The sequence below is a fragment of the Solanum lycopersicum genome, chromosome 12 (genome assembly GCF_036512215.1).
Source record: "Solanum lycopersicum chromosome 12, SLM_r2.1".
NCBI lineage: Eukaryota > Viridiplantae > Streptophyta > Magnoliopsida > Solanales > Solanaceae > Solanum > Solanum lycopersicum.
The window spans coordinates 63,756,807-64,045,164 of NC_090811.1; the positions used below are offsets into that span (position 1 = coordinate 63,756,807).

Below are 288,358 nucleotides of genomic sequence, written 5' to 3' on the forward strand. Positions count from 1 at the left end.
ATATACCAAGTAATATCATAAAATCAACTATGATACTCAACATATAGCAACAACAAATACTATATCATTAACAATTACCGTCAAGTTCACACATGAGGACTCAAGCCTCAATACCATACTCATTTGGGAATCATGTTCATTAGATTGAGTATATTAACATCTTTCAAAATTCATTATCTTTAATTCTCTTGTGTCGATACGTGACACTCTGCTCCCACAATATTCATTAATCCTCTTATGTCGGTACGTGACACTCCGATCCCCTAAATCTACGTGTCGGTTCATGACACCCGATCCCCTAATACTACGTGTCGGTTCGTGACACCCGATTCCCTAATACTACGTGTCGGTTCGTGACACCCGATCCCTTAATACTACGTGTCGGTTCGTGACACCCGATCCCCTAATCTTCATCCATCAATTCATCAAGCCTTCTTTCTTACCAAGGCATCATCAATCCCATTATTTTAGTTCATCACGCCTTCTTTTATACCAAGGCCTCATTATTAACAAAGAGATTAGGATTTTGCAAGATTTGGGATTCAATAACTTCATCGTGCTTATATAATCACAATTATATAATTACATTCATGCAAGCATACAATTAAGCACATAGCAGGGTTTACAATATTATCAATACATATCATTCTCTATTAAGAGTTTACTACGAATATTGTAAGAGAAACCATAACCTACCTCCACCGAAGACTAGTGATCAAGCAAGCAAATTCCCAAAGCTTTGTGTTTTCCTCTTCGTTTCTCCTCTCTCGATCAATCCTCTCTCTCTCTTTGTTCTTTCTATTTTTCTTTATTCAAACCCTCTTTCTTTTACCCTAATTAGTATATAATTAAGAATAAAAGATAGCAATAATGACCCACTAATTAACTTAAGGTTACCTCTTTTAACCCCCAAGTAATTAGACTTATTAACATTAACCCACTAACTTTATAATTAAAGCAGGAATAGTCAAAAACGTCCCTTAAAACGTATCAAGAAATCCGACCCAGACTGGGATTACGCAGTCTGTGACGGCCTGTCGCGCCTGCGACGGTCCGTCCTGCTGCCCCGTCACAGAGTTCAGAGACTCAATTTCTCTGAAGAGTCTGTGACGGTCCGTCACACCTGTGACGGTCCGTCCTGCCATTCCGTTACGAAGTTCAGAGAGTCAATTTTCAATACCTAATTTCTGATTTTCTAAGTGTTTTGAAACGAGACCCTGCGACGGTCCGTCGTGCCTATGACGGTCTGTCGTGGGGTCCGTCGTTTCTGCCAGTTTTTCCAGAATTGAAGTCTGCTGCTCAAAACGACTAAACAGGTCGTTACAGATATCGACAATTATTTTGGAGTTTATCTGATTGTTTGAGGTTTTTTTATTGGATTTCAGTTTTATTTGATTATTTGTCAAAGCAGATATTGAATGTATAAACTTCTTTTCTGCTTATGATTCAGAGTTTTCCTGGTTCTAATTTCATTCTCCATGAGAATTTGTTGTAATTTACACTTTTAACTCGCATTTTTCTATTCTCGTGTAGCTTAGTACTGAAGAGAAGCAGTAGATAGGTGCAAAAAGGTTACGAGTTCATGTTCAATTAAGTTTTTGCGAATTTCATGGGATAAAATGACAACTTACTACAGCTTATACTCCTCAACAAAATGGAGTATGTGAGAGGAAGAATCGAACAATCATGAATGTTGTGTGAAGCCTTTTACAAAAGAGCCATGCTCCAAAAAAAATTTGGCCTGAAGCGGTTTGCTGGAGCGTTTATGTGTTTAATCAAAGTCCATCTCGTGCTATTCAGCTATGACACCAGAAGAAGCTTGGAGTGCACAACAACCAGATGTTGTGTGCATTGCATTTTCTCATGTTCCAGATCAGAAAAGGACAAAGACAATAAGTGTGTTTTTCATAGGTGTTAGCAGGGAGTCGAAAGCTTACAAGTTGTACAATAGTGATTTTCAATTGTGGTGTAGTGTTTGATGTAGATAATGTCTGGTCGTGTGAAGAAAATCCAAACAACCAACAACTTCCTTTGGATCTTGACGACGGAGAAAAAGAGCAAGAGCAACCAGTAGCCGATGAAGGTGCTTCTGCCTTGGTTCATCAAGAAGGCACCAACTTTCAACCTCAACAAAATCGAACAAGGCCAACATGGATGACAGATTATGGGTGAGTGGAAATGTTCAATCTGAAAATAAATTCATCTACATATTTAGCTTTATTTTCTGGTTGTGACCCCGTAAAATTTGATAATGCGTATAAAGATGTAAAGTGGCAGAAAGCAATGGATGTTGAGATTGCCACAACTGAAAAAAACAATACTAGGGAGCTTACGGATCTTCCAAAAGTCCAAAGATCGATTGGAGTTAAATGGATTTATAAAACCAAACTCAATGAGTCTGGTGAAGTTGATCAGTACAAGGCGCTCTTGGTTGTGAAAGGATACAAGCAAGAGTATGGTGTGGATTAAAAATAGGTCTTTACACCGATAGTCAGATTTGATACCATCGGATTGATGTTGGTATTCGCAGCTCAAAACAATTGGCCGATTTATCAACTTGACGTTAAATCAGCCTTTTGCACGGAGAGCTGCAAGAGCACGTATATGTTGAACAACCTCCTGATTATGTGATGCATGAAAGTGATCACAAATTTTATAGATGGAAAAAAGGCTTTATATGTGTTGGGTTTTAGCAAGTGTGAATGGGAAAAGAAAACAGAGAATATGAAAAATGAGGGAAATACTTGGGAGGGAAAATGAAAAGTCATTTGCAAAGTGCAAATGAAAAGTCATTTTTCCCATATCGGCAAAAGAAAGGGAAATTGTTGTCCTTATAGAAGGAAACACTTCCATTACTTCTTAAAGAGCTAAGAAGAAGATGCCCCCTCGCGCCGTCGTCGTCGTCGCTCGCTCGGCTTTGGATTTGGATTTAGCAAATGATGTGATTGATTGATAAATTTTTTGGACAGAATATATTTAATCAATTTTTATTAAATAAATTAATCTTGTTAATATCATCTCTTATAAATTTGCGGGTAACACTAACATTCCGAAAAGTCATTACTTTCCAAAAAGTAGTTATTTTACTAACAGACACAATTTTTTGAAAAGTTGTTATTTTTTTCTCCAAAAGACAAAATTTTCTGGATAAAATGGGTCTGAACAGATTTCACTGAACAGACATGTTCCTTGCTGAAAAAGGCTATAAAAGGAAGTCAATTTTTGATTTTTTCTTTATCACTGAAACTTTTTTCCTTTCTGTAGATTTATTTTTTCTCTCAAATAAAATCAAAGCGTCTATCGACTGAGTCTGTGTGACTTGTTGTTGTTCTTAAGTTCGTTGAAGTTAAAGAAGTTTGAGGTACCGCTATTTCTTTAACAGGTTTAATCCGTTTTATCTTGGGAGAAATTAATCCATAACCTTGGGTACACTGAGGGGATTAAATTTCTTAAGGACACACAGTACTTTCTGTGGACTCGGATTAATTCTTGTATTCTATATTATTTTCTACTTCATCTTATTTCTGTTTCTGTTTCTGTTTATTAACTTTATAAATACAAGTTATTGTAAGAATAACAATCTTAAGAAATTTAAATAGTTTCTCTATTTGAGGTTTCTGGAGATTAAAACATTTATGGTTTTCTACTCTGCTTGAATTTTTAAAATTCATTCGATTAACGATTAAAAGAACATAAAAGCTTTATCGCTAAATCAGAAACAGTTTGTGTAAAGATTTGTTCTTTACTGTTAGTATTTTAAATACTTAATTTATCTGCCATTTGTGACAGAAAAAAAAATAAAATGACTAATGCAAGTCAAACAAATGCTGGAACAGTAAGTGCTGCAACAACAACGGTTGCACATAATCGTTCAAATGCTGCCTTAGCACCGGCTGAGAAACCTGCAAAGTTTTCTGGAGTCGACTTTAAGAGATGGAAGCAAAAGATGTTCTTCTATCTCACTACGTTGAGTCTGCAGAAGTTCATCAATGAGAATGTTCCTATTATGTCAAATGAAACTTCGGCTGATGAACGATTCTTGGTAACAGAAACATGGACACACTCAGATTTTTTGTGTAAAAATTATATTTTGAGTGGTCTGCAAGATGATCTGTACAATGTGTACAGCAATGCAAAAACCTCAAAAGAACTCTGGATGCTTTAGAAAAGAAGTACAAAACAGAAGATGCCGGAATGAAGAAATTCATTGTGGCAAAATTTCTGGACTTTAAGATGATAGACAGTAAGACTGTCGTCACCCAAGTTCAAGAATTGCAGGTCATAATCCATGATCTCCTTGCTGAAGGATTGATTGTGAATGATGCTTTTCAAGTGGCTGCAATTATTGAAAAGTTACCTCCATTGTGGAAGGACTTTAAAAACTACTTGAAAAACAAACGCAAGGAGATGACTGTTGAAGATCTCATAGTAAGGTTGAGAATCGAAGAGGATAATAAGGCTGCAGAAAAGAGGTCACGTGGTAATTCAGCAATATCTGGAGTAAATTTTGTTGAAGAAGATTCCACAAAATTAAAGAAAAGAAAGAAAGCATCTGGTCCAAAAAGCAATCCTCCTAAGAAGAAATTCAATGGAAACTGCTTTAATTGTGGTAAACATGGTCATAGGGCTAATGAATGTCGGGGTCCTAAGAAGGACAAGAAAAAGAAGGATCAAGCAAACTTGGCTGAATCCAAAGGAGAAATGGACGATCTCTGTCCAATGCTTTCAGAATGTAACTTGGTTGGAAATCCAAGAGAATGGTGGATAGATTCTGGTGCCTCATGCCATGTTTGTGCCAACAAAGAATTATTTTCATCATATACTCCAGCACTTACAGATGAAAAATTGTTTATGGCAAACTCCGTTGTTGCAAAGGTGGAAGGAACTGGCAAAGTCCTACTAAAGATGACATCAGGCAAGGTGGTGACTTTGAATAGGGTCTCATATGTTCCAGAATTGAGAAAGAATTTAGTTTCAATTCCAGTTCTGACCAAGAATGGATTTAAATGTGTATTTGTTTCTGATAAAGTAGTAGTAAGCAAAAATGATATGTATGTAGGAAAAGGCTACCTTAGTGATGGCCTTTTAAAACTCAATGTAATTGCAATTGATATGAATAAAGATTTTGCTTCTTCTTACTTGCTTGAGTCGATATGTTTATGGCATGAACGTTTGGGACACGTTAATAACAAAACCTTGTGAAAACTGATTAACTTAAATATTTTGCCAAAATTTAAGTGCAATAAATCAAAATGTCAAATTTGTGTTGAATCTAAGTATGCTAAGCATTCTTATAAATCTGTTGAAAGGAATTCAAATCCTTTAGAATTGATTCACACTGATATTTGTGACATGAAGTCAACACCATCACGTGGTGGGAAAAAATATTTTATAACGTTTATTGATGATTGCACTAGATATTGTTATGTCTATTTGCTAAATAGTAAGGATGAAGCAATAGATGCATTTAGGCAATATAAAACTGAAGTTGAAAATCAGTTAGATAAAAAGATCAAAATGATCAGAAGTGATAGAGGTGGAGAATATGAATCTCCATTTGAAGAAATATGTTTAGAAAATGGAATAATCCATCAAACTACTGCTCCCTATTCTCCTCAGTCTAATGGAATTGCAGAAAGAAAAAATCGAACTTTAAAAGAAATGATGAATGCATTACTTATAAGTTCAGGTTTACCACAGAACTTGTGAGGGGGAAGCTATCCTTACAGCAAATCAAATACTTAACACAGTGCCTCACTCAAAGACAAATGTATTTCCATATGAGAAATGGAAAGGTAGAAAACCCAATTTGAAATACTGCAAAGTGTGGGGGTGTCTAGCCAAAGTCCAAGTTCCTATACTTAAGAGGGTAAAAATAGGACCTAAGACTGTGGATTGTGTATTCATTGGATATGCGACAAACAGTAAGGCATGTCGATTTTTTGTTCATAAGTCCGAACATCCGGATATTCATGATAATACGGTAATGGAATCAGATAGTGTTGAATTTTTTGAACATATCTATCCGTATAAAACTAGACTTGAGTCATCTAGTGAGGGATCTAAACAACCCGGAGAAGAACCAAAAGAGAATGAACAAAATGAAGAAAGTCCAAGATGCAGTAAACGTCAAAAGACATCTACTTCACTTGGATCAGATTTTGTAACATTTCTTCTTGAAAGTGAGCCTCAAACATTCAAGGAAGCAATGTTGTCTAGTGACTCAACCTCTTGGAAGGAGACTGTTAATAGTGAAATTGAATCAATCTTAAGCAATCATACTTGGGAGTTGGTTGATCTTCCTCCAGGGAACAAACCCTTGGGTTCAAAATGGATCTTTAAAAGGAAGATGAAAGACGATGGAACTATTGACAAATATAAAGCAAGACTTCTTGTCAAAAGTTTAAGACAAAAAGAAGGTCTTGATTATTTTGACACATACTCACCAGTGACTAGGATTACATCAATCCGGATGTTAATTGCACTAATTGCAGTATACGGTCTTGAAATTCATCAAATGAATGTAAAAACAGCCTTCTTAAATGGAGAGCTTGAAGAGGAAATTTACATAGAACAGCCTGAGGGTTTTGTAGTTCCTGGTAAAGAAAAGAAAGTGTGCAAACTTATTAAGTCACTTTATGGACTAAAATAAGCACCAAAACAATGGCATGTAAAGTTTGATCAAACCATGTTGTCAAATGGATTTAAGATCAATGAATGTGATAAATGTGTTTACATTAAAGATACTCCAAATCAGGAAGTTATTTTATGCCTCTATGTAGATGATATGCTTATAATGAGCAAAGACATTTCTAATATAAAAGCTACAAAGTGTATGCTTGCTAGTAAGTTTGATATGAAAGATTTAGGAGTTCCTGATGTGATATTAGGAATTAAAATTCTTAAAACTCCTAATGGTCTAGCATTGTCTCAAACTCATTATATTCAAAAGATACTTGAAAAATTCAAATTTTTGAATTTTAAAAGGACAAAGACTCCAATTGATGTAAATCTTCATCTTGCAAAGAATAAAGGTGAAAGTAAGTCTCAATTGGACTATGCTAGCGTATTGGGAGGCTTAATGTATGTCATGAATTGTACACGACCAGACATAGCATGCGCTATCAGTAAACTGAGTCGATACACAAGTAATCCTAATCATAATCACTGGTTGGTAATGAAGAGAGTTTTGGGATACTTAGATGACACTCAAAACTATGCTTTACATTACAACATATATCCAGCCGTTCTTGAAGGATATAGTGATGCAAATTGGAATACTGGGTAAACTGAAACAAAATCCACAAGTGGATACGTTTTTACTATTGGTGGAGGAGCAATATATTGGAAATCATCCAAACAAACATGTATAGCTCGCTCTACAATGGAGTCTGAATTCATTGCTTTAGACAAGGCAGGTGAGGAAGCTGAATGGCTCCAGAATTTCTTAGAAGATATTCCATTTTGGCCCAAACCAATGGCCCCTATATGCATACATTGTGATAGTCAAGCTGCAATAGGAAGGGCTGGAAGCATTATGTATAACGGCAAGTCTCGTCACATAAGACGAAGACATAACTCTGTGAGACAACTACTCTCTAGTGGAATTATCACAATTGACTATGTGAAGTCAAAAGATAATATGCCGAATCCACTTACGAAAGGCCTAAATAGAGAGGGAGTTGAGAAATCATCGACGGGAATGGGACTATGGCCGAGAACAAGTCATCGTGGCAGTAACTCTACCTAGAAGACTGGAGATCCCAAGATCTAGGTTCAAGGAGATAAAATAAAGTCATTGATGACGGTTCAACATTGTCAAAGGAAAAAAATATTATTATTGTCCATTCTCATGATGAGACAATGTTTAGTAACCAGGATAAAGACATAAGGACTTTTTAATGGTTTCTAAGTTTGATACAGGGAATATCAAATGGTGTATCTATGGGATAACACATTTAGAAATCATCTATGTAAGTGGAAAGTGTAAGCTGCTTTAAGGAGAATCCGGTAAGGCCAGTTCTATAAGCACTGACTCTCCAAGATGTGTTCGTGGCTGAAACGAACTAAACAATGAGAACTAAGAACAGTTTAAGGGTTGATTGTGTGACATATGTTGTCTAGGTATACACCAAAGCTCGACGGTTCAAAGATATCAAATCTACCGATTGACCGAGTATATCCGATATATGTTCACTATTGAAAGTTTAAAGGGAAGCCTACTTATCAAGATGCGATTAACCTTTACCTACAAGACACACAAGTTTTTTCATGCATATGTTTTAACAATAGCCTTCCCCATTCATGTGGGGGATTGTTGGGTTTTAGCAAGTGTGAATGGGAAAAGAAAAGAGAGAATATGAAAAGTGAGGGAATTACTTCGGAGGAAAAATGAAAAGTCATTTGCAAAGTGCAAATGAAAAGTCATTTCTCCCATATCGGCAAAAGAAAGGGAAATTGTTGTCCTTATAAAAGGAAACACTTCCATTACTTCTTAAAGAGCTAAGAAGAAGATGCCCCTCGCGCCGTCGTCGTCGACGCTCGCTCGGTTCGGCTTTGGATTTGAATTTGGATTTGGATTTGGCAAATGATGTGATTGATTGATAAATTTTTTGGACAAAATTTATTTAATTAATTTTTGTTAAATAAATTAATCCTGTTAATATTATCTCTTATAAATTTGCGGGTAACAGTAACATTCCGAAAAGTCGTTACTTTCCAAAAAGTAGTTATTTTCTTAACAGACACAATTTTTCGAAAAGTTGTTATTTTTTTCTCCAAAAGACACAACTTTCTGGATAAAATGGGTCTGAACAGATTTCACTGAACAGACATGTTCCTTGCTGAAAATGGCTATAAAAGGAAGTCAATTTTTGATTTTCTTTTTATCACTGAAATTTTTTTTCTTTCTCGGCATTTATTTTTTCTCTCAAATAAAATCAAAGTGTCTATTGACTGAGTCTGTGTGACTTGTTGCTGTTCTTAAGTTCATTTAAGTTAAAGAAGTTTGAGGTACCGCTATTTCTTTAACAGGTTTAATCCGTCTTATCTTGGGAGAAATTAATCCATACCCTTGGGTACAGCGAGGGGATTAAATTTCATAAGGACACAAAGTACTTTCTGTGGACTCGGATTAATTCTTGTATTCTATATTATTTTCTACTTCATCTTATTTCTGTTTCTGTTTCTGTTTATTAACTTTATAAATACAAGTTATTGTAAGAATAACAATATGTGCTAAAACGAGCTCCCCGAGCTTGGTACAGTCACATTGATGCATATTTTAATCTAGCAAATTTTAGAAAATGTCCATACGAGCATACACTTTATACAAAACTTGCAGATGGGAAACTTGTGAGTTTATGCTTATACGTAAACAATTTGATTTAAACTGGGAGTAATCCTATATATCTTGAAAAATTTAAGTTATCCATGATGACTGAGTTTGATATGTCTGATCTTGGCTTGATGCATTACCTTTTGGGCATTGAAGTAAAGCAATCAAGTATTGAAATTTTTATTTCGCAAAAGAAATATATCAAGGAAACATTACAGAGTTTTGGAATATAGAGTTGCAATTCTGTCACAACACCAAAAGAGTTGGGACTGAAGTTGGAAAAGAATCTTATAGGAAAGAAGATTGACAACACTCTTTTCAAACAACTCGTGGGATGTCTGATGTATCTGACAGTCACCAGGACTAACATAATGTATTTTATTAGTCTTGTTAGCAGGTAAATAAAGCACCCAAAGAAATTTATTTTTTTTGGTTGCTACAAGAGTTCTAAGGTATTTTCAAGGTACCATTGACTACTTGAATACAAGAAAGAAGGCAAGTCAGAGTTAATTGACTTTACAGATAGTGATTTTGCTGGAGATAAAGAAGACAGGAAAAATACTTGAGCTTATATGTTTATGCTTGGATTTAAAGTTGTTTCTTGGTGCTCCAAGAAGCAACCAATTGTTACATTGTCCACTACAGAAGCAAAGTTTGTAGCTGCAACTGTGTGCTACCCAAGCAATTTGGTTGAAGAAGATATTGGTTGAGCTTTATGTTAGACAGCAAGAACCAATTCTTATTTACTGCGATAATGGCTCGGCGATTAAGCTTTCAAAGAATTCAGTATTGCATGGATGGAGCAAACACATAGATGTAAAGTTTCACTTCCTGAGATCTCTCACGAAGGAGAAAGTTATTAATATTGTCTATATTGTCTACTGTAGAAGTGAAGAAGATTCTAGTGTTTACCAAGATTTTTTGAAGACCAAGCTGCTGATATCTTCACCAAGTCCCTCATGCTGACAACATTCAGAAAGTTAAGGAAGCTACTTGGAGTTTGCACTTTAAAGGAAAGCTACGATGAATAATGTTATTCAGCTGAAGTCGTATACTTATCATTTTAAGGGAGGGTTTGTTAGATATTTTAATAAATTAAGTTTCTTCATTTCTAGATTTCAGGGTATATGGTTGTTATTCCCAAATTACTAGAAACGTGTGACTTAGTAGGTCAATTTTAATTGCTTTTATGACTTAGTGGTTGAGATAATGTAGGATTAGACATGCCTTAATTTCATAAATGTATCACTTATGCACATAATAATTTGTTATAGAAAATAGTTGTTTACAATTATCATAATAATATTAATATAATCACAGTAAATTTGTTGTAAACATATTTCTATAGTAAGATAAATATTTATAAAATTATGTATGTATATGTGTTATTAATTTATATTATTATTTTTTACATATGAATCAAATACTCATCAAAATAGTATTAAATTGAAGACAAATTCATCAAAGACATGTTAAAAGTAAATTAATGAGACAATCTTTATAATAAAATTACGAGATTATATAACTATTATATGCTTTATGCATTAGATTTCTTCTATCGAACAATATATTTATTAAGTTAATATATATTAAGGTGTGTTCATCTTTATATCCGATTAATTACTTTATAAGGTTTTAAGTGTAAATTTTATTAAATATATTAGAGGTTACATATAGCTATCTATGACTAATAATTATATCAAATTTAAATAAAATTCAACTTCACAATTACTTAAATTTTATCTTGATCCTACTTTGAGATTATTTTTTTATTTATTTTTTTGGTAATTAACTGTATATTCATTAATCAACAAATGGTATTGACAGATCATGAGAAATAACATCAGTTTGTTAACTAGAAAAAACAAAACTCAGAGGAGATACAACTTTGAGATTATTTTTTATTTGGCTTAAACCTATTCTATTAAAACATTACATAAACATTTTAGTGCAATTAATTAAAGGTGTTCGTCGTTGGATTTAATTCAATTTTATAGACATATGGTAAGCATTAAACATAATTGAATAAATAGTGGTTACCGTTAATTACTTTAAATTAAGAAAATTTACATCAAAGTTGAAGTATAAAATTGCACTAAGGATTAATTTTCACTCAAGTTCATCTTGATCAATTATTTTGAGAGAATTGTTATTTGACTCAAATTTATTCGATCGAAATAATATGCATATTGGTGATATTTCTGTTTGGTTCTATTTTAATATATGATTTAAATTGTAAATTTCAAATAATTTTAAATGATTTTAAGAAAAAACTCTTTAAGGCTCACACAAGCTTCATCATGAACAAGTGCTCTAGAAATAGTTATTTGACTCATGTCTCTATTTTGAATGTTGAATACAATAGAATACATATACATTTGGATATTTGTCATTTTTTCATGGATTGTCCAATTAGAAATACAAATGCATTTGAATACATAAATATATTAGTAGATTTGAATATAAGAGTTCATCCATTTTTTGTACAGTGGAATACATATACATCTGGATAATTATATTGCAATCAATTCATTATCATTTGTTTTTTAACTGAATTGTTTAATTTTATTGATATTTTAACAAAATTATATTAAGAAATATCAGAATACAATTATTTGCAATTACAATAAATTAAGTTAAAACAAATTATGTGAAATGCGCTAACGTTTGAACAAAAACAATAGCAACAATGAAGAATGGTGTACAATGTATTTCAATTTTTTTAAAACTGACTAGAATTCAAAAGTATCTGCTGACCATATAATTATTAGTTGTTAATGTAATGATGTGAAATTGAGAATTTTAGGACATAATTAACGAGATTGTTATAGTACTAGAAATTACCTTATATAATGCAGTATAATTGAAATTGTAAAAAAACAAGAAACAAAACAATACACAAATAAGGTGAAATATTAATTAAAATGTAATCATTTTTTTAGATAGCACTGAACTTCAATAATCTAGTTATTTATATAAATTGCTCTAAAATTAATCTCAATTTTATCAAAAGAAATTATTATTTTTATTCCACGTACCAAAACAACTCCTCAATTTTGTAAAGTCCAAATAGTAGAGGAGGCCCTTTGATCGAAAAAAATTAGAAGAGGCCCAATTCTATAAAAATGAGCCCACGAAGCATTCACACAAATAAACAATGGTCACTCTGTCCTCATAGAAGTTAACGATGGTGAAAACCCTATAAATGCCTAATAAGCTACTCTTTACATATCTCACTCCGCCGAAATAGATCAAAAGCCCTAAATTTCTCTTTTTCTTCTAGGTTTTGGATCTGTAGCTGCTCCTTTTTTCTACCATTCCCTTTTTGGCAAATCAATATATGTTTATCTATCTATTTTTTTGTTTTTTGTTTGAATTTTATGTTTTTTGGAACAAGTTGGTGTTCTTCTTTAGTGTGCGTTTGCGATTATAGGATTTTGTTGAAGATCAATAAATGTTGGGTTTGTTTTTGTGGCATAGGTGGGTGAGCGCTGAGTGGTGACTATTCTGAGTGGAGGTTATGGCTTGGAATCGAGAAGAGGGAAGCTCATCTAAGATCAAGTTCGATGAGGGGGGTAGATCTGCTATGTTTTGGGGTTTGAATTGGGAAAAAAGAGGAGATTGACGAAGTTGCCTTCAGATCCCTTTGATATGGACAGTAGCAACCAAAGGATGAATTTTTCATCCATGACTAGTTAGTTAGAGGATTTTGGCTTTATGGTAGATGAGAAATAATGAGGTTGAGAAACTGATTTGCAAGATGGGAATTCATCAGGGTGCGGGTTTTTAATTGATTGATGGAAATTGTTAGCCGCTGGGGATGAATTTGAGAGACGGGTTGAACAATGGTCATGGTCTAATGGATGGTGAATGATCATTGTGGTGTGTATGGAGGTAATCCATCAAAGGCATTGTTGGTTGTCGTCCCTTGGTTATTTAGCCTCGGGGGGACCTATTTGTAGTTGAAAGAATATGCAGCCTTTATGGGATGTTGTTGTTGGAGATCCACTTTTATGGAGAAAAATTATCATAGTTCATCCATTTTGTACTAACATCACAAATGATATCCTTATAAACTTGACGAATACAGCTCAAATCCATCTTTATTCTTTCAATCTATTTCACCGCTCAAAGCTCACTGATGTTGGTTTGAAGCTCAAAGGTCAGTTGTTTCTCTTGTGTTTTTTGCTTAGTTATTAGGAACTGTATTACCTCAACAATTATAAATAGTAAGAAATCTATTAAGCACACAGTTAATTTAGAAACCCTAACTTGTAAACCACACTTTTTCATACTAAACCTATATGCAATTTGAACTTCCATGTTGAGGTCTCTTCAGCCCACCTCAGTACTTGTTAGGTTATTCCAGGGCCTCGTCAAAATTTGACAGACAAGAGAAATGTCCTCTAATTAATGCAACACTTGAAGAAAATAATGCTTATATATAGTAATAACTAAGCTCTCTATAACTTGTGTAGGAGTCTTTCATTGTTCGCAGACGAGAAAGACAAGTGAGGGAGAAATGGCCAGTCTCCATGGCTTCACCAAGTAAGCATCGCAAACCCCAAATGATAATTCTTGAAAAATATCTATTGTGTGTGTGATTTCATTTTGTTATTTGTTGTATTTAGTATTGGAATGAAACATATCAGAGAGGATTTAGTATTCCTATGGTCTACCCCATCTATTTAGTTGTTTATTTCACATTATTTCGTTGTTGTTAATTTTCCCATATGTGTATCCCTTTTTCAAACTATTTGGCGTGCTTTAATTTATGCGGAGTTTTTTTATCCACAAGTTAAGGGTAAGATATGTTTATACTCTATCCTCTATAAATCCAACTTGGCGAGAATTTACTGGGTATCATTGTTGTTGTTGTTGTTATGGTCTACCCAAACTATTTGGGATTAATGTGTATATAGTACGAGTAGAACTTTTCCAAGAGTTCCACTTGATTATTAAAAACTTTGTTTTTCCAGCTTATATTTTGTATATCTACAACCCCTCTCTTTCGCACTTCCACATCATGGAACAATTTCATGAATGTTTGGACTAAGGTTGCATCCATGGCCCTCTAAACGCGAAATGGATACAAATCAACCCAAAAGTTGAAGAGATTTTTGTGGGATTGAATTAACCAACCTGCCTTTTGTAGGCTAGCTCTTTTTGTGTCTCCAAAATTTCTCCGTTATGACATAACTGATTTATCTAAATTTTTCTTTCACTTTCATCTTCCATATCTTCCATCTCGGCTATGTTTGATTTTGTGTTTCCTTATTTTTGTAAGTTGGATTTCACTAGGCATATTGTTATTGATGATGATAATATTTTTCACTAAGGAAAATATGGAAGAGCTCCTTCTAGTGTTGATAGTTTTAGGTGAATAAATATCAAGGTGGAAAGCTCCCATCTTAAAAATTGAATTACGATTTTGCCTCTCTACTAAATTAAGAATTTAATTAAATAATAATATTTTAATTATCTAAGATTGAATTATACAAAATTATAAATGCATCTTTCTCATATTAAAAAATGAAATTGACCTAGATTTAGATTGAATTGTAATCCAAAAATAATAGCAGAAATACCCTAGATTAGGAACGCTTTCTCTCCTAAGGAAGTTTTCGAACAAACTAAAAATTCAAAGTTTCTCTTTCTCATATCAAGATGGTGATTTTCTAATCGAACAAAAATAAACCGTAGTCGGTTCTAAAAGAAGTAACTATATAAAAACCAACTTAACACAAATATAAATTGGTTGAAAAATAAATAATGATTATCAAATAGTAGGAAGATATAAACAATATGTTCATATGTGATTTTACCATTTCCTTGTATTGCTAGCATAGACCTTTTCTTTTATGAACTTCATCGAAGTGATAGAGTATTGACACAACATGAGGAAATATTTTTCCATACACTCGACATGCAATTAAATTAGTACAAATCACCGTTATGTTTCTCTTAAATAAGTTGAATTAATATATGATTTAACTTATTTAAGTTAAAAATAACATATACTTATACTAATTTAGTTGCATGTCAAGTGAGTGATAAAAATATTTCTTTATGATTTACCCTAGTCCACTACTCTATCATTTTGATCAAGTTCATGGAAGAAAATGTTATATGATAACAATACTACGAAATGCTAAAAAATAATGCATGAATATGTTAGCTTATACAGTATTATTATTTGATATTCGTTATTTATTCGTCGATAAATTTATATTCGCGTTAAGTCAAGTTTTTTGTTAACTCTTTATGATCGACTATGTTCGATCAGAAAATCACAATCTTAATAAGAAGTTTGAATTTTTAGTTTGTTCAAAACTTACGATGGGAAAACATTTCAATCTAGGGTGTTTCTCCCTTCTATTTTTAGATGGTGACTCATTCTAGATCCACGCAAATCAACATTTTTAATATGTGGAAGATGGACGTTGAATTATTAGTTTAAGTAAAACTTCCTTACAGAGCAGCGATCTATTTAGACTGAAGTCAAAAGTTATATGTAGGAGTTGTTCACCGTATTATAGTTATGACACCAATACTACCAAATTTAGCAACTAGATAGGAGCAATGAACTCTCTTTGCTTATAAGACATGCCAATAACCATCCAAAAATAGAAGAGAGAAACAACCTAGATAGGAGCAATGAACTCTTTGCTTATAAGACTTGCCAATCACCATCCAAAAATATAAGAGAGAAACAACCTAGATAGGAGCGTTATTCCTTGTAAGAATGTTTTTAAACAAATTAAAATTTCAAAGTTCTTCTTATCAGTTGGTGATTTATGATCTAACAAGAATGAATCATAGTCTGTCCTAAAAGATTTAACAAAAAAAAACCCGACTTAACACATATAAAGTGATTGGAAAATAAATATAATAATGAATATCAAACTATTATATAAAATAGTAATAATATATAAATTAATATGTTCATGTGTGATTTTACCATTTTCTTGTATTGCTAGCATATAAGCTTTTCTTTTATGAACTTGATTCAAAATGATAGAGTAGTTACACACATGAAGAAATATTTCGCAACACACATGCAATTAAATTAGTATAAATTATCATTATGTTTCTCTTAACTAAGGTGAATTAATGTATGATTCAGCTTGATTAAGAAAAATATAATGGTAGTGTATACTAATTTAATTGCATATTTAGTGCGTGAAAAAAAAATATTTCTTTATGATGTACGACTACGCTATTATTTTTATCAAGTTCATGAAAGACAATGTTATATGCTAACAATACAATAACAAAATAGTAAAAAACCATACATGAATATGTTAAGTCGATTTTTTTGGTTACCTCTTTAGGACGACTATGATTCATTCTTGTTAGATCATAAAATCACCAACTTGATAAGAATTTTTAGGCGTTTAGATTGTAGTTTTGACTATTGTTGTCGTCTTTGAATTTTCTGTTGGACATTTTGTTGGTTATTAGTTAATTGCTTAAGTCAAATTTGTATTCTGATTAATAATAGCTAGTTTTCATATTCTGTCTCATTTTTCAGTCAAATAGACTGATTAAGAATTTGTAGTGATTCTTTAAACTCTGTTTCTCTTATCATGAAATTTGTTAGAGTTGTCTTACATTAGTTATCCTTTAAAATGTCTATATAAGCTGAAGCGCTTGATGATCATAATAGTTTTGAGAGTTCTTATATGGTAGAAGAGCAGATTCAGCAGAATGTCAATTTTTAGTGATTAATGGGAGTTTGAATCTTAATTATTCTTATTCAGTCTATTTAAATGCGTTTGATTTTAGTGATTAACATTCATTTTATTAAGTCCATTTGTTTCTTTTTTTTAAAAAAAAAAACTCTTACTGATCTTAATGAGTCTGAATGATCGACTCTATTCAAATATTAAGTGTTTCTTTTCTTAAACAAATTCTCTTCTTCGTTGCTTCTCTTCTGGACATGTTTCAAGTTTCTTCCTCTTCTTTTACAACCAAGTATCATTTTTTTTTCTTTGAATAAGTTTTCATAATCTTTTACAAGTATTTATTTAATATTTCTAATATATAAAATATCCTTGGGTGAATTGATATTTATGAAGAAACTGTTCTTGTCACAATTTGTTTGTTGTCAAAACTTCTTCAGAAGAAGTTATCATTGTTTCTTGAGAAAAAATTATTTGAAAAAACAAATAACTCATCTTTTTTCTGGGTTGAGTGATAATCTTATTCTTGAAACAATTGTTTGGAAAAAGTATTTTTTGTTTGGATCATAACTATTATTGACATAGTGTTTAATTTCAAATTTAAAAAAATATTAAAAACAAACAATCTTAATGATTTAGTGTTCAGACCTAAAAACTACATTTCAATATCCAGACAAATATTCGACATTTTAATCTTAATACTAATCTTAATATTCAGATGCCGCATTTAGATTCAGGCCTCTTAATTTTAACGAAAACAAATAAGGCCTAAATCTGCTTAAGAACTGGACCATATTAGGTGTATAGTACGCAATCTTACCTAATATTTCTGTCATCCAAAAATATTCATTTGTTCAGGTAATACTCCGCAGCATTAGGAATTATGTTATGCTAATAATATTGAAGCAGGACAAACATTTTCTGTCACTAAACAGTAAAATCCATTCTTATATATACAAATTGTGAGGATTGGAAGCAAAACATTAGGTTGAAAGTGAAAAATAAATTGTTAATACACAAGTTGTACTACTTATATACATTTTAATTAATAAAGAAAAAAAAAAAGCAAGCCAATACCCCTCTTTTTTTTGTGAAATTATACTAGCTATTAGAATAACGACAACTATCATGAGTCTGAATAGAACAGAACGGATACATAATATTCGAGTAACAATATCTAATTAGCTTAAAGTTGAAGCATATATATAATCGAGTTGATTTAACCCGTTAAGAATGCACAAAATCTCTTTCATTCCACAGCAACATCAGCTATATGAAACCAATTTCTTTGGAGGAGCTCTACAATCTCTTCATCTCTGGATATTGTAACATGTTATAGTAAGTATCATAAATAAAATTAATATTATATAATTGTATTATTTAATAATGTTATATATGTTCTAAGTATTACAATAATAATGTTACATATATATACCTTGATTTAGAAGGAGACTTTGGGGTTTGGTGACAAAAACGAGGGCCTTCATCATATCCTTCACATGTGATTTCTCCATATTCATCTCTATAAAAAACTACACCCGTTGACTTATCTTCAAATACCTATATATATTCATATAAATATAATAAATATATTACGAAAAATCAGTAAACGTTTGTACATGAATTGATTGATATTTTTTTTAAAAAAATAGTAGTACGAATAAGAAGTGAAATTGATTACATATAATTAATGTAAAAAAAATAAGATGTTGACGTCTAACTGAATTCAAAATTTAGCTCATGAACGAAGGATATTGCTTAAATCCTTATAAAAAAAACCTTTCATTTCTTTTTCACGTTCAAAACTGGACATCTGATGTATGAATAATTTAATATGAAGGTCCAACATCAATTTCAAATTATTGGAATGACTCCTACTCTAATACATGTCTAGATAGACTCTAGGCCTTATATAATTTTATATAAAAATTAAAGCAGACAAAGGTCTTGGAGATCGAATCCACCATCACCTTTAGTATAAAGAATGAAATACCTTAAGCCCATTTTTCGAAGTTAATTTGATCTGACACGGAGTTGTTGACGATAACGATGATGATGATGATGATGCAAACACTACTCGTCTATGGACAGGCAATCTTACTGTCCTTGTAGTGAAAGATGATTTGGTAACTAGAAAAGATGTTGAAAGAGAGTTTACCACAGCCATTGAAGTTAATGGAGAGAAGAAAAAGAAGAAGAAAAGAGTGAGAGAAAGCTAAGGAATGTTAGTTTATGGTATGAAGTATAGTTGTTGAGGGACTTTATATTATATAGTTTTTTCTGTAACTTAATCTTGCTATACTGTTTGGGGAAGACTTAGTACACATTACTACTTTTAATTTGTAGTACCTAACAAAAAGAGTTTGGATTTTATTTGCTTATATTATATATTATAGTATATCTAACTGCTTGGTGCTAGAGTTTTTTTAATTTGTTTTGGTAAGTTAAAATAGATGATGAATAATAGTTTCTTTGTTATAATTTATTTGTTTTGTGTTGATTTGAACTAAATCATTTAAAAAAATAAAAAGAAATTTTGAATCTTGTGATCTTAAATCTAAGATATGTTGTTATATGTACCAAAATGTGCTTTAATCGAATGGTTTTAAACATCTCAAGTGGAAAAATTATAGATAAAAGAGTTATCACAAAAAAAAACTTTTTTTTAATTGAAATGGACTAAGAAGAAAAGTAGGACAAATAAATTGAAATGAAGAGAGCAATACTTGTTTCGATGGTTGTTATCTATTGTATTACATTGCTTTTAGGTACTATATTTGTTTTTTATTATTACGTTTTGAATTTGTTTATATCATATTGTTAAATTCATTAGGTTATAAGACGATTAAAATTCTCATTTTATGTAATGTGATCGTGTTGTTATATTTTCTTCTTTTTTTGATAATATTATAAATTTATTTTTAAAATTATTAATATGTATCATAATATATATAGCAACAAAAAATAATATAGTCTATCCAAATATATTTAAAAACAATACAACATAATACGGTATAAAATAAGTTTCAACCATCCATAGTGAAACCAAATATTCATCCTCAAGAAACATAGTGAGTTTCAAGTCGAAATTGAGGTTATATAGTGCTTTGACTATCAACATAAAATAGATCAATTATATTTTAGTAATAATAATTAGCAAAAGGAATATACATATAAAAATTATAATTATTATTGGAAATAATTATTGGATCAAGTCCATGGTCTAATTTTATTCCATTAGTTATTTAGTTTGTCCTCTTTTTTAATGATAATCACATTTTTTTAATAAAGATTCCACTATGAGCATAGTAAAATATAGTTTCTTTCATATTAGATGATGATTACGATTAATAAAACGTTATATATCTCTAAAGAATATCTAAATTGTGGACAAATGATGTTCATCCACATTGTGAGAATATTTGACAATTAATAACATAAGTCATGATTACTGCAGAGTCACTTCGGCTTTAAAGAAATTCGTAAATCTTTTGAACTAATATTTACGATTCATGTACTACAACTATTATATATATAATGGTCATCTTTGTTGTTGTTGTTGTTATGGTCTAGCCTTACTATTTGGGATTAATGTGTATATAGTAGGAGTATAACTTTTCCAAGAGTTCCACTTGATTATTAAAAACTTTGCTTTTCCAGCTTATATATTGTGTATCTACAACCCCTCTCTTTAGCACTTCCACATCATGAAATAATTTCATTTAATGTTTGGACTAAGGTTGAGGCCATGATCCTCTAAACGCGATATGGATAGAAATCATCCCAAAAGTTTGAGAGATTTTTGTGGGATTGAATGAACCAACCTGCCTTTTGTAGGCTAGCTCTTTTTGTGTGTTAATAGTTAAATGAACTTGTCTCCAAAGTTTCTCTGTTATCACATAACTGATTTATCTAAATTTTTCTCACTTTCATCTTCCATCTCGGCTATGTTTGATTCACTGTTTCCTTCTCTTTTTAAGTTGGATTGATGTCATTGAGTTGAAGATCTTTCATAAACAACCTCTTTATCTCCACAAAGTAGTGGTAAGATTTGCACTCTGTACATTCTACATACTCTACTAAGTGAGATTTCACTAGGTATATTGTTGTTGATGATGATAATATTTTTCACTAGGGAAAATATTGAAAAGCTCCTTCTTCTGTTGATAGTTTTAGATGAATAAATATTAAGGTGGAAAGCTTCCATCTTAAAAACTGAATTACCATTTTACCGCTCTACTAAATTAAGAATTTAATTAAATAATAATATTTTAATTATCTAAAGATTGAATTATATAAAATTATAAATGCATCTTTCTTATATTAAAAAATAAAATTGACCTAGATTTAAAATGAATTGTAATCCAAAAATAGAAAGTAGAAACGCTTTCTCTCCTAAGGAAGTTCTCAAACAAACTAAAAATTCAAAGTTCCTCTTTCTCCTATCAAGATGGTGATTTTCTAATCGAACAAGAATGAACTGTAGTTGGTTCTAAAAGAAGTAACTATAAAAAAAACTTAACACAGATAAATTGGTTTAAAAATACATAATGAATATCAAATAGTAAGATTATATAAATCAACATGTTAATCTGTAATTTTACCATTTCCTGAATTGCTACCATAGACCTTTTCTTTTATGAACTTCATCGAAATGATAAGTATTGGTACAACATGAGGAAATATTTTGCCACACACTCACATGCAATTAAATTAGTCTTAGGTTATTAGCATTTTAATATTAATATTTAACATATTAAATTGCTTTATTTTGAAGTTATAAGAATGACCATTGGTAGGCATTTGTGTTTTAAACTACCAATTTAATCATGATATTCATCTTTGACTTGGTAGTCATGTAATGCCATTACTTTTGGCTTTGTTGGCGGAATTCATTATGAGATACAAACATTCCAATAAACATTGGAATGGATAACTTCTACATCATCCATTAGCATTGCTTATCCATCACTTTATTTCATTCTTAATTCCTCCATTACTCTTTGTAACATATGTAACTCCTTTGTAACTTATGAAACTCCTAAGACCATTATCTTCACTATTTAGTACCTCCATTATCTTCCTATTCATTGCTAGGAAGACTTCTTGTAGTATAAATAGTGGTGGTCTTCATTTGGTTTGGAACACACACAAAACACAAGAGAAAACAAAGAGTGAAAGAGCTAGTCTAAAAGAGAGTTCTTATTAGTTGAAGGGAGGTGTTTTTTTTTTGTGGAGCTTTGGACTCAACTCTTGTCCAGAGTTGTTAAGTTATACTTTGTAAAGGTTGTTGTATCCTGGAGGGGACAAGTCAAAGAGGACTACTGCTGGACCGGTGAAAATATTTGCTGCAGTGGGCTTGAATCTCCTTAAAGAGAGCGAGATATCCGCGCCTCAGCTTGAAGAGATTAATTTCTTCATTTTATATTCAATTGTAATCTTGCAATTTTATTATCTTGTAAGTTTTTTCACTAACAATTAGTATAAAGCACCGTTATGTTTCTCTTAACTAAGTTGTATTCATATATGATATAACTTACACTAACTTAATTGCATGTCAAGTGTATGACAAAATATTTCTTTATGATGTATTACTACGCTATCATTTTGATCAAGCTCACGAAAGAACATGTTATATGCTAACAATACAACAAAGAAATAGTAAAAAGTCATACATGAATATGTTAGAATATACAATATTATTATTTAATGTAATAACTTGATACTCATTATTTATTCGCCAACGAATTTATATTTGCATTAAGTCGGTTTTTTTGTTACCTCTTTAGGACCCACTATGAATCATTCTTGTTCAATCATAAAATCACCGTCTTGCTAATAGGAGGATCTTATGGGAAAATCTTAGGAACATTAAAACATCTTATAAAGATATGTGGCTCATTAGAGGTGATTTTAATGAGCTAACTTTTTTTCTTTTTTTTTAATAGAAAAAAAAAGGATCTCAATGAGAAGCACAAGCAAGTGGGATTAGGCTTCCTTACTAATCTTGATGAGGTAAAGGACCTCTACAAATTAACAAGCATGAATAAACTACGAGCTAGAGAAAGCTAGATATTGCATATTCATCATAGAGTTTATAATAAATTCTATGATGATACTACAATGAGAATGCTTAAGTAATTCAAAAATACAAAATCTAAGAATAAGGTTGGTTATCAAAGGAATTCTGGAAGAAGAAAAAAACAGTGGTAACCCTTTCTGAGTAATTACAAAAAATTGTGTTCTATTGGCTTATTTGAGATCTCGACAATTATTTTGGGGTTTATCTGATTGTTTGAGGTTTTTGTATTGGATTTGAGTTTTATCTAATTATTTGATTATTTGTCAAAGCAGATATTGAATGTATCAACTTCTTTTTTGCTTATGATTCAGAATTTTCCTGGTTCTAATTTTACTCTCCTTGAGAATTTTTTGTAATTTGCACTTCTAACTCGCATTTGTCTATTCTCGTGAAGCTTAGTACTGAAGAGAAGCAATAGATAGGTGCAAAAAGGTTTCAAGTTCATGTTCAATTAAGTTTTTTTGTGAGTTTCATGGGATAAAACAACAACTTACTACAGCTTATACTCCTCAACGAAATGGAGTATGTGAGAGGAAGAATGGAACAATCATGAACGTTGTATGAAGCCTTTTACAAAAGAGCCATGCTCCAAAAGTTTTTTGGCCTGAAGCAGTTTGTTGGAGCGCTTATGTGCTTAATCAAAGTCCGTCTCGTTCTATTCAGCTTTGACACCAGATGAAGCTTAGAGTGGACAACAACCAGATGTTCAACATTAATGAGTGTTTGGGTGCATTGCATATTCTCATGTTCCAGATCAGAAAAGGACAAAGCTTGATGGCAAAGTCAATAAGTGAGTTTTTCATAGGTGTTAGCGGGGAGTCGAAATCTTAAAAGTTGTACAATAGTGATTATCAATTGTGGTGTAGTGTTTGATGTAGATAATTTATTGGTCGTGTGAAGAAAAGCCAAATAACCAATAACTCCTTTGGATCTTGACGATGGAGATAAAGAGCAAGAGCTGTAGAAAATATGAAAGGAAAAATAATATCATTAGAAAATGCTCAATTTTATTATAGGCTACTTAAGTCCACTTGAGATGATTACAATCATCAACTACATCACAATTTATACTACTCAAAATAGAAAACAAAAAGTCTTGGACAAATAACTAAATACATGTATCACAATTTACTAGATACATGTACTACGGAATTTTAAAAGACTTCTTCAAAAACTATGAGACAATTTTGGAAGACTAAACATTGATGCATTAATTCCAACACTCCCCCTTAATGCATTTGCTTGATAACTCCAATGCGTTCTCGAAGATAACAAAATTTTTCTCTATGAAGTTCTTTGGTGAAAATGTCAGCAAGTTGTTCTCCTGTCTGACAATAATGCAACTGAATTTCGCCTTTCTTTTGTGCTTCTCGGATAAAATGACACTTTATGGAAATATGCTTTGATCTTTCATGGCTGACTGGATTCTTGGCAATTGCAATTGCTGATTTTTTATCATAATATAGAACAGTCCTTTTTTGTTTTGTTTTTCACCAATTTCTTCAAATATTCTCCTAAGCCAAATAGCTTGAGAAGTAGTCTTGGATGCTGAAACATATTCTGCTTCGGCAGTGGATTGAGCAACAACACTTTGTTTTTTTGATAACTAAGAACAAATGCTTGATCTAAATAAGAAAGCATAACCAGAGATACTCTTCTTGTCATCTATACTTCCAGCCCAATCACTATCAGAATAACCAATTAAGTTCAAATTTTCATCAAATTTGTACATTATCCCATAATCCATTGTTCCTTGCAAGTAGCGTAGAACACGCTTTGCAGCTCCAAAATGCACTTGGCTTGGTTCTTGCATGAATCTTGATAATAAACTAGCAGCAAACATAATATCTGCCCTTGTTGAAGTAAGATATAGCACACTTCCAATCAAACTCCTAAAATGTGAGCTATTAACTTTCTTTTCTCCGTCATCTTTTCTAGAATTCTCATTTGCTGCAAATGGTACGGCCACAGACCTGCAATCCATCATTTTGAATTTTTGAAGAATACTTTTAGTATAGTTCTTTTGAGAAATGAAAATTCCTTCTTTCACTTGAGAAACTTCGATTCCCAAGAAGTAATTTAGTAATCCAAGATCACTCATTTCATAAGCTTGCATCATATATTGTTTGAAATTTTGCATCATCTTTACATCACTTCTTGTAAAGAGCAAATCATCCACATAGAGACAAACAATGATAATGATGTCATGTTCTTTCTTCACATACAAAGTGGCTTCACTTTTACTTCTCTGAAAATTATTTTTCAGAAAGTATGTATCGATTTCATTGTACCGGGCTCTTGGAGCTTGCTATAGCCCGTAAAGATCTTTTTTTAGTCTATACACCTTTTCTTCTCCCCATTAAACAAAAAGTCCATGAGGTTGCTATAAATATCTTCATCAAGTTTTCAATTCATAAATGTTGATTTAACATCAAGTTGAAATATCTTCCATTTCTTTTGTGCAGCAACAACAATTACAGTTCTAATTGTCTCAAGACGAGCAACTGGAGAGAAAGTTTCATAAAAATCAATACCTGGTTTCTGCGTGAAGCCTCTAGCAACCAAACTTGTTTTGTGCTTTTGAATATCTCCTTCCTGATTGAGTTTGATTTTGTCCATTTTAGACTTACAACTTCTTTTTCTCTAGGAATATCCACAAGCTCCCACGTATTTTTTTTTTCGATCATTCAAATTTCTTTTTCCATGGTTTTCTGCCAAACATCATGCTTTATTGCTTCTTCATAATTTTTTGGCTCAACACCGGAAAAATTACATCTTTGATAAATGTCACTCAATATTTTTGTTCCTCTTGGAGGCGGTTCTTCATTATCTGAATCTGGGATTTCTCTCCCTTGAGAGACATCTTCATCTTTCTCATCCTCTTCTTGATTTAAAGATAGGACAGTAGTATTCTCTATCTTTTTATCCTCCCAATTCCATGTTGTTTTTTCATCAAAAATGACATCTCTACTAACAACAAGTTTGTTAGTTTTGTCATCGAGAAGCCTATATCCTTTTGTCACATCACTATAACCAAGAAAGACACATTTTTGACTTTTTTCATCCAATTTTGTTATTTTCTCAGCAGGTACATGAGCATAACAAATACACCCAAATTTTTTAAAATAACTTACAGAAGGTTTAATTCCACTCCAAGCTTCAACTGGTGTCTTGTCCTTTAGTGCCTTTGTTGGACACCTTTTAAGGATGTGCAGTGTTGTATGCACTTGCCCAAAAATATTTTGGCAGCCCTTTCTCATTCATCATAGTTCTGGCCATTTAAACAATTGTTCTATTTCTTCTTTCAGATACACCATTTTGTTGAGGAGTATACCCTGTTGTAAGTTGCCTCTGAATGCCTTCATTTTTGTAATATTCTTTAAATTCTCGACTTGTGTATTCACCTCCTCGATCACTGCGAATGGTTTTGATGTTGCAACCTTTTTGCTTCTCAACAAGGGCTTTAAATTTCTTGAATGTAGCAAATGCTTCTGACTTTTCTTTAAAAATTAAACACTAGTCATTCTTGAGAAATCATCAATAAAGATTATAAAATGCCTTTGACTTCCAAGAGATGGAGTCTTCATTGGTCCACAAATGTCGGTATGAATTAGTTCCAAAAATACACTTGCTCTCTAAGACACCCCTTTTGGAAAAGACTTCATGTGTTGCTTTCCCATGATACAACTTTGACATGTATCCACCTCAGTATGTATCTCAGGAAGGCCTTGCACCATGTCCTTTTGCTTAAGAAGCTTTAAACCATGAAAATTCAAGTGACAATATCTTTTGTGCCAAAGCCATGAATCATCTACAATTTCATTTTTAATGCATTGTAATGAAATTACAAAGGGAAGTTTCTTTTTATCATCTTTACTTCAACAATGACTTGATTTGGCTCAATTTTATCATAAATCTTGCAATAATTATCTCTAAACACAAGAGAATAACCATTTTCCATGAGTTGACCAACACTAAACAAATTTTCTTCCAAGTCAGGAACATAAAGAACATCATGAATTTGCTTACCGCATCCTTTCATGTTGATCGAAATAGTACTTTTACCTTTCGCATCAACTAATGCTCCATTCCCCATCTTCACTTTAGTAGTGATGCGCTATTGAACTTAGAGGCGATTAGAACTTCTAGAATAGTTATTATTAATTGACAGAAAAGCCTTTCATCTCCAGTCATGTGATTATTACAACCACCATCAACATACCATTCATTGCTTTTTGTTGAATCATCAGATTTAGAAGCAAAGAAAAGATTTTCTTCCCTTTCTTCCTCATGTTTTTCACAAAAATTTGCTTGCTCCCGTTTCTTGTGCCAACAATCCTTTTCAACGTGTCCAAACATTTTACAAAAGTAACATTGGGGCTTGCCTTTGTGCCAACATTTTTCTGCATTGTGATTAGTCTTTTTGCAAACTTTACAAAAAAGACTAGAGTTTTTCTCACCTTGTTCTTCAACCTTCTTGGAAGAACCGTCATGATCCTCCGTCTCTTTGGGTTGATCTTTAAGAAAAAAACTTCGCTTCTCGTGTGCACGAAATGATCCAACTAGCTCTTTGATGGAAAGCTTAGAAAGATCTTTCGTCTCCTCAGTGATAGCAACGATGTACTCATAATTTTCTGTGACACTAATTAGAATACTTTCCACAACTTGTTGTTCAAAAATTGTATCACTGTGATTTCTTATTTCATTAACAATATTCATGACTCTTGTGCAATATTCATCAATTTTTTCAGATTCTATCATCTTTAAATTTTGAAACTCTCTTCTAAGAGTTTAAAGATTCATAGTGCGTACCTTTTCGTCACCATACGCCTCAGTTTCAATAAAATTCCAAGCTTCTTTGCAGTCTCACAAGTAGCAATTTTTGCAAAATATGCTCTTGAGACTCCCATTTGGATTTTTCTCAAGGATTTTGCATCTTGACGATACTTAGCCTCAAGATTTTTCATCTCTGCTGTTGTAAGATCACCATCATTTTCTTGCTCTTCAAAGCCATTTGCAATAATAGTCCACAAACCTTCAGCTTTCAAATGTGTTCTCATTCTTATCTTCCAGTATTCAAAATCAGTTCCATAAAAAAATGGAGTAAGAACAACTGAAGAATCAGCACCTTCATTTGTTTTGGATTTCATATTCTTTTTCTTCACCTAACCTCAGATTAAGAACGAAAACCTGCACTTGATATCAATTTGTAGGAAATATGAAAGGAAAAATAATATATTTACAAAATGTTCAAGTTTATTATAGGCTACTTAAGTCCATTTGATATGATTACAATCATCAACTACATCACTATATATACTACTCAAAATAGAAAACAAAAAGTCTTGCACAAATAACTAAATACATGTATCACAATTTACTAGATACATGTACTACGAAATTCTAAAAAGACTTCTTGAAAAACTAAGATTCAATTTTGGAAGACTAAACATTGATGCATTAATTCCAACAAGAGCAACTAGTAGCTGATGAAGGTGATTCTACCTTGGTACATCAAGAAGGAACCAACTTCGACCTCAACAAAATCGAACAAGGCAAACATGGATGGCATATGGGTGAGTGGAAATGTTCAATCTGGAAATAAATTCATCTACATATTTAGCTTTATTTTCTGGTTGTGATCCCATAAAATTTGAGGATGCCTATAAAGATGTAAAGTGGCAAAAAGCAATGGATGTTGAGATTGCCGCTATTGGAAAAAACAATACATGGGAGCTTATGGATCTTCCAAAAGTCCAAAGATCTATTGGAGTTAAATGGATTTATAAAACCAAACTCAATGAGTCTGGTGAAGTTGATAAGTCCAAGGCGCTCTTGGTTGTGAAAGGATACAATCAAGAGTATGGTGTGGATCACAAAGAGGTCTTTACCCCGGTAATTAGACTTGATACCATCGGATTGATGTTGGCATTGGCAGCTCAAAACAATTGGCCGATTTATCAACTTGACGTGAAATCAGCCTTTTGGCACGGAGAGTTGCAAGAGCACATATATGTTGATTAACCTCCTGATTATGTGATGCATGAAAGTGATCATAAAGTTTATGGATTGAAAAAAGGCTTTATATGTGCTAAAAAAAGCTCCTCGAGCTTGGTACAGTCACATTGATGCATATTTTAATCTAGCAAATTTTAGAAAATGTCCATACGAGCATACACTTTATATACAAAACTTGCGAATGGGAAACTTGTGATTTTATGCTTATACGTAAACTATTTGATTTAAACTGGGAGTAATCCTATATATTTTGAAAAATTTAAGTTAACCATGACGACTGAGTTTGATATGTCTGATCTTGGCTTGATGCATTACTCTTTGGGCATTGAAGTAAAGCAATCAAGTATTGAAATTTTTACTTCGCAGAAGAAATATATCCAGGAAACATTACAGAGTTTTGGAATGCAGAGTTGCAATTCTGTCACAACACCAACAGAGTTGGAACTGAAATTGGAAAAGAATCTTATAGGAAAGAAGATTGACAACACTTTTTTCAAACAACTCGTGGGATGTCTGATGTATCTGACAGTCACCAGGCCTAACATAATGTATTTTGTTAGTCTTGTTGGCAGGTAAATAAAGCATCGAAAAGAGATTCTTTTGTTTGTTGCTACAAGAATTCTAAGGTATTTTCAAGGTACCATTGACTACTTGAATACAAGAAAGAAGGCAAGTCAGAGTTAATTGGCTTTACAGATAGTGATTTTGCTGGAGATAAAGAAGACAGGAAAAGCACTTTTGTTTATATGTTTATGCTTGGATTTGAAGTTGTTTCTTGGTACTCCTAGAAGAAACCAATTGTTACATTATCCACTATAGAAGCAAAATTTGTAGTTGCAACTGTGTGCGCTACCCAAGCAATTTGGTTGAAGAAGATATTGGTTGAGCTTCATGTTAGACAGCAAGAACCAATCTTATTTACTGCGATAATGTCTCGGCGATTAAGCTTTCAACGAATTCAGTATTGCATGGATGGAGCAAACACATAGATGTTAAGTTTCACTTCTTGAGATCTCTCACGAAGGAGAAAGTTATTGATATTGTCTACTGTAGAAGTGAAGACCAAGCTGCTGATATCTTCACAAAGTCCCTCAAGTTAGCAACATTCAGAAAGTTAAGGAAGCTACTTGGAGTTTGCACTTTAAAGGAAAGCAACGATGAATAATGTTATTAAGCTGAAGTCGTAAGACTTATCATTTTAAGGGAGGGTTTATTAGATATTTTAATAAATTAAGTTTCTTCATTCCTAGATTTCAGGGTATATGGTTGTTATTCCCAAATTACTGGAAACGTGTGACTTAGTGGGTCAATTTAATTTCTTTTATGGCTTAGTGGTTGAGATAATGTAGGATTAGACTTGCCTTAATTTCATAAAGGTATCACTTATGCACATAATAATTTGTTATAGAAAATAGTTGTCTACAATTATCATAATAGTATTAATATAATTATGGTAAATTAGTTGTAAACATATTTCTATAGTAAGATAAATATTTATAAAATTATGTATGTATATGTGTTATCTGAGTGATTTCTACACTTGATAAATATAGTACTAGCATATTATTATTTTTTACACATGAATCATATACTCATCAAAATAGTATTAAATTGAAGACAAATTCATCAAAGACATGTTAAAAGTAAATTAATAAGACAATCTTTATAATAAAATTATGAGATTAAGTAACTATTATATGTTTTATGCCCTAGATTTCTTCTATCGAACAATATATTTATTAAAATAGTATATTAAAGGTGTGTTCATCTTTATATTCGATTAATTACTTTTTAAGGTTTTAATTGTAAATTTTATTAAATATATTACAGGTTAGATATAGCTATCTATGACTAATAATTATATCAAATTTAAATAAAAATCAACTTCAGAATTACTTAAATTTTATCTTGATCCTACTTTGAGATTATTATTTTTTTGGTAATTAACTGTATATTCATTAATCAACAAATGGTATTGACAGATTATGACAAATTGCATCACAGTTTGTTAACTAGAAAAAACAAAACTCAGAGGAGATATAAGGGATGTGTTCAAGATTTCTACTTTTGCCTTCAAAAAGTCTAATTTCAGATTATTTTTTGTTTGGCTCAAACCTATTCTATTAAAACAATACATATACATTTTAATGCAATTAATTAAAGGTGTTCATCGTTGGATTTAATTCAATTTTATATACATATTGTTAAGCTTTAAACATAATTGAATAAATAGTGATTACCGTTAATTACTTTAAATTAAGAAAATTTACAGCAAAGTAGAAGTATAAAATTACACTAAGGATTAAGTTTCACTCAAGTTCATCTTGATCAATTATTTTGAGAGAATTATTATTTGACTCAAATTTATTCGATCGAAATAATATGCATATTAATGTTGATCTTTCTGTTTGGTTCTATTTTAATATATTATTTAAATTGTAAATTTCAAATAATTTTAAATGAATTTAATAAAAAATTCTTTAAGGCTCACACAAGCTTCATCATGAACAGGTGCTTCAGAAATAGTTATTTGACTCATGTCTCTATTTTGAATATTGAATACAATAGAATACATATACATTTGGATATTTGTCATTTTTTATGGACTGTCCAATTAGAAATACAAATGCATTTGAATACATAAATATATTAGTAGATTTGAATATAAGAGTTCATCCATTTTTTGTACAGTGGAATACATATACATCTGGATAATTATATTGCAATCAATTCATTATCATTTGTTTTTTAACTGAATTGTTCAATTATATTGATATTTTAACAAAATTATATTAATAAATATCGGAATACAATTATTCGCAATTACAATAAATTAAGTTAAAACAAACTTATGTGAAATGCCTTAACATTTGAACAAAAACAATAGCAACAATGAAGAATGGTGTACAATGTATTTCATTTTTTTAAAAACTGACTAGAATTCAAAAGTATCTGCTGACCATATAATTATTAGTTTTTAATGTAATGATGTGAGATTGAGAATTTTAGGACATAATTAACGAGATTGTTATAGTACTAAAAATTACCTTATATAATGCAGTATAATTGAAATTGTAAAAAAATAAGAAACAAAACAATATACAAATACGGTGAAATATTAATTAAAATGTACTCTTTTTTTTAGATAGCACTGAATTTCAATAATCTAGTTATTTATATAAATTGCTCTAAAATTAATCTCAATTTTATCAAAAGAAATTATTATATTTATTCCACGTACCAAAACGACTCCTCAATTTTGTAAAGTCCAAATAGTAGAGGAGGGAGGCCCTTTGATCGAAAAAAATTAGAAGAGGCCCAATTCAAAATGAGCCCACCAGACATTCACACCAATAAACAATGGTCACTATGTCCTCATAGAAGTTAACGATGGTGAAAACCCTATAAATACCTAATAAGTTCCTCTTTACATATCTCACTCCGCCATAATAGATCAAAAGCCCTTAATTTCTCTATTCCTTCTAGGTTTTGGATCTGTAGCTGCTCCTTTTTTCTATCATTCCCTTTTTGGGCAAATCAAGATATGTTTATCTATCTATTGTTTTGTTTTTTGCTTGAATTTCGTGTTTTTTAGAACAAGTTGGTGTTCTTCTTTACTGTGCGTTTGCGATTTTAGGATTTTGTTGAAGATCAATAAATGTTGGGTTTGTTTTTGTAGATTTGGCATAGGTGGGTGAGAACTGAGTGGTGACTATTCTGAGTGGAGGTTATGGCTAGGAATCGAGAAGAGGGAAGCTCATCTGAGATCAAGTTCGATAAGGGGGTAGATCTGCTATGTTTTGGGGTTTGAATTTGGAAAAAGAGGAGCTTGACGAAGTTGCCTTCAGATCCCTTTGATATGGACAGTAGCAACCAAAGGATGGGTTTTTCATCCATGACTAGTTGGTTAGAGGATTTTGGCTTTATGGTAAATGAGAATTAATGAGGTTGAGAAACTGATTTGCAAGATGGGAATTCATCAGGATGCGGGTTTCTAATTGATTGATGGAAATTGTGAGCCACTGGGGATGAATTTCATAGAGGGGTTGAACAGTGGTCATGGTCTAATGGATGGTGAATGATTATTGTGGTGTGGATGGAGGTATTCATCGTAGGCATTATTGGTTGTTGTCCTTGGTTATTAAGGCTTGGGGGGACCTATTTGTAGTTGAAAGAATATGCAAGCCTTTATGGGATGTTGTTGTTGGAGATCCAGTTTTATGGAGAAAAATTAACATAGTTCATCCATTTTGTACTAACATCACAAATGATATCCTTATAAACTTGACGAATAGAGCTCAAGCCCATCTTCATTCGCTCAGTCTATTTCACTACTCAAAGCTCACTGATGTTGGTTTGAAGCTCAAATGTTAGTTGTTTCTCTTGTGTTTTTTGCTTAGTTATTAGGAACTGTATTAGCTTAACAGTTATAAGTAGTAAGACATCTATTAAGCACACAGTTAGTTTAGAAACCCTAACTTGTAAACCATAATTTTTCATACTAAACTTATATGCAATTTGAATTTCCATGTTGAGGTCTCTTCAGCACGCCTCAGTACTCATTAGGTTATTCCAGGGCCTTGCCAACATTTGACAGACAAGAGAAATGTCCTCTGATTGATGCAACACTTGAAGAATGCCTATATATATGGTAATAACTAATCTCTCAATAACTTGTGTAGGAGTCTTCTATTGTTCCCAGACGAGAAAGACAGGTGAGGGCGAAATGGACAGTCTCCATGGCTTCACCAAGTAAGCATCGCAAACCCCAAAGGATAATTTTTGAAAAATATCTATTGTATGTCTGGTTTCATTTTGTTATTTGTTGTATTTAGTATTGGAATGAAACAAAGCAGAAAGGATTTAGTATTCCTATGGTCTACCCCATCTATTTAGTCGTTTATGTCACATAATTTCGTTATTGTTAATTTTCCCATATGTGTATCCCTTTTTCAAACTAGTTGGCGTGCTTTAATTTATGCAGAGTTTGTTTATCCACAAGTTAGGACAAAATATGTTTATACTCTATCCTTTATAAATCAAACTTGGCGAGATTTTACTGGTTATCATTGTTGTTGTTGTTGTTATGGTCTACCCAAACTATTTTGGATTAATGTGTATATAGTAGGAGTAGAACTTTTCCAAGAGTGTCACTTGATTATTAAAAACATTGTTTTTCCAGCTTATATTTTGTATATCTACAACCCCTCTCATTCGCACTTCCACATCATGGAACAATTTCGTGAATGTTTGGACTAAGGTTGCAGCCATGGCCCTCTAAACGCGATATGGATAGAAATCAGCCCAAAAGTTTGAGAGATTTTGGTGGGATTGAATAAACCAACCTGCCTATTGTAGGCTAGCTCTTTTTGTGTCTCCAAAATTTCTCCGTTATGACATAACTGATTTATTTAAATTTTTCTTTCACTTTCATCTCGACTATGTTTGATTCTGTGTTTTCTTCTTTTTGTAAGTTGGATTTCACTAGGCATGTTGTTATTGATGATGATGATATTTTTCAATAGGTAAAATATGGAAGAGCTCCTTCTAGTGTTGATAGTTTTAGATGAATAAATATTAAGGTGGAAAGCGTCCATCTTAAAAATTGAATTACCATTTTACCTCTCTACTAAATTAAGAATTTAATTAAATAATAATATTTTAATTATCTAAAGATTGAATTATATAAAATTATAAATGCATTTTTCTCATATTAAACAATGAAATTGACCTAGATTTAGATTGAATTATATTCCCAAAATAGAAAGCAGAAATACACTAGATTAGGAACGCTTTCTCTCCTAAGGAAGTTTTCAAACAAACTAAAAATTCAAAGTTTCTCTTTCTCATATCAAGATGGTGATTTTCTAATCGAACAAGAATAAATCGTAGTTGGTTCTAAAAGAAGTAACTATATAAAAACCAATTTAATACAAATATAAATTGGTTGAAAAATAAATAATGAATATCAAATAGTAGGAATATATAAACAATATGTTCATATGCTATTTTACCATTTCCTTATATTGCTAGCATAGACCTTTTCTTTTATAAACATCATCAAAGTGATAGAGTATTGACACAGCATGAGGAAATATTTTTCCATACACTCGGCATACAATTAAATTATTAAAAAATCACCGTTATGTTTTTCTTAACTAAGTTGAATTAATATATGATTTAACTTACTTGAGAGAAAAATAACATATACTCATACTAATTTAGTTGCATGTCAAGTGTGTGACAAAATATTTCTTTATAATTTACCACTAGTCCACTACTCTATCATTTTGATCAAGTTCATGGAAGAAAATGTTATATGATAACAATACTACGAAATGCTAAAAAATAATGCATGAATATGTTAGTTTATATAGTATTATTATTTGATATTCGTTATTTATTCGTCGATAAATTTATATTTGCGTTACGTCAAACTTTTTGTTAACTCTTTAAGATCGACTATGATTCTTTGTTTGATCAGAAAGTCACAATCTTAGTAAGTATTTTGAATTTTTAGTTTGTTCAAAACATACAAGGGAAAACATTTCAATCTAGGGTGTTTCTCCCTTCTATTTTTAGATGGTGATTCATTCTAGATCAACGCAAATCAACATTTTTAATATGTAGAAGATGAACGTTGAATTATTAGTTTAAGTAAAACTTCCTTACCAGAGCAGCGATCTATTTAGAGTGAAGTTAAATGTTATATGTATGAGTTGTTCACCGTAGTATAGTTATGACACCAATACTACCAAATTTAGCAACTAGATAGGAGCAATGAACTCTTTCTGCAATGAACTCTTTTTTCTTATAAGACTTGTCAATCACCATTCAAAAATAGAAGAGAGAAACAACATAGATAGGAGCGCTATTCCTTGTAAAAAAGTTTTTAAAAAATTCAAAGTTCTTCTTATCAAGTTGCTGATTTTATGATCTAACAAGAATGAATCATAGTCTGTCCTAAAAGACTTAACAAAAAAAACAGACTTAACACATATAAATTGGTTCGAAAATAAATATAATAATGAATATCAAATTATTATACCAAATAGTAATAACATATAAACTAATATATTCATGTGTGATTTTACCATTTTCTTGTATTGCTAGCATATAAGCTTTTCTTTTATGAACTTGATCAAAATGATAGAGTTGTTACACACATGAGGAAATATTTCGCAACATACGTGCAATTAAATTAGTATAAGTCATCATTATGTTTCTCTTAACTAAGGTGAATTAATGTATGATTCAGCTTGATTAAGAAAAACATAATGGTGGTTTATACTAATTTAATTGCATGTCTAGTGCGTGACAAAAATATTTCTTTATGATGTACTACTACGCTATCATTTTTATCAAGTTCATGAAAGAAAATGTTATATGCTAACAATACAACAAAGAAATAGTAAAAAAGCATACATGAATATGTTAGCATATATAGTATAATTATTTGATTTAATAATTTGATATTCATTATTTATTTGTCGATAAATTTATATTTGCGTTAAGTCAATTTTTTTGATTACCTCTTTAGGACGGACTATAATTCATGCTTGTTAGATCATAAAATCACCAACTTGATAAGAATTTTTAGGCGTTCAGATGTAATTTTGACTATTATTGTCGTCTTTGAATTTTTTGTTGGACATTTTGTTGGTTATTAGTTAATTTCTTAAGTCAAATTTGTATTCTGATTAGTAATAGCTAGTTTTCATATTCTATCTCATTTCTCAATCAAATAGACTGATTAAGAATTTGTAGTGATTCTTTAAACTCTGTTTCTCTTATCATGAAATTTGTTAGAGTTGTCTTACATTAGTTATCCTTTAAAATGTCTATATAAGCTGAAGTGCTTGATGATCATAATAGTTTAGGGAGTTCTTATATGGTAGAAGAGCAGATTCAGCAGAATGTCAATTTTTAGTGCACTATCATTTGTTTGCACTTAATGGGAGTCTGAATCTTAATCATTCTGATTCAGTCTATTTAAGTGCGTTTGGTTTTTAGTGATTAACATTCATTTCATTAAGTCAATTTGTTTATTTTTAAAAAAAAACTCTTAATGGACCTTAATGAGTCTAAATGATCAACTCTATTAAATAAGTATGTGTTCTTTTCTTAAACAGATTCTCTTCTTCGTTGCTTCTCTTCTGGACAAGTTTCAAGTTTCTCCCTCTTCTTTTCCAATCAAGTATCATTTTTTTTTCTTTAAATAAGTTTTCATAATCTTTTACAAGTATTTATTTAATATTTCTAATATATAAAATATTCTTGGGTGAATTGATAATTATGAAGAACTCTTCTTGTCACAATTCATTTGTTGTCAAAACTTCTTTGGAAGAAGTTATCATTGTTTCTTGAGAAAAATTATTTTGAAAAAACAAATAATTCATCTTTTTTTTGGGTTGAGTGATAATCTTATTTTTGAAACAATTGTTTGGAAGAAGTATTTTTTGTTTGGATCATATCTATTATTGACATAGTGTTTAATTTCAAATTTAAAAAAAAATATTAAAAACTAAATTAGACTTCTTAATTTAGTTTTCTATGAATGTTTTTTTTTATTGTCGTAAGTCTTTATTCTTATTTTGTAATTATTACATTTTCATATTCATTACAATTTACATATGTATTTCCATGAGTTTTTGTCATTCTAACATATCTATAAAAATTTACATTAAACACACGTGCGAAACACGTGCTTAAAAACTAGAAAACAAAAAAAGACACAAATACTGTGAAATATTGATTAAAATGTAGTCTTTTTTTTGGAAATAAGACTCAACTACAATAACCTAGTTATTTATATAATTTGCTCTAAAATTAATTTGAATTTTATCAAAAGAAATTATTATCTTTATTCCACGTACCAAACGATTCCTCAATCTTGTAAAGCCCAAATAATAGAGGAGGCCTTTTGTTCGAAGAAAAGAATAGGAGGCCCAATTCAATAAAATGAGCCCACAAGTCGCTCACACCAAGAAACAATGGTCACACCAAGCCAATGGTCACGTCAAGGCCTGGAACCGAGGAGAGGGAAGATCATCTGAGATCAAATTCGAAGGGAGGGTGGATTTCATAAGTTTTGAGGTTTGAAATGGGGAAAAGAGGAGCTTGATGAAGTTGCAAATTTTTTGACTTGGGATTCGTTTGATATGGACAGTAGTAACCAAAGGATGGTTTTCACTCATCACTAGTTGGTTAGAGGATTTTGGCTTTATCGTAGATGAGAAATATTGTGGTAGAAAAACTTATTCACATGATGGGAATTCATCAAGGTGCGGGTTTCGAGTTGATTGATGGAAATTGTGAGCCGTTAGGGATGATTTCAGAGATGGGTTGAACGGTGGTCATGGTATGGTGGACAGTGAATGATCATTGTGGTGTGGATGGAGGTAATCCATCACATGCGTTATTTGGTGTTGTTGGTTATTGTCCCAGGGTTATTTAAGCTTGGGGGACCTATTTGTAGTTGAAAGAGTATGCAAGCCACTTTTATGGAGAAATATTAACATAGTTCATACATTTTGTACTATTATTATAATTGATATCTTCATAAATTTGACGAATAGAGCTCAAGGACATAGACCGATCAAGAATTTCTTTAAAATCTGCTTTTTGATTAATGATTCATCGACCACTAGATTCAAGTGTCTCACCCAATTCTTAAACTAGGTGGCTTGGTTGATTTGCAAGTTAGTTAAAATCAGCCATATGAATCCTTGTATCATAAATATTCTATTCGAGCCAATAATGTTTTATAATTTGCACTTCGGTATTATATAACGGTCGTTTGAGTTGAAGATAAGTTATTTGGGATTATTTTTTTATTGATTGTTTGATTTGTAGTATATTATTAAAAACAACTCCATTGCATAAAGTATTATACATTATGATAAATAATAAACTTTAATAATTTAGAGGGTGCAAATCTACAAAATGGAGAAACACATTGATAATGGCATCTTGATTATTATTTAAGAATGATTCTGGCTTCACAAATTTAAATTCATTGATGCTTAATTACGTGATACGAACTTTAGTTGTTCTTTCTACATGGTTTGCCAACTTTAATTTTCTTTTTTCATATTCTTGATGTATTTATTATTATTTTCTATTACTTATTCAACTTTTATAATCTTAACATTCATAAATCTCATCTTTTCATATTCATAACCTCCAAATAGTTAAACTAAGATTTTAAGATATCTTTTGATACTCCTTCTATTGTATCTATATAAATTCAATTTCTTTATCTCATGAAATGTCTACCAAGATTATAAGGCTATTATTTTTGTTCTATAGTTAGAGTAGATGAAGAAGAATCTTGAATTTTGATAGGATATGGAATGAGACGATAAAAAGTTAGGGCATTATGTACTAATTTTTTACTTACTTTTCATCTTTATATGCATCAGTATTATAAGAATAATGTATAAATTGTATTTTAAAAAAAAAATTGTTTCTTTTTGTCTTTTTTCTCTGTTAGGCTTCTTAATTTAGTTTTCTATGAATATTTTTTTATTGTCGTTAGTCTTTACTCTTATTTTGTAATTATTACATTCATTACAATTTACATATGTATTTCCAAGAGTTTTAGTCATTCTAACATATGTATAAAAATTTATATGAAACACACGTGCGATGCACGTGCTCAAAAAATAGAAAACAAAAATTACTCAAATATGGTGAAATATTGATTAAAATGTAGTCATTTTTTTGGAAATAAGACTCAACTTCAATAACATAGTTATTTATATAATTTGCTATTAATTTGAATTTTATCAAAAGAAATTATTATCTTTATTTCACGTACCAAACGATTCCTCAATCTTGTAAAGCCCAAATAGTAGAGGAGGCCTTTTGTTCGAATAAAAGAATGGAGGCCCAATTCAATCAAATGAGCCCACAAGTCGTTCACAACCAAGAAACAATGGTCACTCTGTCCTCCATAGACTATAAATACCCTATAATTTGGTCTTTATATATCACTTACTCCGTCGTTATAGTTCAAAAGCTCTTCTTTTCTCAATTCCTTGTAGATTTTTGGTGGTGAAGCTGCTCTTTTTACCACCATTTTCCTTTTTGGGAAAATCCAGGTATGTTTTCTATCTATTTTTTTCATTTTCCATTTTTTTTTTTTGGATTTTGTGTTTTTCAGGATCAAGTTAGTGTTTTTGTTTAGTTTGTGTTTGCGATTTTATGGTTTTATTGATGATCAATTAATGTTGGGTTTGTTTTTGTGGATTTGGAGTAGATGGGTGAGTGGTGAGTGGTGATTGTTTTCAGTGCACGTCAAGGCCTGGAATCGAGGAGAGGGAAGATCATCTGGGATCAAATTCGATAAGGGAGGGTGGATTTCGTAAGTTTTGAGGTTTGAAATGGGGAAAAGAGGAGCTTGATGAAGTTGCAAATTTTTTGCCTTGGGATCCCTTTGTTATGGACAGTAGTAACCAAAGGACGGTTTTCAGCCATCACTAGTTGGTTAGAGGATTTTGGCTTTATGGTAGATGAGAATTATTGAGGTTGACAAAATGATTCACATGATGGGAATTCATCAAGGTGTGGGTTTCGAGTTTATTGATGGAAATTGTGAGCCGTTAGGGATGAATTTCAGAAAGGGGTTGAACGGTGGTCATGGTATGGTGGATGGTGAATGATCAATTTGGTGTGGATGGAGGTAATCCATCACATGCGTTGATTGGTGTTGTTGGTTGTTGTCCCTGGGTTATTTAGGCTTGGGGGGCCTATTTGAAGTTGAAAGAGTATGCAAGCCACTTTTATGGAGAAATATTAACATAGTTCATACATTTTGTACTATTATTATAATTGATATCTTTATAAATTTGATGAGTAGAGCTCAAGGACATATATCGATCACGAATTTCTTTAAAATCTGCTCTTTGATTAGAGATTCATCGGCCACTAGATTCAACTATCTCACCATAATTTTAAACTAGGTGGCTCGGTTGATTTGCAAGTTAGTTAGGATCAGCCATATGAATCCTCATATCATAAATATTCTATCCGAGTCAATATTGTTTTAAATTTTGCACTTTAGTATTATATAATGGCCGTTTGAGTTGAAGATAAGTTATTTGGGATTATTTTTTTTATTGATTGTTTGATTTGTAGCATATTATTAAAAACAACCCCATTGCATAAAGTATTATCTCCTTTATGATACATAACAAACTTTAATAATTTCAAGGGTGCAAATCGGCAAAATAGAGAAACACATTGATAATGACATCTTGATTATTATTTAAGAATGATTTTAGCTTCACAAATTTAAATTAATTGATGCTTAATTACGTGAAACAAACTTTAGTTGTTCTTTCTACATGGTTTGCCAACTTTAATTTTCTTTTTTCATATTCTTCATTTATTTATTATTATTTTCTATTACTTATTCAACTTTTGTACTCTTAATATTCATAAATCTCATCTTTTCATATTCAAAACCTCCAAATATTTAAACTAAAACTTTAAGATATCTTTTGATATTCCTTCTATTGTATCTATATAAATTCAACTTCTTTATCTCATTAAATCTCTACAAAGATTATTAGACTATTATTTTTGTTCTATAGTTAAAGTAGATGAAGAAGAATCTTGAATTTTGATAGGATATGGAATGAGTTGATAAGAAGTTAGAGAATTATGTACTAATTTTATACTTATTTTTCATCTTTATATACATCAGCATTAGAAGAATGATGTATACATTGTATTTTTTTTTGAAATCTGTTTCTTTTTGTCTTTTTTCTCTGTTAGACTTCTTAGTATAGTTTTCTATGAATTTTTTATTATCTTTATTCTTATTTTGTAATTATTACATTTTATTATTCATTAGAATTTGCATATGTATTTCCATGAGTTTTAATCATTCTAACATATCTATAATATTTACAAGAAACAAACGTGCGAAGCACGTGCTTAAAAACTAGGAAACAAAAAAAATACACAAATACGGTGAAATATTGATTAAAATGTAGTCATTTATTTGGAAATAAGACTCAATTTCAATAACCTAGTTATTTATATAATTTTCTCTAAAGTTAATTTTGAATTTTATCAAAAGAAATTATAATCTTTATTCCACGTACCAAACGATTCCTCAATCTCTTAAAGCCCAAATAGTAGAGGAGGCCTTTTGTTCGTAAAAAAAGAATAGGAGGCCCAATTCAATAAAATGAGCCCACAAGTCGTACACACCAAGAAACAATGGTCACTATGTCCTCCATAGATCTTACCAATGGTGAAAAGACTATAAATACCCTATAATTTGGTGTTTATATATCACTTACTCCGTCGTTATAGTTCAGAAGCCCTTCATTTCTCAATTCCTTCTAAATTTTTGGTGGTGTAGCTGCTCTTTTTACCACCATTTCCCTTTTTGGGCAAATCCAGGTATGTTATCTATTTTTTTTTTTCCATTTTGTTTTTTGTTTGAATTTTGTGTTTTTCAGGATCAAGTTAGTGGTTTTGTTTAGTTTGTGTTTGCGATTTTATGGTTTTATTGAAGATCAATTAATGTTGGGTTTGATTTTGTTGATTTGGCATAGATGGATGAGTGGTGAGTAGTGATTGGTTTCAGTGGACGTTAAGGCCTGGAATCAAGGAGAGGGAAGAATATCTAGGATCAAGTTCGGTAAGGGAGGGTGGATTTCGTTTGTTTTGGGGTTTGAAATGGAGAAAAGAAAAGCTTGATGAAGTTGCTAATTTTTTGCCTTGGGATCCCTTTGTTATGGACAGTATTAACCTAAGGATGGTTTTCAGCCATCACTAGCTGGTTAGAGGATTTTGGCTTTATTGTAGATGAGAATTATTGAGGTTGAAAAAACTTATTCGCAAGATGGGAATTCATCAAGGTGTGGGTTTAGAGTTGATTGATGGAAATTGTAAGCTGTTAGGGATGAATTTCAGAGAGGGGTTGAACTGTATCATGGTATGGTGGATAGTAAATGATCACTGTGGTGTGGATGGAGGTAATCCATCACATGCGTTGATTGGTGTTGTTGGTTGTTGTCCCTGGGTTATTTAGGCTTGGGGGACCTATTTGTAGTTGAAAGATTATGCAAGCCACTTTTATGGAGAAATATTAACATAGTTCATACATTTTGTACTATTATTATAATTGATATCTTTATAAATTTGGTGAATAGAGCTCAAGGACATAGATCAATCAAGAACTTCTCTAAAATCTGCTCTTTGATTAGTGATTCATCGACCACTAGATTCAACTATCTCACCCTATTTTTAAACTAGGTGGCTCAAATGATTTGCAAGTTAGTTAGGATCAGACATATGAATCCTTATATCATAAATACTCTATCCGAGTCAATATTGTTTTAAATTTTGCACTTCAATAATATATAACGGCCGTTTGAGTTGAAGATAAGTTATTTCGGATTATTTTCTTATTGATTGTTTGATTTGTAGTATATTATTAAAAACAACTCCATTGCATAAAGTATTATCATTTATGATACATAACAGACTTTTATAATTTCAAGGGTGCAAATCGGCAAAATGGAGAAACATGTTGATAATGGCATCTTGATTATTATTTAAGAATGATTCTAGCTTCACAAATTTAAATTTATTGATGCTTAATTACGTGATACAAACTTTAGTTGTTCTTTCTACATGGTTTGCCAACTTTAATTTTCTTTTTCATATTCTTCATTTATTTATCATTATTTTCTATTACTTATTCAACTTTTATACTCTTAATATTCATAAATCTCATCTTTTCATATTCAAAACCTTCAAATATTTAAACTAAAACTTTATGATATCTTTTGATATTACTTCTATTGTATCTATATAAATTCAACTTCTTTATCTTATGAAACCTCTACCAAGATTATTAGGCTATTATTTTTGTTCTATAGTTAAAGTAGATGAAGAAGACTCTTGAATTTTGATAGGATATGGAATGAGTCGATAAGAAGTTAGAGAATTACGTACTAATTTTATACTTATTTTCATCTTTATATACATCAGTATTATAAGAATAATGTATACATTGTATTTTTTTTTTGAAATCTGTTTCTTTTTGTCTTTTTTTCTCTGTTAGACTTCTTAATTTAGTTTTCTATGAATGTTTTTTATTGTCGTAAGTCTTTATTCTTATTTTTGTAATTATTACATTTTATTATTCATTATAATTTATGTATGTATTTCCATGAGTTTTAGTCATTCTAACATATCTATAAAAATTTACATGAAACACACGTGCGAAGCACGTGCTCAAAAACTAGGAAACAAAAAAATACACAAATAAAGTGAAATATTGATTAAAATGTAGTAATTTTTTTGAAAATAAGACTCAACTTCAATAACCTAGTTATTTATATAATTTGCTCTAAAATTAATTTGAATTTTATCAAAAGAAATTATTATCTTTATTCCACGTACCAAACGATTCCTCAATCTTCTAAACCCCAAATAGCAGAGGAGGCCTTTTGTTCGAAAAAAAGAATAGGAGTCCCAATTCAATAAAATGAGCCTACAAGTTGTTCACACCAAGAAAAAATGGTCACTCTGTCCTCCATTGATCTTATCAAAGGTGAAAAGACTATAAATACCCTATAATTTGGTCTTTATATATCACTTACTCTGCCGTTATAGTTCAAAAGCCCATCATTTCTCGATTCCTTCTAGATTTTTGGTGGTGTAGCTGCTCTTTTAACCACCATTTCCCTTTTTGGGCATATCCAGGTATGTTATCTATTTTTTTCATTTTCCATTTTGATTTTTTGTTTGAATTTTGTGTTTTTCGGGATCAAGTTAGTGTTCTTGTTTAGTTTGTGTTTGCGATTTTATGGTTTTATTGAAGATCAATTAATGTTGGGTTTGTTTTTGTGAATTTGGTGTAGATGGAGTAGTGGTGAGTGGTGTTTTTTTTCAGTGGACGTTAAGGCCTGAAGGGAGGGTGGATTTCGTAAGTTTTCGTGTTTGAAATGGGGAAAATAGGAGCTTGATGAAGTTGCTAATTTGTTGCCTTGGGAGTCGTTTAATATGGACAGTAGTAACCAAAGGATGGGTTTTTTCAGCCATGACTAGTTGGTTAGAGGATTTTGGCTTTATGGTAGATGAGAATTATTGAGGTTGAAAAACTTATTCGCAAGATGGTAATTCATCAAGGTGCGAGTTTCGAGTTGATTGATGGAAAATTAAGATCAAAGTCAAAGAAGTCAAGAGTCAAGTCTAGAAGTTAAGAACCAAGTCAAAACAAAGTTCTTCAAAGTTTTCAAGACTTTTTAGCAATGTTTTAACTATGTTTTAAAGACTTAAGAGTTGAGTTCATCAAAGAGAAAAGTTGAAGTTCTTTACTTAAAGAAGTATATGGGGACTATGTATTCCCAAAGAGTTTTAAAGAAATGTTTTCACATTTAAACAAGAACAGGAACTGAGATTTCCAAAGAGCATTCGAGCTAGTTTTGAGAAAACCGCAAAAGCTTTCTAAATGAAGCAAGCAGGCAAACTGAGATTTTCAAGATAGCTTTTATGCTATGTTTTGACAACTAATCTCAAATCACAGTAGAAGTATGTGTTAAAAACATAAGATCCAGTATATTTTGGGAGTAGTATTGAGCACCGATTTAGGAACGACCATGAGTTCATATAACTCACATCTCCATAAAATCATGTAGCCACCATGGGTAAAAAATAAGGTCATACTTTTTAGATGAACCCTTTTCACCATAGACTAGTGGATCCATTAGGCAATTCAGGTCTTAAACCTTTGGCCGGGTATAGGATGCACTGGTAGCGTGAGGTAGATCGTTGTATCATCACTATAGCTCTTATGTGATGGTTGTCGGCTAGAGAAACGTCCACAAAAGTTATTGTTTTCTTATAAACAAAATTTATTTGTATTTTGACATGCATCTCATAGTCAATTGTATCTATGCATATACACAGAGTTTCCAATATATTTTTAAACATCTTTTCTTTGTATTGCACTTGTGTTTAAATTTTTTTATATTAAAATTAGTAGTTATCTTGAGTTAGTTGAGCCAGGTAAGTTCTTCAGTTTTTTTAGACTCTTTCTAGACTATGTTGTTTAGCATTCCAACTCGCATACTCGTACATGCAATGTACTGATACCAGATGACATGCATCGTGTTATAATGCATACAAAGGTAATGAGGATCGGCATCCAGCGCACCATTTATCCAGTATAGCACTCCAGAGTCAGTTGGTGAGCCTCCTTGCATTTAAAGGACTCCTTTTTTTATATATATATTAGTTGTTAGGATGTTGTGGGTTCTGACCAAACATCCATCTCAGATGTTTAGAAACATCATAGATAGTCAAATGTTAGTCCTTTGAGTCGTTACATTTTCATCTATTATGTTATAGACTTGGGTGGGCAGCTTGCCAAGTTGAATGTTTAATTTTTAGACATTCTCAGATTACGTTATTATTCAGTTCAGTTAGATGCTATTAATCCTTATAAATGTGCATATAATCTTCCACTGAGTTAAGTAAGTCATGTCAAGGGTCCGCTCAAGGCAACCAATGGTTTCGAGTGCTGGCCACACCCAGGGTATAGGTTTGGGGCGTGACAATTTGTGATGTTATTCTGTATTTTATAATCACTATATAATATTTTTTATGAACTTGATCAAAATGATTAAATAGTAGCACAACATGAGGAAATATTTTAATACATACTCGACATACAATTAAATTAGTACAAGTCGATCACCATTACATTTATTTAATTAAGCTGAATCAAATATTATTTAAACTAGAAAGCTCCTATCTAAAATATTGAATTACTATTTTGCCTCTCTAATAAATTAAAATTTTAGTAATATCTGATTAAATAATAATATTTTAATTATATAAAGATTGAATTATATAAATACATCTTCCTCATATAAATAATGTAATTTCCCTACAACAAAATTGTTGAAGAAAGCTTTAAGACTGATGAAACATGTCGAAGGAACAATAGACTAATGGAACATGTCGAACAATAGACTCATAAAGGCAAAATATTTCTGTTGTTATATGTGGATGATAATATTGTCACATAATGTAATCCGTCTCATGTCCCACAGTTGGTGCTATAACTTGGGAAGGAGTTCACTTGAAAGATCTTGACTCTTTACACGTCTTTCTAAGGTGAAGTATTTCGAAGGAGGAGTATTCACTTAAATCAAAGAAAGTATGCTGGTGAATTGTTCGCGAAGAAAGAGATGATTTTGGCAAAGGTTGTATTCACTCCTTTGGCTCAAAACCATGGTCTGCATGAAGCTGTAGAAAGTCTTTTAGATGCCTCTTCAGAATGATAGTAGGGAGCCTTCAATATTTGACCCCACTTATGCTGTAAATTTAGCAACCCAATTTCGCGAAGCCCAAACATTAAATATATTCGTGGGGTAAAAAGGATTCTCAAGTACATCAAAGATACTATACACTTTGGTCTTAGAATTATTTCACAATCACCATATAGGTTGTGGCTACTTAGATTCCGATTGGGGATGTTGTACCACTACTAAGAGATCAACTACAAGCTATAACATCTACCTAGGTGTCAATTGTATATTTTGGACCTCCAAGAAACATACCATAGTAGCCCGATCGAGTGTTGAAGCTAAGTATAGAGCACTAGCCTCCACAGCCGCAGAACTGACTTAGACTTTGTATCTTCTACATGACCTTAGAGTGTTTCTTCGATCTGATCCTACATTGTATTGCGATAACATGAGTGCCTTGTACATGACAGTTACTTTAGTTATGCATGCTAGAACCAAACATGTTGAAACAAACTATCATTTTTTTCATGAGAAAGTGGCCATGAGACAACTTTAGTCACTTTGTGTAGTCTAAGGATAAGCTAGTTGACATTCATACCAAAGTCTTCACAAAGCATGTTTACTCTGATTTTTACAGCAAGCTAGGATTTACAGATCTTGCACTCGACTCAAATTTATTCGATCAAAATAATATGCGTACCAGTGTTGATCATTCTGTTTGATTCTATTTTAATATATAATTTAAATTGTGAATTTCAAATATAATTTTAAATTTGTAATTAGATTGCATCTAGTTAAATTTAATTGACTATTTAAAAAGAATTTAAGAAAAACCTCGTTAAGGCTCCCACAAGGCTCATCATAGAATGCATATACATTTGGATATTTGTCATGTTTTCGTGGATAGTCCAATTAGAAATATAAGTGCATTTGGATACATAAACACATTAATAGATTTGAATGTAGCAGTGCATCCATTTTTAAAACAATGGAATACATATACTTCTGGATAATTATATTGCAATAAATTCATTATCATTTGTTTTTTTCCTGAATTGTTCAATTGTATTTATCATTAACAAAATTGACTTAAGAATATCATAATACAATTATTCTTGCCATGGAATTCGTCTGTTGGAAATTAAAACAAATAAATTCATTCGCAATTACAATAAATTAAATTAAAACAAACTTATGTGAAATGCCTAAACGTTTGAACAAAAACAATGGCAACAATAAAGAATGGTGTACAATGTATTTCAATTCTTTTAAAATTGACTAGAATTCAAAAGTATATGCACTGGCCATATAATTATTAGTTGTTTATGTAATGATGAGAAATTGAGAATTTAAGGACATAATTAACAAGATTGTTATAGTACCAGAAATTACCTTATATAATGCAGTATAATTAAAATTATATAAAAAAAAAGATACAAAAACATACACAAATACAGTCAAATATTGATTAAAATGTACTCATTTTTTGTAAATAGCATTGAACTTCAATAATATAGTTATTTATATAAATTGCTCTAAAATTAATCTCAATTTTATTAAAAGAAATTATTATATTTATTCCACGTACCAAAAAGACTCCTCAATCTTGTAAAGCCCAAAATAGAAGAGGAGGCCCTTTGATCGAAAAAACTAGAGGAGGGCAATTCAATAAATGAGCCCACCAGGCATTCACACCAAGAAACAATGGTCACTCTATCCTCATAGAAGTTAACGATGATGAAAACCTTATAAATACCGAATAGTCTACTCTTTACTTATCTCACTCCGCCGTGATAGATCCAAAGCCCTTAATTTCTCAATTCCTTCTGGGTTTTGGGTCTATAGTTGCTTCTTTTTCCTACAATTTCCCTTTTTGGGAAAATCAAGGTATGTTTTTTGTTTGAATTTCCTTTATTTCTGGAACAAGTTGGTGTTTTTGTTTAGTGTGTGTTTGCGATTTTAGGATTTTGCTGAAGATTAATAAATGTTGGGTTTGTTTTTGTGGATTTGGCGTAGGTGGGCGAGTGGTGAGTGGTGACTGTTTTGAGTGGAGGTTATGGCCTGGAATCGAGGAGAGCAAAGCTCATCTGGGATCAAGTTTGACAAGGGGAGTGGATCTGCTATGTTTTGGGGTTTGAATTGAGAAAAAGGAGCTTGATGAAGTTGACTTTAAATCCGTTCGATATGGACAGTAGTAACCAAAAGATGGGGTTTTCAGCCATGACAAGTTTGTTAAACGATTTTGGATTTATGGTAGATGAGAATTAATGAGGTTGAGAAACTTGATTCGCAAGATGGGAATTCATCAGGGTGCGGGTTTCCAATTGATTGTTGGAAATTGTGAGCCGCTGGGGATGAATTTCAGAGAGGGGTTGAACGGTGGTCATGGTCTGATGGATGGTGAATGATCATTGTGGTGTGGACGGAGGTAATCCATCGCAGGCGTTGTTAGTTGTTGTCCCTTGGTTATTTGCCCATTGTGGGGTGGGGGACCTATTTGTAGTTGAAAGATTATGCAAGCCTTTATGCGATGTTATTGTAGGAGATCCACTTTTATGGAAAAAAATTAACATAGTTCATCCATTTTGTACTAACATCACAAATGATATCCTTATAAAGTTGAAGAATAGAGCTCAAGCCCATCTTTATTCTCTCAGTCTATTTCACTAATCAAAGCTCACTGATGTTGGTTTGAAGCTCAAAGTCAGTTGTTTCTCTTGTGTTACTTGCTTAGTTATTAGGAAATGTATTACCTTAACAATTATAAGTAGTAAGAAATCTATTAAGCACACAGTTAATTTAGAAACCCTAACTTATAAACCACTTTTTTTCATAATAAACCAATATGCAATTTGAATTTCCATGTTTATATCTCTTCCGCCCACCTCAGTACTTGTTTGGTTATTCCAGGGCCTTGCCAACATTTGACAGACAAGAGAAATGTCCTCTAATTAATGCAACACTTGAAGAAAATAATGCTTATATATATGGTAATAACTAGTCTATCCATAACTTGTGTTGGAGTCTTCCGCTGTTCACAGACGAGAAAGACAAGTGAGGGAGAAAGGGACAGTCTCCATGGCTTCACCAAGTAAGCATTGCAAACCCCAAATGATAATTCTTTAAAAGTATTTGTTGTATGTGTGATTTCATTTTGTTATTTGTTTTATTTAGTATTGGAATGAAACATACCAGAGAGGATTTAGTATTCCTATGGTCTACCCCATCTATTTAGTTGTTTATTTTACATTATTTCGTTATTGTTAACTTTCCCATATGTGTATCCCTTTTTCAAACTATATGGTGTGCTTTAATTTATGCAGAGTTTGTTGCAAGATTTTAGTGGGCATCGATGTTGTTGTTGTTATGGTCTACCCTTACTATTTGGGATTGATGTGTATATAGTAGGAGTAGAACTTTTCCAAGAGTTCACATGATTATTTAAAACATTGTTTTTCCAGCTTATATTTTGTATATCTACAACCCCTCTCTTTCACACTTGCACATCATGGAATAATTTCATTAATGTTTGGACTAAGGTTGCGGCCATGACCCTCTAAACGCGATATGGATAGAAATCAGCCCAAAAGTTTGAGAGATTTTTGTGGAATTGAATGAACCAACCTGCCTTTTGTAGGCTAGCTCTTTTTGTGTATTATAGTTAAATGAACTTGTCTCCAAAATTTCTCCATTATCACATAACTGATTTATCAAAAAAATTCTTTCACTTTCATCTTCCATCTCGGCTATGTTTGATTCAATGTTTCCTTCTTTTTTTAAGTTGGATTGATGTCCATGAGCTAAAGATCTTTCATAAACTACCTCTTTATCTCCACAAAGTAGTGGTAAGATTTGCACTATGTACATTCTTCGTACTCTACTAAGTGCGATTTCACTAGGTATATTGTTGTTGATGATGATAATAATATTTTTCACTAGGGAATATATGGAAAAGCTCCTTCTATTGTTGATAGTTTTAGATGAATAAATATTAAGGTGGAAAGCTCCCATCTTAAAAATTGAATTACCATTTTGCCTATCTACGAAATTAAGAATATAATTAAATAATAATATTTTAATTATCTAAAGATTGAATTATATAAAATTATAAATGCATCTTTTTCATATTAAAAAATAAAATTGAACTAGATTTAGAATGAATTGTAATACAAAAATAGAAAGGAGAAACGCTTTCTCTCCTAAGGAAGTTCTCAAACAAACTAAAAATTCAAAGTTCCTCTTTATCCTATCAAGATGGTGATTTTCTAATCGAACAAGAATGAACTGTAGTCGGTTCTAAAAGAAGTAACTATAAAAACAAACAACTTAACACAAAGATAAATTGGTTGAAAAATACATAATGAGTATCAATTAGTAAGATTACATAAATCAATATGTTCATATGTGATTTTACCATTTCCTGTATTGCTACCATAGATCTTTTCTTTTATGAACTTCATCGAAATGATAAGTATTAGTACAACATGAGTAAATATTTTGCCACACACTCACATGCAATTAAATTAGTATAAAGCACCGTTATGTTTCTCTTAACTAAGTTGGATTCATATATGATATAACTTACTTAAGAGAAAAATAATGTATAATTACACTAATTTAATTGCATGTCAAGTGTGTGCAAAATAATTCTTTATGATGTATCACTACGCTATCATTTTGATCAAGCTCATGAAAAAACATGTTATATGCTAACAATACAACAACGAAATAGTAAAAAATCATACATGAATATGTTAAAATATATAGTATTATTATTTGATGTAATAATTTGATATTCATTATTTATTCGCCAACAAATTTATATTTGCGTTAAGTCAATTTTTTTGTTACTTCTTTAGACCCGACTATGATTCATTCTTGTTCAATCATAAAATCACTGTCTTGCTAATAGGAAGATCTTATGGGAAAATCTTAGGAACATTAAAACATCTTATAAAGGTATGTGGCTCATCAGAGGTGATTGTAATGAGCTAACTTTTTTTTTTAATAAAAAGAAAAGGATCTCAATGAGAAAAGTACAATCAAGGGGGGTTAGGCTTCCTTACTAATCTTAGTGAGGTAAAGGACTTCTACTAATTAACATGCATGAACAAATTACGAGCTAGAGAAAACTAGATATTGCATTATCATCATAGAGTTCATAATAATTTTATGATGATACTACAAAAGAGAATGCTTAAGTAATTCAAAAATACAAAATCTAAGAATAAAGTTGAGTTATCACAGAAATTCTGGAAAGAAAAAACGTTGGTAACCCTTTCTGAGTAATTACAAAAAATTGTATTCTATTAGCTTATTTGAGATATTGTCACAACCCAAACCGATTGCGACTGGCACCCACACTTACCCTCCTATGTGAGCGAACCAACCAATCTAACCTTAACATTTCAATATAATATCAACAGAAAGTAATGCGGAAGACTTAAACTCATTAAATAAAGACCAATTCATTAACTTCTAAAATTCAACATCTATTATTCCCCAAAATCTGGAAGTAAACATCACAAGAACATCTACGATTAAATGACTAAACTAAGAGTATTCTAAAAGCTAAAAATACATAAGAAGCTAGTCCATGCCGGAAGTTCAAGGCATCAAGACTTGAAGAAGAAGATCCAGTCCAAGCTAGAAGCATTAGCTCACCCTGAATTTTCGATGTAGTAAGACTGGCTTGAATTACTATTGAGTTGAAGATGATGGCACGTTTGCTGCACTCCACAAATAAACAAGAAGAAAACATAAAAGTAGGGGTCAGTACAAAACATGGGTACTGAGTAGATATCATCGGCCAACTCAAAATAGAAATCAATATATACCAAGTAATATCATAAAATCAACTATGATACTGAACATGTAGCAACAACAAATACTATATCATTAACAATTACCGTCAAGTTCACACATGAAGACTCAAGCCTCAATACCATACTCATTTGGGAATCATGTTCATTAGATTGAGTATATTAACATCTTTCAAGATTCATTATCTTTATTTCTCTTGTGTCGGTACGTGACACTCTGCTCCCTCAATATTCATTAATCCTCTTGTGTCGGTACGTGACATTCCGATCTCCTAAATCTACGTGTCGGTTCGTGACACCCGATCCACTAATACTACGTGTCGGTTCGTGACACCCGATCCCCTAATACTACGTGTCGGTTCGTGACACCCGATCCCCTAATACTACGTGTCGGTTCGTGACACCCGATCCCCTAATTCTACGTGTCGGTTCGTGATACCCGATCCCCTAATTCTACGTGTCGGTTCGTGACACCCGATCCCCTAATACTACGTGTCAGTTCGTGACACCCGATCCCCTAATCTCCTTCCATCAATTCATCAAGCCTTCTTTCTTACCAAGGCATCATCAATCCCATTATTTTAGTTCATCACGCCTTCTTTTATACCAAGGCCTCATTATTAACAAAGAGATTAGGATTTTGCAAGATTTGGGATTCAATAACTTCATCATGCTTATATAATCACAATTATATAATTACATTCATGCAAGCATACAATTAAGCACATAGCAGGGTTTACAATATTATTAATACATATCATTCTCTATTAAGAGTTTACTACGAATATTGTAAGAGAAACCATAACCTACCTCCACCGAAGACTAGTGATCAAGCAAGCAAATTCCCAAAGCTTTGTGTTTTCCTCTTCGTTTCTCCTCTCTCGATCAATCCTCTCTCTCTCTCTTTGTTCTTTCTATTTTTCTTTATTCAAACCCTCTTTCTTTTACCCTAATTAGTATATAATTAAGAATAAAAGATAGCAATAATGACCCACTAATTAACTTAAGGTTACCTCTTTTAACCCCCAAGTAATTAGACTTATTAACATTAACCCACTAACTTTATAATTAAAGCAGGAATAGTCAAAAACGTCCCTTAAAACGTATCAAGAAATCCGACACAGACTGGGATTACGCAGTCTATGACGGCCCGTCGCGCCTGCGACGGTCCGTCCTGCTGCCCCGTCACAGAGTTCAGAGACTCAATTTCTCTGAAGAGTCTGTGACGGTCCGTCACACCTGTGACGGTCCGTCCTGCCATTCCGTTACGAAGTTCAGAGAGTCAATTTTCAGTACCTAATTTCTGATTTTCTAAGTGTTTTGAAACGAGACCCTACGATGGTCCGTCGTGCCCATGACGGTCCGTCGTGCCCATGACGGTCCGTCGTGCCCATGACGGTCCGTCGTGGGGTCCGTCGTTTCTGCCAGTTTTTCCAGAATTGAAGTGTGCTGCTCAAAATGACTAAACAGGTTGTTACAATAGATACCCATTTACCCATCGTTCATCCCCGAACGATCACAAGAAGGAAAACAAGGACGAAAAGGAGTACCTGAATCTGTAAACAGGTGTGGGTATCTTTCTCGCATATCAGCCTCTTTCTCCCAATACCTTATCTTGGATTCTTCTTAGTTTCTCATCATCAAACTGTTTTCCCTTAATCTTGTCAAGAAAGGAAGATCTTGCCTCCACACAAGCGAACAATCCTCCCTTCTCATTTACTTCTAATCTCATCAAGTCGTTAGCTAGAGTCTGAACCTCTCTAGCTAATGGGCGTCTAGAGGCTTGCAAGTGAGCTAGACTTCCCATGCTTCCCGCCTTTCTACTTAAAGCATCCGCTACAACATTCGTCTTCCCCGGATGATACAAAATGGTGATGTCGTAGTCTTTCAGTAGTTCCATCCATCTTCTTTGTCTCAAGTTCAAATCTTTCTGAGTAAAGACATACTGTAGGCTACGATGATCCGTATAGACCTCACACTTAACCCCATATAAATAGTGTCTCCATTGCTTTAATGCAAACACTACCGCAGCCAATTCCAAATCATGAGTTGGATAGTTACGTTCATGCACTTTTAATTGCCTTGAAGCATAAGCAATCACATTCTTCTCTTGCATTAGCACTGCACCCAAACCAGAATAGGATGCATCACAATAAATAATGAAATTCTTACCCTCCACTGGCAAGGTGATAATTGGTGCGGTAGTCAACAAAGTCTTGAGCTTCAGAAAGCTTTCCTCACACTCATCCGACCATACAAATGGAACATTTTGCTTAGTCAAGTTCGTCAGTTGGGAAGCAATAGAAGAGAATCCCTTGATAAATCGGCGGTAGTAGCTAGCTAACCCATAAAAGCTCCTTATTTCTGACACATTAGTAGGTCTTACCCAATTCTTCACTGTCTCAATCTTAGAAGGATCCACCATCACTCCATCCTTGGAAACCACGTGCCCCAAGAAGGACACTGCATCTAGCCAGAACTCACACTTAGACAACTTGGCATAAAGATTTTTCTCCCTCAACATTTCCAATACCATTCTCAAATGCTCCTCATGTTCTTTCTTGCTCTTTGAGTATATCAGTATATCATCAATAAATACGATAACGAAGAGGTCCAAATATGGCTTAAAAATCCCGTTCATCAAGCTCATAAACGCAGCAGGGGCATTCGTAAGACCAAAAGACATCACTACAAATTCGTAATGCCCATACCTCATTCGAAAAGCAGTCTTTGGCACATCCGTTGCCCGCATTTTCAATTGATGATAACCAGATCTCAAGTCAATCTTAGAGAAGACACAAGCACCTTGTAACTGATCGAACAAGTCATCAATGCGAGGAAGAGGATACTTGTTCTTTATGCTTACCTTGTTTAGTTGTCTGTAGTCTATACACATTCGAAAACTCCCATCCTTCTTCTTCACAAACAAAACCGGAGCACCCCAAGGAGATGCACTTGGTCTAATAAAGCCTTTGTTTAACAACTCTTGAAGTTGGGCTTTTAACTCTCTTAACTCCGCGGGAGCCATTCTATAAGGGGGTATAGAAATGGGGCGAGTACCCGGTTCAAGGTCAATACAGAAATCAATATCCCTATCTGGTGGCATACCAGGAAGATCTGCAGGGAACACATCCAGAAACTCACGGACCACCGAAACTGACTCAATCGAAGGTACTTGGGTAGTGTCATCCTTGATATGTGCCAAGAAAGCTAAACACCCTTTACTAACCATTTTCTTAGCACGAAGAAAGGAGATGATACGCACCGGATTGGAAGTGTAGTCACCCTACCAAACTAACGGATCTGTCCCAGGCTTGGCTTACAGTCACCGTTTTAGCATTACAATCCAAGATCGCAAATTGCGAAGAAAGCCAAGTCATACCCAGAATTACATCAAAATCATCCATTTCTAAGATAACCAAATCTACATAAGTGTTGCTCCCCACAAAGTTCACCAAACAAGACCTATATACCTTTTCAACTACCACAGACTCACCCACCGGAGTAGAAACACGAATAGGCATATCAAGTAATTCACAATGTAAATTTAGACCATTAGCAAATGAGGAAGATGCATAAGAAAATGTGGATCCAGGATCAAACAATACAGAAGCCATGCAATCACAAACCAGAAGATTACCTGTGATGACAGCATCAGTTTGATATGTCTGATCTTGGCTTGATGCATTACCTTTTGTAGTTGAAAGAATATGCAGCCTTTATGGGATGTTGTTGTTGGAGATCCACTTTTATGGAGAAAAATTATCATAGTTCATCCATTTTGTACTAACATCACAAATGATATCCTTATAAACTTGACGAATACAGCTCAAGTCCATCTTTATTCTTTCAATCTATTTCACTGCTCAAAGCTCACTGATGTTGGTTTGAAGCTCAAAGGTCAGTTGTTTCTCTTGTGTTTTTTGCTTAGTTATTAGGAACTGTATTACCTCAACAATTATAAATAGTAAGAAATCTATTAAGCACACAGTTAATTTAGAAACCCTAACTTGTAAACCACACTTTTTCATACTAAACCTATATGCAATTTGAACTTCCATGTTGAGGTCTCTTCAGCCCACCTCAGTACTTGTTAGGTTATTCCAGGGCCTTGTCAAAATTTGACAGACAAGAGAAATGTCCTCTAATTAATGCAACACTTGAAGAAAATAATGCTTATATATAGTAATAACTAAGCTCTCTATAACTTGTGTAGGAGTCTTTCATTGTTCACAGACGAGAAAGACAAGTGAGGGAGAAATGGACAGTCTCCATGGCTTCACCAAGTAAGCATCGCAAACCCCAAATGATAATTCTTGAAAAATATCTATTGTGTGTGTGATTTCATTTTGTTATTTGTTGTATTTAGTATTGGAATGAAACATATCAGAGAGGATTTAGTATTCCTATGGTCTACCCCATCTATTTAGTTGTTTATTTCACATTATTTCGTTGTTGTTTATTTTCCCATATGTGTATCCCTTTTTCAAACTATTTGGCGTGCTTTAATTTATGCGGAGTTTTTTTATCCACAAGTTAAGGGTAAGATATGTTTATACTCTATCCTCTATAAATCCAACTTGGCGAGAATTTACTGGGTATCATTGTTGTTGTTGTTGTTATGGTCTACCCAAACTATTTGGGATTAATGTGTATATAGTACGAGTAGAACTTTTCCAAGAGTTCCACTTGATTATTAAAAACTTTGTTTTTCCAGCTTATATTTTGTATATCTACAACCCCTCTCTTTCGCACTTCCACATCATGGAACAATTTCATGAATGTTTGGACTAAGGTTGCAGCCATGGCCCTCTAAACGCAAAATGGATAGAAATCAACCCAAAAGTTGAAGAGATTTTTGTGGGATTGAATTAACCAACCTGCCTTTTGTAGGCTAGCTCTTTTTGTGTCTCCAAAATTTCTCCGTTATGACATAACTGATTTATCTAAATTTTTCTTTCACTTTCATCTTCCATATCTTCCATCTCGGCTATGTTTGATTTTGTGTTTCCTTATTTTTGTAAGTTGGATTTCACTAGGCATATTGTTATTGATGATGATAATATTTTTCACTAAGGAAAATATGGAAGAGCTCCTTCTAGTGTTGATAGTTTTAGATGAATAAATATCAAGGTGGAAAGCTCCCATCTTAAAAATTGAATTACGATTTTGCCTCTTTACTAAATTAAGAATTTAATTAAATAATAATATTTTAATTATCTAAGATTGAATTATAAAAAATTATAAATGCCTCTTTCTCATATTAAAAAATGAAATTGACCTAGATTTAGATTGAATTGTAATCCAAAAATAATAGCAGAAATACCCTAGATTAGGAACGCTTTCTCTCCTAAGGAAGTTTTCAAACAAACTAAAAATTCAAAGTTTCTCTTTCTCATATCAAGATGGTGATTTTCTAATCGAACAAAAATAAACCGTAGTCGGTTCTAAAAGAAGTAACTATATAAAAACCAACTTAACACAAATATAAATTGGTTGAAAAATAAATAATGATTATCAAATAGTAGGAAGATATAAACAATATGTTCATATGTGATTTACCATTTCCTTGTATTGCTAGCATAGACCTTTTCTTTTATGAACTTCATCGAAGTGATAGAGTATTGACACAACATGAGGAAATATTTTTCCATACACTCGACATGCAATTAAATTAGTACAAATCACCGTTATGTTTCTCTTAAATAAGTTGAATTAATATATGATTTTAACTTATTTAAGTTAAAAATAACATATACTTATACTAATTTAGTTGCATGTCAAGTGAGTGATAAAAATATTTCTTTATGATTTACCCTAGTCCACTACTCTATCATTTTGATCAAGTTCATGGAAGAAAATGTTATATGATAACAATACTACGAAATGCTAAAAAATAATGCATGAATATGTTAGCTTATATAGTATTATTATTTGATATTCGTTATTTATTCGTCGATAAATTTATATTCGCGTTAAGTCAAGTTTTTTGTTAACTCTTTATGATCGACTATGTTCGATCAGAAAATCACAATCTTAATAAGAATTTTGAATTTTTAGTTTGTTCAAAACTTACGATGGGAAAACATTTCAATCTAGGGTGTTTCTCCCTTCTATTTTTAGATGGTGACTCATTCTAGATCCACGCAAATCAACATTTTTAATATGTGGAAGATGGACGTTGAATTATTAGTTTAAGTAAAACTTCCTTACAGAGCAGCGATCTATTTAGACTGAAGTCAAAAGTTATATGTAGGAGTTGTTCACCGTATTATAGTTATGACACCAATACTACCAAATTTAGCAACTAGATAGGAGCAATGAACTCTCTTTGCTTATAATACATGCCAATAACCATCAAAAAATAGAAGAGAGAAACAACCTAGATAGGAGCAATGAACTCTTTGCTTATAAGACTTGCCAATCACCATCCAAAAATATAAGAGAGAAACAACCTAGATAGGAGCGTTATTCCTTGTAAGAATGTTTTTAAACAAATTAAAATTTCAAAGTTCTTCTTATCAGTTGGTGATTTATGATCTAACAAGAATGAATCATAGTCTGTCCTAAAAGATTTAACAAAAAAAAACCCGACTTAACACATATAAAGTGATTGGAAAATAAATATAATAATGAATATCAAACTATTATATAAAATAGTAATAATATATAAATTAATATGTTCATGTGTGATTTTACCATTTTCTTGTATTGCTAGCATATAAGCTTTTCTTTTATGAACTTGATTCAAAATGATAGAGTAGTTACACACATGAAGAAATATTTCGCAACACACATGCAATTAAATTAGTATAAATTATCATTATGTTTCTCTTAACTAAGGTGAATTAATGTATGATTCAGCTTGATTAAGAAAAATATAATGGTAGTGTATACTAATTTAATTGCATATTTAGTGCGTGATTAACATTCATTTTATTAAGTCCATTTGTTTCTTTTTTTAAAAAAAAAAAAACTCTTACTGATCTTAATGAGTCTGAATGATCGACTCTATTCAAATATTAAGTGTTTCTTTTCTTAAACAAATTCTCTTCTTCGTTGCTTCTCTTCTGGACAAGTTTCAAGTTTCTTCCTCTTCTTTTAAAACCAAGTATCATTTTTTTTTCTTTGAATAAGTTTTCATAATCTTTTACAAGTATTTATTTAATATTTCTAATATATAAAATATCCTTGGGTGAATTGATATTTATGAAGAAACTGTTCTTGTCACAATTTGTTTGTTGTCAAAACTTCTTCAGAAGAAGTTATCATTGTTTCTTGAGAAAACATTATTTGAAAAAACAAATAACTCATCTTTTTTCTGGGTTGAGTGATAATCTTATTCTTGAAACAATTGTTTGGAAAAAGTATTTTTTGTTTGGATCATAACTATTATTGACATAGTGTTTAATTTCAAATTTAAAAAAATATTAAAAACAAACAATCTTAATGATTTAGTGTTCAGACCTAAAAACTACATTTCAATATCCAGACAAATATTCGACATTTTAATCTTAATACTAATCTTAATATTCAGATGCCGCATTTAGATTCAGGCCTCTTAATTTTAACGAAAACAAATAAGGCCTAAATCTGCTTAAGAACCGGACCATATTAGGTGTATAGTACGCAATCTTACCTAATATTTCTGTCATCCAAAAATATTCATTTGTTCAGGTAATACTCCGCAGCATTAGGAATTATGTTATGCTAATAATATTGAAGCAGGACAAACATTTTCTGTCACTAAACAGTAAAATCCATTCTTATATATACAAATTGTGAGGATTGGAAGCAAAACATTAGGTTGAAAGTGAAAAATAAATTGTTAATACACAAGTTGTACTACTTATATACATTTTAATTAATAAAGAAAAAAAAAAGCAAGCCAATACCCCTCATTTTTTTGTGAAATTATACTAGCTATTAGAATAACGACAACTATCATGAGTTTGAATAGAACAGAACGGATACATAATATTCGAGTAACAATATCTAATTAGCTTAAAGTTGAAGCATATATATAATCGAGTTGATTTAACCCGTTAAGAATGCACAAAATCTCTTCATTCCACAGCAACATCAGCTATATGAAACCAATTTCTTTGGAGGAGCTCTACAATCTCTTCATCTCTGGATATTTTAACATGTTATATTAAGTATCATAAATAAAATTAATTATATGGTTGTATTAATTAATAATGTTGTATATGTTCTAATTATTACAATAATAATGTTACATATATATACCTTGATTTAGAAGGAGACTTTGGGGGTTGGTGACAAAAACGAGGGCCTTCATCATATCCTTCACATGTGATTTCTCCATATTCATCTCTATAACAAACTACACCCGTTGACTTATCTTCAAATACCTATATATATTCATATAAATATAATAAATATATTACGAAAAATCAGTAGACTTTTGTACATAAATTGATTGATATTTGAAAAAAAATAAATAGTAGTACGAATAAGAAGTGAAATTGATTACATATAATTAATGTAAAAAAAAAATAGATCTTGACGTCTAACTCAATTAAAAATTTAGCTCATGAACGAAGGATATTGCTCAAATCCTTATAAAAAACCTTTCATTTCTTTTTCACGTTCAAAACTGGACATCTGATGTATGAATAATTTAATATGAAGGTCCAACATCAATTTCGAATTATTGGAATAACTCCTACTCTATTACATGTCTAGATAGACACTAGGTCTTATATAATTTGATATAATATTAAAGTAGACAAAGGTCTTGGAGATCGAATCCACCATCACCTTTAGTAAAAAGAATGAATTACCTTAAGCCCATTTTTCGAAGTTGATTTGATCTGACATGGAGTTGTTGACGATGACGATGATGATGATGATGCAAACACTACTCGTCTATGGACAGGCAATCTTACTGTCCTTGTTGTAAAAGATGATTTGGTAACTAGAAAAGATGTTGAAAGAGAGTTTACCACAGCCATTGAAGTTAATGGAGAGAAGAAAAAGAAGAAGAAAAGAGTGAGGAAAGCTAAGGAATGTTAGTTTATTGTATGAAGTATAGTTGTTGAGGGACTTTATATTATATAGTTTTTTAATTTTATTTTATAATCAAGATAACATACTATAACTTAATCTTGCTAGTACTGTTTGGGGAAGACTTAGTACACATTACTACTTTTAATTTGTAGTACCTAACAAAAAGAGTTTGGATTTTATTTGCTTATAATATATATTATAATATATCTAACTGCTTGGTGCTAGAGTTTTTTTTATTTGTTTTGGTAAGTTAAAATAGATGATAAATATTAGTTTCTTTGTTATAATTTATTTGTTTTGTTTTGATTTGAATTAAATCGTTTAAAAAAATAAAAAGAAATTTTGAATCTTGTGATCTTAAATTAAAGATATGTTATATGTACCAAAATGTGTTTTAATCGAATGTTCTTAAACATGTCAAGTAGAAAAATTATAGATAAAAGAGTTATTACAAAATAAAAACTTTTTTTTAATTGAAATGGACTAAGAATAAAAGCATGACAAATAAATTGAAATGAAGAGAGAATACTTGTTTCGATGGTTGTTATCTATTGAATTGCATTGTTTTTAGATACTATATTTGTTATTTATTATTATGTTTTGAATTTGTTTATATCATATTGTTAAATTCATTAGGTTATGAGATAATTAAAATTCTCATTTTATATGTAATGACTGAATTTGATATGATCATGTTGTTATATTTTCTTCTTTTTTGATAATATTATAAATTTATTCTTTAAATTATTAATCTGTATCATAATATATATATCAATAAAAAATAATATAATCTATCCAAATATATTTAAAAAAAATACAATATAATACGATATAAAATAAGTTTCAACCATCCATAGTCAAACCAATAAGTGAATAAATTATATATCCTCAAGAAACATAGTGAGTTTCAAGTCGGAATTGAGGTTATATAATGCTTTGACTATCAACATAAAATAGATCAATTATATTTTGGTAATAATAATTAGCAAAAGGAATATACATATAAATTATAATTATTGTTGGAAATAATTATTGGATCAAGTCCATGGTCTAATTTCATTCCATTAGTTATTTAGTTTGTCCTCTTCTTTAATGCTAATCCAATTTTTTTAATAAAGATTCCACTATGAGCATAGGAAAATATAGTTTCTTTCATATTAGATGACGATTACGATTAATAAAACGTTATATATCTCTAAAGAATATCTAAATTGTGAACAAAGGATGTTCATCCATATTGTGAGAATATTTGACAATTAATAACGCAAGTCATGATTACTGCAGAGTCACTTCTACTTTAAAGAAATTCGTAAATCTTCTGAACTAATATTTACGGTTCATGTACTATAACTATTATATATATATATAAAGTTATAAATTATGTCATTAAAACTATATCATGAAATTTAAATGACTCTTGATGGTGGTGAGGAGTCAGTGATAAGATGTGGTAGATTAATAATGTTTATGTTGTATTTGATTAATTTTCTTGGAATGAATAAGAAGCTATCAAACCTAATTGGGTGCAAAAGTATATGATATGTTCACATAATAATCAATTACATTATCTGATCATTCTTTTATATGATAATTGGTTAGTTATTAAAATGAACATAATTTGTCTTTTCCTTAATATATTTTAGTGAACCTCGTTAGCACCACGTATATATTTGTAATATGACAATTTCTTAAGGTCGTTAAAATGTCATTCTAAAATAAATTTGACTTATATATTAGTTGTTGAATTTTATATATATTCATGTCGAGGAAACAACTAAGACACTTGTATAGTTCCTAGAATGAAATGGATGAAGATAAAAAATTTAAATAATATACAAAAAAATTGAATTATCGATGCAATAAAAGGTTTAACCAAGTATATATCATACAAAATAAATTTCTTCTTTATTATCCTCTTATTAACTATACTTTATTATATAAAAAATACTAGGCAATTATTAAGCCTATAACTTCTGTTGTGCGGAATTTGATATAATACGAAAAAATTTAAACGCGAAAAAACAAGACAACAGATTTACGTAGTTCATCAATAAATTGGCTACGTCCACGGGAAGAGGGGGAGCAGTTTTATTATGGAGAGGCAAGAACAGAATTACAGAATAAGATTTGCCATAGCGTCTATATATAGTGCTAAACTACGCCCTAACAGGTTCACTTCAAGGTTCAAGGCATTCAACAACTTCAAGGATTAGTTGGGTTAGAATATATATATATATATATATATATATTATTTTGACATGTTGAATTTTTATGAATTTAGTGTTTTCTTGGTGAAGTTTGAGGCTAAAATCTTTGTTGCTTGACAATAGTAGATGAAATTAATTTCTTGAGGATCAATCCTCTTGGGTGTATCTCCATTTTATTTGATATTCTTAATAGGAGGATTTGATTTTGATAGAAATATTATTGCTTATTAGTTTCATTTTTGTGTCTCGTTTTCTCCATCTTTTATCTTTAGTTTTTTATTTATTTGCTTTTTTTAATTCGATATTGTATCATTTTCTAAGTTAGTGAGATTTCAAGAAGGTAGGATGTTATCAGATTAAAGTCTTATTTTTGTGGGGCAATCGATTACCTTCAATAGACCATTGACTCAGAAAAATATTTTTAAAGCAGATTTTAAAAAAAAATATGACAATAAAAGAAAAAGATATACAAAACTAATATTAAAGAAACAAATAGTAATATTGTTGATAGCTCTACGACATAAAAACAAAAAAAAAAAGTGTGATTTTGAATGAACTGTCGATGGATAGGACACCATATAATAGATATTAGTATGTGACTACTAAATATAATCATTAATTATTCCTTTAAAACTCAAGCATGATGAATTTGAGTAAATTAAATCAAATATAGTCTAGATTCATTTGACTAATAGTTTATTTACGATTAATATGACTATGTTTTAGGCTTTTAGCATTCTTTTTAAGTACAAGTTAATTCATTAAGTTCAAAAATTAAGTCTTTGTCTAAATCGAGAAGGACCTAAAATACCCTTCAAGTATAGGGAATGAAACAAAAGTACCCTTCTTCCATCTTTGGGCTCCAAAGTATTCTTTCATCCACCTATATGGACCTATATTGAAAAAAAATCGCCTAAAACGGACATTCACGTACAAAAGTTATGACCATTTGAAGTTTCACAAATTTACAGCTACTTTTTTTGAGTTTCATTTTTTTAATTTAGTCAAACATAGTATGACCGTAATTTTTAGCTCGAATATCCGTTTGACGCGAATTTTTTTTATTCTGAGTACTTTTACGAGATCTACGTGGTAAACTCAATTCCTTTATTTGATTTGATTTTTTTCTCTTTATCATACTTTTACTTATATAGATTAATAGTTACACGAACATAAATGTAAAACTATAAATCCTATAAAATTAATGTTTAAATTAAAAAGTGATGCCCCTTACATAACCAAATGAAATAAGATTATTAATAGCAACAAATTTCAATATCCAATTTTGCGAGTTCAAAAATGCTAGAAGAGGATGGATGATTTTGTCACTGCCTCATTATTTATATGATTCATTGGTCCAATTAATTGATGTATAATGATGGATGCATTTTATTTAAGAAAAATTTCTCTGCTTGGACAACAAAAATCAATATAGATTTGGTGAGTTCTACTCGTTCAATAGTATTTACATTTTTTTTGTTCGTTACCACCATAATTGCATGCTTGTTTTTCGGTGAGTTTCGAAGTTGTTAGACATATTGGGGTGTGGATGAATTAAGGTTTGATTGATGATTGCAAGTGGGGATCCCTTGTGCGATGAGGGTGACACCGGGATTCCATGAGTAGCTCAAGTGGTCTAGTCAATTAGCCTTAGCCCCCACAAAAGAATGAAATGAACTATGTCTTCTTAAGGATGTTCTACTTAGTATGTGTGGTGAAATAGGATGCCATCTATGCATTGCACAAGTAGGCATTTAAGATAAGTCATGGTATATTCCTTATGATGCTCATGAAATAAATGTGCTCTTTTGCTAAATATCAATGAGAATGATGGCTTAGTTTATTGATTGAAGTTGATCTTAATGTAATATGTAAGCCAATGAAGAATGTCGAATAGTACTTAATGAAAAGATGCATGTTACACTTGGATTGTATTTTTGTAACGATCCTAAAATAGAATAGGAGGAACTAGAGCCTCATATGTGTGTTTGAAGTTGGTACATTGATTATATCATAAGAAATTTCTTTTCAAGTCTAGTTTAAAGAGTTTTGAAGTTCAACGTCAAGGAACGATCATGATGTTTGGAAATTAGACATTTAAATTAATGTGTTCTAGTGACTTATAGTGGAGTTTCAGAGTATTGTTTGAAGGTCGAAATCAAGATAAATGTTTCTCGTACTTAGAACGACATATTTCGGGATTAAATATCTGGGTACGGCTCCCCAATGACCACCCAAGGGGTCCTTGAGTTGTCAAAACAGCCCTATCTACGCCCCTTAGACCAACTTCAAGGGGCGTTTGATTTCACCTTTGAGTTGATTCCAAAATAACTTTTCCAGATTTTAAGTTCATGAAAACTAGGATTTTACAAAACTTCATGGGTTCTTTCCTTAAATAGTTTTAAAAAAAGTTTCTAATAACATTGTATGGTTATACATGGAGCAATACAGGTTTGTAATAGCTATTCAGACGTCTTTTTTGTAGATGTCCGTTAAGACGTTATCTATAGATCCAGTACGCCCTGAAGGCCAAAACAGTTAATTTTGAAGGTCAAACACGTTGTGAAGTAGGTAAATTCCCCATTTTACTTGTGTGCTATAGTCCATGGATTTTTGGTGATCCGGAATTCCAACGTTTTTTTTGCCCAAATTTTTCGTGGACATCCCTTAAGAAGTTAGACATGGAGCTAATTGGCCTTGACGGCCAAAATGGTCCATTTTCAAGGTCAACCAATCCCTGGAGTAGGTATACCCCATTTAGCTGATTTTCGTGTGCTATAGTCAATGGGACTTTTGTAATCCAAAATTCTGACGTCATTTTTAGCCGAAATTTTACATGGACATTCGTTAATACCTTATCTAAGAAGTCGGCTGGTCACCATACGGTCCATTTTCAAGGTCAAAAGAGCACCAGAGCAAGTAAATCTCTCATTTTATCAATTTTCGTGTGCATAGTCATTAGTCCACCATCTTTTTGGTGATCCAGAATTTCAAAATCATTTTTGACAAAAATTTACGTGGACGTTCATTAAGCCCTTAACTGTGGAGTCGGTTGGTCGTCATGGCTAAAATGATCTATTTTCAAGGTCAAACGAGCCCCAAAGCAGGTAAAGCCCCTATTTTGTTGATTTTCATGTGCTATAGTCCATGAGAATTCGGTGATCCAGAATTTCGAGGTTATTTTTGCTGAAAATTTACAAGGACGTCTATTAGACCTTATCTATGGATTTGGTTGGTACCCACGATCAAAGCAACTCATTTTCAAGGTCAAACGAGCCTCAGAGCAGGTAAACCCCCCATTTTGCCGACTTTCATGTGCTATAATCCATGGAAATTTCGGTGATCCATAATATTGACGTCATTTTTAGCAAAAAATTACATGGACGTCCGTTAAGACCTTATCTATGGATCTAGTTTGTCACCACAGACGGTCCATTTTCAAGGTCAAATGAGCCCAAGAGCAAGTACCCCCTATTTTGTCGATTTTTTTGTGTTATAGTCCACCATCTTTTTGGGTGATCTGAAATTTTGAGACCATTTTTGCCAAAAATTTGCAGACATCCGTTAAGATCTTATCTATGTAGTTGGTTGGTCACCACGGCCAAAATAGCTCATTTTGAAGGTCAAACGAGGTCAGAGCAAGTAAATTCCAATTTTATCGATTTTCTTGTGCTATGTAATTCACTATCCTTTTTGGTGATTCAGATTTTCGAGATCATTTTTGTCAAAACTTTGCATGGACATCCGTTAGGACCTTATCTATGGATCTGTTTGGTCACCACGACTAAAACGGCTCATTTTCAAGGTCAAACGAGCGCAGAGCAACTAAAACCCCCATTTTGTCAATTTTCGTGCGCGATAGTCCACCATTTCTTTTGGTCATCTGGAATTTTCAAGATCATTTTTTGCCAAAAATTTACATGGACGTCCGGTATGACCTTAGCTATGGAGCCGGTTGGTAACCACAGCCAAAACGATCCATTTTAATGGTCAAACGAATCCAGAGCAGGGAAATCCCCCATTTTGCAGATTTTCGTGTACAATAGTCCACCATTTTTTTTGCTCATCTGGAATTCAGACATCATTTTTGCCAAAAATTTGCATGAACGACTGTTAAGACCGTATGTATGGAGTCGGTTGCTCACCACGACCAAAACAATCCATCTTCAAGGTCAAACGAGCCTAGAGCAAGTAAATTCCCATTTTGTCGATCTTTGTGGGCTGTAGTCCATCATCTTTTTTGGTGATCCAGAATTCAGAGATCATTTTTTGCCAAAAATTTACACGAAAGTCTATTAAGACCTTATCTGTGGAGCAGTTGGTCACCACGGCCAAAACGGGTTATTTTCAAGCTCAAACAAGTCTCAGAGCAGGTAAACCCCCCATTTTGCCGATTTTCGTGTGCTATAGTCTATGATATTTTTGGTGATCTAGAATTTTGACGTCATTTTTGCCAAAAAATTACATGGACATCCGTTAAGACTTTATCTATGGAGCCTATTGGTCACCTTTGCCAAAACAATCCATTTTCAAGGTCAAACAAGCCCCAGAGTAGGTAAATCCCCCATTTTGCAAATTTTGGGATGCTATAGTCCAACATTTATTTTGTTGATCCGGAATTCTGAAATTATTTTTGCCAAAATATGCATGGACGTATGTTAAGACCAATTCTATGGAGTCGGTTGGTCACCACGGTCAAAACGACATTTTAAAGGTCAAACGATTCCTAGAGCAAGTAAATCCCCCATCTTGTCGATTTCTGTGTCTTATAGTCCACCATCTTTTTTTGTGATGGAAAATTCCGAGATTATTTTTTCCAAAACTTTACTTGGTTGTCCGTGGTGACCTTATCTATGAAGTCAGTTGACCGCGTCCAAACGGATCATTTTCAAGGTCAAACGAGCCTAGAGCAGGTAAACCTTCCATTTTGCCGATTTTCATGTGCTATAAGATCATGGAATTTTCGGTGATCCATAATTTCGACGTTATTTTTGTCAAAAATTTACACGAACGTTCATTAGGACCATATCTATGGAGTCGGTTGGTCACCATGGCCAAACGATCCATTTTCAAGGTCAAATGAGCCATAGAGAAGGTAAACCCCCTATTTTGTCGATTTTCATGTGCTATAGTCCATCATATTTTTTGGTGATCCGGAATTTCGAGATCATTTTTGCCAAAAATTTGTATAGAAGTCTGTTAAGACCTTATATATGGATTCGGTTGGTCACCACGACCAAAACGACTCATTTTAAAGGTTAAATGAGCACCAGAGCAGGTAAACCCCCTATTTTGTCGATTTTGTGTGCTATAGTCCACCTTCTTTTTTGGTGATACGGAATTCTGAAATCATTATAGGTCCATATAGGTGGATCAAAGGGTATTTTGGAGCCTAGAGATGGAAGAAGAGAATTTTTGTTCGATTCTCTATATATGAAGGGTATTTTAAGTACTTCTCCGTTGTTTAAAAAAGAAAAAACAACTCATAACAATTTTTTTTGTTTCTACTACTAAAATCTCATCATAAATAAGTCCTTTTTTTACTTATGTTTCATTTGGTTAAATATTCACAATTACTTTGAGTCTTTTTCTTCACCATCTTCAGTTTTAGATACATATCATCCCTATCCCTATCTCCTACCCCACTCCCATCTTCTTCTTTTTTTGGCGACTTTCTTAATATTCATATGTTTGAATTTAAACAAGGTTTTATGGATTCTAACCGTGTTTGACATCAAATTTGCCAGAATTTTTAATCTTAATTTATGAGTTTGCCATTTTGTTTTCTATTCTATTGCTTTGATTTTTATTTTATAGCACACAAAAAGCCTAATAATATATGCGGAAAAGGGCCTAAAATACCCTTGAAGTATTGAAAATGGTACAAAATTACCCTTCATCCACCTATTGGCTCCAAATGTCATTTTCATTCACCTATTGGTTCCAAAATATCTTTGTCATCCACCTTTGTGTTCAAAATTGACCACTTCTTTAATGTTTTAAAATTAAACTCTTTAAATATTTTTCAAAATACTTGGCGTTCAACTATTGGTTATAATTTAATTTATTAATATAATTTATAAACTAACTCACAACTCATTCATTACTAACTAAACCCCACCCAATTAATCCAATTATAATATCAAAATCGTCATAAACAATACTAAAACACGATGAAATTATAAATTCCTGAAAATGATATCCAAAATTATTCGAGTCCGAATCGAAGCCTCAATTAAATTTAGATTGAGCCGCTTATTAAATAGGACACTTTCAATAGGATTCTTTTTCAAGATTGAATTAGAAATTTATGATTAAAGGTAAAGAAGTAATACATCCCAAATTAATTCGTTCACTTTTTTAAAATATAATTTTATAAATATTTATGATTTGTTTTAAAACATTAATATATAAGTAACATCTCATGATTGAGCCGTAAAAATAATTAAGATGAACATAGTCAAATTTTTAAGTTAATGGTAATTTTTATTTAGACACTTGAATGTATGATGATTTAATTCTATAGATATTTTTCGCCTCAAATTTTTAAATACACTCAATTGGCAATAGTTTTTATGTTGTTGCATTAATAATGTAACGGGTTTATTAATTTGGAGGGGTTTAATTAGTAATGGGTGGGTAGTGTATTGATTTATAAATTATATTAATAAGTTCAATTATAACAAATAGTTGAGCGCCACGTATTTAAAATAATATTTAAATAGTTTAAATATAAAACCGTTAAATAAGTGATCAATTTTGAACCAATAGGTGGATGACAAGGGTATTTTGGACTTAATAGGTGGATGGGAAGGATATTTTGAAGTCAATAGATGGATGGAGGGTAATTTTATATCATTTTCAATACTTTGAGGGTATTTTAAATCCTTTTTCCGTAATATATGTCATTTGAAAGTTATCATTTGTAAAATAAAATTAATTTTGAATATTTTGAGATAAATATACAATGAATTTTTTCAGAGACTAGTAGTATTAATTAAGAGAGGAGGTGGCTAGGCCCTTATAAACCTCTCCCACATAAAAGGTGAGTACACTCAGCTATATATTTTCTAGTCTTCTATTCTAATCCTTGAGCTTCAAACCCTTTTATCTAGGTTCGTGATCTCAGACAACTTAAGTTGTGTCATATCGTGCATGTCTAATCATCTCTTTCGAGGTTTTTTTTTGCCTACTTTTACCTATCCTTATTTCTGCTACAATAAACCTTTCACACCTTTTTACTGGTGCATCCACGTACATCTCCTACGGACTTTTCCAAACCATCTCATTTTCATTTTTTTCATGTTGTTCACCACATAGGCCACTCTCATCTTACCTTATAACATCATTCCTAATCATATGTATCACAATACGCCCACATATTCATCCGAGCATCTTCGTTTGTCAATGAATTGTCTAGTTGGTTCCTGGTCAATGTGTACCAAAACATGATTTTTAATATTTAAGTGTTTTGGACCACCAAGAAGGGAAATAATTAAAACAAAGGAGATTCTTTATGAAGAGATGAATACTATATAATAGGAGAAACATGTACAATTATTAAGCACAATGGATACTAGATGCAAGTTGTCACGTGGTTTCAGGCCTGTTTTTATAATTATTCAAATTTATAGATAATTTATAATTATGAATATATTTAGATACGTACTTGATGAACGATGACATTAACGTTGGGACCATAAAGTGAGAAATCAACTCATAAAATCATGATCGATCCAACCTATAAACACAAACATAGTATATAAATCGAATCGTCGCAAAATATTTGTATCTAAATTAACATAGATGTACTTTGTCTCGTTCAAAATTAAGTTGATATTTGTCTTACTTTCATCACATGAACTTTAAGCATACCAAATATTTCTTTACATCAAATATTCGAGCAAAATTAACCAATATGATAGTTTTAAATGATCAAGTTGTTTATCGTTCAATATACGCTATATCTCATGAAAAAAGATAATAAAATATATCACTCGTACATTGAGTGAGAAAATCAGATAAAAAATCTGGCATCATTCTGAATTGACATAATACATAAATATATTCTTTACCTTAGCTTCATTTCACATTCATGTCATCTAACTTTGGGTGTGCACAAGCAGACATTTAAATTTGTATACAATTGAATAAATAGACACACACGTTCTACATCATGACATCCTGCATAGCAATTTGTGTCCTACATGTATTATGTAGGACTCATATGTCAACTTGTTTTACTTTATATAAGTTTAAGTGTCAACTTGTGTAAACCCGAAATTGAATAACATAAAAAATGAAATGAAGTCAAGTTAAAGGGCACATTTATGTTGTGAATTTCCATATTTGGTTTTGTTTCACACGGCTCAACTTTCAACACTTGTATCTCCTTAATCCGATATCCGAATTTTTCTTACAAATAATGTATCCTTTAGAACGATTTTTTTTCTATTTCGGACGACCAATTTTTGACAGTCATACCTCCTTCATACGAAATTAAAATTTTACAAATAATATATTATTGGAAGGATATTAGAAATATCTTTCTTGTGATATAAGGCTCACATAGTTTAATTTGAGAGGAGCAGAAAATTAGATGCATAGCCAGTGTAATCTCATACGTAGCCAGTTCTTTGTACGAAAAGAGAACAAAGTAGCAAGATATAAATGTAGAGTTATCATAATAAAACTACATACCCAGTGTAATGTCACATGACCTTACCCCGACCTTTTGAAGTAAAGAGATTATTTCTGATAGACCCTCGGCTCAAAAGAGACAACAAAGTAGCAAGATACATATGCAGTCACAATCTCAACAAAAAAAATTAGGTGAGACATAAATGCACATTGATAAAAAAAAGTTTACAACAGTGAAAATTACTAAGAAAACTATGAGTATTGCTACAAATGAACAGACTTGGATGCTAAGTGGACTGTCCTAAGAAGAAACTAACATCTAATAGCAGCAAGCTAAGCTACATTAAATATTGAACAAAAGAAATGCCTTGAAGACACTCTTGTTTGCTCTATGATCCTTCTTTCAGTCACCCTATGAACGCGCGATACATGAGAAAATCATCTTACTTAAACATTTGAGGTTTCAAATGACTAGTTTTGCGTAGGATTGGATCTGCTTCGAGGTATTCTTCTAAAACTTGATTTAACTTTCTTGAGAGGTTGTTTCTCACTGATTCTTCCATGTTCATGAACTTTTAACATTTGCGATGTTGAAGAAGGCAAAGTTTCTGATGATGAGAGAACGAATCGAGCTGCTTCTGTAGCAGCATTAGGCCTTGAATGTAGTTGAATCGTGATGAGGGCTAGTATAAAAGTGACTAGTAATGTTGAATGGCACTTCATAGTAAGTAAGTTCAATACAAGTGTAGTAGTTGATCAAGATTTGGTGATCATGAGATTTATATGTATATTTGAAATCAATAAAAATAGAGTGGTAGATCCAATGTTTGTGGGATCATGTGATGTTTGCTCCTTTGAAGATACTAAATAAAGCATAACCTTTTTTAGAGGAGTATTTGGTTGTACGTTTTAATGGTATCAAAGCAAACAGAGGTCCAATTGAGATCGAGTTTTACCACCACTTATTATAAAAATGAATTTTTAATTTCACGTGTTTGGCTCAAACTCAAGCACGCATGTGAGGAGGCGTGTTGAAGATATATTATACTAATAAGACCTAAGTTTTAAGATGAGATAGTTACACATTTCAATAACTAGAACTCAAGATTCAAGATTAGTTGACTCGAACTTAAGCACGCACGCGAGGGGCATGTTGAAGATATATTATACTAATAAAATTTAAGTTTTTAGATGAAATGGTTATACGTTTTGATTTGGGACTCTAAATTCAAGATTAGTTATTATAGTTTCAGAGTGGTCATGTGAGCTAGCACGTGAAAAATATATTGTAAACTTTGAAGCCTGGTCAAGTGATCTACTATATTGTTTTTTAACTCAATATATATCTTGACACATCAATAAAACAATTGTTTTTTTTTTATTTTGTTGCAATTAATTTACAGATAATTAATAATTACTAAAATCCAAAGAAAGATTCTGTGCTAGTTTTTTCATCCAGCAAAAACTCTGTGCTTCCATTTTGTTTGTTTCCAAAGTCATGATTTTTGATGCTCTTAATATTTTAATTCTCTTGTTGCAGTCTTGGAAATGTAACTCACTTGTTATTTGGCTTTTGATGATTGGTTATTATTATTTTTATTGTAGTAACATTATAATAGGAGTACTATTATAACGTAACCTACTTTTAGCTATAATTACGAGACTCAGCTTATTAGTTTTGTATGATTTGAAATTTGTATAATTTATTTTTATAATGTAATTTTGTATCATTATTTAAAATTCAGATGTTTATGGTGGTATAAATTTGTTATATTTTGAGTTTATACAAAAATAGTGGAATTATAAAAATCCACCCGCAAACTATACAAATGATGCAACTTAAATTGTAGCTACAATCTATAATATATGCAAACAATAGTTATGGAACATAATAAAGTTTATTATAATGGCTATTTGCGAAAGTTTCATGTACAAGTAAGCAGATTTTATCTAAGAAAAATTATTCTTATGTTTCTCTTATTTCCAATATCCCCTTCTATTTCTAAAAGTCTCTAAAATCTCTTATTTCTTTAATGTATCCGAGCTACATATTATGTATCCAGCTTATTTTATAATGTATCCGAACTAGTTTTTGATATATCCGAGCTACATATTATATATCCAAATTAGTTTTTAATGTATTTGAGTTACATATTATGTATTCGAGATACTCTTTAATGTATCCGATCCACGTATTATATATTCAATTTGTATTACTTTTTAAGAAATTAATGTAGTTACAAACTAAAGAGGGATAGATAGTAGTTTCATATCAAAACTACGTACGTAATTCCTAAAATTTATCCTTTTATCTACTAGTGATGTGTTTTAAAGTCGTGTAGGCCTAAGCTTAAAGCGGATGACATTGCAAATGGGGTGAGGAGTGGAGGCTTGAGAGTCCTGAAAATAGAGTGGCCTCAGGAGTGCAGATCCAGACAAATGGAGCATATCCTTGCATTTCCTAGTCCATTTTCAGTTTATACACATTGTCATATTGTAACAAATTTACTAGCATCGAATGTTTATATCAAACCAATACATATTGTCATGTCTACAAAGACATTGATTCAAAAATATTTGGGCCATAGAAGTATGTAGTTCTCTTTAGTAATTATAGATATGTAAGTCAAGAATCAAGATACTTCCATGGAGGGACATAAGGCTACACTTGGAGTTGGTCCCTCTTGAGAAGCCTATTACAATGTGCTTATACATGTACAATAGGTATATATTAACTAACTTCTTCCAAAAAGGCAATAGGTGTAATGACATTTTGTTCCTTGTTCCTTTATACCTGTTAAGAATTTCTAATCCTGGATCAGCCTCTGAGTCTATACTAACTCGGGCTTCTACTCCCTTGTTCTATATCTACATTTCGTGAACTAGAAGGATTGAATACCCTTCTATCCCCGCTCAAAAGCCTCATCAAACGTCTTAATCTTTCAGGCATTACATATTTCGATTCTTCTTCTTCATTAATCTCCCTTGGAATATCGATCACCAACATTCCATGTGATCGATTACTCGTGGAAGCTGTTGAGTCTAAACAAGGATTACACAGGGTGCTAACTTGAGTCTCATTTCCCCAGAACAACACATTGGTTGGGAAAATAGGCAACTCAGTTTCAACTGAAGCCAAAGCCGAACCCTCTTCCTCTATCTCCAATGATGATTCCTCAGTCGTTGAAATCGCGTTACGACAAAGAGGACAAGTGGAATGAGAATGAAACCACATATCAATACAATCAACATGAAACCCATGATTACATTTTGGTAAAAATCTCAGCTTTTCACCTTCAGAAAACTCACAAAGACAAATAGTACATTCCAATGTCCCATCTTTGAATTCATTAACATCAAATCCAACTATAGGTATTGTTTCAAGAATTAAAGGGTCAAGTCCTTTAGCACTCACTTTTCTTCTTGTCCCACTGCCATCAGAATCGCTGGCGGTATCTACATACCGCCGGCGATTCAAGAACCATTTAGTATAAACATGAAATAAAAATATAAAAAACACCACTAAAAACATAAATATGATTAACCCCACCATAAACTTCCCTAAAAGAGCTAATACACCTGACTCGTCTAATTTATCCATTTCTCTAGGACAAAGTTGAAATCTTTACTTAAATAAAGGGGATATTCAACAAATTTAAAAACAAGAATGAGATGGGATTTCTTAGTAAACCTCAAAATTGTGAAAAAAAAAAAAAGAAAAGTTGAGATTTTTACTTATAGAAAGGGGAAATTCAACAAAATTTGGATCAAGAATGAGATGGGGTTTCTTATAAAACCTCAAAATTGTGAAAAAAAACATAGAAAGTTGAGATTTTTACTTAAATGAAGGGAAATTCAACAAAATTTGAATCAAGAATGAGATGGGGTTTCTTATAAAACCTCAAAATTGTGAAAAAAAACATAGAAAGTTGAGATTTTTATTGGCTAATATGGAAATGGAGAAGAAGAAAATCAAGATTTGAAGAGGGTATTTGAGAAAATGTGAAAAACAATGTTTAAATAAACTTTGAATTAAAGGGGTATTAGTATTTATGAGTGTTGGTGAATAAGAGCTAAGACGACAAAGAAGAAGTCAAACAAGAAAATCTTCCACAGCCACCTAACTTCTAGGAGGCAGCTTTATACTTTGACTTGACTTTTTCTACTACTAAAACTTGGGAAAGTTGGAGAGATCATGGCAAAGATATCTACTTGACTTTCACTTATGCAAAAGCCAAAACTTTGACATTACAAATGATTGACAAAATTCCACAAAAAGGAAAAAAAAAAGGTCTTTTATGTTTGGGGTAGGTCTAGAAGAGTCATTTCAATTTCTTCTTTGAGGATATTTTGGTCATGTATTGTTATCGTCAAACATTCAATAAATTTTAATTGTTCAATTTAACTAAAACTCGAATATGAAGATGCAATTTTTTGGAGCCGATGGGACTTCCTTTAGTATATAATAATTTTGATTAAATTAAACAGTCTAATTCGTTAAATATTTAAGGATGATAGAGGATAAAAGAATATTTATGGATATATACAAAGGACTTATTTAGACCTTCAACAAACAAAAAATGGTCATTTTTGCCACTCTTTTAAAAAGGAAAAAAAAGAGAAACTTCACACAAATTCTCCTATGGTCTTTCTTATATAAAAAAAAAAAGATTTAAGTCATATGTGGCCCTTAAAGTTGTCTGCAAAATTTATTTAAGCACCTCAACTAAGGTTTGTACCTATTAAACACTTTAATTATTCAAAACTGTGTCTATTGAGCACAAAATACTGACGTGGCTAAATAAGTGTATCTCACAGCCTAGTAGCGCGTGAATATATTCCTAATTTTCTTAAAAATAAACTTTACTCTTTTTTTTATCCTAATCAGCATTAATTAATACAACTCAAAATATTTTTTATTTAAAATAATGTTTTTGACCAAAAAGAAAGCAACCCCACCCATCCCCACCCCTGTAGGCTGTACAAATTGTCTTCTTCTTCACCTCATTTATGCACTCTATTTTTTTCTTTCATTTTTATTTTTCACTCTTCATAAATTAAATTTGTTAAATTTTTATTTTTCACTCTTCATAAATTGAATTTGTTAAAAGAACTTGCTACAAGAAACAAATGGGACATCAAAACTATTAGAGCAATATTTGTTCTCTTTATTGATTTTGAAATAATTTATCTACGTAGATTTTTTTTCCATAAAGAATCTTAACAATCACTCCATTAATATATTATACTTCATAATTTATTTCACTATTTGCATTAGACTTGATTTCAAAAAGATTAATTTTTTCAAAGGAATAGAAAATGAGAAGTAATTGATGATGATGAAGAAGAAGATAAGGCAAATGATTAGGTTGACGAACTTGGAGGAGGGGGTGGGGGAGATTTTCTTTTTTCTTCTTTTTGTTGTTGCCGAAGGAATCGAATTTGTTGTTGGAATCAGGATGGCTGGTGAAGGGAAGAAGAAGAAAGGTGGGTGGGTGGGTTTGCGTGGGAATGGGGGTTTTCTTTTTTCTCCTTTTTGCTAATTAATTTTTAGGATTATTAATGATTGGAGTTTTTATTTTCATTTTTTTTAAAATAATCAAATATTCATTAGATGGGGCTCATGTGCCACATACTGCAATTTTATTGGTTACTTTTTTAAAAATAGTGTGCGTGAGTTACACACACAACATTTTAAAGGCTTATTATTATTTTGTACTTAATAGGTACATATTTATTAATATTAGAGTGTCTAATAGATAGTAGTCTTAATTGAGGTGCTTAAGTGAATTATGAGGACAACTTTAGAGGGCCGCAGATGACTTAAATAGTGTCAAAAGGATGGGTGGGGAGAAGTAACCTCAGTCCACTCATAGACTTATTGTTAAATTTTTTAAATCTATTTAATTATAAGAGAACTTTCTCTATTTAGTTTTTTATATATATAAGGTTACTTTGTATTCACACCAAAAACTCATCTAAAGTAAGAACTTTCTCTATTTAGTTATAATAACTAATGAGTAAAGATTGATTTTGGAGCAGAGAAAGTTAAGTGAAACTACATTTGGGAAAATTAACTTGTAGGATAGGTTGTTCTTTTAAACCAAATTGCTTCGTATATTGTAAGCCTAAAATGATTGGAACTATATCTATCAACATAGGTCATAACTCATAGTGCTAATGACTTGCATACCACAATCTTGGTCATCCAGTGGTCATTAGTTTAAACTTTAGGATGCATTAAAAGGAGTGGTGTGGTAGTAATGGTGATATATATTGAATATGATGTATTGGAAGGCTAAATGTGACAATGACATTTTTTTTTTTTTTTTGCCAACTTTATGACACTCAAGAATGTGAGGAACATGACTTAGTGGTGAATAGAGATCTTGAATTTCATAAACATGAAGCTTTACTTGAGCCGAGGGTCTATTGCAAACCAACTTACCTACCTTTACAAGGCGTAAGACTACATACACATCACCTCCCTCAGACCCCACTTGTGGGATACACTGGTCAAAGACATGGATTAGCTGGAAATGTACGTAGTACGTACTGAACTCATTCATGTCATCGCGTGTGGAAGAGGAATAGGAGATCAGATACAGGAAAAATGAAAATTGAATATGCACTATGAACAGATTTTAGTACCTAGCAGTGTGTACAACACAATGCAACCAACAGGATCTTGCTGAACAGATCAGCTGCACATCATATCCCACAAACAGCAAACTACAAAGAGAGACAGTTTAATAGAAAAGGCTACGTTACATCGGAATTAAGGTTGATTGTCTTGACTATCTGTTTCACCCCTTGAACTCCGATCAATACTATATGTCCTCTTGCTCATATTTGCTCGTTGAACTAGCCGAACTAAGGCTTCAACAACTTCTGACATAGGTGGCCGGAACTCAGGCTCAGACTGCCACAGTAGCATACATGACAATGAGATTAGTGTTGACTGAACTAACAGAATCAGGTTGTTGATAAAAACAGCAGATTTATGAATTTGGCATACTGTCTATACAAAATATTACCTGGACACAAAGAGCAATTACATCAGCAAAGCGCGAAATAGATTTAACAGGATAGAGTCCTTTAAGTGCTGGATCAACCATCTTAGCCAAGGCATCAATATCATGGAGTTGAGGTGTTGCCCATCTAACTAAAGATTGTTCAGATCTTGGTCTCTCACTGCATCAAGAGCATAAGATTTTCTAAATTTCTTCCTGTTCGTCATCTTAAGTAATTTGACACAATATCATGATGCCTGAGTAACTTTACCTATCAAAAGGTGTTCGTCCGGTAAGAAGTTCCAACATAACAACTCCAAAGCTGTAGACATCACTTTTTATGGTGCATTGCCCATACATAGCTACCTCAGGTGCACCATACCCAGACCCTGTATTATGGTTTAGTGCCTGCAAAGATGATCACTTTGAAATATCTTGAGAAGAAGCAACAGCTACAATGTTACCAATTGAGTAAGCAGAGAAGAGCAGGAGATAAAGCACCAGGGACCATTGAAAATGAAAAAATTACTTATATACACACATCAACTTACCTTAATATCTATTTATCCCTACCTTTTTTAAAAATTTCAAAAATCCCTTAGTTTCTTCAATACATAAAATCTTCCAGATACATAAATATTTCACTCCTATTTTCAGCCTATATCCACGTTTCTCACTCGCATTTTATTCCTCCATTTTATCCCTAAATTCTCGTCACTTCTTTAGCAGTTACAAATTTTGAATTTATTTTGATTTTCAGTAGGTATTAGTTATTATTTAATAATAATAATTAACATAATATTTGTAGAAGTTCGCCTTTTCTATTGTCGTTTTTTTTTAATTTCGTCCTTTTCCTTTTTTGGTTTAATAGTTGTTTTATTTTTCTATTTATCCAAATCACTGTTGGGTTTGATACTTGTATTTGATTTCTTTATTTTTATTAATAAAACTCACCTCGTATGTTTGATTAAAAGAAATATATAATACTTGTAATTTTTTCATAATTTGAGTTGGTTATGGATTCTAACAACTAATCATTCATTAAAATTGATTAGATTTTTGTATTGCTACTAATCTTCTAATTGTCTCATAATAATATTAGTTTTAATTTCATCAAAATTTCATACGATTTAATATTTTTCTCTTTATTCTGGTGTTTTTCATAAACAAATTTCTTTCATGAATTGTGTTTGTGCATGTATCTAATTGATAACTTAATTCTTATTCATTGTGATACATTTATAAATACATATTATTTCAGATTAGCTACATCCTTCTTTAACAACCTTATTGTATCAGATACATTATTATCAACTACAAAATGATACATTATGTAAGCATACATATCTTTCAAGGCAAACAATATGATACTCATCAATTTAAACGAGATACATAAATAGTAATGTATCATGCACTATTTTTTTAGATATGATACGTAAATTTGAATTTAAACTAAATGTATCAATACATAGCAACTACCACAGTACTATAATGTATCGATCTCTAATCTAACATCTTATGGGCAACAAATACTTATTTAATGTATCTAGTATAAATACAATACTGATACATAAATAATAATGTATCATGCACTAATTTCTTAGATATGATACATAAATTCGAATTTATACTAAATATACCAATTACATAGCAATTACCACACAGTAATGTATCAATCTCAAATCTAACATTGTATGGGCAACATATTTATTTAATGTATCTAATATAAATATAATACTTATCAATTTAAACAAGATACATAAATAGTAAAATGTTAAATAATAAAGATATTCATGATGTATCTTCTCGGATCTTCAATAAACTAGGAGAAGAATTTTGAATCTCAAAATTTTCAAAATTTTTGAATCAAAATCGAAAGGATATTCGATGAACTTGAACTCTTGAAGATTCACAACAGAAATCGTTTGTCCAACAACAATTCCATACAATCCTTCATAACTCACTTCGCTTTCTAAAGTTTCAACAATTTTTTTTATGAAACAGAGAGAACAATGAACAAGAAGAAGAAATTTAATTTTTTGATTTTTTTCGTTTGTTACACTATAGGATTTTGAATTCTTGACAATTATTTGAATGGAATAACTTATTTTATGGGATATTAATTTAATTTTCAGCTTTTTTCCCCTTACTTAGTGCAACAAATGGTACTATAAGATTTTAAATTGATTTTACAGCTTTTTTTTCCTTAATAAATGCAATAGACTAATGCATAATGTATCAACAATAATGTATCCCGGATCCTTAATTACGTATCTGAAATGCCTAAAAAATATGAGATTTACGTAATTATAAAAATAATAGGGATAGAAGGTAATTAACATTTTACACTATGATATTTATGTAAGTTATAGAATATACTTTTATGAGTTAATGGTAAAGTGTTACTTTTATAGAATATACTTTGGATAATGCCTTGCCCTAGATTAGAATAAAATTCTTGTTTTTTACATGACAACTTCTCATGGAATCCAATTTATAAACCCCAGAAACAGTTCTAAAAAATTTCATGTTTCAAAGGTTAGAGCACAAAACAAAGCTTCTCCTGAAACAAATAACATTTCAACCATGTGATCTGTTGATATTTCTTATCTCCTTGAGAAGGACATTCACGCAGCCAATAGTATGTCAAAACATGCCTATATATACATGTGTACTTATGTGCATGCTTATACATCAAATCCACCGTAACACTTGGCAACAATGCATAAAGTAGGGAGCTCAAAGTCACCTGATCTGCATCATTAATAAGGCTTGCTAATCCAGAGTCTGATAGATGAGGATTGAGTTCCAGATCAAGTAAAATATTTGCCGATTTAATGTTCTTATGAACCATTGATGGTGAATGAACTTCATGCAGATACCTGCAAAGATGCTTATATTAGCTAGTGAAGAAATTTGCTTATGGATATCATGAAATGAAGAGATGTGGAAACCACAATAAATTGGAAATTTTTTACTCCTTTTTTTCCTTTTATGTGGCAGTATTTCCTTTTAAGCCTTTTTCAAGAAGATTGACGCCTTTCTATATTCGGTAACAATTTTAACTTCAAATTTTCAGTGTTACCCCCAAGGATATGCTTTTATAGCCACACAAATGACATGGTTAAGACCATAAGTTCAAGAAGTCTTTCTTTCTTTTTGAACTCCATCCCCACTCAAACACCACCACATAATATGAAACCATGGAAGAACTGATGTTTTGATTATCTTTTTATTGGCAAGACCGGCATATATAGGATACTGAGCTCCAAGTAAAAAGAATAAATGAACTCTTCTTTATGTTAACTTACTGGTCTTCAATGTTTAAATAAGACTAATTTCTATAGTGGTCTGTTTAGTCCAACAAATATGATCTTTAAATGCAATATTACAATGGATCCTCTGGTAAAGTTCATCACGAGTCACAACTAAGTGCTTGGTGTTGACTTACACAGATTTCCCTTTTCTTCTACCCACAAGATCTATTCTATGAATCTCCGGTATAAATAAACAGACGATTCATGTAAACTACTAGTAACTAGCCATCAAAAAATAAGGAGAAAAACATAGCATTGCTGCATGCTCCATGAATTTTACTTCCCCCTTCCAATTTATGTGACATAGTTCCAATCGGCATTGAATTTAAGAAAGACATGAAATTTTTTGAAATTTGTGATCTTAAACATGGCATAGCATTTGTCTGACTGTAAAACTTTTGAAACTTGTGGCCTTAAACTTACCATAACATCTGTGTGGCTATAAAGCTTCTCACAAATGGTAAAATGGGAAATATAAAGTGAGTTGTTTCCAAATACAGAAACATGTAACTGTAACCAATTGAATAAAATAATTCTGTGATTGCAAAACTCACTCTAGTGCTCGTGCTGCACCAAGTGCAATCTTGACTCGGCTATTCCATGCCAGTGGCTTGCTGTCTTCATCTGATAGATGCAGGAAATCATGCAGAGAACCATTTTTATGGAATTCATGAACTAGCAAGTACTGTCCATGCTCTGAACAATAACCGACAAGCTCAATTATATTTGGATGATGCAACTGTGATATCTCAGAAACTATATTGAGAAAATCTTCATGATTTTGGAGGGCAGACGAATTGATTTTCTTGACAGCAAGAACCTACCACATTTCAAATAATAGAAAGGAGCACAATAAGTATGTAGTTTCTATGATTATACATTTTTGCTGAAACATGTGTTAGCATCTCTAAATCACCTTATATAGTCATAAGAAAGAAAACAAGTTTTTTTTAATGGGTACTCATAGAGAGAAGTATTACTTTGCCATCATCAAACTGAGCGCAATAAACACGCCCAATTGATCCCTCGCCAATAAGGTTTTCAACATTGAAGCTATCAGTAGCAATTTGTAGGTCTGCAATTGAGAACTGTGTAGCGCTGATTTGAGCTGTATTAATTTTCTTGGGAGGAACAATAGGTTTCGGTGAAATGTCAACCTCATCAAAGGACTTAAGGCGATCAATAGGTGGAGGTCTTAGAGTTACAGCAGTGGGAGTTTCAAATGTGCCCACGCTTACTGTGGAGGAGATTTGATAAGGTTTCAACTCTGCAACAAAAAAAAAATGAGGAGGAATTCCGGGAACAATCAAAACATAACAATGATGTTACCTTCTCAAAGAAACAGCAACACAACAATGAAAAAGTTAGACATAAGCAAATAGAAGCTCCAACTTGGATTTCATGACATCATTGAAGTTGATAATGAGGTGAAGCATGAAAGTTATAAGCATAAACTAGAAAATTACAGATGAAGTTGCAAATGAGAAGGAACACATATTGTAAGAGAATTTGTTTTGTGGGCTTTTGATGGATTAAAAGGGAGAAAGCAACTTCCCAACTATGAACCTGAAGATGATTCCTTCACTGTGCTGACAGTTACAATCTGAAGCAAGAGTTCTTCACGTCAACTATATTCTGTAGAGTTTTTGTTTCCTAGGAAGTTAAACTATCAAGAGTAGTTGATGTTTTTGATAAAGGTAAAGTTGTATTCTTCAGCATTAAGGTATGCTGGCTACCTCAAAAAAGTTACAAGCTATTTCCATCATTACATAGATCCTAGGAAATCTACCAACTGTTCTACTTCTTCTATACCATCTTCTTTACACCAAAAATACAACATGTTAATGTAATTTTTTTTACTTTCTGAATAGTGTTAGTAATATTTTCATGACACCTGAGGTTTCTTTTTCTCCAAATAGCGCATCAGATACAAGTAGGTACTATAGAACACCATCCTTTTTGGGTCTTGCTCCCCCCCCCCCCCCCTCGTCATCCAACAGCTCAAAACATCAGCAGTATGTTCTGGCATCACCCAGGCCTCTTGAGAAATGCTGAGAATTGAGAACCATGTGCCACACCTTAACAGTACTCCTATAGTGTAGGAATAAGCGGCAGTTAGTTTCTTCTTCTCATGAAAAAAAAAAACATCTGGAAACAATCTGGAAGCCTCTTTTCTTGAGTTTTTCCGGAGTGAGACATGCCCTTCTGGAGACCAACCAGGTGAAGCATTTCACCTTAGTTGGGGTATCGCCCTTCCATATTTGTTTCCATGGACCATCAAGGGTAGCTGATGTTAATTTGTCAAAAAATAATCATAAGCTTTAAAGCACCACGTAATTTAGGACCTCCTCCAAAAGATCAGTTTGAATTTCTAAAGATTATACCTATGGAACTACCAATAAAGTATGAAACTTTTGTTTCTTCAGAGCTTAGGATCTTTCACATCCATGCAGTTTTTCCACTTCGAAGAAAAATATTTTTTAGCTTTGCTGCTTCCCTCTGTATCAATGACAACCCCTTGCAAAATTTTGATACTACTTGCACGGTTTATGACCAATCATAAGCAAGGTAAGGATAGAAGCTTAGACATTATTTCCATATTCAAGTGAGTAAATAGTAACACCGCTAAGATTATAATTATTCGTTTAGAAATATACAAAGAGTTAAGAGAGAATTCAAGACATTTCTAACAATATCAAGAATTATGAAAGCCAAATACCTTCTACTTTCTGTGAAGTAAGAGGAGCAAGAGGCTGCTTATCAAGTTTTTCTATGTCTGAGGAAGACCTTCTTGATCTTTTCTTGATAATAAAGAATGCTACTATTGCTCCAACAACTAGAATAGATATCACTATTCCTGCAACACCTCCACCCCCTATACCTGATTTTTTACTGCCTGGATTGCTGCTGTTTTCTCTGGATTTGTGATCTCTATTGGGATTGTTTGCAGGAGGTGTGCCAGGTGGAGGCGGGGGTGCAGGTCCTGAGATCCATGAATTACCATTTGATCTGTTATGAAAGATTCATGAATCCCTATAACAATTAGAAAGAACTCCCCAAAGAATTTGCAAAGATGAAAGAAAATTATTGCAATCTAAGACACTCACTGCACTATCCCTTTCAGCTGATCTGGAATCCAGCCAGTAAATTGGTTGTTTTCAACATTCCTAAAGAATCAACATGGTTTTCAACCAATGGATTAAACTGAAACTGAAGTGAGAGGTAGACATAAGACATAATATCTACACATTTGGCACACTACTCACAGATTTCCGAGGGGAAGATTGGCCAGGACGTCAATAGTTCCACTAAACTGGTTGTTCTGCAAATACCTGCATATTACAACAACATAACATCTATATCTGATGGAAGTTTGCAAATAGAAAGATAAAGTATGAAAACTCTTTATCTTACATTTTGTTCATACTAGTTAGTGACCGGAAGCTTTGAGGAAGATTACCCGCCATAGAATTGAAAGAGAAATCCCTGAAGCATTATAAAGATCAATCAAAATTATGTGACAGAGAATGATAAATTTCAAATTATTATGTTTTAAACAAGAATATATGATAAGGTACCAGCGCTATGAAAAGCAAAAAGACAAAAAAGTTCTAAGGTCCGTTGAGGCTTTAAGCGCAAATAAAGCGTGAGCTTTAACGAAGAAAAGGTGCAAAGGGAGAAAAAAGTACAAGTATAGATATGTTCAGTCCAAGACTAATAATTATAAGCATGCATGACAAATATATGAACAAACAAATTGAATTTTTTTAAAGATAAAGTGAAATATCACTTGTTTAGTCAAGGGAAAGTATGCCTTAGGACCTTGATGAACAACTTAAATAATAGAACAAGTGTACTTTCATCATAACAGTTGAGAACAGCAAACTATTCTCATTCAGATCATAATTAGGCAATATGAAAACTCTGATGTAATGAAACGAGAATAGGCCTTACAATGTGTTGAGTGCAGAGAGCAAGTCAAACGAGACAATTACTGATCCTTGAATTTGATTGTGACTGACATTTCTACAACCAGGCATAAACATTGCAAAGAATCATAAGGAGACCCCAAGAGAATGAAGAGGACCAAGTGTTTAAGCAAATATCAAAATTTAAGCATTTCACTTACAAGTACTGGAGGGAGGTCATCTGTGAAATGGAATATGGGAGGCCACCACTAAAACCACTAGAAGCAAGGTTTCTGCAGGGGAAGTTCTTAGAAAGATAAGAGGAAGAAAATAGAACCTGCAAGGAGGAAGATATGCAAATAAACAAACATACAGTCTTTGCACATTTGGAGGAAGCTGGTAAGGTATCTGGCTCCCCATATTGTTATTGCTTATGTCACTGCAACATTCACAAAGATAACCACATTCAGGAATTCAACATAAATCCAATTAAAAGGAATAAACGAAGGCCAAATGTCTTACAAATTGGTCACAGATTTTAGACTATCTAGCTGAGACCCCAATGAACCTGAGAGCCCAAGACCTGATAACTTGCTGAAGGAAAATGAAGAGAAACTAATCATCAGTTTACTTAGTCAATAATTCCAAAAAGTTGAAACAACATGGAGATGAAGACAAAAAGGAAGACCAAATCCCACATTTCAGTAACATTATTGCCCGAGCAGGTAATGCCTGTCCAGGACTCTCCACAAGGATCACCGCCATTGGCACTCCATTTTGTCAGCTGCCCTGGTGAATTTAGTGTGGTATACAGGACTCTCAGAACAGATGCTGAAAACCAAAGAGAAGTCAACTGGATTATTTTGAAATCAAGACATATGTGATTGTGTGAGGAATTTTAATGATAAAGAAATAGTTATACATGGGCATTTAACGGCTCAAGAGACAGATTTTACATAGGACAGTATGTTAAAAGAATGTGCAGCTACGGCAACTTGACCAGCATGATACAAAGTAGACAGCAACTTAACCAAACCATTACTGTGAAACTTGGATCATCAGCAGTACAAAAGTAAATTATATAGCTTTCTTAGTCTTTGATCAACTTCAAACTCACTGGTTTTTGTCACCCCTTACCACATAAACTAGAAAACATTCTCCAGTAATTGCTTGTATAAGGCTGACAATAGTATCTAATACCAATCACATTCACAAACCATAAGTTTCCGTAAGGATTTACCTTTTCCCCAGACTTGTTCAATTATTAATGAAAGAAAATTATAGTACAAAAGTTGACGTTTTCTATTAGCTATTAAGTGCATCTTCCCGAAAGAGTCTCCTCTCTACCTCCGCGAAGTAGAGATAAGGTCTGCATACACTCCACCCTCCCAAACCCCAGCTACGTGATTTCATTGGATTGTTGTTGTTGTAACTATTAAGTGCATCGGCAACAGTAAATACAACAACTATGACTCAATCTAGTCAACAATACTAAGGAGTTGTTCGTCCACAAGTAATGAGTATTTCCCACAATCAAATGTGAAGACTACCATTGATGCAGCCCAAGCAAGACTTACTATATCCATTATTTCAAAGATTTCATTTTTATGATAATCACTGTGTCCAGGCCAGCTTGTGTGCAGCTAACTAATTCCAAGGATACCTGCCTCCTCCCACCACCAACATGTATCACATAACTCTATCAACTAAACCTACACCTAGTGTTATCAAATGCTATTTTCTTTTCAATTTCATGGGGCTTCAAAGAAACAAGATTTTTGAGTTGGGTTTGTTCATTTCAAGAGTTGTCAAGACTCAAGCCCACTCTCAGCTAAATTTTTCCTTGAGAACAAGAAAACTGGAACTTGTACTTACTACTTCACATACTAAAAAACAAAGAAATAAAGAGAATGATAAATAAACTAAAAGGGGCTTACCATCAGATGGATCTGTATCACCATTAACAAAGCTTGAAAAATTCACCAAAATGGCCACCAACAGTACTACTGCCAGTAGCAACAACAACCTCATTTCTCCCCACACCAACACAAAATTACACAGAAAGACTCTTTTTTTAGTGAGAAAAAGACACTAAAAGAAGAAAAGGGTCAGATGCTTTTGCCATTCTAAAGAAAAACCACTATTCAGCTACAAGAATCCAAAGCCACACACTTTTTTACCATTTTTTGTTTTGTCACATTGTAATACATCACTTTAATTTGAATTTTGTTGGTTTCTGGTTGAAAAAAGTATGAGTGAAGAATTAAAATTAATTAATTTGGAGATTTTGTGTTGGCATTTGATTAGTGGAAGGTGAAAGCAAAGCAGAGAATATTTGTCAAATTAATCAATGATTGCCCACCACCCTTTAGTATTCTTGTCTGTATACATTTTGTTGTATTGGTTGCTAGAAATTAACAATGATATACTCAATAGTTACTGGTTCGGGTTCGGATTTGAGTTTTGAATAGGTTAAAATCTTTAATATTCAATGAGACCAAATGCGGCGTGATAGACGAGTTTCAACACGAATACCAAATATTGGACGGAAACCAAAAAAAAACCTAGTTAATATATCATCACACCGCCTTATTTGCAAACATTAACAAGTCGTTAAATGTGAGGTATAAGGTATAATAATTTCAGGAATAAATACATAACTGTTTTACTCTCTTCCTTCAGCAATAGTTGTCTACCATTCTTTTTTTTTAAGGATGTTAAACAATATTTGTCCACTCTATGAAATCAATGAGTATTTTACATTAAGTTTCTAATTTATCCTTATATGAATTATAAATTATAGTCGTTTTCCTATTACATTTTCACAATATTGTATATACTATATTTAGAGTGTCCTCGTGGTCCAACATAATGAAATCATCAATAATAGTAACATGAGCATGAAACGTTTTGGTAGTAACCATAGTATTTTGCGATTCATTGGTAAAATTGATTTTGATTCTCTATTAACCAATATATGTGATATACTAAAATTATCATTCTATCTATAGTTTTCTAAGAAGTGTGTAAAATCAACCGTGGACAAGTATTGCTGAATAGGTGGTGTTTGGTTGGAGGTGTTAGAATTATTTATCCCACCATTGATTATGAAAGATGTTCTACTAGAAATATTCTTGTTATTGTTTCGATTCATATTCCCCATAAAATGGATCCCGCTCTAATAGCTCTGAATAAATTAAATGCATGCATTAAGATACGAAGGTTTCTTATCTACAACAATGAAAGCACGTTTTCACTCATTCATATACTAGGAAATTTTACTTGAAAAAGAAAATATTTCATACTAACAGATAGATTACAATGCACGAGATCTTATAGAACTTACCAATAAAATTCTATCGATTAATATAACACGAAAGAAATCAATACACTTATCATATGATAATTTATTCTGAGGTGGTTATTTGTTCTCATTCAAATTACCCCTAAAGAAATTAGTTATCTTATTCTGCTCTCTACATGTAATATATATGTTGCTCATTTATGTGGGGAGAAATTATAATGAATATATAATATATATGACTTCATAATTCTTTTTTTAAAAAAATGACTTCAATACAATTTTTAAAAAAAGATTTTTGAACAAAAATTCTATATTGACCTTTGTTAAAACTTTACACCTCTCATAATAGATTTTTTTTTCTACCTGAATTAAGATAGTTAAATTAATGAATTTTAGATATTATATAAAGAAATAAAAAAGAATTTAATCCATTAATGTGTTTTCTTACTTTTTAGATACACTATATAATTCTATTAAACATCGATCCAATCAGAAAATTACAAATATTTCTTTACGTAGTAAAGAGAATCATGTATAAAGTAATTCTAAAATATACAAATATTATATATTTATACATCAATTTGATTATATTTTTTCTTACCCACCAAATCGAATCAACGCTAATTAATTTTCTTTTATCAATTTGATGTGATTTTTTTATTTGATTTATACATCATTACGTGTATACCTTATTAAATATTGGTTTAATAGTCTCACTTGGATAATATTCTGATTTAATAATTACCATTAAATAAATAATATATGTGTGAATAATAGAATAATTATGCTGCAGTGGATACAATTATTTTAAAATAAAAAATTAAAAATTTTAAAATTTTAACTTTAAAATTAGAACAATATTATAGAATAAATTTAAATTAATGAAGCTTCAAGTAAGTTTCCATCCATGTCTTCACCATTAAGTTTCATGTAGGGGCCTCTGCATTGGGTCCACTGGGTTTGGAATGGAAATTGAAAGCCAAAAAAAAAAATTGTTTTGTATTTTAATTTATTTATTTTTATTTTTATTTAGTATAAAATATGGAAAATATTATTAAAAAATCTCATCAATTTAAATTAAATATATTATCGAAGTATTCTTCAAAATATATCATGTGAAAAATTGAAACTAAAAAATTACTACAAAAGAAATTTACTATTAAATGAACTAAAAAAGATAAGACAAACTCATTGCGTCTCCGAAAAATTATGGGCCATTGTCGAAGGTAAATTTTAGTGATTTAAAGCTCAAATCTCAATAAGTAGGATTGTCACGACTCAAAACGGGTCGCGAGTGGCACCCACACCTATCCTACTATGTGAGCGAACCAACCAATCTAAACCCCAACATTTCAACCATAAATAATATAATGCGGAAGACTTAAACTCATTAATGAAAATCGATTAAATACTTCTAAAAACTCAATACTTATTATCCCCAAAATCTGGAAGTCATCATCACAAGAACATCTATCCTCAAATTACTAAAGTTAAGAGTATCTAAGAAACTAAAAACAAATACAAGAGATAGTCCATGTCCGAACTCCAAGGACATCAAGACATAAATGAGAGAGAATCCAGTCCGAGCTAGGAACAATAGCTCACCCTGAAAACTGACGCGGTGAAGACTGGCTAGAGTTGCTGTTGAGTTGAAGACGACGGCACGTTTGCTGCACTCCACAAATAACAAGAGAAAAACATACAAGTAGGGGTCAATACAAAACACAGGATATCATCGGCCAACTCAAAATAGAAAACAGTATATATCAGATAATATCATAGAATCAACTACAATACTCAACATGCGGCATTTACAATTACCATAACCCTTGGTCACAACACCAAGCACGTCAATGAGGACTCACGCCTCCCCATCATACTCATTTGGGAATTAGGTTCATTAGATTGAGTACATTAACATAATTCAAGACTTCATTCTCTTTATTCCTCTTGTGTCGGAACGTGACACTCCGATCCCCTAATGCTACGTGCCGGTTCGTGACACCCGATCCCCTAATACTATGTGTCGGTTCGTGACACCCGATCCCCTAATTCTATGTGTCGGTTCGTGATACCCGTTCCCCTAATACTATGTGTCAGTTCGTGACACCCGATCCCCTAATTCTATGTGTCGGTTCGTGACACCCGATCCCCTAATACTATGTGTCAGTTCGTGACACCCGATCCCCTAATTCTATGTGTCGGTTCGTGACACCTGATCCCCTAATACTATGTGCCGGTTCGTGACACCCGATCCACTAATACTATGTGTTAGTTCGTGACACCCGATCCACTAATTCTATGTGTCGGTTCGTGACACCCGATCCATTAACCTCATTCATTTAGTTCATCAAGCCCTCTTTTATACCAGGGCATCATCATTAACAAAGAGGTTTTTAAGATTCAAGATTCAACAGCCTCATCATGCTTACTTTATCACAATATATAATCACATTCATGCAAGCATACAATTAAGCATATAGAAGGGTTTACAACACTACCCAATACATATTATTCGCTATTAAGAGTTTACTACGAATAGCATAAACCATAACCTACCTCCACCGAAGAATTGCGATCAAACAAGCTAATTCCCCAAAGCTCTGTTGTCCTATTCGTTCCTCCCTCTCTCGATCGATTCTCTCTTTCTCTCTGTTCTTTCTCTTTTTCTTATTCAAACCCTCTTTCTTTTACCCTAATTAGCATATAATTAAGTATAAAAGATGATAAAATACCCCACTACTTGTAACAAGGTTCTCTCTTTTAACCCCCAAGTAGTTAAATTATTAACATTAAACCACTAACTTTATAATTATAAGCAGAAATAGTCCAAAACGCCCTTTAAAATATTCAACAGAATTCCGACCCATTCAGGGTTACGCAGACTGTGATGGGCCATCGTGCCTGCGACGGTCCGTCCTGCTGAGTCGTCACAGAGTTCAGAGACTAAATTTTACTAAAGGGCCTGTGACGGTCCGTCGTGCCCACGACGGTCCATCCTGCCATGTCGTTGCGAAGTTCAGAGAGTTGTTCTCAGTACCCAATTTTTCAGAATTCTAAGTGTTTTGGAATAACACACCATCGACGGTCCGTCGTGCCCATGACGGTCCGTCGTGGGATCCGTCGACTCAGACTGTAATTACCAGAAATAAACTCTACTGCTCAAAACGACTAACAGGTCGTTACAATAGATACCAATTTACCCATCGTTCATCCCCGAACGATCACAAGAAGAAAGAAACAAGGGCGAAAAGGAGTACCTGAATCTGTAAACAGGTGTGGGTATGTTTCTCGCATATCAGCCTCCTTCTCCCAAGTGGACTCTTAAACTGGTCGATTCTTCCATTAAACTTTGATGGATGCAATCTCACTTGATCTCAACTTGCGAATTTTCTATCTAGAATGGCAACAGGCTCCTCCTCATAAGTCAAATTCTCATCAAGCAGAACTGAATCCCATCGAATAATGTAGTTTCCATCCCCATGGTATCTTTTCAACATAGACACATGGAATACCGGATGCACTCCTGACAGTCCTGGGGGCAAGGCTAATTCATAAGCCACCTCCCCTACTCGCTTAAGTACTCCAAATGGTCCAATATACCTTGGGTTTAGCTTACCTCGCTTACCAAACCGCATCACCCCTTTCATGGGTGAAACCTTCAGCAAAACTTGCTCGCCCTCCATAAACTCCATGTCTCTAACTTTTCGATCTGCATATTCCTTTTGCCTACTTTGAGCCGCTAAAAGCTTTTCTTGAATAGATTTCACCTTCTCTAATGAATCCCTCAAAAGATCAGTACCCCAAGGTCTAACCTCAAATGCATCAAACCAACCAATGGGAGACCTACATCTCCTCCCATACAATGCTTCGAAAGGAGCCATATCAATACTTGAGTGATAGTTATTGTTGTATGAAAACTCCGCTAAGGGTAAGAAGTTATCCCAATGACCACCAAACTCTATCACACATGCACGAAACATATCCTCCAAAACCTGAATTGTTCGCTCAGACTGACCATCGGTCTGAGGGTGGAATGCAGTACTAAGGTCCAACCTAGTACCTAATTCAGCATGCAATGTTCTTCAAAACATAGAAGTAAACTGCGTACCTCTATCTGATATGATGAAAAGTAGAAATCCATGCAATCGAACAATTTCTGAGATGTAGAGTCTGGCTAACTTCTCTGCATTGTAGGTCACCTTGACCGGGATGAAGTGAACAGACTTAGTTAATCTGTCCACAATTACCCAAATAGAGTCAAATTTCCCCAATGTCTTTGGAAGACCAACCACGAAGTTCATTGCAATTCTCTCCCACTTCCATTCAGGAATGGGCATTCTTTGAAGTGTTCCTCCGGGCATCTGGTGTTCATACTTTACTTGTTGACAATTTGGACATTTGGCAACAAAATCAACAATGTCGCACTTCATTCTACTCCACCAAAAGTGTTGCTTTAGGTCACGGTACATCTTGGTTGCACCAGGATGTATAGAATATCCGGAGCTATGAGCCTCTGTAAGAATAGTGTGGATCAAATCATCAACACGGGGCACACATACCCTTCCCTTAATTCTCAAAACACCTTCCTCATCTATTATTGTTTCTTTAGCCTCTCCTCGCAACACCATATCCCGAATTCAGCTTAGTTTCTCATCATCAAACTGTTTTCCCTTGATCTTGTCAAGAAAAGAAGATCTCGCCTCCACACTGGCCAAAAATCCTCCCTTCTCATTTACTTCTAACCTCATAAAGTCGTTAGCCAGAGCCTGAACCTCTCTAGCCAATGGGCGTCTAGAAACTTGTAAGTGGGCTAAACTACCCATGCTCCCTGCTTTTCTACTTAAGGCATCTGCCACAACATTAGTCTTTCCTGGGTGATACAAGATGGTAACATCATAATCCTTCAGTAGTTCCATCCACCTCCTCTGTCTCAAGTTCAAATCTTTCTGAGTAAAGACATACTGTAGGCTACGATGATCCGTATAGACCTCACACTTGACCCCATATAGATAATGTCTCCATTGCTTTAATGCAAACACAACTGCGGCCAATTCCAAATTGTGGGTCGGATAGTTACGTTCATGCACCTTTAATTGCCTCGAAGCATAAGCAATTACATTCTTCTCTTGCATTAGCACTGCAATCAAACCAGAATAGGATGCATCACAATAAACAATGAAGTTCTTACCCTCTACTGGCAAGGTAAGGATAGGTGCAGTAGTCAGCAAGGTCTTGAGTTTCTGAAAGCTTTCTTCACATTCATCCGACCATACAAATGGAACATTTTGCTTAGTCAAGTTCGTCAATTGGGAAGCAATAGAAGAGAATCCATTGACAAATCGACGGTAGTAGCTGGCTAAACCAACAAAGCTCCTTATTTCTGACACATTAGTAGGTCTTACCCAATTCCTCACTGTTTTAATCTTGGAAGGATCCACCATCAATCCGTCCTTAGAAACTACGTGCCCCAAGAAGGACACTGAATCTAGCCAAAACTCACACTTAGAGAATTTGGCATAAAGCTTTTTCTCCCTCAACATTTCCAATACCATTCTCAAGTGTTCCTTATGTTCTTTCTTGCTCTTCGAGTATACCAGTATATCATCAATGAATACAATGACGAAGAGATCCAGATATGGTTAAAAATCCCGTTCATCAAGCTCATGAAAGCAGCAGGGGCATTCGTAAGCCCAAAAGACATTACTAAGAATTCATAATGCTCATATCTGGTTCGAAAAGCAGTCTTGGGCACATCCGTTGCCCGTATTTTCAATTGATGGTAACCAGATCTCAAATCGATTTTTGAGAAGGTACAAGCACCTTGTAACTGATCGAACAAATCATCGATGCGAGAAAGAGGATACTTGTTCTTAACAGTTACCTTATTCAGTTGTCTATAGTCAATGCACATCCGAAAACTTCCATCCTTTTTCTTCACAAACAAAACGGGAGCACCCCAAGGGGATGCACTTGGTCTAATAAAGCATTTGCTTAACAACTCTTGAAGTTGGGCCTTTAACTCTCTTAACTCAGCGGGAGCCATCCTATAAGGGGGTATGGAAATGGGGCGAGTGCCCGGCTCCAGATCAATGCAAAAGTCGATATCCCTATCCGGTGGCATACCAGGAAGGTCTGCAGGAAACACATTCAGAAACTCACGGACTATTGAAACCGACTCAATTGAAGGTACTTGGGTAGTCTCATCCCTGTGGTGTGCCAAAAAAGCTAAACAACCCTTTCTAACCATTCTCTTAGCACGAAGGAAGGAGATGATACGAACTGGAGTGGAAGTGTAGTCACCCTCCCACACTAACGGATCTGTCCCAGGCTTGGCCAATGTCACAGTTTTGGCATTGCAATCTAAGATTGCGAAGTTTGGAGAAAGCCAAGTCATACCCAGAATTACATCGAAATCAACCATTTCTAAGATAACCAAGTCTACATGAGTATTGCTCTCCATAAAAGTCACAGGACAAGACCTATACACCTTTTCAACTATCACAGACTCACCCACCGGAGTAGAAACACGAATAGGCATGTCAAGCAATTCACAATGTAAATTAAGACTAGTAGCAAATGAGGAAGATACATATGAAAATGTGGATCCAGGATCAAACAATACAAAAGTCATGCAATCACAAACCAAAAGATTACCTGTGATGACAGCATCAGATGTCTCCGCTTCAGATCTCCCAGGGAAAGCATAACAATGGGCCCTATCACCGGTCTATCCGTTGCCCCTACCATGTTGCGCTGCAGTAGTTCCAGTTTGCCCTTCACTCCGGCCATTTTGATGACCACCATTACCTCGGCCACCATGTCCTCCCGAATAACGGCCTCTTCCACGACCACCTCTACCTCTAATTATTGGGGGTCTGTAACTCTGTTTTGGACAATTTCTCCTAATGTGTCCAGTCTCTCCACATCCATAACACTCTCTGGATTCAAGCATAGGTCTCTGTGAGAATGACGAAGTTTGGGGATAACCTCCAAACTCAGAGAAGTGTTGACCAGTCTCCGGTGGACCCCCAACTACAGTCTGAAGTGAAGACTGAATAGGTCGGGCTGGATAACCTCCTGAACCCTGCCCTCTGGAGTAAGAACTATTAAACTCACCTCCCTTACGAAACCTTTTAGATGTCGATGCCATGGTGAAGTCATCTGGCTTCACTCCCTCCACCTCTATCACGAAGTCTACCACTTCCTGAAAGGATTTCGCTGTAGCCGCTACCTGTAAGGCTGAAATTCGCAAATCTGACCTCAACCCCTTCACAAAACGGCAAATCCGCTCTTGTAGACTGAAGCAAAGTTGGGTGGCATACCTGGATAATGCACGGAACTTAGCCTCATAAGCAGTCACCGACATCTTGCCTTGCTCTAAGCTCAAGAACTCATCTCTCCTCCTATCCCTCAAGGTCTGGGGGATATACTTCTCCATAAATAAGCTAGAGAACGACGCCCAAGTCATAGGTGGTGCCTGTGCGGGTTGACACTCAACATGTGACCGCCACCACATTTTGGCATTTCCCTGAAACTGATAGGTTACAAACTCAACGTCAAATCATTCCACTATGCCCATTTTATGTAGTAACTCATGACAATCAACCAGAAAATCGTAGGCATCCTCGGATTCAGCACCCTTGAAGACTGGAGGTTTCAATTTCAAGAACTTACTGAAAAGTTTATACTGATCGCTTGTCATTATTGGCCCTGTAGTCAAACGAGGAAACGTGCCTATTTCCAATGAGGCATCTATGCAGGGAGCCTCAGCAGCGGCCTGTCGTACTTACGGAACCTGAGGTGCTGGTGCAGAAAACACTGGAGGTGTCTGGCCTTGATCAGTTAACCCGCTAAGATAAGTAAGAACCTGATTAATCATCTTTGGGGTAGGTTGGGGTGGTAATTCCTCATTCTGCACTTGCTCACTTTCCCCTTCCTCACCCTCTCTTACTACTTCCTCAGTCAGTGGAGGAGTCACCACCCTAGTACTAGATGGGACAGGTGCTTGTCCTCTTCCTCTAGAGGAAGTCCTCCCACGACCTCTACCACGACCCCTTGTCACTGCTCCTCTTCGAGCTATAGCCCCAGTGGCTGGCTCAGACGCACTCTGTCCTGCCGGTGCTGGTGTTGGCGTAGTTGTTGCTCTAGTTCTAATCATCTGCGAAATAGAGTGAAGATGGTTAGATACCAATTTGTATCACCTAGATACCAATTGGATCCAAGTAATAGCACGAAAGAAAGAAAGAATAGAATTTTCCTAAAGTCTTATAGCCTCTCAAAGAAAAGTAAAGGCATCCCCCTACCGTTCTTTAAGACTCTATTAGACTCGTTCTTGTGTGATGAGACCAACGAACCTAATGCTCTGATACCAAGTTTGTCACGACCCAAAACGGGTCGCGAGTGGCACCCAGACCTATCCTACTATGTGAGCGAACCAACCAATCTAAACCCCAACATTTCAACCATAAATAATATAATGCGGAAGACTTAAACTCATTAATGAAAATCGATTAAATACTTCTAAAAACTCAATACTTATTATCCCCAAAATCTGGAAGTCATCATCACAAGAACATCTATCCTCAAATTACTAAAGCTAAGAGTATCTAAGAAACTAAAAACAAAAACAAGAGATAGTCCATGTCCGAACTCCAAGGACATCAAGACATGAATGAGAGAGAATCCATTCCGAGCTAGGAACAATAGCTCACCCTGAAAACTGACGCGGTGAAGACTGGCTAGAGTTGTTGTTGAGTTGAAGACGACGGCACGTTTGCTGCACTCCACAAATAACAAGAGAAAAACATACAAGTAGGGGTCAGTACAAAACACAGGTACTGAATAGATATCATCGGCCAACTCAAAATAGAAAACAGTATATATCAGATAATATCATAGAATCAACTACAATACTCAACATGCGGCATTTACAATTACCATAACCCTTGGTCACAACACCAAGCACGTCAATGAGGACTCACGCCTCCCCATCATACTCATTTGGGAATTAGGTTCATTAGATTGAGTACATTAACATAATTCAAGACTTCATTCTCTTTATTCCTCTTGTGTCGGAACGTGACACTCCGATCCCCTAATGCTACGTGCCGGTTCGTGACACCCGATCCCCTAATACTATGTGTCGGTTCGTGACACCCGATCCCCTAATTCTATGTGTCGGTTCGTGATACCCGTTCCCCTAATACTATGTGTCAGTTCGTGACACCCGATCCCCTAATTCTATGTGTCGGTTCGTGACACCCGATCCCCTAATACTATGTGTCAGTTCGTGACACCCGATCCCCTAATTCTATGTGTCGGTTCGTGACACCCGATCCCCTAATACTATGTGCCGGTTCGTGACACTCGATCCACTAATACTATGTGTCGGTTCGTGACACCCGATCCACTAATTCTATGTGTCGGTTCGTGACACCCGATCCATTAACCTCATTCTTTTAGTTCATCAAGCCCTCTTTTATACTAGGGCATCATCATTAACAAAGAGGTTTTTAACATTCAAGATTCAACAGCCTCATCATGCTCACTTTATCACAATTATATAATCACATTCATGCAAGCATACAATTAAGCATATAGAAGGGTTTACAACACTACCCAATACATATCATTCGCTATTAAGAGTTTACTACGAATAGCATAAACCATAACCTACCTCCACCGAAGAATTGCGATCAAACAAGCTAATTCCCCAAAGCTCTGTTGTCCTCTTCGTTCCTCCCTCTCTCGATCGATTCTCTCTTTCTCTCTGTTCTTTCTCTTTTTCTTATTCAAACCCTCTTTCTTTTACCCTAATTAGCATATAATTAAGTATAAAAGATGATAAAATACCCCACAACTTGTTCCAAGGTTCTCTCTTTTAACCCCCAAGTAGTTAAATTATTAACATTAAACCACTAACTTTATAATTATAAGCAGGAATAGTCCAAAACGCCCCTTAAAATATTCAACAGAATTCCGACCCATTCAGGGTTACGCAGACTGTGACGGGCCGTCGTGCCTGCGACGGTCCGTCCTGCTGAGTCGTCACAGAGTTCAGAGACTAAATTTTACTAAAGGGCCTATGACGGTCCGTCGTACCCACGACGGTCCGTCCTGCCATGTCGTCGCGAAGTTCAGAGAGTTGTTCTCAGTACCCAATTTTTCAGAATTCTAAGTGTTTTGGAACGACACACCCTCGACGGTCCGTCGTGCCCATGACGGTCCGTCGTGGGATCCGTCGACTCAAAATGTAATTACCAGAAATAAACTCTACTGCTCAAAACGACTAACAGGTCGTTACAAGGATCTTAGTTTAGTTAAGGTAAATTTTAGTGATTTAATTGTTTTATTTGTCAAAGTTATATATATAACTTTGACAAATAAAACAATTAAAACTTATAAATATTATTAGGATTTTATGGACAGTTATCAATTATATTATTAAGTTAGTTTATAACAGAACATATTTATTATAAAACGATAATATAAATTTATAAGTATTTTTAATAATTTTTAATATTTATAAATATAAATCATATTTTTGTAATACTCAAATATTTTTAAAAATATTGAGATCAAACACACAAGATAACTTCGCCAAAAACTTTACCCAAATATAATTTGTCAAGAATATTTGACAATTTGAAATAAAACACTTAGATAAGAATACTCCTCCTCCTGAAAAAAAGTAGTAGAAGTATTATCATAGGAATGTTTTATCAATTCATTTCTATTTATATTTATAAAAAATTTATTCCCAAAGGCAAAACAACTCTTTAAATTGTTCTATTTACATTCTTTTGAAACCATACTTTTATTCCATAGAAATACGGACAATGAGCTTATATATATATATATATATATATATATATATATGTATATATGTTTCCATCAATTTTTCTTTTAGTTTTTCTTTTGATATTCGGTATTTACATTGATTACATCGAAACATTCAATATTAAAGATAATTCATTCCTTAACTATGGCGATTTCATACTCACTTTTAACGAAATAAACATGTACGAGATAAAAAATATGTTTACATATCTACTAATAAATTTATTTGAGAACATATCGTCTCCTTTTAACCGATGGACTCTCAAATCAAATTCTTGACTTCCTCTAGCTATTCATTTTTTGGTAAAGAAAAAACTTTGGAATATTATAAAAATAATATACATTAACAATCATATATACATTCTTTATATATTATATATACACAATATACATTTAATTATATACAACAATAATATACATTCTTTATACATATACACTCTTGTCAAATATAATTGTATATAACAATGATACAGATTTTCTACACATTATGTACAATAATTGTACAGTTTCTATACCTATCCTATACAAATACAATTTATATACACATCCTATACAAATACATATTCTATACAACAATAATATCGTTTCTGATTACAAAAAGAAGTTAGTTCCTCCACTTTCACCTTAATAATACCTCCGTCATGACAGCAAAATGGACAATTGGAGATTATTTGAATACAAATTTGTAGAACCTTGAATGTATTATATACACATCCTATACAAATATATATTTTATACATATCCTATACAAATACATAATCTATACACATCCTATATTCCTATACAAATACATATTCTATACAACTATTACACAATTTCTATACACTACCTATACAAATACATACATATTATATACAATAATTATATACTTGCTATGCACATCCTATACAAAATAAATATTATATACACATTCTATACAGATATATATTCTAGACACATCTAATACAATACATACTCTATACAACGGTGATACAATTTCTATACACTACTATACAAATACCTATGTATTATATACATCTATTGTACAGTTTCTATACAATTGTATTTGTTTGATTGTGTCTTTTACCGATGTAAAGAACCTCTCTATTTATAATTGTTTTGTTTTCCAAAATTCATTCGAATTGGGAATATATACAAATTATTTATCTTTTTTTATTTGGTTTTGTTTCCTAATTAGGTTTGCTTTAGAAAAAAAGAGTTATTTAAGGAAATAAAATACTAGTTTCCGAAGGAATATTTACACGATTTCCCAAGTTGGGTCAAATTAGGAAATAAACTTGATTTTTTATTTGGATTGGTTTTTTTATTGGTTTTGGATTAATAAATTATTTCATTTGATTTCGGATTTAAAAAAAATAAAAATCGAGAAATTGGAAAAAAATTGAATTATCTCTCTCTCTCTCTCTCTCTATATATATATATATATATATATATATGTTTAGGTTTAGAATTAAGTTGAAATTAACTACATTTGTTCCTTTTTGGTTATTCCTTTCACGATGTTTACGTTTAAATTTTATGTTTGAACATCTATAATAGGTATATTTATAAATATAGTGTTTTATATTGAACCCTCTCAATAACAAATAAAAATAGATGGCTTAGTGGCAAGTTCCTTGAGTTTTATTTTTTAAAAGAAAAAATCAGTTCTGTTATGAAATTATATAAATTTAGAAGAAAAAGAAAGTAGGGAGAAGAAATAAGACTCTTGAAGTATACTCATGATTCATCGATCTATAACAAATCTTATTTACAATGAAGGAAAATCCTTTATTTATAGGGAAACCCTTACTTGGTCCCCTAGTAGGATTCCTAACTATATCCTACAAGAACTTCACATAATTAGACATTCACTATAATACAAATTGTTTATAATACTCCCCCTTGAATGTAGGTAGATATGTGCCTCGTTAAAACCTTACTAGATAAAACCCAGTAGGAAAAAAAATCTAGTGAAGAAAAAAGAGTACATATATCTAACAATACGCATTATGGATGTCTCATTAAAAACCTTACAAGGAAAACCTAGTGGGACAAAACCTTGTGAGGAAAAAAGAGTATTGTATATTAACTCCCCCTAATGACAACATCAAGAGACTTGGATTTTCGTTTTCCAATCTTGAGCATCATCTTCTTGAAAGTTATAGTTGGTAGAGACTTGGTAGATATATCAATTGTAGTATTACTTTGAACAAACATGTTGCATGTTTGATATCACCATTCTTGGGAGCTCATGAGTGTAGAAAAACCTTAACGAAGTATGCTTTCTTCTATCTGCTTTTATAAATCTTCCCTTTTGGGCCAAAGATTTCTTCAAGTTTCTTACTTCAACTTCTTTAAGTAAATAATCTATTGCCAAAAGTTTCAATTCTAGTCATCAACTTGCATAATAATACTTGTATATACTCTATGCATTTTGAATCTATTTAAACCTTATGAGGATGATAAACAAGTTTTTCAAAAACTTGTATATGCTTTAGATTTTGAACCCATTGGATATTTCCATATCAATTTTGTCAACTAATAACATTTAATATTAGATGTATGACATCTTCTAGTGCCTAGATTGTAAGTCAAATTAGCTTTACGCTTACCAAGATGCATCATTCCACTTTTGACTTGATAATTATTTCTACACAAGCATGCTTTAATAGATGTAAAATTCAAATCCTCATAATCTTTTACAATATTGCCCGCTATTGTATCAAAGATATCGTCAACGATATACTATTTTGTATCGATTCACAATACGACTAATCTTATTGAGATCTCATCACTTCATTATTTTTAGGTAGCTATCCCTCTCATCAGGTTTCATAAAGTGTTATGTCGTAGGCTCTCCAAGAGCACATTATCTCCTTATTATGATCATTTTGATTCTTTGATCCTCCCCATTTTTTCAAGGATTATTTTATGTAGAATTGATTAGTCTATCATGCTTCATGCATATCACAGACTTATCCTTAAGGGACATTCAATAGATGTATTTACAACTCTTGCGTTGCTTCTAGTCTCCCCCTTATGTTAGACAAACTAACATATATCTCATCTTTTGGAGAATCTATCTTTGTGCATTAATGTATATTCATTGATTATATACCTCATATGAAAATAATCAGATGAAAAATATTTGGTCCTCGACCATAAATCAATTGAAAGAAAATTTGATCATAATTTATCGGTCTGATGCGTACAATTACTTTTGTATGCAATATGGTATTCCACATCAGCATATGAAGCTTTATTTTCATAAACAATGATTTTACAATTTGAGACATGTAGTGTCACATCATCATCTTGAGTATTGTGCACTATGATTTCTCATCATAGTTTTAAAGCAATTGTAAATTTATTATATTGCTCCATTGCTGGAGATCGACCAAGCCATATTCTGGGAATTCAGATGTTGTTTACGAAATCGAATCAACACTTTCGCAGTAAAATGATCCCAATTTTCCAGTTGTTTGTTTTGGAAAATCCATTGTAACGTTGTCCCATTGAGATAGTACGATGACTTATGATTCTCTGTAATATCATAAAATTCAAAGTAGCGTTCCATTGTGTTAAATTGAAAAGAATGGAAATGAAAAGTTTAGACCGAAAGAAGATGAGACCTATCTTGCTTGGTGCAGTGAGAGTTCAAGTCAATTTTTCCTTTGGGAGTTGAAATTAATTTTTTGTGACTTCTATGCTAATCAGAGGTTTGTATACTGTGTTAATTTGAATTGAGTTTTTGTTATTTCTTAATGGTATATAATGTTTAGTTATTAGATTTTCGTTAATCAAAGGATTGTTCATGACCATTTAGTGAGTTCAATTGTGTTCTTCACTAGTGTCCAGCGTTGCCATGGTGAAAAGACTATGTTCCACTGTTCCAGTTGCATAATTAGATATATTTTATTTGATTGTCACATATACAAACAAATGTCGTATTGTTCTGAGGTTTCCACTTAATATCGTGTTTTATTATTGCTTTTCAATATCGTGTTGTATTTGTACTTCCTACTTAATATTGTGTTGTATAATTCGAAGATTTTACTCGGGTTAAATTGGGCGGGTCATAACCCAACCCGTATTTTAGCCCAACTCATTTGAGCCCAAAGTAAATTTGGGCGAGTTATAACCCAACTCGCTTTTTGATGCATTCCAATTTAACATTTTCAATTTCAGCCCAACTCGCCCATTTGACACCACGCATGCTTTTCTTTTCTTAATTTTTAAAATTAAAAGGAACTTTGAAAATGCAGTTACTATAACATTCAATAAATGGCCTAATGAAATCATGGATGACTTTTCAAAATGATCCATTGATGTTTGGGTAGTTAAATTGAGCAATCCCACTAACGACAACTGCTTGCCTGGAAATATACAGATATATTACACTTGGAACAAATTAAAAACTATAAATATTAATAATAACATATATTTGACAGACCTAATCAGAGAAACATCTAGACAAAAAAAACATAAGCATTCATTAAAGCAATTACGAATAACTATTCAACTTTATTATATTGATGCATGCTTTTCTTTTCCTAATTTTTTTAAACTACAAGCTACTTTGAATGTAGTTATAACATTCAATAAATGGCGCAATGGAAACTCGAATATTTTCTCAAAACAACACATTGATCTTGAGATAGTCGGATCGTCACTAACGATATATTCAAGGTAATAAATGAAAATAATTCAATAAAAAATATGATTCAATAAAAAATAATATAATTTCTTGTATGTTTTCCAATTAATCTCTAAGAAATAAAATCTTAAGTCATCATCCTACTAAATTAATAATACAATTTAATAAAAAAATAATTTATTTTCATAAATGTTATTTTCAGTATCAAACATAACTAGAAAAAAAAAGAAGATATTAAAAAATTATGCGGGGTGGGTTCATGCGGAGCAGGGCGGATTGAGTTTAAAATGAAAAGTGTTGTCATGCAGGATAAATTAAAAATTTTGCGGATTAAGCTAAACCCGCCCTACACCGCTCTATTGTCAAATCCCTAGGTGACAATGCAACAAGCAATTATCGTCTATCGGTTGAATACGAGCGTTATTCCATTTTAATTCTTTGAAGCTATACTATATATGATGAGCATGTTAGTTACTTTTTGTTCAACAAATTAAATATAATAAAAATATTTGAAAACATATATAAAACACAACCAAATCCGGTAAATCAACATAACATAAGCATTCAAATTAAAACGCAATTACCCAACTTTATTACATGAAATATGCTTTCATTTTCCAAAATTTTCTCAAACTAAGTTCATAAACAACTTAAATACTACTATGATATTTTGAGTAGATTCATACCGGAAACAACAATATATATGCATAAAAATATGATTTTTAACTTAAAACAACAAAGCTACTAATAACAAAAATGTCATCTTTTAACTGTAAAACTAACGGGAAACAACAACATATTCATTAAAATACGATTTTTAACTTAAAATAACAAAACTACTAATAACAAAAATGTCATTATTTATCTAACATGAAACAACAACATTTTTTTTTAAACAAAAAGAGTGTACGTATATACCAACTGTATTTCAACGTGTTTACAGTCGAAAAATACAGTATATATGTTGAGAAATATCAAAATTGCAGAAAACATGTGCTGTAGGTCCTAAAAATTGGTTGTGTGTCAATACATACAGGTTTCGGATATTGTATGCAAGTTTCAATACCTTTTTATTTATTATCATTTATAGAAATAATATGTTAAATCTGCATTATGTATTCAAAGTGAATTGTGTATGCAATAAATATTTATTATAAGTGTTTACATATATATATATATATATATATATATATATATTATGTTTGTAAGGAATTGATATATTGTATTAAGTGTATTGAAATATGTGATAGATGTATTAATCATCAATAAAACTTGTATTATATGTGAATTACAAATGAGATAATTGTATAGAATGACAAACTAATAATATAAAATAAATATAGTAGCTACCGTTTAATTTATTTGTGTTCCATAGCAAACTGTTTGTCAGTACCTCTTTCCCTCACATTTTCGCTCGCCTCTCTCCCTCTCGCTCGCCTCTTTCGCTCCCTCTCTCACTTTATACAATAGAATTGTATAAATTGTGTTTCTTATTGTATAAAGCGAGAGAAAATTATATATACACATGCAAATACATATATTTTCGTCTTATACACTTATTATTATACAATAAAAGTACTTTCATGTTCAAGTCTCTTTGTCTTTCTCTCTTTCTCGTTTTATACAAATTTAAATTGTATATTATTTCTCTCTTTCTCGTTTTACACAATTTGATTCAATTGTATATTCCATGTCCAAGTCTCTTTTGTCTTTCTCCCTATCTCGTTTTATACAAATTCAAATTATATATAATTGTTTTATACACTTATAATTATACAATTCGTTTTATACAATTCTCTGTCCAAGTCTCTTTCTCTTTCTTGTTTTATACACTTCGTTTTATACAATTCGCTTCAATTATATATGTATAAAGATTTTATGTTTGCTATAGGTGAAAGTTGCTCATAGTAAATTATTCTTTGTAATATGTATTAAAATTGTATTATAAATGTATTGAAAGTGATCAAGTAAAAAAAATGCTATTGTTATAAATGATAAATATTTTCTTAATATAATATATTTATATAAGTTTCGGATTTCCCATAAAATTACTCGCACTAAAAAACACAACTGTATTCAAATCATATACAATACATTTATACATATCGTATCATTCATTTGACTTTTTCCGAACAAAAAAATGAAATAGAATACTTATATACAATTTCTCTAATCTTGTATAAATGAATAGAAATTTTTGCGAAACATCTTAATCAACAAAATAAAAATTATTTGGTTTCCAAAATTTCAATTATATACTGTGCCAATAAATTGTATACTTTCTTGTTATTTCATAACATGAAGTTTCCTCGAAAGAAACTATTAACTTCCGTTGAATATACAAAAATATCAATTAACGAGATGCTTCAGTCGCTTGACGAAACAAGATGTTATGATATTTCTATCACTGTGGAACTCATTTAGGAAAAAATATTTAATTTTGAACATTTAGCTTGAATCGTGGGATTATGTAGTTTTTCTGTTATTGTATTTAGTGCTTATATTTTAACTTATTTTAGAAAAAAACTATTGTATAAATTTTTAACCAAAAAAAACATGGAAAAATAACTTAAATACACAACTATAAGTTTTATATTCTCTAATTTTTCCTTCTTTTTTTAAATATTACATAATTCCCTTTTTTTTTAAATTTTAGTAGAAGTGTATAGATACATAACATTCTCATCCTATAATACACAATCCCCCAATATAATGCCTATTTTTTCTCCACTAAAACACTCAATCTTCTAAATCAGATTTTTGAATTTTGAATTATTAATTTTAATTAATTTTAATTAAAACACTCAATTTTTAAATTTTGAATTTCAAATTCAAAAAATTTGAAATTTCAAAAAACTGCACAATTTCTCTCCCATTCTTATTGTTCTTCTTACTCCATCATCGATTAGTACAAAGTCTCCAGCTTTCGTCAAAATCATCGGTTTTTCTTTTTATGCCTTTCCCTTTTAATCATTCTCACAAGTTTTTCATCAGATATCACTAACCCTACAACCCCTTCGCTAGAATTTCATATGTCTTTCACTTCTACACCCACTGCCGGTGACAATCCATCTCAGCCGCCGTCGGCAGCGGCGGCTGTTCCGAAGCTCCAACAGCCGGGGATGGAGAGGACGGGAATTGTTGATGAGAATGGGGCAGAAAATAGAAAAAAATCTTTGCATGATCCTATGAATCTTTAGAAGGATTCAAACAAAGACTCTGGCATATTTTATTGGTTTCTTCTTTTTATTCTTAATCCATCATCGTCTTTTTCTTCTTAATCTGTAATCGTCTTAACCCAACATCTTTTTATTATTAATTCAGCATCAGTTCGTCTTATCTTCTCTTTTTTGTTATAATGTATCATTCAATAAGTTTAGTAAATGCGTCATCAACTGTGCTTGATGATACATATAGAATCTGTGTGTACAGTGTTTAGTCAATGCACTGATACATGTAGTAGATATGTATCACATGTTTTGCATGTAGTATGAATTTTTGAAAACTAATATCATGTATCAGTAAGGTATTAGTTGTTTAGTTGATCTACTGATACATGTTTTGAAAATTGTTATAATGTATCATTCACTAAGTTTAATAAATGCGTCATCCACTGTACTTGATGATACATATAGAATCAGTGTGTATATTGTTTAGTCAATGTTTCTGATACATGTATTAGATATGTATCACATGTTATAATGTTTTAGTTAATTCACTTATTGAATTCCTTAAATTTTTACTTTTTTCAATCATGTTATGCCTTCATATTATATGTAGAAAGGCTTAATACAAGCAAATAACAGCTGGAACTGAAACAAACGTACATTCATGTATATAATAACAACAATTACACTACGATAACATATACTGAACTGAACACAAGCAACTAGCACTATATAAAATAGAAAGAGATACGACATGATGAATACAACAATATTCTTCTTATTCCCCAGCGTTTTATCTAGTGATGATTATGATGGCCGGGTAACTTCTCCTTGATCTTCTCCATCATACTCTTCTTCTCATGCTCTGTAGTAGTTGTAGTAGTTGTTGTGGTTCGAGTTCCAACACATGTGCTTGGTGATGTGGTTCCTCATTCTTGTGCTTTCCACCTGTGAATTTCTCCTTTATCTTCTCTTTCAGCCCTTTCTTCTTCCTTCTCCCACCTTGTCCATCATCCTCCGACTGCACCAAAGTAGTAATTGAATGATATTATATATATCTTGTGCGACTATAAAATGGATAAAATTTCAGTAATTCAACTAAAAAAAGGTGTCAAATAAATTGATAGTTTGTTCGAACAAACAAACATAAGATGAGAATTGAGAAGGGGCATGATAAAAATTTGAAATTAATATCCAATTAATTGCTGATTTAATGCTGATTAATGATCTGTTACCACAAATTAAGCTGTTTTACTAACAATATAACTTTACCGTTTTTCCCCTATTTTTTCTAAAACAGTTTTAAATTACCATGTATCACTACAATCTAAAGTATCACGGCTCAACACATTTAAGGGATTTTTTGTAATTACTAAACTTGTCGGGACAGAATGTAATTATTGAATTACACTATGGGATGCCTTAAATTTATACAAAAAACATTATATACAAAATAAACGCTTAATAGCAAATTAAATCAAACCCATGAAATATAATTATATAAACTATATCTATAGAGCGTTATTTCATTAAATCGATTTGCCATATATGAAATTTTCCCTTTTATCTTATAATAGTATTATTAAAATAAAATATTAAATATGTTATAGTAGTATTATTAAAATAAAATAAATGATAAAGATATTTTTAAAATTATTTATTATTGTGAAATTTTAAGAGGAAGATGAATAATTTTGCTAAATTCTTTTGTTCACATCCTTGATTAAAAAAAAAGAGAATAAATAGTTTTTAAGACATGTATCTTTCAAAACTTGTAATCGGAAATGGACGCAGATTACTCAGTAAGATATAATAAATGGAATTTTCACATATAACCCCTCAAAAATAGTTTAATTATTCTCCATATCTATAGTTTGATAATTACAATTTGTAGCTATATGTTATAAGGAGGAGAGAGGCGAGCGAGACTGGGAGAGAGAGGAGAGAGGCGAGAGAGAGGGCAAAGAGTGAGAGAGAGGTGAATCGTATATGTATATCGGTTAAATAATTGTATATTATACATATGTATTTTTATGACGAGCAAGATTGGGAGAGGGAGGAGAGAGGCGAGTGAGATTAGGTGTGAGACAAGCAAGAGAGTGAAAAGAGGTGAATTGTATATGAATATCGGTTTGATAATTGTATATTATACATATATATTTGCATAGATGACAAGCGAGATTGGGAGATAGAGGAGAGAGGCGAGCGAGATTTGGAGAGGGAGGAGAGAGGTGAATTGAATATGTATATTAATTAGATAATTGTATGTTATACATATATATATATTTGTATATTCTGAAGAATTATACATATACAAACGTGACTAATTATACAAACTCGAAGTCAGCCCGCGTAATTATGTATAATGTTAGTCACGAGTGGTAATTATAGCAAACTATAGCTATGATAAGCAATTAAGTAGTATAAGTTTACTTAACCACGTAATTTTCTCATATAATTGTAATATTTTAAGCACGTAGATTATTTGTATTTTTATTTAATTATAGTATTTTTTATTATATCAGAGTTTCCTTATTTTTATTTACTTGGTTCATGTATTTTTCGTAGCAGAATTATCTAAAATTTACCTAATTGGATGAAATTTATTTGGGTAGAATTTTCATTTCATTGAGAGAAAAGACAGGGGGTATCAAAACAATACACAAATATGAGTGAAATGTGGCTAAAAAGAATGAAAATTTATCTAATTATTTGCTATAAAATAAATATGAAATATTTGCATTTTTGTGGTTTCCATATAACATGATCAAGGCCCAATTTCATTGAATTGTAGTCATAGATTTACATCTTTAATTAGTGATGATGTTTTTCACGTATAATTCATGTATGTATATATATATATAAAGTTAAGATACTCTCCATCAAAAGGTTTATTGTTCACCTCTACATAATTAGTGAATTATTAAAATATTATAATATATTTAGTATAATTTCACATAAGGGTGTATAAAATCGAATCGAAAATCAAACATATGCAAATCAAATCAAATCGGAAAAAAATTCGATTAGTGGTTTGGTTTGACTTGGTTTAGTGTTGGAAAAAAAGACCCAACTATATTTGGATTGATTTGGTTTCAACTAAAAAAATCAACCCGAGACCAAACCAATCCGACATTATATATATAATTTTAAATTTTTTATTTTATACCTAAAAATACTTACTGTAATATATTTTTAAAATATCTCTTATACTTTTTCATAGTTTTTATCTTTTAATATAATTATTTCATGTTTGCAAGTTAGAATCATCTAATAAGATTATAGTCTATACATGTTGGTAATTATAATAAAGTTTAAATAAAAAACAAATTAATACTAATGCAAAAAGAAAATCAATTCAACACTAAGAAGGACAATAATATTTTATTTATTTTTTAGTTTTACATAGATTTAGACAATTAAAATACATGATCTAATTTTACTTTCTTTTAATATTTAGTCATGTAACTAATACTTACTTAGCTTATTTTAGCATGATTTAGTACTTTGAATTATGATCAATTTCATTATGACTTATTAATTTGCAATATTTGTTTTACGCGATTTTATTATTATTATTATTTTTGGCTATTTTAGTGTCATTAATTATATCATGTTTTTTGTTATTTTCTTGAGAAATAACTTAGATAGTTACATTTTGGTATGACTAAATAAATATTTGAAATACAAGTAAATTATATGTTTTTATGAGTACATTATCGAAAAACTCGAAAATCCAAAAAAAATTCGAAGAAACCCAAAAAAATAAAAATTTATCTTTTTTTTAATTTCAAATAAAAAATTAAAAAAAAAGTTAAAGAAATTGCATCAAATTTTGCAAATCGCTGCTATTGCAGCAATTTTGCTTTTTCCGGCGAGCAACATTGCTGCTCTTCTAGCGATTTTGCCTTTTTGATTATAATAAAATTTCATATATCATTTTAAAAATTTTATTAATATTTTATACCCTTTAATCTCCGAACCCCTAAAATCACTTCCACTTTTTCTCCAACCTAAAGAAAAGAAAGAAGAAAAAAGAATTTGAATAACAGAAAAGATAGCTTAACAGAATTTTATGGGCCTAGGACTAAATATCCCAAAAAAATTATTTCAACAGAATTAATTATTTTCTTTTAGTGCATATTCTATTTATAATCTACTCATCTAATTTCACTTCCCAATGTATGGATAAAAGATACAAACAAAACAAATAGAGAAATTATTTCACGTTATTTCATATTTGTAGCGTAACGCAATGATCAAATATCTACCCAACATTCCTTCATTGGTTAGTGTTCAATAGTGTGCAGTCTTAAAATTTTAATTTTCGTCTAAGTTCGAATTTTGGATTGTTATTAACGAGTGTCAATAGTTATAATAAAAAATATAATAGTAAAGCTATTAATATTAGAAATACATGACCTTAAAAATATACATAACGCCTTAATTACCAAATTAGACTTTATAATCTGTATTATGAGGTGTTAATTTAGTTATTCATTTCGATAGTCTTAAATTTAATTCAATCTACTAATTTTACACCTTTATTGTTACTCTTTTCGTTTAAATTATTTTTTATTTTAAAAATTTAAAATAAATTAATTATTGTTTCTCATTTTATAAGTAATAATATTATTCTTAAAAACTATTTTCTTCGTCTCAAAATAATTTGTGTCCGAAATAAATAATTCCTTAAAAATTTAAGATAAAAATCAGTCTCTTATGTTTTCTAGACTATATATACCCTTATACTTCATCTTTATCAATATTATTTCATTTTCAAAAAATATTTAGTAAGCTACATGTTGTATCATTGATTTCTTAATAAATATGAGTTTTGTCAAGATGACGCTTATATTAAGATAAAAGTAATATACATATCTCAATAGAAAAAAATATTTAAAATATGAGATACTATATCTTGAAATATATATATAATCAATAATTTATTCTAATTTATAAAAAATATTTTTTTTTAAAATAACACGATAAATAATTTAAAACGAAAAATAAATAAAACTATTAGCCCAAATCCCAAAATATTCCTTTCTGATAAACATATGGTCCACACCTGTTAGCGCCGTTATGTCACTTGTCTTTCTTTATGAATTCTGAGAGCCAAAATTAGAAATAGATTCAAAATTTAAATTTTATAATTTTAAATTATAAATTCTGTTAGTAGATTTTGTAAAATTGATGTAACTTTTAAGCAGATTAATAATTATCATAATAATATATTTTGTATAATTTTTATTATAAATAATGTTCAAGAGCAAAGTATACACGAATATTACGATATTCTTGTGGATTAAAAGGTAAAAAGAAGGAAACAAGATATCTCCTCTCTTCTATTCCACAAAGATGGAATTAAAATTTTTTTGGATTAATTACGGAAATTCTATCTTTTAGTTTATTTATAATCATTATCTTCTATAAATTTTCAAAATTTCTCATTATCGCGCATCACATTAATGTATCTCGCGCATCAAATTAGTGTATCATGTATACAATGTACCTCGCGCATCAGACTATTGTATCTCGCGTATCAAATGATTGTATCACATATAGAATATAATGCATCTTACTTCACGATTAATGTATCTCGCACATTAGATTAATGTATCAGTGCTTATATTATTATATCCGTTTTGAAGAATTTTTGTAATTATAAACTTTTAAGGGATATATTATAATTTTACCTTAAAAATATGTGATAAAATTAAAAAACGTATGAAATTTCTTGTCAAAAAGAAGAAAAGAAACGAAATGATCACGTATTGCTCAAATTAAAAAGTTATTTATTTTCAAGAAACAACTAAAGGTAACTTTCTCACACATTTTTTTTTAGGAAAGAGGCGCTAAAAATAGTTTTACTAAAATTAAGTACTCAGTTTTTAATATTTTATTTTACTTATAAGATGTATTTGGTGCGTAAATACTTTTTAAGAAAAATTTTGATTATTATTTTTTATATATTAGCACAAAGTAGATATTCCAAATATAGTTGTATATTCTTTTTCCGAAACCTAAATGGGTGGAAAAAGAAAAAAAGAAGAAGCCATATAAACTAAAATAATAGACAAAAAAAATATTGTATCTATTTGTGTATTGGAAATTTGGCTAATGTTAATTGTTTCAGACTCTATTGAAAGGGAGATGATAATTAATTAATATAAAATGTTATTCATGAAAAAATAAATTTCCTATTTTTATTAGGAAAGTTAGATTTGTCATTTAAGAAATTTATTTTTCGATGCTAAGACAAATGATTATCAATCGTGTCAAAAAAATTACGCATAATACATATATTGAACCTTAAATTTGGCTTAAAATTTTAACTTTGATCTTCAACTTTTATCATGCACAAACAAACAGTTTGACTATCCAACTTCTAAATAAATAAACACATGAGTCCTACATGACACAATACACGTAGGACACCATGCAGGACAAAAAAAAATGACATGTAGCATACGTGTGTTCATTTGTTCAACTTTATACGAGTTTAAGTGTCTATTTGTGCACACCCAAAGTTGAGGGACGTAAATGTAATTCGAAGCTAAGTTAAAAAGCACAATCATGTATTATGCCAAAAAATTACCAAGCAAATGCGTTGCCATAAGGCAGAGAGTCGATATTGACATTATCCAACAATCTTGCTCTCAACATCTATACCTTATGCAATATGCATGTTGCTCTTGGGAGTTTGAACTGATATTTTTTACTTTAATACCAATATTTAGGATTAAACGCTTACTATTACTCTCAAAAGCTATATATGAGAAAGATCATGATTTTATTTCTTAATCAATCAATCAAGCAACTCATGTTCAATCCATCTGACTTACCATCTCCTAGATGACCATAAATAAGATATTAACATTACCCAATATCCTATTTTTTTTAAAAAAAAATTAACTAAACAAACGTGAAAAAATTACAAACATTTGGTACGTGGGCATCCAAACACACCCATACCTCAAATTTCAATGAATTAGGACTTAACCAAAAAAAATAAATAAAATCCATCATATTTCAATATTTACTAGTTTTTTAATAATCTCACGTTAACTTTTGTATTTATTATTGTCTTCACTTCACTAGTGAATACAATACTTTTACTACACGTTACTGCTGACTTGTCAATTTTCTCCAATTATTAATGCTATAAATTAAATTCACATTTTATCATTCTAACAACAAATGCAATTTATTAAATCAATCTACTATATATTCTACGTATATCTATACTTAGCTCAGGAGAACATCAACATGGCTACAAGTAATATTGATTCCTTCTTGATTGTGAAACCGGAAAATGGAGGAACATGGGACCTCGTAGGCCCCCTCCTCGGAGGCCTCGGAGAGATCAATGCTAAGTTTCTCGAATATTCTTGTGCTGACGATGGTAATGGTGATTGTGATGGCGGAGAAGAGGTGGATGATCATAGATGGGTAATAGTTGTGTCCATCTTAGTGAGGAAAATATTGAAGGTGTTTAAGAAACCAATGGAATGGAGTGGCTACTTCCTAGAGTTTTTCATCAACATCTTCTCTCTAAATGGAAACTTTCGGGGCTTATTCCACAATATATTGCATGGTAATAACAATAATACTTTTACGTGAACATATTTGACTAGACATATAAAGTTTTAAATTTTATGATTTTTAATTAGGGATGGAGCTAATAGCCGTGAGTTCGGTCTAACTTCATAGATTTTGCTTAATAAAGTATATTTGTTACTAAAGTCATTAAACATGTATAAATATCAAATCAAACACTCATTTGTTATTACTTAAAATTGTTATTGTAAAATTCAGAACCTAAAGTTTAATATATATATATATATACTCCCTCCGTCCGGTATTATTTGTCATGGTTTCTATTTTTAAAGTCAAACTATAAAAACTTTGACTAACATTTTAAGATGCATTTTTAATAATATTAATATGCAAAAAAATTATAATTTATATTACTTTTTATATAGTTTTAGAATATCTAATTTTGTTATTTAAAATATCGGATTTATGTGATCTAATTTACCTTTGAAAATTAGTTAAATTGACTTTCGATAAGCGCAACATGACAAATATTTCCGGACGGATGAAGTATATATATATATATATATATATATATATATATATATATTTCTTTCATTTTTTTCAAAATATTTGTCATTCTTACTAAAAAATTATGTTTGAATAGAATCTTTGTCGTTTTAGAAGTTCAAACAAAAATATTACTACTATTTTTTTCTTCCATTTTATCCTTAGTAGTTAGTAATAATTTTTTTTAAAAAAAACTACAAACGCTTTAACAAAAATACGTATTAAAAGTCTATTTAGATTGACTTATTTTAAGTGTTTTTAAGCTAAAATAACTTCTAAGCACTTTTCGAGTGTTTTTGATAAGTTAACAAAGTGCTTAATTATAATAAGCACTTAATTTTACATTAAAATGCTAAAAATAAGTCAAAAAAAAAAATCAATTCAAACAGACTCTAAATATTTATGTAAGAGAGATCATATCGTAAAAACATAAATAAGAATAAGACAATTCAACACCCTCCTAATTATTCTTAAAAGACGTGTAAATGAAAAACACGACTAGCTAGCTTGAAAAACTTTAAACATGTCTCATGACTTCTATGAATTCATAACTAGCTAGGGAGAATAGTAAATTTAGTTATCTGAGATTATTAACAAAAAAATGTTGCATATAAACAGGAAGGTTGGTGATTCCACAAAGAGGAACTGCAAATTTCATAAGTATTATTGGCCATATAGATGGAAGAATTAAATTACCATACAACACTGAAATATTAACCAAGGAAAGTTCTCGTTTAATCGAAAAAAATGAGCAACTGGGAATGAGACATAGAGATCTTATGGATTTATGTATGATGTCTTCAAAGTTGGTTTATGAAAACGAAATTTTCGTTGAGGACGTTGTAAATCATCAATGGAAGGTATACATATATTAACACTTCAGCTTCTTTATTAGTAATATTTTCTTCATCATTTTTAATTTGTTACATGTAACATTTTAACTTTTGTAAAACAGATGCATTTTGTGGATTTTTACCACTGTTGGAATGGTAAGATCTTATATCCTTGCTCATGTTAGATAGTTTTTGTAATATATTGTAAAAGGATAATATGAATTAAAAGTCATTTCCTAAGTTGTACAGTTAAAAAGGGTAAAAAAAAATAAAACTAAACAATCCTACTTTATTGAGTTTCGTATTTGAACTACCGAGAGTGTGAGTTTCATACTTGAACTATGACTGAATAGTCAACAAAGCACACCTAGATGTTGAGTAGAACAAATATTTGTCTTTGAAATGATTTTAAGCATGTTTGTCTATAAAATATTGGTACACCTGACATATATATATAACGGCTCTATTTGCTGACATAATAATTTTTTATTTCGATGTCACAACAAAAACTAGATCACAGTGGAAAGAAGATGGTGAATGTCATGATTGGAATAAATTAATTTATACGGTAATAATTTTATCCTTAACCTGATATTAATCTATTTAGATTTGCCACGGTGGAATTATTTTTTCCACATAGAGCACCACAATATGGCAAAAACAAAAGAGTGTACACACATCAACAGAAATTAGTCTGAGATGTGTTTAGCTAAGTAATTTTTCTGTTTCACAAAGAATGACATGGTTTAACTTGACACGGAGTTTAAGAGTACAAAAGGAACTTTTGAATCTTGTGGTTCTAATTAAAGTTAGGTCAAAATGTACAAAATTGCCCTTTGATCTTGTGGTTTTAAGCAGGTTATGTAGAAAATTGAATTAAAATGTTACCTGAAAAAGAAAGAGTTCATTCTTTTTTAAACAGACTAAAAGGGAAAAGGAGGTCATTCTTTTTTAAACGGAGGAAGTACAGTTCACGTAGAAAACTCACATTCTCAATAGTTCAGGTACGAAACTGAAAAAACCAGCATAATTTAGTATTAGAAAAATATGCACTTGTGTTGTATCTTGAATGGAATTTCTTCTTTTGTTTCTGATTATATGAACCATTTTCTTTCTTAAACTCTGTGTTTGTTGAGAACAGATTACCAGAAACAGAATTCAACTGAAGTGTTCATACTATGCGATAAATCAAAAGATGCAAACTTGATTTTGATCAGCTTCAGAGGTACTGCGCCATTTTCTGCTGATGATTGGATCACTGATTTCGACTACTCGTGGTATGAGATTCCTAAAATAGGAAAACTACATATGGGATTCTTAGAAGCGTTAGGATTAGGAAGCAGAGTAAACGTTTCCACGTTTCATGAACATCTTGTTGATAAAAATGTTGATGTAACTATCGCTCATCCAGAGAGGATCACTGCTTACTATACTGTTAGAAGCAAACTCAAAAGTTTACTAAAGGAGCATGAAAATGCAAGGTTTGTCGTTACAGGACATAGCTTAGGAGGAGCGTTGGCTATACTATTTCCAACGATGCTAGTTGTACATGAGGAAATGGATGTAATGAAGAGACTATCGCGTGTATACACATATGGTCAACCTAGAGTTGGAGATAGACAGTTAGGGAGGTTTATGGAAGAACATTTGGAACATCCGGTGCCTAAGTACTTCAGAATTGTTTATAACAATGATATTGTTCCGAGGTTACCTTATGATGATAAAACGTTTCTGTATAAGCATTTTGGTGTTTGTATGTACTATAACAGCTCATACGTTGAGGAAGAAGTACACGAAGAGCCAAACATGAACTTTTTTGGGCTACGATACGTGTTACCAATGTATCTGAATGCTGTTTGGGAGTTTATCAGAAGCTTGTTTATGTGTTACATATATGGACCTGAGTACAAAGAGAGCTGGGAATCAATAGTTTTTCGGATGGTGGGGATGTTTCTTCCGGGGATTTCTGCTCATAGCCCGGTTAATTATGTTAACTCTGTAAGACTTGGAAGGAAGAAGTCTTCAGATGTTTCGGAAAGTGTAGATTGAAATGAAATGCCTTGATCAAGTGATTTACGTCTCATAAATGAACTCGTTAGAGCTTTTTCGTGTCTTGAATAAAGTGAACTCGTTTGAGGTTTTTCGTGTCTTGAATAAAGTTTAGTGTTGTGATTGCAAGAAGTGTTGGAACTATTATGAGTTGTTGATGTGAATGTATCAATGAGAGTTCATGTAGAAGTTTTTGTTGTTGTTGTTGTTGAAGGAATGTAGATTGGTTTGTGTTGTGAACTTATTGAATAAATGTGGTTTGAGTGATTGCTTGTTATTAGACTAGACTTCGGGCACGTGCGTTGCACGTGTATCTCAAATAAAAATCAATAAAAAAAATGAAAAAATATATAAAAACTATTAGGAGAACATAATGTTTTTTTCGAGTGTTCTCTCGATATTTCCGATCTACTGCACATTAGATAAGTCTCAAAAGCTTACTCATTTATAAGCAATTAAATGTACAGACAATCATCAATAAGTAAAATTTTCAAGAAAGACACATCAAGTTAAAGAATTAAAAAGGGAAAATGTGACGTTACATAAAGTCTTCTTGTATCCTTAATGCGTGTCGTTACAAATGTAACTACTTCCTTAAAAACTTTCAGATATACCCAGACTTACATTTACAGGCTTACAACTATTATCCATCACTGTTAGAGAAAACTTAGAGTTGCTGCATTTGTTGAAGAAAATGTAATATATTTTGCTAGCAAACAACTGCAATTTCAATTTATTATTAATAGTTTAAAAGTTTATAACATGGTTTCTTTTCTGCGGGAAACTATGCGTAGAGAGTTTCAAAGAGAGTTGATCATCATTCAGCATCAAACCATATGTGTACAACAACATTCAATTTTTGATATGTGTGATTATACCTTTCAAACTATTTATTTTACCTATTAAAAAAAATTAGAAAGTTATCATTCAAATGAAGTTAGCAAATCAAACGGAAAAATCTAAACTTAATAACATTGTACCTGAAAATTAGAAGACACTTTTGTACCCACTTAACAATGAAAGCTTGTGTTGAATGACTAATATTGAGTATGTTTATATAGTGTAGTCTTGAAGATTTGTTGATAAAATCTCTTTGATATTCCTCAATTACTTAACTTGATTCCTTTCAACTTCTCATAATTAGCAAAATACGTTTCAACTTCTATATTAATTGAAACACTTCTCATTTTGCTCCTCAAATATTACTATTTAATTAGATATTTAATTTATATTTGGGTAAAGTATGTTATTACTTTTTAATTTAGTATAGGGACAAAATAGTAATTCAACTTTACACTTTAGAGCTTCATGCTTATAATATATGATGTAAAGATACGACACCTGAACCTCATTCAACTTCAAAAGTTAACTCATGAGGGGAGAGTTATCCAAATGTATATAAACAGATCACTAGTTCATTCCTCAATTAATGTGGGACTGTAACTCACTCTAATATCTCGCTTCACGTCAAGACCGAACTAGAGCGTGGACTGAGAGCCCAAACAGGGATGAACCTGGCTTTGATAGCGTGTGAAAAATATGAAACCTAGACCTAACTAAACAACAAAAGTTAGTCATGAGAGAAAAATTGTCCAAGTCAATATAAGTAGACCGTCAATCTAAAAGCTAGTCATGATAGTGGAGGTATGCATGACAAGTGTTATTTACATTCATTGGTTTGACGTGAACGCTTTCATCCCCAACCAATGCTACTAATTGACACAAATATGATCGTAAACTGCTATCAAGTTAGTAGACCGTTGAAAATTGAAATTAAAGAGTTGCTAAAATATAAAAATGCATTCTTATTGAAACAGACAAACAAATTGAAACGGAAAGAATACACCTTATTAGTCTAAAACTAATACTGAATAATTTGGTGATTCATTAGTTAAATTTGATGAGCAACTAGTAACAACTTTGAACTAATATAAATATCACACACAAATATATACAAATACTATGTGAACAGGAATAAAGATAGTTGATATAAGTATACAGAAGCATCAAATTCTCATATATTAGTGTAGAAAATCCAATTCTCATAGAACAACAAAAAAGAAAAAGTGGCACCTAGTTATGTTTGAGTGAAAGGAACTCAAATCTTCTGTTAACTTAGGATATGTCAATACAACAACAGAGTAACAGAATATAGCGAACATGTGAAAGAAGGCACAGATGCTAACGCCTGCTCATTTTTACATCTCGTCTCTATGTATCCTAATAGGGAAGTACCTAATCTAAGCCAGCATCACTGGCATATCTGTGTAGTAGAGTTCATTTATCAATCCAATCTTTGAAAAGAAGCATCATATATAGAGGGATGTTAAAAGCTGCAACGATAGTAATTATACACAATGTCCTCACCAATCTCCTAATTACCATCTTTGTCGCTGATTTGTTTGTCCGAGGCAATGCTTTTACCGCGGTATCTGATCCTATATGTAAAGTCACATCAGCGGGATTTGAGGTATCTGTCTCTTGTTTTCTGGCAACTGACCGCATGATAGCATTACCCCTGCATTCGAGAAAAATGCATCGATGTAACTTGAGCATCAAATAGTCTATAAAATACAAGGAGGCACCCAATAGATTATTTAAGAATGACAAACATTGACTTTGATGGGACTTACCGTTCTACTGAAGCGCTGTCGCTTGAGCATGTAGAAGACACTTTAAAGGTTTTCTTTATGAGGTGCATCGATCCTTCTGCATCCCATATCTCCTCATATTCATATATCTCATCTTCACTTTTCAGTTTTTTCCCACCTCCCCAAAAGCTTGAACTAATTAGACCTCTTACATTCCTAAGAAATCCATCAAGATAGTTTGGAAAGAGCACCCCACTCGTGGGCCAAAAGACGGCAATAAGAAGGGTTATGACAAACAGCAAAATATACCTGAATCATCCGCAAACAAACTTTAAGATTACAAGAAACACTGTTTATTAAGACAAATGTTTTGTTTTCATCTCAATATACTGAATTACCATATATAAATGTATAACTGCACAGGGAGAAAGCACACTTTGGTGGAAATTGCATCCGCTGACATTGATCCATTCGGTAAGATAAGGCTACTTGCAGATAATAGCATGTAAGATGGAAACAAATTTCCCTGCTGCCAGCTTATAGTACCTAGAGTATGCTGCGCAACACTATCAATCAAACACCGTCCAATTAATCCAAACTTTTTCAGTTAAACAAGGTGTGATACCTCTTCTACGGAACCATATTTGGATTTGTGGATCACTGTACACTGATCATGGTCATGCCCGGAGAGAATTAGTGCCTGCAGAAACTCAAAATCATGCAACCCAAAAATCATTCATTTCAGTTAGTATTGTGTCGAAATTTCTTCCCTTTATATTGCTACTATGTTTTGGATAACCCTACATTACATGCAATAGCATCTAGAATTACTACTGGAAAAATATATAAAAGATCATTGGTCCATGCGGGCATCATAAAATGGAAGGAAATACGTACAGGTTTGATCGAGTCAAGCAGGTCATTCGTTCCTTTTTCAGTAATATAGTTTTGATATCTGTGAATGGAATTGTGACCAAGTCTGACATAAACATCCATGCGTACAGACACAGTAAATCCGTAGTAAGCCACTAAAAGTGAGAGTAAGAGCTTACAATATTTCCTTATCCTGAGCAGCACGGTTGATTCTCTGAAATAAATGACGAAATATGTAACTTTTCATTATAAACTCTTTCACTCGGAATTCTACATGATACTAAAGATATGTTGATCAAAACAGAATATATGAGGGACCTATTAATCAACTATATTACAAGAAAAGTAACATTTTCTCCTCAGAATAGCAACAAGCAAAATGAAGAAGAATTTTTAAAGATCATAATCCCTATTGTTTAGGTTCTCGAAAGCAAGTGCTCTTTTACTGGAGAGGAATAGTACATGAATGGTGACTTTCAGGGGAGGGAATCTTTCCTCTATAAAATAGAAAAAGCTAAAACAACTTTGACAAGTTCAAGAAAAAGTTAAATTTTACCTGATTAATAATTGACGATGAGCGGTATGAACCGCAGGCAGTTTGATCTGGTCGATACAATGGAATATGAGTCAATAGAACCCTTGGATTCGAAGACAGATCTGCATAAGACAGAGTAAAATGATCTGAGCATCTTACACATAAGTCAAATAACAACATACATGGATAGTGAACATACGGTTAGAGACATTCTTGACAAATTCCCATGTGGCAGGGGTTATATTGTTCTGGGGATGCCCTGTAGACAAGAGAATTTGCTGTGAGTCTTTACAAAATAACAACATCATGAATCGAACCATAATCAATAGAGTCTCTTTTTCATGTTTTAATTAATTGATAGGAAGAAAAGCAAAATCATTGAAGTGGTGTTTACAAAATAACAATACCATGAATTGAACTAGCTCATTAGCAATGAATTACTACTTCTATAATCTGTTCTGATCATCGAAGAGTAGTCACATGGTCATGTGTCATACTAAAAACTACTATATTATAGTTAGAACCCTCTATCTCGAAGAGTAGTCACATGTTCTAAAATAGTAACTACTAAATAAATTAGCATTTTCAGACATTACATGTACATAAAAAGGTATAAAGGAATGGGGGAGATTGAAATAAGAGAAAGAGAAGATTGTGATAATACCATCTAAGGTTTGCGCATCGATGGTGATGAAATCTACTTTCCCAGCTGTAAACTGATAGTTCCTTTCACCAAATGCTTTCTCGTAGCGTTTGATAACCTGCATCATTGTGTGCACAGATAAGATTGGAAATAGAAATATAGAATAGGAGTAAACCAGAATGTTCTGCACTGGCATTTGGCCACTGGATATGGAATCCCAATTTCAAGTTTTGATTTGAAATTTTTAAGAAATTTGCATAAAATTTCAGCTTCAATTTCAAATATTTCTTTTTGAAACTGTAATATTTGTATTTCACAGAGTCAATTTTCAAATATCAAATTCTCCAAAAAGTATATTTCAAATTCCAAAAATGTGATTTCAAATTTTTTAAATGTAAAACTTGACTCATGCTCAATGGGAATTTTGGGAAAGTTTTGATAATTTTCACCCATGTTTACGAGGAAAAATATAACTTAAGAAATCTAAATTGCATGTCCAAACAAGACCGCAGAAATTTGAAACCATCCACTAAATAAAAGGTTTGTTTGTTGCAATGTTTTAAAAGAAGATTTAATCTCCGTCTTTTTCATAGGCTTATGAGTTATTTGATACATGAAAAGATGATGAAATATGAACAAGTCAAAAAGCATATTAATTCAAATTTGGCATCAGTTAAATAACATGTTCCAACTCTATCTGAATAATTAACACACCTCCGGCATACGCGAGTGAAAAGCTGCATACCCTATATCATGGTTTCCAGCAAGGTAGTACAGCTTTATGTTCGTAGTTTGTTCAAGCATGTCAATGTCAAATATATGCTTAAACCGACTCCAGGATTCCTGCCATCTATCAAATTAAATAAATCGATGTCCAAAGCAGAAGAATAACTAGAGTACATTCAGATATTTCATTTATGAAAATGACAAAATTATGAACTTTATATAAGGAAGCAACTGATAGGAATGTGTCTTAAATTAGTCCAAAAAGTGGAGTTTTCGACTGAGAAGATAGAACATTAAGCATACACAAGTACTTACTCTTCATCAGAGAGAAAAGGCCCACCGTCGAAATAATCACCTAGGAACAGAATTATATCTGGTTTGGAAGGTAAAATAGATGATAGGAATGCCCTGCGCATATACAAATCTGTATAGAACTGAGCAACTTCAAGTGCAAAGGATTTTGGGGCAAGATGAAGAGAGGTTCTATCCATGAGCTGTCAAAATACAAAATACGTTGTGAATATGAAATAAAAATGTCAAAGCACAGAATAATATAAAGATAAGCACACTAAATCCACCATCATTTTCAGAAGCAATACCTGAGGATCAGTCAGAACAGCAATTTTCACGTAATCACGTTGATGATCTACTCCATCTGTCTGAAACCAAGGATAACAAAGGTTAATACACCTGAGTTTTTGCGCCAGCTCAAAAAAACTGAATTTTTATGGAGGGGATAAGCCATTAAAATGTATACATCTTAGTATCGAGATAATTAAGAAGTAGACTTCATGAAGAGAAAAGTTTACCGAAAAAGCATGGCTTTATCTAGAGCTACCAAATTATTGCTCTATAATTAACCAAAGAAGTTCCCTCAAATAAAGTATCTAGCATACGAAGTCCACCACTTATACATATTATTATAAGTTAACTTTCCCATCACAATTCTTTTAGTTTCTTAATAAGCCAGCCTTTTGTTAAATCAGGAGCTTTTGACAAGCATATTATTAGGATCAACCGCTTAGCCGCTTACCATCATACAAAAGTTATAGTTGATAGCAAGGACACAACTTTATTTCTTAACCAAGCCCACCAATCAAGCACCACATTCGACCATGACTCCAACCCAGGCCACCCCAGCTCCTTGTAGACCTTCCCATAGGTACCACGTTGGCATTACCCAACACATATGATTCTCAATGAGTAAACAAGAACTAACACAAATTCACAGCTCCAACTAGCATAAAAAGTGGTAGAACAAGTACAAAATGAAAGGCCACTATCATTTAACAAACTAAAGCTCCATAGAGAAGATAACAACAGTTGGCAAATACTAATTCACAGATTCAATGGGGAGTACAATTTTTTTTCTCTATTGGTCAACTGTGAGCTGAATATTCACTGATCTGGAGTTAAGCTGCTTAAGATAAGGAATCCCAAATCCCACAAGAGACTTACAAAATATGGGAAATGAAAATCATTTTTCAACCAAAAGAATTAAAAATAAGATCATTTCTTTAACATCTCACAACCCCTCAAAATCCCAGTTCATTTGCAGCTGAACATTGTCCATTACATCACAAAACAGAACAATAAATAGAGAAAAAAAAATGATTCTTGAATCTAGCTCAAGTCAAACATAAGCTACTACATCAAAGTTTGAAACTTTACCATTGAAGAAGAAGTAGAAGGATGAGGCCAAGAACATGAGAGAAAAGGGACCCAAAATGAGAACATCTCTCCATAGAGAAGAGTCAAAGCCCAAATTAGGCTCAAGAAAACAGCTAACTTCAACATCTTTGTTAACTCAGCAATTACTACTCCTTCTCTACTTCCATTTTTTTTTCTTGTAGATCCCAAAACAAAGCTCACAAAGCTGATTAAGATAGTTTAATTAGCACTTGATATGAGTTCTTTTAGAGTTATAGGTAGCTGGCATCTCTTTCACATCAATGTTGATTTCTTCTCTTTTTCTTAATCATTTTTATTTTTTATTTTCATGGTTTTTCGTTTGTACAATGATTAGTATCAGTTATTTATCGAAATATATATTTTTAATTAAGAATAATAATGAAATCAAACATATAGTTATTTATCGATATTTCTATTAAGAATAATTATATATAATTATTTATCGATAAGATTATTTTTAAGTAAGAATAATTATGAATTCAGAAATTATGTAAAACATGTACACTTTAACTAAGTTTTATATAATAGTAGGAATAACTTTTAGTAAGTTTTTTATCTTGAAATGATTAGTATTTTAGAAAACTAAAAGATGTTATGAATTAGTTACTTAAAAAGAGTGTTAAAAGAGTGTGTGTGTGTGGGGGGGGGGGGGGGGGGCAAGTAGCTTCAAAATATTACATTTAATTGCCTTAAAAATATTATTCCCTTGATTTTTACTTATTTGTCTATTTTTGATTTGGTTACATAAAAAATAATTTATATAGTGAATTACTGTTTTAAATTACTATTAATTGATAGAATTTTAAAATCGATTTACTCATTTCGTTTGGTCATAGATTTTTTAAATAATATTTGACAAATAGTATTTGTCTATATAATTTGTTATTATTTGGCAAATGCCCAAATACTAGTTTCTTTTAGTATTTAGGTCCAATCTCATTATTTGGGATCTTTTGAAAATTGAAATTTTACATCAAATTTTTATCTTTTACATAAACAATCTCTATAGTAATTGTTTACGTTGTATCACATATTTTTTGTATGTGAACATCATAGTAGTGTTAAATATTCAGTGCATATGTAAGTGATGATATGGTTGTTGATGAAAATGATGAACAATCGACTCACGGTAACAAAATTATGTGCTTTGTTTACTGTGAGTGATGTATGAAATGATATTTGTTGCACTCATTCCAAACTATCAAATTACTCTAATGTCATGGGCACTATTTGTTACGTGTTTCAACAAAGAAACAATTGACTTGTAATACAATTTATGGTTAGTTTTGATAGTTTTTAAAACTTATGGGTATGAATCATATTTTTCTAAAAAGTGAAATATATTTTTCAAATACTATGGCCAAACACATGGTCAAATTTTCACCTAAATAATATTTATGAAGAATATTTAAAAATTTATAATGAAACGCTAGCTAAATAGGATCTACTTTTTTTTAAAAATATCTCTCTAAATAAATCGAGATATAATAAGTAAAAAAAATAAAAATACTTAATTTATCAAAAAAAGAAAAAAAGTAAAAGTCAAAATTGAACACAGATTATAATATTGGAAGATATCAGTATACAAGTATCTGGTATTGAAGTTTGGGATTTGTAAAAAAAACTTCTAGGCTACTCTATCGTTCCTTTTTTACTAGTCCCTTGTATTAAAAAAATCATTTTTTCATTTTATTTATCTATTTAAATAAATCATTTACTAGTCCCTTGTATTAAAAAAATCATTTTTTCATTTTATTTATCTATTTAAATAAATCAAAAGAGATTTATTAATAAATTTTAATTAGTAAATTAGTATATCAAACATTATTTCCTTCGTTCTTTTTTACTTGTCCACTATACAAAAATAAATTTATTGCATTTAAAACTTGATAAATTATCATTTTATTTATTGTCCTCGAGAAATGTAACAAATTAAATAATGAACAATTAAAGATATTAGTGTCATCCATAATACTTTTGTATGGAAAATTTGGTTAAACATCTCATAATAAATTATTATCTTATGAGAAATTTCACAATTTCCTATTTATACTTTTCTCAATGGATATACCAAAACTTTAAAATTTACCTATTGTTGACAAGACGAAGTATATACAAATACCAAAACTTTAAAATTTACTTATTTTTGACATGATGAAGTATATACAAACTGTAGTCTGTTTTTGATATACATCACTAAATACCATCACCAAAATGTCGAAAAATGATTCCAAATATTATTTTCAAAATATGTAAAATGATTTCATACCAAAAGAACTAAGTAAACGTTTAAGTAAAATACAATGTCACACACAATAACCAACAAGTAAACGTTATAACCAACGTCTCGTCTTTCCCCAGGAGCACAAATCTGTGCAGGAAAAACAGTACTATGCACAAAATCGAATAATCCAGTACACCAACATTGTGTAAGAATTTCTTCTTTTTAATGATACATTATAACGATTACACTTCAATCCCAATTTGAGGATCGATCACCATGGAAATATAGGAATACGATACAATAATTTAACAACTATAACTACGCCTCAGCCCCAAAAGCAAGTTGGGGTCAATAGTTACATTTTGAATGGTAAGGAAGCTAGTATTATGGTCTCCATCCTTCTAAAAATTATCTCCGAGTGGAAGACTATAAAACCAGCTTCAATATACTGCGGGGAAGGATTTGAATTTGTTTGTTTGCTAAAGAAAATTATACAAGGATAAACGTTGAAGAAGAAGTCAATGGTTCACCAACCAATCTTGAGTGTTCCACCGATGAGAAGAACCCATCTACCACTTCACCACCACACCCTTCACTCTAGAGTTAGCCAACACTTGGGCTGAGTGCAGCTTGTTAGGCTCGTCACTTTTGATTCACCGCCAGTTGTTGAGGAGTTCATCTACCGAGGCATGAGTATCACCACGCTGAGCATACTTATTCCCCTTCTGCACAGTGCCATGACAAGAAAGGTTAATGGCCAATTGTGATTTGGGAACTTGAGTTTTTTATTTTTGGTCTGGGGAGGGGGTAGTGAGGGAACAATCAGGATATTTAACTTATCATGACCTCAATGTAACAGTGTATCCAAATAAGCAGTTAGTAATTGAAAGCTCTAATGAAAGCCTATATATACAGCCAGTAGAAGAGGGCTAGATGAAATTTATTGTCGAGGCCTAGTAGTTTTGCTACTCTAACAGAAAGCACAAGTAGCCTAAAGCTAAAATTTAATGAGAGGTCTTAAACTTGGAAGGAAAAAGAACTTTTAACAAAATGACAACATCAATATGCATAACAAGTGTTGTATATCTAGAGTGATTATGAATTCATTTTGTATATGCATATTAGGCATGAGTATCAAAATAAAAAGATATGCATATTTAACAAGTTTACGAGGAGTTCATTTCACTGGCCGGCAACATTATTTATTTTTCATATTTTGTTCAAGATTGATTATCAGTTTCATCATGTGTAATTCACCAAACATGTTCATGGACGACTGAATTGAATTCTGCAATCATTCAATAATACTAAAAAAAGTTTGTTACTTTCAAGATAGATTTTTTTCATCCCCCCTCCCCAACAAAATGCCAAATTAATTTTGTTTTCCAGGAGTTATTATGAAGGAAATATTTCTTGACAATACACCATTCAAATTATTTTCCTTGGTGATTGATGAATTGACACGACATATCCAAAGGGAGGTGTCGTGGTGTATGCAATTTATAGATAAGATAGTATTGAGTGACAAGACACGCAACAAATTAATGATAATCTAAAAGTTTGGAGACAGACCCTGGAGTCGAAAGGGTTCAAGTTGAGTAGACTAACACAGAGTACTTGAGTGGAAGTTCAGTGGAATGACTTAAGAGGCAGATGTGGAAGTTGAGATCGATACACAAGTCATCTCCAACAGAGGAAGTTTGAAGTATCTTAGGTCAATAATCCAAGAAAATAGGAGATTGACGATGATGTTACACAACGTATTGGAACAGGTGGATGAGAGGAAGGCTTGCATCTTCTATCTCATGTGATGAGAATGTGTCACTAAGACTTAAAATGAAGTTTTATAAAGCAGTTGTTATACCATTTATGTTGCAAGGGTCGGAGAGTGTTGTCAATAAAGAACTCACTTGTTCAAAAGATAAAAGTAGAGAAAATGAGAATGCTGAGACAGACGAGTAAGAGTGGGAGGATTAGGAATGAAGAAATTCGAGACGAGGTGGTTGTGGCTTCCGCGGTGGACAAGATGAAGGAAGCGAGACTGAGATGGTTAGCATGTGAAGAGGATAATGCACAAATGTCCCAGTGAGGAGGTGTGAGAGGTTGGCCATTGTGGGTCTAAGGAGAGATAGAATTAGATCGAAGAAGTATTGAGAGAAGTGATTAGACAAGACATGGCACAACACAACTTATTGAAGATGTGAACCTCCATAGGAGGATATGGAGATCGAAAATTAAGATAGAAGGTTAGTAGGTAGTTGAGCATTCTCTAGTTCTCCTTGTCAATATTATTATTATTGCTCTCATATGAGCTTATTCTTCGAATTTTAGCATTACATGTATTCCTTTGTTTCGAGTATCGTATTTATTTGTTGTTGCTATTGTTCTTTTCTCCAATACTTTCATCATGCCTTCTCTACTACTTTCCCCTTTTCATAGCTTTGAGATGCTTTACTTAAGTAAAGGTTTATCGAAAACCGTCTATCTACCTTCACAAGGTATGGTTAAGGTCTGTATACACACTATCCTCCCAATTTCCCACTTGTGAGATTACACTGGATATATTGCTATATATTGGTGTAATAAATTTTCTGAATGCTCTCTATCTCTGTTAATTTGTTCTTGAAAATCTTTTTTTGTTTTTTTTATTGTGCAATCTCATTTCTAAATCAATCCATGCACTCATACAACAATATAGTCTTTTGTTGTTTAATGAGTTTTGAACAACAAAAAAGTATACCCTCCCTGGACTCCAATTGTGGGATTTCATTGGGTATGTTTTTGTTGTTTAATGAGTTTTAAGCTTAACGTTAAGATTTCCCTCATCTTCATCACCTTCACTGGCTGGTTTATTGTTCCTAGCAATAGGAACAGTGTAAAACAATTTGTAGCCTAAACAGAACACTATCCAAATATTTGGAATAAACTAACCATCTTTTCATGTCTTTCTTCATTTGCTAATTTTTTTAAAATTAATCTAAAGTAAAAAAAAATGCCTCAAGAATTTACTCTTCGAAAATCCATGTTGGTAATTCTAATTGGTCCTTGAGCCGGCACTAAAGGGAATCAAATTGTTTCAGGCCCCCAAATTTGGGAGGAGAGGGGTATTTCCTTTAGCAATAATAGGCATATAGGTTTTCTTGGGGGAAAAATATGGAGTACTATTTGTAAGTAAACTTTTTTATATAAAAGGAAAATTTGTTTGGGTTGAAATAAAGTTTATGTTTGACTTGCTTAAAATGGGAAGTGTGAACAGCTCCCCTAATGTATGAATTGGAACTCGATTGGATAACTAATATCATTATTCCACTTTATCTCGTTGGAATACTTTCCTCCTTTGTACAAGTCAGTATCTTTATTTTCTTCTTCCTTATCAGATTACATACTTCCATTTTTCTGTATTTTTCTTACTCTTATCTCCGAGAGTTCATAATTTAACTATTCAAGGCTTTAAGATTCTGATAATTTTATCATTCTTTAAGAAAACATAGTTAAATAATGCATTAACAAAAGTATTTTGAAAAAGTGGAATGATGATTTCACTTGTCAAATCAATTCCAATTCGGAGATACTTCCCATCTTTAAGCAAGTCAAATATTACTTGATTCCAATCTAGAAGAACTCTTTCCTTTAATGAAAAAGGTTTACTTTTTTACAAATAGTACTCAACACATTTATAAAGGAAAATTATAAGCCAATTATTGTTAAGAAAGTCCCCCCGAATTTGGTGCCCTAAAGCACTTGCTTCATTTGCTTCCCCTTAGAGTCCGGCTGTCTCCTTTGTATCAAAATGATGATGATAATAAAGAATGAAACTTCTCAAAGCATTCAAAAAATCTAGTAGCAAACTAAAGACATGAAGAATAATGATAGGCTATGGCATGGAGCAAACAGTGATGGACAGGTCTGTATGTGCTCATCACAGGCTTACAGATCTGTTAAATATTATAGGTATTCCGGTGCTGCTCACTAAACTGAAATATCATTTCTATTAACCAGAACAGGAAAATATTGGAAGGAGACGAGAAATATATGACAGAATAAAAATATTGATATTGATTAAGAAATTAGAAAAATGGAACAAATTGGAATTGCTGAGGCTGACATCTTCCATAAACTATAAAGGAAGAAATAAGGAATAGTCACAGTAGGAAGAATGGAGCAAAATTTGTCAACTAATCTTTGAAGTTAATACTAACCGAGTTCAAGAAGGAGAAGATAAAGACATAAGAGGCCATTTGGAGGTGGTTACTTACATATTACAGTTAGTGGGTGAAACTTTTGTTGGATAAGTTGTGTTCAATGGTGGCAAGAGAACACTTGGAAAGCAGATTCAGACGAGAAAGGATACAGAGACCATGGAGAGATCGAAACTATGGAGATCGAATATTTGGTGCAAAACCTCATATTGCATTATGTAGTTAGCAGATTTTAATTTTTTGGACAATGGTTTATATCTAATGTACTTCAGTTCCACCAACTTAGTGACTTAAACAAAATTACTGTCTTATTTAAAATTAAAAACAAATACTCAGACCATAGAGGGAAAGAATCCTACTAACCTTTGGATGGATCAACATGTACAAAGAAACTTGCTGCAACAATGAGATAGCATAGGATAAGCATCAACCCCTTAAAATAATTTGATGTTCCTTCCTGTATCGTGTAAAGCAACAATTTTGGTTACTAGCAAGCCTTTCGTGGCTGAGTAGTCTAGGGTAGGGAGCAGACTGAACAACATCATCTAGTTTATTCAATTGTCTGATTTGCAAGGGGGAGGAGGAGATGTGCCAAAAGGATGTAAGTTAGAAGATGAACCTGCAGCATAAATGCCACAACTAGCACTGTGATAAAGAGTGTAGCAGTCTCAAACAATTGGAAGTTCAAGTCCATTGGTTTTCCCATGAACCAACCAACGACAACACAAAATGGAATCTGCATCATCAAAAGCATGAGATCTATGAATAAGCAACTTGATTTATAAGCTCTGTCATAACCTTTTAATAAATGCTTAATATCACCCAGAAGGTGAAAGCAAAAGTATTTACAGATTAATATCACAAGTATGTCCCTTCTCTCCTTAGAGGGAACCTATCAGATCTATAAATTCCATGGCTCACTATAACAATTCTGCTTAAACCAAAAAAACCAAAAAAAAATAAAATGAAATTCTTGATCTTTTGAATAGAGCTTTCTTTGCTTTCAAACACCTCCCATTTCTTTCCTTCCACATGGAACACCAAGCTCTATTTATCTTTTTTTATTGTTAAATGGACCACCAAACTCCAGTATAAACTTTGGATAATTACAAATTAAATACACCAATACAAACCAACCAAAAAGGAAAAATTAAACAAAAAAAATCCAGTATGTTCTTAGGACGGCCTGTATGAATTTAAATAAAAAATAAGAACTAATTTTCTTTGTTATGGGCTAATTTCTATAAGCTACCTAGTTCAAATGATTAATACATCAAATTATAAGACCTTACCACAAACATTGATATCTGAGTAGAGGACCCAATCGCAACTCCAAGTGTAATGTCCTGCAAACAGTACTCCTTGAGTAACCTATTCTGAGCAAATGAGAAAGTGAATATGGTTTTTCAAGAACTCACAAGCTTATCTTTCATTGCAAACATGATTGCACTTGCATGTTCTGCAGCATTTCCTACAATTGGAAGCAAGATGACACTAATAAAGGACACAGGCATGTTCATTGAGTCGGATGCTCCCTGAGATCGTATTAGCAACAAACAAATTAGGATGAAGAACATGAAAAGAAAATCGAAGTCAAAAGAACTTAAAACAAAATTTATATAGCTTTTGATAATTAATTCCCAAAAAAGGAGAAAAGATAAGGTGAAGGAAAACTATGACAGTTGATGATTAAATCTCAAGGTAAAAAGTCCCTAGGTTAGCACAATGATATTAGCATTCAACTTCAAGAAAATGCTAGCCTCTCCAATACATCAGTTAAGAAGGGCATGGGCCAAAAAATTTTAATAAGGAAAAAGAAAGATTACCTCTATGGCATCAACAAGATACCCAGATAGTACAGATATCCATACTGTCAAAATAGCAAGCCACCCTATAGCTTCCCATTGTGTTATCTCAGGAGCCTCTTCTTCATCAGAATTTTCAGCATTATTCTCTCTATCCTGTTCAGATATCAGACAATAATTAGAAACAAACTAATACATCCTGCAGTAACATAAGTTGGAATGAAGATCACATATCACAGTACAAGTTTATCTGGAAAAACTGAAATCTGCAGCAAACCTATATCCTCCTTAACAGGCATCTTACTAGATAGGACGAACAGTGTCAATGGCTATTGCTGCAGATGACCATGGAGAAATACAAGCTGAATAATAGAGGAAATAAACTATCAACCTATTCCAAGATTTTCAGCAATTTACCTCATCGATTGAGCTATATAGATTTGGCTGACTCTTGAGCTGAAAAAATAGGTAACTTGCATATGCCACCAGCATTATGCAACTGCTAAATCTTGAAAGAGCCAGCTCTGACTTCCCAAAATGCACTTCTGTGTGGGTGAAATGAAGTACAGCGGGAAATAATAAGCCCATGACTGCCATCAATAACAATCCTGAGTTCACGAGGGCAGTTGCCTGCAATTTAAAGATTTTCATTAGCATTAGCATATAACATTAGAGAGAGCACACTGGTGCTGAGATAATACGAAATTCCACTGAAGCATCAACATTCACAAAAGATAAAAGTGCTAACTTCATTGCACATTTAGTGAGGACATGATTGATCAGAAGATAATGACCTTACTGAAAACCTGGACTTTCTGCTGATGAACAATTCCACCACAGAAGAAGGCACATCCAAGCACCAAGAGCATATTTGATAAAATGGAACCCAGCAAGGATTGTTTAACAACCCTCATCATCCCATTATTCAATGCATATAATGAGATTATCATTTCAGTGGCATTGCCAAATGTAGCATTTAGAAGTCCCCCAACTATACATCAAAAATAAGGAAAAGTCATTCTGATAATCAAAAGAAGTGTAGTGGGGGGGGAGGGGGAATTATGTCTCACACAAGATATCTTTGAGTAAATGCAAATGTTAAAATACTTCCAGCAAAGGGCAATGAGAACAACAGAAGTACAGAAAAAACATAAAACCATTTAAATAGGGAACAAGAAAATCCTATCTAGTGATTCTAGTCAAGGAGGATAATATTCAAAAAAAAATTACTTTAAGGGGTTTCAATTACCTGATGACTCAATTTCACTGTGAGAACAAAACTTTACTCACATTTTCACATTTTTCTATGACTAAATTCGCATTCAACTTAAACACTAAGACTAAGCAAGCAAAGCTAAATTCTTTTTCTTTTTTTAATAATCATGGTGTCCGGACAACTTGCTTACACATCAACTAATTTCATGTGTACCTACTACCACCCACCAGCACTGTTATGGAGTAACTCTGTTCACCAAAGATTGTAAGATGGAAAGAAACCATCTAGTGTTTTGTCACAGCAAGGATTTGAACCTCGGACCTCATGGTTCTCAACCCAACTTATTGACCACAATGCCATACTCTAGGGTGCCTAAACCTAATACTCTCCATAAGTAATCCTAATAGTGAAAAGTTCTTCAATAATAGAAACAAAGATCAAGAAAATGGGAAAACTATCAAAAGATAATAGCTACCTGTAGGCCCTGTATAGAATGCAAGCTGCCTGTGTCATGACAATCAAAAAAGTCAATGAGCATTTAAAATAACATAGTAGCAGAGGATAACTGAATAACTTGAAGAGCATAAGCATACTCAGTCGCATAACCCAAACGCTCAGCTAAGGGTGTAATGCCCACCAAACTGAAGAAGAACACCCACTCCTGAAATATCAAGATGAACCCAAAGAAAAGCACAATAAACAAAGTAAGAAAACAATAAAAAGGTAAGTTCAAAATTGAGGTAAATAGCAAAAGCTTGAGACTTTATACATGTTTTTTCGTTAGATAGTGTAGCAGTATCGCCAATGGTCCAAAAGGAAGCAAAACATTGATCTTTGCTTTAAGTATCACAAAGTATACACTCCTAAAATAGCTGATCTGATGCACCTTCCTCAAGACTCTCGAGGAGTAAAAACTTCTAGGCGACGCCATATGAGCTGACTCAAAATGCAAACTCTCTATCTTGTTTGTAGCATGAGATGAACTAAAGGAGATCTCCTCATCAGATTCAATGTCTAACTTATCCCCTACAGATCCCATCTCAACACTTGAAAAAAAGAGCCAACTTTATACAGCTGAAAAAAAATCACAACTTGGGTTAAATTTCAGTAAACCCATAACTTAAATTAGTTCATAATTTCACTAACAATTACCTCAATGAATCAAATGTAAAATGCTCAGACACATAAGAGGGCCCCTAATTGAGCAAAACAAAAAAAATACAAGAAACCCAGATCAAATTTCTCATAAAATGTGGAAAAAAACCAAGAAAAAGCACATACAGAAGGAAAGTTGCAGCCTATTGTATATACCAGAGAAAACAATCAGTGGGCGAATCGAATCGTGTACTGATGTGAACAGCAAAGCTGAGTAGTTTACATAAATTAAGAGAAAAATATGTATAGAGATAGTGTATAATAGTAGAGAGATAAATACAGAGAAAAATTCGTCGGTGAAGCGTGAACTGGCCGGCGACAGGGAGGAAGAAGAAGGTTCTACGAAGAAGCGCTTAATTTCATTCTAATCTTTTTTTATTTTAAAGATTTGTAGTTACGAAGTTAACTTTTTCCAATTTAAGTAAAAATTTATATGAGTTAATTTGAATTTTGTAAGAAATTTCATAAAATAAATAAAAAAATTAGAAACTTATGCTTTAATTTTTAAAATAAAGCATATTCTGTTGCTCCGTTTTTAATTACTTGTCAATTTTTTTTAAATGTTTTTAATTATTTTTTCTATTTTGAAAAATTAAGAAAAGATAAAATATTTATATTTATTACTCTCAATTAATTACTTTAAAAAAGATAAAATTTCTTTAAAATCATAAATTTTTAATCATTTCACAGCATAATTAATAGAGATAAAATGATAAATTTATTATTTCAATAATTATTTTTTAATAAATCTGTCAATTCAAGAGTGGACAAGTAGTTAATGAGATGGAATCATATTTTTGTGACAAGTGATTTATTTTATTAGGAATAAAATAAGCATTTTAAGATTAAATTCTTATAGAGGTAGAAAGGTGTGATTCTTGAAATGGAGGGAGTAGTGTACGCTATAATGTATATTAACCTGTTTTAATTTATTCGAATTACTTATCTTTTTAATTTGTTTTTAAAGTATCTTTTTTAACGATATTTTAATACATCAAACATAAATAATAACACAAAATTAAAAAATATTAGTATTACTTTGAGTCAATAGGGGTTTATCTTTCTTTTATAGCCACAAAAAAAATAGAATTGACTAAAATCAGTAATTTCTTCTTCTTTTTTTTGTTTGTTTTTTTGGGGTGGGTGGATTGGTAAACGATTACTTTATTTTACACGCTTCAAGTTGCCAACTTGATCATAGAGGTCTATTTCCTCTCCTAACTTATTTTCCAAAGAAAAAATAGTTCAATTTTAAAAAAAAATAAAAAAATCGATAAGCGAAAACAAGAGAGTAGAAACAGTTAAATTTTGCTCAACGAACAGCATAATGCAGCCCTTCTGTGCTTTAGAGCCACAACTAGTATTAGAATCATGCTTCGTTTCGCATTAGACTAGGCAATGTAAGTATAATATATAACTTAACGACAGCGATAAAGGAAGAACCTTAACTAGTTAGGCTTGAGAACAAAAGCTTAAAATTCTTTTGAATCACACAGGAGTGTTGGCTTTTAAGACATTACAGCCAAGAGATTATTGCTGTTTTCGATCCAAAGTCTAGTTACTATCTTGTTATTGGAAGATGAATAGGTCCAGGAGACAAGCACTGTACAGTGCAAGGACAGTACAAAAATTCATAGAACATCAAAAAGAAAATTCCAAGATTCACCCTCGTGCTCAATTTTCAGGAGTATCAGAGCGGATGGCTGTAAAAAGAACATCAGAAGTATTTGTTAGAAGACCGAAGATAAAAGGTATGCAATGAACACATAAACGGACCAGCCAAGCCAACTTTTGACTCTTGGAAAAATGGAAAAAGAACACACTGCAATCATGTTGAAACAAGAACCTGATACTCTGGTATTCTTCACCAAGCAAAAAGTAAAGGAGTATAATGACAATGACTGATTGTCTTCATCCAAAAAAAAAAAATGACAATAGGATACAAGCATATGGCCTTCCCTTCATGCAAGCTTTTATCCAGCATCATCCTCGCTAATTCAATCTTGAGAGGCAAATATTAGTCAATAACCCCGGGACCCTAAGAGGGTGGCATAGTGGTCAAAGAACAGGAGTAACACAACCTTGGGAACTAAAGTTCACCTCCTATGTGCATACACCCATCTACTTAAACCTAAACCTAAGCAGGCAAGACAAATTTGATATCTATAATGACCTAGTTTTGTTCCCTATTCCTCCTAAACAATGGACTCAATGACCTTTTGGGATATGGCTATCTTTGAGCAGTTGTGATGACATCTAACCCCACACTTCACACCAAAGGTTGTCACTGAGGATATTTACAAGAGGAAACAGGAAAATTAAGGTGGACAGTTCAACAACCTGGGAATTCATTTTTCAACAGCAACAATTGGTACTCCTCAGTCTTAAACAACTAGAAATAAGCTACACCAATCCTTTCTACCCATCAATTCTCGATGTAAATTCATCTCTTTGAATCGGAAGGATTCATCATGAATTGGCTGGTTTTATCCTCGCTACCAAAGAACCACAAACCTCCCACCTTATCCGGGCTTCATACAGGCTAGGGTTGGGCATAAACACCGAAAAACCGAAACACCGTACCGAACCGAATTTTTTTGGTATTTCGATTTCGGTTTTTCAATTTTCGGTTCGGTATACGGTATATGTTTTTGTATTTTTCGGTATTTCGGTTCGGTTTTCGGTATGTAATTTTGTGTTATTCGGTATTTCGATTTACCGAAATATATTATATTATAATATATATTTATATTATATTAATTATCAATATTAAATAATAAATATTATAATTTAAAATAAAAAATTAAAAAGTAAAAGACTTTTTGATGTAACTATTTTTAGCCCATTAAGCTGAAAAATCAAGCAAAAAAATTTGTAAATTTTTAAAAGCCCAACTAAGCAGGCCCATTAAAAAAATTGAAATAACAAAACCGAACCGAAATAATAAAAACCGAACAGAAATAATAAAATCGAACCGAACTGAAATATTTCGGTCGGTATTCGGGACACAATTTACAAAAACCGAAAACCGAAAAAACCGGAAAAAGAACCGAAACCGAACCGAAATACCGATTGCCCACCCCTAATACAGGCAATGTGACCGAAGTCAAACTAGCAAAGTTAGCCGAGAAAAAACACAATTAAGAGCAAAAAAATGATGACATCAAATCTCATTAGATACAATGTCTTTATTAAATCATATGAAACCAACATAAATAACATTTTGAGACAGGTCAATGGTACTGCCCACAGGGCCTTAAGAGGACAATGTTTGATGTGTGCTTTGGCGCACATCTGGTTCAAACTTTTGCATTTAAAAAGGCCTGGTATTTAAGTGGAGAATAGAGGCAGAAATATGGTACTGCTTGTAGACAGTATGACTACGGATTTAAAGTATAAATATCACCGATGGTTAAGAGCTATGATATATGACCTTGCAGATAGTTTGGAAAAATCATTGATCTACATCCGCATGAAGATAAAGGTATCCATCTGTATTCTTATAACGACAAAGGAGACTATCTGTATCCTTGAAGAAATAAAGACAAGATGAAAGTGTGTGTCGATAACATGCAATCACCACCCTTCACAGAAACTAGAACACTCTAAACGTTTAATTCAAAAGCTAAAAGCGAATATAAGAAATCCTTGTTAGTTGATCGTTGTCTAGTTTTCCTTCTCAGCATTATCATTATTACAACAAAGGAGACTATCTGTATCCTTGAGGAAATAAAGGCAAGATAAAAGTGTGTCTCAATAACATGCTATCACCACCCTTCACAGAAACTAGAACACTCTAAACGTTTAATTCAAAAGCTAAAAGCGAATATAAGAAATCCTTCTTAGTTGATAGTTGTCTAGTTTTCCTTATCAGCATTATCATTTTTTCTCCCATACTACCTTATTCCTCAATTTTATTACTACTTCTTGTTTCTTTTGCTACGGTTATCATTTCATTATTGTTGCTACAGTTGTTTTCTCCGATATTTCTACATAGTTCTTCAATACACATTTCCTTATTGTACTATCTTTTCTATGCGTTATTCGAACAAAGGTCTATCAAAAACATCCTCTCTATCCTGGATCAAAGCTGCATACACACTACACACTCCAGACCCCACTAGATTGGGTATATTGTTATTGCTGCTTGTCATAGTCCAACTTCCACATAAAATAGTAACACTCCGTAAACATAAACACAACCTAATAAACTATTGATCTAACTATCCGATCTGCAATTACATTATATAAATCATTCTAACGAGGGAGTACAGACATCAAAACACCGTTTACGACCTCAATGGACGATTAAATACAAATCAATACTCAAACCTCACTCACACACTGACAGATCCAAATAAAAATCCGATCTATACTATTAGTAAGCAACCACCATTATTAATCCAAAAGAGAGAGAGATGACAATGCTTACTGGGTTTCTGAGGTTTGCCATCAGCCCATTTGGAGATGGAGTAATGGACCCTCTCACGGGAAAGGGCTTCAGCTTTGTAAGGTTCCTTCAGGCAATTCCTAACAAGATTAGCACAGAGATTTGAATAGGTTATGTAAGTCATCCCTGCTGATCTCCAGAATGGTGCTGCTGCGTTCGATGCCATTTTCTTCTCCGCCGCTCTCGATCCTTCTTCCTCCTCTTCTACTTTGAAAAGGTAATTTTGTACCTTTGCTAGCAATTTTTATTACCAAAAACACCCTTTAAGGAAAAAAATAATTGCAACTTTATTTTTTATTTTAGAGAAATCAGTCCGTCATACTTTTAAGGTACAGGTGTTTTTGTTGTTCAAAAACTAAAGTATATATATCATTTTATATTAGCAGACATATACGTGTCACAATTTTAATTTATTAAATATCATATCGACGGATAAGATTATGTCACGCATCTCTATTTAGTCATCTGTTAGAATGAATGATATATTTGCTCTAGTTTTTGGACGGCAGAGGCACCAATGTCCCAAAAATATGACGGAGAATATCTGCATATCATTTACGATAATTCGGCGTATCCCCTAGTTCTTAATTCTTATTCACAAAGACTTTTTGAACATTGTGTGACTGGTTGCAAGCCTATTTAAAAAATTGTGTGATGTATATCCACAATATGATGTAATTGCAATTAAGAGTGTGTATCGGGCGGTTTGATTCAATATTAATTATTATTAGTTTGTTTATTGATTTTTAATTTTTAAATATGCTAAATCAATAATTAAATCAATGAGATATTTGTTATCAATTTTCAATTTATCAATTTTTGGTCTTGAACGATTCAGTTTTAAATTTAGCCTATAAGAACTTTTAAAATAAATATATGACTTGTATAACAATTTAATGCGAAATAATAATTTTTTTTAAAAAAAAAAAGAAAAATCAAATTACTTATTGAGTCCAAAATTTTACTTGGTGTAATGAAAGTCAAATATTCACATTTCACAGCCTTGTCATTGCCTAACCCTAGTCGTTGTCGTTGCGAACCCTCGTCGTTCTTAGTTCTTTAGGGTTTGACATTGTAAACCTAAAGACTGAAGTAATAATACTAAAACCTAAAGGGTATGAGTTAAGTAGTGTTAATTGTGAAGGGTCCTTATAGTTATACTCTAATATAGTGACTATATTCGTATTTTTTGTTTTGTATTTATGTATGATTATTGCTTAACTCAATAATTCAATATTTTAAAACTAAATTGTGAACCGATAATCCAATAATTTTGTTTTTTTATATAATCATTAAATAATTGTTAACCCAAAATCCAATAACAATAAATCAATACACTTTTTTCATTTAAATTTATTGATTGGTTCAATTTTTATACACCCACCGTTCTCTCTCATGAATGTCCATTTGTTAATACTACATTTGTTAAAAATTTATTAGAAATAAAATTGATGGAATAAAATCTTAATGAACAATTACTTTATTAAAAATTGTACAAAAAAATATAATGGTATAGAATCTTGGTTCAAAATAGAGAGTACAATGTGTATCTTGCTCCCCAGCATCACATAATTGTTGAAGATAATTTACACTAGTTGAGGCAGTGAGAATTTTTGTCATAAGATTTGTTAAATTGTTAGTTGTTTAATTATTTTATCAATTTGTGCCTCCAATTCTTTCATAAAGTTATATCTTCATATAATATTGTTTTGGAATTATAGTCTACTACGAGACTTCAAGAGTTTCAGTTCAAATCTTTGACACACCTCAAATAGACCTTGCGTATTTTAAAAATTCCATAATAGACGAATGTCGTGTCATTTTAATACTTTTCAAAAAAAATAAAAAATCTCACGCGTGCATGGTAATAAATATTTTCTATGTGGATTAAATTCAATGAGTATATACATGATAAATTTCTTAATACAAAATACTCTGTTAAAATAAAAGCTACTAGTTTTGTTCAAAACCCGTATCTAGACTTCTAGCTCCGCCCCTAGATACTACTTGCATTTTTGAAGGATTTAACACGAGTAAGGGAACATCTTTGGAGGACATGAACAACATTGTTGTTGGACTTTAAAAAAATGTGTGAATGGAAAATAAATAGTTGCGACTTTTATGAAGAGTTGTGAATTTTATGAAATGTTGCGACTTTTATGAAAAGTTGCGACTTTTATGGATAGTTGTGACTTTAATGAAAGGTGACGACCTTTCTGAAAGATTGTGACTTTTCCAAAGGTTTGTGACCTTTCCGGTAAGGCACAACAAGAATCTTTTCACACTATCCTTTGTTTTCTATAAATTGAGGGATTTCCTCTCATTTTAAATAAAATTTATGGACTTCTTCTTCAACTACTAAATTTAGTATACTAAGTGTACTTTACTGTCGTTGAGTGGTTCGCTGACACCGGAGTTTTTGGTATCTATACTCTGGTGATTGAGATCATTTTACCCTGGGAGGTCATATTCCAAATCAAACCTCGGATACTAGAGGGGAATAATTTCCTTAAGGGGACACTGTGAATTCAGTGGACTTGATCTTTTTCCTATTAAAATTTTTCCAGATTCTGGTACGTGTTTTACAAATTTTAGATTTGTGAATTAATTTCAGTTCTTCTATTCTTTTGTTCTTCACTGGTTCATTAAACTTGGTGACTTCGTGTTTCTGCAAAGTTTTTTGGAATCAGTAAGATTCTTTAGACACATATTAACAATAATTCTTCTTTAAGAAAAATACTTCGTATATTTTTTTTAAAAAATCTGTTTCTGATTCTAGTTTCGCTACTACTTTTAATTTTCTAGTTGTGAAAATGTTCTTAAACTTTGTTTTCTTACAAAGATATTCAAAGTTTTGTTCTAAGTATGTTTGGAATATAAGATGAACAACAATCTTAAGGAAATTATTATACTGTTAGTATTTTTTTGTATTCTATTGATTCAGAGAATCTGATCATGGAAGTAGAAGATAAATGCATTACTTCTCCATAATTCGTTGCTTTGCTTTAGCAAAGTCGAAGTGAGAATGTAACAAAAAAATTTTTTTATGATATTCCGTTTAAAGATTACCAGGTAACCTTCTTATTAAATAATCTATGGAGGAAAATAGTTTCTAAGAGTTATCATCTTTGATTTTTTTTTAAAATTATATGTATCTTTGGAAAAAGATCTGCAAACCATATGTTGTGGAATGAATTTTATTTCGCAAATATTGTTGTTTTTAAAATTCTTTAGTTTGCAAAAATGCGATATGCATATTTTTTTTTGATAAAATAGTATGTCAAAATGTTATAGTTGGAAGACAATATTTGATAAGAAAAATATTTCTATGTGAGAAAGAATATGTTATTCTGTTTGGAGAAAAAAAAAGACTTTTGTAGTTTTGTCCTCCATGAGAAATGTTAGTGCGTCTGATTTTTGTAGACTAAAAACTTTTGTGGTTTTATAAACTGAATAAATTGGACTATGCAATTGATTTGAAAAATATAAAAACTTCACATAATAAGTCGATGTTGTACTTTTGATTTTCTATGACTTCAATGTAATATAGAAATAAATTGTACAATTTTTTTTGTCCTTATTGTTAGTATTTAAAATACTAAGTGGTATGTCTATTTATGATAGAGGAAAAATATCAGTGAATTAGAATTTGTGATTTTGAATTTCTATGGAATGAACATTTGACATTGTGTAAACATTGCCAAAGAAAATTGCAGCACTATAATTCATTTGTAGAATAATGTTTCCAACATTAAAATATGTGGAAAAACTATTTTCAAATATTTGAAAAATATTTTTGAGATCACATTTGAAATGTGGGGGTTATTTGCTTATGATTAGACTTGGTGTCTAATTTAACTTTGGAGCAAAAGATATGAAATTTAATGATATTTTTGCATTATGTTATACCCACAAAATTCTTGGAGTATATTTGGTATTGTGGTTGTTGAGTTTCTCTATTACTAGTATATAGTGTGACTAGTATGAAACATCCAAATTATATATATACTTGTTCAAAATAATTGTGTTCTTTTATGAAAAAAAAATATCACTTAAAATGTTGTGATTTTTCATGAAAAGATATGTCTATTATAATAAAAGTATTTGCATAGACATGAATATTGGTGAATAGTCATTTGTTATGTTTTTGTAAAAATAACATTTGGACTATATTGTCTTTATTGAACCCGATGAAACTTTGTTCATGGGTAGTTATATAACAATCATATTGAAAGTTATGGAAATGTTCTTCTGAAAAGGATATTTGACAATCTAAACAATGTTTGTATCACACAAAATTATAAGAAATAGGAACAAAATATTAGTGAGGAAAAAGCTACCTCGCGAAGAGCTTTTCAAACTCAATGTTTTTATTTGTTCTTACTTGCTTGAGTCAATGTTTGTGATATGAACACTTGGGGCATGTCAATTACAAAACCTTGTAAGACTTAGAAGTTTTGCCTAACTTTGAGTGCAATAAATAAAAATGTCAAGTTTTTGTGGAATCTAAGTATGTTGAACATTCTTATAAATCTGTTGAAAGGAATTCAAATTCCTTAGAATTGATTTACTTACACTGACATTTGTGATATGAAATTAACATCATCTCATAGTGAAAAAAAGTATTTGTTACTTTTATTGAGAATAGCATTATAAATGATTATTTCTATTTGCTGAATGGTAAAGATGAAGCAATAGAAATGTCTAGACAATGTAATATCGAAGTTGAAAATCAGTGTGAAAAAATATAAGAAGTGATAAGAATGAAGAGTATAAATCTCATTGTGCAGAAATATGTTTGAAAAGTGGAATATCCATCAAACTACTGTCATATTCACCTCAATCTAATGAAAAATCGAACGTTGAAAGAAATGATGGATGCATTATTTATAAGTTCGGGTTTACACAAAACTTGTGTGGAGGAACTATCCTTATTGCAAAAGGGAACACCAAAAGTTTTGTCTTTTTAGAAAGAAAGCGACTTTGTTTGATCAGAATACAATCTTTTCCATATGAGAAATGGAAAGGAAGGAAATCCAACTTGAAATATTTCAATGTGTGGGAGTATCCAGTCAAAGTTTCTATTCGTAAAAGAATTAAAATAGGACCTATCACTATGGACTGTAAAATTAGACTTGAGTAGTCTAGAGAATGGTCTAAAAGCCTAGGAAATGAAAATGATAATGTACTTAATAAAGAGATTCAGAGGCTTAGTAAATGTTAAAGAACGTTTACTTCCTTTAAATATGATTTTATATTATTTCTTGTGTCTTCTGTAGACTCATTCTTTGGAAAGATGGTGTCAATAAACAATATTGTAAGTTAATTGATCTTCTTCAAGAAAATAAACCTTTGGATTCAAAGTGAATCTTTAGAAGGAAAATAACAGTTGATGGAACTGTTGAAAAATATAAAGCAAGACTTTGTGTCAAAAACTTTAGAAAAAAATAAAGGTTTTGATCTTGTCAATATATATATACTCGTTAGTAATTAGAATTATATCCATTTGGATGAAAAAATTATTAGTGTGGTATATGACCTCCAAATTCATCAATTGAATGTGAAAAAAACTTTTTTAAATGTAAAATTGGAGGAAGAAATTTACATGGAACAACCCGAGTGTTTTGTGGTTCCTGATAAATAAAAGAAAGTGTGTGAACTTGTTAAGTCACATTATGGAAGCACCAAAACAATGACATAATTCAATCAAACCATGTCGGCAAATGGATTGAAGAATGATGGAGTGATAAATGTGTTCACATTAAAATCATAAGGTCATTGTTTGTTTGTATATTGGTGATATGTTGATCATCAATAGAGACACTAATGGCATAAATGCTACTAAACATACGCTATAAAGCAAGTGGAATGAAAATTATTAGAGTTGCTAATGCGATCTTAGATATAAGAATTCGTAGAATTCAATAATGTTTAGCATTTTCACGGTCTCATTGCATTGAAAAGGTACTTAACTAGTTCAAATATTTGAATGTTAATATTGTCAAGTGTCCAATAAATGTGAGCTTTGCATTTCAAAATAGTGAAAACAAAAGTGACTCACAATTGGATTGTGCTAGATTTTTGGGAAGCATGATGTATATCATATAGTGTGTGCGATCAGATAATGCATTTGCTATTTTAAACTAAGTCCGTTCACAAGTAATCCCAAATAAATTCATTAGATGACAATAAATAGAGTTATGGAATATTTAAAATAATACTTAAAACTATGTCTTGCATTATAACAATATCTAACAATATTGAAAGATATAGTGATGCAAATTGAATCATCAGAAGAATGAAGTAAAATTCACGAGTGGATATGTATTTACTATTGGTAGAGGATCACTCTTTTAGAAATATTTCAAAAGAGACATGTATCGCTAGTTCTACAATGATCTTTGAGCTAGGTGTTTTAGATAAGGTCGGTGAATAAGTTAAAAGACTCCGGAATTTCTTAATAGATATTCTATTTTGGCCCAAACCATTGGCATTAGTATGCATACACTTTCACAGTCAAGATGCAATAGGTAGGGCATGGAGCATGACGTATAACGGATAGTCTCGTCATATACGACATAGACATGATACTGTTTGAAAACTACTCTCTAGTGGAATTATCAGAATTGACTATGTAAAGTCAAAGGATAATGTGTCGGATCCACTCACAAAAAGGCCTAACTAGAGAGAAAGTTAAAACATCATCTAAGGGAATGAATTTACGGCTTAGGACAAGTCATCATGGCGGTAACTCTATCTAGCAGACTGGAGATCCCAAGAGCTAGATTCAAGGAGAAAAACAAAGTTATGAATGACGGTTAGGCATTGTCAATAAACTCAATCCATTCTCATGATGAAGACAATGCTCAGGGACAAGGATACAACATTAAGGCTTGTTAATGAGTTAATAAAGCTTAATGGTTTTAATGATTTGCTAAGTTTGGCGGAGCTAACCAAATAGTGTATTTACGCGATAACACAGTTAGAAATCACCTATGTGAGTGTGAAGTGTAAGCCGCTTCAAAGAAGATGATTGTCAAAAGTTTATCTCTCTATACACTCATGAAACCAGGAGGTGTTCACGGCTAAAACGAACACAACCGTAAGAACCATAAATGGTAAAGGGTTAATTGTGTGACATATGGTTGTCTAGGTATAACCAAAGTTCGACGGTTCAAAGATATCGCATCTACCGATTGACCGAGTATATCCAACATATGTTCACTATGGAAAGTCGAAGGGGAAACCTACTTATCCAGATGCAATAAATTATTGCTTGTAAAGTACATATACTTGTCCGTTTCTTTATTTTCGAGTCATTCCCCATTCATGCGGGGGATTGTTGGATTTTAAAAAAAGGTGTGAATGGAAAATGAAGAGTTGCGACTTATGAAGAGTTGTGACTTTTATGAAAAGTTGCGACTTTTATGAAAAGTTGCGACTTTTATGGAAAGTTGTGACTTTAATGAAAGGTGACGACCTTTCTGAAAGATTGTGACTTTTCCAAAGGTTTGTGACCTTTCCGGTAAGGCACGACAAGAATCTTTTCGCACTATCCTTTGTTTTCTATAAATTGAGGGATTTCCTCTCATTTTAAATAAAATTTATGGACTTCTTCTTCAACTACTAAATTTAGTATCCTAAGTGTACTTTACTGCCGTTGAGTGGTTCGCTGACACCGGAGTTTTTGGTATCTATACTCTGGTGATTGAGATCATTTTACCCTGGGAGGTCATATTCCAAATCAAATCTCAGATACTAGAGGGGAATAATTTCCTTAAGGGGACACTGTGAATTCAGTGGACTTGATCTTTTTCCTATTAAAATTTTTCCAGATTCTGGTACGTATTTTACAAACTTTAGATTTGTGAATTAATTTCAGTTCTTCTATTCTTTTGTTCTTCACTGGTTCATTAAACTTGGTAACTTCGTGTTTCTGCAAAGTTTGTTGGAATCAGTAAGATTCTTTAGGCACATATTAACAACAATTCTTCTTTAAGAAAAATATTTCGTATATTTTTTTAAAAAAATCTGTTTCTGATTCTGGTTTCGCTACTAGTTTTAATTTTCTAGTTGTGAAAATGTTTTTAAACATTGTTTTCTTACAAAGATGTTCAAAGTTTTGTTCTAAGTATGTTTGGAATACAAGATGAACAACAATTGTTTGTTAGTCTAAAACTTTACCTTAAAAATTAAAAAAGGAACTTGTTATGGTCAAGTTTCAAGGTGGTTGGAACTAACAAACCAAATGTACAGAGTATACCAACTTAATTTCGTGTGTTAAAAAAGCCAAATACCTCAGTAAGAACAGAACACAACATGTAATTGAGCCATCAAAACTTAGTATTGTAAGATTTATAATGTTATATACATTACATAACACTGACTGATGATGCTTTTCTTGAATGTAGCTCGTTATCGTCATGTTAAAATTTTGCCTAGAGAAGTATAGTACTCCTAAAAAGATTATAGGTCTATGCATAAGCCATGTACAATTAACAACCTAGCGCGTTGTTCAGGATAAAAGGTTGGAAAACTAATCGACTTTATGTAAGAGGAGTTATCGATGAACTGATTTCACCTTTCGAGTAATTGTTGACAGCTTCTTAATTCATGCTGCTGCTGGTGTGGAGGAAAGTTGTTTAGTAACAAAGCTATTGTTTACCATGTCACTCAATTCTGTGCATTTGGTGCTATTGCCATATTTTCCCACTTTTGGTTCAAATAGACAAGTGATCATGTTTCCCAAGGTCTTAGCTGTGTATTTTATGCGTTGATCTGCAGTAGTAGTAACCTCAAATTCTATGGAGGATGCGTATTTTTCCAGGTAACTACTGTAAGGAGGAAGGACAACGCGCAATACAAGTTGGCGTATTCTCCATCTTAGCCCCTTGTCACACAATTCCCAATTGGATTGTTTCTTGTAAATCTCATCGAAGGCCTCAGTGAATTCCTTGAGTTTCTTTTTAACTACTTGTCGATCAATGGCTCTACCTCCCGGGAACAACACTAGGCCTTCCTCGTTTAAAAGGGCCGGGAGTTTCTCCCAGCTCTCTTTCAAATAGAGTGTCTCGTAGTACTCCATGAATTCCTCGTGACCTGTAAGCCATTCATTTCCCATTAGCTCACCTAGTTTCGTTCCCCTCGTGTACTTGCACAAGTACCAATGGTTGTTCATCAAGAAGAAATAAGAAAGAGAGGCGTCCTCGTGTCTCTTTGCCCAAGTCCCTATATTGAGTCCAAGTGCTGTTACTATGTTCTGCATTTCATTTAGAAGAAGCCCCTTTTCGAAGCTCTCGTGGTTCCAACCTTGATGTATCTCCACAACTTGGATAAGTGTGGACCAATATTCATCCTCAAGCAGCTGATTACAATACTCTACGACAAAGTTAACCAGCCTCGGAACACTACCATCCACCGGAGGACTAGTTGGCCTCTGCAGTTCCACCTGAAGGGAAAGTTCCCAAAATATTTCACATATCCCATTCACAACTTTCTTGATCAGATCCCTTGTCTGAGTTTGGATTTCACCACAGGCTCTTCCACTAAAAAGTCTGTTGAAATCGGATCGTAGTTTGTTTAGAGAACCAAACATGTCCAATAGCTTTAACAACTTGATTGCTTCTTTCTTACCTTTCGTAATCGTGTTGCCAAATTTGATGAAAGAATGAATCCCAGATTGGACTGCAACTCTTGCAAAGCACTCCATACATCTATCCTTAAATGTTGCTTTACGAAACACCTCAACGCAAAGCCTGTGTTCTGTATCTAACAAATACTTCACAACAAATTCCAACTGTTTGTCCCATTGATCAATATAATGCTCTACACTCAAAACACTGTCAAACTCTGTCAATGATATCTCCTCCAGGTAATCCAAATCGAACCCTTCTAAAGCTTTCCTCACGTTTAACCCCCGAACCTCAACATAGACAGACATACATTTCTCAACCCGACCATTCACACCCAATCTCTCTACAACACGTTGCACATTTCGAATAACATCAGGCAAAGCCACAGAAAATGGTGCTATGCCTCTTAACATAGACGCGTATTCAACCTCCACCTTGTCTAACGCGATCATCAACACTCCACCTTTAGAACGAAAACGTTCCTCAGTACCCTGCAATCCTCTAACTATACTCAAACACTTGTTCACTTTCCTAACATACAGAGATGAATCACAACAACTACCGGTATCAAGCCAAGACACGACTAGTTTACAGTTATCGGTGAGTAAACCAAGTGCTTCTTCCATCCGTTTAACGGTTGTGACATAAGCAAACACATCTTCAGAAACATCATCATTTGAAAGGGATGTTTCAAATCCACATATAACATCAAATATGTTAACAACAGAAGAAGCAGGACCAATGACTCTATCAATATCATGAGTACTCATCTTATATAATGTACATTTACATGATAAGTCTCTTAAAGCAACTGATAAAAAATCAAGCCTTTGTTCACAACTCTCTAATCTCCAACTTCTTTCACTAATTTCAACTCCTAATTTTCTTGATTTCTCTACACTACACTTGAGAAGTTCTCTTGTAGCTTTGATCTTCTCAATGTCATACATCTTTTGTTTGTTTTTTTTCCTTGAGAAATCTTTGTGTTAAAAGTGAGTAATTTATATTATGTTGTTTTGTTTACCAAACTCAACAAATGATAACCAAACTTCACTGCCAAAACAAGAAAACAAAAGGTAGATCACTTTAAGGAGAATGTGCTTAGATATCAATGTACACTTGTTTTTTTTTTTTAATTGTTAATTGTTTACTTGTAATTGCCTTTTGCTTGTGTTTTTGGTTCTTTTTTACGGAGAAATATTGATAATATCCCTAAACTTGAAAGTAAATGTTTAGTAACTATTTACAACCTTAAAAACACCTTTTTACTAATGGGACTTAAATGCACCCTCGATCTTGCAATGTGAATGAAATACAATCCTAAATTTTGGTCAAGAGTAGAAGTGTTCGAGAGTTTGAAACCACTAGCTATGTCATGTGGCAAATCGAGAATGTATTGGGGCATATCTGAATTTAGTTAGTCAAACAGAGGGTGTTTTTAAGATTATTAATAGTTAAAAGAACGAAACTAATAATTTACGCTAAGATAATTTCGGAATGTTTTCCTCCCAAACCGTTCATTATTTGTAAGCCAAGAAATTTCCTTGTTTGGCTCACTTTTAAAGGGCTATTCTTGGTAATGTTTTCTTCTTTTACCGTTTGTTCCTCCTTTTTATGAGCAAATCCTTTTTACCATAATAAATCTGTTAAAGGAAAATTTCAAAATACACCTTCAATTTCAAAATAAATGTTTTACTTTAATAGGAAAAAAAGTTATTTCAAAATAAGTGTCATTGTTGATTTATGACAAATTTTAAATGAAAAGACATTTTTAAATATATTTCAAGAAATTTCCTTTGTTACTTATATAATTTATTTTGTTATCATGATACATTAAATGTTTTTAGTAAAATATAATGAATAATTTATTATTAAGAGACAATGAACATTATGTATAATGAATTTATTTTATAAAGAAACATTTAACTCAAAAAATATAATACAACGAATCATACATATATATTGTACTTTATGTATAATAGGATTATTTTTCTTATGTAAATTTAATAAATATGATGCAATGATTATTGTATAGTCATCGAACTTTTTATATAAAAAATATAATTTTTTTATATGAATTCAATAAATATGATATATAAATTAGTAAGATTTAATAATTTTGACGTAATCAAAATTAACTTTAATTGAATCTCATAACACTATTTAAATTAATAAATGTAATTTATCGATTAAATAATGTATGTACAAAATAATAATATTGCATGATTATATCCATACTACCCTAAATAATTACTCTACCCCGACTAATTTCTCTTAACTGATACCAAATTAGTATCATATACAATATTGATATCATTAAGATTGATAATTTTATTTAATTAATACTAAATTGGTATATGTATATTATTGTATTGATATCATAAGAATATGTATTATATTTTTATAGTATCACTTACTAATGAATTATTACGCAAAATGACTAATTATTAGGAAAAAGTCTCATTTTTGCCACTTTACCTCTAATGGAGCTCTAACTTAGGGTAATTCTTTACTTGGTCAAAAATTGAGGAATAAACATCAACATCTCTTTGTTAAAAAAACAATTGTTATTACTAAAGACATATGTGGAATTTATTACTAAATAGAAGAAATAAAATGAATCACCTCGATCATAACATTGCACTGAATATATTATTACTTTATTGAAAATTTGATTTTTAATTATTTTTTTTACAGTATCACCGTCTCGAAATAAATAGCGAAAAAAACTTGTTACTTAAGTGAACTCTTTGTACGTGTCTATTTCTATGATTAATGCTTTCGTACGACGAATCATATGCTCCTACTCCATGTGAGGAAGAGAAATTAAGAAAAATGAAAATACCAAAGTTAAATAGATTCACTACTTGTAACAATCTATATGACAATTTTTATTTTAAAATATTTAATTTCATTATAATTGTGCATAACTTTTCATGTATTCAAACTAATAATAATCAAATCTTAAGATTTAATGTGATATTTTTTCTACTAAATAAACACCTTAATCAATCTTCTCGTCTTTTCTTCCCTCTATTACAAGTATACATACCATTCCCATTGTTATATAGTATGATTTTTTTTTAGTCTTGTTTTAAAAGAATAACGTCTTTTAACATTAAAAACTAAGGGATCGTTTGGTTGAAAACTAATATTCAGGATTAACTATCCTGTAATTAGTTATCCTAGAATAGCTTATCCCATCATTATGTTACAAATAGTGAAATAAATTATCCCAAACATATGAATCAAATAAGACATCTAAGTTTTATCCCGTGAATATCCATACTTATCCCGAGTATTTGATAATAAAAATTCTAGGCTTCACTCTCCGTAGTATTATCAGCACTCACCAAACAATATTTTACGAATGCCAAATTTGTAAGATCGCTTGCCCACTTACAAAATGAACAGAAGAAAATGATTTTTTCATATTTCTTACAAGGACATAAAACTAAAAATAATAATCTGAAAATGCTAACAACACATTTTTCTCCCTATATATATATCTAGTAAAGGAAAATATCAGGATTTGAAACTAAAAATAGATAGATATACCTGCATTGTATAACTTACAGAACCACATGATTGTGTTCCTATGAGAATCAAATGAACTGACAAATTCATGTGCACATTGCTTTTAACATTTACAATTACTACATAATTTTTGCCTGCAAAATACTCCTAACATCAAAATATGATTGAAAAAAACAGGCTTTTTTCCCTTCCCAAATAGCTGCTGCATTCTCCGTTTTTCCACTTTGTTAATGTTTACACTATGTTCTTCCTACAAGTTCCGATAATTATTTTTACCATCGCGAATACATGTCAACTGAATTGCAAAAGAAAAACTGATCAGCGCGTACGTTACCTTTAGGATCATGGTAAGAAACAAGCTCTATGTGTCCCCCTTCTCACAATAGATGAAGGCATGAATAAGGGTCTGAGCGTATTCCACTTGATCTTTCGTCCCTGACAAAATAGCACAGCCGCATGCAGAACCAGCTACAGGATCATGAATTACTACCTTAGCGCCTGAAATCTGAATACAAAACACAAATGTTAACTTACGTTACCTATAAGAGAAACAGAGTTTCCCAGAGCAAATTGACCTACCCTCTTTATATGATGAAGGTTGCTAGAATCCTCTCCATAAACATATTTTATATACATTTCAGGAATTACCATTTCAACAGTAGTCTCTGGCAAATTAGGTGCTGCCTCACTGCAACAGATAGTTTTACATAAAGGATAAGGGAAATGATATAGGACAAAGTAACAAGAATACAAATCAATTAAGAAAGAATAGGAGGAATGTAGGTCCAAGAACTTTTTAGTCAATTGTTCAGATTCTACACCCCTTTCTCTTTAATCCCACTAGCAACGGATCGAGCATCCAACAGACTTCTTATACTATTGTCAAGTTTTATTATAAGGACCTAAATTATCTCCAACACAAACTTTACAACTCAACTCTTAAAACGGTTGACCTGTAAGCACTGCAAACATATACTGACTTGCCTTTGAAGTTTTAGGTGGATATTTTTCTTGCAAGAGACGCTCCCTCTAAATACAACATCCCCATCCTAGGTAGCATTGTTTTACTTTCCAGTAAAGGATATACATAACGCAATATATGTATCTATCTAGAAACCCTGTTTATAAGAGCTTTACAACTTAAATGCAAATTACAGGGAAGTGAAGAACTTAACAGACCTACCCTCATCCAGCTCAAACGGCAGAGCCACATACTAATGTGTGCCCAATTTTTATAAAGGTCCAGCTGCCGAAACCCAGGTTAACAGAATTTGAAGACTGCAATAGCATATCCTTATGCTGACTCTTTCATGACCACCTCTTAACTTACTTCCACATGGATACAAGTTCTTTTACATGGTTTCTCTAGGTTGTGCATACCAAGACATACAACTTCCCCAATAAAAATGGAAAACAGTGAATTGAGTTCATGCTTCTGGATAGCTTTTAAATTCATATTAGCATCTGAAAAGCATTATGCATCATTAGCTTCATGGCTGCAGCCTGCAATGAACCTAATTAAGCCGCAACCAACTAATTGCCCACTACTCTCACTTAAAGCTGCACAAGGAAGATCAAACTAGTTGCCCCAAAAGGAAATAAGTTTACCCAAGCAAATAAGAAACTAGTGAGTCCTGCACCAACAGGAAAACGGTAACCCTTTACTACACCCAACCCAGCACTCCCCACGAAGATTCAATGGATGAATTCAAGTTATTTGTAGTGATCTCAATCTCCTAAGCAACATAATACATTAGATCCAGGCAGAGGAAAACAAGTTACCTGGCACTGCTACAATCAGCCACTCCAGCTGTATGTCTAGAATTGTCTCCCTGGATAAAACAGCAAAGTAGAAAAGAAAATAGTCAGAAATGCAACCCCGTCATAAAAACGTATCAATAATTTATGTTTACTAGAAAGAGCCCCAACAAACCTGAGGACCCCATCTTCCAGGTGAAGGAGGTCTATCAAAATACGGAGCATGTCCTTGTCTCTCATAGCCATAGAAATGGGGAGCACGATCTGAATAAAACATTACAGTCTAAATCATGTAAAATTGCAGGCAGCAGTTCATACCGTTTGGGTGGAATATCAAGTACGTTTCATACCGTGAGGGTAGCCAACAGGTGAGTGGTAACTAGGAGAAGCAGGATCATGCCTTGGCCTGAATGACGGGGATGGAACTTCAGAGTAAGGGGGGAAATGCGGAGGGGCAATAGTTGAAACATGTGGTTTCACAGGAAACATTGCATCACGAAGCCTACAAGTAATTTGGAACAAAGCATCCTGGACAGACTGCATGCTCCCAATGACCTGTAGAGAATTCAAACAACAGGAGCCAATTGGCAAAATTCCCTCAGTAAAAAACAAACATGAAAGGAAGATAACAAGGGTGCACTCCTTCTCATTTATCTTTTTCACATAGACTTGTTAAGGTAAGTTCCACCAAGTGAGCCAGAATGCAACTCAATTTATATGATATACAAGTTCAGATAGTAAATACAAAACACAGACATGGAGAACACGTCTCTTTGATGATCATTAATGAAACACTTTGATTAGTCTATCTCCCTCCCCACCCCTGCCCCCAAGAAATGCAAGTTATATAGAGGTAGAAATGCAACTCACTTTATTTCAGATAGATATTTATCTACTAGAAATCTAACAAATACTACAACAGCATATAAAGTGTAGTCAGGAAATTTAACAAATACAGAACAGAAAATATGTATCTCCAATGATCATCAACAAAACACTATGATTTATCTATCAGAACACTAACCTCGATGTAACAACACCCCCCACCACCACCACCATACAACCCAAAGAGAAAGTTCCAGGTAATGAGTTATATAGCTGAGGTACCATATATATAACTAAGCTATATAATGCATATTGAAAAATTGGAAAAATTCCAGAAACACTCAAAGAAACCTAGCTGAGACGTGAAGCCTTACTTAGAATAAACTTCAAGGAAAATCTATATCTACCTGTAAAACTTCTTCTGTGTGGGAACCGTATTTTGGAGATTGTTCTCTGGGAAAAATACGAATGCTAGCACCAGTGACTCGTCGCAATTCAGCAATTAGGATACCCCCATTAGCAAAGAGACAACTCATATGTCGTGCATGTACCAGAAGCCTTGATACAACTGCAGCTCCTGGTTCAAATCCAATCTCAGCAATTCTGCCCAGGACACGCATAAGAGCTTCCTGAGCAGGGGAATGTCTTTGCTCCAGGTTCTGCAGGAATAACAAAGAACCTGATCTTAATATAACATTGCAAGGTTAGAGTAGCGAGGCTAAAAGATCAACACCAGTTCTTTCTGACACCATTATCAACTAAATAAGTTTAAAAAAATCTACAAATTGACTCTGCAGCAGATAATATGACAGCGAAGTGACACAAAAAAGAAGTGAACAAATCACTTTAACATACGAAATGCAAGTGGGTCTGTGAGAAAAGGCAGAAACAGTTGCTTAGTTAATGGTCAGCCTACGCACCTCTCTTGCAGATATCACAACAATTCTTTCATCTACGTCAGATGCCGAATCAGCAACCTTGACAGATGCACCAGTTTCAGTCTGCATCACCCTAATAATTGAGCCACCTTTTCCTATCAAATTTCCAACCTTGTCAACCGGACATAACACCTTAAACACGACCTCTTCCTCCAAGACCATCCTGTGGTTGATTCCAGCACTCTCAACACCAGAACTCCTCGAGAACTGCTCGGGCGTGTGATAACCAGTTCCATTTTGTGACATCCCTGAAAATCTGGGGGTAGAGGGATTTACTAAATCTACCCTTGTGTTATCCTGAAGGCAGCTTGAAACAGACAACAGAGCTCTTCTCACAGTTGAAAAGCTTCCAGTTATCTGCACACAAAGATATGCCCTCAACAGTCAAAACATATACAGCGTAACGTAATCATACAAGCAAAACAGAGATGATGAAATAAACAAAAATTAATCTCATATAAAGCTAAGAAAGCAACACGGCATGTGCCTCTGCTATAATGACATTCAATATAATCCTCACAGACATACAGACGTATACTTGAAGCAGAATTACTCAGTATTAGGAAGACGTATTGAATTATTGGGAGCACACTTGGTCTCTGGTAGTTGTTTAAAAGGATCGACCATCCCATCTGTTTGTCATCTACTAAATCAGCCTGCTCTGGTGGTGCAATTAGAAAAAATAAAGATGTAGAAGGAATAGAGAAGCATGGACCTATCCCACTGTTCTAAAGGTTGTAACTTCCCCATGTTGTAAAACTTTCCCATAAACTCTTAGAAACTGCTGTCCATCACAACAACTGCTGAAAATCGTCCTTGATGGAAGCACAATTATATATATGACATTTGGATCAAGGGTCGTAAGCAAATTACTTCTTTGAACTCCATACCATCTAAGAGTAAGATTCTGAGTGCTTATAAGGTCTTTGGAGTAAAAAAGACTCACCGGAACACAGCTGGAAAATGCCGCCAACTCCGACTACTCCGTGACAATGGATGGAGGTATTATGATCATTTATTTCCGCTATGTTATTGCTCTGTGATGTATAACATTTGGTATCAGAGCAATACTTACTTTTAACCTCTGCCTTGTTTGATTTTTTGGAATTTGCAAAAACCACTCAAAATGGTCTTAATTTTAGATCTTGTTTTGGATTTGAAGTATTCTAATGGTAGAAATCTTATGGAAATCAATTTTCTAGCAGTCTGAAATTTTATATGTTGTTTTTGGTGTCTTTAACAGGTGAACACAAACTGAGTTCAAGGTGAACATGAACTGAGTTCAAGAGGAAGAAGACAACATATATAGTGTATTGTGTTGCACTGTGGTTGAAGTCCTGAAGTTTTGCTTTTATGCGTGTAATGCACCCACAGTCACTTATGACTTTTTGTCTTTTATTTATGTAACGTAAACTAATAAAGTAATAATAAAAGGCAAAGAGACTGCCGTTTTCATTTCATTGTGTCAGTGTGTCACGCAACTAGTTAGGTCTCTAATTTTGTTTTATTATATTTATGCGGTTACTTAATTTTGTTTGGCCTTGATAAAGATAAATGATCTATATGTTGGAGTTGCCTTTCCTGAATTGAGCAAACTTTTTTTTATGACAAGGGAAACCAACAGCTGATACCCTTTGGTTGCTCGCAGGATAAACCCCTCGTTCTTATGCAATAGCTCGCAAACCAGACAAGAGGGGTAACCCGCACAAAGCAAGCCTGGTGCAACAAGCTTGACCTAGAAGGCAATAAACGTAAACTAATAAAGTGACAATAGAAGGCAAAGAGACTGCTGTTTGGTTTCGGTCGGTGGTCACGCAGCTAGTTAGGTCTCTAATTTTGTTTTATTATATTTATGCGGTTACTTAATTATGTTTAAGCTTAATAATGATTATTGATTTATCTGTTGGAGTTGCCTTTCTTGAATTGAGCAAAAAAAATTATGACGAGGGGAACATGCAACTGCTACCCATTGGTGCGCACAAGGTAAAACTCCTGCTCCTATGCTATAGCTTGCAAACCACATTAGAGGTAATCCGCACTAGGCAAGCCCAGTGCGACGAACTTGACCTAGAAGCCAAGCATGGTGTGACAAGCTTGACCTAGAAGGCAAACCCCATTCTTTCGTTGGCAAGGAGTTTTGATCATATGCAATTCATCAGGTTTTGAACCAAGAAGTTAATTCGTTCGGAACTCAGTTGACTGCTTCACACTCACGGTACTGCTTCGCTATCATCAAGGTGGTCCTTCTTAATCCACTGTTATGTACTTAATAATTTATTATGTCTATTGTATGTAATATTTGTGTCTCTTTACATATTAAGATTTAAGCACGTAAAATTTAAGTTCATTGCATAATGTTCAGCAATAAATCTTGTATAAGATTTTGATTTAATGTCTAGTGGTTCTTATAATTTGTTTGATTAAGATTTAGCCAAAATGATCATCGTTATTAAATAATATTGGATCAAACAAGGGAATTATGAAGATTAGCCACAACATCTTTAATTGAGTAAAATTTTAAAGTTAAAGGAACATAAATAAACTTTAGACATTAGAATTGTGATAAATTATGCACGATATAATAACTCAAAACCTTTATTATTGGGTTGCATATATTTTTATATTATTTTTATGATAAGGAAAATCCACAACCACTACCCTATGGGCAAGCACGAGGTAAAACCTCGCTCCTATGCAATGCTCGCAAAACACACAAGAAAGGTATACCACACTAGGCAAGCCCGATGTGACGAGCTCGGCCCAGAAGGCAAACCTCTTGCTTCCGTTGGCAAGGGATTTTGAACTTGAGACCTCCAACATAGTAGTCCCAAGGCCAAGCCACTAATCCAACCCAAAGGGTTATTTGGGTTCCGTATATAATTGGGATAAAATATTAAATATTCTCATAATTACACACATGAATTATGAATGAGAGTTTAACGGTTTTATCATAAAGATAGAATTTCATGCTAGTAAATTGATAATTTTAATAGTAAAGTGTGAAACTAATTGAATTAAAAATTTAGCCCACGAGCAATTTTTATGTCCGTAGATTCAATTTTTTGTTATTAGCCTTAAATTTATGTTATGTACATATATTTTTGCAGTTATGCAACTTGCAAATTTCTCACATATTTGTGATATTCCTGAACCAAATGGTGAGAACTATGAGATCGAGAAGGAGAGAATTTTTTATTATGATACAAGGAAAGACGAGCCATTTATTAATGAAATCCTCAATCAAGATGAGACTGGTCTTCATTGTTCATGAACAATGGGAGTGCTCCAACCGTTTAAGTATTATGTTTATTGAGACCAAAATCATAGTATTCATGAGTTTGTTAGTATAACAATGTCAAGGCATTACTAAGGCTATTGATGAACCATTTGAAACTTCAAATAAGGCACTTGTCAGCACCTTAATTATGAAATGCTCATCAATGAAGCTCATTAGTGTGAGAGGTGTGCGTGAGCACATCATAAAAATGTGAGACTAAGAGGCTCAACTAAAGACTCTTGAGGTCAAAATATCTTAAACTTTTCGAGTGCACTATACATTGAATACTCTGCTTGCACAATAAGATTTTTACACATAAGGATATACGGTCTACTAATGAACTTATTGCCAAGTGCACTCAAAGAGGAAGGTCGGGGAAGCACGAGAAAGTGCATCCATGGCTACTCAAGAAAAGAAAACCTATCAAGTCAATAAGAAATGGAAAGGATAGGCACCACTTGAAACTTAAATCAAGAAGAATCCAAGTGTCGCTTATGTAGAAAGAAAGGGCATATAAAGCAGGATTCTATCAAGTATCAACAAGGGCTTGTGATGAAATTCACTTCAATCTCTCTTGTTTGCTATGAAGATAATATGATTGATGTTAATCGTAACACGTGGTGAATTTTCTCAAAGAAAAAGTAACACGCGGTGAATTGATTCTGCTTCTACAATCCATATTACGAATTCCTTGTAGGATTTAAGAAACGTAGTGGGAGCTGAAGCATCTATACAGAAAACATGATGAGCATCTATGCAGGAAACATGATGCACTCACATGTGGAAACTATTGGGACATGTAATTTAGTTCTTAGTAGTGGTTTCATTTTAGAGTTAGAAAAGCCTTTTATGTTCCTAACTTTCTAGAAATTTAATTTTTTAGTATCAAGCTTGTACCTTTAGGATATTCCTTCTTTTTAAAAGACAAGTCCAATCTGTTTTATAAATCTAAACTTTTTACATATGGTACATTGTATGATAGTCTTTTCTCTCTTAATTTACAAAATGATTCCACTCATGATGTTATGCATGTCCAAGTTATATCTTGGGGGAGTGTCAAACAAACTTTGATTACTACTTCCACAGTGGAGATTGAGTTCGTTTCTTATTTTGAGGCTACCTCACATGATGTATGGTTGAAGAGTTCCATATCTCATCAACTCTTATCTCTGAGCTATCAAAGTTAAATTGTAACAATTCATCTCTTTCTCTCTAGTGGACGCAAAGTAAGCATATCATATCAAGTTTTTAGCCATAAGAAAACATGTTGAAGTTAAGAAAGCATCTCAAACTCATTGCTAAAAGATTCGCTCAAAAGGAAAGAATTGATTACACTGAGACCTTTTCTCCTATGTCTAAAATTGATTTCTTGCGTATTATATTGGTATTAATAGCCCATTTTGATTCAAAATTGCAGCAAATTATGTAAAAACCACATTTTTCAATGGTAATCTGGAGGAAGAGGTTCATATGAAACAATATGAAACAAACTAAAGGATTCTCCTCTAGTAATGGTAAGCACTTGTTGTATTCAAATGGTGAGCAAAGAAAGTCATCTATGGACTAAGACAAGCCTCACATCAATGGTATTTAAAATTTCATAATTGTATCTCTTCATTCGACTTTTTTGAGAACATTATGAACCAATAGATATACCGGAAGGTCAGTGGGAGTAAAATATGTTGATTAGTTCTATATGTGAATGATATTTTACTTGCATCTAATGATTAGAAAATGATACATGAAGTGAAATATTTCCCTCTAAAAACTTTGATATGAAAGACATGGGTGATGCGTCTTATGTTATTGATATTAAGATCATCTAGATAGACATCAAGATTCCTTAGGTCTATCTCAATATTCCGATATCAATAAAATTTTAGAGAGGTTTTGAATAAAAGATCGTTCACAAAGTGTAGCTCCTATTGTAAAAGGTGACAAGTTCAATTTGAATCATTGCCCGAAGAACAATCTTGAGAGGGAACAAATGAAGGAGATCCCATATGCTTCTATTGTTGGAAGCTTGATGTATGCTTAGGTTTGTACAAAACCTAACATAGCATTTATTGTTGGAATGTTAGGAAGATATCAAAATAATATAAGTCTTGACCACCGAAGAGTTGCAAAGGAAGTCTTAAAGATATCTCCAAGGGACAAAAGACTACATGCTCATGTACAAACAACCAGATGACTTGGAAGTCATTGGCTACCCTGATTCTGATGATGTTGGTTATGTTGATTCACATAAATAAACTTCAAGATACATTTTTACATTAGATGTTGAACTATATCTTAAAGGAATGCCAAACAAACTTTGATTACTATTTCCACTATGGAGGTTGAGTTTGTTTCTTACTTTGAGGCTACCTCACATGAAGTAAGGTAGAAGAGTGTCATATTTGTGCTAAGAATTGTCGACTTAGGTGTTGTCTTTATGACTAAGAATAACAGAAGTGGAAGTCAAATGCAAGCATATTGACATCAAGTTTTTTGTCATAAGAGAACATGTTAAAGATAAGAAAGTGGTCATTGAACTGATGTTACGGATCCTATAACTAAAGGCATGCCATTGAAGAAAGTAAAGGATCATGAAGTCACAATGGGACTTAGTTCCACTATGTAAAATTTCATTGTAACAACAAACACTGCTGAAACTCTATTTATATGAAATTTCTCGTATTTGTAATTGTGTGCACATTCACTTTATTTTGAGAAATATCGCTAAATTATAGACCTAGCATAAACATTGAGTTTATTCATTAAGAAATATGGGCTAAGGATTAGATGCATAATGCATAGTGATACTTGGACGATACTACTTATCTTTGGAGGAAATATGGCTATGATCGTGTATAATGTTTCATTCATGGGATTAGAGTATATAGGAACCAAGTGGGAGAATGTTAGCAATTTCTGAAATGGCTTGTATGACATGGACCTATCCCACAATTCTAAAGGTTGGTAACTTCTCCATGTTGCAGAACTTCCCATAACCTCTTAGAAATTGTTGTCCATCACAGCAACGACTGAAAACCGTTCTTGATGGAAGCACGGTTATACATATGACATTTGGTTCAAGGGTCACTAAGCAAATTTACTTCTTCAACCCCCATACCATCGAAGAGTGAGGTTTTGAGTGCTTAGAAGGTCTTTAGACTAGAAAAGCCTCACCGAAACATGGCTGACAAATGTCACTGCTGCCGACTAAACAGTGACAGTGGCTGGAGGTATGTTGATTATTTATTTCCTTTGTGTTATTGGTTTGTAATGTCTATCTTTGGTATCAAAACAACAGTTTTAACCTCTGCCTTGTAGAACGAATAGAAGTATTAGGAAATTGAGGAGTTGGTGATATTATTCTACTGTTCTTATCAACTTCTGAGGTGACGAGAGCCAAACTTAGAGGTAGAAGGATCAAATGATGGTAAATCTCTGTTATTCTATCTATATGTACTTTGCAAGTAAGGTGGGTCTTCTGTCTCGTGCATGCACCTCCTTGCCCTCCGAGTAAGAGTCCAAGGGTTCCCTTAGGATGTTGTCAAGTGCACTTTGGTTATGAAGATTAATAAAATCAGTCAGTACATTCCCCTCCAACTCAATCAAGTCGTACTTTCAATCCCTTCGCTCAACTTTTCTTGATCTGCTTCCACTCTGGACAGTTCTTAATAACTTACTTCCTCAATAGGCAGAAATTACAATCTTTGTATAGTGAACTGGAAAGAAAACATACTGCTATATTATATTTTCAATTAGATGTAACATCTTTACTGGCTCCTTTTTTTGTTTTCCAATTACTATTTCAACATATCTCTACAAACTCAAGTATATTAATCTATACTCCACCTCTTCCTCCAATCGCCATTTTGGATACACTGTGAAACTATTTTGGACAGGTGAGCAGACAAGACAACAGAGAAAATCTATCAGAAAGTTACTTCATTTATTCCGCTTTTTTGAGTATTTGGTTCATTACACATTGGGAGAATTCTCTGTTTCTTCAGGTGCTCCTTTAGGTACATGGGAGTTATGAGCACGACCAAATTACCAATCAAGCATAAAACTGGACTTCAATACATAGAGAAGTGTTCAGAGACAGTAACATGAAATCTGCAAGTGAACAAATAAATAATTGAATTCAAAACAACTAGAAATTAGGAAGAAAGTGCATTGCCTGAATTAACTCGTCGCCCGGTAATGCACAAGCAGGCATCTGATCTTTAGGCAAAACCCTAACCTGAGCTCCACTCTCCTGTCTTATCTTCTCAATAATCTTTCCCCCTTTTCCCAGCACGCTTCCAACTTGATTACTCGGTGCTAAAAGCCTACAAATCACCACTCCCTGTGGACTCCTCGCATCGCTAAATTCATCCTTCCTCCCTTCTCCTTCCGATTGAACCGCATTCCCCTCCTCATCCACTTTCAAAATCCTCTCAAGTACTCTAATCAACGCCCGCTGAGCCTGGGATGATGACTCATCATTGAAAGCCGAATGAGGTAATTCTTCACCATTGACACCACCAGCATCCGAGCTGGTTTGGTCTTTCTTCGTTGAGTCAGCTATAACAACGATAACACGCTCATCGCATCCGGCAAGTGAATCATCAATGCGAATCTTAGCACCAGTCTCCTCTCTGAGCTGTCGGATTATAGCTCCACCTTTTCCGATCACACCACCGGTTTTATCCGCCGGACAGAGGATTCGGAAGAATGCTTCACCGGGAGAGAGTTTCAGAAATGGCAGCGGCGGTGGTGGTGTACGAAAGGAATTGGACGGCGGAGTTGCCGAGGACGGCAGTAGTTGGTGGCGGCGCTTGGCGGTCGGAGTGGAAGTATCAAATGCGGTGGTGGTGTCCAAGTGTCGCTTGTGGGCGAAGGATGAGTCCATGAAAGAAGAAAGCGTCGAGAAAAGAGAAGCATCTAAGTGGACTGGTGAGAGGGGTTTTTTTAATCCCTATATTTTTGCTAATATATAATCATAAAAAATAAATATGGATAGATTTGGTATAAATATTGTGATTAATTATTTTAAAAAATTAATTTTATGATTTTATATTAATAAAAAAGAAAAAAAATATTTTAAATTAAAATTGTATCAAATATAATAAAATGAATGACTTTAAACATACGTATCAAGAGAAAATTAAAATTAAAATAGATTAAAAAACATGTCACTCTTTTTTTTAAAAAAATACATGTTTTATAATTTTTTGTAAGAATAAACGAGACAAAAAAGTTTGTATATTATTAATTTATTTTGCACCTCCTTAATTTATATTACGATTTCTTATTCATGATTGATTAAATTTGATGATTCTTTTTTTTTTGAAAGATAAGAAGTTGTGATTGTTTTAAGGTGTAACATTGTAGTTGTTTCACTCTCCTCTAATTCGAGTAACTTTTGTGCTTATTCTAATGAAGGAACAATTATATGAATATTCTGTGTTCTAATTTTTTTAGTAATTGTAATTTTGTTTAATTGATAATATTTTAATTGCAGATATTTTCTTTTTTAATGGCACGCACCTGTAATTTTATTATTTGGTACTAATTAAACTATAAAATAATTTAATATTTTGTAACAATCAGATTTTTTGATAGTAAGCGTTACTTGGATAAATATGTGGATGAAAGATATTTATGACTATTCATATGTTAAATATTATTTTTACCCTCTTCGATAACTCACTTTGTTAACATGAAACTTCAGTGCACAAACTATTTCGTATATGTTAGCAAGATCCGAGAAAGAGACATAATCTAAAGATTGCGATGTAAAAATCTATCCATTAATAAATATTAATATTAATGGTTGCTTTCGCAACTCGGGAACTCACATAGCTGAAAAGAGCTAAAATGCATGGCTAAACTAGTGTGACTACAACATTATTCAATGTTGTTACCTCCTAAGCTTTGATGAACAATAATGACAAATTCAAATATAATTTCGTAGATGAGATCAAAGATAGAGAAGTTAAATTCGAAAAATTCTCAATTGAACAAACAATGAAAAAGAAGTAATAAAAAAAATTTCTAACAGAACAGATAGTGATATAGGGAAATAAAGGAACCGAATAATACCCAACTACTAATTAGGGAAATAAAGGAACCGAATAATACCCAACTACTAATTAAAGTTCTATCCGACGTACACATCATATTCACTCTAATACTTCTTAAGTCTACCTCTACTTTTCTCAAGTCAACTACGGCCATGCTCCCACATCCTAACCGGTACATTTACACCCAATAATACTAAACTTTGATGAACGTTGGTTGGAGATCTAACACCAAATAGAATTTGAAATTATCGTAATTGTGCGCTTTCAATTTGTTTAAGTTGAGATGTGGAAATAACTAACAGGGGACTGGAAAATGAAGAAAAAATGGAGATGGCATATCATGAGAGGTGCACCCTCAAAACCTTATTATTAATTATTGCACATCGGTTCAATAAATTAAAGAACAAACAAACATTGTACCCAAGTAATATAGCTTAGGTATAAATTCACAATCGCAGCTTTATTCTTCAAATCTCATGATAAACTCAAAACTAAAGATAACATTACCTAAATGACCCGGTCATGCGCCATGCTATTGGATAAAAAAGAGATACAGCAACCATACAAAAGACTACTGAGGAAACACACAATTCTTTTTTTTTCCATTTTAATTTTCATGGATCCAGACGACCATTGTGGAAAACTGCACACAACTGATTTGATGTGTTCTTACATTGTAGAAGACCACGGAATTATTTGCTTCTCGAGAATTTGGTCGATCCCTACAAAACTGCACATTTCAGCAAATCGCGATTATCGAGTCTCATCCTCAAGGTTGCGGAAACCAGCAACCAAATCATCATGAAGCTTCTGAAACTTGCCCACCAGAACATCCTCTCCTTCAGCTGGATCCTCAAACTTTTGGGACCTGTGAGAAATGGAGGTGTAAAAAGCAGGAAAAATGGGCAAGGGGTGCATTAAACTGGCAGCGTATGGACATCTTTTTTTATTTTTTTAAAGGTTGCAGCATTAGGGACATATTTGCTAGACAAAGCAACATGATATCGTAGAACAAAGTCCATGTTTAGGCAGTAACTTACACCAAACGGTAGAACAAATCTCCTAGACGGTGCTTAATGAGAGTGTAAGTGATTTTTTGTCCATCCATACCAGCTCCTCGCTCAACGGCCTGTGCAAAAGATTATAACATAAAATGTTACAAGGGAATCCCAAGATTCAATTTTCTCTACTTACTGGTCTCTAGTGACAATTGAATCAAAAGCTACATAGAATCTAACTAAATGTGATAAAAGGAAAGGTAAGAGCATTAAAATAACACTCGTCATCAGTACATGCCGCTATCTATAGGAATGAGAAGAATGCAGTCTGAAGGAAATACAGAAGGAAGATATTAATGTAGTGAAAGCTAAACTATCTTACCTGGTTGGCCAAGTTATAGAAGTGGATGATGTTGCGCAACATCCAAACAGATTTGTAGAAAGGGCAGAACTTATCATATCTGTCACAAGACCAAAAAAAAAGTGAGCCCATGACAATCCCAATTCGTTCCAGAAAAAGGCATCACCATTGATTTATATAACTTACGGCGTAAAAGCATTTTGTGCAAGGTAGTCCTCCCTTAAAAGTTTTGCAGTTTCCAAGGTAATCTTATCTGTTTCAGCCAGAGCATCCTTTCCGACAAGCTGCAGAAGACAAGATCCAATTTAGCATACGTATTCCCTCTCGGTGAAGAGAAGTGAGAAGATGCAAACCATCTTTTTATGCATTGCAAGATTACTAAAGAATTGTGGGACATGTTTTTAAATATTTTGGGTCTAAAGTTGACTATGCCAAGAGACACAGGGGAGCTTCTACAAGGTTGGTCAAAAAGGGGTCTAAGGGATGTTCACTCAAAGACTCTCGGATGCAATTCCAGAGGCTATTTGGTGGATTATATACAACATACCCAGTACAATCCCACAAGTGGGGTTTGGGGAGGGTAGTGTTTGCACAACTTTACCCCTACCTTGTGAAGGTAAAGAGGTTGTTTCCGATACACCCTTAGCTCAAGTAAAGCATTGTAAAATCAAGTAGGAAATGAAATATATTGAAGCAACAGCTGGGCATACATCACCAAAACAAATTGCCAACCCGGACAAAGAATTGTGGTAATTTGGTTTTAATACGGTATTCAGGAGTAAAATTTCTGAATACGGTATTCGGTACAATATACTAATACCATTCGATATTCACTAGGATTCTTTTGCCCACCATTTCTTCCTAGAACACTGAACAATCACAATAGAATGGTCGGACAAGCACCATCTAATCTGAGCCTGACTATCTCAAATCTCTAGTTTCAGATTCAATACTCTTTTATGATTTGTTTTCTTCCCTTTTAATCTTCTTGTATAGAACTAATTTAGTTGTGGAAGAATCAAACCTTCTACCCTGATCCTCGACCTATATATTCCTATCTAGGGTCATATCCTCAGTAAGCTACAGCCTACAAGTGTCATGTCCTGTCTAATCACTTCCCCAATACTTCTTCGCATTTGGTGGATTATATAGAAAGGAGAAACTCAAAAAAGAAAAAGGAAAATGTATCTAGTGTTAAGTTTAATAATATTTCTTCGCTTTCTTTTTGGGGAAAGATGCAAATGTACATGAGATGAGAGTGATGAAGCAGAAAACATAGTTGATTTTATAAGCTCTCTTCACAATCTGCGATATGATGTACACAGTTGTCCATACCAGCATATTCTTTATGTTGACTCTTCTATACAAGACTTTTACCTTATAAAAACAACTTCCACTTTCATCATGTTCTATTGTTTTGGTTCTATCTTAATACATAAAGCACATAGCGCTGCTCTGGGCTTCCTCGCTCTCAAATAAGCCCATCGAACCACAAATTTCACTCTAGGCTCACTCCTTAGCATGTTGAACCTACTCTCTCTTTTCATATCCAGGCCCACTCTAAAGCTTGTTGAGCCTGATCTTTCTCTCTATCTTTATCTTCTCAAAGATTAAAAAAAAAAAAGATGAAATGTTTTGTCCATATGTAAACCTAAGAAGCAGGCTACACATGAGAGATGTACACTTGCTTGTCATCATTTGTGTAAGGGTCTCCAAATAAGTTTATAATGTATTGGCACTCTACCCATTGCCTTACTATTTTGAATTGAATGTTCGGGTTCTTTCCCCAATAATTGCAAAGGTCAATAAGCTAGGAATTTAGAGGAACTTTGACATAAACTCAGGGACCAAGGTTCACCCAGCTATAACCAAAATTCTTTTCTGCACAACACAATCCCTCTCAGTACCCTCCTTGCAACATGACTTCTAAGTCTGGCCTTCAAGGAATATTAACAAGGAAGACCAAGAGCACAAAGGTTAGCAAATAGCCTTTGAACAAGGATATTTCTATGTCCATATCAATAATCATCAGACCAAATACAAGTGAAAAGGGCTCCTTAAACAAAATAAGCCTAAAGTTAGAGCTACATCAACCCAACCTCGATCCCCTTCTCCTAGGTGAATTAAATATGGTGACTTTATCACATAAAACTCCAGAAAAAAGGTAAAATAGCACATACTTGAACAATTTCATTTAGGTCATCCTCCCTCTGCAGCACCTCACGGGCTTTTGTCCTTATGTTAATAAAATCAGGATCAAACTTCTCATAAAAGGACTCGAGTGCCTGAATACAAAAAAAATGTCAAGTCAATGAGAAGCCTTTTTTGGCCAATGAGCAGAAACAGGAAAAGACGAAAAATAATCTTCAAATTCGCAAAATAAGCATATAACTGAGCATAAAATGCATACCCCTGAGTATTTTGAATAGGAAATAAGCCAATTTACAGAGGGAAAGTGTTTCCTCTGAGCCAATTTCTTATCCAGACCCCAGAAGACCTGCAAAAGAATAATTTTAGAGAAAGCTGGCAGTGGCTGGAACCACAAAAACCACTAATGAAGATTGTGTTTTACTTACCTGAACAATACCAAGGGTTGCAGATGTTACAGGATCTGAAAAATCTCCTCCTGGAGGAGAAACGGCACCAACAATTGTCACACTACCAGTTCTCTCTGGTCCACCAAGACACTTAACTTTACCAGCACGCTCATAGAAAGATGCCAAACGTGCTGCCAAATAAGCAGGATATCCACTGTCTGCAGGCATTTCTGCCTGAAAGGTGCATGGAAGTCAACATGTATTAAGAAACTATGGAAACGGCGTATCTCCACAATTGAAAAGTAGTAACGTGAAACAATTCTATTCTATGAAGATTTTACACTATCGAAGAGATTCCCACGAGTTGACACATTGGTTGAAATAGACTCTTGTCAGGGCAGCAGATCACATGTCAAAAGGCATATATGCTGAGATTTGAATTTTTCACAGATTTTAGTTTAAAATGTTTGTCTATGCAAGGGATGGACAGTATATTGAACCAGGTACTGACAATGCCCAAAAAATGATAAAAGAACCTTAAAGTATCAGTTGCCATAAACAGGAGAATATTTTAGCTGTTGCAACTAAAAGAATGAAGAGGTTATTCAACTTGTTGCAATAGAAAGAATGATCTACTCACCAATCGACCTGAGATTTCACGTAAAGCTTCGGCCCAGCGAGAGGTCGAATCTGCCATCATACTGACATTGTATCCCATGTCTCTGAAGTATTCTGCTATAGTAATACCTGAAAACCATAATGACAAAAGCTGAAGAACTGCCTTAAGCCTATCAAGAAGCGCTGGCTATTTTTAGAGACGAAAAAGCATCATTGGAAAATAAGATGACATTTATTTCGGAAGCATAGGAAGAAGCACTCAGCAGAAAGCATCCATGTGAACATGAACATACAAAGAACAAAAAGCAAAACACCCTTTTACTTGGTAAAAATAAACAGGTGCTGGAGCAAAGAGGAAATAGACTTATGTTAGCTAGATTTTTAAAGCTAAGCAATTATACTTATTCTAGGGGTCATTTTTCATTCTTATTTTATCAAGAGAGGAAAGAAATTTTACAGCACGCATCTCTTGTCAATCACCCTCAACAAGCATCTACCATACTACAGGAAAATTACATGACTGAGATAAGATCAAATGACATAAACAAGGACATCTCCTAGGAATGTTGACATAGTAAGAATATTAGAGAGTGAAGAAAGTACCAACCTGTATAGATTGAGGCCTCACGAGCAGCCACAGGCATGTTTGAAGTATTAGCGACTAGTGTAGTACGTTTCATGACAGACTCTTCACGCCCATCAGGCAATGTCATTGTCAATTGAGGGAAATCCATAAGTACCTACAAAGAATTATCTTCTGCAATGAGACTCAACATAATAATTAGAAGTGCTCACAAATAGAGTGGAAAAACTGTGTACCTCTGCCATTTCATTCCCTCGTTCCCCACAACCAACATACACGACAGTATCCGAATTAGAGTACTGCATTCATTATTAAAACGAAACAATAACCTTAATAAGCTTCCTGAGGATCATTTTTAATTTTGGGAAACTATAACTAATAAGGTAATCCAATGTTAATAAATATGAGACTTGCCTTGGAAAGAGCTTGACTAATGACAGTCTTACCACAGCCAAATGCACCAGGTATGGCACAAGTTCCACCAAGCACTGAGGGAAACAGGGCATCGAGAACACGCTGTCACGAAATAGAGCAAATTAAGCACATATGTCTAAAATTCTCACATGAAACCCCAAAAGAGGCCTAATATCTAAGCATGATTTACCTGTCCGGTAAGAAGAGGAGTATCAGCAGCTAACTTTGATGCTACAGGTCTAGGAGAACGTACAGGCCAAGTCTACAGAGATGTGAGCAAGTTAACGTCAGTATCCACTACTGAAACCGTGATAAGAACAAAGCAAAAGAAATATATGGAACTCCATGTTAGTAGAAGTTATTGACCTGAAGCATAGTCACTTGCTTTTTGACTCCTTGAAACTCGAGCTCAAGAACAGTATCCTGCAAGCATAGAGGGAAGAGAAAAAAATGAAGTCTCCAGATATAATACTCATTGCATTGCTTGCTATATCTTATACAATCATTATTTGATCTCCTCTGATTTAGAAAAAGATGGGTCCATGGCAAGTTTTCTCTGATAAATAATGAAACTTCCTTTTCAACAAAGAAATAAACATCTTAAACTACAGACACAAGTTTTAAACACTAAAAGATGTATAACATAAATAGTAAATTGAGCAAATCGTACACTTGCGACCAAGTTTTAAAATGGGTCCAGATGAAATAAAAGGCATTACTACTGGAGCTACTAAAAGTGCAATCTAGGACGTAAGTTTGCTGTTCAGGAAATGGAGTAGATATCCTCCTCCTTTTTTGAGAATAATAAGTAGATATCCTTTCCCTTTCCAAACAATAAATACAGACCAATTGGTGGCATAGTCTCACACACCCAGGGAGGTGCTTAATTGCCATCTAAATTATTCAAGTTGAAGCAGCTCAAAGACAGTCAAAACATAGTTTATAAAAAATTACTTCAGATCACTGCACACTACAAAAGGTAAAAATAATAGTGTGGATCTAAAGTAGAAGCTTAATGAGACAGCAAGAATAGTAGCACCAATAGTTATTTAGAGCTTGTTGACATACATTCAAAGAGTATTGACCAGCTGGAGCAATGTAGGTGATCTTTCCCATGGCATCAGGAGGAAGAGCAACACGATGTTCCATCAAACTGTTTTCAAAGACGGTCTACCAAAAGAAAATTCACGAATATACTCAGATATACAGCGAAACATGGATAAAGATACTGGAATATGACTCGGGAAAAGCTTCACAAATTTACTTAAAACAAATGAAGTTCATCCAAACTTACAGCATACAAGTCTCCACCTGTTAAGAGATCTCCCTCACCTGGCACCACGATATGATAATAAGAAAAAATTTCTTTTTCTTTTGAAAAGTACAGTAATTATTTCAAAGTCCAAAATGTCATTTCAAAGGCTACAAAAATACCTATTTTCTTAGGCTGAAATTCCCATAGTATATCCTTGTCCAGGGCTGGAACAGACACACCACGAGGGATGTAGACATCACCAGACCTTTTTGCAATTGTCTTCAGAGGCCTCTGCATTATTGAGGGAGAAAACATACAAACATCATGTTGATGCCATGGCTCTGATTTCACAATACTTGAATAAAGAATTCATTTTTAAAATGTAAAGGACATTGTCAAATCATTACCTGAATACCATCGAAGATGTTCCCCAAAATTCCAGGTCCCAGCTCTACTGACAGGGGCTATTATTTGAACAAAACATCAAATATTGCAACATTAAAAATTTTAACTTACAGTTAAAAGAAAACAACCGAAGTTCAAAAGAAGAAATCTCTTTTGACCTTGTGTGTACGTAACACGGGGTCATTCACCATCAGACCAGCTGTTTCTTCATAAACTGCAAGAAAGGTAATTTAACAAACAAATTTTGCATTTAGTATCAATCATGTGGCATATTCCCCTTCCGTAAAAACTTAAGAACAGGCAAAAGCATGAAAAAAGGAGGGGGGGAAGATAAGATATTGTAGGGACAGTTGTTATTAGCAGGAACAACGAAATTCACGAACAATATACCCTGAATTGTAGCGGAATCTCCTTCCAGCCTAATAATTTCACCAATGAGGTTGTCATGTCCGACACGGACTAGTTCATACATGGCAGCTCCTCCCATTCCATCAGCAACAACCACTGGTCCAGACACCTATTAAAGAAGACACAATGACAACCACATAAGATCTACCAATACGCATTTTCACAGCAGATGGAAGACTAAGTCATGATGCAACGAACAGATACTATATAATGAACAGAATAAAACCACCAAAGACATCGGCAATCAAAGAATTTAATCAGTATAATCATCTACATTATATATACCAAAAAAAAAAAAAAACTTAATAATATAAACTATAATTTAACAGAAAAGTAGTAGCAAGCAGTGAAGAAACCAAGTATCTGTATACAAACACAGGCAAAAGCAAAAGCAAATTTCCTAATAACTCATAAATGAGAACAGCACTAATCAAAGTTGAAAAATGATCAACTGCTAGATGTTTGACCCCTGATCCACTCCTTAAGCTTCAACTCCATACGAATTTTATAGAAAAACAGATGCGAGTATGCGACCAAACTAACACTCTCGTACCAGAACACAATTAGAAAATTAAGGCTGAATGAATCATCCAGGTAAGTAAAGTGAACCGATCCAAATATAATTCAATTCGATTCAATCAACGAGAATAAAGTAGATCTCAAAGTCAATAGCATACTAATCCAAAGTTCACTAATAAACAAAAGGATCTAAGCATACGACTTCATCGATCTAAAGGAGAACATAGGTACAGATCTAAAGGAGAATCAATTTTACCTTTCTGACGTATCCATACTCGCTTTCCTTCTCGGAATCCTCAAAGGTAGTCATCGGACCTCCGACAATCGACGGCATTGTGGTAGAGTGATGTTAATAATCTGAATCCAAAGATCGAAAAAATCTCACAGAGAAGTGAGAAATGGCAGCAGGAAGAGAAGAAAGAGAGAGAGGAGGAGAAATTCGCAATAATTGATTCAGTGAAGGCACCTTGTGTTTTTAGTGATAGAACGAGCAAGGCAGTAACTCTCACGTGTTTGACTTCAATTTCTATGGATCCAAATACATCTAGACACGTTTAGATCTACTGTGGTGACTGTGAATCTGATCCATACACGTGTAATATGGTTTTTGTTTTTATTTTCAAAGGACTAAGCGATACATGATTATTACAAGTCGCGACGATATTTTTTATTTTTACGATTGAGATATTTAGATAAATTTTAGAAATTACATAGTTTTAATATGAAATTACAGTTTATCTTTTTTTTAATTTGCAATTACTTTGATCTCTTAAAAAGAACGGAAACTTTCACAAATAGCCACTATAATAAACTTAATTATGCTCCATAGTTATAGTTTGCATAATTACGAGTTGTAGCTACAGTTATTATGTTGTCTCGTTTGTAATTCGCAGGTTTATAGAATTCGTGAATACAATTGTATAATTCAGTTATTTTGGTATAAACTCAAAATAAAAAATTTATAAACATCAGAAGTGTAAATAGTTATACGAATTATATCATACAAATTTTGAACTATATAAAAGTTATGCAAATTATATGATACAAATTTCGAATTATACAAAACAAAAAAGTTGAGCCTCGTAAGTATAGCTAAAAGTAGGTCGTGAATTGTAACTAAAACAAAATATAGTTATGTTGAGTAATTAACTAGTATATGTTTGCTTATGCTCATAATTTTTCTTAAAACCTGACACAAATTGGATACATTAAAAATTATCTCAGATACATTATAACATGAACCGGATACATAATATATAACTCTTAAAAACTAGATCGAATATATTATAAAATAAACTGGATACACAATATATAGTTTTGATACATTAAATACTTATTTGGATTCATTAATATATAGTTCGAATATATTAAAGAAACAGGTGATTTTTAAAAATAGAATGAAATATCAGAAATAAGAAAAACATAAGATGTGTATTTCAATAATTTTTTCATATTTTTTTTAGTTAAATCAGAATAAATAAATTTCTGAGACCTCAAAGATTTGGATTTGAGTGAACACTACTTACACTTGGGTTTGTATGGTTTAATTAATAGGAATACTTTGTATCCCTTCTAGTATGATGATAGGGCAAATTTTATGGGAGTTGAAGTGCAAAAGTAGGCATTTTTAGGAGTTCTAGTTAAAGAATCTTTATAATTAAATTTTAAATTTTCTAGTATGAAATAGGCTTTATCGATGCCCAATTTTCTCATGTTTGTTTGGGGTAAAAGTTTTAGAAAATGTTTTCCAAATCAACTCATTTTCCTTAAAATTAAGGAAAATGACTTTCCTTAAAAAATTAAGGAAAACATTTTCCAAATCTCTCCTTCAATTTCAAATTACATTTTTTTTTTGGAAAAACATCATTTTTAAAAAAATAAAAATATTTTCAATTTCAAAATTTTATTTTTCACCCGATTCCTGACCCCCCACCCTCCCCAAAAAATTAATTTTGCTTTTTAATAATTTTTTCAACTTCAAATTTTTATTTTTAAACTCCTACCTCCCCCTGGCCAGACCCCCTATCCACCCCTACCAGCCCTCCCAACCCCAACCTCAAACTCTCAAAAAATTAATTTTGTTTTTTAAAAATACTATCAACTTCAAAAAAAAAAAAATCACTCCTACCCCCTCCCCTGCCTCTCAACCCACTACCCCCCACCCCCACCACCCCACCCCAAAAAAATTGTTTTACAAAAAAATTTCAAATTCATAAATTATTTTCTATTCTAATAAAAATAAAAGATGTTCCTCAAAAATATTTTTTCATTCATAAATCAAACATTAAAAATCATTTCCGAAGAATATTTTCTACTCACCCAGCAAACATGAGAAAATAAATCTAAAATCTACATGTTTTTCAGAAAAAACATTTTCTAGGAAAACATTTTCCTTCGTACCAAACACACCCTAAAGGTCTTAAGTTTTGATTTAATAGTCCAAACTAAAAGACTTAGGTAATTTAAACCTTCTAACCTTTTAAGAAAAAGAATGAGGAGGAAGGGAGGTTTGAAGTGTTTCAAATTTGGCTAAACTTTAAATAGTTTTAAATAACTAAAGTTTAAAGTATAATTAGGATCATAAAGGCTAGTTGGTGTTATTTCTACTCCTTAGCAATGATGTTGAACCAATAAGGGATGGTGAATTATTGTACTAGTCATGACGACTTCTACAGTAGGACAAGTCTTACTGAAGATGTTGAGCTCTTAAGAAAAATATCGTAACTCATGAATTATTAATAATAAAACTTGAAAAAAGGGTTCACTTTAAAACTTATCCACGAATATTTCACATCAAAATAAAGAAAAAATATTTAATTCGTATAAAGGTGAGTTCGTTTATCAATCGTAAAAACTTTTTTTTTTTTAATTAGTGTTAAGGGGGACAAACTTACCGGGGACTGGATTTTGAGGTCCAAACGTTAAATTGAATCGAACGATACCCCAACAATGAGGCTTGGATAGTTACAAGTCCAATGTTTCTTCAATTTGCTTTTCAACACTTTTAAGTGAAAAAAAAAATGGACAAAGATACATATGATACACGAAATAATAAACATTTTTTTATAGAACATAAGCTTATATTTTTGTATCATAATATTTCATAAGTCATGTCGGTCGTCAGTTTCTAAAGAACTTTAAAACATATGTTTTTACTAGAATAACTTTCAAAATTCAACACAAAAATGGTCAAAAACACATCAAAATTCAGAAAACACAGACACATAATTTAACTCAAAATAAAAAGAAATATATATATATATGCCCCAAAAGTATTAAAAACTTAAGTATATCACATAATTTAATTTCCAGGAAACATGTATCCAACAAAGTAAATATTCAATCAAATAAGGTAAAAGACTATAAATGTTACACAATTTATACCGAAAAGACATACATAAGTTCTCAAAAGCACAACTTCAATCACCAAACACTACAACAAAATTCTAAAAATACTACATGATTTATGTTGCATAACTTAATTTTACAAAACTTATATCGAGCTTAGCAAAAATTTAACTTTAAATGATAATTTTTTTTATATATAAATATTACAGAACTTTGATTGAACGGGACAAATTTGAATATGTAAAAGTAATTTGCTCCATAAATTTTCAATAAAATAAATAAGGGCAATAATTACTTTCTTTTTATTGGATTAAATACTCATAAACCTAGTAAATATAATTAGATACACATATTGTCACCTAATGAGACTTGTTTTACTATGACGCATTAAACATTGTTATTGTTTGCTTGTTTAGTGATAAAGTGACGCTGCTATGTTATGCATATGTTAGGATCTATATGAGGTATAACACATAAAATTTTCATGGACACATATAAATAATACATAATACATTTAACATTGTGAAATATACTAGTAGAGGTGGCTCAATCCTAAAGCAAATGAAGCAAGGACAACTTTCACATATAGCAAATATAAAATTTATATTTGTATGTTGTAGCAAAGTTTGCACAATTGCGCTCCATAGCAAACATATATATGTATGATTCGCTATACATATACAATTGAAGCGAATTGTATAAAACGAGAATGAGAAGAGATTTGTGCAGAGAAATGTATAAAACGAAGTATGTAAAATGAATTGTATAATTATAAGTGTATAGGACGATTATATATAATTTGAATTTGTATAAAATGAGAAAGGGAGAAAGACAAATGAGACTTGGGCAGAGAATATACAATTGAATCGAATTGTATAAAATGAGAAGGGAGAAAGGCAAAAGAGACTTGGGCAAGGAATATACAATTGAATCGAATTGTATAAAACGTGAAAGAGAGAAATTATATACAATTTGAATTTGTATAAAACGAGAAAGAGAGAAAGATAAAAGAGACTTGGGCAAGGAAGTACGTTAATTGTATAACTATAAGTGTATAAGACGGTGATATATATTCGCATGTGTATATATAATTTTCTCTCGCTTTATACAATTAGAAACACAATTGTATAAAGCGAGAGAGGCGAGCGAAGAAAGCGAGCGAGAGAGGGAGAGTGGCGAACGAAAATATGAGGGAGAGAGGGACTAACAAACTATGGAACACAAATAAATCAAAAGGTAGCTACTATATTTATTTTATATTATTATTTGTCACTCTATACAATTAATGAAACAATGGCTTGGGCCCTTAAAAAATAAGGCCTCAAAATTATTTAATGGCAACATATCAAAATATAAGTATAACTTAAATAAAATTCATAGGGTAAGCGGAGTAAATTACATCTTATCTCTAATGCATAACTCACTATCTGAATACACTAATGTTGATAAATTATGTATCAAACTATTACACTAAAAAGAGAAAAAAAAAGAAATCTAATTAAAATCTCATAAATTACGCTTGCAAATAACATATTTATTGTGTGTATGACACATAACACAGTGATGATCGGTTGATATGCATATGATACGTGATATAAAGTCGAAACCTATTGAATTTGATATATGTTATGTATCATGTAAATATTAATTAATTAATTTGTTGCACAGTGATTTAACTATAAAACATTAGGATTTATGTATCAAGTGTATTTATTAGGTAACGTGTATAAAGATATAGCCTTCTAGTTGAATAAGTTTAGATATGTGTATCTAGTAGTAAAAGATTGACATTGACATATATAATATACTTATTATTGGATTTGATACACAGTATTCCAGTTATAAAACATTGTGATTTATGTATTAAGATTTAAGATACATTATATAACTTGATACATATAAATGATACATTATGTAGTATTTATGTATCAAGAACATTTATATTGAACATGATAAATATTCATTGCAGATTTAACAACATTAGAGTTTCAGTTTTGTATGCCAGATACACGTGTGAGACAAGAGAGTGACGAGTGAAACTGGAGAAAGGCGAGCGCGTGAGATTTGTCTATGTCTAGATACATGTGAATTCACTTGGATAGTATATCTAAAACAAATTAAACCGAATTTTGAGTCCATGTATGTGGATGCACCAAAATTTGATAAGATCATAGTGTGCACCTAAGTAATTACCTCATACACTACTGAGTTTTCTATAAATTACCCTTAAATAAATAGTTTAGGCTCGTGGGTCGACCCCGATCAAGGACAATGACTTATATGAGTTAAGCTTATAAACCCTTATTTTAAATAGGCTTGAAAATTTCATCTCAATCCTTTTTCAGTATCAGATTGAATTAGGTCGGCCCCATGAGATAAGCCCATTTTAGCCGCTCCTCTATACTGGTATACATTAGAATATACATGAGATACATACAACGAAATATATATACGAAGTCATCTTAAACCTCAAATTTTTAATTAGAAATTTAGCTCAAATCTGTTTCAATTCATCTCCAAACTCTACATCAAACTCCTTTAAGACGTTTCAAATAAAAATCAACATCACCCAATCGAGACAAATCAGAAATACACAAATAAGCTTCAATATTTTTTCAGATCTTTACCTTCAAAATATCGATAGAAAACCCCAAAAATCAATTAATATTCAAATCTAATAACAAAATCGAGGTAGAACCAAACCAAAAAATAATAATTGGCAATACAACACGAAGTTGATGTAGAACTAATGAAAATTTTTTAGCCTGAAAAGGGAGTAGTATAAAATGATTTATAGAAGATCTTATTGTTATGAACTATAAATTTTATAGCCTGAAACATGGGTATGTTGGGTGCCAAATTCGTAAATTAAAACTTTTTTATGTAATTTAGTAGGCCAAATTTTTAATGCTTCCCCAATTTTTTTATAATTTTTTTTTGTTGTAATTTTTCGCTCGACAACAATCTCTAAAAAAAACAAACGCATATTTAAAAAAATTCGAACTCAAAATATGAAACTTAAACCATCAATTTTTTAATTGAAAATGAATGAGTACTTATCAGTTTAATGCAATTTTTATTGGCCCCAAACTAAATAAATAGAAAATAAATTATTATGAATAAAATGGCAAGGCAATCATCTATCATTATGCAAGACAACAAAAAAAATAAAATCATACTGCTATTTTCCAATATGCAATTAAAAAAATATAGATTTACGCAAAATAATATTAAGACAATCAAATACTTGAAGATGATACCAAAATTAAGCTTCACTTTCAATAAATTATAACTGGATATGAATTTCCTCACCCTAAGGAACAAAATCTCGACAGAAGAAGGAACTCTTTCACATGAAAGAATCTTTTAACTAATATCTTTTACTGGTGTTCTTAATAGCATGAATGGTGAGAGTGATTCACTTTTAATTAAAGGTTTCAGGTTCAAGTCTCGAATATAGGAAAATTATGTTAGGAATGTCACCATCAAATAAGTCCTGTAATACGTAATTTAAATTTAGTCGGACTCTAATATGAACTTCGAACATTGAATGAAAAAAGAAAAGATAATCCAATAAATAATAGCTAAATTGACATGTGAGACTAGTGGACAGGGAATTATTGTTAGCCTAACATTATATATTTTGGTTTGTTCCAATTTTTCGGCTTCATTTAAAATACAAGAGTCGAATTAACTAATGTTTATTATAAATTTAAACGTAAATCTTTTACTATGATATTAAAATGAAATTTACAGTTGAAAAATACATTAGAAAGTTTTTTTTACATTTATCTACCATGAAATTATAATACATGTAGGCTACAAGGAATCTTTTTTTTTTAAAAAAAATTGAGACAATGAATAACAACCTACTAGTCCACATCAAACGTGCACATGTATGAATTATCCAGAAGTGATAAAACTACAAAATTAATTAATTATTTATTCTTAGGCTACTTTTATTTTTTTTGGATTGTTCGATAGGATATATAAAAATAATATTGAATAAGGTATATTAAAAATATAAAAATTAAAAATGTTGAGATTGGTTATAGTGACACAAATTTTTTATGGATAATTTGTTTTATTATTCTAAATAATAGGGTGTATTAGAATTAAATAAAATATTGTGTTATTAATGCTATAATTTACGATGTATAAAAATAAAATTCAATAAAATGTTTCAATTTTGAGACAAAAAAAAGATTGCAATATAGTGGTATATTTGCTACCACATATCACATATGAGTCTTGTTTGCCACTTCTTATTGTCTCTCAATTTTTGGTCATGATTTTGCTTATCCATCCACACTGCTTCCTAGTTTCTACCCTTTTGTTTTTCCCAATGAAAACTAAATTATAATATCAAAAAAAACAAAACAAAAACAAATAGAATGTACGAGAAATAACTTTATTATAAAACATATATAAAATTAAAAAAAAATAGTACATGTTGGTGAATCCAAGAAGATCTTTCACCTTTGGTGTACGTCTAGTATAAATGCATTGTTTAATATTCTTATATGTTGTATTTTCAGAAAAGTGATATTTAATTAAGTTAAGAAAATTGCATTGATTTCTTATTTATTTTATATTTAGTATAAAATATTTTTGAAATAATTTTATTTTGACTTTTATTTATTTAAGGTAAAAGAATATTATTTTTTTAACTTTATCTTTTACCTGTGTATTTTTGATAATAAAATAATTTTTTTTTGATTTTAGCTCTTTTTTATTTAAGGAAAATATTATTACTCTCTTTTAAATTTACTCTTGCTTAAGTTTGGTAATATATATTTTTTTTCAATAATCTGATTTGGCTCTCTTAAAAAAAGAATAAGTTTAATTGATCTGTCTTTCCTTATTTGTAAACTTACCTATTTCTTACTTGTTTATATATGGTAGAATAATATTGTTTAGGTTCTTCTTTATTTATGGTAAAAGAATATTATGCTCATAAATTATTCTAATTTATTTCTTTTCCTATTTTTGTTCCCCTCTCTTCTACTATATAAGAGACCTCTTCTCATTCTTTCAATTCACTAACTCATTCACTCATTCACTTTCAACACAAGTACTCTCAATAACAAGTTCTCTCATTACACTTTGCTCTCTCATTCCCAGTTTGCCTTTTCTTTAAATACTTTAAATATTACTCTCCTATTCTTAAAAAAGTTGGAACTCTTGTAAATCTTTGAATCATCCTTTGAACTCTTTCTTGCTGTGTTGCTGTAGTGGATCGAAACCTCACTTAATACTTCATTGCTGATAAAATTTTCTGCATAATTGGTTAGCCTTCTTTACTATTCTAAAATCTCGTTTTTGCATAATTATCATTGTTGTTGTTGGAAACAAAAGGAAGCATCCAAGATATTTCTCTTATCCTTTCTCCCTATATGTTGTAATATGTCTCCATCTATGCTTTGTCCCTTTTATTTCTTATGTATGTTGTTTATATATGCACATATGAAAGTAATTTGTTACTATGAGAATTTTATATTACAACTATTTCCTCATCATATATGTGTTACATTACCTCTTCTACCAGGTATTGCACTTAGAGTTCAAGATGTTGAAGATTTGCCTAGAAAAAATTGTGGACGAAGCCTCGTTCATTTTATTGTTATATATATATGTTTATTCGTTCTTTATTTTTACTTGTAATGTTTGTACAACTCTTTAACTTTATATATATAAAATGAATTTGGGGGATCATCTAAGGGGAGGGGGATTATACGCAAATTTGTAATATTTTTTTTGTGTTAGAAAGCATGCTGATAGGTTTAAAATATTTTTGCTTCATCTATATGTGTTGTTTTAACTTTCCAATCGCCTAAAATCATAGGAATCATTAGCTAATCTCTAGTATGCTAACTTAGTTAAAAGGAGCAAAAGCTTTAATTGTCAATTTGTCCCTTGTTTGTTAATATGAATTCTTATCTTATTAATAAGTTTCAATATGTTCACTTAGAAAACATACATATAAAATTTAATTAAATAAGAATGTGCATTAAAGTCACTCCTTAATAATTTTCAGCATGTTTTAGAACTATATAATCCATCAATATTTTTCAACTCTATGAAAAAGAGTAATTTTCTGCATACATTATTATTTTGTATTTCTTCCTAAAAAATTGTCATACTAATTTTCCTATAAAAATCTAAAAAAATAATAGTTAATATTTTTCTGCATAATAATTAACCGCTTTTACATCTAAAATCTGCTATTAATTAATTTTTTTCATTGTAATTGATTCATGCCTAAATTATATATTTTTCACATTAATAACCAATCTGTAAATCCATCAATATTCTAAATAAATAATTTTCTGCATTAATAATAAATTTGTCACTTATCTAAAATTTGTTGTATTTAATAATAAATTTATTTGCTATTCTTAAAAAATAATTTTCTGCCTTAAATAAATAGAATTTGGTGTCCTTAAAATAATTTTCTGCCCTAAACAAATTGAGTCTTTTGTTATAAAATATTAATTTCCACCATAATAATTAATTCGACTACTATTTTTAATATATGTGCATGTGTAATCACATTTTTTGCTATACTTGGAAATCAAGCAAAAGTTATTATGTTATTAATCATTGCTCACTCTAAAATTAGTTAATACTAAAATTTACATCCATGTTATCATATTTGCCCTCTCATAGTTAAATTGTCGTTACTCTAATTTTCTGGTTGTATGCTCACCCACCTACATGAGATCTCTCACAATTATATGTTGTTTGCAAATATGTTTAATTAAAATTTAGAGGTCAAATTGAAACCTACTGTGCGAAAATGACTGTTTTGTTTGTCTTGTTTGTTTGACTTGGTGTCTAGGAGAGTCTTATATTCTATTTTATCTAAATCCACCCTTTAAGAGTCCAATGCCTCTTGGACTATCAAGTTGGGATGATTAGGCACCTTTTAGTTACGAAATGCATGTGGTGGTGGGGTAGGGGTAGTTCGCCCTATGGAGATGATGACATTGACTTAGGCTTGAAAGACAAACTTTGGTTTTCCTTGGCACAAATGAAGTAGTCTTTCATCTAAGATTCCTCCATAGGGGGTATGGCCCTAGACGCTTCAGACCTCCATCTTATGGCATAGTCTTTGAAGGATTCACTAGATTTCTTCTTCAAATTTTGAATGTAAAACCAATCAGGTGCATTTTCTATATTAAAACCAAACCTATTCATGAAATCTGTTGCCATATCTACCTACCCTACCCATTTTCGTGGGTCTTGCTCAATATACTATGTTAGGGCCTCCCCAGTAAGACTCGTCATAAACAGCTTCATGAGTATCCTCTCGTCTCTTCCCACCCCTACAAGTTTGTCACTGTACATTCGTAGGTTGGCTTTGGGATCCCCAATGCCATTGAACATCTTGAATTTTGGAAGCTTGTATCCTTCGAGCATTTCTACATCAGGGTGTATGCACAAATCCTCGTAGCTCAGTCCTCCTAACCTCTTGTTTCCTTCAACATGTTGCACCCTGTTGGTCAAGCTATCTAATCTCTCAGTCAGGTTTTTTATTAGAATGTCCTTTTGGTGGGACTCTGATTCATGGATGTCATGGGTCAGAGGAGCGGTTTCCACATATATTGGATTGAGGTTGTTGTTTCCAAGAGTATATGGGGGATTTGCATTTGAGGTTGTTTCTGGGAGGGTTGGCTTGGTTTTTGGTAATAATGGTGGAACGGAACTTGGGTATTTTGTGTATGGGGTGGTGGAAAGGTATTTGGATGAGTGGGTTTAGGTCGTGATGTATTGATTAGAGGATTATTTGGCATGGTTATTTGGTTAGTGTGAGGAAGAACCAAACAACCATGCCAAATAATCCTCCAATCAATATATCCCGACCTGAACCCACTCATCCAAATACCTTTCCACCACCCTATGCCCAAAATACCTAAGTTTCGTTCCACCATTATTACCAACAAATCAAGCCAACCCTCCCAGAAACAACCCCTAATGCAAATCCCCCATATACTCTTGGAAACAACAACCTCAATCAAATATATGTGGAAACCACTCCTTTGACCCATGACCTCCATGAATCAGAGTCCCACCAAAAGGACATTCTGATAAAAAAACTAATTGAGAAATTAGATAGCTTGACCAACAGGGTGCATCATGATGAAGGAAACAAGAGATTAGGAGGACTGAGCTATGAGAATCTGTGAATGCACCCTGATGTAGAACTGCCCGAAGGATACAAGCTTCCAAAATTCGAGAAGTTCAACGGCATTGGGGATCCCAAAGCCCACCTACGAATGTACAGTGACAAACTTGTAGGGGTGGGAAGAGACGAGAGGATACTCATGAAGCTGTTTATGAGGAGTCTTACCGGGGAGGCCCTAGCATAGTATATTGAGCAAGACTCACGGAAATGGGTAGAGTGGGTAGATATGGCAATAGATTTCATGAACAGGTTTGGTTTTAATATAGAAAATGCACCTGATTGGTTTTACATTCAAAATTTGAAGAAGAAATCTAGTGAATCCTTCAAAGACTACACCATAAAATGGAGGTCTGAAGCGGCTAGGGCCAGACCCCCTATGGAGGAATCTCAGATGAAAGACTACTTCATTCGTGCCAAGAACCACAATACTATGACCGAATGATGCTGGTGGCTGAAAAGAGTTCCGCTGAAATCATCAAATTAGGCGAAAGAATTGAAGAAGGCATAAAGAATAGGACTATCATCAATTTGGAGGCTTTGCAAGCAACCAACAAAACTCTGCAATATGGTGGAATGACAGAAAATCGAAAGAAAATAGGTTCTATAATGATTGCTCATGGAACCAAGGCCCCTTTGAGGCACCAGGCAACGAACCTACCACCATCCCCATACCCTCACACTCCATACCCTCAACATCCCTCAGCTCCACCCCCTATATCTGCCCAACCCATGCCAATATATTACCAAAACATTCCCCTCAATATTCACATGCCTCATATCCTGTCTATAATGTCCAACTAACACACTTCCAAACTCCACCACCCACTCAGACACCAAACTACCGAAACAGACCTCCATATGAAAGAAGACCTACAAAATATTATTCCCCTTTGGCCGAACCCATAACACAACTTTATGAAAGACTAAAATAGGCTGGGTATGTCTCCCCAATTCCTGCATTACTTGTGGATGTTCGCGCAAAATGGTACGACCCTAACAAGGTCTGCACCTACCATTATGGGATGAAGGGTCACACTACCAAAGTTTACAGATCCCTCAGGGATAACGAACTTCATGTCACTAGTTTACCTTGGTCGTTCGCGGCATGGGGCATGGATCTCATTGGTCCAATCGAGCCAACAACATCCAACGGACACAAATTCATTCTTGTCGCAATTGACTATATCACTAAGTGGGTGGAGAACACCTCCCACAAATCAGTGACAAAGAAAGTTGTGGACGACTTCGTCAAAAATAATTAGTGATCTGATGAGATCAATGTGTGAGAAATTCAAGATCAGTCATCTAATTCTACAACATACATGCCACATATGAACGGGATTGTTGAGGCAGCAAACAAAAACATCAAAAGAATATTGCGCAAGATGATTGACAACCACAAACACTGGCATGAAAAGCTACCTTTCGCACTACTGGGGTATCGTGCCACAATCAGAACTTCAACCGGGGCCACACCTTACTTCTTAGTATATGGTAGTGAAGCTGTGATACCCGTCGAAGTAGAGATACCATCCCTATGGATCATTCAAGAAGCAAAGTTGAGTGACGCTGACTGGATACAAAGTCGGGCAGAGAATCTAGCATTAATAGATGGAACAAGAATTAACGCTATTTGTCATGGTCAGCTCTATCAGAATAGAATGGCTAGAGCTTTCAACAAGAAGGTTAGATTCAGACATTTCTCGCCTGGGCAACTAGTTTTCAAGCGGATTTTCCCAAATCAAGACGAAGCAAAGAGTAAATTCTCACCAAACTGGCAAGGCCCGTAACAAAGTCTCTCGAGTACTGACAGGTGGGCCCTCATACTTGCAAAAATGGATGGAGAAGTCTGCCCAAAGCCTATAAACTGAGATTCTGTTAAAAAATATTACATATAAAGATTGCTTCATGCTCTTTGTAATTTGGAACTACGTAAGACCTGATTCCCGCTTAAAAAGGGATATGTAGGCGCTCCTATAGGGGTTTGGTCTTATCATGATAAAAACCTTCATTTTTTCCTTATTTGGCAACTGGGGCAGAATTTTTGAGAGGGTCTCAAAAATTTCATCAAAATTTTTTCCCTTGCAAATCTCGATACTGGGGCAAATTTTTTTAGACAAACTCAAAAATTCCATCGAAAGCACTTTTCCTCGATATTGGGACAGAATTTTGAGGGAACCTCAAAATTGCTACAAATCAAGGCTGAGACAGAACCTTTCAAAAGGATATGAAAAGTTCACAAACAGTCAGCTTACAACGAAGATCAGAATGATAAATCTACTTTTGAGTCAGATGTTGTAAAGTCTCAACCTATTCCTTGGTCAAGGATTCAACATCAGCTTCTTTTACTAAAGATAATTTCAAATTCTTTCAAAGTTCCTCTCCCTTTTATGAAAAACAGATGCCCGAAGAGGTGTGGATGGCAGGTCAAAGAAGAACACACCAGACAAAGCAGATCACCCTTCCCCCCATTTCTTAAACTCATGAATTTTCTTTGAATGTAGAAAGTACATGCACATACACAAAAACAACTCCAATATCGCTCTGAGTACAACAAATCGCAACTCGAAGACATATTTTCCTCCCAACAAGACCAAATATCAAACTATCGATAATACCCGACCTTTACAACAAGAGAAAGGCCCAAGCTACTGTACGCCCTCAAGCAACGGCTGTGCTGGCAAATTACATTCTGCCCGATATTGCATCATTTGCACCTACGCCTGATATCACATTATGCTCGAAGAACTGCATCATTATATTATGCCCAAGATCGTAGAAACACATCATTGCATGTGCTCGATATTGCATGTGCCTGAAGAATTGCATCATTGCATGTGTCCTATATTTCATGCGCCCGAAGAAATGCATCTTTGCATGTGCCCGATAATGCATGTGCCCGAAGAAACGCATCATTTCATGTGCCCGAAGAAATGCATCATTGCATTGTGCTCGAGACTGCATTGTGCTCGAAGTTTGCATAAGCCCAAGATTGCATCGTGCTCATGTGCCCGAATCAAATCAAGTCACAAGTATCAACAGATGCCAAAAAAAGATACGCCCTCTTTACTCATTACTTATATTCCAAAGGCATCATCTTTCATGGACTACGGACTTCATGTTATGGCCTGATGACTTATTTTATGCTTATCATGTTCCTAAGGCATCATAGTCTAAAGGCATCATCCTTATTGCCTGTAGACATCATATCATGGCCTAAGGGTTTAACTTCTGTCTATCATTATCCGAAGGTGTCATAGTCTAAAGGCGTCATTTTCATACATTTTGCATATCATGGCCCTAAACATCAATCCTTAAGACGTTATTTTTCATGGTCTTAAGGGAAACATTCATGGTCAACATGGGAATTGCATCATGTTTACATTTACCGCTTATTTTGATATATTTGCTCTAATCACTTTATTTAAGTTATAGTCTAAGTTACAGATGTGCAGATTACAGATAAAATCAACCGCCTTTTGAACAACCACCCTTCATGCTTACAAACAAAGACTGTCAGATTTTCTGCTACTTACATTGTCATTCGACTACTCAGCTACTGTCCAGACTACCATGGAAACATTGTCAGACTCAACTCGCTACTGTGACCTACCTTTTCTTCAGATGGGCTCGTCCGCCTTACAACACGACATTTAGGCCCGTCCGCCTTACAATGCGAAATCTAGGCTCGTTCGCCTTACAATGCGATATTTAGGCTCGTCCGCCTTACAATGCGACATCTAGGCTCGTCCGCCTTACAATGCGACATCTAGGCTCGCCCGCCTTACAATTCAACATTTAGGCTCGTTCGCCTTAGAATGCGACATCTAGGCTCGTCTGCCTTATAACGGTACATTTAGGCTCGTCCGCCTTGTATAACTCTAAAGCTCTCATATGTAAATTTATTTGGGATATCGTCTAAGAGGAGGGGGATTATATGCAATTTTATAATATTTTTGTGTTAGAAAGCATGCTCATAGGATTAAAATATTTTTTGCTTCATCTATATGTGTTGTTTTAACTTTCCAATCGCCTAAAATCATGGGAATCATAAGCTAATCTCTAGTATGATAACTTACGTTAAAAGGAGCAAGAGTTTTAATAATTGTCAATTTGTCCCTTATTTGTTAATATGAATTCTTATTAATAAGTTGCAATATGTTCACTTAGAAACCATGCATATAGAATTTAATTAAATAAGATTGTGCATTAAAGTCACTCCCTAATAATTTTCAGCATGTTTTATAACTAGACAATCTTTCAATATTTTCAACTCTATGAAAAAGAGCAATTTTCTGCATACATTATTATTTTGTGTTTCTTCCTAAAAATTGTCATACTAATTTGTCCATAAAAAAATAATAGTTAATATTTTTCTGCATCATAATTAACCTCTTTTGCATCTAAAATCTGCTATCAATTAATTTTTTTCATTGTAATTAATTTTCTGCCTAAAAATATATATTTTTTACATTAATAACCAATCTGTAAATCCATCAATATTCTAAAAACAATTTTCTTCATTAATAATAAATTTGTCACTTAAAAAATATAATTTTTTTGTGTTACTAATAAATCTATTGGTGTCCTTAAAATAATTTTCTGCCTAAATAAATTAAGCCTTTTGTTATAAAATTTTCTGCCTTAATAATTAATTCGACTACTATTTTAAAAATATATGTGCATGTGTAATCACATCCTTTGCTATACTTGAAAATCAAACAAAAGCTATTATTTCATTAATCATTGCTCATCCTAAAATTACTTCAATACTAATATTTGCATCTATGTTATCATATTTTCCCCGTCATAATTAAATTGTTGTCTGTTTGTATGTTCACACACTCAACATGAAACCTTTCACAGTTGTGTTATTTGCAAGCACGTCTAATTGATTTTTAGAGGCCAAATTGAGACTTGCATTGCTAAAATGACCGTCTTGTTTGCCTTGTTTGTTTGACTTGGTGTTTAGGAGGGCATTATATTCTATTTTGTCTAAACCCACCCTTTGAGAGTCCAATGCCTCTTGGACATTAAACTGGGACGACTAGGCATCTTTTAGGTACGAAATGCATGCGGTGGTTGGGTAGGGGTAGTTGGCCCTACGAAGATGATGACATCGACTCAGGCTTGAAAAGTCGAGTGTTGATCCAAAAAGTCTCTTAGAGTCTCCCTTCTCTTTTATCCCTTTACTTGTTTGTTTTAAATATATATTTATTTTGGGGTAGATTAAAATAAAAATAATAAAATTATTTGCTTATTTATTTGTATCTTTTCTATCCTCTCGCTTATCTCTTTTTTAATTGTTTAGTATATCTATTTTATTGTTATCACTTAGTCTCGCATGTTTAAATATTAATTAAGATAATAATGAGCTATTTGATTCAACTTTTTGTTATATCACCTAGTCTCACATGTTAGATTCAATAAAATGATTTTAATGTTAATATTTGCTATCACCTAGCCTTTATTAATTAATTGGTCAAAAATAATAAAATGGTCTCATTTGTTTTATATTTCTTATCACCTAGCAAGCATGCTACTTAAATAATATTAATAAATGAAGTGACCTTAATTGCTACTTGTAACCCCCACATAGATTGCATGAGATACGGTCGGGATCCACATTTGTGGACCTCGAGGGATGCCTAACACCTTCCCTCGAGGTAATTTGGACCCTTACCCTAATCTCTGGCTCGTTGACCTTAGCTAGACTAAGTTAGGTTATATAGGTGCCCTAACGCGCCTTAATTCGTTAAATGACAACTCCAAACTCAAAATCCCAAAAGAGTTGTTAGGTCATGCACAAAACTCGTTTTTTATGGGAAAATGGGGCGCGACAATGGCGACTCCAAACTCAAAATCCCAAAAAAGTTGTTAGGTCGTGCACAAACCCGTTTTTACAAAAAATTAGGCGCGACAATTCAGTATAAGTGTGTCTCTGAAATTTAGGGCATAGATTGAGGGGGTACTTGTGCATTATCTCTAAAACATATAATAAAACTAAAACATTGTTATTGACCCATTATTTACACGTTGTTTAATTTGTTCTCCATACATGTATACCGTGTATGGTTATGATTATATGGATATAATAAGTGAGTTCGATAGGAAGAAAAGTATTCATTTTTTTAATAAAATCTAGAAAACAAGTTCAAAAAGTGATTGATATATATTTTATATTAATGGTATCATTTTCATTCTTCGACACGTCACCTCTATCCTACTTTCAGTCTTCCACCTTTCATATATAATGTTTATCTAGATTATATATAGTTAGAATTATATTTTATTCTGATATATATATAGAGAGAGAGAAAAAAATTAAAATAAATAATAAATTCAATTACATTCTTAAAAAAACACTTTCGGTCGTGCCAAACACATGCATTTACGTACAACCAACCAACATGTGGAATAATATTTTTCACAACCAAATTCTTTAAATGAATGGTAAAGTCTCTCAAAAGTAGAATATATAAACGGAGCAGTTCAATCTAATTTGTGATCTAAAGTAAAATTTTAGTTAGATGTTCAAAATTTATATAAATTTCATATGCACTTATTTATTTTCTCTAACTTCTTAAATGTAAATTATTGCTTAATATATTTTTTTTTACAAAAATGATTTCTTCAAATATCGTTTTTTAATTATTAACTAAAAGTAAGATTTTATCAGTTCAACATTGAAAAATATTCTTTTACTGACACAATTATTATATAAATTATTTACATAATTTTTAAGTAATTATAAGTTGACAAACTTTACATGAAAATAAGAATTACAATTATAGAATTTGATACAAGAAACTGATAACTGGTTGACGAATTAACTTTACATAAAGATATATTTCTATGTTATACTTGAAAGTTTAAGAAGAAACAAAAATAGAATTGTGAGCCATTTTATTCAAATATATTTCGACTACTAATTTATATTTTTAATTAATAGTGTATCACTCTAACTTACCCAAGATTTTTTAAAAAAAGTGCAAAAGAATTTTGAATAGATAAATAATACGAGTGTTAGCGAAGAAAATATAAACATACAAAACAATATTTTCTTAATTTCTTCTATCTGAATGATGTTAAAAATAGTGAAATAGTGTTTTTTTTTTCAAAAAAATATACTTTTTAGGCATAAATAATTAAGTTTTATTTAAAAAGTCAACACATAATCTTTTGTTGGTGAAATTTTGAGGCCCCATGGGGGCCTAACGTAAATACCTTAAATTTATTAAGCAAGAGTCGACCCTGATCATAGTACGACAAATAGTAGAGCATAAACTTAGACTAATATATAACAAGTCATTAAATTCATAGAGTTGTTTATTTCTGAAGTGCGTTAGTTAAAATATGTCACTCAATGTTAATTCTTATAATAATTTTATTAAAGAAAAAATATAGAATGAGCATGCGATAATAATTCCATATTGATTCAAACTAATCCATCCATTCCCATTTTGAATAGGATTCCGATTAAAAATATACAAATATTGTGATGTGCTTCTCCATGAGTATCTAGTAACTATTTGTGTAGTGGATAATGAGCGATTTGACAACAAAAGTAATAAGAAATTTATATAACACATGATATGACTAGATTCATTAGATACTATCTAACATTTACTCACGTTGGATTTCACTTACTCAATGAAAATATTATAAATTATTTTCATATTTCTTATACTTTGTGTTTAGTCAGATAAATTGAAACAAAAAAGGTAAATGTTGGATTTCAGTTACTCAATAAACATGTTATAAATTATTTTTATATTTCTTATACTTTGTGTTAAGTCAGATAAATTGAAACGAAAAAAATAATATAAAAGGTAATGCACCTTACCATGAAGAGAAGAAATGATAGATGGTAAGTGAGGAAGGTGATTCTAGTTTTCCATTATGAGATGGAAGAAGGAAAAAAAAAGGGGTAATATTTAGAAGAAAAAGTTCACTAAAGTCCAAGTCTATAATATTAGGTCCCATCTTTGATCTATTCAGAACCAACTCACACTTACCCATCCAAAACACCTTTTTTGTTTTATTTTTTCAGACTCATCCACCACCCTCTATTCCCCTCTTCTGTCTGTCACTTAAGGGTCCCATTAATTTGTATTATCCTTCTTTTTTTATTTAACCTTATATCTTTTTTATTTAGTAGGCGTTTCGTCATGTGATATTATATCACGATATGGTATCATGAGATAGAATCAACAATTGGATATGTGATTTTACGCTTTTCCATCTTATGATTTCATATTACGAGATGTGATTCCATATTCTCTAAAAACCATGATATGAAATCATATGGGAATACCATAAGGCTGAGCAATGGAACGGGATATACTGGTACCGTTTCGGTTCGTCCCAGTTCGATTGCCTATGGGATGGAACGGGACATCCCGAACCGAAACACGAAACGAAACGGAATCGTGATTTGGTACCGGTGTACCAGTACCGGTTTATTCTGGTTTCGGTCTGATATTGATTAATTAATATTTATTAATTAATTTATATTATATATTAATTAATTAATTTATATTAAAATTTATAAATTATAAATTATATTTTATATTAGATAATAAATACTATCCAACTAACCCAACTATCCCCTATTAGTATTACATTCGAGACTTAGTTGAACAGAAACCTTCCTAGAAGGTGGTTGCATAAACTATGCACTCTACTAGTAGTTGTAAATTGAAATTGTAATTTATAATACAAATTTAAATAAATTGAATTGATATCTTTTAATTTGTGTAATTATTTTATCCTTATTTTTATTTAATTTTTTAAAATTACAAATTCAATTTATTTAAATTACAAGTTATAAATATTACTTATAAATTATAACATATTAATAAATAATAAGTAATAACTTATAAACTTCAAAAGATTTAAATCTTGAAAACATAATTAGACTTAACTTGCATACTTAATAAGTAGAATGTTTATGAAAAATATCTTTAAAATAACTTAAGTAAAAAATTACATTATAAATTTAAAAACTATTAATTTAAACTTAGAAAATAAAAAAAATGTTCATATTTTCGTAATTCAAAAAAATTATTTTTAAAATAACTAAATGTGTCATCCTGTTTATTCCATCCCGTGACATTTTGGTTCGTTCCAGTTCCATCCCGGTATAAAGTGGGACGGAGCGGAACCGGGTATCCGGCCCGGTTAGTCCCGGTACCGGTCAACTCCTCCCGTTCCGGTCTGGTATCGGTTCGTTCCGGTCCGTTGTCCAGTCTTAGAATACTATATCATGATTTGAAATATTCTAATACAAAAATTGATCCATGAATTTATATTTTGTTAAAACAACCCACATTTATATCTACTATCCATTTATTTCACATGTACATAAAAATTTATAATCACATCATTACTTTTTAGAATTTATTATTGTCGCCGACATAAAAGTTATTATTCTCACAAACATTTAGTCACTTTAACTCACACTTCACGATTGTCGATTAATAAAATCTTGAAGAGCCCGTGAAAGGTGTTATATTTTTACTCAAATATATTGATGAAATAATTACTTAAGTGGAGAACAAATAGCTTTGTAATAATTTATGATGCGATTTTATAATGTTTTGTTTATTTGATGAGATTGAATAAACAATTGGGGCTATTATATAGTTTTAGAACTTATGTGATTTTTATATTTACGAGAAAATATACAATACCAAAATTTCATATCACATGTCCAAACATAACTTCAATTTCATCTCATAATTTCATATCGCATGTCCAAACAAAACTTCAATTTCATCTCATTATTTCATATCACGGTACTATATCGCATGACCAAACGGACCCTTAGTATTAAGAAAAAATCGTAGGAGTACAACTTTTTTTTAATATTATTTAGGGCATGTTTGAATTAACTTTTTGCTTATGACTTATAAGTCAAAAGTCATAAGTTAGAATTTCTAATTTATGATTATTGACTTATTTTTGTTATCTTGGCTTTACTTAAAGCAGTTTTTAATTTTACTCAAACACTTCAAAACAGTTTAAAAACTATTTTGGCTTTAAAACAACTAAAATAAGTTAATTCAAACGGGCACACTTAACTAAGTTTTTCAATTGTACTTGACATGTTTTAATTTTGTATAATATGTTTTATTTGATATAAAATTAAAATGTTTTTTAATTAAATTAATGATTTAAAATAAATTATTATTTTATAAAGAATAAAAAGGAGTATTTTAGAATAAAATTATTATGTAAGGATGTAAAACTCTGTCTTCATATTTATTTTAGGCCAAATATATAAACATATTTCTAAACTTGTTGGATTTTTTCTCTGAAGTATCTCAACTACCTGAGAGAAAAACCAACAAGTTTAGAAATCTGCTTATATATTTGACCTTTATTTTATATAGACTATAGACTATAAAAAATAAATATAATCACATTCTTCCCCCTGAGTAGTACGTGAAATTTAAAGATACACTGCCTTTGTTTTCTTTTAGTTGTTATATTGTATTTTTCTAGAGTTAGTTTTAGTTAATTTTAAAAACTAAATTAGATAATGTTAATTCAATAAATAATTCAAAAGCTATTTAAAAAGTATCTTTATAAATTTTTATTTCAATATAACAAATTAAATATATTTTTAAATATTAATCAAAGTTCGTTCTAAAAAAATTATGATAATTAAATTTGAATGGAATGAATATTTACCTTTTTTCCATTTTTACTCTAAATCGTAAAATTTAGAGACATATTCACCTTTTTCTATTTTTAAATTTTAGCTAAGGTTAGTCACACTTCATATTGTTTAACTTAAGAAATTCAAAATTTTGACAATAAAAAAAAAAAGTGAACTAAGTATTAGTACTTTTTTTTCTATTTTTACTCTATATAGTAAAATTGTGAGACATATTTACCTTTATTCCATTTTTAAATTTAAATTAGTCTTGATTTAAAACTATAACAACTAAAATTAAACTAGACGTACTTATTTTTTTTCCTTTTTTACTCTAAATAGTAAAATTCAGAGACATATTTACATTTTTTCCGTTTTGAATTTATTATTCAATTAAAGTAAGAAAAAGATAAAAAAAAATTGGATTGAAAAAAAAGTATCTGATTTTTATTCATAGACAGTATGACTTTTTTTTTTTCCTGATAGTCTCTTATTAGTCATTGCCAGCCAACTCTCTCTCCAATTCGCATTTCAAAACAAAAAAAACCTTACACCTTTTCAGTACCCTTTTGCCTCTTTTTTTAATTCTCTGAATCAAAAAAAAAATAAAAAAAATCTTTAACCTTCTTCTTTCTATAACTATATAGTGAAGTAGTTTGTCTCTTCACTATTAAAAAAAAAACAAAAAACTGAAGATATTCTCTATTAGCAAAAACATTATGAAGGAGTTATGGACAACATTGGCATCGATGATGGGTGTATGGGCATTCAGTCAAAGTCTGATTCAGGTAGTTTTTCCACCGGAGATTCGTTTCGCCATTCTCAAAATCATACACCGAATCTGTAACTGGTTCTCAGCTTATTGCTACTACGATATCACGGAGATCGACGGAGTAAACACCAACGAGCTTTACAACGCTGTTCAGCTTTACCTGAGTAGCTACGCTTGCGTTACCGGTAATCGTTTGAGTTTAACGAGAGGACTCAATTCGAGCAGTATAACTTTTGGGTTATCGAATAATGATTCTCTAATAGATGCATTTAACGGCGTTAAAGTTCATTGGGAACATGTGGTTACTCCGAGAAACTCACAGACATTTTCATGGCGGCCATTGCCGGAGGAAAAAAGAGGGTTTCTCCTTCGAGCTAAGAAAAAAGATAAATCTGTTGTATTAGGTGATTATTTAGATTTCGTTATGGAAAAAGCCAATGAAATTAGAAGAAAAAATCAGGATCGGTTGCTGTATACAAATTCACGTGGTGGTTCACTTGATTCGAGAGGTCATCCTTGGGAATCGGTACCGTTTAAACATCCCAGTACTTTCGAGACGCTAGCTATGGATCCTGTGAAAAAAGCTGAGATTATGGCAGATCTTTTGGATTTTGCTAATGGGGAATCTTTTTACCAGAGAACAGGTAGAGCTTGGAAAAGAGGTTATCTTCTTTATGGACCACCAGGTACTGGAAAGTCTAGTATGATTGCTGCAATGGCTAATTTTCTTGGTTATGATATTTATGATCTTGAATTAACAGAAGTTCATACGAATTCCGAGTTGAGGAAGTTGCTGATGAAAACTAGTTCAAAGTCTATTATTGTTATTGAAGATATTGATTGTTCTATCAATTTAACTAATCGAAAAAACAACAGTAGTAGTAGTAATAGTAGTAGTAATTACAATGTTTCACCTCCTGGGAGCGGTGGTGGTGGTGGTAGTAGTGAAGATGGTGGTGGGAATACTATAACTCTATCTGGTTTGTTGAATTTTACTGATGGCTTATGGTCTTGTTGTGGTAGTGAGAGGATATTTGTTTTCACAACGAATCACATTGAGAAGCTTGATCCAGCTTTGTTGAGGTCTGGAAGAATGGATATGCATATTCACATGAGCTATTCGTCTTTCGCTGCACTCAAGATTCTCTTGAAGAATTACTTGGGATACAATGAGGACGATGTAGAGAAGGAGTTGTTAGAGCAATTGGAGCAAGTAATGGAGCGAGCTGAAATGACACCAGCGGATATAAGTGAAGTGTTGATCAAGAACAGGAGGAACAAAGACAAGGCGGTATGGGAGTTACTCGAAGCATTGAAAGCAAGAGCGGAGATGAAGGACAACAAGGGTAGTAATAACAATGCAGGTAAAAACAACACAATTGAAGACGAGGAACAAGAGAAAAGGGCATTATTAGTTGAGAGTTCTAATGAAATCGGTGGTGATGAATCACAAGAAAAACGCAACAAATGTGATGATGTCAACGATGATGAAAAGGTACTTTAGTATTATAAAAACTATATGGTTAAAAAATTTTGATTCTTTAAATCTTTTATGGAGAGGGATGAGACAAGGGATGTTTGGTGTATGAAGAGTACATAATTTTACTATTCATGACATGGAAATTTTAAGGTGTAGGGGGGTGAAGTTGGGGAAAAGTAGTACTATTGTTCTATGTTACTATTGCTTTTGATATTTTGGAACTTGCAAAAATAATGGAAAACCAAAACAAAGTATGATTTTGTTGATTAACATGTGGGGTGTTTGGTTGTGTTAGTTCAACTTTGTCCCTCTGGAAATGGTTAATATTAGCATTATGAGTTTTCATATTTTTGTCCACATGCAATTGTTTTTCTTGAATAAAACTAAGTAGTAATAATGTGATGATGATCTTTGTATGTGGATGGCATAATTTTTTTTTTTAAAAAAAAAATTGTTAGCTGGCTAGGATGTGAACCTCTTGAAGCACATGGGGATCATGTACTTTCTGATTGGGGAATTTGGGAACTTAAGTTGCCAAACCTTTTACTATATAAGTTTTCATGTCAATCATTTTGAAAATGATATGTTTCTTTTGGAGTTTGGCAATGAAAGTGATTTTTAAGTAGGTGTAATGGAGTTATATATGTGTGTATATATATATATATATTTATGTGATAGTTGAAGCCGTTTTGAATATATAATTTATTTGAAAAAAGCTTGAAGCGGAGAAAAATTTTCACTCGAGAAACTCATCTTAAAAGATAACTTAAAATTCATTCTATTATGTAACCAATCATCATTTTGAGAAGGAAAAAAAAGATTTATGTTCGAAATCGTTGTTACTTTTCTGTCGTAATATTTGATAAGTTAAAAAAGTTATTTGGATTTTTTGTATTTAATCTAGGCAAACACCAAGTGGTAAAGATCTTCAGAGTAAGTGGGCTGTGCAAATTGTTTTTGTACAAGCCAAAACACACTCTTATAGAATGTCAAATTACTTCATATGGATTTTTTGGTTTATTTATGTGTTTGGTAACACAAAAAATGCTTTTGCTTACACGTAGTGTAGACGTGATATGGTATGGTATAATATTTTAAAGATCAACTTTTACATATAATAAATATTAAAAAAAAAAGAGGATAAATAACAAAAATTTCACTTTAAATTCTCTTATTACCATTATTCTCTATTAGTTTTACAAATTTTTAAAATTCCTCATTTTCACACATCAGATTAATGTATCTCGTGCATCAGGTTAATGTGTTCAGCGCATCAGATTATTATATCATGTAATTTATCTTACTTAACGATTAATGTATCTCGTGCATCAGATTCATGTATCAACACTCGTATTATTGTATTAATTTGAAGGATTTTTTGTAATTATAAACTTATAAGGGACAAATGATAATTTTGCCTTAAAAATATATGACGTCTGTCATTTGGCCATTTGCGGAATTGCGCTCCATAGCAAACATAAATATGTATATTTAACTATACATATACAAAAGAAAGCAGTTGTTTATTTGTTTCTGTTTCGATATGCATATACAAAAGGTCAATTTGTATAATATGTGTTTGTTTAAAGCCAGAAAGAGAGATAAAAAAGAATCGGATAGAATTTTTTTTTGTATAATCATAAGTGTATAGGACGAATATATATGCATTTGTACTTATGTTTACAATTTTATCTCGCTTAAATGCAATGTACACATTTATGTTTGTATAAAGTGAGAGTAGCGAACGAGATATGGGAGGGAAAAGAAAATAAATATATATATATAATTTTCTCTCGCTTTATACAAACACAAACACATGTTATACATTTGTGTTTATATAAAAGCAAGAGAGGCGAGGGAGACTGCCAACAAGAACGAGAGTAGCGAGCAAGATTCACCGAGAGAGGCAAAATAGGAAGAGTTTGCTATGGGGTACAATTTAATTCAACTATGTTTATAGTATCTTATTTGAATTAAAAGTATGCTATTATATACAATTTTCTCTATTTTAAACTTGATATCGTAATTTCTATATTCGGTTTTCAAAACTATTATATAAGTACCATACAATTTAATTTAGTACACTTGATAATTTGAAGTTCAATTTTGATATTTTGCGGTATGACAAATTGATATTCATAATTTGTTCAACTTCAATTAATATATGCTGGTATAATAGTGTATTATGACTTCGACAATTTAGAACAATTCTCATTTATATTATACTAACACATATACATGTAGAAATATATATTCGAAAGAAAGTGCAAACAACTTATTTTGTTAATCAATTGCCTTTAAAATATATTTCAATCAAAATAGAATTGTCATAGATAAGTTTTTTTCAATTGTCACATCTTCAAATTCTAATCGTTTAATTTATACTTATATATATACACACACATACTTCAATATGATATTTGTTATATCGGTATGTTATTTTTAAATATCAAATATCATGTTAAATAAAAAAAATTAAAAATATATACCATATACTATACCAAAATTATGATATCAAAAATTTCAATATAATGTAATAATTCATTATATACAAGTCAGTAACCTTTGATAGAATATTTTATATCTTTTAAGTAGAAAACTCTAACTTCATAATGAAAAAATGAATTGTGGTACATAAGTTGGGATCAATTTATTTATTTTTGTTCCAAACAAGATATGAATTCAAATTTACCTGAAAAAAGTCGTGATTTTGTAAGCACTAATTTATTTCTTACCATTATTTTCACTTAAATAAAATCTTTATGCAGCACTTTAATAAGTTCAGCAAGACATTAATTTATAATAGTGGTATCTTAATTTATTTTAAATTGAATAAATGCCCAAATCTTTTTATTTAGGCAAAAGATAATGTCAACTTTAGAAGTAGAAAAATAATTTAAGATATTGAAATCAAAATTTGATTTCCTTTCTTATTCTATTACTTTCTCGTAATTTATGATATATTTTTCGTTCTTTTTAATTATTTTTTTCAAATTATATAGTTTTTATAAATACTTTAAGATATATTTTATTATTGTACTGATATGAAAATATTTGTAATTTATAGTTTTTTAAAAAAAATAATTTTAAAAATATTAAATTAATTACATTTAATTATTCATTAAAAATTAATTAAATCAACTTTCCAAAAAAGAAAAAAAATATATGATGAATTAAAACACAGGAAGTATCGAATAACATGAAACTTGAATGTTAATAATATAATTTCTTTATGCTTTATTAAATAAGTTTAGTTTAGTGTTTTGTAGGTATATCAAGTGATAAATAATAAAATTATTAAGTAGTAATTGGTATTAAAATAAATATTATATTTATTAAAATGATTTGCTGAATTTATATTCTTTTTCATCATTTTGACTATTTTATCGTAATGAAAAAAAAATCACTAGCTTTAGTATAGTTTCATAGTGGAATTTGTTTATTACCAAATATATTTAAATCAATAAATAATTCTTCTTAATTATGATCATACCCAATTTTGATAAATAAAACTATTGAAAATCAATTGATAATGACTTATATAAATATATTTATTTATTAATCGAAAAACGTCTAATAACTTTTTGAACGACAAAGAGTAAATAGATGAGTGAAAAGTAAAAGTAAAAGACGGTAATATTTTTGGAACATTGTATCTAAAGAAAATAACTTTTCTTTTCACTTTTGATACATAGATAGGAAATTAAAAATAAAAAGAGATACTTTTAACATCTCAGAGTAGAAAAAGGTTCTAACCATTTCAAGTAAAAAGAAAAAAGATATTTCACAATCATATATATTGGTATTGCTTATACTTTTAAAATATTATATATATTATTATTGATTAAGTGTTTCTTAAATATTTTACATTTAGATATATGTGTTTTTACTATCAAATATAAAAAATTAAGGAAAAAGTCGAGTGAAATTGGAAAAAGAGACGAGCGAAATTCGTATGTTTCTGTTAAATCACACTAGTACATGTAGTTATGAAAATTTTGTGGGAACTGTACAAGACGTGTCTAATTGTAGTTGGTACTATACAATATGTGTTCAATTTTATTAGGATTCTTGGAGGCTAAACCCTAAACCCTAGTTCATGGCTATATAAAGGGTATTAAATTCCCTTAAAAGACATGAAATATCCCATAAATTCTTGGGTATTTTTAAAGATCAAGATCTCGATATATTCCATAAAAGTTAAGAAATATTCATATAGAGGTCAAATATAAATCATTTTAATTCGATAAATACGCCACTAACGATCCTCTGGTCATGAATAAATCTTATGAGATGAGAATCAAGGAAGGAACAGAATTGTATACCCCATTGATTATAAATAAAATATTCATGTTTCTTCAAATTTTATTGGTTTCTTTATTTTCCATACATTTAAAAGTTGTTGTAAAAACATGTATATAGAGTGATTCACATGTATTTGAAATGCTAGATACATGGTAAATGACGAGAAGAGATAGGATGGAGGGAGCGAGTTTTGTCATGTATCTCATATTCGTGCGAATCCACTTGCATACAATGTATCTACAACAAATTACCTAAATTTGACCTTATGTATCGAAGAAATATGTATATATGGTAAGATACTCTAATATTGCAAATTAAAGTGTATCTAATTAATTAGCTCCTAAACTAGTGAAATTTATTTAAGTTTTTCAAAAAAGACTGGAACTTAGCTCATAAACTAAAATTTATAACAAATTTTTTTTGTTTACTCTTGAACCTAGAGAAATAACTAATTTAAACATAACTAAAATCTGCGCAAAATAATACACAAGTTTCTTCATAGTTAATAATATATAATGAATGTATATCATTTTTTATTTTTAATTTCTAGGCCTAGTGCATTAAGGGGTCGTTTGGTACAAACATTGATAGTGCAGGGATTAGTAATGCAGGGATTAATAGTGCAGGGATTATTTTTTGTCAAGTGTTTGGTTCACTACTTTCCACTTAAGTTTGTGTTTAATTTATAATTCTACAAAAAAATTCTTTCCTATTATACCCTTGTATTATTATGAGTGTTTATTTCATGTAACTAAGTCAAGGTAGATAACTACCGGACCGCATAATTTTGTAAAGAATTATTTATCCCTTTTAATTAGTTAAATCAAATATATATACATAAAATTGTTATTAATTTTAAGGTATGATGTACCACTAAGAAGATCAGTGATGGCACAATGCATTTCTAATTTTTTGTGGATTAAGTATATATCTTAAACTTAACATAGATTTAAGACTACTTAAATTGTTGATACCTAAAACTTATTTTTATTTTTATTTTTAAAACAATAGTTCAAGTGGCTAATTGACAAATTATCTTGAATATAAAAAAAATCAAGAAAAAAATATTAGTAAAATCATTAAATTACACCAAATAAATTTGGAGAATTAAAAAAGAACATTTATAACCACTCTAATATAAATAAAAAGAAAATTAAATTACATAAGAATTTTTTTTAAAAAAAAAAAGAATAAAGGGTTAGTTTAGTCATTTAGGGATCTTATCCAAGGTTTAACAAACTTTGGGTTAGTTATTCCTCCGTTTTCAAGGGATAAGATAATACCACATATGATGGATAAGCAATTCATGAATTAAATTAAATGAAGTAATCAAACAATGTATTAGTTGAATTAAATTTTAATCTATGAATTATTCTACTCAATACCGCGTACCAAACGGATCCTAATAGTCTAATACATGGGTCATTTGCGCCTTTACCCCTACTATGATTTTTAATTTTTGTCTATAGTAATAAATACCTTTTATCTACTGAGCATAAACTTATATTTTGAATTATAAATATATTACAAGTTATTCATTTTTCAAAGTTATGAATACTACATGTTACTTCAATAATGCATTTCAATATTTAATTGCAAGTAATAGACAAAATTTTTAACAAGAAAATTCGTTCCATATATATATATATATATTATTTAAAATTTTATATACGATATAATTTCTGCATTTCGACTCCTTTCGTCCCTCTAGCTCCGCCCTTATTTGATAAAAGTAATATCATAGGATTCTAACTCATAATTTTGCAAAATGTTTTACTGTAAAATTTAATATTATCTTTTTTCAAAAATTTAAATGTGATTAATTTTTGGTATGCTCTTTTATTATAATTTCTTTGTTGTACCTAATAACTCCATATATATATATATATTTGTTAGTCCTCCTTGGTGAAAAAAGACATAATTTCCGGTCAAATTAATGCGGTCTGATTTGGAATATTATTAAAGAAATAAAACTTAGAGAAAGAATAATTGGATGATGACAGTAAGATTTAAAAATTATAGGGGCCTAATGGATGCCCACTTTAGTTTAATTATTTTATATCAAATGTTTTTTTGCATTTGAATTTTTGTGCCACATGTTTAAGTCATGTTTGGATTTTTCCTATAATAAGTTAAAGTTATGTAGGCTAATATAATTTCGTTTTCATGCATAATTTTAAAATAAATAAATAATGACTTCAATTATGACTAAAAATGTATCCATGTTGTTGTCTATTTGTGCCAATTAGGGATAAGTTCAATCATCTTTTTGATTTACAAATTGCATTGTCAAGTCGAAGTCACCTAACAATAACTAATATATATGTATACTTTTTATAATGTAACTAGTGAATGTTAGCAAGGTGCCCAATCACTACATAGTTTTTTAAAATTATTAATGTCATTTTATTTGTAAAGTTGATAGACCTTGAAAAACTTTATAATAAATTTTAGAAGGTTTTATAAAGTGGTGTAGCCACCCTTGTGTCAAGGTGTTTAATTGGACACTATTCGTCGAAAAATTATATTGTATATACAAGTAAAATGATAAACAAAGTGTCTAATAATCATATTTTGGATACCATTGACACAACAATATGATGTAGTCTAGTATTTGTATGTTAAATCTCACTAGTAACAATCTATTTCTTTTACTTTTTAATAAGAGCAAGTTCACTTTAGCACTTGGATACCCTTCGTGAAATTTCTGACTCCGCCACGGATCTTATAGAGATATTTGAAGGTAGAGTTGTATTTATAACTTAGTCCGTCTTATTTGCCCTAATGATGAATGAATTGGGGCGATATATCAAAGAGAAATATTGTGGTGTATATTGTTTGCTGATGACATGATTTTGATCGACGAGATTCAAGGCGAAATTAATGATAGGATGGAGATCTGCGTGTATATATCTATATATATATATATATATATATATATATATATATATATATATATATATACCCTAGATTAAGTTGAGCAGTACAAAGACAGAGTACTTGCAGTGTAACCCATGAGGTAAATGTGTAAGTGATGACTGATACACTATTCATCTTCAAGAGAGGAAGTTTCATGTATCTTAGATCTACAATTCAAGAAAATGAGGAGATCAATAATGGTGTTACACACTGTATTGATGCGGGTTGGATGAATGGAGTCTCTATCTGGTGTTTGCGTGATAAAAATACGCCACCACAATTTAAAAGTACTTTCTCTATCCCAATTTATGTAACATAGTTTGACTTTCGAGAGTCAAATAATTTTAGTTAGACATGAATTTGGACATGAAATCTTCAATTTTTTTTTTAAATTTATATATTTAAAAATTACTTTAAAAATGTTATAAATCACAATAATTAACAATTGAAAATATTTAAAAGACATACATGAAAAAATTTTGGTCAAAGATAGACTTGAGATAGAAGGCACTATGTTTTATAAAGTGATTTTCATACAAGCTATGTTGTATGGGTCGAAGTGTTGGCCAGTCATAGTGGTAGACAAAATGAGGGCGGTGAGACTGATATCGATGGTTTGACCATATAAAATGGAGTACACTATGCCACATTGAGGAAGTGCATGAGTTTGACAATGACGGACATGGGAGAGGTAGAGAAAATTCAAAAAGGTATTGGAGAGAGATGATTAGATCAGAAATGACATCAAAACAGTTTATCAAGTACGACAACTCTGGATAATATAATATAAGTTCGAGGATTAGAGTAGAAGATTGATAGGTAGGCGAGTATTGTCTCATTTCCCTTATCATTTTTTGTTATTAATGCTTGTATACCATCTTGTCCTTCAATCTTGTTATTTTCCTTGCTCCGATCATCATATTACTCCCTTTATTAAAACAGAACGACTACTTTCTTTTATAATTTGTTTGAAAAAAAATAATCTCTTTACTCTTTTAGCAATATTTTAATTTTAATTTTCTACGTGGCATGTTAAGACTACAAGATTAAAAGATATTTTGGTACGTTTAAAACAATATTAATTTAGGACCACAAGATTAAAGTTTTATATTCTTAATTTCCGTGTCAACTCAAATTACAGTCATTTTTTTTTATAAAAAAAAATGGAGGAAGTATGTGTGAGTGCAATTGTTTACTTCACTATGTTTCAGCATGAATTATCATTACTCTATCTTTTTCCCATATTTATGTTTTTATTTTTTAAGATAAAAATGAAATTATGTACACACCACCCTCCTCGAACCCACGTATGGAATAATACTAAATATATTTGTTTGTAAAATTTATATAGAACATTTTTTCGTTTTTGTAATAGCACCAATGTTAAAAGAATATTTTTGGATTTTCATCATTTGTGTGGGACTACTTCTTTAGACCAAGTATTATATACCAATCATAGTAGAACTCCATATTATAGGTTCGAATATTATATTATTAGAGCTATTTATGCGTCTTAGTGTGGTATTTTGGTTTCTTCATTTTGCACAAAGTGAATTTTCGTTAGGCATGGAATTAAATGGCGATATCTATCCTTCGAGATGATCCAGTGATTTGAGCATGGGTCTTCCATTTGAAGGTCTCAAGTTCAAAATCCTTTGCGAACAAAAGCAAGGGGTTTGCCTTCTGGACCGAGCTCGTCGCACCAGGCTTGCTTGGTGCGGGTTACCTCTCCTATGTGTTCTGCAAGTTGTTGCATAGGAGAGGAAGTTTTACCCTGTGCGCACCCAAAAGGTAGCGGCTATGGTCGCCCTTGTCATAAAAAAGAAAAAGAAAAAGTGGCAATATCTACTTGTTTATTATTTTGACCAATTGATACATATATGCAACACTCAACAATTACATAAAGAACAAATAAAATCGTAATGCATATTTTAATATTTAGATATGTATTCAGATACAAACGTCTTAATTTATTAGTTAAAACAAATGAAGCCCAAGTCTTTTTCAAACGTTTAACTGTTTCTACGAAAAAAATAAAAAAGTATGATAACTACATTTCACTATAAATGATGTAACAACATATTCAATATAGTTCTACCCGTGAAAGTTGAAAAAAATAGTGAACAGAAATCTTACCCTACCTTTGTCGCGTAGAGAGTGTTTAAGACAATTTTTTGGCTCAAGAAAATTGTTTGGAATGCATAAACCCAACATCTACAATCATGACTTTGGAATGCATTATAGCAATATATAAAGAGACAAAAAGATGATAGGCACAACCCAGCAACGTCAACAACAATATATCCAGTGTAATCTGATAAGCACGATCAAAGTAACAAAAAGATGAGCATGTACATGCTCTCTAGTATATCATTCCCTTATACCATGGACCTTAAAAAAGTACTTTTAGAAATATGACAAAGAGTATATAATTGCAAAAAATTACCCTACGCTGATGCGCGAAAGGGAATAGGCTTCTCTATAGCTGTATTATAACAGACACATGAATGTTCATATGAGATTTTGCAATGTTTAATTAAATCAGTTCAAGAGAACATACTCTTCCTCCCGAGTCCCGCCTTTACTTGAGGCTGTTTGCTACATCAATTACAAAGCGATATTTGACGTCCTTCTTTATTAACCTTTCGAGTGCCTCATTGACATACTGAATGGGGACTACCTCAATTTCTGGATAGATTTTGTGGGAAGCACAGAAATCCAGCATTTCTTGTGTCTGCTTTGTTCCACCCGTTACACTCCCAACTATGCTCTTCATACCTGCCAGAACCGACTCATTTTTAGCCGAGTACAACATATAGAACACAACTTGCTTCATATTGTGAGCAGATATAGAAATTAATACCGAGGATTAGGTTTCCAGGAATAAATTTCACTTCACTTGGGAAGCCAACAAGAACAAGAACGCCAGCAGTCTTTAACAACGACAAGTATGTATCAAATGGAATATCTCCAGAAGCGGTGTTAATAATGAAGTCAAACGACTTACTCAGTGCCTGTAACAACGTAAGAAATCAGTCAAAGCAACAGCAGGTTATAGCATTTCCGTGATATCTATATATATATAAAGAAGTACAAACTGCAAGTTTATGACTGACATCATACCATCATCTGCTGTTCATCTGATGAGATTACAAACTTGTCTGCTCCAAGACGATTTACCGCCTCTTCTCTCTTAGATATACTTGTACTGAATACCGTTACTTTCATTCCAAAAGCCTTTCCAAACTTCACTGCCAAGTGACCTAGACCACCTAATCCAACGACACCTAGAGATTTTCCCGGTTGGTTCATGTTATGTTTTATCATCGGAGTATAAACAGTAATTCCAGCACATAGTAAAGGTGCTGCAGATGCAAGAGGGTAATTTTCAGGTATTCTAAAGCAGTACCTGTACATATAAACAACATATATCAGTATAATACTATACCTATTTTATACGACCATTTGGTCCACAAAGGGTGTATACATCAGGGGACGTTGGGACAAGTGGGGTAAGAACAACACATAATTTGTCAGAGAGTTGGATATATTAACCTTTCATTGACTACAATGTAACTGGAGTATCCCCCTTTAGTAACTGTACCATCGACGTCTATACCATCAAAAGTGTATATTGCTCCTTTTGAGCAATGAACCTCTAATGCATCGCAACAATATTCACATTCCCTGCATGAATTAATATATGTTCCAACTCCAACATGGTCGCCAATTTTGAAGTGCTTAACATCCGCACCAACCTCTCTCACGATTCCCGTAATTTCATGACTGACAGTCATGAAAAGATTTCACAATATAAGTAAATGAGGTAAAATGTATCAAATAATTTGTGAAATCAAGCTTCGCACCCTGGCACAAGAGGATATTTTGAAGTTCCAAGTATATTCTTTGTCCAGATAACATCAGCGAAACACATTCCACAAAAAGCAATGTCTAGTCGAACATCATCACTGCTGACTACCCTGTGGTAAGTAAAATAAAATTTTAGCTACAACTATAATAACTCGATAAGTAGAATCAAATCAATAGTTCAACCATTTAAATTTAGTCAATGATCCTGTAGTCCAAACTGGCGAAATAGAACAGCCCTTGGCAGTTGGCAGAGGACGAAAATTCAACCAAACGAAAAGAAAATGAAGCATCAGAAAAGGCCATTCAATCATTGCATGCTGTAAATTTACCTCCGGTTGAATTCATAAGGTGAAAGAACTCCAGACGGATCTCTTGCTGCCCAACCAAGGCAATTCTCGTTTGCACTTGCAAAAGTCATTACAATTATTCTGCAATACGAATGCAATATAGAACTTAGAATAATGTATTAGCAGAGAAGCCTAGCAGTGAGTATTTGTTAAGATTGCTAATCCTTTACCACAAGTTGTTTAACTTTACAGCTTTGTTGATAAACTTGAGTGTCATTATAGCTTTTCTAGGACTAATCTGAGTATGCTTGGAAGAAGTGGAATCATATATCCGTTTGTCCATCAAGAACTCTCACATTCAGAAGATGAAAATATTTGCGGAGATGAGAATTGTTGAGATGGACACACATGGGCATGTTATTGTTGATATCCGAGACAAAGTGAGAGTGGCTTCGGTGGAGGACCAAATGTGGGAAGCAAGCCTAAGATGGTCCGGGCATGTGATAAGGAGATGCACATATGCTCCAGTGCGGAGGTGTGAGAGGTTAACTGTGGATGGCCTTAGGAAAGTTAGAGGTAAACCGAAGAAGTATTGAAAATAGGTGATCAGACATGACATGACGCACTGTCAGTTTACCTAGGACATGACCTTAAATAGGAGATCGTGGAGGTCACGAATTAGAGTAGAAGATTAATAGGTAGAAATGCATTGTCTTGCTACTCATCCATACTAGTAGTCGTAGTAGTACGCTATCTTCAGTATTTGTTACTATCTATTGTTTCTTGAACTATGACTATCATATTCTTTTGTTGTAGTACTAACTACTAATCAATTACTATTTGTTATTCCATTACCTCTATTTCTAATTGCTTTGGTCGTTAAGGGTTTCTCAGAAACAATTTCTCTGTCTGATATAGAAATAAGATCTACTTACGCTCTACTCTACTCTACCCTCCCATTTGTTCGCGGAACTACACCGGATATATTGCTTCTTGGGATTTGTGCCACTATTGGGGTAAAATGGCTCACTAACAAAACTTTCAGAGCTAAAACTCAGATTTATACAAATTTATATTTTCCGAAAAATAAACAATTTACATTCTATACACAAAAACCTTATAAGAATTGTTCTAATCGACCATAAAACGTCTTAAAAATTAAAAAAAAAATTAAATACACAACAATTGCATCAATAGGGATATTAAAAATTTGAAACATACAACAGATCGTTCATTTATTATTCAAACTGCTACTACAATTATAGATAAAATTGATTCAAATTATCAGATTTTAAAAAATGAAAAAAGTCATAATGAGAAGAGAATAAACCTGGAAGGAAGAAGGAACAGGGAAGAGATAGATGGAAAATGGAAAATGAAAAAGTTACTTGAGCCTTGAGATGGATTTACTCTGTTTTGTTTTTTTTTCAAGAAAAAATATTATTTTTTATATTTAAATTTTTGAAATTAATTAAAGTTATATTTATTAAACTTTTAACTTATTTATAACAAGTAGTTTTTTTTTAAAATATTGATATTTTGAAGACAAATTGATTTTAAAGGGGTTTTTTAAATAAATTATAGAAATACACATCTTTTGCTTCACTTGTTTTTATTATCTCCTATTATTTGATAAAATCTCCAAAATCTTTTATTTTTTTAATGTATTCAAGCTGCATATTAATGAATCTGAGTAAGTATTTAATGTATCCGAGCTACATATTATGTGTTCGAGTTAATTTTTAATGTATCTGAGCCACAAATTAAAGTATCCGAACCAATATTTAACGTATATAATCTACATATTATGAAAGGCATGTGAAATAATTTCCTCTTTTTTCAGTCTAAAATTTGTTATCCTAAAAATTATAATCAATAAAATATCACTTACTTAGAAATTTTAGGAATATCAATTTTTAGTGAATGTTTGTTGATAAGTTTTTATCAAGATTGAAGCCTAAAATCAAAATATACGATGGCTTAATTTGCTATCAAACTAGTGTTTTTATTTAACTTGAAAATCTAAGCTCTAAATGTTAGTAATAAGACTCCCAACTATTAAAAAAATAATTGTTGTCTTGTTAGGTTTTTTAATACTAAATTTAGTTGAATGATTTTATGAATAGAAAAATTATAATTGAGTATTTTATTGATACAAAATAAAATTTAGTAATTTTATTAGATAAATTTTTAAAGTTAAAATTGAGATATTAACTCAAATTTAAATGACCCTTTTGTCCTTCTAAGTTACAAACTCATTATGGAAGAGCACTAGCCTATGATAGGAGCATTCAATTTTTCGATTGTGAAAAGGTGTGCATCGAATATCTAATCGAACTAATTTGATTCAATTTTTTCATCCTTAACCAAGAGGCCTCAGATTCGAGCCTCCTTGAGTACAAATTGTCTTTGTTAGAAAGCGTTTTACCTTCTAAATATGAATACCGAACACCAGGAACTTATTGTGCTTGAAATATCATATTTGTCTTTGTCATATGCCTCCAATAGTGCTCGAGAAAAACAAGGACGTAGATGGATTCCTCTACTACGGTACGTCGACGAATTCCAATTTTCTTTTAATTTTTTTCCCGATATTCATGTCCACCCTTAGTCTATGAATGTCTATTTTTGTTTTACAATGTATATAATTAACACATACAACATATTAACATGCATTTGGTTAATAATTAAGTCCTATAGTCTTGTATAACATACAAAAAAAAAAAAAAAACTTGGATTATTATACAGAGAAAGCCTAGACTTTCATTATTCTTATTGATATTGACAACAATAATATAATACCAAGATTATAATCTAATTAACATACATTTTTTTTTTATATATTACATGATAGAACAAGAATATACATTATCATCATTAAACAAATTGCTAACTTTGTCATCTCCTCTTTGTGTTATAGGCAAAGTACCATACTTATCAGTAGCATTGTAACCATGTCTCCAATAATTGTAACTTTCTTTGTACTCTATTGTTGTATCTTTGAAATAATTATTTGATGATGTGAAATATAGTGGTGGATTTGGGTATGGCCAAAATTCTGCCCTTTTGCCTGATCTTCTCACTGCTTTTAGCACTTTTTTTCTATCGACGTATCCTATTACCGTCACCTTTTCCATCTCTACGTCGATCTCTGCTGAATCTACTCCTGGTATTTATACATTATATGTTGAACAAAATTATATATTTATCGCGAAAATATTCGATGTAATATGTTGTGGCTAAATTTATTGTTGTGAACAAAATTTGTGATGGACATTTTGTTAGGGTATGTGATAATGTGAATCATAATACTTTAGTTCAATTGTAGTTAAGGAAATTGTAGAATGCTTATGACAATATTTGAAACGAAGGAGTTGCTCGGATAGTAAGCATCTTTTACATTCAATATTAAGATTGTGAGTTTGAGTTATTAAAAAAAGAAAAAGAAAAATGAGGGTTTCTCTTTTTTTGGTTTTCCACACATTGGAGCCCTGACTAAATCCGAATCATGCTCTGTAGGGCTTCGAACAGGATTTTTTCCGTGTCCAAGGCTCGAATCGATACTCTAAATATGGAGAAAATCCTGTTAGGAGCTCCTTGACGTACTACTATAATGGAATTCTTTACTATAGGAGCGGGGAGAGCTATAGTTTCACTTGTGAATTTGACAAAATTTAATAACTTTAATTAAAATCTTAAGATGATTTTAAAAATTTAGTAAGATGTCTGATATATATTATATGAAAAGTTAGAACTAAAAAGTTATAAAAAAATATATATATATATATATATATTCTTTTTAATAGAAAAAAAAGATAAAATAAATTAAAACGAAAATAGTATAATCTTTGCATACCTCTAAGTTTGAGGACAGCGTCTTTGACAACTCTCTCACAACCAGGGCAACACATCCTTACTTTGAGTTCCACAGTCTGTAAAATAAATCACGATTTAATAATTCTCACAATTTATCCTTTGTTTTCTAAATTTTTCATACTCTATTTCATCTCAAATTATTTGTATTTCACATTTAAGATTTTAAAATTATGGATTCAAATTTACTATTTGTTTCAATTAATCTAAGTAAATTATACTCCATCCACTATAACAAATAAAGGATTAAAATATTTTATTTTTATTATAGAAACGTCATAAATACTAAATACAGATGAACCGATGCTATAAAACACCATCCGCCTAGCATGGTCGTAAGAATAGTCATGTGATCAATATATTCATTTTAGCGTTAATTAAAGTCTAAAAACATAAGTGTAAATAATTTTTTATAGTAACAATTCACTTAAAAAAATATTTATAGGTAAGCGTAATCTTTAAAATAAGACAAGTTATATGAGAAAGAAATTACTTGATTTGATCAGTCATTACGAAGATTGTTCGATTTGTATCAAAAGGATAATAAAAGTAGTAGTGAGATTTTGCTATCCGAATAACCATTGATCTTCATCTATCATTTATAGTTTTTTTAAAGACTTTGAGATATATTTCAGAACTAGATATTTATGCTATCAGGTTTTGAGAACTTTTTCGTTGTTTTTATCGGTTTTGACCTATCTCATACATGTAAATTCTTTCGGCTTACACATTATTTTATGTTTCCCCGTGTGTGTGTCATCATGACCTCGACTTTTGAATCGTGACAGAACAGGTAAAGATATACATAAAACATTAAAACTCTTTCCATTATTCTAAAGATGCATCTTTACAATAATAAAGTTGGCTAGTAAATTCAGATGAAATCATTTCCAGGTTGAACTGATGATGAAAAGGTGGAGAAAAGATTAAAGGAAGAAGAAAGTGAAACCTGCAAAGAAAGTGGTCGACCCCTAGGCATGTTGTTGTTGATGATGATGATGGCTTTATTAGGGTTGTCTTAATTGATGATGATATTTGTAAAGCAAAGAGATCTAAATAGGCTTTTACATTTGTAATAAGGTTGCTTGACTATATATATATATATATAGATTCACAATGCCATGTGTAACTCATTAAAAAAGGGAGGAGACTTATTATAGAAGACTTCAATGTGAATATCAAAACATCGGAATGAGAAACTCTTAAGAAAAAAGACATGTAGTTCGTAAAGTATGTTTTCGTCTTATTAATGGAGAAAATTTTACTAGAAGTGTAGTCTCTAAATAGCCCCTACAACATATAATACAAATTTAATTAGGTTTTAATATAGATATCGGACATCAGATGAGACAACAATAAAAATGACAGAAATATTAAAGCAATTTATGCTGAGTATGTTTTCTCACTTCATTAAAAAATTGTTGTTTTGTTGTAATAATTAACGGTAATAGGTTAATTAATGTCGAATATGTTTTTTTAGGCAATTACTAATGACAATTATATTCTAGCACTTCTGTAAATGTTTCTAAAATCTATTTTTAAAGTCCATATTTTTTGTCGCTAAAAAGCTATTTTTATTGTAGTACTTATCTAATGAAATAAACAGATAATCACATATTTAACATGATATTTACAATAGTCAGGCATAATATGTTGTTTAAGTATCACCGTCACCCATTATCAAAAAAGAAAAACGAAAATAGGTCTGAAATATATTTGAACTTTGATCTTTGATAGAAATAGCTGTAACAATACTAAACTTTGGAAATTACCTTTTACCCGCTTGCACTATTTAATAATGTATTTTAAAGGTATATGTATGTCTATGTCTATGTGGACATCATAAATATTGCATCATTAGTCAACGCGAAACCATATATACCTTTAAATTACATTAGTAAATAGTGCAAGGGAATAAAACATTTTCTATAAAGTTTGGTATCATAACAACAATTTCGATTAAAGTTAAAGTATTTTTCAAACCCTTTTATTTTTTTAAAAAAATCATATTAAAAAAATAGTTTCACACGTAATAACGTGTTGAAGAAATAAATTAATTAAATTAAGAGTATACTTTTGCTACCCAAAGAATTAAGGCATCTCTCCCCTATGTTCCAATCCTCTTGATTAGCACATCAATTAAGCAAGCAAACAATGTGCACTTATCAAAAAATATAGGCAATCCTTTCACTTTTACTAATTTTCCATTTGATTATTGGCATGTGGGTCTTTTTATTTAATATTCTACTTTGTTGTATGAATAAAAAAAACACTTTTATTTCATGGAATGGCATCTAAAAACTTGAAGCATGGGGTCAAGCCAAATGGCTGCTGACACTGAAAAGTAAAAAAGGAATATCATAGACATAGGAAAATGAGATAGGCTAAAAGAAAGTACAAATTAAAGGCCCTTTTAAATTGTATTTGATGTGTAATAAGTTGTGGACAATTACACCTATTTTTATTGGTATAAAATTAAATAAGTAGGTATACATAACTCATATGGCATAATATATACGCGATGCCACGTAGAACACAAGTTAAAATTGTTATGTAGGATGAATGTGTTTATTCTTTGAATTTTATACAAGTTTAAATGTTTAACTTGTACATATACAAAGTTCAAGGTCATAATTGTCATCTAAAACCAAGTTAAGATTATTATGTCTGTAATATATGAATTAGAACCCTAATTCATTTGAATTAACATCGTGTATGACTAAATTGTAAAAAAAATGATTTATTACAAAAAAAAATAGTATGATATGTAACTATGTCTTTAATTTGGTATCTATTAGTATCTACGCTTTACACTACACTTATACGCATATATAAGATTAAACGAGTAAACACACACATTCTACGTGATATTTTACTTAACAATTCATGTAAGGCGCTACGTAAAATACGTATATTTACTTATTCAACTTTCTGTAAATCTAAAAGTGTTTTTTTATACACAGCTAAAATTAAAGCATATAGATGGTAATTGAAGCAAATTAGATAACATATTTATTCGTTATATCAAAATAATAATTATATCTAAAGTTTAAATATAAAATTTTTAATTAAAAATGAAAGGAATCATATTCATTTAAGTACAATAGTTTTTTAATGCAAAGGAAACAAAATATTCCAAATATCTCCTTTTCATTTTGATCTGATCATCATCTCACTTAAGCTTATTTATTTTTTAATTTTATTATATGATAGGAAGCATGCATCATTATCAACCAGTAATCCATTATCAAAGGTTTTATTCCCTACCTCTCAATTTTCTCCCTGCTTTTCATCTCATGACACACACTATTTTGTCTTTGATTCCTTTTAAAAAAGAAAATGAATTTTCCCAAATATCTATTATAATAAATTTAATTATGCTTTATATATTTATAGTATATATATTTATGGATTGTAGTTAAAGTTTCAGATATCTCGTTTGTATAACTTTTAAGTATGTATATATAATTAAGTTATTTTTGTATAAATTAGAAATAACGAATTTATACCAACAAAAACATCTGAACTTTAAACAGTTATTACACAAAAGTTATACAAATTATACTATACAAATTGGTGAATTATATAAACTCGATACAACAGTCCACGTAATTATCACTGAATATTGATCATGAATAATAATTAACTAAAACTATAGCTATGATAACTAAATACATTATATTATATTATAAATATCTATTTAAGAATTTCAAACTTCCTAAAAATGAATAAACTCTTTAATTATTTAAAAATTGAAAAATGTTATAAATACATTATATTATATTATAAATATCTATTTAAGAATTCCAAACTTCTTGAATAAGAGCCATTTTGATTGACTTAAAAGAGTAGTTTTTAAGTTAAAAATAAAAAGTCAAACTGAAATGATTTTAAAGTCAAAAATTAAAAAATAGGGAAAACTTACTTTTGATTTTTGATTTTAATTAATTTTTAACCTTGTCAAACACTTCGTAACTTATTTTAAGTCCTTTTTGACTTATTTTGAATTATTTATATATTTGTAAAACACATCCAGAAGTCCAAAACTGACTTAAAAGTAGGTTTGACCGGCTTTTAAACAAATCCAAACGGGCTTTAAGTTACTATCAAGTAAGTAGTTTATAGGGAAAATTACGCAACAAAGCTAACTATACTATTTAACTAACTCATCACAGCTATAGTTTGCTATAATTACTACTCGCCACTAACATTATATATTAATTATGTGGGTTGACTTCGAGTTTGTATAATTAGTCACATTTGTATATGTATAATTCGTCAGAATATACTAATATATATGTATAATATACAATTATTTAACCTATATACATATACAATTCACCTCTCTCCCACTCTCTACCCTCTCTCGCTCGCCTCTCTCCTCCCCCAATCTCTCTCGCCTCCCTCCTCACTCTCCTAGTCTCGCTCGCCCTATATACAAATGTATATGTATAATATGCAATGATATACATATACAATTCACCTCTGTCCCATTCTCTGCCTCTCTCGCTTGCCTCTCTCCTCCCTCTCCCAATCTCGCTTGCCATATATCAAATACATATATATAATATACAATTATCTAACCGATATACATATACATTTCACTTTTCTCCAACTCTTTCCCCCTCTCTCACCTCTCTCCTCCATATTTCATGTAGCTACGGATTGTAATTATCAAATTATAGCTATGGAGAGTAATTAGACTATTTTTAAGTGATTGTGTATGTGAAAGTTTCCCTAGTTTATATTGACTAACTTATAAGCAACTTTTTGAAACACGTTCCAATGCTTCGTGAGGCTTGCAATCTAATGAGTTTTTCAATAATAATAGATATATTTTCAAGATGATCTCATGTGTATAGATTATCATATCACAACTTGAATTTTGTAATTATTGACACAAATAATAAGATTAAATGTTCAAAATTTCAGATTAAAAAGTATATTTTCAAAGCTTTTGATCACTACTAATATATATATATATATTGATTGAAAATACAGAAAATAACAAATACCAATAGTGAATTAATGTCAACATAATTAAAACAGTACAACTTGAGAGCAGCAATGGATAACCCCTTGCTAAATCATAACATCATACATCACAAAAATTCAACAAAGAGAAAATAAGAGTACAAAAAACACAATATGATGGCAAATCATTAAGATAACTTGTCACATGTCACAGTCTTCATTTCAAATTGTACATATAGATATTCTGTTTATATGTCATGTCCCATTGTACCTTACTTCCTCAAGCTGTGTAATATGTATTCAGCATACAGATCCCTGCACAAACATAACGACCATGCAATCGATAAGTTACTATTATAATGCATGAGAATGTGCATGAACAATTAGTTATATCATACATGGAGTACTGAATGGCATCGACAGCAGTACTTGGAGGCAGGAAATCGTCAACAGCAACGTCTTTGTTTTCATTCTTCTTGTCTGAAGAGGAGTTAAGAATTTCCTTTTTTTCTACAGATTCATTATCTAAGGGGGTTGTTGTAATTAATAGATAAATTTAGAAGGATACAGTCTTCAAAAAAGCGGCGAATTTCAGCAAGGCGGTGTGGGGGGAGCTGTTTTATATCAGTGTAGTGGCGATATTCTGGATCGTCAGCACACACTGCTATGATCTTGTCATCTTTCTCTCCCTGAATTGATGAAGAAAACATTGTAATTAAACATCTCGTTTACAAAGAGCTGGAAAAAACTGTTTGGATAAAAATAGGAACCTGATCAATCATAGGCATCAGGCCTATCGCCCTAGCTCGAAGGAAACAACCTGGAAGGACAGGTTCCTGTTGAGAAAGTTAAAAGCCGATTACTGTTACAATCAGTCCTATTGAGGTAGTCAACAATCCCAGTTACGCCTGTATTGTACATTCATTTACCTACCTGCATGAGGACTAATACATCCATTGGGTCATTATCTTCACAGAGTGTTCGGGGAATGAAACCATAGTTCTGAGGGTAAACCACTGAAGAATATAGGATGCGATCAACCTGGTCATACATGGAAAAGGCTTATAGTGAAGGGCGATTCACAGTGCTGCTATCGGGAAACAATTATTTGACCAAAGTCAAGGTTACACTACAACAAAAATGATCTTTAGCAGCAACTAATACAGCAATAGCTTTATTGCCGCAAAGTATGTTTCTTTAGAGGCAATTAGCACTCTTTGTAAATGCCCTAAAGCCGGTGAAAGCTTTAACATTCTTTGTTAATGTACATATTTATTGCCGCTAAAAGTTGTTTTTGTTGTAGTGTTAGCAAGTAATAGTAACCTCACTCTATAGATTAAGCATAGCGCGAGATGCTCATAGCTTAAAGTTGTCTTAATTTAGATCATTGCATCATACCTTAATAAGACCGGTTTTCTTGTCCAGCTCATATTTGACTTTGCTTCCTTTTGAAATCTCAATGACCTGCATGAACGCATTGTGGCGATCACAATAACACCAACTTAGTGTTTCCACACAAACAGATAATATAGTAATAAACCCTTTCTCATTTTTGTAGATCTATTTACATGAATGACTTAACGGTCGCAATAAACCAAAATCCTCCACAATCAAGATAAATGAAGAAAAGGACTGAAGAAGCTCTCAACTGTCATTTTTATTGGGATACATGGAAACATATATGCATCTTATGTGCAGAAGATAGTAGGATAATTGCATACAATGATCTTTTAGTTCTTCACAGTTTTTCCTCTAATACCGATAGTATGTCCCATTGGAATAGTAATAGCTAGTGTCTCAGCTATAGAAGATCATTTTTTTATAGAGAAATTTCAAGACTGGCTCTCCATTAGAGATCTGGAAAAGATGACTTTAATAAGTAATAACTGATGAAACAGATTAATTGATCTGGATGAAAACAGTACGTTAGACTTCGTAATTCACTACAAGAATCAACTTCAGTAAAGATTATAGCGCCCCTCTTTTTGTGTTTGTTCAAGGGATTTTCAGACTTATTTTCGTGCTTTGCTGTTTATTTTAATAATGTACTTAGTTACCAGTTCATAAATAAATTAAGTAGGAGTTTGGAACACTTAATGATACATCAGACGTGCACATATATTAAGCTGAATTGGAAGGAAAATTGCGGTAATTCCAGTTTTCTTTTTCTATATTGATAGTGTTTGCATTATGCATCAAAGATAATAATCCTTTCATCATTTCATCAAATGAGTGATACGAAACTTTCCTGTTAAAGACAGATATCGAAGATTACACTCTGCAAGTCACAATTCTAGTTAATTTCCCAACTTAAAAGAAGAATTAAAGTGGCCAAGCTGGGGATATTCCAATTAGCTGCATATTAGTGGAACTTAAGGATTTAGTATACTTACAACATTGAAAACGCTTGGAGCTTCAGGTCCTACAAAATGAAAGAAGCAAAACCGGAAATGATCAGATACAACTGCGAAATTTGCGTATTTCAGAATGATGAAAAATGTAGTGTGTGCCAGCTAGATACCTATCTCAAGGTCATGCCAAGGATGAGCAGCAACAGACCTCCTGGATATAGATGATAGGATCCTCTCATTCAAACGAGGGGCACGTCTTTGTGGAGACAGATCATCACCGCCATCCTCGTTGCTCATCTTTACAATTTCTGGTAAACCTGAAAGAAAGAAAACGGACAACAGATCTTTAGATTCATTTCATGAAAATGTGGCAGGGAACCGTTTTCTTTCAGTTCGATCTATGTATGCATACGCAAGATGTAACTATAACAAGACCATACTCATTCAGAACCCACACGCTTGAGATTCTGAATTTTCAGATGGTCACTCAACTAAAAATCAAAGTTCAGTGACTCTCGAAGCAAAAAACTCGTACTTGAGTATGCATACGCAAGATGTAGCTATAACAAGACCATACACATTCAGAACCCACACGCTTAAGATTCTGAATTTTCAGATGGTCACTCAACTAAAATTCAGTGACTCTCGAAGCAAAAAATTCGTACTTGAGTGATCATCTGAGATATTATCTCATTAGACACATTGATATAATGTGAAGCTATTCGAAATAGTACTATCAAGCGCTACTTATCGCAATAACAAATCCCCAAAATGCAAAGTAAATGAACTTATGTTTGATTGAGTTTCCATATTGCAAAGCAGTTGAAACTAGAAAACTCCTATTAGCTGCAACATGTAGAAAAAATTGGGAATTAGGGCCATATAGAGGAAAACATTTTCTCATGTTCGATTGGTCAAAATATCTCTAATTTTCCATGAAAAACATTTTCCTTCCTACTGATCACACCATAGATCAAAACAAATTTTCCAAAGCACAGCAGGTAAAAAAAAATTTGCAGAGATGATAAAAGCAAAACTGGAAAAATAAAAAATGGTGAAATCTACAGTTTTTTCCTACTTTTGGACTACAGTATTACAAATCAGATCGGATAATCCAATTGACTCCATTATTCTTAGGTTAAACTATATCAGATTTATTTATTTTTTTTTTAAAAAAAACGTATACAGATCATTAGTACTGATAATCACGATTTTCTAACTAAATCGAAGCATAAATCAAGTGTAGACAATGAATCTTATCAATATTTTCAATCAAATGGAGCTGAGCTAAGCGTACCTTTGGATTGAACGGAAGAATACTGAGAGAGAATAAAAAAAAATTGGTGAAATGAAAAGGTTATTTCATTAGAAAAAGTGTGTGTATATATACAAGTAAAGTTAGAGAGGTAGTGATAGAAAACACGTTGATGTCCGATTCTTTTTCCTTGAACCTTTCAACAACATTTCATTCAATGCTTCTTTTTTCCCACTATCTCTCCGTTGATTTTTCCATTGACAAAATATTTTTATTTTTAAATTTTTTATTCGGAGTTTGATTATCAAATTGAAACTAGATTAATTTGAATTTACGTCAAATATGACCTATTCGAAGGTAATGCTTGTATTTCAAGTTGATTAGTGAATGGAAAAACTTAGAGTAGGATTCCCTAGTTTTGATTTGAGGTTTCTTGGTTTGAATAGTAAACTAGTAGTAATTGTATTTGATCAAGTTAATTATGAAAAGATTCAATTAATATTAGAGAAAGTAATTTATGTTTGGTTATTCAACAATCGAATTATGAATAGAGATATTTATATTTTTATAAGATAAATGTATTTATTTTATTTTTTACTGAGTCTAAGATATTACGGTTTAAAAGAGTTCAAAATATTATTAAAAATAAAATAAAATATTGTGATAGTCATATTCATTAGGAGAGAAAAAACTTTTTGTTCTATCAAATATATTTTGAGAACAAAAAGGGTATGACATCTGGGCCTAATTCAAATCTATATACTGCATGTTCAGACCTTAACTGGAGCGTGAACAATTCTAAATGGGAACTCAATTATCGGTGAACAACAAAAGCTGAAGCGTGAACACTTCTAAATGGGAACCTAATTATTGGTGAACAACAAATGGGATTGGGTCTGACTATGATATAATATAATTATAAGACACATGGGTCTAACTCAACCCCAAAAGCTAGCTCATGAGGGGAGGTTTGTCCAAATCCATATAAAAAAACTAAATTTATATCCCTCTATCGATGTGAGACATCTTAACATTTACGCGTAATCATATTGATTTCTTAAAAAAATAAAATCAAAACTTTAGGACAAAGTTCTAATGAGTAAAAAAACAAATAGACATAATTACTTGCTTAGTTGGTTTTTCTATAAAACTCCATGCATCCAATCTCTCATATGACTTTAAAAAAAATAGATTTTACCACTTGCTTGGTTGGTTCTAAAAAAAAAAAAAGAACTCCATGCAACAATCTTTGACATTATATAAAAAAAAAATAGTTGTAATTGCCCACCACCCAAATAATTAAACAAATGAATAATGACTTTATCATATATTCACACAATATTCATTCACGTCCTAATTGCCACTTATATTTATTTGTTATTGCTAGTTGTTACACCCTCCCCGTACGTCCCTTGCATGTGATGGTATTTGATTGGTCATGATCAATTTTTTTTTAAAAAATGCATTAGTATTTTCTTTAACTTACGTTCGAAATGTCAGAGACATACTTATATTATACTAAGGTTCTATTATTCCTGAATTTATTTTATAAGTAATTTTTTACTTCTTTTCGACCTACGTGGTACTAGCTTGAGAAAAAAAAGTCAAACAGCGTTTAGGCCACGAGATAGTACCACTTAGGCCGAAAAGGGGTAGAAAATTATTAATAAAATAAGTTCAGATGAGTAATAAGACCTTAGTATAGTATAAGCGTGTCTGTGAAATTTCGGGCATAGGTTGAAGGGGTACTTGTGCATTATCCCATTTTTTTAAAAAAATAATACTATATATTTAAAATTTATAATTAAAATAAATCACGAATATTTGTATAGATATAAGATTATGTTATTGGATATAAAAAGAATGATTGAAAATTTAAATTAATTTTTATATATAATACTTCATTTTTTAACAATCTAATGTTTTTTTAGTATAATTATCGAGCTTCTTCTAAAAATTAGCTCGTGATATACGAGGTTTTAGCATAGGTTATCATTTTCTAAAACACAATATAATCAATCAAATTCACTATTTATATTTATTATTTCTAGTCGTAAATGTTTAATTTAGAGTTTCACAAGTATAATATCGATACTTGTTTTCTCTGCTTTCATTACAATAATTATTATATTTATTTTTCTAATAAAAATATTTCTCAAAAAGAATTATTCAAGAGAGATTTAAACTAATTAGTAAATTTAAATATTATTATTATACACCAAATTGACTAATCCTTTTTTTTTTTTTTTGAAAACTTTAGTGGAGACAAGGTGGGGAAGTGGAGAGAGACGGATATACGTATATTATGCTCTATTTTACCTAACTTCTCATGTATAAGTTGACTTGAGGTGTTTATATCACTTGTTATTTTTCTTTAAATAATAATAATAATAATAAAAGAATATGAATAAAATTCTCTTAATTTGTTAAAATACATTTTTGAAAAAAACTAATAATCTACTATTAGAACAAGAGTCAAATAAAATAAAACGAATATATACTAGGTAAGCATAATAGATAGACATTGTTGATAATTGAATGGCGGAATGCATTTACTTTTTCGAATATCTTTTATCGAATTCCAATAAGATTCATTACTTCCTTTAGTCCAATATAAATAAAATGTACGTCAAGGTTTTCTCTAATCTTCTATTTTGATCTCATGTATCAGAAACTTCGTAGATTAGAGAGTATGTAAGTTATGTGAATTGAAATCAACTTTTGTTGTCCCTAAAGATGTTTCTAACACCTATACATAAAATATGTCATCTTTGCTTTAGTTTCAAATAGAAAATGCATGAAGTTTTACAGTTTGTTGAGGTGAATATATATGATTAAAGGAAATTACTTATTGAATGAAATTAACGCAAAATAAAATCACAATTTGTACTCTTAAGTGTTTAATTAGAGTGATTTACTAACAGTTTGAAGTATTCAATTAAAATAAGAGTTGATTTAAATGTCGAAATAAAATATCCTGATAAATTTAAGAGTAATTAGGGATTATGGATCAAGCCAAAATCTTAAGTGATGTCTTAGGAAAACAAATATCTCACTTATGAGCTCAACTGATAATGGTGAGGCCCAATGCTGACTACGTGATGGCCCAACATTACTATTAGATGCTTAATACATGTTGCACTAAATGGATATAATACATAAACGTCATATTTAAATTGGCTTTGACTGATATTTATATTTTTCAACTTTTACATAAAAATAAATTTTTGATTTTGTATAAATTTGGACAATGTGATATACATGTTTTATATGGCATAATAAAAATTATTTGGAGTGTATTTTACGTGAATCGTCATATTGGATGTATATGCATAATGTTAAAATTTATACAAATTTAAGTGTTTGCTTATGCATATCCAAAATTGAAGAATGTATTAACAATTGAAATTAAGTTAAATTATACGTTTATCTATTATGTCCCGCAAATTTGAGCACCCAGCCACTAGGTTGCAAATTTAAGTGTCTGCTTATTCATGTCAACCATATTTAGAACATTAGATAAGTGTATAAATAGGAGCATATAAAATAATTTTACATTCAAATGTGTGTTGTATTATAATATATATTTTTTTCTCCCTCAATTCGTATGACTTGTTTTTTTTTTTTAAATTAATTTATTTTAAAAAGAATGATATATTTCAATATTTAGTAATAATTTAACATTAAAATACCTATTTTATCTTAACAAAATTATTTATAATCACTCAAATATCTATTACTTATTTTAAATTTCAAGTCAAGTCAAATAATATCACATGAATTGAAACGAAAAAATATATACTCTATTAATTATACTCTGCCTCGTACTAGTTAATCACTTTTCAATTTATATGATGCTTAAGAAATCATAAATAAGAGATCACTTTTACTATTCGCCCTTAAAAAACATTTTGAAAATTAAAAAAAAATGTGATTGCTTAAAAAAGACAAGAGTAATATAGAAAAGAATCAATTAATGTGATATTTTAATAATGTGGACAATATTGAAACAACTATTTACAATATAATAATCAATTAATGTGGAACATAAAAGTAGTATTATTTTGTAGGCAATAATACAACATAGGTTATGGTTGCTTCCTTAACAAAAGTCTCAAATTAAGGCTATGAATATGAAAACAAATCTATTGAAAATAACACCCCCTAATGATCTTTATATTGCGCGATTTAAATTTAAATGATTAGAACAACGATTGTTATGAATTTGGTTGCTAATAGGGATGGCAATGGGGGTATAGGGCGTGGACAATGCGAGTTGAACTTAATCGATAAAAATTTGCCGCTTCGCATAACAATTATTTTCTTTTTCGACTTGCCCTACTTTGCCCTGCCCCACATGAATCAGATAATTTTTTAATTATTATTTTTTTAGTTATGTTAGATACCAAAAACAAAATTCAAAAAGATAAATTTATTTTTTCATTAAATTGTATATAATTTAATAGGATAGTGATATAAAATTTTATTGTTTAAAAATCAATTGGAAAATACGTAAAAAATTATATTATTTTTTATTAAATCATTTTCATTTATCATCTTGAATATTTTAATAGTTTTAAATGAAATTATTTAATAAATAACGTTCTATCACTCTTATAATATGTAAAAAAAAAAATTAAACTTTATTTAAACCCACACAAAATCACATATAACCGCAATCACCCTCTCGCTTTAAATTTAAAAAAATCTACTCCAACCCATATATGACTCGCACCACACAACATTACATCCGCCCTGTCCCATATAGTCTTAAACCCGCCTCGCTCCGCATCCGCCCTGCCCCAATTGCAATGCTAGATAATTGATGTGATGGAAATGACCCTTAACGGTCTAAAACAGCTCTGCAAGTAAATGGTAGGCTGAAATAATAAGTGTGAATTGACAGGGATTTAATATATAAACATGTTGTCCTATAGTTGGTTCAGAATATTATGATTAAATTATTTTTATTGAATTGGGAATCTCTACACTAGAGATGATAATATTTTTTTTTCTGTGGAAGTATTTAATTAAATATAAATTGTTTCAAGAAAAAAATAGGTTTGTAATTGAAGATAAATTATAATTTTTATAAATTATTTTATTAAGAGAGAATTAAAAAAAAATGATGTAAAATTAAAAAATGTCATTTTTTTGAACTAATAAAAGAGAAATATTGAAAAACAATCATAAACTTGACATTATTATTAGTTTCGTTACGAATTATTGATAATTTTAAAAAACACTCTTCTATTTAACAAATTAAATTTAAATACACCTTTAATATGTAAAATGACATGACAAGAGTTCTCAAACTCTTGTAAAAGTGTGTGTCTCTTAATGAAAAAAATTGAGAGAAGTGTTGAAATAATCATAAACTCAATGAGAATCTAAGGATTATTTTACTCATGTTGTAAGATTTGTGGTGTATTTTAAGTTCAGTTAGGCAAGTAATGTTGATAATTTGAATATAAAACTAATAATTAGCGTTGAATTTAAGGATATTTTCAACACCACTCTTCTTCACTAACAATTAAAAAAAAAGTCACGTAAATTGAGACATGAAAAATTACTAAAGCAAATACATAATTTAAAATTAATTGTAGTGCAAAAAATTGAATATCTTCGCAACAATATAATATTTGAATCGATGAAGAATTTTGTCAAACTTTTAATAAAATGGTACCAAATAATCTTCCCTCGAAAGCGATCCAAAAGCTCCAAAAAAATTATGTTAAGGTTCTTTGAAGCTCTTATTAAGCTTCACTATAAGTTCAAAAAAGAATATTCATATCAAAGCTTATGAATCATATTGTTTTAAGAATATATTACGTCATCGTAAATTAACTATTATAGAATAGTTGGATGAATTTTATAATGATAAATAAATATCTCTATTTTTTTATTAGGAAAAAGGCTCAAATATATCATTAAATTTTTTAAAAATGCTCATTTATGTCATCATCAATTAAAGTTTGACTCATAATGTCATTACCGTTAAAAAAGTCTCATTCATGTCATTATTTTTTAACGCTGATTTTGCAAAATATTTTTGACACGTCGCCAATTATAATTCTGCCACGTCATAAATTTTTAAATGAAAAAAATAAAAAAATCAATTTTTATTCATAATTTTAATCTTTTTATTTAAAAAATTGATGACGTGACTAAATTATAATTGGCTACGTCATCAATTTATTTAATAAAAAAAATTAATTCAATTTTTTTTCTCAGAATTATGATTCTTTTACTAAAAAATTGATGACATGACCGAATTATAATTGGTCATGTGTCAAAAATAATTTTACAAAATTACTGTTAAAAAATAATGACATGAATGAGCTTTTTCTTTAATGGTAATGACGTAAATGAGCCAAACTTTTAACTGGTGGCATAAATGAGCCTTTTCTGAAAGTTCAATGGCATATTTGAGTCTTTTCCCCCTTTTTATATATACTCCTTTCGTTTTAAAAAGGATGACCTAGTTTGTGTTGAGAGTTTAAGAAAAGAAAGAACACTTTTTAATCTTGTGGTTCTAAATTAAAGTTATGTCAAATGTACCAAAACGCTCTTTAATCTTGTGATCTTAAACATATCACGTGAAAAGTTAAAGTTAAAGTGTTACAAAAAAAAGATTATTCTTTTTTAAACAAACTAAAAAGAAAATAAAAATATTCATTTTTAAACGAAGAAAGTAATATCTTATTATTGGATACAATATTATCGTAAACTATCTTAAGACATTTTTTATTTTTATAATGCCAAAGTTACAGCTAGTGCTTTAAAGATGAAACATAAATGATTAAAAACAGCACCGAAAAATTTCTTTCAAATATTTGACTTTGACGTAATATTCGTCATTAATTCAAGCATTAAATCAATACTAAGAGATTAAAATCTACGAAATAGGCCACAATTACAAATTTCTTTCATTAATATAATCGTTTCGAGAACATCAACCCAACGCAAAAGATGAAATGAAATTCACAAAATAAAAATCACAAATTTCATTCATCAATACAATTATTAGGAGAACATCAATTCAACGCGATAACCATAATACCATAGATGTCCAAATTAAATAAGATAATAATCGTTCAAATTTAATTCTATAATCGTCTTCTTTGTTTAAAAAATGTGTCATCAAAACAAATGCTAGTATGCTATTATTATTACTTTAAAAATGTAAAGACAAATTAATATTCGACTAGTTTGAATTTGCATTATATAGGGTCCTACTCCTTGGAAGAAGTTTTTAAAAAGAATTTTTCTTATATGCAAAACTCGAATTCAAAATTTTTAGTTAAAGCAATAAATAACATAATTTACATCACATTCTTTACACTTTGTTTGGACCATTGTTACTCATTGTTTCATAATGTATTGTATTGTATTTTATTCTATTATACTATATTGTATGGTAGATACATTGTTTGGCTAAATTGTATTGTTTGTTGTTGTTTAGTAACATTCTAATTGTTTGGTTTGATTGTATCGTACTGTATTGTAATTTATAAATTTACTTAAATATTTTCTAATTATTCTAGGGTAGAAGGTTTGACTAGGTTTAAATAATTAAGGTAAAGGGTAAAATGGTATTTTGAAATATTTTGTAAAAATATAATTGGAAAAAGAAATTAAATAACAATAGAAACATACCAAATTGGTTGTTTCATAAATTAGGGGTTTTCATTGTTACGGAACAAAGAAATTTAACAATGCAGTATAATACACTTTAAGTAACAATCAAAAAAAATATTATATGTTTACTAACGATACAATATAATATAATAAATAACAATGATCCAAACATAATGTTAGCGACGAAAGTTCTTTTAATGTAGTCACTTATTGGAGGTCCAATTTGATGTTTGAAAAGGACCTACAAGGCACAAGCCGAAGTAATATACTGTGCTAAATTGGAAGTATCATCACAAAAAGAAAATAAAAATGGAGACACGAGATGACAGACAACAAACTTATCATATTTTCTCATAATAATAATGTTTGGACCAGATTATAAATTTTAAAGTTAAAAGGTTTGAAAATTTGAGTCGTTTAAGTTTTTATTTTTAGAATTTAAAGGCGTGATTGAACATGGATTTCATTTTTTTTTAAAAAAAAAAAAATTATAAGTAAAAGTGAAAATTCATTCGAGAACTAATCTAAGCAAGTTTTGGATAAAAAAACTTTTGAGGATAAAATTTTGACATCTAATCTAATACATGTAATCAAATGCTTGCTATATTACTTCAAATGCTCATCAAAATTTGAATGGATAGGAAGAGATGCACATTCTTGATACAATTTATGATATTTATTATATAGTGGTTTTCTTTTTTGAACTTAGGATAATCCGTTGTCGCGGTAACTTTTGACATATCCTTTGCCCTTCAAATGTGCTCACATCATGTGCATCAGATTTCACCCTATTGCATAATAGCCTGTAAATCAGGGGTGAAGCTATGACATGACAAGGTTGGTCGAATGAATAATCTTCGTTAGAATGTTATCGAATATACATATTGAATATTGATTTTTCTTTTAGATACATACTAATCGTTGAACAACCTTCACACAATAAAGGTTGACAGTCCAGCATTTAAGGCTGTGCAAAAATACCTTTGTGTTTTGGGTTTGAGCCCAATTATGGCGATTTCTTTAATTTTTTCATTATTCTGTTTGTCCTAAAGTATGAACACTCTTGGCAAAAATTCTGACTCCGCCGCTGCTGTTAACCAGACAAAAAATATGAATGACACCAGATAATTCATATACAACATACTCAACTTTAAAACACTAGATAATCCATATACAACATACTCCACTTAAAAAAGATCAAAATTATCTCTATATAAGTAACGATCTTTCAAATCAATAGAGTCATCCGAAGGACATGTAATGGCTTTTGATTGGCGTTTTGTGTAGGCACGAGATGAAAAAACTATTTTAGTGATAAGAATTGAAGGAAGAAAATGGCCAACAATAGAGGTGCAACTCATCATTTCCCCACTCCTTTTGTCCTAACATAAGAAGCAAACTAGAGAGAATCAATTCCCTCGTGGGCTCCAAATGTGAAATATCAAAATCCAATCCACACCAAGTTTTCAACTACACCACAATCAAAGCATCTCTTTATCTTTGTTTTTTTATTGTTTAACTCTTCCAATCAAAGCATCTCAATCTTTTTACTAATCTATACTCACATTTTCTTTTCTGACTTTGGATGAACCTTTTTCAAAAGTATTTGTTTCATTATTTTGAAAATAGTTTTTTGTTTTGTTATTTTTAAGATAGAATTTGTTTTATTCTATTATTCTTAAAAGTAATTACTTATTCTCCAAATTATTTAAAATTTAAGGCTATATATAAATTAATATAAATAGTATGACATGATATATATATATATATATAAATAAATTATTTTTTAAAAGATGTGCAATGTTTAAAACAGATATAGAAAAGTGAACAAAAGGAGTAATTAATATAACGATAAGTTTAATAGGTGTAAAATAATGAATTGTCTCTTCTTAATTTTTAAGATTAAACAAGTAAACCGAATAATTATTTTAGTATAGTAAATAAGTAAAAATAAATGAGCGAATATTTTCTTCGTCTCATACTAATTTATCATTTTATATTTTATATGATACTAAGAAATTATAACTACAATAATCAATTTTACTAATTTACTATTTAAAATTATTGATGGATGTAAAGATAAATTTACGAAAGATATGCTTATTAGCATAGAACATATGAATAATTATTATTGTAATAGATACACTGTAATTAATACTTCTTGTTTCATATAGATGCCCACTCCTATTATCTCTAAAGCTCTTTCGGTTGGGAACACAATTTGTCAATACAAGGACCTACTAAGTCATCCACTATTGCATCTATTTGATGCATCATCACATAATCGTCGTGTAACTTCTAGAGAATCATGTCACTCGCCTGTCACGTGTTTTCACTAGAGTCTTAAATACTCGAAGTAAGCTTGTGGCTCGTCCCTATCTCTAAAAGGGCTTACGAACGAGCGCAGTGCTTTCAACCGTGGTAGCTGTGCCTCCTAGGTTTTGTTCTCTCGTCTTTTTCCCTCCTCCTTCCTCTTGTAATAATTTACCCTTTCTTTCTTGCTACGTCTATCAGTCCGTTAGATTGACATCCAGTCGGGTGAGCAATAGCGACTCCTGTTTACTAATACATCTGTCGCCGCTAGTATAATCAAACAAACACATAAGATTCAGAATATTCAAATATACTGATTAGGCTCAGAACCTTTGGGTAGAGGAAGAATATTTAAATGAGTTTGATTTTTTATCGGATCATAAAAATTCACTTTTGAAGATCTTTTCCTTTTTTTCGAGATCAAACTTTACACACTATCCTTATTCAATGATATTTAGTATTATGTTTTAAAATTTTTTTGAAGAATAATATTAATGTTAATGGTAAAACACAAAAAAACAAATTGTCTTTTTTTTTAATTTGTCAAAAATAAAAATGTATATAAATAATAAATGACAAATAATAACGAATAAAAAGAAGAAGAATTTCTTAATCATCCTGAAAATAGAAAGTGCATATGATATGGGACCCAAGAATAAATTCTTGAAAAAAAGAAAATATCTAATTTCTAAATTTACTTGAGACTTTCGAAGTGTATTATTTATAGAGGTAAAATGAGAAAAAATTAATTATTCATTATTTCTTGTAAGATGAATAATGGAGGGAGTAATATATTTTATCGATTAAATAACTTTATATATATATATATATATATATTAGAGTTCAATTAAATTTAGATTTGTATCATAAATCTCATATTCAGAGAGTAAACCACTCATTATTAATGACGACTCTGTACTCAAAGTTTTATAGATCTGTTCATTTAAAATGAATAAATATTTATCACTCTATCATAATCTTCGTCATTTATTACTTATTAAACCTTCAAAATCTCTTGGGCAATGGGCATGTAGATAGGGTAGGTAAGATAACTGCTGGATACGGAGTGACGTTAAATGTGACCACCTAAATCTGTTCACATGCATTAACGCCGTTACTTCTATAACACTTTGCTCCACTCACTTCATTTCACTACTCTATTATCCACACTTTGTATAGCTTCTTCTTCTTCTCATCAATGTCTACAATGGATTCCATCATCAATATTCTCTACGCCTCATTAATTTTAGTGTTTTTGTTCAGTACCGTAATGGCGACTTCTATCGGCATTAACTACGGTCAGATTGCCGATAATCTCCCACCGCCGGAGAAAGTAGTTCCATTAGTAAAGTCCATGGGAGCAAACAGAGTAAAACTCTACGACGCCGATCCACATGTCCTCAAAGCATTTGCAAATTCCGGCGTTGAATTTATCGTCAGTCTCGGGAATGAGTATCTCTCCGATATGAAGGATCCTGCTAAAGCTCAGGCGTGGGTTAAAACTAACGTCCAAGCTTATTTACCGGCGACGAAAATCACTTGCATCGCCGTTGGAAATGAAGTGTTAACGTTTAACAATACTGCACTTTCCGATAATCTATTACCGGCGATGGAAAATGTTTACGCCGCTCTTGTTAGTATGAACTTAGATAAACAAGTGAGTGTTACTACTGCACATTCAGTTGCCATTCTCGAGACTTCGTACCCGCCGTCTTCCGGAGCTTTCCGTCGAGATCTTGTTAGTTGTGTTACTCAGGTGGTGGATTTCCATTGTAAAACTGGTTCGCCGTTTCTAATCAATGCTTATCCTTATTTTGCGTATAAGGCAGATCCAAAGCAGGTGCAGCTCGATTTCGTGTTGTTTCAGCCTAATCAGGGGATTGTTGATCCAGTAACCAATCTTCATTACGATAACATGCTTTTCGCTCAAATCGATGCGGTTCATTCTGCTTTAGCTTCAATTGGCTACAAAAATGTCTGCGTACAGATCTCGGAGACAGGTTGGCCGTCGAAAGGAGACGCTGATGAGCTCGGAGCTACGCCGGATAATGCGAGGAAATATAATTGCAATCTTATTAAACTTGTGAGTCAGAAGAAAGGAACTCCGTTGAAGCCAAACAGCAATTTGAATATATACGTCTTTGCTTTGTTTAACGAGAACTTGAAACCTGGCCCTATGTCGGAGCGTAACTACGGCCTGTTCAAGCCGGACGGTACACCGTCTTATCCTTTAGGATTCTCCGGAATCAACTCCGGCGGCAGCACCAATAGCAGCTCCGGTAATAGACCTGCAACTGGTGGTGGTTCTTCAACACCGGCATCGTGGTCACCACAGGACGGAAGTTCCTCTTCCGGCTATATGTCCATTACTTCTAATTCGGTAAGCATACATTTAGTTAGTTTTACTTTTTTTTTTTTTTAACAATATTTCAAATCAGTCTACACCGCCGTACGACGCCGGCGCTGGCGCTAACACTGGAGTTTTTAAATAAAATTTCAGGGGAGGGTTCTATTTTGCTGGAAATCCTGGATTCTGCAACTTTACATCACAGTCGGTTCAATTTCAGTGCTATTTTCTCAACTGTAAACTCCATTGGAGTTGCTGTGAAGTTTCGCCATTGTTGAGTACTGTTGTAAAAGTTAATTTGGGCGTTTCCGGCATAGCTAGCCGTTTTATTCTTTGATTATAGTGTTATTCTTTTGTTAAACGAATAATCGGCGGCTTGATTTGCTCTGCTGATGAGATTCGTCGGTACGCCGGAAAGTCCAAAAGCTGACAGCTGCTCTCCACTTTCTTCGCTGGCTTGATGTCCTTATTTTCTGCATGATAAGATTAGATCAAGTTGTAATTTGGTAACAATAATTTTGTATATTTATCTATTGCTACATTAATTTGTACAATTGTACTCATCTATTATTAAAAGCTTCATCTCATCAATGTCATCTTTTCTCTTTTCATTAAAAATTAAATGTTTTACAAATACAATTTTAATTTACTAAAAATATTTAAAATAAATTAATTCAAATACTCTCAATTAGCAGTATAACTTCATTTGACGTGTGATTCTTTTGATATTGTTTGTTCATATAAAAATAAGAAGATTAAGTAGGCATTTGGTCATGCAATATCAGATCACGATATGGTATTGCGAGATAGAATCAATGTTTAGGCATGCAATCATATGTTGATTTCATATCATGAGATGTGATTTCATATTCTCCATAATCATTATATGGAATTACATGGTGATTCCATACTATGATTTGAGATATTTTAATATAAAAATTGATTCACAAGTTTATATTTTATCAAAACAATCCCACATTTATATATATTAATCATTTATTTTATATGTAAATAAAATTTATAATCACATTATTACTTTTTAAAATTTATTATTTTCACCGATATAAAATTTATTATTCTTACCAACATATAGTCACTTTAACTCGCACCAACCTATTGTTAAAGTAATGAAATATTTATGTTCTACAAACATGAAAATATAGTTACAAATGATATTGACCAACAAATGGCTCAAATTAACAATGTTGCTTCGCCTTCTCGGTCACATAATTTGGAAATGCAAGTTCAACTTGAGGAAATTGTTCGTACAATGTGGGAGGACTATATTGAAAACGGAAAAGGGTAAAAAAATACTTTTAAACTATCTGAAATAGCTCATATGTACCCTTAAGTTATATTTTGGTTCAAAACTACCCTTCCCGTCAAACTATTGTGTCAAAAGTGTCCTTCTAATTAACGGAAATTGTTAAATGCACATGGCACCCCAATAGATTTCCTCTGCCACATAGACTAAAAGAAAAAGGGTCAAAACTACCTTTAAACTATTCGAAATAGCTCAAAACTACCCTTCTTGTCAAACTACTGGGTCAAAAGTGACCTTCTTATTGGCGGAAGATGTTAAATTTCACATGTGCCACATTGACTAAATCCCTAAATCTTAATTACTCATTTTCCCCTCATTTCATTATTTTCCAGAAACGATTTCACCCCTTCTCCCTCATTTCGCGGCTAAGGTTTCACAGTTTTCTTCGCCGCTGGGTTTCAAAGTAGATATTCATAGTTATAGGTTAGTAAACTTTTTTCTTATTTTATTGTGTTTACAATCACGAAAATCCACTTTGAAACTCAGCTCCGAAGAAAGTTATGAAACTTTGACCGCAAAATGACGGAAAAGTTGTGAAATTCTAACTATCATACTTTGAAATCGTAAACGTAATAAAATAAGAATAAATATTTACTAACCTACAACCATGAATATCCACTTTGAAACTCAGCCCCGAAGAAAGCTACAAAACCTTAGCTGCGAAATTAGGGAAAAGTTGTGAAATCATAACTATCATGCTTTGAAATCGTAAACATAATAAAATAAGAAAAAATATTTACTAGCCTACAAGCATGAATATCCACTTTGAAACCTAGCCACGAAGAAAAGTATGAAACCCTAGTCGCGAAATGAGGGAGAACGGGGTGAATATATCATTTTTGAAATAATGAAATGAGGAGGGAAGTGATTAGGATTTAGGGATTTAGTCTATGTGGTAGTGGAACTTTATTGGTATGCAATGTGGCATCCACATGATATTTAACAACTTCTATTGATAAGAAGGATACTTTTGATTCAATAGTTTGACGGGAAGGGTAGTTTTGAGCCGAAATATAGTTTAAGGGTAAATATGAGCTATTTCGGATAGTTTAAGGGTATTTTTGACCCTTTCTATTTAGTCTACGTGGCAGTGAAATCCTATTGACATGCAATGTGGCATCCATATGGCATCTACATGGCATTTAACAACTCTGGTTAATAAGAAGGGTATTTTTGATCCAATAGTATGACGAAAAGGATAGTTTTGAGCCAAAATAAAATTTAAAGGTATATATAAGTTATTTCGAACAGTTTAGAGATATTTTTGAGCCTTTTCTGTATTAAAAACAAGTATGCTACAATTTATGTTCAGTTTTTTTTTTAAAATTAAAGCTAGAAAAATACTTAATTGGAGAACAAATACATGTGTAATAATTTATTATGCGATTTTATAATTTTTATTTGATAAGATTGAATAAACAACTAAGGTTATTTTAATAATTTTACAATTTATGTGATTTTTATGTTTATGAGAAATTATACTAATACAAAAATTTTATATTACATATCCAAATAAATCTTTAATTTTATCATATAATTTCATATCTTGATACTACATTGAAACGACAAACGGACCCTAAATAAAAGTATCTTTTCGAGAATTGATTCTCCAGTTGAAAAGCTTTAACTGTCCATTATTTTTAATATATATATACTGTTGTTAATGGAAAATTGACTTCTAGAACAGAGTACCGTTGAACCATTTGTTTCAATTCTTTATTGACATTAATCTCCTCATTTTAATAAATTCGTTGGAGCCTTATTCATAAGCCATGTGATGATTTTATATCTAGCTTTATATACTTAGCTTGTTTGACGTTGATATTGGAAGGTCATAAATATTTATTTTGAAAAAGAAAATTTTTATTAAGAAATTAAAGTATTTGGTAAAAGTGTTTTTCTTCATATATACATATTTGTCAATATATTTCTTATTAATTAACTAATATATATCATGAATTTAGTTAAATTTCATTCAAAAATTTTATATAATAAAATTTACAATTTATTTTACAGTTATAAATTATATATTATTTTACGTGTTATTTTGCAATTAGAAAAAAAAATAACAAAATATTTTTGCAAAATTAGAAAAAGAAAAAAAAAAGAATTAAAGATTTTAACCTCTACATCTTAATTTGATAAATTTTTTTATAATAGATATTTAAAATAGTTTTTCAATATATAATAATTTTAATAAAGTACATTAATAACATGTTTTTTTTAAAAAAAATATTCATTGAATATTGACTCTTAATTTAACACCAAAAGAGTTTATTGAATTATGAGAATATACATGTATGGATAAAATATCCTTAAATATAATGTATTTGACAAATGCTCATGATAAAGTAACTTTTGTAAGAATTCCTACAAAACATAGTGTAAATAAGAAGGGAGAGAGTAATCTCTTGACTATAAGTTAGATAAAAATTTAGGGGGTAATAATTTGCGTCATGATACGTCTCTGTACCTAATTTACTTGTTTACTTTTGAATTGATTTATCTATTGATAAAATATTAATAACATAGTGAATGTTGTAAAATTAGGTTTTAAGGAGTCCATTTCTTTAGATAGTCACCCGTGTCTGAGAAATTACCTAGGAATATCACTTATGTTTGTTTTAAGAACTACAATATCACCCAACTTTGTCTATTTTCCCCAAAATATACTTGACACAAAAAAATACATTATTTTTTTCCTAATAAGGTGTCATGTCACATTATTTATTTATTTATTATTTAAAAAAATATGCTTTAAACCTAATCGAACGTTAGGTTGCAATAATTTTTTTAAAAAAATATTGTTTTCTATTTATGTTTTTTGAAAATGTTTTATTTTTTAGATATATAAAGATAAAAATTTAAAATGAATGAAAAGAAATTACTCCATTTCTACAACTAACTACTAATGGACTGTTTCAACTATTTTTTAAAAATAATTTTTTAAACTTTTTATGATAATTATTATTTTTACCATAAGTTTTAAATTAATTTTTTAAACAATAATTATAGTTTTTTTATGGTGCACTTTTTCTTCTCCTATTTAGATAAATATTTCTACATTTCATTTTGTTGGAGCATTACCTAAAATCACTGAAAGTTTGACAAATATAATAGACATTATAGTTTTTTTTAATAAAATAATTCAATTTCCAGTTTTCTTTTTTTAACCTTAAAAATTGAATTTTGAAGCATTTAAAGATCTTTCATTTTTTTTTCCGTATTAGTCATTATTGTTTTTATAAAAAAAAAATAGTTCCATTTCATTTTTTTCCTTTAAAATTGAAATTAGAGGCATTTAATAGCATTCATTTTTTACCATTATAGTTTTTTTTTTTAACAAAAGCACTTTTATTTTTTATTTAAAATAGTTATATTAAAATTCTAATTTTTTTAATTGTATTTTTAGAGCATATTTAAAATGCTTTTTGAAAAAATTGAAATTCTTGAATATTTGTGGTAATGACATGTGACACTTTTTACGCATCTCCTATTAGATACAGATAGATTTTTTTTGTAAAAAAAAAATAGACAAACCCACATATTATATCCAGTAAAAAAATTACATTAAGAACTGTAATATGAGCTCCTCCGATTTTTCAAGAAAATATGTGAATTCCTCCGGTTCTTTAAAGAATTAAAAAAATATTAATAATAAATTAAAAAATGTGACATGACACCTTAGTAGGAAAGAAATAATATATTTTTTTTCTGTGATTTTGAGGAAAAATAAACAAAGTTGGGTCATATTGTAGTCCTAAAACAAAAATAAGTGATATTTCTAGGTAACTTCCTAAATATGAGTGACTATCTAAGAAAATTACTCCATTAACCACCGATGTTAGACTTTTGTCATTCTTTAACAAATTTATCATTTTATTTATATTAATTATGAAGTAAATGAATTATAAACTTAAAATTTTTTAAGAAATATTAATTAATTGAGGATATAATCTATGGAGTATAAAAAATTTATCAATTCTTAATTTATCAAAAATAGAGAAGTAATTATGTATAATTATAAAAGAAAAGGTGAACAACTAATATTAAGATGAATGTGGAAACAAGTTAAAGGGACTGTAAATAAATATGATTTGGTAGATTGAAAAAAGATGGGTTTTTTTGAGCTACAGAGTTAAAAGGAGTGATTTAGCTGAAGCTGACCATATTTACACTTGGAGAACTTTGTCTGCATATTCTCATCACGCTCAGTCTCTAATCCCCCCATTTCACTATTTTAGTTTTTCGGTATTTTGGGATTCACGAATAATTTATATTTATATTAAATATCTTAAATATATGTATATTAACTTGTGAACTTCTGAACAAAATTGATTCAGAACAGTGGAGGCTATTCAATTGGACAACCTTCGTCGGAAAAAAAAATAGTAAGATTATATACAAAATGAGTAAATGACATAATTTGGACACTCGAGCTGTTATTTCTGGATACGTTTTAAGATAATCTTTAGCCATGTAAAGTAGTGTAACTATTGAAGGTGGTTTGGAACCCCTCGACCCTTGCTAGATTTGCCCCTAGCTACAACTTTGTTTGTAGTTTTATTTTATAAATTCATCTCAAATCAACATTATAAGTAGTACAAATAAAAGTTATACCAAACACATCTTTTATCATAGATGTTTATTTCGTCAAAGATGGATAAGGAGTTAGTTACATGTTACCCCTAACGTGGGACTTTTTGGCTCGGATCTAGATATAGTTGAAATATCAAAGTAAAAATAATCCAATTTTCTATTATTGTTATAATTATGAAAATATATGTAGTTAGACCCACAAATATAATAAGAATTAAAATTCGTATTTGTCAAGAGGGATTAAAAGCACAAATTTCCCATCAAATATAATTGCTATAAATGATCAATATTTTCTTAATGTAGTATATTTATGTAATTTTAATAAAGATTTAATAAGAATTTATTTCTTAATTTGGCTCAATTTGAAAAAAACTGCAAAGTCCTTCTGAAATTATTTTATTTCCATTAATAATATTTCTTTTCCAAAACCAAATCTAATACGGAAAAAGCAAACAAAATCGAAAGAGAAAATAATTTGCATATAATTCCAAATTCGAATGAATTTAGGAAAACCAAAACAATTATAAATAGAGGGGCTGTTTACATAGGTAAAAGGCACAGCCAAACAAAATAAATACAATTGTATAGAAATTGTACAATTATTGTATAGAATATATATAGGTATTTGTATAGGTATCATTGTTGTATAGAATATGTATTTGTATTAGATGTGTATAGAATGTATATTTGTATAGGATGTGTATATAATACTCATTTGTATAGAAATTACATAATTATTGTATATAATATGTATTTGTATAGGTAGTGTATAGAGTTTGTATAATTGTTGTATAGAATATGTATTTGTATAGGAATATAGGATGAGAGTGTAGAATATGGATATGTATAGAATATTTATTTGTATAGGATGTGTATGGAATACGTTTATGGTTATGTAAAACGGTATTTAAACAATTTTCAATTATCCACCATGTTGTCACGAAGGAGTAGTAAAATGTCCTATTGATGTCAAAAATTTGATCGAAGAGCCCATCTACTACGTGAGCAGGAATTTATGTTGGTGGGAGTAAAGTTATCTATTTTACACAACAAAATGTTGGAGAGGTCTTCTTGATAAATGACATTGGTATCGCGATGACTATGAATGATATTACAAAGGTGAAAGTGGAGGAACAAAATTCCTTTCGTAACGGAAATTGTATTATTGTTGTATATGTATTTGTATAGGATGTGTATGTAATATGTGATTGTATATGATATGTATAGAAACTTTACAATTATTGTATAAAAAGTGTATAAAATTTGTATCATTGTTGTATACAATTATATTCATCAAAGCGTGTATATGTATAAGGAATATATTATTGTTGCAAGTGTACTATATACATATTGTATCAAAAGTTATTATAGTATATATGATTTTATACTTATGTAACCATTTTGTTATGACATGATGTAGGCTTTTTTTTCATCAAAGTATATATGTAGTTACTTTATGATACATGTTGGCAACATTTTGTCTTATAATTGCTTTATAACACATAAGCATTTTTTTTAAGGAAAAATCACGCGTATAAGCAAACATATACTAGTTAATTATAATTATGAAAAATATATATATAGTTATAGACCCATTATTAATAAAAGAAGAATTAAAATCATATTTTGTTAAAATTTGAGGGATTAAAAGTACAAATTTGCCACCAAATAAGGATAGAACAAAAATTTATTTCCTACTTCGACTCAATCTGAAAAAAGGTGTAAAGTCCTTAAATATTATTTTATTTCCGTAAATAACTCCTTTTCTTAAACCAAAGCTAATTGGAAACTAAATCAAATAAAAAAGTAGAGTTGTCAATATGGGCTAGCTTACCCCATCCGGCTAACCCATACAGGCTTTGATATTTTACAGGTCAGGTCGGACTAGCCCTTTTTTGACGTGAGACTGATAATGATCGGTCCAACCCACAAGTACGTGGGCTACGGGCCGGCCGGGCCAGCCCACTTTTTAAAAAAAGTATATATACTTATAATTATTAAATTAAATTATAAATTATAATTTAAAAATATTATCATAAATATCGACAAAACAATATTACATCATGTTTATGTTACTATTTGTTAATCAAATCCACAAATAAAATTGTCTTTATAATATTTATTAAGTTTTTTTTCCAAGTAAAAGTAAAAATATATAAATAGAAATAGGACAACTTTCACATATAGCAAACACAATTCATATTTGTATGTTATAGCAAAGTTTGCATAATTGCGCTCCATAGCAAACATATATATGTATAATTTTCTATACATATACAATTGAAATAAATTGTATAAAACGATTTGTATAAAAGAGAAAGAAAGAAATTATATACACTTTGAATTTGTATAAAACAAGAAAAAGAGAAAGACAAAAGAGACTTGGGCAGGGGATATTTGTATTGTACAATTATAAGTGTATAGGACGATTATATACAATTTGAATTTGTATAAAATGATAGAGAAAGGCAAAAGAGACCTGGGTAGCGAATATACAATTGAATCGAATTGTATATAATGAGAAAGAGAGAAATTATATATAATTAAATTTGTTTAAAACGAGAAAGTGAGAAAGACAAAAGAAATTGGGCAAGGGGGTATTTTTATGGAAAAATAACTTAAATACACAACTATAAGTTTTATATTCTCTAATTTTCCCTTCTTTTTTTAAATATTACATAATTCCTTTTTTTTTAATTTTAGTAGAAGTGTATAGATACATAATATTCTCTCTCCTATAATACACAATCCCCCAATATAATGCCTATTTTTTCTCCACTAAAACACTCAATCTTCTAAATCAGTTTTTGGATTTTGAATTATTAATTTTAATTAAAACACCCAATTTTGAAATTTTGAATTTCAAAATTCAAAAAACTGCACAATTTCTCTCTCGTTCTTATTGTTCTTCTTACTCCACCACGTCTTCAATTCTTCTTACTCCAACATTTACTAAACTTTACTCCGGCTTTACACATGATAAAGAGAGTGTATGGTGACTAATTACAACAAGCTCTGCAGAAAATCACCTTTCCTCGATGACAATTTAGAGCTTTTGTGGTGACTAATGCAACTAACATGAATATGAAGCACCTCATATTCACGACTAAATTGTCACCGCTGATTGTAAGTCACTATTGTTATGCATAGGAGGAGCTATGGACATATTATGTGTATTTTTAAATCATGTTGTGGTTTAGCACGTAATTGGATATATGATTCAGGCCTACATTGTTTCGGGTTTGTATTTTTATACTTATTTTAAAATTGTTGCTGAAATTAGTAAAAATTTTAAGGAATCCAATATGTATCAAAAAATTATGAAAATTATTATCATGTATCAGACAATAGGTTTAATATATAAGTACTAAGTGGATTATAATGTTTAGTCTATGATTTGATACATGAATTAGATGTGTATCATATGATTTCCTATGTATCAAGGGTTTTAAATTTTTTTATCATGTATCAGTGATTAATTTCAATAACTGCGCCATCAAGTGTGCTTGCTGATACATTTTGAATCAGTGTGTATAGTGTTTTAGATGATGCATTGATACATGAAGTGTTTAATGATACATTTTGAATCAGTGTGCTTGCTGATACATTTTGAATCCATTTAGTGTGTATAGTGTATTAGATGATGCATTGATACATTTTGAATCCATCAAACGTGCTTGCTAATACATTTTGAATCAATGTGTATAGTGTTTTAGACAATGCATTGATACATGAATTTGTTGTGTATCATAATGTCCACTTCATAGCAAAAAATTGGAGAGGTCTTCTTGAGGATGAATCAAGATGAGTGATATTACTAAGGTGAAAGTGGAGGAACTAATTTCTTTGCGTAATCAGAAACCGTGTTATTGTTGTATAAATCATATAGAATGTATATATAATATGTATTTGTATAGGATATGTACAGAAATTTTACAATTATTGTATAGAATGTGTACAAAATTGTATCATTGTTGTATACATTATAGTTATCAAGAGTGTATATGTACAAAGAATATATTATTGTTGTATAAAAAATGTAAATGTACTGTATACATATTGTATGAAAAGTTTTTATAAAATTATATAAAAAGTATACTTATGTTGAGAACTTGATTTGAGAGGCCTAACCCGCAAGCTTCTGATACTAGCCCGTGGACTATTAATTTTTTAAAATATTTTATATATATTTTTAATTAGTATTTTATTTGTAAAGATTTTATGAATAAATATTTTGAAAAATAAAAAATCAAGTATGTTACAATATTATCTTGCATGGTGAATTATATATGAAGATGAACTTCTTAAGGAAATAATATCACATGTTGATTCAAATGTGATCGATGGTGGAAGTAGAAGCGGGTGGAAGTAGAAGTGGAGTTGTAAAACATTAATTAATGAATCATATAATATTTAGAAATATGATTTGTCAAGTATTTAGGCTGCCTTGTGTTGCTGGAAATTTTTTTAACCAGCTATTTTTTTTTGGGAGAAATGATGAAATGATCAACATTTATCCGCTAAATCTTACGTTGGCTATTATGTATTTTTGTTATTATTCACCAAATTGTGTGATTCATAAATGTATTTTTGTAAGTATTCATCGAAGTGTGATTTATAAATAAATTTTTGTATGAATTGATGTTGTGTTCATAGACGTCAACATTCGATACTCTTTCTAAGAGAGTAATATTGTTCATTTTTTGGTTGAAGGGTCAACACGTCCCAACTCGTGGCCCGTTATTTTATTGACCCTTTAATTAAAAGGGTCAGCCTGCCCCAACCCATTTAACTTTTTAGCCCGTTAGGCTTGGGTTGGACCACTCCATTTGACAACTCTATGAGTAATACACAATTCACCATCTAATTAAAAAAAAAGGAAAAATTACATGAATTAATATATTTTCATAAATAATTACTGATTTTTGCGATATTTTTTTGCTTATTATCATTTATAGCAATAGTGTGATAAATTTGTAATATGTATTAAAAGTGAATTATGTATGCAATATATTTGAATTATAATTGTTTTTGAAATATCTTATGTTTGTTTGGTAAAAAATTGTCACAATGTATTATAAATGTATTAAAATGTGTAATAACTACATTATCCATCATTAAAACTTGCATTATATGTGAATAATAAATTGTTATTTGTAATATGTATTAAACTTGTATTATAAATGAATTAAAAGTGATCAAGAAAAAAAAATGTTATTTGCTATAAATGGTAAATATTTTTTCTATAGTATGTTTATGTAAGTTTTCCTTAAAAAACCTTAATATATTCATCAATCTTATATTTTTTTAAAAACTTCAAAATAACAACTATAAACACTTGAATTACTAACTTTTAGGGATAATACCCACTTACCCCCTAGCCTATACCCAAAATCCCTACGACACACCTTTTCTTTGATGAGGTCCTATTACCCCCTCCAACTTGTTTTTTAAGTAATATACTACCCCTTGCGTGCCTACGTGGCAAAAAACGTGTTTTCACCCATGTAGGGCGCGTGAGTGCGGAGTGAGGGCAAAGTGAGTGCAGCTTTTGGTTAAAAATGGCCAATGAAAATGAGCCACGTGTCAAAGCAATTTGAAAAAAATACAAAAATGAATTTTATTGTTTCTCTCAAAAACATCTTCTTCCTCCTTTCAAAAAAAATACCACCATTTTTATGGTTCTTCATTTTCGAAGAAGATCCATTATCATTCAAGCTCCTTGATTTGAAGAGGTAAACTAAAATTTAATATATTCTTTACATCTTTTTATGTCGATTATTAATTTTTTTTTTGACAATGTTTATAAAGTTAGGGTTATGACAAAATCCGAGTTGAATAAGTTGTGTATGGATGAGAACGACCCACGTCCCACACTGTCACGATTGAAATCGATCCACACACTGCAACCAAAAATTAACTCCCAAAATCCAACAACGAAAATCAAATTTTGACTGGAAATCTAATTTCTTAGCTTTGAAATCACACATGCAAACACTTTCCCTTTATCTTCATCTACTTTTTTGGTAAAATGAATTTGGAAAAGAGTAAACGTCAGACTAGGGAAGTGTAAAGTCACTTTATCGAAAAGTGAAAAGTGGGTCCCGGCGCGTGTTCAACAAACAAATGGACCTTGCAGATTATTTTTACCACGTAGGCACGCAAGGGGTAGTATATTACTTAAAAAACAAGTTGGAGGGGGTAATAGGACCTCATCAAAGAAAAGGTGTGTCGTTGAGATTTTGGGTATAGGCTAGGGGGTAATTGGGTATTATCCCTAACTTTTAACTTCAAAACTCTTCAATATCATTTTTTTTTTTAAAAAAAAAGAACAATTCACAATCAAATTCAAAAATCCAAACTTCAACTAGCCCTAAAATTAAAAATTTCCATATCCATTTACTAACTAACAATCAATCATACAAACTAAATACGATAAACTAACAGATCAAATATAATTCATTGTTTGAATTTCTATGCATGGAATACAAATATGCTTCAATGTGGCAGCAAATTAAAGGCAATATTATCATAAGTCATTTGAAAAGAAAATGTAACTATCCACTTTTTTTTTAAATAAATTTTCAAAGAAATATAAATAGAAACAAAATTGATAAAACATCCCCACCAAACAATTCTACTTCTTTTTTCCACCCGGAGGAGAAAGAGTATCGTTACTTATCCTTCACGGTGACTCAAACTCGCAACTAATGATAGAGGAGTTTGCCCACTTGACCAGATATCTACGTTATCAAATTTTATATAAAAATATCAAAATAAAAATAATTCCATTATATCTATTAATTTAATCAAATTTTGTTAAAATTTGAGGGATTAAAAGTACAATTTCCCAGCAAATAAGGATAGAACAAAGAGTCAATTTGACCCAACTTGGAAAAAACTTGTAAATTCCTTGGGAAACTAGTATTTTATTTCCTTAAATAACTCTTTTTTCTAAACAAAACCTAATTGGGAAACAAAACCAAATAAAAAAGAGATAAAATAATTTGCATATATTCCCAATTCGAATGAATTTTGGATAACAAAACAATTATAAATAGAGAGGCTCTTTACATCGGTAAAAGGCACAACCAAAACAAATACAATTGTATAGAAATTGTACAATTGTTGTATACAATATATAGGTATTTGTATAGTAGTGTATCAAAAATGTGTTATTGTTGTATAGAGTATGTATTTGTATTAGATGAGTATAGAATGTAAATCTTTATAGAATGTCTGTATAATATTTATTTGTATAGGATGTGCATAGAAAGTGTATAATGATTGTATATAATATGTATGTATTTTTATAGGTAGTGTATAGAAATTGTGTAATAGTTGTATAGAATATGTATTTGTATAGGAATATAGGATGTGTATAGATTATGTATTTGTATAGGATATGTATAAAATATGTATTTGTGTAGGATGTGTATATAATACATTCAAGGTTCTACAAATTTGTATTCAAATAATCTCCAATTGTCCATTTTGCTGTCATGACGGAGGTATTATTAAGGTGAAAGTGGAGGAACTAACTTCTTTTTGTAATCAGAAACGATGTTATTGTTGTATAGAATATGTATTTGCATAGGATGTGTATATAAATTGTATTTGTATAGGATAGGTATAGAAACTGTACAATTATTGTACGTAATGTGTAGAAAATCTGTATCGTTGTTATGTACAATTATATTTGACAAGAGTGTATATGTATAAAGAATGTATATTATTGTTGTATAAAATTTAATGTATATTGTGTATATATATTATATAAAGAATGTATATATAATTGTTAATGTATATTATTTTTATAATATTCCAAAGTTTTTTCTTTACCAAAAAATGAATAGCTAGAGGAAGTCAAGAATTTGATTTGAGAGTCCTTGGGTTACTATTGATATATATTGAGGATGAATTTATGAATGTGAACTTGTCAATAAGAGACGATATGTTCTCAAATAAATTTATTAACTAGTAGATAACAACTTATGAATTTTTCGACTAGTTTTTGCAGTAACTTTGTTGGTTTAGCATGTAAAACACATTTTTTATCGTAGATATTTATTTCTTTAAAGGTGAATATGAAGTTGCTCTATTTAAGAAGTGTATTATCTTTAATATCAAATTTTTTAGCGTGAATTTTAATTTGATCGAACTTTAATGTGAATATTGAACATCAGATGAAAAATCAAGATGATGAAATATATATGTAAGCTCATTGTCCGTATTTCCATGGAATAAAAGTATGGTTTCAAAAGAATTTAATAGAACAATTTAAAGAGTTGTTTTGCCATGAGAAATATTCATTTTTTTTGGGCATAAATTTTCTATAAATATAAATAGAAATAAGTTGATAAAACATTCCTATGAAACAGACTTCTACTACTTTTTTTCACTAGGAGGAGTATTTTTAGCTAGTGTTTGACTCTAAATTTTCAAATATTCTTGATAAATTATTTCTGGGTGAATTTTTTTGCGAAGTTATTCATGTGTTTCGCCTCAATTTTTCTAAAAATATTTGATTATTTTAAAAATATGATTTATACTCATAAGTTCTAAAATTATTAAAAATACCTATAAATTTATATTATCGTTTTATAATAAATTTGTTTCATTATAAAATAACCTAATAACATAATTGATAAACAATCAATAACAATAAAATAACAATATATATAAGAAAATACATTAATCGCATACGCAAACTTGTCATTAATTCAGTTATAATTATAATTCATTGAACACAAATTGCTTTTATTTTTTTTAATTTTATCACTCAAATTAGAATTTAGACTTTTCGGAGGAGATAGTAACAAATATTAGTTGAAATTAATAAATGATAAAGTATTTTTTTTATACAAAATATAGAAGTTTCCGGTAATTTTTTTTAAAAAAATTCCAAATACTAAAACTTGGCCCAAATATTAGTTTTTCTAGTATTTGGGAACTTAGGATACTTGAACTAGCGTTTGGCCATAGATTTCCAAATATTCTTGGCAAATATTATTTGAGTGAAAATTTAAGTGAAATTTCACCATGTGTTTGGCCATGAAATTTGGGAAATATATTTCACATTTTTAGAAAAATATGATTTATACACACAAGTTTTAAAAACTATCAAAACTAACTAAAAGTTTGTATTACAAGTCAATTGAATGTTAGTTACAACAATAACAAATAATGTCCATGACACTGAAGCAATGTGGTAATTTGGAGCGAGTGCAATAAGAATTATTTCATACATCGTGAAGTAGATAAAGTGCATGACTTTGTTACCTAAAGCCAATTTTTAATAATTTTCATCAACAATCATATCATTATTTAATATTCACTAAATATTTCATCACTATTTTGGTGTTCACGTAAAAAATGATGTAATACAACGCAAGCAAATACTAGAGAGGGTGTTTTTGTAAAAGATAAAAGATTGGGGTAAAATTTTAATTTTTAAAATATCCCAAATAATGATATTTGGCTCAAATACTAGAAAAAACTAGTATTTGGAAATTTGGGATATTTGCCAAATAATGACAAATTGTATGAACAAACATTATTTGCCAAATTTTTCCCAAATATTATTTGGAAAATTTATGGCCAAACGGGATAACATATCCCAAGGTTTCCCAAAATTTTCCCCTTTTTCTTGGGCCAAACGGGTCCTTACTTTTACTTATCCTCAAATATGATTCAAACCCTCAATTAATCGTAGATGTGTTTCATTTGACAAAACTTATTGATTAAGTTATCAAATAAAAATACTTCTATTTTTTTTTACCATTGTTATGACTATGAAAATGTGTATAGTTAGACCCACAAATATAACGGTAAGAATTAAAATTAAAATTTGTTAAAATTTGAGGGATGAAAAGTAAATTACTCACCAAATAAGGATAAAACGAGGATTTATTTCCTAATTTGACTCAATTTGAGAAAATGTGTAAAGTCGTTCAGAAGCTATTTTTATTGAGAAAATTGTATATAATGACAAATTAATAAAATAAATTAATTGCTATAATAACGACATTTACCATTTTCGCTGCCTGCCTAAAGGCTTATTGGTAGCTCTTAGGTTCTCTGTCAGTAGAGTGATTGCCAAAACCTAGGTATGTTTTCGGAGAATAATAAGAAGAGATGGTTTTTTTTATTTAATTGTGTCCCGTAGCAAACTGTTTTTCAGACACCTCTCTCCCTCAAACTCTCGCTCGTCACTCTCCTCTCTTGCTCCATCTCTCGCTCGTTTCCTCTCGCTTTATACAAACACAAGTGTATAAAATCTATTTCTATTTGTATAAAGCAAAGAAAATTGTATAAATACATATATTTTTGTTCCCCTTTCTCCCCTTTTCCAGATCTCGCTTGCCACTCTCCCTAATCTCGCTCGACACCCTCGCCTCTCTCGCTTATACAAACAGAAGTGAAATGTATAAATTGTGTTTCTGTTTGTATAAAGCGAGAGAAAATTGTATGTTCACGTGCAAATACATATATTTTCGTCATATGCACTTATAATTATAAAATAAAAATACTCCCCTGCCCAGTTTCTTTTGCCTTTCTCTATTTCTCGCTTCATACAAATTCAAATTGTATATAATTTCTCTCTTTCTTGTTTATACAATTCGATTCAATTGTATATTCCCTGCCTCAGTCTCTTTTGCCTTTCTCTATTTCTCATTTTATACAAATACAAATTGTAAATAATTGTTTTATATACTTATAATTATACAATCCGTTTTATACACTTAGTTTTATACAATTCTCTGCCCAAGTCTCTTTATCTATCTCGTTTTATACATTTCGTTTTATACAATTCGCTTCAATTGTATATATATGGCGAATTATACATTTATATGTTTGCTATAGAGTGCACTTATGCAAAGTTTGCAATAAAAATACAAATATGAATTTTATGTTTGGTATATGTGAAAATTGCCCATTTTTATTCCATAAATAACTTTTTGCCTAAACAAAAACGAATCAGGAAATCAAACCAAAAAAAAAAGAGAAAAAATAATTTGCATATATTCCAAATTTGAATGAATTTAGGAAAACAAAAAATAATGAGGCTCTTTACATCGGAAATAGACGCAATCAAACAAATACATTGTATAAAATGTGAAACTTTCACATATAACCACTTCAATATAATTAATTATCCATAGCTATAGTTTGACAATTACAATTTGTAGCTACATGTTATATAGAGGAGAGGCGGGCGAGGCTGGGAGAGGAGAGGAGAGAGGAGAGAGAGAGGGGGAAAAGAGTGAGAGAAAGGTGAATTGTATATGTATATTGGTTAGATAGTTGTATATTATACATATGTATTTGTATGTATGGCAAGAAAGATTGGGAGAGGGAGGAGAGAGGCGAGAGAGACTGGGAGAGAGAGGAGAGAGGCGAGCGAGATCAGGAGAGGGAGGAGAGAGGCGAGCGAGAGAGGATAGAGAGTGGGAGAGAGGTGAATTTATATGTATATAATTGTACATAACTGTATATTATACATATACATTTGTATAAATGGCAAGCGAGATTGGGAGAGGGAGGAGAGAGGCGAGCGAGAGTGAGAGAGGGCAGAGAGTGGGAAAGAGGAATTTGTATATGTATATAGGTTAAAAAATTGTATATTCTGGCAAATTATACCTATACAAACATAACTAATTATAGAAACTCGAAGTCAGCCCACGTAATTAATATATAATGTTAGTTGCGAGTGGCAATTATAACAAACTATAGCCAATTATAGTTATGATGAGTAGTTAAATATACAAGTTTGCTAAGCCGCGTAATTTTCCCTAGAATGTATATGAAATTGTATATGTAGTGTATGGAAATCGTATAATTATTGTATAAAACATATATTTGAATAGAAATGTAGGATGGGCGTAGATTATGTATTTGTATAGATCTGTCTAGATTATGAATTTGTATAAGATGTGTATAGATTATATATTTGTATAGAATGTATATAGAATATGTATTTGCATAGGATGCATATAGATTATGTATTTATATAGGATGTGTATAGAATATGTATTCGTATAAGATGTGTATATAACACATTTATGGTTGTATAAGATTGTGTTTTAACAATCTTTAATTATTCATTTTGTTATCGCTAAAGAGGTGTAGAATGTCCAATTGATATCAAAAACTTGATCGAAGAGGCCATCTACTACATGATCAGGAATTTATGTTGGTGAAGAAAAGTTATCCGTTTCACACAATAAAATATTAGAGAGGTTTTTTTTATAGAATGATATAACTAACTTCCTTTTGTCGTTGTATGGAATATGTATTTGTATATGATATGTATTTTTTTTATAGGATATGTATAGAAACTGTGCAATTATTGTATATAATGTGTATGAAATTTGTATCATTGTTGTATACAATTATAATAATAAAAATACATACCTTTAGACCCACATAAATTTAGTCCAGTTTGAAAAAGGATAAGAGGAAACCAGATCGGAGAAACTTGTAACCGCCGGCGCAGCGGTTTCCTTCTCCCGGTGAAAGCGAGCCTCACGTAGAATATTCGAATAATCATCGGCATTTTCATCAAACTCTGGCGATTGCAGAGAGGGAAAGAGATGGGTCTGCTCACTCACAAAATAGAAAGGAGCGAGATAGCATCAGGTGACCATATCTACTCTTGGAGAACTGTCTTCGCTTACTCTCATCACGGTTAGTCTCACCCTTTTCACCATTTCAATTGTTCCTTCGGTTTTAGCACACGATTAATGGTTTTAAGTAATTCTGTATAGTAGTATCTGGGTTTAGATTAGAGAGATGATTGCGGAAATACGAACAGACTGACGGACACAATTGAAATCCACAAAAAAATTTGGAGTATTAGTCCTCTTTGTGGACTTCCTTTTCCTCAGTAATTTCTCATTGTCGTGATGGAGTTTGAGGAGGTAGAATGTACTAGATTTTATTCTATCATTGTGGATAGAAAAGTTGTTTTCGATAGATCCTTGGCTCAAATGAAAAATACTCGATGTAAGATTGCAATGAAAAAAATATGATAGCAAGATATAATACAAATGAAGCATCAAATAGTAATATACATTGAAGAATAAGAAACTACGTGATTACGAAATAATGCAATTATAAGGAGAATATGTGAGTAGGGGGCCTAGTCCCCTACCTCTCCCACACAAAGTCCCTTTGTGACAACACTCGACTACCTATTAACCTTTTATCCTAATAATAATGTTCTCATTTAGCTAAAGCTATGACATGTCCCGTCTAATCACCTCACTTTAGTTCATCTTTAACTAATCTCTACCCCTACTAATTCCGGCTACAAACAACCTCTCATGCCTACTTATTGGCACATTCTCACACCTCGTGCTGACGTAACTGAACTATCTTCGTCTCGTTTCATTCATCTTGTCCTTCACGGAAGCCACTACCCTGTATAACTTTATTCCTAATCATATCTATTCTAGTATGCCCTCATCCTCATCTCCACTATCTTCATCTTCTGTGCTCCATATAACAATGTTTTTCTAACCACCATTCTGTAAAACTTATCTTTAAGTCTTGGTGACACATTCTAAAAATAATGTATTGAGATGTTATTGGCATTCAAAAATCTTGAGGTCCATGGTATTTTGGGGTTGGATGTGCATAAAAATTCAGAACTCACTTGAATTACAGGATGAACATTTCTTTATTTTTGTAACATTTTTATTGTATATGCAGAAATGAACGTACATCAATCTGTGATATTTACTCCAGCTTTTACATCACACCAATATTACGATGCTTACATAAATTGTCAAATCTTCATAAAGGGATTTTAAAAAATTATTAGTCACACCTAGGATTTGAACTTGACTTGGAAGGCAACTTTTGAACTCCTTTCCCACTACACTAGGTTCTTTTCTCAAGTCAAGGGTACTCAACAATTCATATATAACCACAGAAATGTTTTTACCCTATTCCTGCAATAAAATTTTTCCGAAAGGTGGTCCTGTTTATCTTCCTTCGTTCCCTTTAGCTTTGTCACTGCCTCCAATATGTTCCTTGCTAGTTGATACGGACACCATCTTAATCTGTCAGGCTAGTAATTTAAACAGGATTGCTCCCCAGTTCAACACCTATGGAACTTGTCAAAACTCAAAAATGGAATCATACTGCTTTCATCTAGACAAACATTTGGATCTCCTACATGCTGAAAATAAGATTGATAAACTTGCGTTAGACAGTATTTGGTGTTCTATAATCTCAGTGGTCCTTAGCTTTGAACTTAAGCCGTTTGTGTGTCAAGCGTATTCAACTTCGTTTAAATCGTAGTGGATTAAGGCATAAGAAAAAGAAACAAGCAATCACACAATCCTCTAGAAGGTACATCCTTCTTCAGGAGTTGCTTCTGAAAATTCTATTATTTTACTTTTTCCTAAGATGATATTTTTGTAGTAGCACTATACCTCTATATACTTGAGACAATTTGGATACAAAGAAAAGTAGATTACCCTTTTTTCTTGAAACTGAGAAAGAAGAGTAGATTATTGAGGGGATAAGGGCAGTAGTTTAGTCAATTACTATACTTGTAAGAAAACTGTATTGTGGGCCCGCTTAACTTAGAGGTTAGAGCATCGCATTTGTAATGCGTTTGAATGACTATAAGCGAACCCTTCTAGATGTTCCGGCTTATATTATTACCAGTATTCGATATTGGGTCATTCATAGCCCTATTAGCGCTAGTAGAGTAGGATTGACCCTTAATACAGAACCTTTAGTCTTGTCCGAAAGCCTCGGGCGAATATATTTAGGAGAGTCTTTGTAAATGACAAAGAAGAACATCCTAAAGCTCATGGACTCTCTTTCAATTATAAAAGGAGCCAAACGGATACTCTTGATATATTCAATATCTCCTCAGTATGTCTGTATCAACAATATATCTACTGATGAAAAAGATAAATTTCTAAATATCTGATCTGCATGTCATGTTTATACTCTACATCACAGTGTTAACATGCACGTCTCTTGAGTCTTGCAAAACGGGTCATTATGAGGAAATCACTCTAACTTCATCTTTGATGCTGATATATTACCATTGTAACGCTTTCTAGTAATTAGTGGATGAGGGCATGATGCACAGTAAACGATATCTCCTGTTATTTCTTTTCTTGTCAGACTGTCAGTCATCTGTACGTCTATGTATTGCAACTGATTTGAGCTATTCAACCATATTGAGTGATATATATTCTGGTATCTGATCAGTAGCTGGTGTCACTTGACAAAGTATTTATGAATGTATGAAATTCATGAACAGGAATCTATGTTGGTGGAAGCAAAGTTGTTCATTTTACGCGTGACCAAAGTATTGTTTCAGGGGACCAAATTCTCTTCTCTGCTCCCTTAAATTGCTCTTCAGCTTCGAGTACAAACGTGTCTTCAACCTGTACGAATATTCCTGACTGTGGATTTCAACAAAAGGCAAGTGGTGTGGTTCTCTCTTGCTTGGATTGTTTCCTGGGTGAGGAGGGGCTATTGTACCGCTTTGACTATGGAACCAGCCCTTCAGTTTTTCTTACTAAACTTCGAGGTGGGACATGCACCACTGCACAATCTGATCCTCCAGAGGCAGTGATCCATAGAGCCATGTACTTGCTTCAAAATGGTTTTGGAAATTATGATGTCTTCAAGAACAACTGTGAAGATTTTGCCTTGTACTGCAAAACAGGTCTTCTTGTTCTTGACCAAGGAGCTCTTGGAAGGAGCGGTCAAGCTGCCTCTGTCATAGGTGCTCCTTTGGCAGCTATTGCCTCGTCGCCTCTGAAGTTATTCATGACAAGTCCAGCTGGCTTAGTCGTAGCAACTGTTGGAATGTATTGTTTGACCAGGTATGCAACTGACATTGGTGTGAGGACTGATGTTACTAAGGTGAAAGTGGAGGAACTGACTTCATTCCATAATTGCAAAAGCTCGAAGAAACGCAAAAATGAAAACCATAGTGATACAAGAGAGGTTACTCTCAATCAAACAGAAACACCAGCTAAAACGCGGCGAAAAAATGTGATTGAAGGAGTTTGGGATTAGTTTTTGTAAATAGGACTGGATCTTTTCCAGCAAAATGATGTGTCCTGTTTGGTCATGTTGATTGAATTTGCTAAGCTGTGAAAATGTTTATGTTGCTAATCATTTCCGTTTGTTTTAGAGTAAGAGTAGCAAATATTTACTGAGGGCCAATAGGCAACAAAGTTTAAATTGCGTTAATATGTTGCTATGAGATGAATGCTAACATTTTCTCACAAGGAATAATTTCTAAAGCAAGACTTCTAATATTAAAATTCTTGTACATACTAGTATTAAGAAATGAATGTGTTTTAAGAAGAAAAAAACATGTTTGATTCAAAACTAATAATAGGGGTATTTTCGTACCAAAATACTAACAACATTGATAAATTTGAAACAAATTGTGGATTACTTTTTGTTTTTACCAAACTATTAACTACGGTATATTTGGTCAATTTCATACTATTTAAAGTCATTTTAATCTTTTTTCGTTTTAAATAGATATAATACATAAATATGATATTTAACTTGACTCCAAGTGACATTCATATCCTCCAACTTTGAATGTGCGCACAAACAAGTAGACATTAGAACTATTCAAAAATTGAACAAGTAGAAGATATGTCCTATGTGACACACGTAGGATGCAATGTCATGTGTGAACTATCACATAGAACCTGTGTCTACCTGTTCAACTTTTGAATAGTTTAATTGTCTCCGTTTTTATATTAAATAGATAAAACAAATAATTGGCAATACATTGTGTGTAGGATTAAGGTTACATATTTCTACAAAAAAAATATTCAATTAATTAGAGTTACTTTACTTTTTGTTGTGATTAGGTGAGATTAAAAAAAGAGTTAATGACTAAAAATATGGATTAACAATCATTTGTCAAAAAGAAGGTGAGATGAATTTCCCCTCTACGGCTCAGCGGTCCCACCACCCCTACCCATAGCAGCCACCTATCCCCTCTTCGTTTTCGTGAGTCTCTGTTTTTTCGTTGATCAAATACTCATACTAATGCGATATTAATCGCCATATCCAATTGTTTCTTCTTCAAGTTTTGTATTGATAACTTTTTTCGATTGGGTTGAAAGTATTGTTCAATCCATTTGGATGGCGAATTTGTATGTGAGGGCTGCTCCAACCACGGATCTGAATCGGAATACTGAGTGGTTCACCTATCCTGGAGTTTGGACTATTTACATATTCATTCTGCTCTTCTCATGGCTCGTTGTGCTCTCTGTTTTTGGGTCCTCATCCGGCATGGCATGGACTATTGTCAATCTCGCTCATTTCCTTGTACGTATTCATTTTTCTTTTTTTGAAAGGATTTTTAGGTATTGATCTGGTTATGGAATATGCGATTTATGATTAATTGACTGTGTTATGGTTTTTGAGATCTGGGATATTGGGAGGCAATGGATCTTAGACTGGTTTTCTGTTGGAAGAGGTGTATGATAATATTGATAAACCTATATATGGCTACTTAAAGCCTGGATGTTTGTTTTCTGCTTCCAATTTGATTGAGTTATACTTCATTTTGGTAAAGTTGAGTTTGAGTTTCGAAGACAACATTTTATTTGTAAATGCAGGGTAAGACAGCGTATCATAGATTCTTTGTGGTCGTCTTTTTCCATGGACTTTGTATATAGCGGGAGCTTAGTACACCAGGCTGCCCCTTTATAGGTCATTCTGGGACATGTATACAGGAAATTAGTGAACGAGGCTGTCCTCATTATGGTACATGCATATGGTCCTTGTGATTTCTCAAATTTTACCAGTCTTGTGGTATGAGGAGTATATAGTGAATCAGTACCTTTATTATAGGGAATATTTTTCAAAAGAGATAATTTTTTTGGATAAATTAAAACTTCATCAGTGTATGAAATGTATCATCATCCATTATGGCATTAGTACCTTTCCCTTATTGTGGTTAAGCTTTTCTTGCTTCGCTTTTGTTAGGAATAGATTTCACTTCTGTACTCTGCTATATTCTTCTGGAAAATATTGAGATACTTAATACATAAGAAATGTAGTAGGCACTCATTTAATTTTCCTTTAAGATGTTAAATTTTGATATTTCTGTAAAATCCTGAAAACTACCAGATGACATAGCAGAGTTGGGAAGCTTGTTGTGCACCTAACAGGCTTTTCTATCTCATTTGTGCATAACTTCTCGTCTGTTTATCTTCAGGTCACATATCACTGTTTTCACTGGAAGAAGGGAACACCATTTGCTGAAGACCAGGGTATCTACAACAGATTGACATGGTGGGAGCAAATGGATAATGGCAAGCAGCTTACTCCCAATAGGAAGTTTCTGACAGTTGTTCCTGTGGTGCTGTAAGTATTCATTTCATTGTGTAAATCATTGGTTGCAGCTTTCAGCTGTGATGTCAGCAATAGTTTTGTGCTTGCGATGATAAGAATCCACGTGTTATCATTCATGGTATAACAATCTATGCATTATAGTTCCTCATGACAATCCCAAATTATAATCTCTGTATAAGTAATCAAAGAAGTAAGCAATTCCTTAATGTCGTGGAGTTAATAATGGGGTACTTATTTACAATCCTAGTGAACTAAGCGTATATTATTGAAAATATGTGTATGGAGGTTGTAGCAAAATGGACTTATGAGTGTCAACTAGAATAAAAGTTTTTCTAACACAAAATTGGTAATATGGCACCTCACAAGATTGAAGCCTGCTGTAAACCAATTTTGGTATCTAAGTGAGAAGAGTAGAAAGACAAGACAATTATCCACCAAGTACTTTCTAAATTCTGTTTTTTTTGTAGTTAATTAAGCCTGGATCCCTTGTAAACTTTTTGGTACCTTCTTGTACGATTTTGAAAATAAAGTACTCAGTCTTATCCATGGAAAACCCATTATTAACCGAGTATTGAAGTAGGAAACAATGGCTTTCTCAGTCATTGGAAAAGTTAGTTAGTCTTTGAGTTAAATAAGTGAACTTATTGACATTGGTTTAGCTGTATGAGAGACTGGGTTGCTTTTTTTTTTTAAATTGATTTCATACTCTTAGTTCCAGAAAAATTTGAGGTCTTTGGTGCCTTAATTTTGATGTTGACCTATATGTAAGTCAGATGTTCTAAAAAAAAGGATTTTCCAATAATATAAGCACAAAGGAGTTATATGTAAAGCTTCGACTATTGTGACACAGCGAGACTAATCAATAATGAGAGAGGATTGAATGCTGTGAAACAGCATAATGTCTGATGGCTAGTTTCTGTAGAGACAAGCAGTGAGTTCTACTGTAAAAGGAAGGAAGTGAAAAATGAAACAACATTGGATATTCATTGACATCTGCTTAAAAGGGGAAAAAAGAAGGAACCTAGAAAATCTGCAATAATGGACTGTAAGGGAAAATATTTTGGACCGTGATTGTGTTGGTTTCTATGATAACATTTTCCTGCTAAAGTTGAGATCACCTTAGACCTTTTAACACAAGCATTTTTGATCTAGGACTGGATAATATTGAACTAGAAAGGTACTAGCAAACCAAAAGTTTGGGACTGAGGCATAGTTGTTGTTGGTTAAACTATCAGTCCAACTGGTTCTATATGAATTGCCGGACTTGTTATCAAAGGTGAAAAGCGCAAAAAAGCTCTAAGGTCCTTTGGGGCTTTAAGCGTAAACTGCAAATAAATTGTGGACATTAATGAAAAAAGGTGCAAAGGGAGAAAAAAAGCAAATATATATGTTTAGTCCAAACCTTATTTTCTAAACATGAATGATAAATATATTAAGAAAGAAATTTGAAAAAAGATTAAGATAAAGTGAAATATTAATTGATTAGTGTCTTCTCTTCAGAAGAGGCTCATTGACATGGAAAATTATGCCGTAGAACCTTGATGACGGCACTGAAGCACACATAAAGCGAGGCGAAGTGCTCAATATGTTTTGAGCCTCGCTTCAAGGCTTAATCGCGCCTTTGACAACACCGTTACAGGAAAAAATGATGAGAAACTAGTAATTTTGTATATCTTCGTTGTAACACTCAAAAAGTGTATGCAATATAATTGTGCTGAAAGCATTTTTACAATAGATTCCTAGTAGTTTCTCCAACAATATTACCTTAATCTGGGGTAAATGGTAATCTTCGAGAGCTAATGCTATAAACATTTTTTGGTGGAAGCCGTATTAGAAACCATAATATTAAATTAAGTAATCCGATAAACTATCAGTTTAAAGAATGTATTTTGATTTGGTTGTTATGAGATCTTTTTAGCTTGATCTTTTATGACTTCAACACATTATCTATGTTAAAACAAGTGGTTTGTTCGATTTATGTACATGTTAGGAAACATAAATGTTGGTTCCAATCAACTTTATTATGTGGTGAATGTCAAAGTATAACATTTTAGCGAAGTGTTCTTGGCACATTATTGGACAAAACATGCTCTACTATCTTTATGTTCATCAATAATAACACACTCCTACGTTCAAATGTAGAAGTGCAATATGTTTCGGATTCAGATCTACTTATGCCTACACGAGTGTGGAATGGACTGGATTTCTAAATAGTGCTCATAATGTGTTTGCGTATTACTGATCTATGAGAAGAAAAAGAGCTTCATCATATTGCTTACTGGTTGTGCATGAAACTTTTTACCCGTCTTTACAATGAACTGGAGCTCTCGTGTGATAGCTTGTTCTCTGATAAAGTTAATATAGTTCTAATGGTGTTGATAGGAGATGATCGTTTGCCATTTGTCTTGTCTCTGCCAACAGATACATCACACTCCCTCTTTTTCTCATTTTCTGGAGAAAAGAGATGGAGTACTTCAATTTAAATGATTCGTGCTTGTTTAAGACGATTTCATCTTTTGCCTTTACAAATATGTTCTAAACTTGCTTCATTGAATAGGTACTTGATAGCTTCCCATACAACTGACTATCAACACCCAATGCTGTTCTTGAACACATTCGCAGTTTTCATACTGGTGGTTGCTAAATTTCCCAACATGCACAAGGTTCGAATATTTGGGATCAATGCAGATCAATGAAGTACTTCATTCAATTTGAAATTTTAGTTCCAACTTTACTCTCAGCTATATAGTAAGTATTTGATTGGTTTTAACAATTTTGAGTAAACAGGGAACTCCTGTACAAATGCAACAACTTCAAAGGGTGAAATTATATATATAGTAAAAAGATTAAGAGCCGATGTTGGGTTTGCTTAGCTACGCTCTTTTTTATAACCTGTTGATAACAATATTCTTGATGACTTGAACTACTATATCTTTTCTTTGTTTGATTACCAAGTCTTTTCTTACCTAAAAGCAAAAGTTGCTTCAAAGTAGTTAGTGAATTAATGAGAAAAGTTCATATAGAATTAGTTGAAAATGTGATGGGAAGATCTAGTAGGGTTAAAAATAGGGAAAATGCACGAGTATCCCTTCAACCTATGTCCGAAATTTCAAAGATACAGTTATACTATATACTAAGGTTTTATTACCCTTCTTGAACTTATTTTATAAATGATTTTTTACCCATTTTTGGCCTATATGACATTATTTTGTGGGCTCAGCGTGTTGATATTTTTTTCAAGTTAGTGTCACGTAGGTCGAAAAGAGGTAAAAAATTATTTATAAAATAAGTTCAGGAGGTACGTGTGTCTTTGAGATTTTGGGCGAGGGTACTTTTATACTCAAGTTAATAATTTGAACAATACCCCTAGTACAAATACTTTGGTCCAGAAATATTTCTATTGTTGTTTAACGAGTATTTTCCAAGTAAATGTATTTAAACCCGTAATTACACGATGCACTCATGTATATTGTTATTATTTTTCGCATCCATCTCTATTTAAAACATCCATAAATTAGCCATTAGGCATGGAGTTTGAAGTTGATATAACAATTCATCAAGTTCAATAATTTTTTCTTTTATATTTTAACTTTTTTAATTGAACATATATAAAATTTTAAGTTAAGAATTCAATCGTGAACACTTAAAATAATTATTTTAAATTTTAACATTGTAAAATTAAATTTTGATTCTATCTCACACAAAACTACGTGCTTGAAATGGATGAGGATCAATTTGGCACAGAAATTAAAAAGAGTAATATGCGTTTGTTTGTCTTATTTATTTATTGTCCAAAAAAGAGAGGGCCATGCAAAATTTATATCTACTCTTTTCTCAAAGTTCATGTACTGTCAGGAGTTTGGGGCGGATTTAATTTTGATAAAATATGTCACATAAATTAAAAATAAAAATCATTAAATTCGATGATGATTAGGAGATAGATCGATAATGGAGTTGATTTAATATAACGAAAAAAATAAGTGATAATAGTACGACACTTTAAATTTGATATGATATACTTTTGTATTGTTTCTTTTTTCAAAAATTAGATTCTATATTGAGAGAGTGGTAAATGTAACAGGATAAGAGGTATTTTCGATTTTCTCTTATCTATGTAATTTATTTATTTGGTCTTTTATTTTTTATTATTTGAATCGAAGAGTGTAATTAAAATGAAGAGTTACTTTTTCTCAAATTACATTTGATTATATATTTGATCAAATAAATATGTTAAATTGACGCTTGATATAAATTATAAAATAACATTTTGAACCATTAAAAAAATTCTAACTCCATTATTATTTACGAAGATATTTCTTCTCTCTAACATTTTTATTTTAATTTTATCACAGCTATATTTTAATCTCAATCTCTTCTTTATACAAAGGGTGTTCTCAGTGCAAAAGAACTCTTTTTTCTTTCATTTTTTTTTTTGGAGATTTCCCCTAAAAAAAATTTAATTAAGGTGGAGTTTTTCTCTCGATAGTTTTTGTGTTTTTTTTTTATTAATTTATTCTAATGTATTACTTAGTCAAATTATATTAATACTATTTGTTTTCTCTCTTTTAATTAAATAGGTACTTTTCATTTTTTCGCTAGTCAAGCCATTTAAATATAATTGAAGATTTATGCATAGAATTATTAAAATTTTAAATGAAATTTGTATATTTATAAACTGTATAAATAGTATTTCAAGTCACAATAATTGATCAATTAAAATATTTAAAAGGTATAGAAATTTACTATCAAACATAAATCTGTTTAAATCTCAAAATTCAAAAAATGCCATATAAATTGAGAAAAAAAAACATGATTCTTTATTATAATTGTCTATCTTCGTATAATTTATCACTTCACATTTATAATTATTAGCTTTCGCATGACATCCAAATTATTTCGATCCTTACATTTTCTTCACCGACCCAACAACATTACATGTCATGCAAGGGACATTTACTTGTTGCATGCTGCTTAAAATTTAAGTTTTTTTTCTGTGTGTGTTTTTGGAAAAATCCAAAACCAACCTTTAATTTTCTTTTATAAATTTATCCATATCTCTTTTTTTTTTATTTCAAAATTCATAATTTAAAATTTTCTTTTGCTTATAATTCTCAACCATGGTTTTCAATAAAGAAATTGCTCGTTTTGCTGTTGGTGTTATTGGTTAGTTTTTATTATTATTTGGTGTAATTTAATTTATTCTTCCTTCATTTTTCTTTTTAAGATCATAATAGTAAACTTGAGTTTAATTTGTTAATTTTCAGGGAACATCATTGCACTCATCTTGTTTCTTTCACCTTTGTAAGCTTCAATATGTTTTTCTTTCATTATTAACTTTATGATAAATATATATATATATAAAAAAAAATCTTATATTTGCTTAATTCATGTAGCTTTTGGAGCTTGAATATTTCATATAAAGAAGTTTTAAAAATACAATATCTATTATCTATTATATTTATTTTTCATAAATCTGATTCACGTGAATTCACTAGCTATAGCTATATATGTATCTTTGTATCTTTATATCATGAGATTAGACGCTAGTGCTAAATCTAGTAAAGACCGTTCATTTGAATCTCCTTCTGCAAAAAGTTATATTGTTTATATATAATTAAAAATTTTATTTATCTATATGTAGTAGATGTTGAATTTTTTAAATTTTTTTTTATATATATATTATTTAAATATATTTTGAATCACTTAGTGAAAAATTGAGCCAGATACAATGCAACCTTTCCATCTAAAAATTTGTTATGAACTTTATAAATTAATTATTTCTTTTATCTCAGATTATGTGACACATATTATTTAAGGAGTTAATACTTTGAATTAGTGTTGTATATTTATTTTAACTATGATAGTGTACGGTTTTTTACGCAGTTTTCAAATATCTAAATTTTATTTTTTAAAATTTGAAATAAGTTTTTAATTTTTGAACAGGCCAACATTTTATCGAATATGGAAGAAGAAATCAGTAGAACAATTTTCCCCATTTCCATATCTTGCTACATTTGTAAATTGTGGTCTTTGGGTACTTTATGGAATACCACTTGTACATCCACATAGTATCCTAGTTGTGACAATAAATGGGACAGGATTTGGCATTGAAGTGGTGTACCTTATGCTGTTCTTGTTGTACTCTGAAAAGAAAAAAAGGATAAAAATATTTCTCATTATTATTAGTGAGATTATTTTCCTGGTTTCACTTGCTATATTTGTTCTAACTCTTGTTCAAACACACAAAAAAAGATCTACTATTGTGGGAAGCATTTGTATTGTGGGCAACATTTTGATGTATGCTTCTCCTTTGGCTATCATGGTAAGTATCCCTACTTTTATTATTTTTCTCCGTTTCAATTTATATAATATAGACAGCTTCGTGTTTATTATGATATATTCGTTGAAAATTTGCACCATTTTTGTAGTGTTTTGATTTTTGTTTCGATCGATCTATCTCACATATTATTGATCTTTTGCTTTGGTTATCTTACTATTTTTGTTATCGATATTTCTATTTTCTTGGTATTTTTATCGTAGCTTCTTTCACGTTGTATTTTATTTGTTTTGAAATGTTTTTCTTAAGTTAAGAGTGCATCAGAACCTATATATATATATATATATATATATATATATATATATACCTCACATGATTGTGGTGGGATCTCATTCGACAACTCCTTGTCCTTTTCATTCGGAGGTGAGGTGATGTTGATCCAGATAACGAGCAACTGCTTCGTCTTTTTCCACTCAAAGTACATAAGATTTGAGGATTTCTTTTCATTATCTGTGAATTGAATTGTGTATACTCTACCTTCTTTAGAGTCACTGATGAAATCATACTGAATACATTGTTAATACCTAAATTTGTGAACAAATAAGCATGAAATTTAAGAAAAGAAAATATACTTTTCACTATATTCTAAAAGTGCCTTTAGAACTTGTAGTTTTAAACACGGTGGTGAAATTTCTATGACCATATTAAGTGCATGATATTATGGGCAAAGATGGTTAGCTAAGAGGATTGAGTTTAAATTTTGGATTCTTGAAAAGGTAATTTATACTGAATTCTAGTTAAATTATTTGAATATATTGAGTGAAAATCCTAACATGCATCCAAGTTTGAAAATAAAATTACTGAATTTTATCGAATTCGTATTACAACTCTAACTTTAGTCATGTTAATTATTTCAGAAATTGGTGATTACAAGCAAAAGTGTAGAGTTCATGCCCTTCTTCCTTTCCCTTTTCTCTTTTTTGAATGGTGTTAGTTGGACTGCTTATGCCCTCATTCGTCTCGACGCCTTCATTCTCGTAAGTGTTTCATTCGTTTCAATTTATGTGATAAAAAAAATTGTGTGTTAATTTAATTAAATCTGAAAGCTAAAATGAATTAGAACAAGGAAAAATATTTTAATTTTTTTTTTTTGGTTTAGGTACCAAATTCTATGGGAACTGCACTTGGGCTAGCCCAACTACTGCTTTATGGGATTTATTATAAGTCCACTAAGAGACAAAATGCAGAAAGACAGGCCCAAATAGAAATGGGCCCAAAAGGAGTGGGTTTGGTAGGATGAAAACAAGACATTTTCTGTTTTTGGTTGTCCCAAAAAAAAATTATTTTCTTGTGCTTGGTATCTTGACTCGATATTCGGTATTCATTTTGTGATCTTGATTCTACGGATTTCTGTAAGTGAATATATAATCTATTAATTTAGGGATCCCTATTTAAGTCGGCATGAATTTTTGTAAGTTTAGTCACACTAATGAGTGAAATTTAAATATTATAACTTTCGTAGTCAAAATTTGCTTTCCAAATTTATAAATTTTACCTTAAGAAATGAAATTTCTTCAATAATGGGCATGGTAAGAGAAAGAATGGACGATGATTCTTTAAAAAAAAAAATTTTTTTGGTAAATCGTTTTGATGGAGTCATGTGTTGTTCCATTTAGCTTAGTGATGTAGATGACCCAAAAACTATGACAGTGAGGTTATATACGTAATAGTTCGGAAGTATATTAGTCATATCTTCATTTTAGCAATTTCAGCGGAAAAAAAAATTGCAAAATTTTTTAATCTCAAAATTAGTGTTATACTAGAAATTAATGACAAAAATTGTATTTTTTTTTTCCAATTATACTCTTTTGTAAAGATATTTTGTTTAATCTCAATCATCTATAAATATTTAATAAATAGAAATAACTTAGTCAACTATTTTTATTAACTATCACGTAATAAATTTAAATGACAATTATTTCGAGACGAGTAAGATATGAAATTGAGATGTGGGCTGAAATTTTTCCAATTCGATCTTGGATTGAATTAAAACATTTCCTACATTATAAATAGTCTTTAAACATGTTTTTTTTTTCACATACTTTAATGAATAGCTAATTTTCTATTTAAGATATTGATGAAACCTTTTGTTGGATGAGTTTTTATATAACTGACCTCTTAAAGTGGAGGAGGTTGAATATAACATCGAGATAACATCGAGAATTGAACTCACACATATTATATTTTAAACTTTCGATATTACTTATAGTGTTAACTTAAGCATCGATTAAATCATTACTATTTTTTCCCCACCTATTGTCTTTATCACACTAATATAAAATTTTAGGTATCATTATGAATTCATCAGTCCCATATCGATGGAATACAAGAGGAAGAGAATTGAGAGCGAGGGTAAAATACGAAGTCTGTGAGCTAATTAAAGTATACCTTTCTCGGCCTTTTGGCTAAGATCAAGTGTAGTATCTGTTCTTATCAGTTTAATATCTGATATGTGAGTCATTGACTCACACGATATTAACTCAATTTTTTAAAGGGGGAAAGTTCATTAAAGTAGCTTGCTACTTGGATTTTCATGCGTCGCCTGGGCGTTGCACTAAAGCCTAGGCCTGGCACACCCCACCAATTCAATTTCAAAATGTTTTCTGATAGAATATGATAGAATTAATAATTTATGTTTTGATGATAGATAAAAAGCGCAAAGAACAGTAGAAAATGTACGCAGCGAAAGAAGTCAAGCTAGAGTTCAAGATCAAGTAAAATAGAGTTATTTGTCAAAGTCAAAATAATATATTAAAGGTACAAGTCAATACAAATAAGGAAAACCTTAAATATATTATTAAGGAAGGAAGTTGTGTATTATAAGGATTCTAATTTAAAAAAGAATCCTTGTTTAAATATAACTTTCTTACCTTATTAGTAGGGATTGTACAAGGCAAAAACTCTATAAGAAGCATACGAGGCAGAGGAAATATCCACGACTTCACGCAGAGAACAAGGGAGAATTATTCATCAAATTGAAGTCTTCAAGGTTGATAGGATTACTATCTTTAAAACATTCTTGAGTAAGAATGTTTTATCGTGTAGAACTATTTGTCTTATTTTTGTTCTTAATTGTAGTTTACAGTTTATTGTACAAAGGGTGGGTTTGGCTCTTTGTAGGGTTTGGTGCTAGTAAGAGTTGTAACAAAAGGTGGGTTTGGCCTTTTGGAGAGATCGATTGGAGTCAATCGAGGGAGTAGTAGAGATAAGACTTTTGATTATTGAGTTGTAATCACAAAATCTTATAGTTGAATTAATAAAACAAGGTTTTTCCTTCCTTGAGTGAGGAAGGTTTTTAATTCAATAAGTGTTTGTGTCTTTACTCTGTCTTTACTTAAAAGCAACTTACACGAACCTGGTTCGTGTTCTGGGGTAAGGTTTCTTCAATTGGTATCAGAGCAAGTCTTTTCGTTAAAAGATTCACACCTTGAAAAGACTCAATGGCAGCACCACCTACCCCACAAGAAGGAGCTTCACAAACACGACCACCACTGTTCAATGGCAAATATTATGGATGGTCAAAAAATCGTATGATGGACCATCTTATTGGCGAAAATCCTGATCTATGGGGAGTAATTCTAAATGGCCCAACCATACCTATGAAAACCGCAACTGATGGAATCACCAAAATCCCAAAGGAAAGAAAATAATGGAATGTTGAAGACAAGCTTGCAATTCAAAACAATGCCAAAGCCAAGAAAATTCTGATATGTGGCATAGGACCAGACGAATACAATCGAATCTCGTCATGTCAAGATGCCAAAGCCATATGAAAAACACTGCAAACAGCTCATGAGGGAACAACGCAAGTCAAGAAGTCTAAAATTGATAACTTGAACAGGCAATATGAGCTGTTCAGGATGGCAGAAGGGGAGACTATTCAAGACATGCACACCAGGTTCACCTCCATCATTAATGAGATGTATTCTTTAGGAGAAATAGTGCCTAACGGAAAGGCAGTAAGGAAACTCTTGAGTGTCCTTCCTGAAACTTGGGAAAGCAAAGTCGAGGCTATCACTGAAGCCCGCGACCTAGACTCACTGGGAATGGATGAGTTAATTGGTAATCTCATCACATACGAACTTAAGAAAAATCAAGAAAAAGAAATTGGAGGAAAAAGAAAGGAAAGGAACCTGGTTCTAAAGGCTACCGCATCAGATGATTTTGAAGATGAAAATATTGCCCTCATAACCAAAAGGTTCACTAGAATGCTAAAGAGAGGGCAGACCTTTCAAAAGAAAGCTTTTCAAAAACCATCTGAAAACACTAAAGACCAGGTTTGTCACAAGTGTGGAAGCCCAGATCACTTCATCAAATTCTGTCCACTTTGGGCCTTAGAGCAGAAAAAGGTAAACTTTGAGAAGGGGAAAGACATCAAAAAGGATAAGTTTGTCCCCTCAAACAGAAGAATGACAACTCAAGAGGCAGATATGTCAATGAAGAAGGCCTTTGCAGCAATGGGGAATTTATCTGATGAAGAGTCTGAGGGTGATGAGACAGAAAATCAGTCTCTTCTTGCACTAGAACAAGAAGATAATTATGACTTTCTTGCCCTTGTAGCAGTGGAAACCAAGGAAGAAAAGGAAATCTGCAGATCACAAGAAACCATACTAGCACTCATGGCTGGATCAGATTCTGAAGATGATGAAGAAGATGACAATCAAAGTAAGGTAAGTTTTCATCACATCAAAGTAAATATTGAATCATATTCTAAAAAGGAACTAGAGTCCTTATTGAGTACTCTTATAGATGCATATTAGTCTGTCAATTCTGAAAGAGAACAAGTGATGGAAAACTATGCATCTTTAAGAGAAGTCAATGACAATCTTGAGAAACACAATCACTTTCTTCAAAATAAATTAAAAGAACAGATTAAAATCTCAGAGTTAAGTCACAAGGGCAAAAACTCTGCTAGTGAACTTCAATCAGCTCTAGAAGAAAAACTAAAATTGTTAACCATAAAATATCAAGCTTTAACAGAAAGGAATAGGTTGTTACAAGAAAATCTTGATCATACCAAACTGGATCTGGAAAGAAATCTTAGATGGACCAGGTCTTCTGAAATTTTAACTCAGGTTCAAGAAAAGCAAACCACTAGTCGAAGTGGGATAGGTTTTAAAAAACAGAATAATCTTGTGTCACACACTATTCACATGTCTAAAAGTTTATGCACTCATTGTGGAAACTCAGGTCATTTAAAGAATCAATGTTAAGCTTTATTTGAGGCTTTTCAGAAAAATGTTAAGTTCACCAAAAAGGAAAAGACTGATACGGCTAAGAACCTGGTTCGAAATAAAAATGCTCCAAATAAAAGGTTTTCTTATTTGCCGTTATGGGCTAGAAGAAATCTTATTCATCCTTTTACTCACATAAAGGGGCCCAAGCTAATCTGGGTTCCCAAGATTAATCTTTGACTAGTGTTTCAGGTGAAGGTGAGAGGGAAAAGGCCAACTTGGTACATGAATAGTGCATGCTCCAAAATGGAGCTAAAAATGGTAGAAAATTCCTCTCGCTCTTTGATTTTCAAGGAGGCAGTTTATTCCTTGAAAAGGATGAGAAAAATGAAAAAAAAGTTGAAGAAAGTGACATGATATCAAACATCTTTGATGATGCAAATTTAGGAAACACTACATATGAACCTGGTTCACAGCTAACAATCATTGATGCACCTGCAACATGAATTACTACTTATCTATGGTTCTGGAGATTGGGGGAATATTAGAGCAACCGAGACAGTAAGAGTATGGCACACCTTTGGGGGAACTTTGTTGTGTGAACATGGTCCTTTTGTTCATTGGAAGGTATTAAAAATTGACAAGGGTTGGTTCTCTGTGAATCAGCTTGAGATTCATTTGATCTGGGAGAATATGATGATGCAACATTCTTGTCAAGGCCTTGAATATGAAGAACTTGAGAAAAATCAGTCAAAGCATGGTGTTATCGAAACAAGTTGATGCATTATCATGATTTCCTTTAATAATTGGCTAGTAAAAGAATAATCTTACGCTTAAGTAATTATACAATGAATATCTGCTAACTCAACCTCGTACTGTAACAGGTACACACTCAAGTCACATCTCAAACAATGCTTAGAAAGTTTGTGGATGTTATCTTTACTCTTTGCTAACACCATTAAGTAAATCCCGGAGAAACACACAAAAAAAAGGGAACCTAGTTTCTCTGTAATACTCAGGTATGTACCATCCTTTTTCAAATGCATTAATTTCCTGAGTTTGGGTCAAACATAAGCACTAATGAACCTGGTCGATCATCAAAAATTTAACTTTCATAAAGATCACCAAGAACCCTCTTTGATAATAAGCATCGTTCAATCCCAAACTGCCTAATGATTAAAATCTCAGTATTGAAGTCACTCATGCTTTAATTTAGGGGGAACTTTGCTTTACCATCCACATCTGAACCAGGTTCACAAACTCCAAATTGATATTTCATCCATTCCAAGTGTATAACTTGTCTATCTCTCAGGGGGAACAATTCTCACAGAAATAAATTGTTGCTTGCTTTCATTATTGATAAACACATCTCTTTGTGCACCAAAATGTGATGAATCTCTTACTGGTAGTTGGTACTCCTTCAAAGTTGCCATCAAGAAAAAGGCTATCAAAAAAAAAAGGGAAGAAAATCATGGAGGAATGAAAATGTTACGGAGTAGAGTTAAAAAAAAGGGTGATGATGTATCTCATGCTTCTCTTGATGAAATTTCACATTCTAGGAAAACTGATCAGAATAAAGAAGCTGGTGCACAATGGGCATACTGAAAAAAAATTATCAATGGCAGTAAACATCCCTTTCTTCCTCACTTTAGTAATCTTTGTCCCAATCCTTATCCTCAAATTTTATACTCTTTTGACTCTTTGATGTGCTTATGTCTGTCTCATACTCATGATATTATATATTTTTGATTAAGGTCATAAATTGGTACATATTTGTTTATTTCGTTTCTCATTGAAGATCTTAATTGTGTATGAGTGTAAGATGACTAATATCCTCAGATTAACTAACCATTTTGTTAGCAGAAGTGTACTTGAAAGTGTTGCCCAAGTGGCTATGAGTTAAAAATGATATTGCATTCATTTAATGTTATTCGAGTTCTATGGTTATTGATTTTCAATGATGCCAAAAGGGGGAAATTATATAATGTGGATAGACATATGCATAGTTTGTCATCATCAAAAAGGGGGAAATTCTTGGGGAATGAGAAAACATGAAGTTTGTAGTTTTGATGGATGACAAAGAATTGAAGGTTTTGGAAATTTGTTAACTAGAGTGTTTGATGCATTTGAGTTACCATTGGGAGAAGGCAGGATTTTAACTCGTGCAGATATGTTCACTCAAACCATTCTTGCTGATTGTGGTATTCCCATGGAGTCAGAGCAGGTTGTAATTGCGTCTCCACGTACATCTGGTCATGTTGCTCAGTCACTCAGGGAACTTAAAGTAGCTGATGAAAAGTATGTCACTCTTGAGTCAGAAAACTAGAAGTTACGTGCTGAACTTGACACTTCAAATGCTGAAATTCATAGGTTGAAGGATCAGTTAGTGCAGCAGCAACTTGCTAACAATGCAAGAGTTGACAGAGTTCTGGATATGCTGGCTTCTGCTTCAACTAAGCCTGGTCAACCTTCACATTGAAAAAGCATCTTGTTTGAACCTGGTTCTCTTAGTTGTTTAAACTTATTATGCTCAACTGGCTGGGCTTATATTGTTGCTATGGATGTTGATTGGATTTGTTTAGCCGCTGTTGGATTCTTTTTGATTTGTCAAAAGGGGGAAGAGTATTTGCGCATGCATCACACAAAAAGATTTGTTTGTCTTTATTAAAAAGGGGGAATATGATAGAATATGATAGAATCAATAATTCATATTTTGATGATAGACAAAAAGCGCAAAGAACAGTAGAAAATGTACGCAGCGAAAGAAGTCAAGCTAGAGTCCAAGATCAAGTAAAATAGAGTTATTTGTCAAAGTCAAAATAATATATTAAAGGTACAAGTCAATACAAATATGGAAAACCTTAAATATATTATTAAGGAAAGAAGTTGTGTATAATAAGGATTCTAATTTAAAAAAGAATCCTTGTTTAAATATAACTTTCTTACCTTATTAGTAGGGATTGTACAAGGCAAAAACTCTATAAGAAGCATACGAGGCAGAGGAAATATCCACGACTTCACGCAGAGAACAAGGGAGAATTATTCATCAAATTGAAGTCTTCAAGGTTGATAGGATTACTACCTTTAAAACATTCTTGAGTAAGAAGGTTTTATCGTGTAGAACTATTGGTCTTGTTTTTGTTCTTAATTGTAGTTTACAGTTTATTGTACAAAGGGTGAGTTTGGCTCTTTGTAGGGTTTGGTGTTAGTAAGAGTTGTAAAAAAAGGTGGGTTTGGCCTTTTGGAGAGATCGGTTGGAGTCAATCGAGGGAGTAGTAGAGATAAGACTTTTGATTATTGAGTTGTAATCACAAAATCTTATAGTTGAATTAATAAAACAAGGTTTTTCCTTCCTTGAGTGAGGAAGGTTTTTAATTCAATAAGTGTTTGTGTCTTTACTCTGTCTTTACTTAAAAGCAACTTACACGAACCTGGTTCGTGTTCTGGGGTAAGATTTCTTCATTTTCCTTTTGACCATAGCTTTTATTAACACCATGAAGTTAAATTTAGTTAGATATATTGTCTCAGACACTTTGTATACATGAAAGTGTACTAATAATAGATAAACATTTTGTGTGTTTGGTATGAAGGAAAATGAAATATATATATATATATATATATATATAGTAGATTACACGATGTGGTCCATTACCTAACCTGTTAAATAATCTTGTGGTCATAAAAATATCATGTCGAAAGCTAAAAGTTAAATCACAAATGCTCTGAGTTGACAATTTCTTCATATAATTTCAGTTACAACTTTTTGAATTGCAATGGACTTTAATCATTTCTCCTCGTAACATACCAACGATTGTATTGTCTACTCTTATATCTGCTAAACTAGGCCATTATTTAAAGACATAATACATAAATATATTCTTTAATTTGGCCTCATTTTATATTTATGTCTTTCAATTTTGGTTATGCACGAGTAAACATTTAAACTTGTATAAAATTTAACAAATAGACACAAACGCCCTACATGGCATCCTACATAGAAATTTGTGTCCTACGTGTATGTGACTCGTAGGACTCGTGTGTCTATTTGTTCAACTTTATAGAATTTTAAGTGTCTATTTGTATACAGTCAAAGTTGGAGGGCATAAATGTAAAATGAGATTGAGTTAAAAGACATATTTATATATTATGTCTTATTTAAATAGGTGTCCTAAATATAACTATTGGGGGTCCAAAGTTCAACTATTTGTGGCCAAAGTTGAAGTTTAAGAGGAGGATTATTAAGATCAAAAGTTTAGTCTTGAAGAACTGAAGAAGTTCAAGGGCGAGATCGAATCTATCATTTTCATTATTGAGATCCAAAGTTTAGTTTTGAAGAACTGAAGAAGTTCAAGGACGAGATCGGAATCTATCATTTTCATTATTGGGATTTAAAGTTTAGTTTTAAGATATAAAGTAATTTCTTCTTGTCATAGCTTTGATTTCTTTTTTATATTCTTCAGAAGGTGATTAGTTAATTATACATATTAATTATTGTGTTTAGTTACTCATTAAGTGTTCAAGATTCGAATCTATCATTTTCATTCATTTTCTGCAATAAGAACGATATATTTCTTTCATATGTATAGATTTATGAAAGAAATCTAATGTCTTTACTTGAGAAAACGAATCAAAATGATAGATTCAGATGTTAACCACTTTATGAGTAACTAAAGACAAATAATCAGTATGTATAAACTAACCATATTCTAAAGAAAACCAAAAAGAAATCAAAAATATCACAAGAAGAGATTATTACTCTGAAACTAGTAAAGGTTTAAAATAAATTCTCAAAGAACAAATCCCAAAGTTCAAAAGAACTCTCTCAAATATTATTAATATCAAAAGAACTTCTTCTTCCGTTAAAGAATGACAAAAGTCATTGCTTGGTGAAAGGAACAACTTGTCATTGCTTTGTTTATACAATCTGTTTTCGCTTAGTAAAAATGAAGACATGAAAACACATATAAGGTATGAACATACAACATACATTTGCAAAGAAGATAAACAAGAGTTCAAACTTTATTCATCTCGGATGCTTCGTGCAATTTCAGACTACTTTCTGTATAAGATACAAACGCGCTCAACCACAACTCATCGTATATTCGTATTACATAGAGGACATTACTTGAATTCAGAGGTGCCAATTTCAAATTGAAAATGTTGCCTATAGAGGTATATTAGTAGAATACTCATTTGGTCGTTTGTTTATCGCGTCTCTAATAAACCTCTCTTGTTCTTGAAGATTTGATGGAATTTGATCATAAACATCGGTAAACAAATCTGCCAAAGGAGGTTTCTCTGTTTCCTCTGCTCTTTCAAGTGCTTGCAACACCTACATTAAATTTTCAAAACAATCAACAAATAGTAGAAATGAAAGAAAATCAAATCAAATCAAATCGAATACTTTTTAGGAATTTTGAATCTTGAACCTGCTCTTTGGTATTTCCCCGGAATCCCATTTCCTCTTGATCACTCCACCAACCGTTTTTCTGTATTTATTTTCTGAATCTGGCGACTGGGCATCGTCTTCTCCAGTACTCGCTTTCCTCATTGGATCGATACTGAGTTGCATCATGAGACGATGCATGGTCGCTTACTCGATTAAGCTATGGCCTAGTAAGTGTTACAAAATGGAAGATTTAAAAGTATGAAACAGAATAATACGAATTGCTGAATTTCACACCTCTACTATTATTGGTTTTTGTTCCTTTATTGCCATTTCGCGAGCTGCACGAGTAGCGCTATAAACTGCAAGGGCATCAGTGCCATCCACGCGAATACTTTGAACTCCATAGGCTTGCCCTTTAATCGCGATTCCATCACCTACCATTGGAAAATATTTAGTAGTAATGTAGCTTTAAGTTATACTGTGTTTGATATGATTGCAAGTCATTTTTAGATTATATTTGTCTAAAATGACTTTTGGATGCATTATTTTTGTTCGGTATTTAGCAAGAATTGATGGGAAATAGAGCGAAGGAGAGAAATTTGAAGAGTTGGGAACTTGAAAAGTCCATCCAATGGAAAGAAAAATAGGAGAGTTTAAATACATAAACACTCCTATTAATTGTTAAAAGAGTTGGAAAGAGGGCAAATGATCAAGAAATTATTTTTTGGACAAAGTTTGTTTTATTTATCTACTTAATTAATTAAATGGCCAAAAATATTTTCAATTAATTAGTTGATAATAGAAGTTTTTAATTAATCCAAATGTTTTCAACCGCCATGACTGTTCTGAAAGGTTGCAACAGTCCATACTATTTGAAAGGGTTGCAACCTTTCATTAATGGTCGTGTGAATTCTGAAAGGGTTGCAACCTTTCAGAACATATTCTTCTTGCCTATAAATACCACTCATTCTTTCGAATATTTCTTAACGAATCTTCCTCTTCTTCTTCAAACACATTTTTCTTCGTGTACTTTCCTGCTGTGGATTGATTCGCTGACAGTAGAGTTTTTGGTATCTACACTCTGGTGATTAAGATCATTTTACCCTGGGAGGTTATATTCCAAATCAAACCTCGGTAACTAGAGGAGAATAATTTGCTTAAGGGGACACTGAGAGTTCAGTGGACTTGATCTTCTTCCAAATTAAAAGGTTATTTCAGATTCTGGTACATTTTTACAGATTTGAGTATTTTGTGAAATAAATTTCTGTTCATCTCGCTTACTGGTTCTATAAATTTCAGTTACTTCGTGTTTCTGAACAATTTATTACAATCAGTAATTTGTGGTTATGATAACACAGTTTGTAAAACAATTTTTTCACCATACAGATTCACACCATTATAACAGATTTAATTGAGTTTAGGGGTAATACTTCGGAATTGTTCGTTGACAGGGGTGCTAACGGCCCATCCATTGTTGCGGCATAGAAATATAACAGGAGTTTCAAGAACTGCAGCAAAATTCAAAGCAGCATGGAAATCTCCTTGAAAATAATTCAACATAAAAACTCATTAAAAGCGATATATAGAGGGCATAAACATAAGTACTTACCTCACTACTAGTACCATCACCAAAATAAGTGACTACACAAGCTTCCTTTCTATCCATTTTCAGCGCATAAGCCACGCCTGCTGCCTGTGGAAGCTGCGTGCTTTGGAAACGAACAATATAAGTAAGGGGTAGTTAGTTAATGTGTGAGCGCGAGATTTGAGCTTGTTAGAACTATAATGTATTGTCATTTGCCAGCCTCCGTGTGTGTGATCTGAATCAATCTTGTGCTTGGAAAAAAGATTCTTACGCGAGAGTTGAAGAGACGGTGAAATAATTGAGCTTGTTAGAACCATAATGTATTGGCATTTGCCTTCCTTTTCCGTTATCATCCTTCTTTCCAAGCAATTGATTGGTAAATTCTTTCAGGGTGAAGCCACGCCATAACAGAACACCGGGCTCCCTATACTACGATCATAAAAAAATGCTTACATTTTAGCGTTTCTTCGAATGCAAGTGCCTCGACACTTGAAAGTGAATTACTGAGATAATAACTATTAACTAAGTGACCATCTGAAAAATCAACACAACATTTTATTAGTATTATGAGTTTGTGATAGAACAATGACCTGAGGTAAGACGATATCATGTGTGGTGAGAGCAGCAACAGAAGCTATGTTAATGACTTCTTCTCCAACAGTGGCCATATACAAGGATAACCTCCCTTGTTTTTGTGCTTTATCAAAAACATTGTCCATTATTTGAAGGGTCACCATATTTCTATATATCTTCACTGCCAAACCTTTCTTCACCTAACAAAACACCAAACCACATGTCATGCAGACGCGTGGTTGAAATCTTGTGGTTTTAAACTTGTCAGGCAGGAGGTCAGATTTAATGAATTACTTACTAAATAACTTTCATCCTACCAAAACGAACTCGTTATTGGTTTAGTATAAACACAATGTAGGAGTAAATTTTTTTCCTGAATTGAAATTAATTACCTGTTCAAATACACTGCCTGAAATTGTAGAGCCATTATTGTCAAGGACTCTATAACAAGCTAACCTTGTTTCTGATGACTCTGAAATGAATTTCATTTGTGAAACAAATGGAATCTTTCCTCCTGGGAAATCCATGGCCTGTTAAGAAGAGATAGTATTATCTATACATTTCATTAAAATGATTTTCTGGGATTTTGTGGCGATTGTTGTCCCCGCTAATGGTCTAATTCTTTTGTAGTGAATCCTAGTTGGCAACGCTTAGGTGGAAGAATTAGTCCCACATTGTCTTGCCATGTCACGAAAACTTGGGGATTAACCTTAGAATAACGGCAGGGCATTTTTTATCCCAAAATGTAATGAAGAGTATAAGTGATCTATTTCGCATAGTCCAGGATCAATTTTGACCCTTTTCCATTATGTAAATAATGAAGAAAAGAAATGTTGTAACATAATAATTATAAATTGAAGAACTAATTAATCAACATTTTATACAATTGGAGATAGTATATATAACTAAAAAAAAAGTTGATAAATTAAAACACTACTTGGTTCTCATCATGTTTAATATCAACATGATAGTCCTCCTCCTCATGATAGCATTGTGGCTCTTGTTGCTTGGACTCAAAGTAGGAAAATGGCCTTGAACCTCTAGGGTGAAGAAGAGATAAGGGACAATCCCTTTGAACAAAATGGTTAAAGATTCTTCTTGATCTTGAAATCCAAATGGCCATTGGTGGGGTTCCTTAATTGTATATGGAGAAATTAATGAAATTATAAAAAAGAGCTTGATGATGGTGTTATATATATAGAAGAATACTATACAATATACATCAACTAGGCTTTGGTGATGAGTTTGAAAGTCACGGACGGGGGCTAAATAGGCGGGAACCCATTAGCAAGGGGCGTATCTAGAGGGGGTTGAACCCATTAGCTACGGGCATATCTAGAGGGGGTTTCATGAGTTCATGTGAACCTATCCCCTCTCTAGATCGCAGTGTTATATTTTTTGAAAAATATTTAAATATAGAAAATATTAAAATGGTTTGAAAATAAAATAATATTGAAAAGATGGATCGATGATCCATGCTAAAAAATATTAAAATGGTTTGACTATAGCATTTTTCCAATTCTTCTTGCATAATATAGAAAATAAGAAAAAAATTAAAAAGAAATGTTATAAATTCATTAAACTAAGTGGATTCTCTATTTAAGTTTATTCATGAACGTTCATCGATTCATGTATATGAATTCTCTAGATGATATAAATTTTTTTCGGATAATATTGTATCTACTAATTTGATATTCAACATGATGACATTTAGAGTCGTTTCTCAATCTATAATATAGAGATATCATTGACCGTTATAAGATACACTTGAGTAGAAATTATCTCATTCATCTACATATCTTATCTTCTTTTCTCTTTATAATAGTTATATTGTTCTAAACTTAATTTTACGATAAAATCAATTTTTTCCGTCTTTTTATCATTTATTTTCAAACGAAAAAATCGAATGATATCTTCCGTTATGTGTAACACGCATTAATAATATCATAAAGATTTACCTAACAAAAGTTGAAATAAAACTAAGCACTCCAAAAAAATGATATATTTAAAATTAAGTTGAAACGAAAAAGGGTAAAAATTATCCTTTATTTTTTAATTATTATCTATCTAGCCAAATTTATCTCTGCCCGTAGCAAACTTTTAAAACTTATTTGAAATTGACGTAGGATAAATATTTGTTTATATATTTCTTAATTTTAGGGTTAAAATATGATAAAAGGGTCAACTATAAGTAAACTTCAAAGATATTTTTTAGCTTGAATCAATGTAATAATTTTTCATATTTTGTGGCGTTATGTTTATTGTATATTAACTTTAAAATCAATGCTCATATTACGAAATAATAATCCTCCTTCAATTAAAAAATATTAAGAATTTAAAATTAATGATAGATTCTATGATATTATACATATGAAAATTTATAATGAGATGCAATATTTTTCTTTGGAAAAAAATGGAGATTGAAAATAAACGAAACGGTATGTTTATTAAGAAAAGAGCATTTTTTAATCAAAAGTAACAGTAAGTCATTTGTGTAATAAAATATTGACGATATAGATATTATTGGACCACACTATTAATAGAGGATATATTTATTCAATTTAATATGATTTTAAAAAGTATTTCTTTTCTTTTGTTTTTCCGTAGTTTAAAAGGTCAACATTACATTCTCATCATAAATTTTTTATAAAAAAAATTGATTGACTCTCAAAATTTTAATTGTGTTGCATAAATTTAAATGAAAATAAAAATAAGAACATACATAATTTTAATTAAAAAAATAAACATGATAGCTATTTTAAAAGGAAAAATAAAAACTAATTTAACAATAAGCAACAAGATGCTAAATTTAACAAGATTGAGCATGGACCCAATATTTAATTACAACAATAACTATTTTAAGTGTATTATTTCAATATTTTGTAAAGACCATTCTATTTATTTAGTCACTACTCTATATTTTAAGATCGAATTTTCAAATGGAGATTTTTTATTTAATAAGAACTACTACACATTTGAGTTCAGCATTTGATATTTAAGGATATCTATGAAATATAAAATTAATATTAAATATTTACTACATATAAATTCGATCATTTTTACGCACTATCGAGTAACATTTTGTTCCTCTTTTTATAAAATTCTTCATCACAATTTGTCACAATTCAGACCGTTATAATTGACATTCACACTAATTCTTCGGTGTGAGAATCACTATCACAATCCGATAAAACAATTTTAACAACTAAGTCATTTAAAGATATGACAACAGATTTAAATGACTAAATAAATACAGAGTTCTCATAAACTCTGAAGGTCTAACAACAACTATTGCGGAAATTCAATTTCTAGAACTGAAAGTTGTTGTATCAAAACTCTGTTAACCAACAAGTCTTAGAAAAAGGGGTGCAACCCCGAAAACTAAATATCAACAAAGTCTAAATATATAGTCTGAGTTCGATAAGAATGAACTAAACTAATGAGGGATTCATAATAGCCTGAAAGAACTGGTTCACCTTTAAAAATAATTATTTTTAAAAATATTAAAAAATATTTTGATTTATTTTTAAATGTCAAGTGTCAATTAAAAAAAAAGTGGAAGTTCTTTTTTTTTTTAAAAAAATTATATTAAAAAAAGTTTTTTAAGTGTCTAAAGGAAGTGAAAACCATTTCTTTTGTCATATAAGCATTTTGTGTTTGAAAGGTACATTTTTTAACAGTCTAAGTATTCAATAGGTAATAATTTTAGTGAAGATGTTTAAAATAAAATATACGGACAACTTTAAAAAGCCATGAATGACTTAAGCCTTTATTAATCCACCAAAACTGACTTAACAACACCCATAACCAGATATTAAAAAAAGTTTGTTTCAAAGCTATATTCCTCAAAGTTGCAACCATTATTAATTAAATTTTACTTAAGAAAATACAGATTATTTTTTACAGAAAAAATTAAAAAGATGGATTCTGATTTTTATTTTAAAAAATAAAATAAAATTTGTATGTAATCTTTCTATCTATAAATATGCAAGTCAATTGCATGAGATGCACTACTTATAGGTGATAATTTATAATTTTTTGTTTAGTAAATCAACCTTTCATCCCATGTAACCAATATGCATTTTATTTTAGTAAAAAAGAAAAGAAAACTTTGCTATTCCTACATGTGAGATTGTTTTTTTTTCTAACATAATGAGCTGACTAAATTGTACATTTTATTTTTCACCATACTATCAAAAATATACCAGGGAAGAGTCTGATATTTCCTCAATTTTGTCATTTAGAATTGATATATATATACCTTAACTTTGTTATTTAAAGCTGATATACCCCTCGTTATGAAAGTGACTCATATACACCCCTATTTATATACAAATGACTCATATATAACCCTACTTAATATTAATAATATAATATTTATTGGAACACTTACATAAGTATACTATAAATAAAAAATATTTACTATTTATAGCAATAACATTTTTTTTCACTTTATCACTTTTAATACATTTATAATATACTTTAAATTCATATTACAAAAAAAAAAAGTTTATTATTCACATATAATACAAGTTTTATTGATGGATAATACATTTATCACACATTTTAATACACTTATAATACAGTATGTCAACTTGTTATCAAACAAACATAATATATTTTAAAAAATAATTACAATACATATATATCACATACTTAACTCACTCTTAATATATTTTGCGAATTTAACATAGTATTGCTACAAATGGTAATAAATAAAAAAAACATCAATAAAATAAGTAATTATTTATTTTTCCATATTTAGTTATATTAATATGTGTGATTATACAAGAATGTGGGCCTATCCATTGTTATAGTCATTTTCCTCACATGGACATGGTTAACTACAGATTAACCCGTTTCTGACAAAATTTCGAATTTCCTCATTACAATCAGCAATTCACTTCTGCTTCCACAATTTGGTAATTTGATCTTCAATTTTCAGTGTACATCTTTAGATTTTCGATTATGAACACTCTATACACACCCAGTTTCATTGTTTCAATGATCCAAAGTATTGGTTAAACCCTAGGTATGTTACACTTGTTTCCAAATTTTTCGATCTCTATCTTTTTATGTATTTTTTGAAATTTTTTTCCAGGTGTATGCGGAGCTATGGAGATGGAATTGTTCACGGAGGCTATGATGGAAGAAGAAAACTGTTGCATTGATGAAATCAATGATGTAAGTTTGGTTATCATGGTCCTGTTAACTGGTATTGCTATAAAATCCTTGTGTTTAGGTTAAAAAAGTAAAAGGGTATTTAATTTCTGTTAGTTAGCCTAACTAAATATTCAGGAGTTCATGTTGTTTCTCCCCCAAAGCTTGATAAGACCACAAATGGGTCATCACTTGCTCATACTAATGAAGTACAATTTAACAACAACAATATACCCAGTGTAGTTTAAGTAGAGAGATGGTTTCTGATGGAACCTCGGCTCAAGGATTATAAGTCTAAAGTAGTGTAAAAAAAGAAGTAACAGAAGAATAAGAAAGAACATATAATAACTAAAATAACAGATAGTAACAGAACGGAAGCTACAATGAAACAATACTAGAATCAAGGTACAAGAAGCAACACATAGTACCAGAAATGAAAGGACAAGAAACTACAAGAGCAATACTATGACGAGTTTACGAATACTAATATGAATTGGACAACAGTACAACACACTGCTATGTATTAACCTTCTATCATAATTCGTGGCCTCCACACCCTCTCATCTAAGGTTATGGCCTCGGTAAGCTGAAAGCGCGTCATGTTCTGTGTAATCACTTCTCCACCTCTCCACCATGCTTCGTCGGTCTATCTCTACCGCTCTTGAAACCTAGGTTACGTAGACTCTTCACTTTGATGCTGCAGCCTTGCTAGATTCTCCAAAAATACACTACTTTTGGAGAATTCGACACTCACCCGTTGACATTTTTAAAGAGTCCAACCAACATAGCTTGAAACTATGAATAAGCAACCTTTCACACCTAGGCGCTAGGGCATCCGTGCATCTCCTCTTCACATGCTCGAACCATCTCAACGTCGCTCTCGCATCTTGTCCTCCACTGAAGCCGCTCCCACCTTGTGCCGGATATCCTCATTTCTAATCCTATATTCTAGAGTCATCAGAAACCGTTGGCCAAAATTGGAAATGACATGGTCTCTTTCTGGGAGGATAGCTGGTTAGAAAAAAGGCACCTTAAAAGCTCTCTTCCCAGATATCTACATTATGATTTAGCAGCAAATGACCACTATGGTAGAAGTATGTTCAAATCAGGGATGAAATATGAATTTTAGAGGATCCAAAGATTAGTAGAGTTCTTTAGAATCTTAGAGCAATTCAAAGGAATATCTACCTCTCAAGAAGAACTGATTTGGCATCACAACCACCAGGGCAATTTCAATATCAAGGAAGCTTATAATAAGTTCAAGCCTTTTAACTGTCAAGTAGCCTGTGGACCTGATCACTTATTTGGAAAGTTTAAATACCTCTCAAAATGTCCTGCTTCACTTGGCTACTTTCTAAGCAGGTTGTCTTGACTCAGGAAAATTTCATGAAAAGGGATATCCAACTGAGTCCTAGATGTTTCCTGTGAGGCTGAAGCAATGAATCACCTCTTTCATCACTGTAGGATGACAAACCTTTTGTGGAGTACATCAATTTGAAGGGCTTGTATTGGGTGATGCCAATGAATATAGTCCAGTCCCTGAAGATTTAGAGTAACTTTGGCTAAATCTCTAACCATAAATAAAGATGGTAGATCATTCCCCTTTGTATTTAGTTGTCTGAATGGAAAGAGATGAATCTCAAATGCTTCCAAAACAAAAGTAAGAACATCCACAAGATGAAGATGAATTGTTTGGTTTTGTTTCATTTTTGGTGTAAATAGGAGTATATGGAAGATGTTGAATCAATTATGAATGTTTTAGAAACTTAGTTAATTTGCTAATAGAGTTGAAGATCTTCCTGATACTCTCCTACATTTGTAATTAGTAAACCTATAACATGTTGTGGCAGGTTAGATTTCTTGGAATAGAATACAAGTTGTTGCCTTCTAAAAAAAAACAAAAAGCAGAAATCTTATCTCTCGTGGTATGTATGTCCACACATTCTCATTTCCATTCCATACCCCTCAAAGTTGGTCTAATTACCATTCTGTAGAACTTGCTGTTAAGTTTTGGTGACATCTTCTTATCACACAAGGTGAGTGACATCCTCGTTAATCTCCTCTTTCTCTTAGATAATAGACCCAAGATGCTTGAAAATTCCTCTCTTTTGGATGACCTTTATATCAAGCCTTCTTCCACATTAGCTTGATGCATTACGTCACTGAACTTGCACTTCATCGTGAATTTATCTCGTCAATCTATCCATCACCAAGGCAAATAAAAAGTGAGCTTGGAGTTGATCCGAAGGGTGGATCTAGGGGGAGGGGAGGGTGTTCACTCGAAACTCCTTGACGAAAAATTACATTGTATACGTAAGGTAATTTTTTTATGTACATATATAGATTTTGAATCCCCTAAACACAAGACTACATGATAACTTAATGGGTTGGGAAAAGGGGGGGGGTCAAATTTACCTTAAGGCTCCAAGTTCAAATTTCAACTCTATATTTCAAGACAACAGAGTATTCTTGAGTCTCCTCCCACAGTCCTTACCTGAGCCTTGAGTCCATCATACATGTCCTTGATCTCCTAGTGTACATCGTAGATACACCTCTAGCCTCTAAGCAACTCCAAAGAATCTCCCTTGGAAATTTGGCATAAGCCTTTATGGAGCCTTATATTGATACACCAGTCTCCTTACTAGATGAATGACTTCTGCAGTTGCGTCCGACATGAATCCAAACTAATTTTCAGAAATTGTCACGTCCCTCCTCATCCTCATCTCCACCACCC

At 31.7% G+C, this 288,358-nt stretch overlaps 23 protein-coding genes, 1 long non-coding RNA gene, 1 other non-coding gene and 1 pseudogene across 35 annotated transcripts in view; 11 read left to right on the plus strand and 15 right to left on the minus strand.

The window, feature by feature from the left end:
* Window positions 1–17,922: 17,922 nt before the first annotated feature.
* Window positions 17,923–19,549, minus strand: LOC138337048 (uncharacterized). Its single transcript, XM_069292532.1, has 3 exons — window positions 19,016–19,549; window positions 18,458–18,582; window positions 17,923–18,338 (listed from the first exon to the last, which is right to left on the minus strand). Exons 1-3 carry the CDS (start codon window positions 19,187–19,189, stop codon window positions 18,272–18,274), a joined length of 366 nt encoding a protein of 121 aa, XP_069148633.1. The 5' UTR covers window positions 19,190–19,549; the 3' UTR covers window positions 17,923–18,271.
* Window positions 19,550–24,710: 5,161 nt separating this feature from the next.
* Window positions 24,711–25,723, minus strand: LOC138340513 (uncharacterized mitochondrial protein AtMg00810-like). The gene is made up of 2 exons (XM_069292240.1): window positions 25,583–25,723; window positions 24,711–25,352 (listed from the first exon to the last, which is right to left on the minus strand). Exons 1-2 carry the CDS (start codon window positions 25,721–25,723, stop codon window positions 24,711–24,713), a joined length of 783 nt encoding a protein of 260 aa, XP_069148341.1.
* A 3,072-nt stretch (window positions 25,724–28,795) lies between these two features.
* LOC138340514 (uncharacterized mitochondrial protein AtMg00820-like) lies at window positions 28,796–29,128 on the plus strand. The gene has a single exon (XM_069292241.1). It carries the CDS (start codon window positions 28,796–28,798, stop codon window positions 29,126–29,128), a length of 333 nt encoding a protein of 110 aa, XP_069148342.1.
* Window positions 29,129–29,392: 264 nt separating this feature from the next.
* Window positions 29,393–30,287, plus strand: LOC138340515 (uncharacterized mitochondrial protein AtMg00810-like). The gene is made up of 3 exons (XM_069292242.1): window positions 29,393–29,694; window positions 29,891–29,900; window positions 30,021–30,287. The coding sequence occupies exons 1-3, from the start codon at window positions 29,393–29,395 to the stop codon at window positions 30,285–30,287; spliced, it is 579 nt and encodes a 192-aa protein (XP_069148343.1).
* Window positions 30,288–60,967: 30,680 nt separating this feature from the next.
* Window positions 60,968–62,292, minus strand: LOC101252260 (uncharacterized). Its single transcript, XM_004252578.5, has 3 exons — window positions 62,039–62,292; window positions 61,482–61,606; window positions 60,968–61,364 (listed from the first exon to the last, which is right to left on the minus strand). The coding sequence occupies exons 1-3, from the start codon at window positions 62,207–62,209 to the stop codon at window positions 61,298–61,300; spliced, it is 363 nt and encodes a 120-aa protein (XP_004252626.1). The 5' UTR covers window positions 62,210–62,292; the 3' UTR covers window positions 60,968–61,297.
* A 13,395-nt stretch (window positions 62,293–75,687) lies between these two features.
* On the minus strand, window positions 75,688–77,130 carry LOC101251958 (RING-H2 finger protein ATL3-like). The gene has a single exon (XM_004252577.5). It carries the CDS (start codon window positions 76,710–76,712, stop codon window positions 75,948–75,950), a length of 765 nt encoding a protein of 254 aa, XP_004252625.2. The 5' UTR covers window positions 76,713–77,130; the 3' UTR covers window positions 75,688–75,947.
* Window positions 77,131–79,714: 2,584 nt separating this feature from the next.
* Window positions 79,715–89,889, minus strand: LOC101251660 (protein STRUBBELIG-RECEPTOR FAMILY 6). Its single transcript, XM_004252576.5, has 16 exons — window positions 89,287–89,889; window positions 88,048–88,180; window positions 87,872–87,943; window positions 87,723–87,788; window positions 87,571–87,642; window positions 87,396–87,467; window positions 86,856–86,927; window positions 86,708–86,773; window positions 86,549–86,608; window positions 86,161–86,450; window positions 84,422–84,708; window positions 83,996–84,261; window positions 82,874–83,006; window positions 80,396–80,532; window positions 80,149–80,305; window positions 79,715–80,033 (listed from the first exon to the last, which is right to left on the minus strand). Exons 1-16 carry the CDS (start codon window positions 89,378–89,380, stop codon window positions 79,890–79,892), a joined length of 2,121 nt encoding a protein of 706 aa, XP_004252624.1. The 5' UTR covers window positions 89,381–89,889; the 3' UTR covers window positions 79,715–79,889.
* Window positions 89,890–116,501: 26,612 nt separating this feature from the next.
* LOC101251362 (triacylglycerol lipase OBL1) lies at window positions 116,502–120,567 on the plus strand. The gene is made up of 4 exons (XM_004252575.5): window positions 116,502–116,901; window positions 118,029–118,270; window positions 118,366–118,399; window positions 119,385–120,567. The coding sequence occupies exons 1-4, from the start codon at window positions 116,505–116,507 to the stop codon at window positions 120,290–120,292; spliced, it is 1,581 nt and encodes a 526-aa protein (XP_004252623.3). The 5' UTR covers window positions 116,502–116,504; the 3' UTR covers window positions 120,293–120,567.
* A 1,715-nt stretch (window positions 120,568–122,282) lies between these two features.
* Window positions 122,283–127,680, minus strand: LOC101251070 (uncharacterized protein C630.12). The gene is made up of 13 exons (XM_004252574.5): window positions 127,332–127,680; window positions 126,260–126,319; window positions 125,976–126,154; window positions 125,649–125,784; window positions 124,956–125,052; window positions 124,491–124,550; window positions 124,313–124,413; window positions 123,936–123,970; window positions 123,781–123,838; window positions 123,509–123,583; window positions 123,282–123,439; window positions 122,926–123,192; window positions 122,283–122,810 (listed from the first exon to the last, which is right to left on the minus strand). The coding sequence occupies exons 1-13, from the start codon at window positions 127,455–127,457 to the stop codon at window positions 122,570–122,572; spliced, it is 1,593 nt and encodes a 530-aa protein (XP_004252622.1). The 5' UTR covers window positions 127,458–127,680; the 3' UTR covers window positions 122,283–122,569.
* A 2,005-nt stretch (window positions 127,681–129,685) lies between these two features.
* Window positions 129,686–138,374, minus strand: LOC101250779 (vacuolar cation/proton exchanger 3-like). Of its 2 annotated transcripts, XM_004252573.5 has the most exons (13): window positions 138,108–138,374; window positions 137,949–137,992; window positions 137,566–137,870; window positions 137,390–137,457; window positions 137,272–137,300; window positions 136,375–136,571; window positions 135,998–136,210; window positions 135,602–135,736; window positions 135,194–135,310; window positions 135,068–135,121; window positions 134,395–134,511; window positions 134,139–134,232; window positions 129,686–130,301 (listed from the first exon to the last, which is right to left on the minus strand). In XM_004252573.5, exons 3-13 carry the CDS (start codon window positions 137,833–137,835, stop codon window positions 130,291–130,293), a joined length of 1,305 nt encoding a protein of 434 aa, XP_004252621.1. In that variant the 5' UTR covers window positions 137,836–137,870; window positions 137,949–137,992; window positions 138,108–138,374; the 3' UTR covers window positions 129,686–130,290. The 2 variants fall into 2 exon arrangements, with proteins under 2 accessions (XP_004252621.1, XP_010314518.1); XM_010316216.4 differs by lacking the exon at window positions 137,949–137,992 and having other exon boundaries at window positions 138,078–138,355.
* A 1,035-nt stretch (window positions 138,375–139,409) lies between these two features.
* Window positions 139,410–144,244, minus strand: LOC101250483 (ATP synthase subunit epsilon, mitochondrial). The gene is made up of 2 exons (XM_004252572.5): window positions 142,384–144,244; window positions 139,410–139,654 (listed from the first exon to the last, which is right to left on the minus strand). Exons 1-2 carry the CDS (start codon window positions 142,565–142,567, stop codon window positions 139,626–139,628), a joined length of 213 nt encoding a protein of 70 aa, XP_004252620.1. The 5' UTR covers window positions 142,568–144,244; the 3' UTR covers window positions 139,410–139,625.
* A 6,482-nt stretch (window positions 144,245–150,726) lies between these two features.
* Window positions 150,727–155,376, minus strand: LOC101263885 (exocyst complex component EXO70A1-like). Its single transcript, XM_004252611.5, has one exon. It carries the CDS (start codon window positions 152,981–152,983, stop codon window positions 151,013–151,015), a length of 1,971 nt encoding a protein of 656 aa, XP_004252659.3. The 5' UTR covers window positions 152,984–155,376; the 3' UTR covers window positions 150,727–151,012.
* A 188-nt stretch (window positions 155,377–155,564) lies between these two features.
* On the minus strand, window positions 155,565–167,345 carry LOC101250196 (KH domain-containing protein HEN4). Of its 2 annotated transcripts, none has more exons than XM_004252571.5 (9): window positions 166,540–167,345; window positions 159,074–159,448; window positions 158,561–158,812; window positions 157,679–157,883; window positions 157,504–157,592; window positions 157,353–157,402; window positions 156,150–156,258; window positions 155,905–156,075; window positions 155,565–155,820 (listed from the first exon to the last, which is right to left on the minus strand). In XM_004252571.5, exons 1-8 carry the CDS (start codon window positions 167,251–167,253, stop codon window positions 155,932–155,934), a joined length of 1,938 nt encoding a protein of 645 aa, XP_004252619.1. In that variant the 5' UTR covers window positions 167,254–167,345; the 3' UTR covers window positions 155,565–155,820; window positions 155,905–155,931. The 2 variants fall into 2 exon arrangements, with proteins under 2 accessions (XP_004252619.1, XP_010314517.1); XM_010316215.3 differs by having other exon boundaries at window positions 156,219–156,258; window positions 166,540–167,318.
* A 1,423-nt stretch (window positions 167,346–168,768) lies between these two features.
* LOC543861 (vacuolar H+-ATPase A1 subunit isoform) lies at window positions 168,769–177,003 on the minus strand. The gene is made up of 20 exons (NM_001247352.2): window positions 176,782–177,003; window positions 175,989–176,115; window positions 175,757–175,812; window positions 175,601–175,657; window positions 175,373–175,484; window positions 175,233–175,270; window positions 175,007–175,108; window positions 174,305–174,361; window positions 174,129–174,200; window positions 173,939–174,040; window positions 173,761–173,823; window positions 173,549–173,681; window positions 172,964–173,070; window positions 172,363–172,557; window positions 172,197–172,283; window positions 171,967–172,071; window positions 169,973–170,070; window positions 169,808–169,886; window positions 169,468–169,556; window positions 168,769–169,295 (listed from the first exon to the last, which is right to left on the minus strand). Exons 1-20 carry the CDS (start codon window positions 176,857–176,859, stop codon window positions 169,181–169,183), a joined length of 1,872 nt encoding a protein of 623 aa, NP_001234281.2. The 5' UTR covers window positions 176,860–177,003; the 3' UTR covers window positions 168,769–169,180.
* Window positions 177,004–184,923: 7,920 nt separating this feature from the next.
* LOC112940482 (uncharacterized) lies at window positions 184,924–185,588 on the plus strand. The gene is made up of 2 exons (XR_003244724.2): window positions 184,924–185,162; window positions 185,422–185,588. It is a non-coding gene; the product is annotated as an uncharacterized lncRNA (long non-coding RNA).
* A 13,620-nt stretch (window positions 185,589–199,208) lies between these two features.
* LOC101249898 (AAA-ATPase At5g57480) lies at window positions 199,209–201,246 on the plus strand. Its single transcript, XM_004252570.5, has one exon. The coding sequence runs from the start codon at window positions 199,444–199,446 to the stop codon at window positions 200,998–201,000; it is 1,557 nt and encodes a 518-aa protein (XP_004252618.2). The 5' UTR covers window positions 199,209–199,443; the 3' UTR covers window positions 201,001–201,246.
* Window positions 201,247–210,533: 9,287 nt separating this feature from the next.
* LOC101249618 (probable cinnamyl alcohol dehydrogenase 1) lies at window positions 210,534–213,776 on the minus strand. 2 transcript variants are annotated; one of them, XM_010316213.4, is made up of 7 exons: window positions 213,688–213,776; window positions 212,400–212,498; window positions 212,067–212,180; window positions 211,756–211,986; window positions 211,324–211,609; window positions 211,064–211,214; window positions 210,534–210,978 (listed from the first exon to the last, which is right to left on the minus strand). In XM_010316213.4, the coding sequence occupies exons 2-7, from the start codon at window positions 212,486–212,488 to the stop codon at window positions 210,782–210,784; spliced, it is 1,068 nt and encodes a 355-aa protein (XP_010314515.1). In that variant the 5' UTR covers window positions 212,489–212,498; window positions 213,688–213,776; the 3' UTR covers window positions 210,534–210,781. The 2 variants fall into 2 exon arrangements, with proteins under 2 accessions (XP_010314515.1, XP_025884418.1); XM_026028633.2 differs by lacking the exon at window positions 213,688–213,776 and adding an exon at window positions 212,588–212,906.
* A 1,318-nt stretch (window positions 213,777–215,094) lies between these two features.
* On the minus strand, window positions 215,095–217,315 carry LOC101263294 (heavy metal-associated isoprenylated plant protein 30-like). The gene is made up of 3 exons (XM_004252609.5): window positions 217,180–217,315; window positions 216,214–216,289; window positions 215,095–215,523 (listed from the first exon to the last, which is right to left on the minus strand). The coding sequence occupies exons 1-3, from the start codon at window positions 217,207–217,209 to the stop codon at window positions 215,201–215,203; spliced, it is 429 nt and encodes a 142-aa protein (XP_004252657.2). The 5' UTR covers window positions 217,210–217,315; the 3' UTR covers window positions 215,095–215,200.
* Window positions 217,316–221,185: 3,870 nt separating this feature from the next.
* LOC101249338 (soluble inorganic pyrophosphatase PPA1) lies at window positions 221,186–225,235 on the minus strand. The gene is made up of 9 exons (XM_004252568.5): window positions 224,853–225,235; window positions 223,726–223,872; window positions 223,598–223,626; window positions 222,603–222,668; window positions 222,138–222,245; window positions 221,975–222,040; window positions 221,773–221,893; window positions 221,603–221,684; window positions 221,186–221,519 (listed from the first exon to the last, which is right to left on the minus strand). Exons 2-9 carry the CDS (start codon window positions 223,850–223,852, stop codon window positions 221,477–221,479), a joined length of 642 nt encoding a protein of 213 aa, XP_004252616.1. The 5' UTR covers window positions 223,853–223,872; window positions 224,853–225,235; the 3' UTR covers window positions 221,186–221,476.
* A 9,943-nt stretch (window positions 225,236–235,178) lies between these two features.
* On the plus strand, window positions 235,179–237,702 carry LOC101249056 (glucan endo-1,3-beta-glucosidase 11). Its single transcript, XM_004252567.5, has 2 exons — window positions 235,179–237,144; window positions 237,265–237,702. The coding sequence occupies exons 1-2, from the start codon at window positions 235,963–235,965 to the stop codon at window positions 237,349–237,351; spliced, it is 1,269 nt and encodes a 422-aa protein (XP_004252615.1). The 5' UTR covers window positions 235,179–235,962; the 3' UTR covers window positions 237,352–237,702.
* Window positions 237,703–255,421: 17,719 nt separating this feature from the next.
* On the plus strand, window positions 255,422–259,210 carry LOC104645137 (protein LEAD-SENSITIVE 1-like). Its single transcript, XM_010316212.4, has 2 exons — window positions 255,422–255,724; window positions 258,327–259,210. The coding sequence occupies exons 1-2, from the start codon at window positions 255,631–255,633 to the stop codon at window positions 259,091–259,093; spliced, it is 861 nt and encodes a 286-aa protein (XP_010314514.1). The 5' UTR covers window positions 255,422–255,630; the 3' UTR covers window positions 259,094–259,210.
* Window positions 259,211–259,853: 643 nt separating this feature from the next.
* Window positions 259,854–264,297, plus strand: LOC101248754 (uncharacterized protein C119.09c). Its single transcript, XM_010316211.3, has 3 exons — window positions 259,854–260,374; window positions 261,270–261,418; window positions 263,964–264,297. The coding sequence occupies exons 1-3, from the start codon at window positions 260,189–260,191 to the stop codon at window positions 264,100–264,102; spliced, it is 474 nt and encodes a 157-aa protein (XP_010314513.1). The 5' UTR covers window positions 259,854–260,188; the 3' UTR covers window positions 264,103–264,297.
* A 2,105-nt stretch (window positions 264,298–266,402) lies between these two features.
* LOC101263002 (bidirectional sugar transporter SWEET7) lies at window positions 266,403–269,149 on the plus strand. The gene is made up of 5 exons (XM_004252608.5): window positions 266,403–266,569; window positions 266,671–266,707; window positions 267,350–267,728; window positions 268,601–268,720; window positions 268,843–269,149. The coding sequence occupies exons 1-5, from the start codon at window positions 266,524–266,526 to the stop codon at window positions 268,981–268,983; spliced, it is 723 nt and encodes a 240-aa protein (XP_004252656.1). The 5' UTR covers window positions 266,403–266,523; the 3' UTR covers window positions 268,984–269,149.
* Window positions 269,150–270,127: 978 nt separating this feature from the next.
* LOC112940553 (U2 spliceosomal RNA) lies at window positions 270,128–270,324 on the plus strand. Its single transcript, XR_003244891.1, has one exon. It is a non-coding gene; the product is annotated as a U2 spliceosomal RNA (small nuclear RNA).
* Window positions 270,325–270,814: 490 nt separating this feature from the next.
* Window positions 270,815–281,030, minus strand: LOC138340516 (2-oxoisovalerate dehydrogenase subunit alpha 2, mitochondrial-like; annotated as a pseudogene).
* A 4,223-nt stretch (window positions 281,031–285,253) lies between these two features.
* Window positions 285,254–288,358, plus strand: part of LOC101262701 (uncharacterized protein At4g10930) — a 17,618-nt gene continuing 14,513 nt past the window's right edge. For 4 of the 8 annotated variants that reach the window (XM_010316208.4, XM_019211583.3, XM_019211582.3 and 1 more), the window contains exons 1-2: window positions 285,254–285,386; window positions 285,566–285,648. In XM_010316208.4, the coding sequence (XP_010314510.1) occupies window positions 285,580–285,648 (69 nt within the window). In that variant the 5' untranslated portion in view covers window positions 285,254–285,386; window positions 285,566–285,579. Of the gene's footprint in view, window positions 285,497–285,565; window positions 285,649–288,358 lie in introns of all 8 variants that reach the window. The other 4 variants (XM_010316206.4, XM_069292875.1, XM_069292874.1 and 1 more) reach the window with 4 other exon arrangements.

Bases quoted from the DNA above. Each gene is read 5' to 3' on its own strand.
- LOC138337048 (XM_069292532.1), bottom strand. From the start codon at position 19,189: ATGGCTGTGGTAAACTCTCTTTCAACATCTTTTCTAGTTACCAAATCA. The intron at 18,583-19,015 runs GTATTTCATTCT...GAATATATATAG, and splicing joins CTTCGAAAAATGGGCTTAAG to GTATTTGAAGATAAGTCAAC. The intron at 18,339-18,457 runs GTATATATATGT...TACAATATCCAG, and splicing joins AAGTCTCCTTCTAAATCAAG to AGATGAAGAGATTGTAGAGC.
- LOC138340513 (XM_069292240.1), bottom strand. From the start codon at position 25,723: ATGGACAAAATCAAACTCAATCAGGAAGGAGATATTCAAAAGCACAAA. The intron at 25,353-25,582 runs GTAATTGTTGTT...AATAATTTTCAG, and splicing joins GTCTTGAGACAATTAGAACT to AGAAGTAAAAGTGAAGCCAC.
- LOC138340514 (XM_069292241.1), top strand. From the start codon at position 28,796: ATGGATGTTGAGATTGCCGCTATTGGAAAAAACAATACATGGGAGCTT.
- LOC138340515 (XM_069292242.1), top strand. From the start codon at position 29,393: ATGACGACTGAGTTTGATATGTCTGATCTTGGCTTGATGCATTACTCT.
- LOC101252260 (XM_004252578.5), bottom strand. From the start codon at position 62,209: ATGGCTGTGGTAAACTCTCTTTCAACATCTTTTCTAGTTACCAAATCA. The intron at 61,607-62,038 runs GTAATTCATTCT...GAATATATATAG, and splicing joins CTTCGAAAAATGGGCTTAAG to GTATTTGAAGATAAGTCAAC. The intron at 61,365-61,481 runs GTATATATATGT...TAAAATATCCAG, and splicing joins AAGTCTCCTTCTAAATCAAG to AGATGAAGAGATTGTAGAGC.
- LOC101251958 (XM_004252577.5), bottom strand. From the start codon at position 76,712: ATGGATAAATTAGACGAGTCAGGTGTATTAGCTCTTTTAGGGAAGTTT.
- LOC101251660 (XM_004252576.5), bottom strand. From the start codon at position 89,380: ATGAGGTTGTTGTTGCTACTGGCAGTAGTACTGTTGGTGGCCATTTTG. The intron at 86,774-86,855 runs GTAAGATAAAGA...TGTAATATGCAG, and splicing joins CTAACTAGTATGAACAAAAT to GTATTTGCAGAACAACCAGT. The intron at 84,262-84,421 runs GTAATACTTCTC...GAAATGTGGTAG, and splicing joins CTCAGTTTGATGATGGCAAA to GTTCTTGCTGTCAAGAAAAT.
- LOC101251362 (XM_004252575.5), top strand. From the start codon at position 116,505: ATGCAATTTATTAAATCAATCTACTATATATTCTACGTATATCTATAC. The intron at 116,902-118,028 runs GTAATAACAATA...GCATATAAACAG, and splicing joins ATTCCACAATATATTGCATG to GAAGGTTGGTGATTCCACAA. The intron at 118,271-118,365 runs GTATACATATAT...TTTGTAAAACAG, and splicing joins TTGTAAATCATCAATGGAAG to ATGCATTTTGTGGATTTTTA.
- LOC101251070 (XM_004252574.5), bottom strand. From the start codon at position 127,457: ATGTTGAAGTTAGCTGTTTTCTTGAGCCTAATTTGGGCTTTGACTCTT. The intron at 123,839-123,935 runs GTAAGCTCTTAC...TTCCATTCACAG, and splicing joins GCTCAGGATAAGGAAATATT to ATATCAAAACTATATTACTG. The intron at 123,584-123,780 runs GTACGTATTTCC...GAGTTTCTGCAG, and splicing joins TGCTTGACTCGATCAAACCT to GCACTAATTCTCTCCGGGCA.
- LOC101250779 (XM_004252573.5), bottom strand. From the start codon at position 137,835: ATGGGATCTGTAGGGGATAAGTTAGACATTGAATCTGATGAGGAGATC. The intron at 137,301-137,389 runs GTATGCTTATGC...GTCATGACACAG, and splicing joins CGTTTGGGTTATGCGACTGA to GCAGCTTGCATTCTATACAG. The intron at 135,122-135,193 runs GTGAGTTCTTGA...TACTGTTTGCAG, and splicing joins TTGCAATGAAAGATAAGCTT to GACATTACACTTGGAGTTGC.
- LOC101250483 (XM_004252572.5), bottom strand. From the start codon at position 142,567: ATGGCATCGAACGCAGCAGCACCATTCTGGAGATCAGCAGGGATGACT. The intron at 139,655-142,383 runs GTAAGCATTGTC...TTCTTTTTACAG, and splicing joins TGGCAAACCTCAGAAACCCA to CCATCCGCTCTGATACTCCT.
- LOC101263885 (XM_004252611.5), bottom strand. From the start codon at position 152,983: ATGTATGACATTGAGAAGATCAAAGCTACAAGAGAACTTCTCAAGTGT.
- LOC101250196 (XM_004252571.5), bottom strand. From the start codon at position 167,253: ATGGACTCATCCTTCGCCCACAAGCGACACTTGGACACCACCACCGCA. The intron at 157,593-157,678 runs GTATGAAACGTA...TGTTTTATTCAG, and splicing joins ACCTGTTGGCTACCCTCACG to ATCGTGCTCCCCATTTCTAT. The intron at 156,076-156,149 runs GTAGGTCAATTT...TTTTGTATTCAG, and splicing joins ACCTTCATCATATAAAGAGG to ATTTCAGGCGCTAAGGTAGT.
- LOC543861 (NM_001247352.2), bottom strand. From the start codon at position 176,859: ATGCCGTCGATTGTCGGAGGTCCGATGACTACCTTTGAGGATTCCGAG. The intron at 169,887-169,972 runs GTAAGTTATATA...GTCTTGTGACAG, and splicing joins GCACAAAATGCTTTTACGCC to ATATGATAAGTTCTGCCCTT. The intron at 169,296-169,467 runs GTAAGTTACTGC...CATTTCTCACAG, and splicing joins GATTTGTTCTACCGTTTGGT to GTCCCAAAAGTTTGAGGATC.
- LOC101249898 (XM_004252570.5), top strand. From the start codon at position 199,444: ATGAAGGAGTTATGGACAACATTGGCATCGATGATGGGTGTATGGGCA.
- LOC101249618 (XM_010316213.4), bottom strand. From the start codon at position 212,488: ATGACTTTTGCAAGTGCAAACGAGAATTGCCTTGGTTGGGCAGCAAGA. The intron at 211,987-212,066 runs GTGCGAAGCTTG...CATGACTGTCAG, and splicing joins AAATATCCTCTTGTGCCAGG to TCATGAAATTACGGGAATCG. The intron at 211,610-211,755 runs GTTAATATATCC...TTATATGTACAG, and splicing joins TACATTGTAGTCAATGAAAG to GTACTGCTTTAGAATACCTG.
- LOC101263294 (XM_004252609.5), bottom strand. From the start codon at position 217,209: ATGCCTAGGGGTCGACCACTTTCTTTGCAG. The intron at 216,290-217,179 runs GTTTCACTTTCT...TTTATTTTACAG, and splicing joins GTCGACCACTTTCTTTGCAG to ACTGTGGAACTCAAAGTAAG. The intron at 215,524-216,213 runs GTATGCAAAGAT...TATAAATACCAG, and splicing joins CGCTGTCCTCAAACTTAGAG to GAGTAGATTCAGCAGAGATC.
- LOC101249338 (XM_004252568.5), bottom strand. From the start codon at position 223,852: ATGAGCAACGAGGATGGCGGTGATGATCTGTCTCCACAAAGACGTGCC. The intron at 222,041-222,137 runs GTAGGTAAATGA...CTTTCTCAACAG, and splicing joins ATGTATTAGTCCTCATGCAG to GAACCTGTCCTTCCAGGTTG. The intron at 221,685-221,772 runs GTATCCTTCTAA...ACTCCTCTTCAG, and splicing joins TCGCCGCTTTTTTGAAGACT to ACAAGAAGAATGAAAACAAA.
- LOC101249056 (XM_004252567.5), top strand. From the start codon at position 235,963: ATGTCTACAATGGATTCCATCATCAATATTCTCTACGCCTCATTAATT. The intron at 237,145-237,264 runs GTAAGCATACAT...ATAAAATTTCAG, and splicing joins TGTCCATTACTTCTAATTCG to GGGAGGGTTCTATTTTGCTG.
- LOC104645137 (XM_010316212.4), top strand. From the start codon at position 255,631: ATGGGTCTGCTCACTCACAAAATAGAAAGGAGCGAGATAGCATCAGGT. The intron at 255,725-258,326 runs GTTAGTCTCACC...ATTCATGAACAG, and splicing joins CTTCGCTTACTCTCATCACG to GAATCTATGTTGGTGGAAGC.
- LOC101248754 (XM_010316211.3), top strand. From the start codon at position 260,189: ATGGCGAATTTGTATGTGAGGGCTGCTCCAACCACGGATCTGAATCGG. The intron at 260,375-261,269 runs GTACGTATTCAT...GTTTATCTTCAG, and splicing joins TCAATCTCGCTCATTTCCTT to GTCACATATCACTGTTTTCA. The intron at 261,419-263,963 runs GTAAGTATTCAT...TTCATTGAATAG, and splicing joins ACAGTTGTTCCTGTGGTGCT to GTACTTGATAGCTTCCCATA.
- LOC101263002 (XM_004252608.5), top strand. From the start codon at position 266,524: ATGGTTTTCAATAAAGAAATTGCTCGTTTTGCTGTTGGTGTTATTG. The intron at 266,570-266,670 runs GTTAGTTTTTAT...GTTAATTTTCAG, and splicing joins TTTTGCTGTTGGTGTTATTG to GGAACATCATTGCACTCATC. The intron at 267,729-268,600 runs GTAAGTATCCCT...TAATTATTTCAG, and splicing joins CTTCTCCTTTGGCTATCATG to AAATTGGTGATTACAAGCAA.